This window comes from Alligator mississippiensis, chromosome 1 (assembly GCF_030867095.1).
Source record: "Alligator mississippiensis isolate rAllMis1 chromosome 1, rAllMis1, whole genome shotgun sequence".
In the NCBI taxonomy this organism is placed as follows: domain Eukaryota; kingdom Metazoa; phylum Chordata; order Crocodylia; family Alligatoridae; genus Alligator; species Alligator mississippiensis.
Window position 1 is genome coordinate 416,771,330 of NC_081824.1, and position 288,358 is coordinate 417,059,687.

The 288,358-nt window shown below is 43.1% G+C and overlaps 6 protein-coding genes across 15 annotated transcripts in view; 4 read left to right on the plus strand and 2 right to left on the minus strand.

Moving 5' to 3' along the window:
* The first annotated feature begins 457 nt into the window (after positions 1-457).
* On the plus strand, positions 458-40,377 carry THSD1 (thrombospondin type 1 domain containing 1). 3 transcript variants are annotated; one of them, XM_019491403.2, is made up of 5 exons: positions 458-543; positions 12,605-12,743; positions 16,859-17,818; positions 30,966-31,124; positions 34,742-40,377. In XM_019491403.2, the coding sequence occupies exons 2-5, from the start codon at positions 12,686-12,688 to the stop codon at positions 36,112-36,114; spliced, it is 2,550 nt and encodes an 849-aa protein (XP_019346948.2). In that variant the 5' UTR covers positions 458-543; positions 12,605-12,685; the 3' UTR covers positions 36,115-40,377. The 3 variants fall into 3 exon arrangements, with proteins under 3 accessions (XP_019346948.2, XP_019346949.2, XP_006259936.2); XM_019491404.2 differs by lacking the exon at positions 458-543 and adding an exon at positions 625-975 and having other exon boundaries at positions 12,592-12,743; XM_006259874.4 differs by lacking the exon at positions 458-543 and adding an exon at positions 626-975.
* On the minus strand, positions 40,376-117,004 carry LOC102575733 (fibrinogen-like protein 1). Of its 5 annotated transcripts, none has more exons than XM_059712891.1 (9): positions 72,362-72,697; positions 57,824-60,208; positions 56,687-56,873; positions 49,054-49,264; positions 46,841-47,000; positions 44,792-44,889; positions 44,606-44,694; positions 42,109-42,299; positions 40,376-41,380 (listed from the first exon to the last, which is right to left on the minus strand). In XM_059712891.1, exons 3-9 carry the CDS (start codon positions 56,762-56,764, stop codon positions 41,200-41,202), a joined length of 1,008 nt encoding a protein of 335 aa, XP_059568874.1. In that variant the 5' UTR covers positions 56,765-56,873; positions 57,824-60,208; positions 72,362-72,697; the 3' UTR covers positions 40,376-41,199. The 5 variants fall into 5 exon arrangements, with proteins under 5 accessions (XP_059568874.1, XP_059568905.1, XP_059568930.1 ...); XM_059712922.1 differs by lacking the exon at positions 72,362-72,697 and having other exon boundaries at positions 57,824-58,087; positions 60,068-60,159; XM_059712947.1 differs by lacking the exon at positions 72,362-72,697 and having other exon boundaries at positions 57,824-57,984; positions 60,068-60,157.
* LOC102575963 (phosphatidylinositol 3,4,5-trisphosphate 3-phosphatase TPTE2) lies at positions 73,230-110,763 on the plus strand. Of its 3 annotated transcripts, none has more exons than XM_019491353.2 (19): positions 73,230-73,302; positions 74,563-74,649; positions 80,684-80,761; positions 82,035-82,082; positions 83,015-83,176; positions 85,732-85,851; positions 88,322-88,421; positions 93,632-93,695; positions 94,133-94,197; positions 94,863-94,923; positions 95,880-95,961; positions 96,640-96,728; positions 97,848-97,909; positions 98,747-98,827; positions 99,261-99,366; positions 108,459-108,556; positions 108,998-109,093; positions 109,948-110,018; positions 110,583-110,763. In XM_019491353.2, exons 2-19 carry the CDS (start codon positions 74,600-74,602, stop codon positions 110,683-110,685), a joined length of 1,536 nt encoding a protein of 511 aa, XP_019346898.1. In that variant the 5' UTR covers positions 73,230-73,302; positions 74,563-74,599; the 3' UTR covers positions 110,686-110,763. The 3 variants fall into 3 exon arrangements, with proteins under 3 accessions (XP_019346898.1, XP_019346897.1, XP_019346900.1); XM_019491352.2 differs by lacking the exon at positions 73,230-73,302 and adding an exon at positions 73,924-74,010; XM_019491355.2 differs by lacking the exons at positions 73,230-73,302; positions 108,998-109,093.
* Positions 114,274-136,907, minus strand: SLC25A15 (solute carrier family 25 member 15). 2 transcript variants are annotated; one of them, XM_006259877.4, is made up of 7 exons: positions 136,826-136,907; positions 133,717-133,843; positions 126,158-126,416; positions 120,807-120,944; positions 120,063-120,232; positions 118,996-119,154; positions 114,274-117,211 (listed from the first exon to the last, which is right to left on the minus strand). In XM_006259877.4, the coding sequence occupies exons 2-7, from the start codon at positions 133,769-133,771 to the stop codon at positions 117,087-117,089; spliced, it is 906 nt and encodes a 301-aa protein (XP_006259939.1). In that variant the 5' UTR covers positions 133,772-133,843; positions 136,826-136,907; the 3' UTR covers positions 114,274-117,086. The 2 variants fall into 2 exon arrangements, with proteins under 2 accessions (XP_006259939.1, XP_019346903.1); XM_019491358.2 differs by lacking the exon at positions 136,826-136,907 and adding an exon at positions 136,237-136,519 and having other exon boundaries at positions 116,923-117,211.
* Positions 136,908-156,141: 19,234 nt separating this feature from the next.
* Positions 156,142-184,143, plus strand: MRPS31 (mitochondrial ribosomal protein S31). Its single transcript, XM_014604803.3, has 6 exons — positions 156,142-156,252; positions 159,043-159,342; positions 160,918-161,076; positions 171,805-171,881; positions 177,031-177,174; positions 183,527-184,143. The coding sequence occupies exons 1-6, from the start codon at positions 156,173-156,175 to the stop codon at positions 183,790-183,792; spliced, it is 1,026 nt and encodes a 341-aa protein (XP_014460289.1). The 5' UTR covers positions 156,142-156,172; the 3' UTR covers positions 183,793-184,143.
* A 40,087-nt stretch (positions 184,144-224,230) lies between these two features.
* Positions 224,231-288,358, plus strand: part of FOXO1 (forkhead box O1) — a 92,668-nt gene continuing 28,540 nt past the window's right edge. The window contains 2 exon segments of the mRNA XM_006259878.4: positions 224,231-224,668; positions 224,671-225,029. Coding sequence (XP_006259940.3) covers positions 224,425-224,668; positions 224,671-225,029 — 603 coding nt within the window. The 5' untranslated portion in view covers positions 224,231-224,424.

A 288,358-nucleotide genomic window follows, 5' to 3' on the forward strand; every position in this document is an offset into this window, starting at 1 on the left:
TATGGTGTCCCGCGCGATCTGTTGTTTAAAGCGGCCCCACACGAGTGCCCGGGACGCTGGACACACGAGGAGGATCTCAGCTAAGGCGGTAGTGCTGCTGTTTGGGCTTCGCCAGAGAGGTCGTTGTTTATCTTCGCTCTTCCAGCTGCCCTGGAGGAGCGGTCCGGGCCCCTGCCCCGCTCCCTTCCTGTGCGGGCAGAGGCCAGCGCGGCCGGAGGCCGGTCCCTCAGCGCCGCCGGGGGAGCCCGCGGGCCTGGGGCGAGCGGGACGCGGGGAGCCAGGCGGCCCGGCCCGGCTCGGCTTGGCTCGTGGGTCTCGCCCAGCCGACTTGCTGCTCGCTCGCACTCGCACAGAGCCGGGGCACCGGGGCGGCCATGTGGCTGCGGTAGCTGCTGCGCGGGCGCGGAGGAGGCGGCGGCCCCGACTTCGTCTGCTCGCACTTTTCCCCTGGGAGAAGCGCTGTTGGCCGCCGAGAGCGAGGGCGGCTGTGCGAGGGCTGCGGCGGCAGGAGGGGACCGCTGCCCCGCGCCCGCCTCCTGCCAGGTGAGACCCGCGGCTGAGCCCGCTGCTGCTGCTGCTGCTGCGGCCGCGGCGCCCACCTCCGGCCCGCCGGGCTGCAGCTGCGGGCGGGGCCCGCGCCCCGCTCTTAGTGCGCCTCCGCCTCCCGCTCCGGCGCTGTCTACTCCTCGCTCTCTACCACTAGCTCTCTTCCGTCCTACCTACCTCTCGCTCTCGAGCTCTAGCTCCTCTCTCGAGCTCTGGATCTGTTTCTCTCTTTCTCTCTATGTATAATACCTCTCTCTATATATATCTGTCTCTATGTATATAATACCTCTGTCTCTATATCTATATCTTTATATCTGTATCTACAAACACACCTCGCTCTCTCCTCTCTCGGTACCAGTGGTTTTCAGCACTTTTTCATTTGTGGACCCCTTTGGACATGTGGAATGGAGGTGCGGACCACTTTGAATTGTAAGTGCCCGTGTTCGCTGCTTTTCATTGATCATAGCTGTCTTTTGCAGGCTCCTTAGACCTAGTCTGTGGACTGCCAGGGGTCCGCGGACCACAGGTTGAAAACCGCTGCTCTGGATTTACCTCTCTCTCTATCAGACAGAGACCCGGCTAGTCAAAGCCTTGGCTGGGATGATGTAGTTGGGGATGGTCCTGCTTTGAGCAGGGGTTGGACTAGATGTGACATCCTGAGGTCCCTTCCAACCCTCATTTTCTATAATTCTGTATCTCTAACTCTGGATATCTCTTTCTCTCTTTATCTGTATCTATATATCCATTTCCATATCTGATCTAGATGTAGCTAGTATCTGTCTGTCTGCTTTGGTTACACTGTCAGGTGCAAATCTCCCCTGCCTCTCACCGAATGTGGCCCAAGGACTGTCACTAACCCTGCAAACCTTAACTTGCTCATAGTAAGGACAGGTTTGTTTTTATGGACCTAAATGTTCAGAGGAAAAATCTTGCTGATGTTTGGATGTGTCTAAGTCAAGTTGCTGTCAGCTCATTGTTACTAAAGCTTTTTCATAGGTTCATGTCTAATCTTTTCCCTTGCTGCCACTAAAATATTACAGAGCACTTTTCTCTCTCTCTCTCTCTCTCTCTCAAACCCTAATTAATCCTACTAACACTCAAAGCAACACTTCTTTTTCACGCATCTAGACTCATGCTCACAAGTTCAGAAGTTCCTGAATGTAAAGAAAATTATTTGAATGTAGTTATTTCTGTTCAAAATGCTTTAAAGTAACAGCCTAAACAAGAGAATTTGGAGTCTGACTGTGATTTAGTCAAACTCATTCCAAGTGCTGCGCACCCCTACATCTCCATGCAGCAAACAATGGGATCTGCCTTTATTATTACACAAAGCATTGAACCTTTACAAGAAAATGTATTTTGAGAAGTGCTCTGGTACCTATCTGTTTAATTACTGGGTGGCTTCTATAAAGGTTAAAAAACATAAAAGGAGTTCACATGGAAACGAAGACAAAAAAATCTCATTTGTAGGTTGACTTGTGTGATTTTACTTAAACAAAAGAAGCCTTTGTTTAAAGCACTAGAACAGGAACTCAGGAGGTTTGGGTTCCATGTTCAGTTCTGTCAGAGGTTTCCTATGAAACATTGGGTAGGTCAGTATATCCAAATCCTCAAAAATATTTGAGCATCTAACTCCTACATAGGTGCTTAAATACCTCCTGTTCACATTGTTTTCCATATAAAATGCTCAGATTCTCTAAAGAGGTGGCCAGCAACCTCCAGCCCTAGAGCACTTGTTTTGAGCATGTATATAGTTGAGATGTGACAAGACATAGAAAATGGGCAGAAATTCACATATAAAATGAAATAGGAAACCTAGGAGTCATCCTTTTTAGTTCTTTTTAGGTGTTTGATTTCAGTGGGAATTAGATGCCTAAAAAACTTCGGAACTGAACCCAAGTCTCTTGGCTTTGGTTCTCCATCTTTAAAATAGACACTCTTTGTGAGAGTGGTGTGAGGATAAATTCATTAATCTTTGTGGGATGCTGAGATATTTCAGTGACTGGAACCCCATGTAAGTGCCTAGATAGGAGTTAAAGTAGACTTATCATATAAACATATTGTGCGTTTATATCTACTGGCTACTCCAGGTCTTTGTTTCTCTCCGTCCCCAGAGTATCAGACTGCTTGCTTGCAGGGCTGCTCTTAAGTATAATTTGACAGGTTTTGCATGTCTTATCTGTTTGCAAAGTCCATTTATATTTCTAATTTTAAAGAATATAGGATGGTGGATAATGGTACAAATATTCTGCTGGCATGGGTTTGGAGGAAGTTACACAAGGAGCATTAATAACAGTTCTGTACCCCCTTTATGGTGTTTTGCTGGCTGCCTTTATGAGAAGTTATTTGAGGGGATTTTTTAGTTTAAAATTATTTTTGGCACAATTGTTTTCTCTCTCTATGCCTGTAATTTATCTCTGTGCTCTTTTAGCTGTTTGTTGTATTCATCCATTGTATCTTAGACTGTGTACTCTGAGGGGCAGGGATCATTTTGCCTAATACAGTAAAGCCCCAATCCATGACAGAGATCTTTAAGGCGATAGAGCAGTACAAGTGTAATACTTTATTAAAATCAATTCAGATAACCTTAGCTAGACAAAGCTTTGAGTGGGATGATCTAGTTGGGGCTGGTCCTGCTTTGAGCAGGGGGTTGGACAAGATGACCTCCTGAGGTCCCTTCCAACCCTAACTTTCTTTGATTCTATGATTTGTTAAATAGAAGAGTCAGGGATGCATCCTCTGACAGCCCTAAACCAATGATGGTTGATGCCAGGGAAGATATGGTAGGTGTTGAATTACTTTGGATATACCCCATTCCTATATTCTTCTTATAAAAAAATATTTTTGTTTGTTTGTTATTAATTTAAATTTATACACCTCCTTTACCAGCAAAGGCTTACGGCAGCTTGCAGTAAGAGACTCAAATAACTTATAAAACAGGGGAATGACAAGACCATAAAGCAATTTACAAGGCAACCTGGAGTATCAACATAAAAACAGAAACCTCCTAAACAATATTGCAGCCCACCTATCTTTGCTAAACACCTGTCAGACCCTGGATACCAAGATAGATGGACCATTGATCTGACCCAGGATGGCACTTCTTATATTCTTATGATATAGAGATTCAGAATGAATAACATCATCATTATAATACATTTTAGATTATTTCTAATAATTTAACTAGAAGCCCAGTCTCATCAGTCACTAGTTTTAAGTAGATAGATTAAAAAAAAAATCATATATAATATACAGTCACTGGAAAGCCTAGAAATCAATTTTCCTGTTCTCTTCAAATGGTTCTGACACTGATGGTTGTTGGTACTTCAGACTCTGAACCAAATATTTGACTGGTATAAATCAGTAAAGTTCATTTGACCTCAGTTATATCTATATATCCTATATAAAGACATCATTAATGAGTGGAGTCCAGGATGAATTAATTTGCACACACAGATTTTTAAAGAGGCAAGGAAAGAGTTCCATATCCTTTGCCACTAAGGGTGACCTAATGCATTCAATTTTTCACATCAGTTTATTTATTATTGCTAGGATGTTCTCCCAAATCTTCTGATATTTACTAAATTCATCATTCATTCTACATAACAGTTCTTCAGAGGAAGTCTCATCCATGTACGCATTCTAAACTTGAGATCCCAGGGCCATCAATTGCTCAGCACTTACTCTGAGAAGTTGAACATCTACCCTGATGTCAACAGGAGCTGAAGGAGCCTAGCTCTTTGTAAGATGGGAATTCAGTTGTTTGTGGAAACAGATTTTAACATCTTTTGAATAAATGCTTACTCACAGAGTATCTGGTGCCATCAGTGCCTTTCTGTAATAATGGTGAGACTCCTAATCTCAATAAAGTGCTGCATAATAACCTTATAAAATTGTCATACAACCTACAGTGATCACTTCGGACTCAGATGTGATGAACATCTGAAGTGCTCTATTTATATAATAAAGAGCAGGAAGATTATATTAGAAAATCTGAATTTCCTAGCAGGTGTTAACCCTTTGGAACTGGCGAATCTTAAAGTGTGTTTAAAAATCATGAAGCTCCTCTCTGGAAATAAAAAAAAGCACTTAACACTACAAGAATTTTACAAATATAATTTTCTTTTTGCTGCTCATGCTGTTTGATTACTGCTTTCCATTCTTGTCAGTTTGGACAATAAGAAGAAACTAGTCAGTTTCACCTTTTTGCTTGTTGAGTTTCTAATCAATGTCAGTTTTAGGCACATTAGAAAGATTGTAACCAATGATTAGGTTACAAACACTGGGGAAAAATGTTTATATTAATAAACAGAATACAGACACTGTTTTCCCTAGGATATTTTTTATACTTTTGTTGTGTATATGTCTTATTTTATATAAAACTTTACTTTTTTAAAATACTGTTTTTTTTTTCTGGCAGTGCCTTTAAAATCTGGCTAGACTTCTGGGTTATAGGGGAATAGCTGGATACATTTGAGGTTAGGTGAAGGAAATGCCATGAAGGAAAGTTCCAGTCATGACTCCTGAGAGCAGCCAGTCCATATTTGACTCAGATCACTTGCTCTTCCTAGGAATCCTTTAAACCTTTAATCCTGCAGGCCCAACATGCAGTTCTTCCCGCTGCTACATGTTCCCACCTTGATCCTGAGGCCAAGAAACTGCTGAGACTGCAGGACACCCTGGCACAGTATCAGCAGTGAATCTGAGCAAAAAAGTAGGAACGGATGGATGGTTGGCTCAGGTGAGATTGAATAGTGAGAACCGGCCTCTTTAGCCTGTACAGAAGAGAGGCAGAGCAAAAGAAGCAAAGGGATCTACCAGGGAACTTAGAGAGGGAAGAAGATGAAAGCAGGGCAGTTCAGTACTTGCTGTTGGAAAAACCAGCTGTTCCCCTTAATGCTACAGTGGGACAAAATCATGAGGGTGGTAGGGTTTTAAGTCCAGTTTATTTTATAACCTTTCCAAATGAAATGAATAGTACTTATTACGTATCCAGTAAATTATTGACGACCGTTTCTTAAAGAAAAGCTCATATAATAAGTTCTCTTTTATGGGACCTTTTATTATGCTGCAAATATAGATTTGCAGCATAATGTAATGTTTCAGCTAGGGTACCAAGTAATGAACAGTTCATTTATGTCTGTACCATTACTTTGTTGTAATGTCTGCTGTCTCTGCCTTTAGGCTGGCTCTTGCATTTTTGGCTGTAGCGATAAAAGCCCATCCAGAAATTAAAGGAATCTGTCAGATCTGTAAATATAAAAGCAGTAGAGTCAGCAGCTTGATCACAAAGCAAGCATGTGTGTATCTAAGAATGCAGGAAAATCCAGAGACATCATTTAAATAGGTGAAAACAGAATATATCCCATTCAGTAGCTTCTATTTTAGAAATCTACGTGATTTAGATACACCCGCCTGTTATTTATTTATATGTAGCTCCAGAAAGTTACACTATACAAACAATTATTTAGGGTTCTTGCATGGCTCCCGTTTAATGTCTGAGCATCTCTTGATCTGTAACAAGTTTCATCCTCACAACATCATTCTGAGAGATGGTATTGACCAGGAAGGAACTGAAGCACAACAGAGTTAAGTAACTTGCCCAAGATCACACAAGTCAGTGACAGAGCAAGGGCTTAAAGTTATTTCTTCACTGTCGTAGCAAACATAAGCTGTCTGTTTTCATTTTTTTTCATCCTTTCATGGCGTGTCCCCCACCTTACTTACCATCTTTCATTCAGAATTGAGTAGGGGCTCCCAGGTCCCATGAGCCCAGGATACCAGCTTCCACCTCCCTCTTGAAAATAAATAAATAAACAAAAACCCTCATGCTATCTTCTTTGCCACTTCTCACACACTGGAGGAACTCCCTATAAAGAGCTGCAAAGTCATCTCATTCTTCTCCTTCAGATTTCACCTTATAACTCCTTCACTCTGGTGCTTACAAAAATAACCTGGTTGGAGTTGTGCTCATGATGTGCAGAGACCACTGTCTATCATGCTGAGTGATATTCTCTTTTCTGTTTGCATCCGTCTGTTGTTTTTGGTCTGATACTCAGATTATAAATTGTGAGATAGGGATTGTCTTTTTATTCTGTGTTTGTATGGCATCTGGCACAATGAGGTCTTGGTCCCTGTCTAGAGCGCTTATTACAGTAATGAAAATCCTAATAATAATAAAAGCCAAATGGTTGGTTAGTAGCATTACCACCAGACCATTCTATTATGGTCCTGTGATCAGGGCTGTCATGAGTATGGTATATTGTAATCAGTATGATGTAAAGATCTGAATAGAATAGAAAATGTATAGGCTGTTTTCCTTGCCTTAGAAAGCTCCCAAATAGACAAGGCCTGGGCAACAATGATAAGGTAAAATGGGTGGATGTGGAGAATTAGTAAGGAGAAGGCTGGAAGGATCCTGAGTAGAAGTAGGCCTTTTAAGGAAAAATGTGGTGAAGAAGAGGGGCAGAATTACTACCACCAGGGATGGGGAGATGAGGCTTAAAGGACAATGTAGTTTTTTCACAAAGTAGAGATGGGAGAAAAAGATGCAGAGATCAGAGATGCTTGGGGAAAGTGAGGGGAGAAAGGAGAGGAGGAAATGCAATTAGATGGTTGAGGAGGTGTGAGATTGAAACAGGCTCAGTGTGAGGCTGGATGTCTTGAGTAGGCCTGTGCGGAGCAGCAAGTATTTGCTTTGGATAAAGATTCAGCTGATTTGGAGGGACAGTAATTCAATTAAGTGATTCAGATCACCGTCCCGATTCGATTCGGATCCGGAGATTTGATGCTGATTCGGAGATTCAGCCATAGACTATACAGGTAGCAGTCCTCAAGGACGCTGGACACAGCTGCCTCCAGCTGGTAAATCTGTTTTGGTGGGAGGAGAGGGGAGGGGTGTGAGGGGGGGGCAGATCAATTTCCCTACAGTGATGGAGGGATTGGGGCTGGGGCTGAGACAAGCTGCCCAACCGGGTGGTGGAGCGCGTGACTCGGGGAGGGGGACTCCTGCCACTGCATGGTGGCGGTCCGGGAGCTGCTCTTCCAGGGCAGGCTGGGCTGGCCTGTGCTCTGGACAGGCAGCAGAAGGCACTGGGAATGGGAGCTATGCCCTCCTGCTGCTTGCCCAACCGGGGCGGGGAGGCATGGGACGGTGCCGCTATGCTGCCTCGGACAAGCGGTGTGCAGCAGCAGAAGCCACTTGAGCCTCCCGGACACACCGCAGCTTTGTCCCACCCTGACCCAGCTGAGCAAGCAGTGGCAGGGCATGGGGATAGGCACGTGCACCCGGATCGGGGCAGGGCCAGCGGCAGGGGCTATGGGGAATTTTAGGATGGCTGCACCCCCCCCCCATATTCCCTGCTCCACTGTGCTCTGCAGGGTGGGTGCTGTGGCCAGGGCTAGCTGCCTGGAGCACAGCCCTGGTGCCACCTGCCTCACAGAGCGCAGTCTGGCGGCGGGCAGCTGGGGCTAGCCTCCCGGAGCACAGTCCGGCTCAGCCCTCCCTGTACAGATCTGGGGGCACATGCCTACTTCCATGCCCTCCCAGACAGGCAGCGAGAGCCGCCAGAGGAGCCACCGGAAGAGCAGCTCCCGGACCGGCAGCGTGTGGCAGCGCACAGTGGCGGGAACCCCCCTCCCTGAGCCCCGCGACTTCCCTGCCCCAGCTGGGCAGCTTGTCCAAGCCCCAATCCCTCCCTCACTTTGGGGGCATTGATCTGCTCACCCCCCACACCCCTTCCCTCGGCCCACCACAACAGACTTACCAGCTGGAGGCAGCTGTGTCCAGCATCATTGAGGACTGCTGCCTGTATAGTCTATGGCCAAACCTCCGGATCTGGATCGGCTGAATCAAATCGGGACAGTGATTCTAATCACTGAATCAAATCACTGTCCCTCTGAAGCGGCCGAATCCAAATCTGAAGCAAATACTTGCTGCATCGCACAGGCCTAGTAATATCAAGATACACCAGCTAGTTTTAAGTGAGCTGGCCAGTGTACCAGTAGTAGCACAGACCTATTAAGGAAAAATCAGCTCTTGTTGAGTTTCATCCAACTATAGTTAAATTGGTACCAGTATTGGAGCTAGTTAGTTGAAAGCTAGCTCAGGTGCATCTGTACTCCCCTGCTGTCTGCATTGCAGACATGCCCCTAGTCTTTTCTGTGCAGTGCTAGACAGCACAGCGCTAAACATGCTGACACTTGGTCTATATTAGCACTTCCAGGAGGTGAGCTGAATTGATGCTAGACCAGAAGTGTAAGAACTGCTAAAAATTCTTAGTGAAAGCACAGCCTAAGAGACTTGAGAATTTTTAAGGTGATGATTTTATCAGGCGAATTTTGAATGATACTAAGGAAAGGGCGGGGGGTGGAGTGTAAAGAAGAAAGCCAAGGAGTAGAAGGTTCCAGCTTTTCTTAACTATTGGTATTTTGGAAGCTGCTAAAGCCCAGCTAATACTGGGGCCCCATTGTGCTAGCCCTCTGCATATGCCTAACAGGAGAGAGTTCCTGTCCTGAAGGGTACATAATCTAACTAGATAAAAAGTGGGATGGAATCAGAGGCACAGGCTGAGGAAGTGATTTACCCAGCATCATGCATCAGGCCCGTGGCAGAAACAGAAGGCCCCAAGTCTTTTTATGCGTCACTTCAGTGCTCTCTCTAGATGACCAAGCCTGTTTTCCATTTGTCAAGACAACATATGCAAATGAAAACAGATAACACATATGACAAGGCAATTCCTTCTGTCAGTCTCTTCCTTTTTTTTCCTCTTCAATACATCCTTCCCTCCATGCCTTTTATTTTTCCTTCATACAATAGATAGTGCATTATATAGAGATAGGGACCTTTCATTTCACCTGCCAGTTCATACATAGATGCGTAAAGGATGTTTAAAAAAAAGGTTTTAATATTTGATGTCATGAAAATTAGAGCTGGAGAAGATCCATGAAGCCATCCAGTCCATCACAGTACCAATGCATGATTGTTTCCTAAAGACTTTTTTTTTTATTTGGTTTTGTTTTGTTTAGGCTAATTTTAGGTATATCAAATAGCTTCCCCATCTACCCTTGGGAGGCTGCTCCATAGACCTGTACATCTTCTATTACAAAGGGGTTTTTTATACTAAGCCTATTTTTTTTCTTAGCATTAACACATTGATTCTTTCATTTCATTACTTTTTTAGTATCATCCTAACTAATTATAGGAACAAAAGGAATTCCTATTTGGACCAGTAGCCCCTCGGCTTGGCATCTTCTCTGCAGTGATGGCCAGTGCCTTTTGTTATGAGGAAAAGTGCAAGAATACCCAGAATAGGCAAAGATGGAATGGCCTACCCATGGGAAAAGTTGATTTCTAAACATTATCAGTTTTTTTATCTTGAGGCATAAGTTTTATGTTCCTATAATTTGCATCCTACCTAATGTAACTGTAGTTTCCATTTTCTATCTCAGTGTCTAATCCTTTTTGGAAGCTCACCAAGCTCTTGATCTCGGTGCTGATTATACCCTGCAGATATGTGTGGCTTATTATTCTTTTGCTCTTTATCAATTGTGTAGCCAAGCTGTACCTGAAACTTTTAATTTTTATTTATTTTTATTTTTTTTACAAATTAATCACTCCAGTTATTTATGTGAGAGGCAAGGATTTTCTGACAATACTTTTATTGAACCAACTGTAGTTGAGAGAGATGTTAGACAAGTTTTTGGCACAAAGTGTTCTTCCTCAGATCTGGGCCTGGACCTGGACCATCCCAGCTACAGTAACGCTCCAGCACTGTTCTAGCCATTTAATCACTTGGTCTTATATGAAAGAAAGGTGTTAGTGGCAAGACAATTTGGAGGAGGGAGAGACATGAAGATAGAAAAGAAATCAAGACAGTAAAATATTTTATAGTGATACTACACATGCATTTGATATATAACACTCTCATCAAATGTTGAATGAAATAATTATTTTTATGATTACAAACAACTTTATTTATTTATTAGATTTATATAACACTCTATCCTTATGTGATCTGTGAAATGACTGGGAGACCTGAAACAATGCCATTGTTGCATTGCCTCTTTCCATCTCTGTGTTGTAGCTACTGGTTGTTGCTCACCTTTAAAATGAGAAGCGTAAGTTTTGCTGGGCAAGAGCTTTTTTGCATGGTGTCTAGCAAAGCAGGACCCCAGGGCTTAGAAAATACAAATAATAATAATTACTGTCTGTGGATTAATAGTGCCATATGTAAATGTCTTCTCTTTTGGGTTCTTTCTAACTTTGTGTGATAGCACCTGCAACAATTTGTTTGAAAAACACAGTGCTCATATACTAGCTTGTGTTTACTTGTGTGGTTAATTTGTTTGAGGCACTTTAAAGAAGATTCCCCATTATTCTAGTTCATGGAAATGGATAGAAATTGGGAGGGGGAAATTGCTCTGTAGAGCAAACTGAAAAATACAGCCCCTCTTTTTGTTGCCACCATTGATTGCAGGTGCAACTGACGGAATTTATTCTTTAAAATTATCTGATATCACCAAAGAAAATGGGAAAAATTACTGGAACTGGAACTTTCCCAGGACAATCAATATGAAGGAATGTGTGAGCAAAGAGTAGATCAAATTAGCTTATTAAATATATTAATACAGCTGAAGTAATAGGCAATTTAAGAATCAATAGGACAGGTTTGTATTGAGTCATTTTCACACTGAAAGTTATTTTAAAAGCAGTTAATGATAATATTTCTATACATGCATTATAAGCAATACCAGGTGTGCGGGCCGGGCCCCGATCCCGCCGCCAAGTGCGAGTCGGGAGGGGCGATCCGCGGCCCGTCTTTGCACACGTGGGCTGTGGCCAGCAGCCCGGGCACGCGGGGTCGGAGAAAACCGGTGGTGAGCTAGAATTAGTCACAAACGCGTGGTGGTTGATTGAAAAGATTATTTACTTACACCCCAAGATGGTAGTGGTGTAGGCTGGACAGGTTTCCAGGCGCAGCTCCGCTTAAATCCTCGCTAGAGGACTACGACAAATTCTTTTCCACGGGGTTGTTTAGGCTCCGCGGGTTCAGCAATTCTTTCCCCCGGAGTTGTTTAGGCTCCGTGGGTTCGAAAATTGGGTTTACAGGAAAGGGATACGTCTTGGATTGCGCTCGGCGACGGGGAGAGGCTAGAGGCGGTTCGTTCTTTTGTTTCCCCTCCGGAGTAGTTAAAGCTCCGTGGGTCCGATTGTTAAGCCTCTATTGCCTGCTTAAGAAAAGCGTTGGGTCCGTAAGGATCCGCAGCGCTTAGAGATCTTCACACTGGGTGAAATCTCCTCCTCCTGGTGTTCATGGAGTCCTCCAACTTGGGCGGAAACCACTCAAGCCTTTTGTACGGCTAGCAAGCCAATAGCTAGCCGCCACGTGTGCCTACATTTAGAACTGGCCAATAACGTGGCGCGAATCCAAATACAAATGGCGGGAACTCCTTTGCACCGTACATCTCTAAGATGCAAAAGAAATGCACCATGCAAAGAAGCTGTAATTTAGGCGGGAACGTAATTTAGCGGTGCCGAAGCACACACAAACAAAAACCACAACTTTGGGTTGTGACACCAGGTAATTCTTCCTTCAGCATCTGTTTAAGCAGAAGTTGCAGTCCATGAGAGATTTTTGGTGTTTAAATATGTTTTTATTTTTATAAAACTGTTATATGAGACACTTTGCTATTTTGCTGTAGTGAATCCAGATCCTCATATAAAAATGGACTACAGCAGCTATTACAGCGAGGCTGACATCCAGGCTTCAACAGGTCAGTTGGAAATATGAAGCAATAGAAGCTATCTCTCTGTGCTGATACAGGATCTGGAACTTTATTGTATGATGAATTGTGGCTGTATATGTCTCAGTGCACCAGGGTGTTGTACTGGATTATAAAGCAGATAAAAAAAAAAGAAATACTGATACCATTAAATGAGATTAATTATCTGACAAATACATATTTGACTGATTTTTTTTCAGTGGGCCTTTCTCTTCTTTTGTCTTTCTGACACAAATTCAGCAGGGCTGTAATTTTTTAAAGTTTTAACTTTCAGGTGTTCTTGAAAAAAGTGCATGTGCTTCGGAGGTGGAGAAGGACATGAGGAGTCAACGGACCTGGGATCCCACTGATCAGAATGAAACAGATGTTGAAAGATTTTTCAAATCTATTGTTAGTTATGCTCTGGGATTATGGTGAGTATTTTGACCATAAAGAGAATGCTATAGATATTAAGTGGAATCAGAAGAGCACAGAAATCTGGGATTGGTGAAAACTGTTGCTGGGAATGATGACTTGCATTTTTATCAGAGTAGAAGGTGCCCCACAACTGACACAGAATTGAATATGAAATGGAATAAACTGGGCAGATTTCTTTGGGCATCTCAGGCAAGAACTGGTTGGGTTACCAATAACTAACTGAACTCTCTTCTGTCCTAAAGTTTGCACATTTCAGTAATGTATGAATAAGGATACAATTTTTTACCTGCCTAAGCCCTTGTCTACATGTGGTGGTTTATAGGCAGTAGATTAGTGTGAATTTACAGCACACTAACTACATAGGTGGGCATTTTTATTGTGCACTCACTGAGAGAGAGCTTACTCCACTTTGTAAGCAAGGTCCACTTTCCAAACTGCCTCACAGAAGGACATTTCTAGTGCACGCTAAGGAAGTCCACACAGGGAATCAACATCAAGTAGCTTGTGTTGTTTGAAGTCATACTGTAGTTTACTGCATATTAATTCCCCATCTGCACAAGCCCAAAGGTGAAGGCAACTTACTCCACTTTTGAAAAGGGAGTAAGCTACCTTGCACTTTGACTCAAATCCCATTTTCAAAAAATGATTTAAGCATCTTGGAACTTAAATACCATTGACTTTGGGAGACTTAAGCTCTTAAGTGCCCAAAATTACTTTATGAAAACAGAATTCAAGCTCCTAAGTCATTTAGATGCTTTTTAAAAACTTTATCTCTAACATATAAATTGAGTGATGCAGTAAATTTTGAAGGCTGTGCAAGAGGACTAAGCTAGATGTTGTTGAACTATTGTGCATGGCCCTGCAAAATCTGAAGTCTCATATTTACCTGTGTCTGTGGACGGGATATAGAAGTTCATTCCTTTGGGATATGAAAACTTCATATGAAGGAGAGACCTTGCCCTAGTAATGTAAGGGATTTGCTCTTGTAATATGCATGTAAAAATTTGATTACAGATTTTTAGACTGGACATGCCCAACTACTTCCACTGATATCTTTTTCTCTTTTTATCACTATCGAAAGATCTGGAGAAGGGATGTAAAAATGTAGAACTATAACATTTTGCAGTGATGTTTAGGTGCAGTGGAGAAAGAGGTGTTTTTGTTAGTGATGTTATGCAACTTTAAACTTCTACTGTCACATTAATCAGCCAAATATAAATAGAAAAATTAACAAAGGGTCAAGTGAAGGTTACAGTGAAGATACATGTTTAACTCAAATTTGGGCAGAGATAAATTATTACATTGGCACTTCTTAAGAGGATAGTTTTGCATATAGACATTACTATTTAAAGTCAAAAAGGTAGAAGCTCACTATGATTCCTCTAGTTTATGGCTAGGAATGTTAAATCACATCTGAATATTTTTAGCACCTAAGCTTCTGTATTGACAATATTTCCAGTATCAAGAATACTTCATGTTCCAGACAATAGTTTCCAAGCAATTTTGTATATATATAACTTTGGTTTATGGTCATTCATATAGAATAATACCCCAGTATAAATAAGTATTTTCACCGTTAAAGAGTTAAAGGCTTTGCCTTTTGATTTGCAAGAATGAATTCTTCGAGTGACCACACTGGTAGGTTGCAGCCAGATCCATTCAGTAGCAGACTATTGTAATGACAAAAAAAAGATATCTATAGATGGATTGAAATGAGCCCAAGGCAGGCTGTCCAAACAATGGGGACGAGATTCCAGCTGGTGATACCCTAACATGCATGGCAGTAAGTGTACACAGGGGAAGCTGGCTGCTCCTATTCTGTGCCCGCCAGTGTGTCATGAAGTGGCAACTCTTTGGGTAGTCTATAACTAGAATATTTCTACACTAAAACAAATAGAAGGGAAGGCAAGTCTTACTGGGCTAGTCTCAGCAAAAGCATGCCAGCATAAAGATGGCTTCTTCCTCGTTGCCTGTTTTCCACACCTTATCATACCCTAAAGTCATTGGCAGCTTCATGACTAAAACCCACACCATGCTTTTATTTTCTAGGCTGTCTAATATTTTTTTAAATTCTTTTGATGTGAACTTCAAGGTCATGTCTACATTTTAAACTTACCATGTGTAGTTGTGGTGCCCTCAAGTACATTGCTTGCCCCAGGCAGACTGCTGCCAAAACCAAAAGTTATGTAGCTACATCCAAAAGGCATTTAGGATGGGAAGCCTAATTAATACTGCTTGAGTGACAGTGTCATTTAGCCTGTCCCTGCTGATTCACTTACCCTCACTGCTGCATAGATACAGCTTCCAGGCTAGTGGATCAGCACACTATGCTTGCAGGTGCAAGTAAACAGAAATCAGGACAGTGTCATCAGAGGCACAGGTAGCATGTATATAATTAAAGTTGCTTGGCACTTACCATTATAATATCCTGTTCTGAACTGTTTGCAACTTTGTCAAATTTTAACCTGTTCTGGCTAAATTTGTTTCCATTTGGGTGTCTGTCTCAGGTGTATTTAAACATTTCAGTTAAGTATTTTAGACATTTCTAAGAATGAGATTGGGGGCAATAATTGTTTTCCCTATGTTAAAATTTGTTACAAACATTTCCCTGAGAAACATTTCCACTTACAATGATCATGCTTCATCCCCACATAGCTACCACATTAACTGGACTGGCTTGAATATGCTCAAACCCAGGGAGCCATGTTTGGTTATCACACCTAAGGTTATCACAGCCCTGGAAAGCTTGCAATTCAGTGAGCACCATCTCTCCTTCTACAGAACAAAGCAGGGCCATATGGAAAAATATATTTAAGTAATATAAAGACTGCATCATAATGTATAAATACAAGGGGACCAAATTAAGATTACACAAACATTTTCAAACTTTTGAGGGTCTGACTGCAGCCTCTTAGTTCTAACAACATCGTTTTCTTGGTTTTAATGTATGTAATATATAAACATGCAACAGATTTAGCAAGTACAAGCCACTATCAGCTTGTAAGCAGTGCTTTAGGAACTCATAGCATCTTATAGATATCAATGGATAAAGCCTCCCAGCATCTCTCTGAAGTGGAGAAGTGTTGTTTCTATTGTGCTGATAACTCTTCTCTGCCTAAGATTAAGTGATTGCTATGTGTCCAAGGTTACACAAAATAACTGTACCAGAGGTGGAAACAGGCGTATGATCTCTATGTAATCATGTGCTTTAAATACTGTTTCACCCCACCAGTTGAAACATGTTTCAGGTTTATTTAATTAACTGCACAAGTGTGGTCAGGCCACAAACAGATTTAAAGTGAAACTGAACAGTTTATAATGAAATGATGTAACTTAGGCATGTTATACCACATCTGAGACAGGAAAAGTGTTGTTGATCCCAGCACATTTATTTTAATCTCTTTTATTCCTTGATTGTCTACTGCAAACGAGTAAAATGAAAGATTCATAAAGCAGCAGGAACCAGAGACTTCAGAAAGCATTGCACAGTTTTGCTTTTTTATTTAACTTGGCATTTTCTAAACTTTTGCCATCAGAAATTACATGTCTAACTTTTTGCCAAATTGTCAAATGTAACAACAGTTGGTTATTGTGAAGATGGAGAAGATCTGAATTTTGAAAAGAAGGAAATTAATGGTTCAGAAGCAGAGCCCTAAGACCCTAGTAAGTGAAGGCAGTTTGAAGTCAAGAGCTACATAAGCCATTACCTCTGATATCTGAATTTTCTATGGATCTTTTTTTTAAACAGGATCCTGTAAGTAGGTTTAGAAAAGTGATGGTTATTCTTACAAAGCAGCAGTTTCCAGCTGTGTTAGACATCACCATCGGGTTTGTGGGATTGGGATTCTATGCTGTTCCTACTCAGTTGTGCATGCTGCTCCTTCAGGGAGACTTGAGTCATGCCAAACTCAATCTGGCTTGACTAGGAAGTAATGAGTTCAAATTTGTATAGCCAAGCTCTTATTCTTATTGATTGATCCAATTGCTTTGAAAAAGTTTAGAATCACTTCTTAAACACCTGACTGTTATATGTGTTTCTTTTATGATGCAGTGGGTATTATTCACTTCTTCATTTACTTATTAACAGTGTTGTGAAATTGTTTCCTTTCAGTCCTCCATGAAGTGGAGTGTCTTCTCTTGGAGCGACCAGGTCACATAGCCTTAAGCAACGACACAGTGTCCGTTAAATTTCAGTACCACAACAATGGTAATATGACAGCAAAGAATGTATTCATCCTATTGTTGGATGCCACTGACCAGACCATTGCGAAAAAACAGCTTCCAGCTCACCAGTCACAGGGGATGGTAGCATTTGAATGTTTTCATTTCAAGAGTGCTGGGAATTATCGGGTCAGAATGACCTCTGAGACTAATAATGGAACTGATGTACGGTGGAGTGGAGGAACTGCACTCCTAAGTGTAGAGTGGCCTGTATTTCACATAGACTTGAACAGGACATCCAATGGGCCTGGGAGCTCCTTGCAGGTTGGACTCTTCACTAATGAACAGCTGTGTGCTATGAATGAGACAGCGTTTTTACTACAGGTGATATTCACCAGCAACCTCTATGAACTGGGAAGATTGAGTACTGAGGAGGCACTGGGGATGAGAACTAGCAAAATAATCTTTCTTGCGAGGTCCCAGTGGGTGGAGTTTGATTGCCTACTTACTGGCCAAGAAGCATATGTCACTGTGTTACTGAAATCAGTAGAGACTGGTTTGGTTATCACCTCAACTGGACCTATAGACCTTGCCCACAAATTTGGATATCAACTGGTCATGGCACCAGAAGTGCTGTGCAAGTCTTCAGTTCAGGTGTTTGTAGTCTCCCCTCCGTGCACTTCTATCAGCGGGAAGATGGCTGTCTATAAGGATGCTCTCAGGCATCCTGGAGAGAGACCAACCTGGCTGGAAGAAAACATTCTGAATCCAGGGAACAACAGAACCGAATTTAACTGTACTTTGTTTGACATGGGAAAAAACAAATACTGTTTTGACTTTTTTAACTTTTCAAGCCAAAGCCACTTCTTTCCAAGAGTCACAGAATGTATGGTGATCCACAGGAACATGGGTTTGTATTGATATTTTTCATCTTTAACTAGAAATGCTGCACTAGAAATGATGATAACTTGGACTGACAATGGTGCCATTTATGGAAGAAGGATTCACACATCTAGGAAGAGGGAGACCTGGGTTCTAGGTCCATCACTGTCTGAGTAGGTTCAGATGGTGAACGACCTTCCAGGAGACTTCCTGAACCACCATGGGCTATGCTGGGTGGAACCACTGCACATCCCTCCTGCCAAAGCTATGCCCTTCTGCAGAAAAGAATGGTTTGTTGCATTCAGAGAAAGGGAGCAGAACTGTTGGCGAGTATTTAGAGCACTGCCCTGAGAGGAGGGGATCTCTGTGTCCTGGCCCCTGCTCCCAGGACTGCTTCTGCATTGTCCATTACATAAAATGTATGAGCAGCCACTGGAGCAGGGACCATAATTCAAGACTCTCCTCCTGTGGAAGGCCATTCCGCTAATCTGCACAGTCCTTTTTCTACTTGCCTGCTTACTCTGATCCCATGAATCTTGAATTAATTTCTGCACAGGCTCCCAGTTTATCAGGAGGGATGGGGTTACCCTGCCCAGAAGAGCCCATAGCCTGAAAATTAGGGTGTATTGGGCGATATAGGTTTGAACCTACTCAGCTGGAAGAGAGAACTGAATTGAGCCTTCCTCTCCCCCCACTTCCCTGCCACAGTGGCTAGGGACAGACATTCAAAAAGCACGAGCCTGAATTGATTCAGTCTTTGCAGGTTAGTCTAACCTGACTAGGCTACATCAGTTTGCAACTGAACAGACATCCCAGACATGCTGGAACATGCCTGCAGTGGCTCAGGTTAGAAGCCGGGGGGCGCTAAAGCAGCCCTCCCTTCCCTTCCACAATGCTGAGCTGAGGGGAGGCATGGCCAGGCCCCAGCAGGACTCTGCTTAGGGATGTCTGCCTGCACCATCCCAGGCTTTTCCCTGCTGGCTGCTTAAGGGGCAGGAGTGTTGCCAGCCCCCAGCCCTGGGCTATCACTCTGAGGCAAGGAGGATGTGCACTGCGTGCATCTGTTGATGATACAGAGCTTTCCAATCTCCCTCTCCATGCTTCTTTATACTGTCTACAGAAAACTGACAGGTGAGCAAGCCAGCAGGGAACTGTTTACCATCAACAAAATAGCCTCTCTCAGCTGCTCTTAAATAGCTTTTTCCAAAGACGGAAGGAGGGACCTTACCAGCTGACCTCTTGATTAGCTCCAAAAAGCCCTAAATGGACACTGTCCTGTCTGCCTGTCCTAGTGAAATTGGAGACGCAGACACCTCTCAGCATTAGTTCGCATACCACATGCCTCGGATCCATGGGGCTGGAGCCTGTGCTATGGGAGCAGGGGATCTCTGCTTGAGCAGCGACGGGGGGTGGGGCAGGGGAAAGTCAGGCAGACCCTGCTGTATCTGCAGTCTCTGCCAGAGCTCTGGCCAGAGGGGAGGGGCCAGCTCTGCTGTGGAGCAGAGAGCCCTGCCCATCCCAGAGAGTATGTTGGGATGCTGGGGGAGTCTAGTTTATCTTAAACCAGCAAAGGGTCTGGGACAGACATTGCATAAACCAGTTTGAGCCAAATCAGTTAAGTCTGATACTACATTCAACCAGGTTTATCTCAAACTGGTTTCAGCCATTTTGAAACTGGTTTATGTGCCCTGAATGTCTGTTCTGTTACAGGTTTAAACCAGTTTCTGATCACTTAAACAAGTTTATGTGTAATGTCTGTCTCTAGCCAGTGAGTTCTCTAACCCTAGGTTTTTATATAAATAGTGGGCAAAATCACTCTCTGTATCTTTAAAAGGAATGAAGCATGAATCTGCTTAAAGTAGGAATGACGTGGGTGCCTAACTCCAGGAGAGGGTTCTGGACAGTGAATCCTGACCTGACAGTTTACTTTCCTGCAGCCCTGATTTAGGTGTCTAATCCCTAAGGAGGGGCATGATTTCAAATGCCCCCACCTCTCCAGCATTTTCTGCTGACTAGCTGAGGGTCTTTTGTAGATCCTGTTCTGAGGCACCTAATTCTTTTTATGCCCTGTATAAGGAATTTAGGCATCTAATTCAGTGGGGGTTGATTCTGTTCTCCAGGCAGATAAAAATTAGCTAGGGCAATACTCCATGGCATCATGCCTAAGTCTGTCTGTGGATCTAGCCCTAGGAGTTTTGATAATGTGAGCATGATAAAAATAGATGGATTCTCTTGCATGGGCAACTGGTGCCACCTTAGTCAGGGAGGACACATGCCCCCCCAGCAACCAGACAGCAACCGGGGGGGGAGGGGTTCCCCGTGGCCGATCTCGCTGACCTGGGGTGGGGGGAGGAGTCCCCCTATTTCCATTCCCACTGACCGGGTGACTGGAGGGTGCCCCGTGGCCAATCCCACCGACCAAGGGGCGGGCCCCACGGCTGATTGGGAGATGGCCAGTCACTCTGACTGATTGCTGTGGCCGCTGCCAGGAGTGGCTGCAGTGCTCTGCACCCCAGCCAATGCTTGCAGGGTGGGCACCGGTGCTCCTGTCTGCCCCCCCGCCCATCACCTAAGTGGTGAGTGTGGCTGGTCTGGGGGTGTACTGGTGCTCTCAGGGGGTGCACATGCACCCCCTACACATCACCACTGTTCTCTTGTGTGTATAGTTTACAAGATTATTTGTCAGGATTATTTTTTCAGGTGCTCTGGTAGATGTGAGTGGCAGGCATGGTGGAAGCTGTGTGGGAGAATAGCAGACAATATTTGCTCTGTCCATCATGGAGGGAGAGATGAGCTAAGTGATTATGTTTCTAAGCAGGTAGTGTGAACTAAAGACTGTCAGAGGGAGGTATTATTACAAGGACTGGGTTTTAATTTAGGTCTGTATCAGAGATAGGATTTGGATTTGATGGTACTACATTCTCATGATGATCTGACAAGTTTCTAAGAATAAGACTTTTCTAGCTGTGGACCAAACCTGAAACCATATCCATAGAGCAAATTCGAATCCACAGGTTTGAAAGCAACCTTCACTTCCCTACGAAGTTCAAAAAACTTTGGATGACAAAGTATTATTTTGGCCTATTCCTAGTTGTAACAGTTTCTTGGAAGAGCTTTTCATTTCCTCTGTCTTCTCTTCTGTGCAGGAGTAGAATGACTGAAATTCTAGAGCTCTTCACAGATTCAGTCTGTCATCTCTGAAATTAAAACTTGCTTTATATTTTCAGTGTTTTCATAAGGTATTTGTCACACAAAGAAGTGCTATAATGACGGTGACTTGCATAGTGCTGTTATACAGTTTTATTGTGTTCCATTTTGTAGGTTTTAAACTTTTAACTCTTCAGTTATGAACTTATCTCCTAAAAACAAAAGCTCTCTAGCCTTACCACATTGCCAGATTCATCTTTTTTTACTCAATATTCTACCAAGACTCTCTTTACTATCTCTCTCTTTCTCTGTGACACAAAAAAGCTTAGTTAAAAATCCAAAATCCAAAGATCGTTAGATTAATCAAGACATTCTCATATAGGTACTGGTCAAGTCACAGTTGGAGTACTGCGTCCAGTTCTGGGTGCCGCACTTCAGGAGGGGCATGGAAAGCATTGAGAGGGTCCAGAGGAGGGTCACCTGCATGATCAGGGGGCAGCAGGGCAGGCCCTACGAGGAGAGGTTAAGGGACCTGAACCTGTTCAGCCTCCACAAGAAAAGACTGAGGGGGATCTAGTGGCCGTTTACAAACTAGTCAGGGGGGACCAGCAGGCACTGAGGGAGTCCCTGTTCCCCCGAGCACTACCAGGAGTGACTAGAAATAATGGTCACAAGCTGGCAGAGGGTAGATTCAGACTAGACATCAGGAGGCGCTACTTCACTGTCAGGGCGGCTAGGATCTGGAACCAACTTCCAAGAGAAATGGTGCTGGCTCCTACCCTGGGGGTCTTTAAGAGGAGGCTAGACAAACACCTTGCCAGGGTTGTTTGACCCCAGCGCTCTTTCCTGCCATGGCAGGGGGTCGGACTTGATGATCTTTCAAGGTCCCTTCCAACCCTACAAACTATGAAACTAGGTAGAAAAGGAAAAAAAAGATTATTTCATTTTCTATGTATGAGATTTTGGATAATAGTTTTGTGGTCCATATAACTGATATGGACAAACAGTTGCCTATAGTATGACATATCAATAGATATGTTCCACTACCCAACATTTGAATGGCTTAGCTGTGTCTTCTTACCATTTGCTTTGTTTCTTTTGCTTTCACTGGAGTACTGTATTTCTAAAGCCTGAGGGTACACATGAGAAGAAAGGATGTATCTCAGTGAGTGACAAGTTAGAAGTGTTAAAACTACAAAGCAGATGAAAGTAAAATGGCACAAAATAACTTGAACTAAAAAGTCAACCTCAAATTAATTAGATCACAGAACACCTGACTCTATGCGCATAAGACTTCAGCACCCCACAGCTGCATTCTAAATGCACAAGGTATTCTGGGAGAGCTGCATCAGTCTGAAGACAGTACAAGTGAGGGAACCCTTTATTGCCTGGAGTGACTGTCCAGTAGGGCTGTGCGAAGCTTTAGGTGCCGATTCGATTCGAAGTAGATTTGGCCCGATTCGGTGGCCAGATCTGAATCAAATCAGAAGACCAATTAAAAGGTCCAAACTGATTTGGAAAAGATTCAGAGAGCTTTGGAGATTCAGGCAGTCTCTGCTCGCTGCCACAGGGAGCTGGACCCGGACTCCATGCTGGTAAGTAGTGGGCAGGGAAGGGGAGGCTGGAGGAGGGGGGAGGGGCACCCCTGCTAGGCCCCATCCCCTGCCTGCTCCCCTGCCCGCTCTCCCAGCCCCCCCACCATGGCTGCCCCACCTGCCCCAGCTCCCAGCTCTTTAAAAAAAAAAAAAAAAAGCCCCCACTCGCTGGCTGCTGCCAGGCAGGGGGTGATCCCCACTTCCCCCACTGCCCGAAACCACGTGGGGGACACTGTCACAAGCCTCCTCCCCCACCTCCCCCCCCATGGCTGCCCTGCCCAGCCCCAGCTCCCAGCTCTTTAAAAATAAAAAAAAAATCCCCCACTCACTGGCTGCTGCTGCAGCCATCAAGGCTTCTGGGGGCTCATGGCATAGCTCCTCACACAGTGCGGGGCAGTGGGGATTGCCTCTCACCTGGCAGGAGCTGCTGAGTCGGGACTTTTTTTTTGTCTTTTGTTTTTTTTAAAGAGCCCGGAGCTGGGGCTAGGAGAGCGGGTGGGGGATGGGGTCTCATGGCAGAGTCCCCCACGCAGTGTAGGGTTAGTGGGGGGCAGTGGGGATCAACACCCCCCCCCCCCAAAATCTGGCAGGAGCTGGTGGGTGCTGGGCTTTTTTTTTTCAAAGAGCCGGGAGCTGGGGCTGAGCGGGCAGCCATTGGCAGGGCTGGGGGAGCAGGTGGAGGATGGGGCTGATTCAGAAATCGCCTATTTGAATCAGTGTCCCCCAAATTGGCTGAATCCGAATCCAAAGTGAATACTAGCCACTTCGCACAGGCCTACTCTTCAGTTCAGAGCTCCATTGTGGTGCTCCTCCAGTGAATGTTCTGACCCTTCTTCAGCCCCAGCTTGGTTTGTGTTGTGTACTTTTGAGTGTGTGCATCTGGACCTTAGCCCCATGATAGTATCTATTCATTCTGAGCACTATTACTGTATTTGTTCAGTACAGATTGTTGCATTTCTCTGTTTCTTCACTGAAATCATATAAATAAAACGATGAACCCCTGTGTGCACATCCAGATGAGCAGGAACGTGCACTTTGCAGCACCTCAAAAGGCTTTTGAGGTGCTGCAAAACATATGTAGCACACATGAAACACACATAGTGCACATGTTTGAAGCACAGAGCCAAAATTAGATACTAGGAAATCCCTATATCTTAAAAAAAAAAAAAAACACAAAAAAAAACGGGGCAGCACACATGGCTGCAGCATGCACTGCCTGAAACCAGAGCCTGATCAGCCAGAGCCATGGTACAGCTGCTGGCCGGGCTCCATGCACCTGGATTGCTGCCATTTCAGCCCTGGGAGGCCCCCAGGTGGTGGCCCCAGCCTCTGCTGTCCCACCTGGGGCAATTTGCCATGTACCTCTGCTATTTGTCCCCGGGGAAATACACGTTCCTGCTCATCTGGATGCACCCAGTGGGTCCCAAGCATAGAACTGGCTTTGAAATTCTGGGACCCACATTGAAGAGGTTGTCACCTTGGCTGCATTGTGGATAGAAGGGCACAGGATTCATCTCTCACACAGTGGCTCTTTTTTTTGTCTTTGACCACATAGGTCTGGAGAATTCAAGGCCAGAAGGGCCTGCTTGATGATGTTCTGTGCATCACAGACCATTGAATTTCACCCAGTTACCCTTGTTTGAGCATAATAACTTGAATTTGACTACTGCATGCTTCCCAGAAACATCCAGGCCTGAACTGAAGACAGCAGAGAAGGATAAACTACCATTCCCTTTGCTAGCTTGTTCCTATGGTCAATTGCTGTCACAATTAAAACGTGTGCCTCAATCCTAATTTAAATTCTACTTTCAGCCACTCATTCCTGTTATAGCTTTCTCTGCCAGATTAAAGAGCCCGTACATGCCAGTATTTTCTTCTGTGAATCTACCTACTATAATCAAGTCACTTTTCACTCATTCTAGATAGTTGAAGAGATCTGAACTCCCTTGGTCTGTCACTGTGATGCTCTTTTTATCCTCTTTGAATCGTTTTTTGGCTCTTTGTTGCACCCTTTCAAATTTTTGCGCATCTTTTTTATAAAATGTGGATACCAGACTTATGTGCAGCATTTCAGTATTGGTATCACTAAAGCTGTATATAGAGGGGAAATCACCTCCCTACTCCTGCTTCTGGCTCTCTTGCATATACTACGAACAATCGCCTTACCTTTTTGTGTCATCACCTGGCACTAGGTGTTCACATCAATATACTTGTCCATTTGACCCTATGTCTTTTTCTGAGTTATGGATTTCCAGACTATATCTCCTCTTTCCATAAGCACAGCCTCCATTCTTTGTTCTTCTATGTGTGACTTTGTATTTGGTTGCACTAAAATGTTTTGTTTCAATGATGCCTGCTTACCAAATTATCCAGATTGCTCTGCTCTATATGACTGCCCTGCTCTCACTATTTCCTGCTCCACAAACCTTTGTGAAATTTGCAGATTATTTTTAACTTGCTGCATATTCACCTCCAGATCATTGATGAAAATAGGGAGGTGTTGTATACTGGTCCCTGCAGAACTATTTAGCCAGTTGTAATCCATTGATGGGGGTGCTCTTCTAATATGACATATAGTTAATTATTTAATCAGAATGTCATGAAGTATTAAATAAAAAAAAATCTAAGTAGATTACATATCTGTAGCTACCTTTATCATTTAAATCTGTGATCTCCTCAAAGACTTAATGTTCATTTGACAAGACCTGCTTTCCATTCACATCAGATGGAGTAGCATTAATTATATTTGTATCCTTTAATTCTTTATTGGTTGAATCTCATGCCCTAACAGCATTTGCACAGCCTATCTAAGAAAAAAAAAGTGGGGTGGAGGGGAAGGGAAGGAATAAAAGTCTGTCCCTCCTAAGGTTGTGAATAAACCTTAATGTGAACCAGCACTATGCAGTCTTCCAAAGGCTGTGAGAAAATAGGTCTGAGGAGTATGAATTACCCTGAGGCTACATGCTGGCCATTTCATTGTCAATGAATGTGGACTGTTCCGCTGATGATTTTAACAGAATCATCCAAGCTGATCTGCTTGTCTAGTTTGACTGGATAACTTCAAAGTTTGAGGTATAAAATTTAACCAATATACTGAACTATTCCCAGCTTGAAGTCAAGGCTGAGAGGCATCTCGTAGACTAACTAATTCAGAGAGGCATTAGCTTACTTAGATACTGCCAGCTTGTTCTCTCTACCCCCTTCTCCTCTGAGGGCTTGCTTTACACATCCCAGGCAATACAGATCCCACTGCTTTTGTTGGGAGAATATTCCACAATCTAGCTGAGAACCCATTTGGAATCCTTAGCCATTGCATTAATAACATTAATCAGTAATGAAAATAATAAAATCTTATTATTTTATTATGCAGCTTTCTGTGCAGAAGAAAGGGTTATCTTGACACATGTAGTACTGGGAAGGCACACTTGACTTTTCCAGTCTTAATTTTATCACCCTTGGCCACATCTACGTGTGCAATTAATGTGCTCCCTAGTACACATCTATACATGTGGCTGCATCAGGAGCAAATTGTGCAGTCCAGGGCTGCTTCTGGCCCACTCTGCCCCCCTGCAGCAGCCAGGGGGAGCTCCAAGCTGGCAGGGAGCAGGGGACACTAGGAGCAGCCCTGGGCTGGCAGGGGGCATGGGGCTTGCCCCAAGCCCCGGGGGGTCAGGGGGAGCTGTCCCAGCTCCAGGGGCAGCTCCCTGCCACCCACAAGGAGAGCAAGGCTTGCCCCAAGCCCTGGGGGGTGGGAGGAACTGTCCCAGCTCTGGGGGCCAGTCCCGCTTTCCCCTTGGCTGGGAGGGAGCTGCCCCAGGAGCCAGAACAGCTCCTCCAATCTCCCAGAGCTTGGGGGCTTAGCCAGGCAGTCATTGTGGCCCCTGCTGCCTGGGCTAACCAGGAGCAATTTACTCCTGGTCAGAGTCTACACGTGTACTACTAAGCATTAGTTAATGCACTGTTTTTCTAGTACTGTACATGTATGTATTGGTACTAGCAAACGGCTCATTAGACTGATTTAATGCAAAGTAATTGCCAAGCATGTGTAGACAGTGATTGATGCTTTACACATTAGATTATTCTAAAGTGCAGTAAAGTATCTCATGTAGACACACACCTTCTTAATACCCTGGGGACCAAATTTAGCCTGATTGCAACTCCCAGCTAACAAGAATTGTTCTTGCTTACATCAGAGCTGAATGTTGACCCCTAGGGCTCTTAGTGAACAGTGGGCATGTCTACATGTGTCTCTACGGCACCTTTGTTACTTCACCATCATTTAAAACTTCCTTCTGGAAGTACTAAATGACAGCACAGCAACAGCCTGTACTGTGCCATGCGTGCAGCACATGGTTATTTTTAGCTGCTATATCGCGGTAGCAACACGCTATAATGAGGGAGCACATTGCTACAGCGAAGTAGCTGTGGTGTCATGGTTCTTGCCTGTGTTGCTACGTTGCCATAGGATCATGTGTAGATGCACCCAGTAAGAAGGATAGAGGAGAAATGCAATCAATAGCAACTTGAGAAAGCCACTAATGAAGGGAGATGGGGGAGAACTACCATGAGAAGGGAACAGTAGTCACCAAAGGAGAGTAGGAGCTTGGGAGAGGTTAAAATCAGAGAAATAGGCCTGTGGGGCCACCAAGTCCACTCCTCTAATTTCATGTGCAACTATTTATTCAGAGTCCTAAAATCTTCCACTCCAGCCTCTCATGCCCCACAACCCTGAAGCATGTAACAGAACCCAAAATACCCTGCAGTGTGCCAGAGGTGAACAGCAGCAGAGATAAAAGGCTATAAAATTCTTGTTCCCTGAATGAATAAGATTGTATTAGTCATACCTGCATCTCTCTGATTCCTAAGAAGATCTGAAAACCAACTAGTCCTATAGCCTAAGTTTATATCTGGCACACTTTCCAAATTCTATTTTTAGATAAATAATTCAAAGTAATTAGATATGACAGCAGTATGAGAGAGCTGCAGGAAAGAGCCCCAGGTTATAGAGCCAGGCCTGACTTACGAGGCTTTTGGGGGCCAGTCTTTCTCCCACTGATACACCAATGTGGGCATGATTAAATCCTTATCTCCACATTCCAAAATAAGCTTTTGTTGTAAACTGTGACATACTCAGACGAACACTTCTGAGAGAGTATGGGCTATTCTGACTATTTTTAAGTGCTTTAACGTAGAATTTTGAGGGGTCCTTTTTGGGGGTAAAAAATAATCTGATTTGCTCAGGTTTGATTCCAGACTGGCTGTATCCAGTGTTGGAGTAGATATTTACAGACATAGCAGCTTGTTATTCCCATGTGGTTATGTTGAGGAGTTTCATTTAAATAAGGATTTTAGGATTAGGCCTGCTGTTCCAATCTGGCTGTTCTGTTGGATCGTACTTTACTTTAAGGACATGTACCCTGCCTTTTTTATGAGCTTGGGAGCACCACCTTGCCCACTCCCTTGTTTGAGTGCACCATTAGGTAAATGGGACTGGTTTAGTGCAGCCTGAGCATGTGCCTGTAGCTGCTGTCAGGCCATCTGCCTCAGGCATGCTTCTTAGCCAGGCTGAACAAGTTACGTGGCCTGATTTTCAGGCACATGCTGGTGTGTGTGCTTCTCAGCAGTGTTCACGCATTAGCCATGGGGGTAGTGTCTGAACGTCTAGGTGTTTGACTGCGTGATAGAGGGAGAACTCACAAGTGGGCTGGAGATGCTACACAAATTAACAGTCTATTTAGTCACTCACGTACATGTACCATGATTACAGACTATCCAATATGTTTCAAACTACTTTTCCCGTTAACGCTCCTATGTTGAGAGGTTCCCTAGTTTTCTGTTAAGCATTCAAAGAATTAGTTTGCTGTACGTGTCTTTTGCAAAGCAACAAAGATTTTTCTCTTGGCGCTTTTGGATTCATTTGTCTTAAATGAAAGTTAATGATTTTGTTTCCTTGGGGAAGAACGAGATGTGTCTTTTTTTTTGATTTTGTAATTCCAGTAGCTTGCAGAGCAAGGCACAGAAGCTTGATTTCCTACATTGCACAGAGGCAGGGTAATAGCCTGTTCGCCTGCTGTGACAGAGAGTTTGATTATGAGCCCCTGACTGGCAAGGTGCAAAACACTTTGTGCAAGGAAGTGTGCACCTTCAGCTCCTGCTGCAGTTGATGCAGAGCTGAGGGTAACAGGCACCTCAGAGGATCAGGTCTAGAAAATACCTCTGATCTAAACTGCGGGTATTTTATTAAGTCCATGGGTCCCCTACCATGTGATTTGCTGAACCCCCTTGACTCCCACTGAAGTGAATGACAAAGGCACTTACCACCTCACAGGATCAGGCCTACATTTTAATGCAATTAATAAGGATAACATTGAGATGTACCTAAGAATATATCTGCATTGCAGGTTTCAGGGTAGTATAATAGGAAGACCTGCCTGACCTTGCTTTCGATGAGCATGGAAGCAAGCAGGAAGCAGTCCAGCCATGGCAGTGTGGAGATCAGTGGGCAGATTTATTTACCTTGCTGCTTGCATTAAAGTAGCCTGGACCAACCCCTGTGCTACTGTGGGTAGACAGCTTTTGGTGCCTGAAATTGCATGTTTAATGCTAGCTGTTGTATCGCTAGCCTATAGACATGTTCCTATGAACAGGGTTGCTCCTTTCTGCTGAGAGCATTGCTGTGAAACACAGCCCAACCCCCAACTCTGCACATACCAAACCTAGAAATAAGGCTGTGAAGCACCCTGGGAATGGCCCCCCACTTCAGTACCCAAGCCCTCTCTCTGGCGTCCTTGAGAGTAGTAGCAAGGGATGCCTCAGGGAGACTTAACCACCCTGTTTCTGGGTTTGGCACGTGCTGAGCAGGAGCAGGTGGCGGGGGGGGGGGGGGTGTTATGCTTCTCAGCTGGGCTGTCAGTGGAGCAGGAAAGTAGCTTTACAGGCAGGAGCACTTCTGTGAGGTCGCTAATTCTACTCCCATGTGTAAGGGCACTGGCATTGGTTGTTTGCAAACATTTGTACAATTGGGGCCCAAAACAGTTAATTCAAATACAACAGCACTGAATCCCTTTGAGCCATTTAAAAATAATAATGGAGCATGAGCCATACCGTACCTAATGGAACGTGAAACTACAGAACTGCTCTGTCCTGCACCATTCTTTGATTCATTCAGTGATGAGAACAGTTCATAAATTGTGAACTAAAAAATGTCAAGACAGCTTAAGAATCATGAAACAAAAAACAGATCTTATGACCTGTGTTAGTAGTAGCAACACTATATATTATTAAACAAAGAGAATTGAAGATAACTTGTTTTCTTTTTTATAATTTATGTACTTTTTTTTTTCATTGTGCTCCTGGACAGTGAAAATAGATCATTCAGTTTATTGGTTTTGCTTCTGGTCCATTTTAAATCAAGCCATGTAAGCCAGCCAATTCTTATTAGCAGGGATAAATTCCTAAGAGTCTCAGTGCTCTGAGGTTTAGGTTATGACCACTGCATGAGAACTTTCAAAGCCAAATCAAAAGCAGCTTTTGTTTTCCTTAAAACAAATCACGAAAATATTTCCCTTAAATAGGAGCTTCCCACAGCTTCTATAATGGCCCCACCCTCACTTGGCCAAAAGCTGGTATCGCTTTCTTTGAGGTCAGCATCTTTTTCCCCCTCTGAATTTTCTTTCATTAAAAAACAAAACTACATCTAAAGTGTCATCCTAAATTATTGAGTACCTTTCAGCAATAAAACAACAGGGAGCTATAAACTGTCACAGTAGCTGTTCAATAACACATTTGCTTACTAAGAAGATAAAAGGGGAACCAACATTGCTTTTCAATAGTCCTTTGGGACTCATTTTGCTCAAGCAGCACTACGAATCAGGAGTAACTGTATAAGTCAATAAAAGTTACGCTAGTGTGAGATGGGAGTTGGGATCTGTGAAATATATGAACTACTACATCATTAGAAAGACCTGTGGGCTCATTTCAATTTGCTGTTGTTCTGGGCAAATTCTATGAATAGAAGTCAAGAGACAAGGGCTCAATCTTGGTGACCATGGGAGCTTTGCCTCTGCCCTTATTGGAAGCTGGGTGAGGCACCAGGGTGTTTTCCAGTGTCATGATTTGCAATTTTTTATTTATGTTTCTATACAAAGAAAGCAAGAGTATTTTTGAGGGGATAGCCTTTGGACCAAGTTTATAGATGAAAGGGATATTAGACAACTTTATAGGCACAAAGTCCGCTTCTTCAGGCCTGGGGAGAATAAAGTACAATCTATGTGCAGCCTTGTCTCTTCCAACAATACAGTGGTCCAATAAAAGATATCACCAAAAGAATCCTTGCTTCTCACATATTTCCTGGACAGGATAGGTGATTGTTTAACTGTAAGGTGAAGGGCATCAGTCTGTACTCCTCATTGTTCTCCTCTCCTACATCCACAGAAACATGGAGCATGTGGCAGCCCTGGAGTCCGTGCAGCGTGACCTGTGGGGATGGCATGCGGGAGCGACACAGAGAATGTCTCTCATCACTGCCAGCAGAACCAGGCTGTGCTGGCTCACCAAAAGAGGCTTCACTGTGTTCTCTAGAGGAATGCTCTTGTATGTAATTCTGCTTTCCTTTAAGCTTCTGCCTTTGGCTGCATGTCTTCTATAGTTCAAACAAAAGGTCTCCCATTATAATAGGTTTGCAAGACCAAACCAGTTAAACTTGTCTTTGTAATGATTTAATTAATCGGAGATGAAATTCTGGCTCCATTAAGTCAATGGAGAACTTCCACTGGTTTCACTGAAACTAGGATCTCCTCCTTGGATTGAATTCCACCTGTTGGCTAATGCCATGGAGCCCTTGGCTGTCCAGTCCTTTTGCATGTTTGTGGTTAAGAGGGAGACATTGACTGTGCTAGTCAGGGGGCAGTCTGCACCCTCTTTGTACCATAGAGGTGGATTCCACACTGGCTTCAAATATACCAGCATGGAAGAGAGTGTTGGGAGTAGATTATGTTACTGAGCCAGTGAACTCATGCGTGGATTGAATTTGGTGTAGTCTGCAGCAATTATTCAGGTAAAGAAACTCTGTGAAGAAGAGTTGCAGAGACAGCCCAGCTTCAGGGAGCTTCTGAACAGGGATGTGATATTTTAACCTATTTTGGACCATGCATTAAAAAATTACTGCCAACTATGAAAATAGATCAAGGATTTTCCACCAGAGACTGTGTCATACATAAAACGTGTACTTATGACATTAGGGGGCTTGGTGCTATGCAGTGCCCAGTATCATCCTGCGCAGCCACCTCGGGGTGCAAGAGACAAAGTACAGTCAGCAGCTGCCTGACAGACACTGTACTGTCCCATCCTCCCATCTTTCTGCAGAATCTGGTCAGAGCTCCAACCTCTCTGGATCAGATGGGAGACTGTCTTCCTATTGCTAAGAGTAAGAAGCTGTGTTTCTAAAAATGAAGCTAATTTCCAAGGTGCCATAGCTCTGCAGGCTCAAAGGGCTGGCTGTGGCCTCCTGTGAACTTATCGTATCCTCAGTCCTTATAACTATCTTATTCCAGGAGTTGGTGGGAGAGCAAGTGTTGGACTGTTATAGACATGCACCCTGGAATAAAATTCGTTACCAGAACAATAACAACTTCTCTGAAAAGATCAGTATTTTAAGACAAAGAATAAGATCAGGTTGAGGGAAATATACATATGGCATCAGACCAGTGTTTATATATATTTTTAATGATACTGATACTGTATGACTGAATACATTAATGGTCTTTTTTTGCAGAAATCTGACATGTTAGAAGAACTGGTCACGGAGTTGGACAATATGCTAGAGCTGAAAGCATGTTCTCAATGCCAGTGCTCTGGTTAGGTCATGGCAAACTTTCCTGCTGCACTGTGAGATTGCTGTGCGTGTTTGTTGGGATGGTTGTGTGTTTTCTAAAGTAGGCACCAAGGCTGTATGGTTCTGTCTCCTCCAGTTACCTAGCTTGGAGGTATTTGTGTGGTGGTAGAATAGGATTACTTGGTTGGACTTGTAGCCACCCTCTTTTGGCTCATTTTCTCCCCTTTACCATCCTGCTCTCCTTCCCTTTAGTCTGTTAATCAGTGTGTATCCATTTGCATTCCCACAGAATGGCTTGTAAGCAAGTTATACTGTTTCTCCCTTACAGATGTTTCCTCTTCCTGCACTTCTGCCGAATTGTTTAATCCCTTCATAATAATTCTTGAACGGCCTGCGAAAGATGATCTCATTCTGTGAGCTAGCTTTATCTCTGGGTGCTGCAAGTGCCAGCCTCTGACCAGTCTGCTGCTCCCTTGCTCCATTCAGCAGAGTTGGTATCCATCGTGACTATTTCTTGATTCATTAATCCAGTAGATGGAGCAAATGGCTGAGTAACAGGAGTCAGCACAGAGGCCTGGAATCCAGGCTGATGGGCTGAAGAGGAGAAAAAACAAATCACAAGACACTGTAACAGCAAAGAGAAAAGAAAATTAGGAGAGAAGGAATAACTAGAAACATTCAGGTCCAGATTTTTCCTCCTTTCTCCTAGTTCACTGCTGGGAGTTGGACTTCAGTAACAACCCTGGCCTCACAGGGTTAGAGGCCTCGTCTAGGTTTTCTGGGCCCAAGGGAGCACTGGTTACAGAGAGAAGATTCGGCAATCTTCTGTAAGCTTAACATCTTCTCTTTCCTCTGAGACTTTTGTATTAGGGATGAATGTAGGTTTGACCACTGGGGCCATATGAAAAACTGCCAGACTTTGTGAAAAACGGTGACCATGACACCCTCTTATCTTATTCTTTGTAGGTATATTGAGCATCGAAAATGATACAGACAGCAGTCTGATTATCAAGGAGGAATTATACAAAGAGCTGGAGGGAGGAAGTCTTTCCCTATATTCTGGAGTATGCATTCAGATTGGTGCCTGTACCTGTGTATTCTGTATCTATAGTCCCATAATCTGAGCAGTACTGTACACTCAGAAACATTTTGGGGATTTATATAGTGGACTCGTCATAGCATATGTGTAACTGCAGTGAGTAGGGACTGGATAGGATAGGAAACTAGCACATTGCTAATTGAGCTGTTGGCTTTTAGGTCTCTGATTCATATGCTGGGCTGGTTAGGAGCAACTAGAAATCCTTACTATCTGAAAACAGTTTGGTGGCTCAGGTGAAATGAATGCTTGGCCACTTATGATAGAGATTAGGAAAGGAGTATTGTCTAGTAGCTAGCAAAGTAGATTCTGAGCCAGGATTCACGCATTCTGTACATGGTTCTGTGACTGGCTTGCTGGTGATTTGGGGCAAAATTGTTCAACCTTTCTGGGCTTTGGTTTATTCTTCTGTAGCTCTGGTATAATACTCATGCTGGTGTAGGCTTAATTTATGTCTCTAAAATGGTTTGAGGAGTTCATGATCACAGAGTATGCTTTGCCATCTTATGCTAGGGATGCTAGAGTTTAAATCAGTGTGACGCTCAAACTGGGGGAAGAATTGGAAAGAGTCTCAGACCATTAATGGGAAATTATGCTGCCATCACTTATACTGTCTTCTCATCCCCAAGGGCTGTCAGACATGTACTTGGAGTAAACACTAAAATCAGCCTAACTGAATCATGAGGCCAACCTCCTATATCAATACGTTCTTAGATCCTTTATAGACCTTATCATCAGTAACTCCCTATTTGGTTGACAGAGCACAAGTATTACTATCCTCATTTGACCTCTGGGGGAACCAAGGCACAGGGAGATGAAGGGACTTGCCATATGCCATCCAGCAGGCCTGACTCCCCGATCTGTGGATCACGCTGCCCCTGTGTGCCTTCAAAATCTTGCAGAATGTTTCCTACAGGATTAGAGATACTCCAACCTTGCCCTTTATTGTCAGGCATTTAAAATATCCCAGTGACATCATCATCATGAAGGGCAGCAAGGTTAGGAAAGGTGGGTAACAAGTGCAGTTTGAAAGGTCTTCAGGATAAAATAAGTAGATCTTCTGCAAACCAGGACTTACCACTTTTTATCTGAAGGTGAGAGTAGTGAGCTAAACTAAACTCATTTAATGTACACTACATCAGACAAATTATCCCATGAATTCTAAACGTGAATTATAATTCTGTATTTTTCTTTTCTTAATTTTAAAGCACTTGCTTAAGACTCCAAACATCCAATGAAAAAGCCAGTTTGGTTACATGATGTGTTCCCTCTATGTTGCAGCTATAAAGCCTCCAACACCACCATCCATCCAGATGGGAGAGGACCAGAAAGCTAATAATATAGTCACCATTACGGGCATCTCCTTGTGCTTGTTTATAATCTTTGCCACCGTGCTGATCACACTGTGGAGGAAGCTGTGCAGGGCTCAGAAGTGCAGTGCCTCCATGCAGCGTAATCCCATCCACTCGCCCAGCTTCCGGAAGAACTCCGACGAAGAGAACATCTGCCAAGGGAGCAAGCAGCGGGAAAGCTTTTCTGAGGGAGGCGAGGCACCTGTGAACATCCCTCTGACCTACAGGAGGAGCCTGCAGTTTGCTCAAGACGATGACACCTCTGGCAGTGAGAATATTCAGGCGAATGCTCAGAAAATAATCCCTCCAATTTTCAGCTACCGCCTTGCACAGCAGCAGCTGAAGGAGATGAAAAAGAAAGGCCTGACTGAAACCACAAAGGTGTATCACGTATCTCAGGCTCCTCTGACTGACACAGTTGTTGATGCCAGTGCAGTGCTACCCTTGGGCCCAGAAAACCAAGAGGAGACTGCTGCAAACAAATTTAGGATCAAATCTCCATTCCTGGACAAGCGGGTCACTCAACCCAGATTTCCAGGGGACAGGTCTAATTCAAGGATGGATTTTATGCTCTCACAAAGCAACCCTGCTATGAGCCCGACTCAGACCATGATAAGGCGAGCTCACCTGAAACTCCAGGACAACAGAGGGGAGCAGCTGGACAGAGGCGGTCACAAGAACATTCAATTTAGAAGAACAGCCAGCTTCCATGAGACTAAAAAGGCCAGGCCCTTCAGGGAAAGGAGCATGTCCACCCTAACCCCGCGGCAGGCTCCCCTCTACAGTTCCAGGACCAGAACATGGGATGAGGGTCTGGGAGACAGGATCCGGCCTAAATCTAGAGGTGCCAATACAACTTCGGAAAGGCTTGATCTGTCACCTACCACTGTGTTAACGTGTGAACCACAGAGCTATGGCACAAAGCATCAGCACAAAGGGGGCCCTCCAATGAGGAAGCTGGATCTGATCAGTGACCGTCAGCTTGTAGGTCAGGAGAAAGGACCAGGCAGACCAGAACTGAACAGAAGTAAGAGAGGCCCGTCACCAAATCACAGAGGGTCTTGGAAGAAAGAAACTATTTCAGCTCTCCAAGATAAGCAGAGAAGTGCTGCAATTAGTCCTGCTCAGTACAGGAAGGACAAGTGCCAGAGTTTCCCACTGGACCCCAACTTTGCCTTTTACGACAATTCTACTTTTGGCTTAACTGAATCAGAGCAGCAGATGATAGACCTGCCTGGCTATTTTGGTTCAAATGAAGAAGATGAGACGAGTACATTAAGTATTGAGAAACTAGTGGTCTGAATGACTTGTTGCAACACTGTCAAAGGGTGTGTGCGAGAAAAGACCTGCAAAACCTGTTGGTTTATTATGAAAGCAAGAATGGAAACCAGGTTCCTTCTCTTGGAGGCAGAGGGAAGTCCTAAGGGCTGACTTGTGAGAGCATATTCTATCTTAATTACAGGGAAGTACTTTCGTGCATTCCATGAGCAAACAGATGGAAATCAAACCTTGACATAGAAATGATCTGGCAGATTTCATCACATAAAGCATTGGGGTTCCATAAATAATTTACATTGAAGCTAAACAGTTTACCTGCTGATTCTGCTGATGGACCAACACCAGCAGACCGTGATTTCCTTAAACATCCATTGTTCAATGTGAATTAATACGTTGTTTCACCATTTTTTATCTTGGCTGCCAACAGCTTTTCACACCTCTTTAACATTCACTGTGGAATGGCACTGATTGGTTGCAACTGATCAAAGAAGTCACATGATGCTGTTTCTTTCATGGACAAGATGAGAGCACAAACTGTTCTGGAATGAGCACGGGTTACATTCATACAAGTGTTCGGGGTTAGGGGAGGGGTTGTGATTCATCACATACAGGATTCTGAATTTGCTGCCGGCACGGGTGCTAAGCAAGTTCAGGATTGCACAAATGTTTGTGGAAAATTAATTGAATAGGGACTTAAATGTGGTCAAAGAAACTTCACTGAGTAACAACTCTGAGTATCTTCAAAAAATGTTGCAGTATTCATGTTCCTGAAAAAAGGGACCTGTTACTTTCCACCTTTTATCTTAACCATCTTTGCCTTTGACATTTTCCTTCTATTTTAATTTTTTTGCTTAAATATATTGACACAAATAGTACAGTAAGGCAAAAATAATGAATGAGCAAGACCAGCCAAATGAAACACTTGTTTCATCATTATGTGTTTGCAAACACAAGTGAAAAGTGAGTGAACATGCCCAGATCTGTTGTTCAGTGAGTAGCTTAATGGATGTTTTTTTATTTCTCGGTAAATGATATCATTTCCAAGTAAGCTATTATACCAGTGGGAGTGGCTACTGCTACTCATATTCAGAGCTCATTCAGCAAAATTAGAGAAAAAAATGGAGACACAAAGAGTGGCTGATGGGCCAGTGTGATTTGGGATGCATACTCATGCCATAAGCATCCCAAAAGCCTCTTCAGAGGCATAGAGAAAATGGGTTTTCATGGGAAAAACAAAGAAAATAAAAGAAACCTGAGATGGGAAGTGGAGAAGAGAGAGGCTGAGGAGGGAAGTGATGGCTTGAAACGCCGCTTCCCACAAAGGGTCAAGCTTCACAGGTCAGGGCTATGTTCTCCCCTGGTCTCTTTTAAGCCCTGGTCCCATACTTGGAATTGCTCAATATTCAGAATCAAGGCCCTGCTCCCACATCCCACAATGCACAGAGGTACATGGTGACTTCCCTGTTGCCTATGCTTCATAAAGTGCAGGATTAGAGTCGTAGGCTGCCTATAGATGTGGTGGTTCATGTTATAATTAGAACTAATCAGAACAGACTTGATTAATTGAGTCTGCTCCATGTTCTAATTAGAACGCTTCAGCGTTGACACATTATCACGTGTATTAAGCCCCCTCCCCCCATGTTTTAAAATGGCCGCAGGTGTGCTTTAATTAACGCTCATCAAATGAGCTTTAGTTAATGCGCCCTGTGGCCATTTTAAAAAATGGAGGGCTTAATACACATGACAGTGAGCCATTTTAATTAGAGCTACTCTTGGGATACCCCTGTAATTACAATGGTCCCTCACCACCCCTGAACACATGTATAGGCACCCATGGCTTTTACACTGTTATATCCTTCTCCATCTTACTCTTTCTGATCCTTTTACAAGGAACTGTTTTTCATTTCACAAACATACCCAATTTTTATTAAGAAAATGACAGCATAATAATAAGGCACACCTGCTTAGGGTAGGTACCATGCTGATATGCTCAGGGTGAACACTGATCATCAGCTCTTGCACATCTTGCTATGGCTCATTGCAATAGCAAAAACAGAGCAAGGATCTTGGGATTTGATTCAATGTGATTAAATGCTTCATTTTGCACAGACTTCATCTGGAATGTGTAACATCTTCCCACCTGCCATTAGGACATGTATAGCTTGCACTACGATAGGAGTCATCTCTTTCTTAAGGCCTGTTCCAATATGCAGCATTGTGAAAGTTTAGGCCATTCCAGAATTGGATTTTCACAAGTATACTGTTGCGTGAGGACCAGGCTTGTATTAAATAACATCCTGAAAATGGAAGACTACAGTGATTATTATGCAAAGTGTCTCATAACACATTCATGCTTGAGGACCAGTCCAGAACACATCCAAATTATCAAGTCTTTCCACTGACTTTAGTGGGCTTGAGATCAGGCCTTGAGACTATTACTGAGGTTATTTCCCAACTGTATGTCAAGGTAAATCAGATCGTGTGCAGCCTGTAGTTGCTTCAGAGGAGCGATCTGTCTAATTTAGAACTGCAGAGTTCCAAGGACTGTTTTACAATCTGCAACTTGCCAAGTGAGGCTCCCAAAGCAGGGACCTGTACTACCACCCAAGTCCTACTGGGAAAGACATGCTGACGGACTGCAGCAAGAGTGTATATATGAGCACAGCTTCCTATCTTGGATCAAATATGTACCAAGCCAGCAGGACTCTTGGCCCTGTGTAACAAGCAAAATGTTTCTTATTCACTTGTCTTAGACATGACAATCCCTAGACAAAGTGCTGGAAAACCTCCCAAGATCCCTCTAGCTCTGTCTCTGATAAAAATGAATGATAGGTAGAAGGTGGGAATACTTTTTTGGGGGGGGCAGGGGGGTGTGGAATCGCTTTTGGCTGTGTAGGATCTTGTTCTAAGTCAGTCGTATGTTTTACAATGTTTTATTGACTGGATTTTACCTGTATTTAGCACTTTCAGGTGCTCAGTGATCATCTGTGCAAGCATAGCGCTGGCTTTTTGGCACTGACATTAATTTCAGCATCCTGCTGTACATAACTACCCTTCTGTAATCCTGTTTTGGGAAATGTCTCCAGCAGCCAGTTAGAGCAGTAGTATTTATTAGAAGAGCTAGCATCTTCCTGAGTAGACTGCTGGCAAGCAAATATTGCACTCAGCCTAGTCTCTGCTTTCTGCATTGATAGAAATAGCCTCATTGCTACTGGATACTGTCAAGGGCAGCCCAGTTGTACTGTATGTTAAAGTTAAGGTTGATAGGGACTCATAGGCTTGCACCAATTTGTTTTGATAACCTCTGATTTACCACAATGCTCTAGGTACCTAGGAACCCACACTAAGACATTCCAGAGAAGTACAGATGAATAGAGCAGTAATTCTCAACCAGGGTACCATAGCACTTCAGGGTGTCTTGAGATCCTTTCAAGAGTGCCTCAGGGTGTTTTGCAAACACAATTCACCAGATAAACCGAGAGATTTCAAACAAATCCTCTGTTGTGGTCTTTTTGAGTGCTTTGCAACAGAAAAACTGCTCTTTTTCTGTAATAAAAAATAGAGTGAAAACTAAGAGCTGGCATTTTCTGGGTGATGCCTCAAGTCTATCAAGGGGACTTTGAGTCTAAAAAGATTGAGAACTACTGGAACAGAGAAAGGAACAGCACTAGTTTTCAACTCCACTCCGGCGCCTTTAGTCACAAGAGTAAATGTTGGCACCATTCATGATTCTCCTTTCACATGAATATTTGATATGCTTGGAGTCAAGGCTTTCGGTGCATTCACTCTATGATGCAGCCTCCTGGCCTAAGCCACACTTGTGAACACACTGCTGACTGAGGCCAACTTTGGCCCTCATCTCAAACAGGATGTCATTTAGGTCTTTTCTAAACAGGTGTAAGAGTCCTTATATGTCCAGTGTGGGGGTTATCATAAAACATTAGATAAGCCACCAGAAGGCTGAACATAACAGATTTTACACTGAACCTCTGTGAGTCTCTACAGCTGTTCTAATGCTGCTCAATTAAAAAAAATTAAGCTAGTCTTATGGACCCTGAAAAAAATCACTAGAACCAGAGACAAGAATGCGAGTTAAATGTCTTGGAGCATCACCTCCCTTAGGAACTCCTGACTTTCCATCCAGATCTTTGTCCATCTCAGTATTGTTTAAGGACAGATGCAATATAATGTTCCATTCAGATTATTTTAATTCATATTTTATGGATGTTTAATACAAATTATGATATGTATTGATCTAAATGTAAAATAAACTGAAAAGAACAACTAGTTTAAAAGATCATATTTATAATAATACAAAATATAGACTTGTGCTACATGGAAGGGAAATCATTTGCCTCAAGTCCAAAGTATTTTTCATTCCTGACTTTTGTTACTAACCACTTAATTATTGGTGAGAAGTAATTTTCAGCCTTATATTTCTTATGGTCCTTTATTTGTGCTGCTCATTCTTTTTGTTTCACTGTTATTTGGATAAGGAAGTGGAAGTGAACACTCTGGCTTGTGTTTCTAATCATTTTCACTTTCTGGAGTATAAAGTTGTCTACCACGCTGCACAATAATTTATGAACACAGTGTAATTGAATTTTAAAAAAATCCTAAGAATATTTACCTTCATTTTAAGCATTGTAAGCACTTTAAGAAATAATCTGAATTTGAAGCCTCCCTATAGCTGACAGCTTTGAATTGCAGATCTCTGCCACCCTGTTCTGTTTCTAGGTTCTCAAACTGCTCATCTCACTTGACCACTGAAATCAAGGTGAGAAAGATTTGGTCCTGCAAAGTGCAGAGTGTATCCTGTGAAGTAATGGTTAAGCACTCTCCACTAAAGCCTCAGAGTTCTCTGGAAAAGAAACTTGAAGCATTTCCATTGGTTTTACCATGAATGAAAGAGAGCCTCATGTTCTCCAGTAGATCAAATGACTGATGTGCTGTAAGAACTTGTGCCTTGATCCTCAGCTGGTAGAAACGGATGAAGCTTTACTTTCTACAGTGCAGGTTTGTTCATTTACAGCAGTTGATGGGCTGGTCCTTAATCTTTAAAATCTTTTCCCCTCTATGTGCTCTCCAAAGATGCAGGTTCTCGTTGTCCTAACTGTTCTCACCGTTTCCACTCGCAATGTTGACAAAAGATGGAAGCCTAACTTTCATGACCGTATATTTCAGTGAGTACCAGAACCCATGCCAGGATGACCAAACCACTCCATTATCTTGGGGTCCAGTGTAGTTTCCTCCCTTATAATATTGTCCATTGAGATTTGCTGCATGGCATCTTACATGGATGAAAGATGTGGAGGGAAAAAAAGAGAAACCAAAGTTAAGATGAAAGGCATTGCATCTTTGTATTAAAGTACAGTTCCTATTTCGTATAAATTGAGGCTCGTCACATTACATATATGTAATTTCCCTGATTTCAATGGAGTCGTATTAATTTACACCTGCTGAAGGTCTGTCCTTTAAAGTTTTAATATAAAATGAAGGCCCTAATTTTGCAAAAGTTTCACAGGCAGGACAAAAAACCCATTGCGTTCAGTATGTATTCCATGAACAGAGGCAGGCCAGCCACACTTAACTGTTATCAATCATTGCCAATGAATGTAACTAGAAATGTGGTGAGCTGTTCAAAAACTGGTCACGTCACAGTAGAACAATGTCCTTACCATGATCTCCATCAGAATAACAACCCTTGGTGCACAAGGTATTTCCCTTTATGCTTGCTTTCTGGGAGTCATTGCTGAAACTATAGTTACCTCTGTTTCTGGAATCCTACTGCAAAAAGGATGCTGTTCTCCTTCAAAGAATTGCACATGTACCCATTTCACTGCAGGAATATGTGTGCCTCATGCACTCAAGCTCAGCTGAGAGGAGGTAGAATGTACATACAGACAACATACCTTGAAGCACTTAAAGTTTAAAGCAGGTAAGTTTAAAGCAGCCCAGTCATATCTAGTTCCACATGTACCACTGAGTGTTAGACAAAAATCAAACTTATTTCCATACCTGTTAAACCACCAACCGCAGTTGTTCTCCTTTGCGCAGTTGCCTGTTAAGAATCTATCATGATCCTTGTCTGACGTGGTAAACTGCATCCCACTGAGTGATGCAGACCACTGTTCTTTAAAGTTGCTCCCACCAGACAGAGCGTCGCCAGCATTACCAGAATAGGTGCCAAACCACAGCCTGTAATTGTCCTTTCAAAATAAAATGTAAACATGCCTCTGTTATTAGCCTTCCCCTCTCACAGCCTTTAAAAATGCCCATAATTGTTTTCTGCAATGTAGTGCGGGTCAGGGTCATTCCTGGAGTATCTCCACTGACATCAAGCATGATTCTGGCCTTTTGCCTTCAGTGATACTAGCCTTAGACAATGACCACATTTAATTTGTCAAGGGGTAGTGCCAGCTAACACTTGGACTACTAAGGGCTACGTGCCTTATGAGAAGAGGCTGAGGGAACTGGGTTTATTTAGTCTAGAGAAGACAGAGGGGATTTAATAGCAGCCTTCAACTACCTAAAGGTGGGATTCAACAGAGGATGGAGCTAAACTGTTCTCAGTGGCAGATGACAGAACAAGGAGCAGTAGTCTCAAGTTGCAGCAAAGAAAGTTTAGGTTAGATATTAGAAAGAATTTTCTCAATACAGGGTAATATAACACTGGAACAGGTTACCCAGAGAGGTGGTAGACTCTCCATCCTTGGAGGTTTTTAAGACCCAGCTAGACAAAGCCTTGGCTGGAATAATCTAGTTGGGGATGGTCCTGCTTTGAGCAGGGTGTTGGACTAGATGACCTCCTGAGGTCCCTTCCAGCTCTAATTTTCTATGATTCTATGTAGTGTTCGCTTTCAACACTTACACAATACAAAAACAACACAGGGCTGTAAGGGGCTTCCTGAGACCCCAAGTCCAGTCCCCTACTACTACTGGAAATCAGGTCACTATCAGGGCCTGACTAAGTTCAATCTTTAAACAGCTACTGGGAGGCTGATCTAGATCCACAATGCTATGATGGTTAGAAACCTAATATTTGGCCTAAATTGGCTGATCTGGTGAGAATATTTAGGAGTGAGGCTCCATTGTATACTTCTACCAAGATTTGGAGGAGTTTGATCATTTGTAAAATTTTAAGTATTTTTCTGTCATAACATTTGTTTCTATCCAAGAAAAATGGCAGTAAGTAATTAAAACAGAGCTGTGTAAAACTTCTGTAACAAAACTTGAGTAGGGATCAAGGGTTAGATCCCATAAAGGACTTCGGTGCATACAAATTAGGAACTACAAAGTTTAATGATTACATGACCAAGTACCTGTGTGGAATCCAGAACCCTGTACTAGGTATTCAGATTTTATATACAATGCATAGGGGAGTTATGCTCCTTAGAATGGTGCTCCAAGAAACATGGGCTATGGGTAACCAATAGGAAACCCTAAGTAAAAGGCTGATTCTGAAATCTAACCCTTCTTTGTACGTGCCCACAGACTTGAGTAAGGCTTCTCCATCTACTTGGAAGTCAGAGGTCTCCCCTGAGATTAGATGTCTACAACAATTCTCCCTCTTTGTTTTCAAAGTAAGCAACTACAACTACACTTTGTAAGGAACACAAACTCTTTGTGTGTTTTAGGCATGTTCTGAGAACACTTCCACATCAGAGCCTTCAGGGAACTTGAGGCATCCCTCTGCTAAGTGTGGCTTCCAAACTAGTTTAGGAAGGAGAAAGGTGCTAAGCTCCCCAGACTCTGTTCACAGGCAGAAAACTAGGCATCTAGAGAACTTTTATAAGGAGTCCCCACATGAGCATCGGCACACCCAGAACTTTGTAGCAGCTGAGAGGAGTTTTAAGGACTGTGCTTTTGGATTCTGGTGTTTCAATTCTGCTTAAATACTTTACTGGATCTAGCTATAGGTTCCCCAGAAGTTCCAATGATGTTGGCTGGAAAATGTGGCTGAGTCTTGAGCATAGTGGGTTTCCAACAAAGGTGAATCACGTTTTAAAACTGTTTCCTATTTTAAGTTGAACCACATGAAAATTGCATTTTCATATCGTGACCCCAAATCAGACAGAAAACTTGGCAGATTTGCATACATTTGGTTTTGAGTTTCTAGCCTTATTCATACCTGACACAAGACAAAACTCGGGGGATGTAAACCTGCATGAAAGGGAATATTAAGAAAGGTTCACATGGAAAAAATTTCTCAATCAATTATCCCACCTTCCCCCTACAGACATCTCAAAGCTTTTGGAAAATTTGGCTTCTGTAATGGGACAAACCAAAACTGGGTTTAATTGCAACTAAACTTTTCAAAAGCTTAGATCTAGGATCTTTGTAATTTGGTCCCACCTCAACTCAACTTGAATCCCTGTGAACCAATAATGATGAATTTGGTAAAGCTCCAATTATAACTTGGATTAGTCAGGCTGCAGCAGGAATCGGGGAAATGCCCTAAAAGTCCCTGTTAGGAAAAGTCCTAAAATAAATCCCTGGGTTTTTTTATTCTCACCTGCTCATTCTTGATCTGGAAGTTTTCATAGATAGCATATCGTTTCTCTCCATGCCAGTCCATCAGGTCAATTTTTAACATGTTTTCCTCTAGAATATAAAGCAGTAGCTTGTTACATGTCAAGTCCACAATGAACTGTGCAACGTAACTTTTAAGGAAGTATGCAGCTGGAAAAACTGCTCATACCTCTAACCAACAAGTCATGGATGTGATCATTGCCTAGCCAGTATTCGTCATTTTTGCTTTGAAATCGTCCAAATCCTAGTTTGTAATCAGCCCACTTCCTGCAGCAAAATAAAATAGCAATTTCTGGACTTTATGTAGAATTCTAAAGGATGGGAGTTGATAGCTGACAAACTCTATCACCTTGTTACTGCAAAATCTCTCAAAAAAGAAATCTTAGTCTTTACTTCTAGACCAGGGATGCTCAATCTCCAGCCTATGGGCCAGATCCAGCCTGCAATGCCAGGTCATCTGGCCTGCAGGTCTCCCCATGGGTCCAGAAATTTGGCGGCGGGAGAGCAGTAGCAACATTCCCCTGCTGCCAAATCTCCGGACCTACGGAGAGCCCCAAGTCCAGCGCTAGATCCCAGTGTGCAGGGCTGGGTGGGGATGGTGCCAGGCCCCAGGGCCCAATCCCTGTGAGCAGGGAGTAGGAGGGGGCAATGACAGGTCACTGGGACTCAATCCCAGCATGCATGGTGTGGGAAGGGAGAACTACCAGGTCCCCAGGGCCCAACCCCAGCATGCAGACAGGCTCTGGGCCACTTACTGGGCCCGTGGGGCCAAAAGGTTGAGCACCACTACTATAGACAAATTTTTCCCATGCTGTCCTATTTAGAGCATGGAGTTGAGACACATTTATAACAAGAAATATCCATAACTACAGACCACAGTCAACTGCTTTACATGTTACAGGCATGAATATTCACTCTGGCCTCAGTCCTGCAAAAGCTGCCAGATTCAGTGTTTCCAAGATAAGATCAGAAATGGCTGGGCAAGAGGAACACAGTGGACCCCATATTGGTCTTTTTGTAAAACTTCTGACAGTATGCTTCAAAATGTTAATAATAAGAACGTGACTTAACAAATCTTAAGCACCTGACAGACATGGCTGCTATTACAGAATGTCCTAAAGAATTAAACACAGGCTAAAGGATGAAAACAAAAAATAGCCTATCAAGTTGTGGGAAAAGTTTACTGGCCTGTTTTTATACATCTGCGTTCTGGTCCAAAACCGTGCTGTTTCCTGTCACCCCAATGTATCTTTCAGTGCCACTGGGTGCCTGCTCAGTCCTTCCTTTCAAGCAGGCAGTTGAATTGTTTTTCATCAGACTAATTAGATCATTTTTTACCAAGATAAATCTCATTTTGCTGCTTCCTGCCTATGGTTCTGCTCCCTCTACGTTCCCTTGTGTTATCTCCAAATTCTCACAGGGAGTATCTGTGAATGCCAATATAGTAGTAGTTGCCAGTTTTATTAAGTTACTGTTTACTCCATCTTCCACATAATTAATGAAGTGCTAATTAAGACTAGTCTAAACACCTTTCTACACCACTTATCAGTAGCTCAAAATCAGCATGTGTTGAACTCTTATGCTAGTGGTACTTAAACTTGTAATAAAAAACTGTCTTTGGTATCTTTATGCTGCACTGCAGACACTTCAGGGTATGCTTACATACTCTGAAAATGATGCATACATTTTTGTGAGGATAATCCTAACTACCTTCCTATGGCTTTCAACTAGGAAAGGGGCTGTATGGACTATTTTTTTTCAGTATTTTGATTAATGATGGGAAAGAGAAGTAAGCAGTAGGTTATGCCCTAATAGCATTTGTGTTATGAGAAAGAACACTATTTAATGGGTCTCAGCCTATGCATTGCTAGGAGATATTTGATGGTTCAAATATTTGATATTTGAATAATCAAAGAAATTTCAACACATAAGGACAACCCAATGAAAAGGTGTCACAACTCCTTTCTGATTAATTCTTGTGATTGAAAGAAATCACTACAGGGGCTGATCCTACTAATACCTACTCACACAACTTGTCCTGACAAACAGTTCTATCACTAAGATTTGCTTATATAAGCATGAGTGTGCAGGACCGGGTCTTAAAATGGTAGCAATTGTGACTATAAGATACTATAACAGGCTGAATAGACTATAGAAGTCACAGTGGCCTCTGAATACTCACATAAATCCCAACTGGGACATTAACTGAACCCCATACCTGTTGAAATTCTCTCTGCCATTACTGCGTCGCTGTATCACAGTCCAGCCACCTCCATCAGACATGTCACAATAAACCAGGAAAGGTTCTTGCTCTGGGCTGGGCCTTATCCGGTAATATCCATTTTCCGTTTTTTTACTATTAAACACTGCAGAGCAATCTAAGCAGGACAACAGTGATTAATAAAATGATGACTGGGGAAGAGTAAATTGGGGGCTGCAGTCAAGAGAAAGCATGAAAAGGAAGTTGTCAAGAGACAATGATTTCTGCCTCCTACACATGAACCCACCCACTCTTGGTTGGACACTGAGCCTGTAGAAGAGTGATAAAGTGTGGTCCTAGCAGTAACAGTTTTTAACATTGCTTGGGTGGTCAGGTGGTATCTACATTAAAACAGCAGAGATTTTAGTGTAGTATGTACTCAGGAGTCTTTAGCTATGTTGTCTTAAGTGTCATGCACGCTGAAGGCAACATTAATTTAGATTAGTTGCCTCCAAATTATGGTAGGAAGCACTTAAAGTACCACTGGTGGAAGAGGCTGCATGCAAATATATAGCTTCCTCGGGCGCTTGTACACATGACGCCATTAACATGTACACATGACAAAAATGTCAGTGTGGCTTAATGGTGTCACAGTGTACACATGCCAGACTTTTGGGGATGAAGTTTAATTTGCAGCTTTGCAAATTGCAATGATGCAGCTGTCAGCTCACACCCAGCCATGGGAGAGGCAGGCAGGCTCCGCAGAAAAAAAGGATCGGGCCCCTCACCACTTCAGAAGTGGCGAGGGGCCCGATCCTTTTTTTTTCTTCCAGCAGAGCCTGCCTGCCTCTCCTGCAGCTGGGGGCGAGCTGCTGGCAGACCAAGTAGCCCTTGAGCTGTGGAGGGGGACCTCAGTCCTGCCCTCCATGGTGGCAGTGCCCCCTGGGGCCACATGGGTGGGCTGCTAGCAGGCTGGATGTTGCCCCAGCTCAGGGTCGGGGAAGAAGTCAATTGGGCCGGGTGCTGCCCCTGAGCTGAGATAGCACATGGCCCGCTAGCAGCCTGCCCGGGTGGCTCCGGGTGGGTACCACTGCCACAGAGGGAAGGACTGCCTGCCCCCTCTTCTGCAGCTCAGGAGCCGCTTGGCCTGCCAGCAGCTCACCCCCAGCCGCAGGCAGGCTCTGACTCACACAAAAAGGAAAAAAAAAAGAATTGGGCGCCTTGCTATAACATGATGAAAAAATTTAAATGGTTTAGTCCTCAGGCTTTTATTCTATGCCCCACTGTTTCAATTTAGGGGACACAGAATAAAACTTTGGGGACTAAACCCCCATCACATGTACAAGAGCCCCTTGTGGGTAAAACTATTAGGAACTATTGGCAGTGGACCAGATACTTTGAAAGCTTAACTCCCAGTTCTCTCTGCAAGGGCGGGAGGGGGCACTGGGAAACCCCAAGCTTTTACCTTCCTTTTACCACAGGAAAGATGCCAGAGAAATTTACAGGGGATCCCAATATAGTTCCAGTCCAGTTCATTTCCAGATAGGGGATAATCTAGACAAGAATCAGGGATGGACTAATCATTTTGGCACGTATTTAAAAAATAAAAAAGAGCTCAAAGTTAGGTTCCTTAATCCTGCTACAGGCTCTTGGATGGGCTGTTTTCAAAAGTGCTGAGCACCCACCAGTTTTCAGTGGCTTTAGCAGGTACTGCAGGAAACTCATCAGTTTTGAAAATCAGAGGCTACTTCTTGAAGTGCCTAAATCAGGATTTTAAACCATAAACCTCAGCCCAAGTTTGAAGCAATGACATTTGCAAATGACAGTACCATGACATACGACATTTTATTACACAGCCTAAACACTGGCTGGTGTCCATTGTGCTAGGTACTGTACAAACACAAAGAGAGAGACAATGAATGCTTCAAAAGAGATTACAGTCTAAATAAGCAAGACAGGCAAAGTCAGGAGAGAAAACAAAGTGACAGGTCAGTGTCCTTGGACTGTGGGTCTACTCTTCACCTTCACATGTAGCTAACACATGGTACATATAGTAACCTGACCATTTTAGTAACCTGACCAAGATACAAAACCTCCTGCATTCATTTTATTAAGGGAACAAGATAAAATACAGAATTGTGTTTCTGTTATATACTGGATATTCAACAACCAATAAATATTTTGATATTCTGAAGGGGAGGTTTCTACTTTATTCTACTACAAACACGTACCTTGATCATAGACTATAAGATTTCCACTAGTTGGAGGTAGAAGTACCGCAGGCTGCCTACTCCTGCTGACTGAGAAGACCTTGCTCTTTGTTCTATGATAGTTGTTCTCCAAGAGGTCCTTCAGCTGTAGTTCATATAAGTGAAGCAAGTCTTGGAAGAATATTAATTTCTGTTTTAACTTATTGTTGTCTAAGAGGCAGATGTCCTTGTCCTAAAGGAAAAACTGAGGCTTAATATAATTAAAGCAATAGAGAGTTTGTAGCTTGCAACATCCAAGCACATATCATTGTTTTGATAAAGCAAGGGGGTTCAAACTTAGGACCTCGAGGTGGGTTATTTAAGCAATAGACTTCTTCATAAATCAAAGTATTGTTCAGGATGAGTATGAGTGATACAATCTGGCTTTTACATTGCTGTCAAATTGGACAATTGATGTTCCAGTAGAAGTGAAAGATAAAAGAACAGGCACCCAGTGTAAATTTGGAGAAACTATTGGAATCAGTGGAGTTGCTCCTGATTTACACTGTCCTAATCAACAGCAGAATCCAATCCAGATTCACTAGAATAAACATTTTCCATAACAATCACATTTTAGGCTGGCACAGCTACATGCTAAAAAATCTCTGCCAAAAAAGTTCTGAGAGATTCTTATTACATGGCTTTTGCTGGCCTGAGGTTACCTTTGAGGAGTGGGCTTGAATGACTCCAAACATTGCAAATTAAATAGAGATTAATTCTCTATTTAATTAATTCACCGCCCCGCAAAGCTGTATCAAGTCTGTATTTCACTCTAAACCATACATTGATCTAAGCAAGTTAAAAAACATCACCCATGCTCCCACCATGGAAATGCCATCACAGCTACCAGCTACTAACACTGCTGTTGGGAACTAATCTATTTTCTTCCACAGGACCGAGGCACTGTTGAGGACCTAACAAGGGCACTGCATGGGTTGTATGTAACCACAGGAGTTAAGCCTCCAGTGATATCAATACCCTCCAATTTTCTAATCTACTTTCTAATTCTAATCCCTACCCCAAAGTATGTAAATGAATGTATTTTGCCCACCCCTGTTCTAGCAGCACAGCAGCCAGCACTGTTTCATGAAGAAAAGCATTTACTATACAAAAAGGTCAAAGGCAGGGGCAGCTTTTGTGAGATGCTTTCTTGATCCCTTGTGGTATATATTGTGACAGTGCTGTCCACTGACGAGGTATCATTCAAAGAGAGACAAGTGCTGACCAAGGTAAGTCCTGTAAGCCAGATCTGGCCTACAGAAGTGTGTCATCTGGCTCATGGGACTCCCCGTGGGTCTTGAAATTTGGTGACAGGACGAATGACAGCAGTGTTAATTGCACTGGCTCTGGGATCCATAGCAATTAACACTGCTGCTGTCCCCCTACCACCAAATTCCTGGACCCGTGGGGAGCCCCACAGGATGGATGACAGTTTGGATTGGGCCTGTGAACCAGCCCATCTAGCCCATGACCCCTAACTACTCATCTGGCCACTGGGCACCACTGGTCTAGGACAGGGAAAGGGCATTGCCTGTAGCAGTTACTACCATATTTATGCACCCCCCCCCCCCAGTAATTAGAGTTTACACATGGAAAATTATAATCTAATTATTGGTGGGTCATCTTGAATTCATATCTTCTCCCCACTGATGCAATGAGAAAAGCAGTGGCAGAGGGGCAGAAGGGGAGTAAGTGGTGGGGGAGTGTCAAGTAGCTTGACCCAGCCCCTTGCTCCCCCACAACTTGACCCTGCTGTCTGCTCCCACCCCTTCCCATTACTTCTCTTCCCCCATGCCTACAACCTCTGGCACCTGTCCTCCTCCTGGTGTCTGCCCCTTCTGCACAGCTTCTGCCCCCCGCCCTGCTGCTTAATCTCCAACTCTAGCAGGGCTCTGGTACTGCTGTAGCTCAGGGCAGAGAGCACGTGGTTGCTTTGGCCCCAGCCCAGTCTGGTAGCAGCAGTGGCTGGGGCAATTCTGCCCCAGGATTCAGGGCCCAGTCAGGGCTGCTACCACTGCAACAGCTCTTACTGGGTTGGGCTGGGGCCAGAGCAACCACATGCTCCTTGTCCCAGGCTACAGCTGTGTGGAAACCTGCTGGAGCGAGAGGGTAAGGGGGGGGGGGGGTGTAGCAGATGTGGCAGGGTGGGGGCAGGAGTGAAGAAGAGACAGCTGGGGTTAGGGAGAGACAATAGTGGGTGAGTAGCAGCTGTGGCTCCAGCCCCAACCTCAGATCTGGGCTGGAGGTGCAGCCACTCCTGCAACTGCAATCACAACAGCCACCTGCCTCCTGGCTGCCTCATACTTGAATCGAAGACAATGGGCTTCCCCTCCATATTAAGCGGGGCGGGGGGGACCCTTATCTTGGATTCCAGTAAATATGGTATTTTGCAAAATAATCAGTAGTCACAATCCCACAGTGAGAAATAGGCAATGCAGGTGGAATCATGTTTAGTGCTAGCCTTATACAGCCTTTCTTGGATTTACTGAAAGCTGGTTATAAACATTTAAGCCCCACTTGCAGGCCTGGAAAGAAGCCTTGAGTAAATGTCCACAGCAAACTATATGGTTAAGATGGTCCACATGTATTTATTACACATTATATAGAGACTACCTGCACAACAGGAGCTCTTCTCTCTCCTTCCTTTCAAGGCAGTTGCTATTTAGTATTGCCAAGTCTATTTTTACAGTATTTTCAACCATAGTTGTTCCTGTTCCAACTACTAGCTTAGATTCCAACATATGGGCTGCTTGCGGACATTAAAAATAAAAGTGCTTTACTGGAAGAAGCAGCACATTACTTCAACCCAGCTCCATAGTGTCTATATAGATCAGGCATCTGCTTCAGCAGGGCTTTTTGGCACTTTTATCCACAGTTGAGTCAAGAAAGCCCCACTAAAGTGCTTGATCTATACAGGCATTGTGTGAGCTGGGTCCAACTAATGCACTGCCTCTTGTAGGTTTTCAGTCAATCTCTGATTGAGTTCCATCAGAAATTCAACAATCACCATCCCTCCATCTGACTTTCTCTAGAATACTCCAGCACCAACATCTCCTTTTTAGACACGATGATCAGTATCTAGAATGATAAAATACAGACCACGTTATACAAGAAACCCACAGACCAACATACATATCTGCACAGAACCAGCAATCAACCTAAACCCACCAAAAAAGCTGTGATATACAGCCAAGCCCTCAGATACCACCGCATTTGCACTGAAGAGAACACCCGGGATTGCCACCTCACCAATCTTAAAAAGGCTTTCACCCAGCAAGGACACTCCTCCAGAGAGATGGATCACATGTTTGAAAGAGCCACGTGGATACCACATGAAGAACTGCTGCAGTAGAGAAGAAAAACCCCCTCAGATAGCACACCGCTGGTGATAATATATCACCCCTCCCTCGAACCCGTACGGAAAATCCTCAAACAACTGCAACCCATACTAGAAAGAGACCCTACTCTTAAAAAGATCTTCCCAGAGCCACCCATCCTAGCCTTCAAACAAGCACCGAACCTCGCTAACCTCATCACCAGAAGCAAACTTCCTCAAGCCCAGAACACACCAAATGGATCCAGACCGTGCCATGACAAGAAATGCAAAACCTGCCAACACATCTCCACCACCCCCACAATTACTACACCCACAACAGAGCCATCAGCATTCCTGGATCTTACAGCTGCACCTCCAGAAATGTGATATATCTCATCCAATGCACCAAATGCCCTGATGGAAAATACATAGGAGAGACCAGACAACAACTGCGCACCAGAATGAACGCACACCGGAAATCTATCAAAGACAGGAATACCCAATTACCAGTGGGGGCACATTTCTCACAGGAGGGCCACTCTCTCTCCAATCTCTCAGTCCTGATCCTCAAAGGAAACTTACAAAACACTTCCCAGAGACAAGCCTATGAGCTCCATTTCATCAACCTCCTGGATACTAGAGATCATGGACTAAATATAGACATTGGATTTATGACACATTATAACCTGCCTGACATCTGACTCCCCAGGTACCTCTCCACTATTCATCCCCCTTCTCTCTTTCACCCCCTGCCTGTCTCTCACTTGTTTACTCCTCCATCTACATTTTCACTGACTGCCTGTCTTGTATGCATACCAGCCCAGCCGCTGGCTTCTTTACTTTTCATTCCATCCAGGAGGAGCACACACCAACTGCTGAAACTTCCTTAGCCTGACGAAGGGTTTTTGAACCCAAAAGCTTGCTTAATAATTGTTTGCCAGCTATTTAAGTTGATCTAATAAAAGGTATCAGATTCACCCAAAGAACTTTGTCTGCCTACGTCCCTAGACCAACATGGCTACAACCTACACCCCTGCCTCTTCTGGGCATGTGTTGCGCTTGGCGCTGGAACGCACTGAGTTTAAAGTAAAGCACCGTTTGTTTTGGGTGTTTTTACATCTGCAAGCAGCCCTCTTATTATTAAGGATGGATTAGAGCAGTTTTTCTAGTTTTTTTGGCTGTGTACCCCTTTACCTGCAAAATACTGCTGCTTTAATGCCTGACACCTGATTTATCTCTGCATGTTCATTCTTTAGGACAGTGGTCACCAAACTGGGGATCCCAATCTACAGGTAGATCCTGGAGCTTGTTTTGGTAAATCCTGGGCTGAAGGGATAGCTGGGCATGTGCACACCCACCACTCCTAGCTCCAGCTGGTCAATCTATGGGGAGGGGAAGGGGCAGGGCCAGATCAAGGCCCCCCTGCAGTGAGTGGCTGACCATGCGGCCCAGCCAGGAGCAGGAAAAGGTAAGTGGGGCCCCAGCCCGGCCGAGTGGTGGGAGGATTGGAGCCCAGGGTGTTTGGGGTGCAGCGAGCAGCCCACAGCACCACACACGTCATCCTGAGCACAGGTGGGAGGGGAGCACAGGCCCCCAGGGCCTTCACTGGGCTGTGCCCAGCAGCAGGAGCACCTCCCATGCGCCCCAGGAATGTGGAGACTTCCAGACCGGGGCACAATGCCAAGTTCCTCTGGCTGCCAAGTGGGTGCAGCTCAGTGCAGCTGGAGCACAGAAGTGGGATTGGTCCCCAGCCCAGCTGGGTCTGGATGAGTGTTGTCACTGACATCAGTGCCATTACCCCTCAATGTTCTGACCAACTGGAAGCTGTACTGCTATTATTAAAATGTAGGCACATTCCCCTTAGCAAACACCCCCCCTGTGGGGACATGTACCCTAGTTTGAAAACCACTGAATTAGAGCAAATATTTTCATTATGGACCAGATGGTCAGCGAGATATAGTGTGTTAAACATTTAGATACTGTCCTTACATTATCATTATAAAATAATTTGTCAGATTTGCCAAAACACATTTCTTGCCTCTGCTCAAGTGAGAACCACGCCCTAACCTTTCCTTCTGGTGTTTCTGAGACATCCTGGAAGGTGCTGAGGATTCTTTCTCTCATCACCTTCCAGGATCAGAACTGTGAGCTGAAATTCTGACAAGTCTTACTCATACCAACTTGTACAGATGACCAGGTCTGACCCCCTGCCCCAGGCAGGAATGAGTGCGGGGTCATAACACCCCAGCCAAATATCTGTTCAGCATCTTCTTGAAGACCCCCAAGGTAGGAGAGAGCACCACCTCCCTTGGGAGTCCATTCCAGAGCCTGGCAGCCCTAACTGTAAAGTAATGTCTCCTGATGTCCAGCCTGACCCTTCTCTCTAACAATTTGCGGCTGTTATTTCTAGTAACCCCTGGTGGTGCCCAGGGGAACAGAGCCTCTCTCAACTCTCGCTGGTCCCCCCACTGGTGTGTTTGTAAACGGCTACCAGATCCCCTCTCAGCCTTCTCTTGTGGAAGCTGAATAGATTCAGGCCCTTCAGCCTCTCTTCATAGGGCTTGACCCGCTGCCCCTTGACCATGCGAGTGGCCCTCCTCTGGACCCTCTCAATGCTAACCACATTCCCTCTTGAAGTGCGGCGCCCAGAACTGGACACAGTACTCCAAGTGTGGCCTGACCAATGCTGCATAGAGGGGAAGGATCACCTCCCTGGACCTGCTTGTGATGCATCTGTAGATTCACGACAAGGTGCAGTTAGCCTTACTGACCACTTCCTCGCATTGGCAGCTCATGTTCATCCTGGAGTCAACAATGACTCCAAGATCCCTTTCTGCCACTGTGTTGACAAGAATGGTGTTCCCCAACCTACAGGCGTGTTGCTGGTTCCTTCTCCCTAGGTGCAGTACCTTGCACTTGTCTGTGTTGAATTCCATCCTATTCTCATCCACCCACCTCTGTAACCCGTCTAGATCTAGCTGGATTCTGTCCCTCCCCTCCAGCGTGCCCACCTCGCCCCACAACTTGGTGTTGTCAGCGAATTTGGACAGCGTGCATTCCACCCCCTTCAGCCTCTCTCTCAGACCTATTATAAGGGTTCTTTGTGTAATAAGATACTACTCAACCACAAAGGTGTAATGTCAGGAAGAAAGCAGGGGAGGATGGTGCCTTAGAGACTAACTGGCTCAGAGAGGCATGAACTTTCATAGCCAACAACTTACTTTGTCAGACATCATGAATGACCATTCATAGCATCTGAGGAAATAGGTTGCTGCCTACAAAAGCTCATGCATCTCTGAACTAGTTAGACTGTAAGGTGCCACCAGCCCTACCTTGTTCCTAAATCAGTCCTATCTGGCCCTAAAGCTAGTACAAGAAAAGCTTGTATAAGAAAATACACGTAATATGCTAATAGAAAAAGATTTTTATAAAACAACAAAGCAAGTGAGAAGGTTTAATCAAAACAAAAGCATGTACCTGTCTTCACTGTGACAGAAATGAAGTCAGTGAGAGTTAAATGAAATCAGCACCTTGTGTGATTTTTGATAATAGAGTACCCAAAGAGCAATTTTTAAATATAAATTGAAAGCAGAGTGCTGTGGTATCCCATAGTACTTTCAGTTCAACACACCTTTCATCTCAAATAGCTTCTCTGAGGTAGGGGAAATTACTATCCCTGTTTTACTGACAGGGAAACAGAAGCACCAAAAGGTGGAATGATTTGCTCAAGGTCCCAAGAAAGTGTGGGGTTCAGGCAGGCATGTATGAGCACCCTTCCTCTCTGGGTATTTCTATGGAAGGTCAATGTTCAGTACTCTGAGTAGCACGTGAAGATGAATCACTAAATGGGAGCTGCAGGTCTCCCCCATCTCTTATGACTGAGTCTTGTAACACCCATTTGGGAATCTGGTCCCCAAAGCTATTACCCCTTAGGCTTCCAGTCTCCCATTCAGACCAACTTTGGTGGTGATGCATGCAAGAAACTGATTGGTGTGGTACTCAGCACAGTCTACAAATCTTACTGAATAACTTCCCACCCAGCAAACCAGAATGAAACTTAAACTATTATACTAGTCAAAGCCAATATTAACAGGATATGACCATTTACACCCCTGCATGCTGTGCTATCATTTCCTCCTATCCTATACACCTCTGTCTGATTTGTCTTTCTGAAGAGCCAGTTCCTCAGGGTGGAGGCCATGCCTTTTGCATTTGTACAGCATTCAGCATGCTTCTAGAAATGATACAGGCTTATTATCTTACAGACAAATGATACATATTTTAGCAAGTGATACTCACTGAAAGTCTAGGTGCAGGTAAACCAAAGCTTACAAGCAGAAGCAGCAGCAGCAGCAACCAGGGCATCACCATGCTCATTTTATATAGCCTGGAGGGAATTATGAATATGCTGGACTATGTGCCACACCAAAACCACAGTCACATTGAAGGTCTTCACAAGCACAGTGGGACTGGTTGAAGAAGTTACCTAAAAGTACAAATAGAACAAAATGAAAGATGCTGACACACTGCTTCAGAGGCAGAGCGTAAAGCTGCCATGTCAGGCCATAAACCCAACCCTGCTCTGGTGGGATGAACTCCTGAGGTGATGTCTCCTGGGCCGCTCTGGTTCACTTGCAGCAATGAGTTCCACAAGTTAACTAAATGCTGTGCAAAAAAAGAACTTATTTTTGTTTGTTATAACCCTACTACCAAATAATTTCACTGTATGTCCTCCAAGTAATAATTTTGAAGGGGGGTACCCCCACTAGTTGCTCAGCTAGCACATCAAGCTAAGTAGCTTAGAGTTGAGAACATGGAGATGAATGTCAGTGTCCAGCAAGAATATTCACAAGGTTTTGCTTAACAATGCTTTGTAAAAATAATATAGAAGGCATGCATAAGAAACAACCATCCATTTCACATGTGAAACCACTGCAGAAATTATGCTGTAAGTGGCCTATTTGCATGAGATACTTCTCTATAAGCATCACCTCAATATTAATACCGTATATGACGCTAGCAGAACTTATATTATACACAAGCAAGCCAGGTTCCAAGGAAACTAGGAAGCAGAAATGTCCTATGGAAGAAATTCCACAGTCTTATGCACAAGTGCATGATAGTTTTTAGGCTGTACGGAGGAAGATAGTGCAGCAGAGTTCAGCATTGAGAATATCTGTTCTTGTATCAAGCAACCTTCCTCAGTCCGTATGATTATCTACTATACAGTCCCTCAGCTGTGCATCTTGTGCTACTGACTTCACTGCAGTTACTCCTAGCTTGATCCAAGAAAAGTGAGACCAAAATTAGACTCACTGTTAGATCTGTACCCCTCATTCCTAACATTTTGCAGAGGATTAGAGCAAGCAGTAGAGGAAATGAAAAACCCAGCTTGATCTATCTATGTCTTATCAACATACATTGAAATGCATATACCTTTTGTTTGTCTTCTCTTCAGCTCTTCTCCTAATCGGATGGTCTCCCTTAAAAGTCAACTGAAACTGATAATATACTTGGGTGGCGTTTATAGACAACGGTTATGTTATTCCTTCCAGATGGCTCACATTAAGGGCATTCATGAAGAGCATTTTATCACCCTAGACAAGTAGACAGTTACATGAAAAATATTCTTGGAATCTCTTGCATGAAACAGCTGTCCAAAATCTTGTCGTTTTCTCTCCATTGTTAATCCTACTCGTTCTGAGAACAAAGAGATTAAGATAGGATCTATAGCAATAATATTCTTAAAACAGAGAGATTCCTTTGCTATATATCATTTCATGTCTTAGTTTACTGTGAAATTCAAACCAGGAATGATTTATTTTAATAGATCACTGAAGGCACCAATCCCCTTGAGGGTTCCACTTTCAGTTTAATAGAGCCATACCCCATTTCAGTAAATTTCTCAAGATAGCATGAATCTGATTTACACACACACACACACATATATATATATATATATATATATATATATATATATATAAAACAAACCATAATGCCAAGGACAGGGAATCTGACTTGTAAAAAGCAAACAAGGGTATTAAGCAAGATGCTGTTTGATTGAAACCTCAGAAGAGTTGTGATTGTGTAACTAAACTCAGAACTGGACAATGAGATTTTCTAGTTAACAAAAACAAGTTTTGTGGTAAATGGAGCAAAAAAATAAAGACAGGCATCTCCCTCTGCATCCTGGCCAAAGAATTAGACTTTATTTTAAGGACAATAGCAGGAGTGTCCATTTTACATGGCAGCTGATTGAAGGATAGATGAGGCTAAAAGACAAGTATTTTAATCCCAGCCTAACCCCAGTATTATTAGCAAGGGAAACAGGGCTGCTCTGCTGTTACAGAAGTACAAAATGCCATTTTATTAATCATATAAACATTCTTTTGTCTCCCCTATGAGATCAGAATTTTTGGCCCATTTCACAACCATCACACAAAAACAATATCCATTTCTTGCAGTGTAGGAGCTATCTCTGGCTTTGTATCCAGTTTTTACAGCTATGACATAAAGGAATTAAACTTTTCCACCTCTTTCCAGGTGCTAACCTGCTATGTACTGAGTGCCCCCCTCCCTCTTTCCCCCCTCAACCCTCACTGACTTCCACGGGAGTTTGTGGGTGCTCAGTTTACTGTTCTTTCAGTAATGAGTTTAACTTTCATTTACTTTGGGGGAAGAGCATGCATGTCGAGCAGCTGACACATGATGAAGTCCCACTCCATTTTACCCCTTGGTAACTTGTTCAGATATCCAGGCCCTCATACCAAAGCTCATGGTTTTTGTCTAGACTGTGAAGATATCACTCTTGAAAACTTGTTAATGCTGCAATAGGATGGAGTCTCAGGTTAATCATGACCAGCTAAACATGACCCATTCTGTCTATAGTAGGTGACAAATCATAGTTAAAACTGTGTTAGTTATAATGTGTTAAGTCATTTCTGAACACGTGTGAACTTATTTTCCATTTTTCCCCACATCTGGGATGTGGAGATCACGTGATACAGATGTAGCGGAAGGGTGTGTCTGTGTACTATTCTATTTGGCTAAAAATAAGTGAGTTGCCCTAACCAAACATGAACATTGTGTAATTACTAATGATACTTCTTCACAGATGTTGAAGTCCCCTGATAGAACATTTGGAAAACAACTTTCCTTTCCTGGAATATGCATGGCTGACATGCTAACTACAATACTAATCCCCACTTGGCTATTTGGAAGTAGGTCAGATCCCCACTTTGTAAAATAGTCAGTATTAGGACTGTCCACAAATAAGAATAAATATCAACAACTTAATTGACAAGGCTGCACACCTGGCAAAAAGCTCCTGGGGGCTGAACAACAGTCTGATTTATTCAAAACCCTCTCAACAAATTTATGAACAGATGGAAAAATAAAACAGTGGTAATAAGGTTTAAATGGTTCTGGAAAAAGTTTTTAGATATTTTTTCAAAGTGAAGTGACATTAAGTGATCTGATTTTAGGGAGAAGTCAATGCCTAATGGAAAAACCCAATCATCCTTTAATATTAGCTGTGAGGGCAGAACCCCCTAAATACCAATGGGGTATGTGAATGTAGATGGAGTTTGTAGGAGGCAGACTCAGATAAACCCAGGGCCAGTCCCATTCAAAGTAACATAAATCAACAAAGCTAATTTAAAATTAATCCACATGCTTTACATGTTGCTCCCTTTTGCCTTGTTCACAGCACAGGAGTGGACTGGAACCCAGAAGATCTTGGCTCTGTTCTTGGCTCTTCCACTAGCCTGCTGGGTGACAAGGGACAAGTCATTTTACCTTTCTGTGCTGCAGTTTCCCCATCTGTAAAACAGAAATAATTATACTAATTATGTAAAGTACTTCAGGCCTATTGATGAAAAGCTCTGTAAATGGATCAGGTGGTACTATAAACTAACTTTAATTGCTAGTTAATAATGATTAGTTAATAACAATGTTGTCTCTGTAAATCACACACACTTCTGTTAAAGCACTATACCCCTTTGCAGAGCACATACATTATTAATGGAACAGGTTTTATTTATGTGTATAAAATAGAGATATATAGAGCAAGAGTGTGAGTGACAGGGAGAGAATACACTAATTGTTGCTAATAAATCAGATTTTCTTGAACTCCAGTTATTCAGTTAAGTTGGCCCCTAAATGGTGTAAGTACTGGAGCAGACAGCTAGGGGCTGTGCTCTTCTCGACCTGCAGCTCACAAACAGGGAAGAATTAGTGAGGAATATAATAGTGGATGACAACTTGAGCAGCAGTGACTAGGAGATGATTGAGTTCAGGATCCTGAGGAAAAGAAGGAAGGAGAGTAGCAGAGTAAGGACACTGGACTTCAGAAAAGCAGACTTTGACTCAGGGAACCCATGGGCAGGATCTCCTGGGAAGCCAGTATGAGGGGGAGAGGAGTCCAGGGGGCTGGCTGTACTTCAAAAACCTTACTGAGAGTGCAGGAACAAACCATCCCAATATGCAGGAAGACTAGCAAGTATGGCAGAAGACCAGCTTGGCTTAGTAGGGAATTCTTCAGTAAGCTAAATCACAAAAAAGAAGCTTATAAGAAATGGAAACTTGGACAAAAAATGAGGGAAGAGTATAAGAGTATTGCTTGGGCATGCAGGGATGAAGTCAGATAGGCCAAAGCGCAGTTGGAGCTGCAGCTAACAAGGGATGTGATGAGTAACAAGAAAGGTTTCTACATATATGATATCAACAAGAGGAAGAACATGGAAAGTGTGGGTCCCTTACTGAATGGAGGAGGCAACCTTGTGACAGATGAGGAGGAAAAGGCTGAAGTGCTCAATGCCTCTTTTACCTCACTCTTCACAGGCAAGGTCAGCTCCCAGACTACTGCCCCAGGCAGTTTGGGGAGGAGGTGAGCAGCCCTCAGTGGTGAAAGAACAAGTTAGAGACTATTTAGCAAAGCTGGATGTGTACAAGTCCATAGGGCCAGATGCAATGCATCCAAGGGTGTTGAGGGAGTTGGCTGATGTGATTGCAGAGTCCCTGGCCATTATCTTTGAAAAATCATGGAGATTGGAAGAGGTCCAAGAAGACTGGTAAGGGGCAAATAGAGAGCCCATATTTAAGAAAGGGAAAAGAGAGGATTCAGGGAACTACAGATTAGTCAGCCTCACTTCAGTCAATGGAAAAATCATGGAGCAGGTCCTCAAGGCATCCATGTCTAAGCAGTTGGAGGAGAAGAAGGTGATTAGGAACAGTCAGCATTGATTCACCAATGTCATGCCTGACCAACCTGATTGCCTTCTGTGACTGGCTCTGTGGATTTGGGGAGACCAGTGTATGTGATATACCTTGATTTTATCAAGGCTTTTGATACAGTCTGCCACAATGTCCTTACAGGCAAACTAAGGAAGTACAGGCTGGATGAATGGTCTGTAAAGAAGACAGAAAACTGGCTGGAGCTTCAGGTTCATAGATAGATTTCATAGATTTCATAGACATTAGGGCTGGAAGGGACCTCGGGAGATCATTGAGTCCAGCCCCCTGCCCAAAGGGCAGGAAGTCAGCTGGGGTCATAGGATCCCAGCAAGATAAGCATCCAGTTTCATCTTGAAGGTGTTCAATGAAGGCGCTTGAACCACCTCCGGTGGCAGTCTGTTCCAGACCTTGGGGGCTCGGACAGTAAAGAAATTCTTCCTTATGTCCAGCCTGAAATGATCTTGAAGTAGTTTGTGACCATTCGACCTAGTCGTCATCCCTTGGGGCACTCTGGTGAACAAACGTTCCCCCAGATACTGGTGGTCACCCCTGATAAACTTGTAGGTGGCCATCAGATGACCCCTGAGCCTGCACTTTTTCAGGCTAAAGAAACCCAGGGCTCTCAGCCTGTCATCGTAGGGTCTGCTTCCCTGACCTCTGATCATGTGCGTGGCTCTTCTCTGGACTCTCTCAAGCTTCTCCACATCCTTTTTGAATTGTGGAGCCCAAAACTGGACACAGTACTCCAGCTGTGGCCTCACTAAGGCTGAGTACAGGGGGAGAATGACGTCCCGGGATTTGCTTGAGAAGCATCTATGGATGCAAGCCAGTGTTTTGGTCGCTTTACTAGCCGCCGCATCGCATTGCAGGCTCATGTTCATCTTGTGGTCAATGATGACCCCCAAGTCTCTTTCTTCCATAGTGCTAGCCAACATAGCACTGCTGAGCCTATAAGGATGCTGCGGGTTTTTTATCCCAAGGTGGAGAACCTTGCATTTATCGGCGTTGAACACCATCAGATTCTCATCTGCCCACTTGCTGAGCCTGTCCAGGTCAGCCTGGATCACCCGCCTGTCTTCTGGCGTGGATGCTTTGCCCCAAAGTTTGGTGTCATCGGCGAACTTGGCCAGTCCGCTTCTGACTCCAGTGTCCACATCATTAATGAAGATGTTGAACAGTATGGGTCCAAGGACAGAACCTTGGTTCAGAGGGTAGTAGCCAACAGCTCAATGTCTAGCTGGCAGCTGGTATCAAGAGGAGTGCCCCAGGATCAGTCCTGGGCCTGGTTTTGTTTAATGACCTGGAAGATGGCACAGAGTGTACACTCAGCAAGTTTGCAGATGACACCAAGCTGTGGGGAGTAGTAGATACGCTGGAGGGTAGGGCTAAGATTTAGAGTGACCTTGGGGAACTGGAGGATTGGACCAAAAGAAATATCATGAGGTTCAATAAGGACAAGTACCGAATCCTGCACTTAGGATGGAACAATCCCATGTACTGGTACAGGCTGGGAGCTGACTGGCTAGGCAGCAGCTCTGCAGAGAAGGACTTGGGGATTACAGTAGATAATAAGCTGATTATGAGCCAACAGTGTGCCCTTGTTGCCAAGAAAGCTAACAGCATACTGGGATGCATTGGTAGGTGTGTTGCCAGCAGATCAAGGGAAGTGATTATTTCCCTCTATTCAGCATCGGTGAGGCCACATCTGTAATACTGTATCCAGGTTTGGGCCTCCCACTACAGAGGGGATGTGGGCAAATTGGAGAGAGAGTCCAGTAGAGGGCAACAAAAGTGGTTAGGGAGCTGGGAGCACATGACTTCTGAGGAGAGGCTGTGGGAACTGGGACTATTTGGTCTATAGAAGTGAAGCAAAGCAAGCCGAGTGAGAGGGGGATTTAATAGCAGCCTTCAACCACCTAAAGGGGGGTTCCAAAGAGGATGGAGCTGGACTGTTCTCAGTGGTGGCAGATGACAGAACAAGGAGAAATGGTCTCAAGTTGCAGCAAGGGAAGTTTAGGTTAGATACTAGGAAAAACGTTGTCATTAGGACGGTAGTGGAACAGGTTACCCAGAGAGGTAGTGGAATCTCCATCCTTGGTAGTTTCTAAAACCAGGCTAGACAAAACCTTGGCTGGGATGATTTAGTGTGGGTTGGTCCTGCTTGAGCAGGGGGTTGGACTAGATGACCTCCTGAGGTCCCTTCCAACCCTAATGTTCTATGATTCTATGATTCTTAAGTCAATTTTGTGAAGGACTCAAGAGAGAACGTAATGGGAGAGGAGCTACAATGCCTCTCTGTGGATTTGGAGGCATAAATTTGAGCTTCACTCCAGATTGGTGCCTAAAGCTCTGCACAGTTGTGGGTACCTGGGGAACAGGGCTGTGCAAAACAGCACCATTCTGCTTTGATGGAACAGTGTTTTGTTTCAAGTTTTGTTTTGTTTCAAAAGTACTGTCCGTTTCATTTTGTTGAAACTGTTTCGCTGTTTCAACATTTCACCCATAGGCTATAATGAGGAATCATGAAAATGCCTAAAACTTAGTCATTTCTTGCCTGATTTGTCTGAAGCTTGCAGGGATGGTAGCCCCTTCTGAGGGCATGAAGCCTGTCAAGTTTCAAGGATATAGGTGCAAAGGTTTCTGGGAAACTGCACCTCAAGTTGTTAACAAGCAAAACTCCTGTCACTTGCTGGCAGCAGCAGACTCCTGTGATCCAGCAGGCAGATTGGGGCCTCACACCCCTGGTAGGGCTGCGCCGGACTCCTCCCGGTGGTGCAGGTGGGCCCCCAATCTGTCTGCCAGATGACAGGAGGCTGCTGCTGCTGGCTAGGGCCAGTGGCAGCACCAATCTTCCCAGTGCTGGGTGTGGGCTGTACCCAGCATTGATCCCAGCTAGTAGCAGCAGCCTCCTGTCATCCAGCAGGCAAATCAGAGGCCCACACCCCCAGGTAGAGTCTGGCACAGCCCCCACAGCCCTTTGGGGGTGAAGGCAGGCCCCCAATCTGCCTGCCAGATGACAGGAGGCTGCTGCTGCCAGCTGGGATCAGCGCTGGGCACAGACCCTGCTGAACATAGGGAAGATTGGTGCTGCCACTGACCCTAGCTGGCAGCAACAGCACACTGTCATCCAGCATGCAGATCCAGGGACCCGCACCTTTGGGAGGGCTGGGGGCTGTGCCAGAATCCTCCCGGGGGGTGTGCCCCCAGGCTGCTGCTGCCGGCTGGGACCGGTGCTGAAGCCAAGTAAGCCCAGCTTTGAAACTCAAAACATTTCGAAAGTTTTGTTGTTTTGTTTCAAAGCTGTTTTGAAGGCTTTCGTTTTGTTTCAATTTTACTGTTTGGAGCTCAAAATGCACTGAAACAGCTTTGAAATGAAATACCCGGTGAAATTTCGCACAGACGTACTGGGGAGCCACAGGCAGCTGGATGGAGTGTTAATCATATCAGTCCCTTGTATTCCATTAGTTAGACACTGCATGTCATCATCAGCAAGACTTTTGTGTGTCATCATTGTGCTGGCCCATTAAGCTTTCTAGCACTTTTAAAGTATGCATCTGAGTCCTCAGAACAATTATACCTTCATCAGCAAGGCTTGTTGTGTCAATTTTAAATGTTACCATTGTACCTTAGCCCATGCTTCATCATTACCCTGCTCCTTACATGCCATTGGAGTAGTCATAGGGGGCACTTACAGATTCATAGATTGTTATGGCTTGGAAGGGACCTTGTAGATCATCAGGTCCAGTCCCTCTGCACTAGGCAGGAAAAGACAACTGGAGTCAAGTGACCCCAACGAGGTGACTGCCCAGTCTTCTTTTGAAGATTTCCAGGGTAGGTGACTGCATCGCCACTGGAGGGAGTTTATTGCAGTCTGGACACCCTGACTGTGAAGTTTTTCCTGGAATTGAGCCTGAAGTGGACTTCCAGGAGTTTGTATCCATTGCTCCTGGTCTTCCGCAGGGGTGCCCTGATGAACAGCTGTTCACCGAGTTCTTGATGTACTCCTTTGATGTAGCAGTAAGCCACTACCGAGTCCCCTCTCAGCCTTCTCCTCTGTAGGCTGAAGAGGCCCAAATCCCTCAGCCGTTCCTTGTATAGCTTGTCTTGCAAGTCCCTGACCATATGGATGGCTCTTCTCTGGACCCTCTCAAGTTTTTCCATGTCCTTGTTGAAGCGTGGTGCCCAGAACTGGACACAGTACTTCGGCTGTGGTCTCACTAGTGTGGAGTACAGTGAGAGTATCACTTCCCTAGTTTTGCATGAGATGCAATGGTTAATGCATGCCAGCATGTTGTTTGCCCTGCTGGCCACAGCATTGCACTGCTGGGTCATGTTTATGCGATGGTCAATCACTACCCCTAGGTCCCTTTTGGCTGTGGTGCAAGTCAAATTGTTGCCACCAAGCCTGTAGGTATGACGGGGATTGTTTACCCTCAGATGGAGCACCTTACACTTCTGAGTGTTGAACTTCATCTGGTTCTGGTCCGCCCAACTCTCCAGCCTGTCAAGATCCGCCGTCTCTGCAACTTATCTTCTAGCATGACCACGCTCCCCCATAACTTGGTGTTGTCCGCAAACTTGGCCAGCAAGCTTTTCACCCCCACATCCAAATCATTGATAAAGATGTTGAAAAGCACCAGTCCAAGCACGGACCCCTGAGGGACACCACTGGCTACTTCTCGCCAGGACAACACAGATCCATTCATGAGAACTCTCTGGGCCCTACCATGCAGCCAGTTTCCCACCCACTAAACCGTTGAGCAGTTAAGTCCACAATCTTCCTATTTCTCCACAAGGATATTGTGGGATACAAGACCAAAAGCCTTTCGGAAGTCTAGGTATATAATATTGACATTCTGTCCTGTGTCCAGGTGACAAGAGACCTGTTCATAGAAGGAGATGAGATTGGTAAGACAAGACCTACCTGCGACGAAGCCATACTGGCTGTCATTTAGAATCTTACCCTTAACAAGTGTATCACACGTGGATTCTTTAATGAATTTTTCCAGGATCTTCCCTGGGATGGAGGTTAGGCTGATTGGCCTATAGTTGTCCAGGTCCTCCCTCTTCCCCTTCTTGAAGATGGGCATAATGTTGGCCCTCTTCCAATCCTCAGGGATCTCCCCTGTGTGCCACGATTTCTGAAAGAGTTTTGCCAGGGGTTCTGCAATGACTTCAGCCAGCTTCATCAGCACTCTTGGGTGAAGTCCATCTGGTCCTGCTGACTTATAAATGTCTAGCTTTTCTGGCTGGTTTTGCACCAGGTCAGCATCCACAATAGGAAGGCTATCATTCCCATTATGCCTCCTGTGATCCTTATCTCACTTGCCTTTCCCCTTGGTCTGGTGAAATACCGAAGCAAAGTGGGCATTCAGGTATTCAGTTTTTTCCTGAGTGTCTGTTACCAGCTGTCCCAAGGTGTTAAGCAGGGGCACCATGCTTCCATTTGTTTTCCTTCTGCTCCCTACATACCTAAAGAAGGACTTCTTATTGTCCTTGACACCCTTGGCTAACTTAAACTCAGTCGCCACCTTAGCTTTCCTAAACATTTCCCTACAAGTGCAGACCACCATGGGTGACTGGTGCCACCTGAGTCAGGGGGGGCACATGCCCCCCGAGTGGCCAGTCAGTGACGGGTGGGGGTCTCCCCGCAGCCAATCTCGCCAACTGGGAGGCACAAGCAGCGCTCCCGGAAGTGCCAGTGGCGCTCCTGAAAGTGCCAGTGGCACTTCACCTGGCACCCCCAATCTCCAGCCAGCACTCACAGGGTGGCACCAGCGCTCCCACCAGCCTCCCCTTCCCATCACCTAAGCAGGGGAAGCTGCTTGTCAGGGAGTGCACCAGCACTCTCAGGAGGTGCATGTGCGCCCCAGTGCACCCCCTATGTGTCCAGTCCTTGAGGACTGTCCCTAGCTTCCACTGTGTGTACGCCTCTTTTTTTCTTTTTCAAGAGGACTGTGATGTCCCTATTGAGACAGCAGGGCTTGCCAGCTACCTTTCCTCTTTATAAGTCGCTCATGACAACCAAGTCCCTTGCACACGCAGCCTCTGTCAGTTCTTGAGAGAACTCCAGATCCAGCGCCTCTCCTTGGTTTGGTCAGCAGTAGTAAACGCCCACAGTTAAGTCTCTTTCACCCCACCCCTCCCCAAAGCTTGACCCAGAGGGTTTCAAGCTGCTTATCTTTGGAGCCAATGTCAGCCTCCAGAGAGGTGTACTGCTCCCTCACATAGAGAGCTACCCCTCCACCTTTTCTCTCTGCTCAGTCCCTTCTGTGCAAGGTGCAGCCTTCTACAGCTATGCTCCAGTCATATGAGGAGTCCCACCAGGTCCCCGCGATCTCTACCAGGTCATATTGCCCACTAGAGAGCAGGAGGGCTAGCTCCTCCTGCTTGTTCCCCATGCTCCTGACATTGGTGTATAGGCAGCTGAGGCCCCCAACTGACACCTTCCATTTCCTGATTTACTTGTTATACAGTAACTGTCACTGGAAAATGCAAGTTATTTCTGCAAGTGCTACAGGGTCAGAGAGGTGTGGACTGATGGAACAAGTATGCTGAGTGAAAAGGGAAGGGGAGACTTACTGCATGTTAGACAATCCTCAGCAATAGTTTGTCTTCTCTATCCCTCAGTAAGAAGAAATTGGGACTCTTTACTTCCGGATTAACAATCTGTTGAATTACTTTGTTTTATTTTTCACTTATTGCAGAATGGAGCAGACACACAAAAACCATTCCACTGGACAGCAACACAATTGATGCGCAGTAAATCTTTCTCGTGCTCTCCACCTCCTGCTTTTAACTTCTGTGACCCTCACTGTTAAATAATTATGTCTTACTTGGGCTCTGAATTTATTTTGCTGTGGCTTCCACCCACTGGATCTTGTTACACACTGATCTACTATGTTGAAGAGGCCTTTCTTATCATATCTACATAATAGTTGTGATCAAATCACCTTTTTAATCTTCTCTGTGATAAACTAAAGAGATTGAGCTCCTGGAGGCTTTCGTTATAAATCATGTTTTCTAGTGGTTTTGTCAGTTGTGTAACTAGGCAGGAAAAGACAACTGGAGTTAAGTGACCCCAGCGAGGTGACTGTCCAGTCTCCTTTTGAAGATTTCTAGGGTAGGTGACTGCATCACCACTGGAGGGAGTTTATTCTAGAGTCTGGACACCCTGACTGTGAAGTTTTTCCTGGAATTGAGCCTGTGAACTCCCTTTAATTTATCAACATCCATCTTGAATTTTGGACAACAGAAAGGGATACAGCATCCCAAGAGATGTTCCATCAGTGCCAGACACAGAGTCAATATAACCTCCCTGTTCCTATTTCAGAATTTTGTGTTTACACATCCAAGCAGCACATTAGTCCCCTTTGGCCACCGTGTTATGCTGAGAATTCATGGTCAGTTGATTATCTCCCATGACCTCCAGATCTTTATGCTGGAAAGTAGATGACTCAGAAAGTGTGTTCTCCTGGAGTCTGGACACATATTTTTACATTTGGCAATAAAGAAACATAGATGGTTTGTCTGTGCCCATCTTATGAAACAATGTAAATTGCTATGTATCAGTCATCTCTCTTCTTTATAAGTTCCCACTTCTCTAGACTCTGTGAGCTTCAAACATTATTATTAATGATTTTCTGTCTTCTAGGTCATTGATAAAAATCTTAAAATCACACAGGTGCAGGAACCAAATCTTATGCAACCCTATTAGAAACACATCCGCTCAATAGCGATTTCCCATTCATGACTGTGTTCTGATTCAGGTTTTAATCCATGTCATGTGCTCCCTATCAAGTTTGTGTCATTTTAACTTCTTAATATGCTGCAGGCAGCAAGTCAAATATGTCTTACAAAAAAGTATTTTAAATTGACACTATTCACTTTATCAATAGAATTTATCCTCTTAAAAATATCAGGTTAGTTTGGAAAGATCTATTTGCTATAATCCCACTCTGATTGGTATTCATTATATTACTCTTGTAATTTTTAATCAATTTAGTCCATATCAACCATTCCATCAGGAAAATGGCAAGCTGTTGGGCTTATCATCTAGGTCATCCTGCTCACCTCTTTATTATATTGACACCCTAGTACTTTTCTTCTAGTCTTCTAGTGTTACAAAATTTATTGAAACTCAACATGATTTATCAATGGTGTGTTTTAATAAAGTTAATGGTCATAGTAATCCTTGGCAAACTCTTTTAAACTCTTGGTACAAATTACCCACATCTGAGGTCTTATTTTAATAATTGTTATTTAACTTCCTCCGAGTTACCGTGTGGAAGGGAAAGTAATACAAATATGTCATGCTGGTGTTTTCTTCCAAATACAGAACAGACTACTTAATGAACATTTCTGCCTTTTTGTATATTTTTATTATTAGCAATTCTACCATTCTACTAATAGCATTGTTCATTTACAGTGGTGAAAGTCTGCCATTAGATTAAAATCAGATTTCAGATTCTTTTAAATATCTGTACAGCACCACCTCCAACATCCAAAACTCATTACTGAGACCTCAAAAATTGAAATTAAGTCAAAGTTGAAAACAAACAAACCAAAACAGAACTACAGTAATCCAACGTAGATCATTTTCTCTGCATTCAGCTTTTTGACCTTCTGGACTATACTTGTGTCACATTTCCAAATTTTTCTTTGCAAATGTAAGGGCGATAAAGTTTCATAGCTGTTAGGGGCTGGAAGGGACCTTACTGATCATTGGGTCCAACCCCAAAGGTATTTTATAATAAAAAGAAAGTTGACATTCTAAGCTGAATCATTTGACCCAAGGAACTGGAGCTTTACAAAGATATGTCAAACAGCACGAGACCCATAATCAAATAGGAATTGGCAATATTGGTCAAGCATCAACAACACTGTATGATTAGAAAGTACAGAAAACCCCAAGACACAAAAGTCAGCCTGGGATCAAACTTTGAACAACAAAAATTTCTGATCTCAAGTTTTAGTCCAGGCTCAACTGTATTATGTAGGAAACAGATCAGTTAGTTTACAGTTACAGTTTACTTTATGCCTGCAAAACTGAGGTAAAAGGGCTGTAAGATGGCATGAATCATGCCCTACTGGCTGTTCAGAGGATTCTCAGCCTGTTCCTGCACCCTTGAAAGTTGAATGCATTTAATACAGTGATTCTTGTGAAAAGTCAGCATGTACATTAAAACTACATTAAGAGCTTCTAACCTATGACTATAAGACAAGCTAAGATCAACTTACCATATTTACACAATTTCCTGGATCTGATCTTGAAAATATTCCATGTGTAATGTTTTACTGAACTGCAAAGTATGAATTCAGAAGGACGGCAGAGTCACGTCTTTAGGAAACAACTAGCTCACCTCTGACCCCTGCACCCCACCCAAAAAAATTCCCCTTTGACAAGTATAACTTCCAGGACCAAAAAATATACAAACAGACAAACAACAACAACAATGCAAATGCTTCAGCATGCGTTCTTACTGCCACCAGTCTATTCAGTTTCTGCCAACATCAATTTTATTTATTTTTTTAATCTTTATTGATTTGTGTAGCTTATTACTTATTACTTTCTGACTTTAGCAACTGTTTATTCCATGTGCGCATTCCACTTAGCCTGGAACCGGTTGGCTTTCCTCCTACTTTCATACATTCTCCCTGCAGCACCTAATCTCATACATCAAGCCAAAGGAACTCAAAATATCATCTTTTCAATGTTTTCAACAAGTGTAAAATACTAACAATCATGCAGGGACAATGTTTGCATATGAAGAGATTTTTTATGACTAAGTAAATCGGGAATTAAATAAAGCGCATTTCTGAGGATATCTCCAAAGTCTGTAGATGAAAAAGGGAATTTACCTTCAATTTGCTTTAGTTTGATGTATAAAAGGGCTCACAATTCTGAATAGCCATGACAGAGATTTGCTTTGCATTTGAGATAGGAAAAAATGAATCTGGCTGCTCAGACCACTAGGAAATTTATAATCAACAAAAGTACCTGAAAGTTGTGAGCAATTCAGGAACAAGATTTCGAAAAGGCAGAGTTTGAACTCCCTCTACTGGCTGTGCAGCAGCACAGCTGTTCTAAGTTAAAGTTGTTTGTTAAAAAATGCCATGCCTGTAACAGGTCCTTGCTGTAATAAAGAAAGTTTAGCTCCTTTTTGTAATAAAGATATTTTCATAAGCACAAATGGCAGGGGTGAAAATCTGCCTCTAAAATGATTGCAGCCATTACCCAACGGAAAAGAGCAAAATCAGTAGAGAAAACATATGAAGTCTCAGAAGGTCCCTTCCAGGCAGCGGAGACTTAAGAAAAAACAAACTCCTTAAAATTAGAATCAAGGTGACAGCAACCATAAAAGGAAAAGTGTGTGTGCATCTCGGCACGTGACAGAAAGAGATGCCAGGTTGGCACTTCTTGCAGTGTTGTGCCCAGACAGGAACCCCCGGCCTACATGGGCTGGGTTGTCTGTGGTACTGATCGACACAGACATCCACCCTACATGAAAACACTGAACTGCTGAGCCTTGGCATTTGTAGAAGGTGGTGCCAAACCTTTGGTGAGGGTGTTGCATTCCTCATGGTGCCTAACTTAGGACCTGCTCCTGGAAAGGGGCTTAACTTCCCTGACAGGATCCTTCTCATTGCTTTCAGCTGGACCACAGGGACCCCCAGTCCTTAGCCATTACCCTCCAGGTGAAGTGGCTGAGGGGTCAAGGCTAAACCCTTGGCCCTTACCAGACAAGCCTGCAAAGAATGTCCTGGCCAGGCTCAGCGTCCTCAGGTGCGCGCCATCCCCAGAGCAGGCTCCCACTAAAGAGACGCTGTGTCTGCCTGAAGCAAGTGACACGAGTGCACATCCACACGGGCAGAGGCATCTTACGGGAGGGTGTCTCAGCTGACCCGACCAGAGCAGACAAGACGGGAGCTGGCCGCCTGCAGCTGGGCGGAGGTGTCTCCCGGATCAGTTTAGCGCAGGAGAAGGGGGGCGCGCCTCCCCGCTGCAACACCATGAATGGGGCGGAGCGGCCCGCTGCTATGGCGACGGCGTTCCACTCCGGAACTGCCCGGGGCCGGGCGCCCCGCCCCGCCCCGCCCCGCCCCCCCGCGCCACGTGCGGCCTGCGGGGGCGGGGGCAGGTGCGGCCGCTGCTTTTAAGCGCAGCGCCGGGCACAGCATGGCTGGTCCTCAGTTCTGTGTGTCTGCTGCCCGAGGTAATGGGGCTGGTCTTTTGCTCGCTGCCCGGGACAGTGGGGCTGGGCGGGAGGGCGGCCGCCCGGGGCCGGGAGAGGAGGGAGCTCAGGAAGTGGAGCTCTCCGTGCTGAGTCCGCAAAGCGGAGCGAGAGGGCGAGGGCGCGCGTCGGGCCTTGGCCAGCCCCCGCCCCGAGGCTGCCAGCAGCCTCCTCTCCCGAGCCAGGGCCATCCCCCCGCCGCGGCAGGTAAGGGCGAGGCCGGATCCCCTGGCGGCGCCGCGCTGGAGCGGGACGAGGAGGGGCTGCTCCGCCCCAAACTCCCTTGCCCCCGGGCTAGCGCCCCGCCGAGGGCGGCTGTGCGGGGACAGGCCCAGCCCGTCCCGCTGCATCACTTCCTCCAGCCTCTGCTGGCTTGCCTGGGACAGAGCCCGGGAGACGGGGCTTGGTAGACTCCTGGTCCCCTTCTTCTGGGAGCAGAAGGGCAAGGTGGGGTAGGGGCTAATCTCCCTGCTAATCTCCCTGGCTGAGTGAGGGGGGAGCTGGAGAGGGACTTAATCCCTCCTCCCTCCCATGGAAAATGAGGGTAGGCACAAAGAATCACAGCCTGGTGTGATGCCCAGCCTGCTGGTGATGCCAGGTTGTGTGCTGTGACACCCTCTCCCCCCTTTCCCCCCCCCCCAATTGAATCTCTCCTGGACCTAAATGTCCAAACCAGAGCCCTGCTTGGAAGTGGGGCCAAAGCCATCCATTTTACTACTGATGCACTGGTTAGACAAGAGGCTGCTCTCTTTGCTGGAGCAAACTTGGTACTTCTCCACTGCTGTTGGGGACAGGCACTCGTGTTGCAGCTGGGGGAGTTGAGTGGGAACACACACTCCACTGTTTAAGTGGAGGTGGAGGCAGGCAGAGACCAACATCAGGTGCTGCTCAAGCTTCTGATCCTCTCTGGACAAAGGTCTCGTGCACCTTGTTTGGTAGTGAGAGAAGCCTCTTATGGGAATTTAATGCAAATCAGGTTGCTCAACCAATTGAAAGAAAAGGGGGGGGGGGAGGAAGAAAGTCTTCCAGTTTTAGAAAAAAATCTCTTACAGAGAAGCCTTTCTAAGAAAGGAAATGTAGCCAGTCTTTGTGCCGGGCTTGCTGTACTGTGTACATCAACTCTCATTTGACTGAGTTGTGCTTTTGGTTTGCCAAGTCAGTGCTAGTGATCCTCAAGTAACAGCAGTGGCTCATTTCAGTGAAGTCAGACTGAGTTTATTGCTAATGTTCTTCTCGTGTGTGTGTTCTATGGTTGTAATTGGCTTTATGGATTATACAATGGACAGTCTTTGGAACACGTTTTTAGTTTGTTCTGAGCTGTTTGACAAGTGTACATTTAAATTGGTAGTGTTTTGTTCTGTACTTTGTAGCTTCTTATGTCCATTACTAGACAGAATGGACAACTATCCAGTATTTAGGATAAATTGGATGAAGGGAGCCTCTTTAACTACTGGATTGTATATATTGGACTTCAATTCCCAGAGTGCTGATTTGGTAACTCACTATTGTACAGACCATCTAATTTCTCACTAGTGGAACTTCATAAACTAAATACATTCCCAGTACTTGCTGAACTGAAGCCTTAAACCTTCAGAAGCTTAACCATCATTAGGACTAGTTTCTCACTTTTATTTAATGTACACCTATGGGGTACTTATTGTCTTTCTCTGACATGCTTTGAGGAATAACTTGATTTTGTTGTTTTAGATGTTTTCTTATTAAGACCAACTGAACTAAGAACAAAATGACAACTGTGAGATATGAACAAGGATCGGAACCACCAGAAGTTCAAGAGTAAGTGGTTCACCAGAAACTTCACAACTTGCAGTGTGTGTAAGCTTTTGTCCATCTGTCCCTTGAGTTTTCCCAGTGCTCTTCAGTGTAATGTAAGTACAAGAATGGCTGAAAACACAGAATGCTGCTGCTACATGTTGTTGTGTACATATGGAAGACCAAGTGCAAGTTTTGAGAAGGAAAATGTTCAGTAATAGTTGATTTGCCTGTTTTGTGAAGAAATAGTCAAGAACTGAGTGAAGAAGTGTCATGAGCTAACCTGATCACTATAATGAAAATGATAAAAGGATGCATGTTTCTATTTGAAAGAGGATACCATATCTAATGTAGGACAGACTGGGCATAACTTTCCAGCTTAAATGGCTTTCACTTTTTGGTTTTTTCCCCTCAATATCCTGAAAAATACTCTCCTTTTAAAGGGTAGCTGAGTTAATGTACACAAGTTCAGGCTCTTTACCTAATAAAATATCACCCCAGTAGTTTGGCTCCATCTCTGATCTCCTTTCATGAAGTTATGGTAGCAGTTAGGTTTCTCTCTTTTTTTTGCAATTTAACTTGCTTCATTGTGAACAAGTTTTCAGTAGCAACTTGAATTACCTTGCTTTGGCAAATTCAAGGTATTCCTAGTCAAACTACAGTAAAAGCTTTATCTGGCATGAGTGGTGTAAGGGGGGTGTTGGTCATTTAGAAACTCTGGTTACCTGAGGCAGGGGTTTTCAGAGGGTGGTGGCAGTGGCTGCATGTGGAGCAGCAGCACTGCAGGGAAGTGGGTGGGTGCAGCAGGTGCATGCAAGCTTCTTTACATGCTATTGAAATAAGAACCACATGGTTAAAACCTTGGATCTTGTAGAAAATTATGGTTGAAAGGGACCTCAGGAGGTCATCTAGTCCAATCCCTTGCTCAAGCAGGACCATCTGACTATATATAACATCCCAGCCAAGGTTTTGTCTAGCTGAGTCTTAAAATCCTTTGAGGATGGAGATTCCACAATCTCTCTGGTTAGCCTGTTCCAGTGCTTTACTACTCTTCTAGTGAGAAGTGTGGGGGTTTTTTTGTGTGGTTTTCTTGTGTTTTTTTTTGTTTTGTTTTGTTTTTTTCTTCTTGTATCTAACCTAACCTTCCTGTGCTGCAACTTGAAACGGTTGTTCTTTGTTCTGTTATCTGCCACCACTGAAAACAGTCTCTAGCTCCATCCTCTTAGTAACTAACCATCCTTCAGGTAGTTGAAGGCTGATGTTAAATCCCCTTTCAGTCTTCTCTTCTGCAGAATAAATAAGCCCAGTTCCCTCAGCCTCTCCTCGTGTTATGTGCTCCAGCCCCCTAAACATTCTTGTTGCCTTCTGCTGGACTCTCTCCAATTTGTCCACATCATTTAGTGGGAGGCCCAAAACTGGACAAAGTATTCCAGATGTGTTCTCACCAGTGCTGGATAGAAGGGAATAATCACTTCCCTTGATCTGCTGGCAGACCAGTATGGTGTTAACCTTCATGGCAACAAGGGTACACTATGTCGGCTCATCCAGCTGATTGTCCACTGTAACCCACAGGTCCTTTGCAGAGGTGTAGCTTAGCTAGTCAGTCTCCAACCTGTACTGGTGCATGGGATTGTTGGGTTCTGGGTGCCAGACTCTGTACTTGTCTCATGAGGCTCAATCCTCCAATTTTGTTGAGGTCTCTCTGAATCCTAGTCCCACCCTCTGGCATACCTACTCCTTTCCCTGCCCCCGCCCCCACCTTGGTGTCCTCTGCAAAGCTGCCAATGGTGCACTCATCCCATCTTTGAGATGGATGATGATGGCATTGAACAAAACCAGCCCCAGGACTCACCCTTGGGGTACTCTGCCTGATACTGGCTGCCAATTGAATATCAAGCCATTGATTATTACCCTTTGAGCCTGATAGTCCAGCCAGTTTTTCTATGCAGCATAGAGTCCATTCATCCAATGCATACTTCCTTGGCTTGCTGGTGAGAATGTTGTGGGAGAGACCACATCAAAATCCTTGGTAAAGTTAAGGTATATCATGTCCACTGTTCTTCCTGCATCTACCAAGCCAGTCTTCTCTTTATGGAAGGCAATCAAGTTGGTCAGGCATGATTTTTTTTGCCCTTGGTGAATTGATATAAACTGTTCCTGTCTTATGCTTAGAAATTGATTCCTTGAGAATTTGCTCCATGATTTTTTTTTTATTTTTTTTTTTTTTTTTTAATTCTCACCCCCACCCTTCAGTTGTCTCAGATCTTTCAATTGCCACAAGTTTACAAGGATAATGGTCAGTAGCTCTGTAACTGCATTGGGCAACTTCCATAGCACCTTTTGGGTGATCATGTCTGGTCCCATGGAGTTGCCTCATCTGGCTCTTCTAAATGGTCCCTAACCTATTCTCTAGCCACTGTCTGCTCACCTCCTCCCCAAACTGCTACCAGGTGCAGTAGTCTGGGAGCTGACCTTGCCTGTGAAGACTGAGGTGAAAAAAAGGATGCAGTACTCAATGCCTGTTGTAAGGTTGCCTCCCCCATTCAGTAAGAGACTCACACTTTCCCTAATCTTCCTCTGGTTGCTGACATGCTTGTAACCAAGAGGGTTTTTCTACCATTCACATCCCTTGCTAGCTGCAACTCCAGTTGCACTTTGGCCTTCCTGACTTCATCCCTGCACACCTGGGCAATACTCCTCCCTAGTTGTTTGCCCAAGTTCCACTTATAAGCTTCCTTTTTTTGTTTTTTAGCTCACTGAAGTGTTTCCTGCTAAGCCAAGCTGGTCTTCTGCCATATTTGCTAGACTTCCTGTGCATTGGGATGGCTTGTTCTTGTACCCTCAGTAAGGTTTCTTTACCACTGGTGATTCTGGACTCCCTTCCCCTTCACATTGGCCTCCCAGGGAGTCCTGCCCATCAGCTAGTTGAGTACATCAAAGTCTGGCTTGTCTAAAGTCCAAGGCTCAACTGCTGCTCTCCTGTCTGCCTTTTCCTCAGGATTCTGAACTTGATCATATCATGGTCACTTAAGTAACTTTCAGGTTTTGGGCCTACATAAATACTAAGCTGTGTGTTAAGACAACCAGCTTTGAGCTTGTGCTTGGTGTTTTGTTTTGTTTTTTTGTTTCTTTTCTTTTTCCCCAATTCTTACCTGGGTAACACTTAGGCACACAGTCCACCTTAATATAGAAGTACAGATATATATCAAACTTGCCACAGCAGATTGCACACAGCTTCTACTGGCCTCAGATATAAAATATTTTCAGGGAGTAGGTGTATTTCATTTTGTTTAACTTTCATGTTTGGAAAAACCTCCCATATCTGGAGCAAGGCTCACGCTCTCTCTTTTTCCCTCCTTCCAATGCTGCAACTTCTGTCTAGTGGAGAATTAAATTACTTAAACAGTACTGCCAGCTCTTAGAACCCAAGTATCACTAATCTGGTTTAAATAATTGAACATACAGTCTGGCCTCTTCATAAGCCTTATAAAGTTCATGGGTTCATCTTCTTTCTCTGCAACCATGAGGGTTTAAAAAAAAAAAAATCTTTAACAAATTCTGGGACTTGCGTTGCAACTCCCAGGATCTGTACCTCTTAGAAAAATGTTAAATATGAATTGCATTAAATTATATATTTTATCATGCTGTGCTTTGACAGCATACTAATTTTTTTTGGGGGGGGGGGGGGGCTTATGGAGGAAAGGTTAAGTAATTCATTTTGGATGCTGATGGATTTTTAAAGAGTTCGACTTGACCTTGTAACCCTAGTAATGTTTATAACAGTACACACTTCTGCAGGTTGTGCAACAGTAGTACAAAAATGTGTACCAGTCCAGATGGAGAAGTGGTAGGTGGGGAGTGTAAAGGGTTTAGCAGACCCTGAGAACTTGCATGGTCCTCCTAAAGCTGTATATCCCTTAGCTTTTGAGCTTCCTGACTTCAGCATTTAGAACACTGACCTGAACAGTTTTTAAAGTCCTTATCTAGTTAAAATTTATTCAGGAGGAAGTTTCTTAAAAATTTCTTGTGAAGAGTTAACTTTTTAAGGGAATATATAGCTGGTAGTAACTGACAAAGTGCTGCTTTAGCATTTATTTGATTGGCACTGATCCCCTTTCCCTTTCCTGTCTGGTATCCTGTTTTTAACAGAAATGTTTCTGTGAATTGCTTTATGATGTAAGAGCTCATACTTCTTGAACAGTACTTTATTGTACTGGACTTGGCATTTTAGGTATGCTGAAATAGTTTTGCATCTGTATAGTCTACTGCTTCCTGAGCACTGTATATTGAGCATTCCAGGGTACTGGAATTGTAAGTGTTTGTAATATCCATTCATTTGAGAATGTACATGTTTAATGGCTCTCACTTCTTTATTTATTGTTTTCCCAATTAAGATTTTAGAAGAAACTGAATTTGAGGGGCTGGGGAGAGGTAGAAGAGATGACATAATCCAGTAGGTAATGGGAGGTGCCACAGCTGCACTGAATTGGTAGTTACTGTTTGGTTTTGCATGCAGATGTGTTTTTAAAAAAAAAAAACCCAAAAAAACAACAACGCAAAAAACCAAACAACTCATACCTTCTATTAAATATTACACTGATATCCCAAGTTTCTTTCTAACATATCAAATTTAAGTTGACTTGAAGGAGAGGCTGTTTTTAGCCCCCATAAGAGAGCTAGACTTGTGTGGGGTTTTTTTGTTTTTGTTTTGGGGTTTTTTTTTCTTCCCCTCCCCCCTCATTTTGAGTAAGAAACTTCAAAAACAGAATAGACAAACAGTCAGTAACCTTCCTCCTCTTATTGTGCTCCCCACCATGAGCTTTGTGTAGGTGTAGATCAGTTCATCTTCCTTGGTAAGTGCCATGAGAGCAAGTTCTCTGCTCATAATAGAAAGTAATCTCACATTCTTGGTGTTGTGGAAACATTCTGTGATATTGGAGTCCAGCTGCTTGTTGTTGGAAAAGCTACCAAACTGCCAGATGGCCTTGCTGACAAGCATATACTGAAAAACGTATTCCCTTAGGGGTCAACTGGAGGGAAAGCTGCTACAATCTTCAATTTTCAAATTGGTTCTAACTGAAGATACAGGTCCAGTTCTAATCCTGAAAACTTTAGCTTCCATACATACCACAACTTATTTTGGTTTATTATCTATTGGCACTCTAATCATTGGTGTATACTAATAACAAGGCTCTTGCTGAACTTTTTCGTTGTCTGTTGGCCAATATACCATAGTATCTATACAAACAACAGATGCAGGGTACAGATGCATTTTGCAGACCGAGTTGGAGAAGCATAAGCTTTTGGGAGCAGGACTACATCAGACAGCCATGCTAAGCTGAAGTGAAGTCAGGGTAAAGACTGCAGGGTGCATCTAACTCACAAAAGCTAATGCATCCAATTCAGTAAGAGCTCACTTCATTCTAACTAACACTCCATCCATTACTATTTGTATATGCTGACTGGCATTGTTGTAGAATGTCACACTGGAAATCAGTAGGCCTGTGAATAAGGAAGTACTCTATTTGGAGGACAGTGGTTCTGTTCAGAGATTTGGATCACTATCCTGAATCTATTCAGATTAACTGAGGAGAAGCAGGCACAGCCAGGCAGCTGTAGGCTCTCCTGCAGCTTTTCTGGCTGTGCCTGCCTCTCCTGGGGCAGGGGGAGCTGCAGGAGAAGCCCTCATGGGTGCCTGGCCCAGCCCTGGCCTAGTCCCAGCACTCAAACCCCAAACCCAACCCCCCCCCCCCCCCCCCCCAGCTCTAGAAGCAGTAACTGGGGCCTTTGGCAGTGGTGATTGGGGCACTTGTGGCAGAGTGCAGTCCTGAACTGACCTATAAAACATATATGCCTTCTATTTCTAAGAGCATCTTGGATGTAGTCATTGTACCATTCTCTGAGCCTGGTGTTAACTGAACTCAGCATGGCACTATCTCTGCTTCTAGTGATAGCCAGCTGGGGCAGAGCCTTAGCCCATTATGTTGGCCTATATCACTGCTGTTTGTCCCTCCAAGGACCTGTAATGCCCTAAGCACTTGACTTGTTTCCTTGACAGCTTTGAAAAGCCACCAGAGGCCAGTGTAAAGATTGATGATGGCCGTGATGAAGATGGTGAACCGGACAGCTGTATCAAGTAAGTCCTCTGGTCTCTAAAAGGAATCTAAGTCTACATAATTCTGGTTTTTAACAACAGCATCCCTTGGTAATGGCTTAAATTACAGCAGAATTGTAGAATATACAGTATAATATTCTAATAGCTTCAGATGGGAGACTAAAATTCTACTGTAATCTAATTTGTCAGTGCTCTAATCAACTAGATCTCTCCTGTGTTGGTGAAGGTGGTACTGCCTCTGCAGTGTCCCTTGGCATGAAGGTGGTTCCTCTGTCCTTGACTCTCCTGTTGCTGCCTGTTTGTTGAATGGAGGTGGAAGGACTGAGAAATGCTGTTGCAAGATACTTTGTGCAGCTATAGCATAGTTTCTTACCAATGGCATCAAGCAGTTGCTGTATGGAGGCCATGATGCATTTAATCATATACAAATAAAATGCTGGCAATATAGACTTCAAAAGCCTCTTATTGCTATATGAGGCAACTGAGTCTTTAAGCCTTGACTAAAATGTTAGTTAAGTAATATAACTTCCTGTAAAACACTTCTTAGGGCACTTTATGGTTAGATGTGTAAGAGTACTTTTAAAAAGTGCTTCAAAGACTGATTCCAATGAAGATGTATTGCTAGAATTTTTTTGGGTCAACCTGTGTGGGGCTGAATTGACATATCCTGAGCCTTAAGTCTATTGGAGGTGTTTAAACTTTTACTTGAGAATTTATTTGGTCTTTCCACTTCATCTTTTTAAAAGACTAATCTCAAACTTTCTTAAAGCTAAAACTTCATATTATCACATTGAAGCCTCCTTTACAAAGGCAGTCTCTGCTGGTAGGAGACTTCTGGCTAGTCATTGAACAAACATCTTCCAGATCTATAACCTACTGTTTCTTACTATGCTCAAAACCTGTAATTGGATTACTGTTGATTAGGTAATCACTAACTTAGTGCTACACAATACTAAGTCTGCAAACCGGTTTATCTCTTTCAAAACACTGTACACATGAAAACAACAAATGCAAAATGGGAACTGCATATCTTTCAGTCTCTGCAAACCTGCTTCTAGGGTGTGGCTAGGGAGGTGTGCGGCTTATAGTTGGAGAAGAATCTTACTAGTAATTCCCTTTATAGAAGGTTAAAGCAAAATTAAGCTAGCTATGCAACTACTTTACAAGCATCATGTATATTACTTTTAGTAGCTCTTTGGATGATAAACTTGACTGCAGTAGTGATGTAAAAGTGACTTAATGGCTGATGTGACAAACTGTATTTAACTTTAATTTTTTGTTGCTTTCTTAACAGGGATATTAAGACACAAATTTCTCCATTTGTGATGTCTTTTGGATTCAGGTACGGGGTGGGTATATGCATATATAATACAAGTATAAGTGGGAGGGAGATGCAAAATACACTTCTAGCCATTTTGCTGTAAAGCAAAATATCAAATCTTGGCTGTGCAAAGCTTACTCTGAATAAAATTCAGAAGAGCTTCTTGGGGAAACTCTTCTGTTGCTGCCGGGAGGGAAGAATGAATGCTGATAGAACTATTACAAGTCTCACGGGGCATGTCTACTGCACTTGAAGCATCTCTTGTAGACTAATTCTGTTGCACATTAGCACAGCAGGAAAAACCTGTGCCAATATGCAGTTTAAATTAGTCTACTACACATTAGCATCACAAAAAGCATGCACCAGCACTAATACTGCACCATAAGAATTGGCACTGCTGTGTAAGTTTAGTATCTGTAATTACAGGTACAAAAAACTTAATGCATTGTAATTATGGCACATTAATGAACACACAAATGTGCCCAAAGAGACTTCACCAAGACAAGTCTAGGCTGTTTGTTCGTCTTTAAATAGAATGTAATGTATTGCTTAACACTTGGCTAATGATTGACATCTTCCTTGAGTCCATGTGTGTTTGTAGTTTGGACTACACTAACTCTTGGCTCTGAACTTGCTGGTCCCCTGCTAGCGGCTTTCATTTCCAGCTGCTGAAGTGAAGATGACTTGACTAAAAAGAGTGGATGGAGGGCAGATGCAGGCTCATGTTGTATTTTAGATGCAGTTTCACTAATTGCTTTAATATTGCATTTCTAAACTTGAGATAATAAAATTAACTAATTGATGGATTAGTGGAAAAACATAGCGTGTATTTTCTTTTAACTACAAATGGGTTATAAGGCTAATTTTAGAAATGTAATCTTCAAGTGCATAGCCTTGCTGACAATGTTCTTGTATCATTTTCCTCATAGTGAGATATTCTTTTTGTCTTGTAGAGTATTTGGTATTGTACTTATATTTGTAGACATTGCACTTCTGATTGTGGACTTGGCTGTTAGTGACACGCAAAGGAACACTAAACAGACCCTTGAAGGTGTTTCCTTGGGGATAGCTCTCTTCTTCTTTGTTGATGTTCACCTGCGAGTATTTGTGGAGGGGTAAGATTCAATGCCCATGGGGCACTTTTTTTCCATTAAATAGCCATGGATATCTAGAGGGGTGGCACCCAAACCAGGCTCTAGAAAGCTGAAATTGAGGTGGGGCTGTTCATTCTCAGCACAATTTTCTTAGGCTATTTAGAGCAGTCTGTCTCTCTTGCTCTAGTTCCACAGTGTGGGACAGGAGGATCTGGGGTTTCTTATGCTACCACAATACAAATAAAATTGCTTTATTAAGAATGAGCAAATTCTCTCATCTTGTTTTTAGGAAGTCTTCCAATGAGCTGCTTCAACTCTTGGGAACAACCCTAAACATGGCAAACGTTCTAATATAATAAAAGCCTTAGTTTGTCTGTCCATAATGCTCCAGGCCAACTGCATGTGCTGCTGAGAGGGTGCATGCTGATCTGGCTGCGAGGCTCCAGAGCATTACAGATGGAGGGAACTTCCAGGCCCTTTCCACACCCTTCCCTCCAACAAAAGTCAGCAGGGAGGGAGGCAAGGGGGGGGGTCCTGGTGGCAGTGCCCCCCACCACTGCTGCATCCCCTTTCTGCTGCTGCTGCCTAGCCCCAACAACAGCTGGCAGAGAGGCAGGTGGTAGAGGGGAGGCACATTGCATGCAGCTGGGTATCAGTGGCTGTGCAAGCTTTCCCTCTTGCATTTCTAGCTCATGTATCTGCTCTGTTCTCAAACAACAACAGAGGTGAGGCCTGGAGGATGATTAAAACAATTGGAACACACTACTACAGTATAGATCACTCTGTATAGCTAACTAGAATTGAGTTCACAGGGCTTATGGAGAGCTGCTCACTGCATAAGAAGCGACAAGGAGGCTTAGTGTGTCTACATGGAATAAGTCAGCACTGAAGAGACTCTTGCTAGCTCTTCAGTAAAATATAGAAGCAAGATAACTGGCTGACCAGTGAGCTCTGTTGTAGTGGATCCAGAACCCCTCTCTCTGTCTTGAGCTACCTTGCATTATTGGATGGCTGCTATGCACAGCACCATATAAGATGGAAAGGGAAATCTCTGCCCCTAGAGTATTTATACATCACAAAACACTAGAGGTGCACTGATATCAGTGCCATATTGAGTGGCACTGATTTGAAAGGAAAACTTAACATTATTGGCTCTCTTGGCTTTTAAATATACTTAAAATATAAAATGCCTTCTGGCTGGGACCCCCTGGGGCCCCCCTGGATGCTGCATGCATACTGCAGCTGTGTGGATGGACATGGCCAGGAATACAGCCAGGCAGTGTAGAGAGCAGTGCCATGCAGGTAAGTCTGTGGAGGGGAAGAGGCATAGGGAGGGTGGGGTGCAGATCAAGGTCCCCACAGCAAGAGAGGGAGTGGGGCTAAAGGTGCTGCCCAGCTAGGGCAGTGAATTGAACCCCGGAGCAGGATGGAGCCACGGGCACCTCATTCTAGAGGTATGGGGGAGAGGAGGCAGCTCCATGCTGCTGCATATGTCCTTGGAATGGGGGGGAGGGCATATGCCCCCCAGACTTGTGCATGGAGCAGAGGTGGGCTGCCCACTGCAGGCTCAGGGCTCTCTACCCTGCCGCCTTTGTCCTGGGAGCCATGTGTTGGCTGTATGTCCTCTACCCATCTGACAGCAGTGGCAAGTTGTACCTCTTGCTGCCAGGCAGGCAGGGGATGCATGGCCAGCAGACTGCTCCCAAGGCAAAGGCAGCAGAGTAGAGAGCCCCAAGCCCACAGCAGGCAGCCTGCCTCCACTCTTGGCCACTTGGCTCTCCTTCTAAAAGCATCCCCATGCTTGGTGGTGGCACTTTGAACTAAAGCTCACATGACAAGCTTTAGTTCAAGTGCCCCCACTGCCACTTTTTTTTGTTTTTGTTTGTTTTTAAGTGCCTGGATGCTGATTTCCCCCCCCCCCCCCCCCCCCCCCGGATGATCTGCCCATGGCTCTGTCCTGTTTCCTGCCCCTGCCTCAGTCCTGTTCACTGACCTGGCTGGGCAGTGCCCTCTGCCCCTGCCTCACTCCCTCCCTTACCATGGGGAGCATCAATCTGCCCCTTTTCCTACACAGACTTACCTGCAGGGAGCTGCTCTCCATGCTGCCTAGCTGTAAATCAGTTATCATCAGATCAGTATAGGCCTATTTTTTTTATTTTTTTTTTTAAAGGCCTGGTGAATTATTGGCTATCAATATTGGCCAAGAAAATCTTTATTGGTGCATCCCTACAAAACGCAGGAAGTGGCATCTGTATACCTGGCTTGCAGTGATAATCCTCTCCCATCTGGAAGGTCTTTAGCAAATCACTTGACTGGTTAAGCACTCCCCAAAGCTTTGAATCCCTTATGTGAACTGCCCTGGATAACCAAGAGTATAATTACTGTCAGAACCAACTAATGTTGAACAGTATAAGGGTAGTCTCTTTTAAATAAATAAAAACAAAATTGTTAGTTCTTCCAAGAAGAATACATAATACCGTGATAAAATAAACTGGAATGATTCTTGGCAACATGATATGGCTACTTCCTAGTATTTTAAGGGGGAGCATCTAAAACTTTGCCCTCTTTCTCCCCAGCTTCAGAACCTACTTCAGATCCAAACTGAATATCTTGGATGCCCTCATTGTTGTGGGAACTCTGTTGATTAATATGGTGTATTCTTTCTCTGGCTTCAGTGCAGCAGACAAGATCCCAAGGTAAATGTTTGCTATACTTGAAGTGAGCATTAGAAGGATTTACTGGTTTGGGGAACAACAACTTAACTTGAACATAATTAGAAATATAATCAAGATTTGCACTGACTGCATGCAGTGAGGGGACAGTTGGTTCTTAGTTGTGCCTTTGGATTAGTCACTGCACTCTATACAGAAATACTCTCTGCCTCTTATTTGAAAGATTACAATTTAATTAGACAAAAATACTACTTTCCCAACATTGTGGGAGTAGTAGTAGAGCAGGGAAAAAAAAAATATAATGTCATTTGACTTCCATTTCGGGATGAAAGACTTTTGAGGAAAAGGTGAAGAGGCAAATGCAGAGTAAAGTTGAGGCAGAGACTTCTCCAACTCCTTTTCCCTGCCTGTCTCACAAATGGCCAAATAACCCTAGGCAGGGAAAGTTGGACCTAACTAACCCTTGTTCCATGATGAGGCCCTTGCTTAAGCAAATGGGTATTCAAGGGAGCAGCCATCCAGTAAGTGGTGCTGGCTATCAGCAGACATTCTAGCCTGCCAAAAACAGGTGAGTTTACTCCTAAGAATTACCTGAAAGTGCATACAGGCAGGTTGTTGAGAAACTTGAGGGGGTTAAGAAGAACAGGGAGATGGACACTCTAAGAAGTAGAAGGGAGACTAATGTGGGCTGGAGAAGCCTACTGAAACTTCAGTGCACCCCAGGGAGGGATGCCCAAGGCTGCCTTCCTATTAATTCAGGTGCTAGGATGGGAGATGAGACTTCTTGAAGGTTCCTAGAAACCTGAACCTTTGCAAGGTGAGTTGAGTCTAAGCTGTCTGGTGCCAAAGTAAAGATTTATCCTTTTTTGTTCCTTTAACTGCCTACTGGCTTTCTGGAACAGCCACCTAGCACTCCTAATTGGACTCCTTCCTGCCAAACCCCAATCTTCTGACTGTCCCCCACTCCCATTGGCTAAGCCTGGTAAGGTCTAAAATCTGCACAGGAAGCAGAAGCTTGTACTTGAGGCAAAACTTGACTCTTTAAGTGTGCATATTCTATTCTTTCCCACCTGTGCCACTTAAACAAATGTAGGTAGTGACTTTGCTACTTACTACATTCAACAATACTAGAACTAGGTAAGATGCAAGGAAACTGGATTGTAGCTTTGAAAAAAGTAAGGTCTCCTTTACACATCTTGTAAGGAACTTTGTGCATCTCATTCCTACCAGATGATGTAGAGGCTGAGAACCTAAGCAGGCTTAAAGAGGATTGGACAGATCCATGCAGGATAGACCTATTGATAGTTTTATTAAAGTTTTTATGGATGCAAGTTCCAAATTGGGACTCCTAGATCTAGAGGCATAACAGGGTGACGGCAACAGTTGTTCTTGCCAGCAGTGGCTCTCTGCCCCTTGCTTCCCCAGTCAGCACCTGGGGCTGCTGTCCTTCGTGTCATCTTTACCCTCTAGTTAGACTACTAACTTGGCCTCTGAATATTGGAAGATATAAGCAGATCAGTCTGCATAAGCCCTGCATAGATGCTCTGGGAAAGTGTCTGCTCTGTACTAGCATGAAGGAATGCTGGGCTAGAAAGATGGACCTATGTTCTGGTCCAGGATGACATCTTGTGTTCTTAACTAGTGATATTTAGGAGCTGCTGCTCTAAGTGATATACATAAGGGCCTTTTTGTGAGAAGCTGGAGAAACCAGTTTTGAAGAGCATTTGTTACTTAAGCTTTCCTAAAACCATAGAAATCAGCATCTTTCTTACCACTTCAGAGTTTAATTCTTAACTTGTAAAAACTTCTTCAAGTGTTTAGTTAACCCAAATGGATAAAGGATTAAAGGTGGACTCTAGCACTACTCCAATTCTGGACTTTAGTTGGCAGACAGGCTTTTATAGGAGACAGAGGTAAACATGGTAATCTGATAGCCCCCCTCATGTTCAAAACTAGCATTGAACATAAGTGCAGTGACTCTTGGGGGGGGGGGGAACTATGGGAACAAACCAGATTATCTTGCTTCCTTGCACTTATTATGGCCTGGTTTAAAGTTGTGGGGGAATTTAGCCAGGCCATAATAAATGCAAGGAAGCAAGATAATCTGGTTTGTTTCCAGAAAAATGAAGTTTTTCTGTAACAACACACTCTTGAAGTAGTTTTCCCCTCCAAATAAAGTTATGGAGGCTAGATTACCTTGACAACCTTTCCCCACCCCCTGCCAAAACAGAACTCTAGATTTTTTTTTTTTTTTTGGCTTGTAATCTAAACATGTAATCATTTTAATAAATACCTAGGGTTTGAGGTTTTTTTGTTTTAAGATTTATACACAAATTGTGACTAAACTCATGGAACTTCATCATGCCTGCATGTTTAAATTTGGGGAAGTGGGGGGAGCCTTTTTAAGAATAAAACCCTATTAATATTTCAACTTAAAATAGGACTTGTTCAGGCTTATTCCACTACTAGGCTGACTTTTTCTCTTTACTGCTAGAATGGTTATCTTCCTTCGAGCTCTGAGAATTATCATTCTGATAAGAATATTTCGCCTAGCCTCACAAAAGAAACAACTTGAAAAGGTGACCAGGAGGATGGTAAGTTAGCTTAGTAGCATGCTGACAAGCAGTGGTGATGTGTTTCTTTGCTTTTATTATCTAAATAAGAAGTGTTGTGAGAAGGGATAAATGAGCTCTTGTTTTTTCCTGTCTCCTTTGCCCGTCTCTATCTTTGTACTCATGAATCTAGTTGGGCACAGCCAGAGGTGTAAGGAGGCATACAGGCCAGGGGCTGCAGCAACTCCCAGCTGCTGGCATGCTGCTGCCCTGGTCAACTCACCCTAGTTAAGCTACTGGATGTAGCTAGTTTTAAAATAGCATGCTGTGTGCAGACCAGAAGAGTAGCAACAGTATTAGCTGACATCTTCTAGAAAGATGTTTCAGTGACTGGAAGCAAACACACAAATATCTAAGAAATGCTAGGGTACTTCTGAAGATAGACCACTTCAGTGTGTCTCTTTTTGAGAAACTGCCTGTATACCAATGTAGTTGTAGCCTTTTTTAATTCCAGAGTTCAACTGAGCAGTGCAATGTTGCTGTTGGCCAGCACCACTTCAGTACCAAGCAGTCATACATTTCTCTCAAAACAGACTTCCTGCTGTAGTTGCAGAATACAGGAGTTTACAGTTAGAGATTGCTGTCAAATTTTAACTCTGTGACTTTAAAACTTGTTACCCTGTCTTATTACAGTTCACCAAGCTTGAAATATTGTCCCCCAAAATTTTTAACATAGGATGAATTTGAAGTGAACATCGAGCAGGGTGCATTTGCAACTTTTGGGGGTTTTTCTTAAACCCCAAATTTTAATGTGCTCTCACCTTGTTTAGAATTTTCTCTATCACTTGTGACCGTGACTCTTCAAGGGAAAGGTTTTGCTATATAAAAAAACAAAACTTGAAGTAAGGAAGGTATGTTGCCAGCATCTATCACCTTGAGGCTCAAGTATACTTCTTCTTGAGAGAACAGAAGTGCAAAACATCACCTTGAATAAAAGAAGGTAGCTAGACTTCTCTAACAAATAAATAGAGATAGAAGAGACCTCCAAAAAGGTGACATCTATTCAATGTAGAATTAACTCTAAAGTTGTCTAGAACAGTTTAGAGAGCATTAAAGTAAGTGTAGGCTTGGTCCCACCAGTCTTACACTTCCTGTTCCAGTATTTAACTCCCTTCCCTACAAAACTTTTTTTGTTGAGGTTGAACTGCTAACTCTCTATCCCTAGCAGTTTCTACAAGGGAGAAATTTTTAATTTTTTTTTGCCATGTTTCTTTTTATAACTTTTGAAGACTCTTATGAACTTGCCAACTCCTACTCCAGTTATTTTATTCCTAAACCAAAATGGGAAGAAAGGCTGAAGGTATTTGTACATGCACATTTTTTATTCTTTATCCTTTTATTGAAATGAGGGGGGGAAAAATGGAGGTACAAATATTGAAGTTTGAAGCCTAGTCCTATGATTGAAGCTGGCAGGTGTCACAAAGCCAAGGGGTGGGTAGTAGATGCCATAAAGCAGAACTGTCAAACTCATCTGGCCCTGCAGACTGGATGTGGGGCCAGCCTGAAGACTGGATGCAACCCACAGACCAGCTCCACACTGGAGCCAGTGGACACAGCTGGTCCAGTGTGGGAAGCTCATACAATGCATATGCTGGAACTTAGTCTGGTGCTTTTTTGTGTGGAGCTAGCTAGCATGGGGCATGCATGAGGTGCCTGTACCAAACTGGTCTTGTGTTCTGGCTTTGTGGGGCCAATTACCAGCTCCATCTAGAGCCAGTGTACAGTGCTGGTCTAGAAGGGGGTACATGCACCCCCTTCCTGAATGCAGCACATGTACTAGGTCCAAGCCCACATACTAAATGGGACTGGCACAGTGCATGCAACCATGCTCCTTCACTCCCAAACTTAGACTTCATATATTATTAATGCTGCTGCTGTTTTTTGTTGTGTGTTTTTTTTGTTTGTTTTTTTTTTTTTGGGGGGGGGGGGGTTCCTTCAAGTCTTTGTGCAACCTACCCAGACATCAAACACTGCAGCCTTCTCTACGTTTTGTCCCTTATTAGCCTGGCCCTCCCTGTTCAGTGATTCATAGATGCTAAGGTCGGAAGGGACCTCAATAGATCATCGAGTCTGACCCCCTGCATAGGCAGGAGAGTGCTGGGTTCAGATGACCCCAGCTAGATGCTTATCTAACCTCCTCTTGAAGACCCCCAGGGTAGGGGAGAGCACCACCTCCCTTGGGAGCCCATTCCAGACCTTGGCCACTCTAGACATTAGGAAGAACTTCACAGTTAGTCTAAATCTGCTCTCTGCTAGCTTGTGGCCATTATTTCTTGTAACCCCTGGGGGCGCCTTCGTGAATAAAACCTCACTAATTCCCTTCTGTGCCCCCGTGATGAACTTATAGGCAGCCACAAGGTCGCCTCAACCTTCTCTTGCAGAGGTTGAAGAGGTCCAGGTGCCCTAGTCTCTCCTCATAGGGCTTGGCTTGCAAGCCCTTAACCATACGAGTGGCCCTTCTCTGGACCCTCTCCAGGTTATCCACATCCTTCTTGAAGCGCGGCATCCAAAACTGCATGCAGTATTCCAACTGCAGTCTGACCAGTGCCTGATAGAGGGGAAGTATCACCACCTTGGACCTGTTCATCATGCATCTGCTGATGCACGATAAAGTGCCATTGGCTTTTCTGATGGCTTCGTCACACTGCCGGCTCATGTTCATCTTGGAATCCACTAGGACTCCAAGATCCCTTTCTACTTACCTGCCTCCAAGCAGGTCATTCCCTAGGCAGTAGGTATGCTGGACACTTTTCTTCCCTAGGTGCAGCACTTTGCATTTCTCCTTGTTGAATTGCATTCTGTTGTTTTCTGCCCACTTGTCCAACCTGTCCAGGTCTGCTTGTAGTTGTTCCCTGCCCTCTGGCGTGTCTACTTCTCCCCACAGTTGTCATCCGCAAACTTGGACAGAGTACACTTCACTCCCTCGTCCAAGTAGCTGATGAAGATATTGAAGTGAGTTCTTCTTACTCCTATTAAAGGAACACCAAGAAATGATGTTCTTGTTTGTGGTGTTTTTCTTGTTTTGTTTTTAAAGTCCCCACTACTGCCACTTCTGAAGTGCAGGATGCTGAATACATGAGGCATTGTGGGCACTTCAGTTATCTTGGGAGCTGCTCCTAAATAAATAAAGCACCCCTTTCTTCCCCCCCTCCCCAATCTAGGTTTTTTTAGACATGTCATCTTTTTGGGTCCTCCTATCTCTGTCCAGATGATAGTTTTTGTTGGTGTGGGGGTTTTTTTTGTTGTTGTTTTTTCTTAAATAAAATAAAGTCTAGGACTTTACTTTGCTCATCATTGAAGGGTGTTTTTTTCCTGATACTTCCCAGCTTGACCTAGCAAGGAGCTGCTGGGGGGAGGGCAACTTGGAGGCAGGGGCACATGCATCTGCATGCATGTGCATCCTATACCCCCAACCAATAGTATTCTCCAGGCAGGGTGATGGGAGCATCCCTGGCAGCTGCATGCGGCAGGTCTCTCTATGGGGGCAGGGGTTGGAGGACCAGGGCTTGAACTGTCTGGGGGTATGTAGCAGTGTGGGTACTAGGGCTGCAGCAGGGCAGGGGGGGATGAGGGAGCAGGGCCTGCTCCTCCAATAGGGGGAAGGGTGGTGGCCCTTCAGGGGCAGCAGGGTGCTGTGTGGCTAGACCAATACCACCAGGGCCAGCATCCTTTCTCATGGGGGCAGGGCAGCCAGGAGATGCAGCGGGGCTGGGGGAGCAGGGGGCTGCCATTCCCAAGTGAGAGGCACTGACAAGACTGGGGAGGCTGTGGCTTGGGAGTGGGGTGGGGGCAGGGGGGAGACTGGGTCAGGAGTGCAGGGCACAAACAGTGCTGGGGGCTGTTGGGAGTGAAGGGCATCAGCAGGGACAAGGGGTACAATGGGTCAGGAGTGAGGGGCACCACTATGGCCTGGGGGGTTGGGTACTGTGGGTTGGGAGTGAGGGGCAGCAGCAGGGCTGGGGGAGGGCTATGGCTTGGGAGTGAGGGGCAGGGCTTGGGCACATTACTGTGACCCTTCCTCCTGTCCCTAATAGCTGTACTTTTGTTTTTGTTTTTTGTTTTTTTTAAACTGGAAATACAGTAACCCTACCCAGTGGTTCCCAACCTCCTTTTCTGTGCCCCACTGCTGGGAGCAGAGTGCGGCAGGACTGGTGGCCCAGGGGCAGCAGCAGGGGAGCTCCCGGCACATGGTGCAGCTCATCTCATCTCTTCTGTGTGGTGCCACCGGCAGTGCCCTTGTGACCCGCATTTGGCTTGTGACCCAGGGTTGGGAACTTCTGCCCTAACCCTTGTGACCATCCTAGAGCCTTCTGCTCCAGTCTCATCCCTGTGTGGGTAGGAATGGAACTGGGATCAGGTTGCTTGAGACAAAGCAACAGAAGTGTTCCATAAACTTAAAATGTACTATATACTTTAACCTCAGAGTGCATTTACGTGTGATATGTGGGGCTGCTAGAGCATGTCAATGTATGTGCTCCAGCAGACTATTAAATAGTCTGCTCTATGCTGGATTTCCAGCATGTTGAACAGGCTCCCCATACATATGTATCAGTAGTGCAGAGCATCTCCATGCTGAGAAAACGGTGGTGCCCTCTGAACTAAAGCACATCAAATGGGTCTTTATTTCAAAGTACCTCACCACCTTTTTTTCAGTGTGGGGATGCACTGCACTACTGATGCATGTGATGCATGGGTGCTGTTAATTAACACAGCTTGCTAATTAAGAGCACCCAGTGTCTCACATCAGAAATGCATGTAAAAATGCCCGGAGTTGGCAATATACCCATGCCATTGTCCTGTATCAGCGTAGGCTAGGATGAGTATGTTTGTTCAGCAGTGTGGTGAAGTTGATCATGTCCCTGGGGATGTGCATTCAGCTGCTTGTTTTGTTTTCCTTCAGTGAAGCTATTGCTAGCTACTGATTCCTGAAATCTTGTGCAGACAAGGCCTAATGAAGCATTGACTTGCCAGTAGGAATGCAAGACCCAACTGCTTTACATAATCCCTCATACTTTTTTTTTTTTTTTTTTTTTAATGCAGGGGACCTGACGCTTTGCCTCTCACTAATTATACCTTCCCCTGATAATGGAAATTGGTCTAGAAAACTACCAGTATTACAGATGATCACAAGTCTACTTGGGGTTCCTGTACTCACTTCTATGCATGGTTTGTTTGTTGTTTTCCCCTGACAGGTCTCGGAAAACAAAAGGCGTTATATGAAAGATGGCTTTGATCTGGATCTCACTTACGTTACTGGTTTGTACACTTAAAGCATTGTCCAGTTCAAACCTGCTGGCACATCCACCCACTGTTCTATGCCTAGCATTCTGAACAAGGGCACGCGTGACTTGGAGCACTGCCTACCCTGGAACAGTGAGGAGCAGAGGTGGACAATCCACTTGGAGGACCATTATGTAAAATGGCTAGTGCAGGAAACTAGTTAAAATTTTAATATTTTTGTAATTACAAAGGCACACTTAAAGCTTGTGCCACACAATGGTGCTTGCAGCAAAAGTTTTTTGTTGTTTTTTTTTATGATGTTGCCTGTAACTAATTTTGGTCTTAACATTTAAAATGAGTGCCTCAGCTCTTGAAGCTATATGGCTTTTTGCCTTAAGTTTGAAACATTAGTACTACCAGCTTGTAGATTTTCTGATGTGTGGCTTGTGGGATTTTTTTTTTTTTTTTCTTAGACCGTGTTATTGCAATGTCATTCCCATCTTCTGGAAAGCAGTCTTTCTATAGGAATCCTATAGAGGTAAATCTTCTAATCACTCCTGACTTGTGACTTAAGTTTACAGAACTGAATTTCTGCACTCTACTTCCTATGTCTGCCAGGATACTGTGGATTGGATGAGAAATGCTAAACTGTCTCTGTGTGGTTTTATGGGTTAAAATTGAAGGCTTTTTTTTTTTATGCCAGTACCAAGTGAATATATGGACAGTAGACTTAACACTATCTTGTGTTTTTACTGTTTTGTTTTGGCTACCTCTTGTGGTTATGGAGACCCATTTTTGTAACGTCTGAATTTTGACTTCTGCTTCCAAAGACCTTCTGAGGGGGTGTCTCCCCTCCTTTTTTTTTCTTAATGAATACTAGAAGCCTTAAACTTATCCCCCTGGTTAGCGGGAATGAATGAAGTGCAATCATATTGCACTAAATTCAATCTTATGAATACACAAGTGTGCAGTTCCTTTTAAAGGAAAGGCAGACAAATTGAGTAGTATGCTGAAGCCAGATAAGAGCCTGAGCTATTGCTTCATATTTAAGATCGGAGCTTCACTTTTTTTTCAAATGTTATGAATGCAGTTGCTGTACATCCACCTTGCTTAAGGTTGAGTGGCAGCTGTTTAGTGTGAACATGTGTAACACTAAATAGTTGAGCTCAAATAAGTCTCAACTGTCATCTTTTTTTTTTTTAGGAAGTTGTGAAGTTCTTTGACACAAAGCATAAGGATCACTATAAAATCTACAACCTCTGCAGTAAGTCTTTAAGAATATCAGCAAGTAACATGGGTTTTCAAGCCAAGTTCAGAAGGGTTTAATGTCCAGGGTGTGTGGTATGTCTGCCTTCTGTACTGAGCTTTACTACTTGGAGCATCAAGTGTGGAATGAGACTATGTACCAATGTTAACAAGGCATGTCAAAAGCCTCCATGGTATGTTGGCTTTCTCAGGGAGAAGGCAGAGTAGACTGATACTAACTAGGTAATGGGAAAAGTCTGTGAGGAAGTATTGGATTTTCTGAAGTCAAAGCTCTCCTTGACTTCAGTGGGGCTAGGACTTGATCCCTGCTCTTATTGATACCCTGGATGGTACAGAGGGCTGTTAAGAACCAGAAACTGTTTCACTGAAACCTACTGGTAGGCTGGAGCTTGGGTGCGTCTCGGGTGTAGTAGATCTCCAACTTTTTATGATCGACTGCAGGTTGAACTGAGGTGGTTGGATATGATTATCTCCAGTTAAATGAAGGAATAATAAAATGGCTCCTTTTTTTTAGTTTTGGCTGTTACAACCATGAGTCATCCTTTACTCCTGCCCAGGATTAATTGGTAGTTAAAAGCATTGTGCTGTGGTGCAGAGAGCTAGAAGGAGTATGGGCTTCTGATTTGGAAAGACCCAGAATAGTAGTTAGCCCAAAAGCCCACAAATGGCTATTCTATGACCAGGTGGTAGGAGCCAACAGCAAGTCGGACCAGCTACTAAAAATGGAAAAGCTCAGACCAAAGGACTGTGACCTGAAAGCTGGCTCGCTTTTTCAGCTTGCTCACTTTCCAAATTGAGCTTTCTTCTTTATTGGTTTAAATCCTAGCTAAAATGTTCATACCACACTATGGTGCTAGATCCTAGTATCTGCTAGTTATGCACATTCAAAACACAGCCAGAGTAAACTTGATATTAACTTCCTTATGCCAATGAAGTGAGAACTCTTTCTTATAGGTGAAAAAGGCTATGACCCAAAGTACTTCCACTACAGAGTAGAAAGAATCTTCATTGATGACCACAATGTCCCTACTCTGGTGTGAGTAATCTTTCTGTTCTTGGGGGTTTTTAAGACCCAGCTAGATAAAGCCTTGGCTGGGACGGTTATAGCACATGAGCTCCTGCTTTGAGCAGGAGGTAGACTAGACTTCCTGTGGCTCCTTTCAACCCTAATGTTCTACTGTTCTAATACAAGCTTCCCTCACTTTATACTGTACATGCATTCCTGGAAAATGGTGCATAACTTGAATTTTCATAAAAGGAACCCACTTTACAATGTAACGAATAGGGTTACATTCCAAGACCTTGACTTTACTGACACCAAGACCCATTTCTACCACTCTCTCTTACAAGGCCATTTTGGTACTTGCCAGCAGCAGACGGTACACACAAGCACAGGGCACTGTCATAATGATGGCAACTGAAGAAATGCATATTGCAGACAAGGAGCAGATCCTCACAGACTATATTTTGGTGCACATCACTCCCACAATGCACTGCCCAAAGCAGATGACTGGGCTTTCACCGTGCCCATTGCATAAGAGTGAATTTACCTTGCATATAACACATTTTTGGTATTAAAGGGTCATCACATAAGAGCAAATTTGTACATGCAGAACCTGCACAAAGCAAGGGAAGCCTGTAGACTAGTATTTGTCCCTCTTCTTGTTTACTATAAGATGTAGAAATGTTTCTAACACTTAGTGTTTTTATCCAGGGACATGCTGAAGTTTACTGCCAGTGTCCGGGAGTGGATGAAACAGGATGAAGAAAACATCATAGCAATTCACTGCAAAGGAGGCAAGGGTAGGAGTGCTTATTTTAGCAAGTAAGAGGATCAAAGACAAAGTACTAACACTACAGTAGTAAGATTTAACTTAATGAGTCTTCAACTAACTGATCAAACTACAGATTGATGCAAATACTACATGAGCATGGGATAACTTAGATGTATTGTGGTCTAAGTTGCATGCTAACAAGTCTGTACTCCTTACACAGAGGTCCCAAAACTTTTTACAGAGTCCAGGATAAAATTTTCAAAGTTGTACAAGAATAACCCTCAAAGTCTGAACAGTAGATTATATTAAGAAGTACTGAGTTTTGCAACAATTGTGACATAAAAAAACAACAAAAACTCCCTTGCCCCTCAGACTGGACAAAGCAATTCTAGCCTTCAAGAAATCCTGGTTGTAGGACCCAAGCAACCCTTTGGAACAGTTCTCAGTCCAAGGCTATTGCCACTGCAAAGACTTCTATGTCCTGAGCTTCAATAAAATTTATTATAATGCCTGTGGGCAAACCTTCACTATAAGATACTAAAATTGGCTTAAAAAGCACCTATCAAAGCAGCTGTCTAAAACTGTCCTTGTTAACATGCCCAAACTTGTCAATAAAGTTGAGCTGCACTCAACTTTTTCAAAGTTCAGCACTCATGAAAACTTTTCACACTTAACTTTAAAAACAAACAAAAAACCCCTCTAAATATGTTTGTAAACCAACCCCTCTCCTCCCACCATGACTGGTTTTGAGTGATCTCCTTACTCTCAACAATCTGAAGAACAGACTGGTATTGTCAATCTCTTTAAAGCAAGACTCCTTTCTTGCTTGTAGTGCTGGGGCATGACTGATTTTAGTGAATTCTACTTTGAAAATCATTAATTTTGTTAACTCACTCCCCTTTAGAGCAGTATCTGGATTTTTCTCAGGAATGGGCTTTAATGAACTTGCACCTAAATTTACAAGCTTAACTTCACAACGGATGGACTTTCTTTTTGTGTTCAGTAATTTTGAAATCTGCTACAAGATCCTAGCTTCTGGTAACACTTGCAGTTTTAGAAATAACATATGTAACTTCATGTTGCCAGTCATGTGCAACTTCAGGTACCTTGATAGATGAATTGGATTTTTCTTTCTTTTCTAATGCAGGCAGGACTGGAACAATGGTCTGTACCTGGCTTATTGACAGTGATCAATTTGAAAGTGCAAAGGTATGAAACTGATAAAGGGGTGTTTTTGTATTTTAAACCAAATTAAAGTTAGCAAAGGATGAGGTATCTTTCTGAGTAGAACGATGCTACCTAGGGAGATTCTCCCTCTGAATGGCATGCCTCATTCTGCTTTCAAAATGAACAACTTTTTGAGATGTAAACCTTCACTACTCAAGGGGATGGAAAATAGTAGCAGTTGGGAAGATCTAGGGGATGAGCCATGCTGGGCTGACCTGTCTAGAAGCACTTGACTGCCTTCAACTGCTTTTCATATTCTCACCTTTTTTAAGCTTTTTAATATCCCAACTTTCTAAAGTCCATTCTCTATATGAGGTTTGGTTTGCTTGGTTTACTCAAAGCTGAATCAACTTTGAATGTCCATGTTGTCGCCTTCCCCTTTCCTCCCCCCTCCCCCAAGCAATCTGTTGCCATTGGCTAACATCTACCAAATCGATACACGTGGTATCTTGCGTGAAACTGTTGTTTTTGAAGAACTGATTTTTCTTTTTCACTTGATCTGGAGACTAAGATGCTTACTATCTGGTGTGGGATAATGATGGGATAGGGAGGGGGCGAGGAAATCTAACGAGGCCTAGTCTGATTGTTATAGTCATAACTAGCAAACTTTCAAGCAAAAAAAAAAAAAAAAAGTTGCCCTGTTTTAAATATTGAGTATATCCCTCCTTGGAAGCCAGTGAATTCACTTGCCAAAATAGCAGTAGAGGTGGTTTTGGTATGCTCTTAATCTGCAATGGAACAGACTTCACTGTGAAGCGGCTGTCTTCACTGCTAAAGAATGTATCTCTTACTTTTTATTTCAAATGTTTGCACATATAGGAGAGCTTGGACTATTTTGGGGAGAGAAGAACAGATAGAAGTACCAGCTCCAAATTTCAAGGAGTAGAAACTCCATCTCAGGTAAGGCTGAACAGAATGACTGCTAGTTGTGGAGGCAAAGTACACATCAAGACATTGTCACTAAGTGTGTACAAAATGGGATGGAAGAATCAATATCTTCTTCTAACCCTCTATACCACATTTTGGGTATCAAGCTATTGAGAAGCTTACCTTTCATGGAGCTCAAACTCCTTGGGGAGCAGGGAAGGGAAATGCATTACCTAGCAGTTAACTTAATGGATTCAAGGGCTAGAAACTTTTCTTCATTAGATAATGGTTCTAATAAGCATAACTGGTGACTTAAGGATATTTGAAGCAGAGGAGATGGGATTGTTACTTCCAGGTAAAGTAGAAAATTAAACACAACTAGTCATTATCTTTGCATTGCCTTCTGAAGTTCAGGTGCCAAATGTGAGCATTTAACCCTTTTTTTTCTTTTGTTCCTTCATTTCAGAGCAGATATGTTGGCTATTATGAAATAATGAAAAACAAATATGGCCTGAAACTTCCACCAGAGAGGGAACTCAGAATAAGAAACATCAAGATCCATGCTATACGTGGTAAGAACTATTAAATATAGATGCTCTTTAGCATGTTTCATTGCTGGCTCAAACCAACATGCATTAGCGTTCACTGTATACGCTGTAACCCTGGGGTCTCCAGGGTTTGGTCCTCAGACCGATTTTCATTCAATATCTTCATCAGTGATTTGGATGAGGGTGTGGAGAGCACCCTCTCCAAGTTCGCTGATGATACCAAGTTATGGGGTGAAGTTAGTACACCAGAGGGCAGGGAACAGATTCAGGCTGCCCTGGACAGGTTGGATCAATGGGCAGAGAGAAATAGGATGCATTATTAATAAAGATAAATGTAAGGTACTCCACCTGGGAAGGAGGAACCCCCAGCACACCTATAGGTTGGGGAGTGTCCTTCTCAGCAGTTCAGAGGCAGAGAAAGATCTTGGAGTCATAATTGACTTCAAGATGAACATGAGCCGGCAGTGTAATGAGGCCATCAACAAGGCCAATTGCACCTTGTTGTGCATGACTAATGGATCAAAGGAGGTGATGCTCCCCATCTATGTGGCACTGGTCAGGCTGCAGTTGGAGTACTGTGTCCAGTTCTGGGCACTGCACTTCAAGAGGGACGTGGGGAATCTCAAGAGGGTCCAGAGGAGGGCCACTTGCATGATTAGTGGCCTTCGTGATAGCCCCTACGGGGGAAGGTTGAGAGAGCTGAATCTCTTCAGCCTTCACAGGAGACAGCTGAGGGGAGATCTTGTGGCCACCTATAAATTTATTAGGGGAGGTCAACAGGGGATAGGGGACGAGCTGTTTACTAGGGCACCCCAGGGAGTGACTAGGAATAATAACTAGTGTAAACTAGTTGAGAGTGGATTTAGGTTAGATATTAGGAAGAAATCTTTCACAGTAAGAGTGGCCAGGATCTGGAATGGGCTTCCAAAAGAGGTGGTGCTATCACCTAGCTTGGAGGTTGTCTTCAGGAGGAGGTTAGACAGTCACCTGGCTGGGGTCATCTGACCTAGGCCCTCTTCCTGCCAGGGGCAGGGGGTCGGACACGATCCATTGTGGTCCCTTCCAACTCTACAATCTATGAACTTTGAACAGATGCTCACCAAGGTATAGTATGCTCCTGGTGAAGAGATGCCCCTTTTTTTTATAAATTTATAGGCTGCCACCAAGTCCCCTCTTAAGTTGTTCTTTTCTCCAGGCTGAACAGTCCCATGTCCTTTTCAGTCTCTCCTTATATGACCTGCTCTCCGGATCTCTAATCATGTGGCCTTCCTTTTGGAGACTCTCAAGCTTCTCCACAAACTTCCTGAAGTGTAGTGCCCAGAACTGCATGCAGTACTCCAGCTGCAGTCTCAACAAAGCAGAGTAGAGCAGGGGGATGACATGCTTTAGTCTTTCTTGAGATGCACTGGTAGATACATGCCAGCACTTTATTTGCTTTGCCAGCTACAATATTGCATTGGTTCCTCATGTTCATGGTGTGGTCCATCACAACTTCCAGGTCTTCCAGGTGTGGTGTTGGCAAGTGTAGCGCCACCAAGCCTGTAAGTGTTATGGATTATTCCTCCCTAGGTAGAGCACTTTAAACTTCTTCTGATTAATGTTTAACATAGAGGTTTTGATCTGCCCACCTTGCAAGCCTGTCCAGGTCACCCTGTATCCCTAGCCTGTCCTCAAGCTTGACTGCCCTCCTCCATAATTTTGGTGTTGCCTGCAAACTTTGCCAGTCTGCTTTTTAACACTCAAATGCAAATCATTGAACATATTGAAAAACACTAGTCTGTGTACTGAACCCTGAGAGGTGCCACTGGTCACTTTCTGCCATGTTGACTTAATCTCCCACAATGTCCTTGTGGTAAAATTGGGAAAATGCAGCTTTGACTACTTTACAGTCTGGCTAAGTAACTGCTCCAAGGTAGGACCCAGAGAGTAGTGTTAGATGGAACCAAGTCAAAGGGACTGCAGGCGGTCATCCAGTCCAACTCCCTGCTCAAGGCAGGACCATCCCCAGCTAGGTCATCCCAGGCAAGGCTTTGTCTAGCCAGGTCTAGAACCACCAAGGATGGAAATTCCACCACTCTGTGTAACCTGTTCCAGTATTTTACTACCATCCTAGCAAGAACACTTTTTCCTAAACTTGCTGGAATTTGACAACAAGCAGTAATGGTCTCACCTGCCATCACTGAGAATAGTCCATCTCCATCCTCTTTCAAAACCCACCCTCAGGTAGTGTCTGTCTGGTCTGTCTGTCACCCTCCAATGGAGGGGGAGAGAGAGAATCTGTCCACATCTTTTTTTTTTTTTTTGTAGTGGGGAGCCCAAAACTGAACACAGTATTCCAGATGTGGCCTCACTAGTGCTGAATATGGGAATAATTGCTTCCCTTGACCTGATGGCAACATTCCTCCTGATGCAGCCAAGTATGCCATTCAACTTCTTGAGAACAAGGGCACACTGTTGGCTCACTTAGCTTATTGTCTACTGTAATCCCCAGGTCCTCTTTCTGCAGAGCTGCTGTCCAGCCAGTCAGTCCCTGACTGGTACTGGTGCATGGGATTGTTCCATCCTAAGTGCAGGACTTTGTACTTATCCTTGTTGAACCTCCAGGAGATTCCTTTTGTCCCAGTCCTTCAACTTGTCTAGGCCACTCTCTGAATCCTAGTTCTACCTTCCAGCATATCTACTACTCCTCCTAGCTAGGTGTCATCTGCAAACTTGCTGAGGGTGCACTTTTAAACCATCTTCCTGGTCATTGATGAAGACATGGAACAAAACCGGCCCCAGGACTGACCCCTGGGGCAACTCCATTTAATACCAACTGCTAACTAGACATTGAGCCATTGGTCACTACCCTCTGAGCCCAATGCCCCAGCCAGTTTTCTATCCACTTTACAGTCCATTCATCCAGCCCATACTTCCTGTTGTGGAAGGCCATATCAAAAAGCTTTGCTAAAATCAAGGTACGCTGCATCCACAGAGCCAGTCATCTTATCACAAAAGGCAGTTGGGTTGGTCAGGCATGGCTTGCCCTTGGTGAATCTATGCTGACTGTTCCTAATTGCCTACTCCAAGTTCTCTCAGATTCCTTGAGCATCTGCTGCATGACTTTCTTTTTCTAGGGACTGAGATGAGGCTGACCTGGTCTATAGTTCCCTGGATCCCCTCTTTTTTTTCTCTTTCTTAAATATGGGCACTGTTCACCCTTTCTCCAATCATCCAGGACCTCTCCTGATCACCATGAGTTTGCAGAGCCACAGGCCATCTCTTGAAGTCTCACTGGCCAACTTCCTCAGCACCCTCAGGTGCATCCCATCTGGCCCCATGGACTTGTATATGTCCAGCTTTTTCTAAATAGTTCCTAACTTGTTCTATCACCACTGTTGGCTGCTCACCTCTTCCCCAAACTGTGCTACCTGATACAGCAGCCTGGGAGCTGACCTTGCCTGTGAAGACAGAGGCAAAAAAGGCATTGACTACTTGCATCCTCTGTCACAAGGTTGCTTCCCCCATTCAGTAAGGGACCCACACCTTTGTGGTGTTTTGTTTTCTCTTTTTTCCCCCCTCCTTTCTACCATCATACCTGCAACAAGAAGGGTTTCTACCCTTCACATCCCTTGCTAGCTGTAACTCCAATTGCACTTTAGCCTTCCTGACTTCATCCCTGCATGCCTGAGCAATGTTCTTATACTCCTCCCTAGTTATTTGTCCAAATTTTCCACTTACAAGCTTCCTTTTTGTGACTTTTCAGTGAGCTTAAAATAAAAAAAAAAAAAAAGTTCTCTGCTCTAAGCCCAGCATGGTCCCGTTGGTTGTTCCAGCACTTGCACTAGGAAATTATTCCCAACACTCTACAAAGACTTCTTGGATTGTCTGTGCACTGCTGTATTTGCCCCCCCCCAGCAGATATTGGGGTGAATGAAGTCCACCATGAGAACCAGGGCCTGTGATCAGGGAAACTTCTGCTAGCTCTTTTTTAAGAGCCTCATCCACCACTTCCTCCTACACTGGTCTATAACGGACCCCCACCATGACATCACCCATGTTGCTCTTGCCTCTAACCTTAGGCCTGTTGAGAGTCTATGGGTTATCTCCCACTTGATATTGGAGCTCTGAGCAATCCATATGGCACTTTCATGAAGTGCAACTCCTCTTCTTCCTTGCCTCTACTTCCTGAACAGTTTGTACTCACCCATGACAGCTCTAGTCATGAGCTGCCCCACCAAGTTTGTTATTCCAGTCATGTCATAGTTCTGTGACTGTGTGCAAGGACTTCCAGTTTTCTGCTTATTTTCCAGGCTCTGTGCATTCATGTACAGGCACCTGAGGCTTCTAGTCAATTTTTTTTCCCCCTGATTTCTCAGAAAGCACCCCCTCTATTGCCTATACCAGAGGAAGGGGCAAGAGAACAGTGGACATAAACACTTGAGACCATACGTTCTAGTAGCTGACTGAAAGATGCCCCTGTAGTAGAATAGGGATGCTTTCATACTTGCTTCTGTACAAGATGGAAACAGCAGGCTTTTCAAAACTTAGCAGCTGAGTTGACCCATACAGTCAAATCCTATACCCTTCTCTGGGAGGCTTATGCTAGTGCTCTCTGGGTGCATCTACATGTGCCAGTTTTGTGGGGTTTGTCTTCTTTTAAAGGCACTCTAGCCCAATTTTAAGGCAAACTTAAGGGCACATGCATGCCCTTAATATGTGTTTTAAATGGTGTTTTTGTAGCTACTTGCGTCTAAATTTTTGATGCTTGCAAAAAAGGGTATTAAATTTGGGCACAGATAGCTAAACTATTAACACACATTTTAAGGTGCATTAATGCTGTGTATGGACTGACTTGGGACTAGGTCCCAAGTCAGTCAACACATACTGTGTTTTTAATGCACTTCAGCATGTGCACATGTAATTTAGGCTTGCATCAACCTTAATGCACATTAAGCTAATGCAAATTTTAAATTTAGGCATGCCTAAATGCACATGTAGATGTGTCTGTAGTGGACAAAAGGCAGTTTCCAGGTGCCTTGCTTTCTGAACTCTAGGCCTCTGGCAGACTTCAATTTTGAAGTCGACTAACAGGTTGATCATGTCTTGAGTGTGGTGATGTTTACCACTGTGGCACCATTAATGATTTGAACAGCCAGCCACAGAAAACTTACTCTACACTGTCTAGTAATCTAGTATGGTCCCACCAGGCTTCCCTACTTACAATTGGGCAGTTGGCATCTGAGGGTTACAAGTTGTACAGATGGGACTGAGGGGGAAGGGAGGGGGTGTTGCTCTCTGAGGAACAACATACATCCTCTATAATCAAGATGGGATCAGAGGAAGGTCAAACTAAGGTACTGTGGGTCAGGATAAAAGGGAGTCTGGGGGGGAGGGGCAGGGGACAGCAACTTGGTAGACTCCCCACTACCATAGATTGCCACACCAGGAGGGTGAGCTAGACCTGGAATTCTCCAGACAGCTCCTTGGAGGCCATACAGTTGAGAGAGATGGTTGTCATGGGTGACCTAAACTACCCTAACATCTGCTGGGGGATCAGTCAGCCAAATCTAACCACTTAGGTTGGTTCTTAACCTGCATACAGGACCTCCATCTAAAGCACAAGGGATATGATCCCACTGGGGGAACATCTTGCTGGACTTGGTGTTAGCTAGAGGGGATGACCTGGTGGGGAATCTGAAGGCACAAGGTAACCTAGGGGGTAGTGACCATCATCTGCTAGGATTCGCTGTCTGGTGAAGGGTAGGTAAACAAACAGGACTGAAATGCTAGCCTTTCTGAAGGTCTAACTTCAGTGTGCTCAGGAGATGAGCTTTTAACACCTCACTAGCTAAAGAGCACTGGCAAAATGGGGGTTCAGGAAGGGTGGTGGTTCCTCAAGGGGGTTTTCTTACGGGCACAGAAGACAATCCCATTGCACATAAAAGGGCCCAAGAAGCTCCCTTGTGCTTTCCTGGACTTCCCTATTCATAGATGTTAGGGTTGGAAGGGACTTCAATAGATCATCAAGTCTGACCTCTTGCATAGGCAGGAAAGAGTGCTGGGTTCAGATGACCCCAGCCAGATGCCCATCTAACCTCCTCTTGAAGACCCCCAGGGTAGGGGAGAGCACCACCTCCCTTAGAGTGGCCAAAATCTGGAATGGGCTCCCAACTGTGAAGAACTTCCTCCTAATGTCCAGTCTAAATCTGCTCTCTGCTAGCTTGTGGCCATTATTTCTTGTAACCCCCAGGAGCACCTTGGTGAGTACAGCCTCACCAATTCCCTTCTGTGCCCCCGCGATGAACTTACAGGCAGCCACAAGGTCGCCTCTCAACCTTCTCTTGCGGAGGCTGAAGAGGTCCAGGTGCCCTAGTCTCTCATAGGGCTTGGCCTGTAAGCCCTTAACCATATGAGTGGCCCTTCTCTGGACCCTCTCCAGGTTATCTACATCCCTCTTGAAGTGTGGCGCCCAAAACTGGACACAGTACTCCAACTGCGGTCTGACTAGCGCCTGATAGAGGGGCAGTGTCACCTCCTTGGCTCTATTTGTCATGCACCTGCTGATGCATGATAAAGTACAGTTAGCTTTTCTGATGACTTCACCACACTGACTCATGTTCATCTTGGAGTCCACTAGGACTCCAAGATCCCTTTCTGCTTCCGTGCTACCAAGCAGGTCACTTCCTAGGCAGTAGGTGTGCTGGACACCTTTCCTTCCTAGGTGCAGCATTTTGCATTTCTCCTTGTTGAACTGCATTCTTTTGTTTTCTGCCCATCTGTCCAACCTGTCCAGGTCTGCCTGTAGTTGTTCCCTGCCCTCCAGTGTGTTCACCTCTCCCCACAGCTTTGTATCATCCGCACACTTGGACAGAGTACACTTCAGTCCCTTGTCCAAGTCACTGATGAAGACATTGAAGAGTATCGAGCCCTGTGGGACAACACTGCCCATGTCCCTCCAAATAGATACTGACCCATCCACCACCACTCTCTGGATTTGATTCTCTAGCCAGTTTGCCACCCACCGGACTGTGTAACCATCCAAGTCACAGCCTCTTAACTTGTTCACCAGTATGGGGTGGGACACCATATTGAAGGCCTTCCTGAAGTCTAAGTAGATGATGTCAACCCCTACTCCTGCATCCAGGTGTTTTGTACCCTGGTCGTAAAAAGAGACTAGATTAGTCAGGCATGATCTACCTGCTACGAATCCGTGCTGGTTTCCCCTCAGCATAACTTTTTCCTGCTGGGCTCTCACACATGTGAGCCTTAATCTTTTCAAAGACTTTGCCAAGGATGGAGGTGAGACTGACTGGCCTATAGTTGCCTGGATCCTCCTTCCTCCCCTTCTTGAAAATAGGGACCCACTGGACCTTTTTCCAGTCCTCTGGGACCTGGCCTGTGTGCCACGAGTGTTCAAATGTCATTGCACAGCCACTGGCAAGAATATCAGCCAGTGCCTTCAGTACCCTTGGATGGAGCTCATCCGGACCTGCCAACTTTAAATGCATCCGGTTCTTCCAAGTGACTCTGCACCATCTCAGGGTCAATGCTTGGTAGTCTGGCACCCTGCTGTTGTCTCCCTACAATCCCATTGAGAGACTTGTCTTGCCCCTCATCTAGGAACACTGAGGCAAAGAATTCATTGAGTTCAGCCTTGCTTCCACCCCCCGGTCTGTCATCATTTGCTGTTGACTATTCAGTAGCAGTCCTATTCCACCGTGGGCCTTTCTTTTACTCCCTATATATCTCGAACATTTATCCTTTAACTTGGGATACCATCTTCATCTCCATGGTAGCTTTGGCCTTTCTAACTACCGTCCTACAACTGTGAGCTGAGGAGGTATACTCCTCTCCAGTAATCCCTCCCTGTTTCCACTGCTTATATGCTTCTAGCATTGGTGTATAGGCACTTGAGCCCTGTGACTGGTGCCTTTGTTTGGCTGCCTGGTGTCTGGCTCTGCAGAGAAAGGAAGTACCCATCAATCTTCTCCTCAGTTTCCCTGACCCCCTTCTGCCTGCTCACCTCCGTTCAGCCAAGGGCAAAGAAAGAAGTACACAGGCTGTGAAAACAGGGGGTAGCTACCAAGGGGGTGTATACCTCCCTGGCTCACACTTGCAGGGAATCAGTTGAGAAGGCCAAATCAGGATTAGAATTTAGGCTGGTGACAAATTAAGTACAACAAAAAGTCCTTCTTTGGGTATAGGGAGGAAAAGGAAGGTGCAGGGTAGCATAAGACCCCTACAGGACAAACTAGGGCAATTGGTGAAGGGTGGGGACAAAGCTGAGCTCTTCAATGAGTTCTCTGCATCTGTATTCCTAGGCACAGACCAAGACAAATCCCCCTAGCTGGAGTTGTCTGACCCCAGCTCTTTCCTGCCCAGGGCAGAGGGTCAGACTCAATGACCTACTGAGTTCTCTTCTGACCCTAACATCTATGAATCTGTCTTTAAACTTGAATGTATCCAGTTGCATGGCAGGGCTTGGCTTGGTTGACAGCTTCCCCCAGTCCTGGGACCACACTAGAATCTTCAGCCAGCTCCAATACAGTCCCAGGCTGGGACTAACAGTAAGCTGATTGCACGAAGATGCTTGATGCTACATTTGTCATAGCAACACTACTGTAGTGTAGTGTCATTGATCACAACAGTGATGCTGCAGCTATATTGCTGTACCAATGCATTCCCTCATTATAGCATGTTACAGCCATGTAGCAGCTGCTAATAGCCTGTACTGTGCTGTGCATCATTATTTTTGTGCCATCCTTAGTACTTCCAAAAGCATTAAATGATGGTACAGTAACAAAAGTATCCATAAGGACTCATGAAGATGCACCCTGTGGGTCCCAGTCCAGGTTCCCTTTGTATCAGCAAGAAGCTGACTGCCAGGTGCCTTGCAAACATGGAAATGCAGCCCAGGCAAGTAATTGCACATTTGGGATCAGATTCCAACTGTCACTAAATGAACATGCACGCTCAAGACCTGCAGCACATCTTGGAACTACTAAGCAAGACATTTGATTGAGTAAATCCTATTTCTTTTTTGGCCTCCAGAAGTTCTGCTTAACTCCTAAAAACAAATGTGTATGGAGAAGGACTACTAGGTATCTAAAATCTAGCATCGTTCTTCCTTCTAGGAGTTGGAAAAGGCAACGGAAGTGACTTCAAAGTTCAGATAATACTGAAAAAGCAAGTGGTATTCCAGTGTGCGTGCACCATTCAAGAAAACTGCAGGGTAACAACTTGGACCAAATATATTTTACTAAATTGCATGTTTTATTTCCTACTCTGTTTGAAGTAAGAAACCAAATCTTTTTGAGGAGACATGAGGGATAAAACATCTACTGTAAGAGGCATTAGGATATCCAGGAAAAATTTTGTCCTTAAGGCTGGGTGTAGGGGAATAAATTTTCCCAATAAACTAATAGCCCACTAGGTGAATTTTTTTTTTTTTTTTTTCTCCCCCTAAACCAGACTAATTTCCTAACCAGATTAGGAATGTCAGAACAATTAGCTCTCTCTTGCCCTTTTATTTGCCTTGTTCATCAGGCTATCACTTCAGATAAGTGGGTATTGTCATGAGCAGTAACCTAGTTGAACGTGCAACTGCTGCATTGTATGCACTTCTAGTGTTGGTAGTTGAAAACATGCCTTCATTACTTCTGTCTTGTTTCAGTTATTTTTTGATGCTGAAAGAGACTTTGTAGCAATTGGTTTGGAAGGCTGCCCTGTCGTAAGTGGTGACGTAAAAATTCGATTTGAATCCCGTTCTGTAAGTAATACAGGGGTTGCTTTTAATCTTCTATAGCTGTCTGACCATTTAGAAATTTTAGATGTGCACATTCTAGCAAATAATGCAGGATACTGAAAAAGCCACCAGTGAAAAGAGCAGAGCTGGGATTGCTTTTGGGCAACTGCAGAAACTACTTCTGAATCAAAACCAGAGTGCATTATTACTTTTTCTCTGAAGGTGGATTGTTCAATAACATACCCAAGTAATGGAGTACACATACTTAAAGAAACTTTGTAGTCTTGTCTCCACTTTCTTGACTACTAGAAATGCTGCAAGTAACTCTTGGATTGCATCATAGCCCTTGGTCAATGAAACAGGAGCTATGTTGAATGGGGCACTTAATATGATCTGAATAAAATGCATGCTAAGCACTACTATGCCATGTTAAATTGGGATATGTTCTGAGTAGTTGCACAGTATGCAGGCTGGGAAAACCCTAGTAAGCACTGCTTTGTTGGTAGCTCCAGAAAGCTAGGTCTGTGCCAGGGGCAGAGGGAGTCATAGGGAGCTGAGGACTGAAGAGGGTGCTGTCCCTGCTGCCAGATCTTGTCAGTGGCCAGAAGGTGGCTTGAGTTTGGTCCCAGTGCTGGGACTGACAGTCTGGTGATTTACTGACTTCTTTTAGTCCTTTCCCAAAAATTACTTCAGATACAACCCTTCTAGTGAACTGCTGTGATGGGGACTGCTGCTCACTGAACATAACTTTCTGGGTGGAGTGGTCCTAAACCATGCTACCCCATGCTTTGAAGAAGTGGAAACTGTCTAGGTAATAACTTTTTAAGACTAAAACTCTGCAAGAAAATATATCCTAAATCTAATCTTGTTTCTTCCAGGATCTTCCAAAAGGCTATGATGACTGCCCATTCTTCTTCTGGTTTAACACTTCCTTTATAGAAAATAACAGGTACAACAAAGCTATGGTGGTGAAGTTCAAGCTATTGTCTGTTGGTGCACGAGGGACCATTTTGCAAAGGCAGATGCAGCACAGAAGTATTTCAATAATAGTGCTGCCTCATGCTTATAGTGGGGGAAGTGTTTCTTGCTGCTGCCTCCTTCACTGCTGCAGCTGTTTTTAGCAATAGAAATTTAGCAGTAGAAAATTGGTATAGTCCTGTCTGGACTCCAGTCTAGATAAGTAGAACATGCCTCTTGCCTGTGAGACTGCTCTCATCCTGGTGTTCTGCATGGATTTTTATAATCTTGTCTGTGCTGTTACAAAGTACAAATAGTGATGCTTGCAGTACCATGTCTGAACATCCCTGCTTCACTAGTCCTGGGGAGGGAGGGAGTGGGGTTTTTTTGTTTTTTAAAGCTGTTACAGTTAAGGGCTGGATTTTAAATACCACTTTGAGTGTTCTTGCAAAAACAGGGCTGATAACTTTTTTTTTTTTTAAAGCCTGTTTTTTGAATGCAATATGGATGAGAGAAGATCACTGAAGAGTTCACTCTCTTAAATTCTGTCTTCCAGGCTTTACCTTCCTAGAAATGAGTTGGATAACCCTCACAAGGCCAAAGTGTGGAAGATCTACAGAGAGGAGTTTGCTGTGGAGTTGAACTTTGTTGAACCATAGTGAGATGTTGGCACTTGCTTAAGTTTTGTTTCCTTTAAGCATGTTTAGTCTCTTCCAATAAAGTGGCATCTTCTGAGACTATCTTGGTACATTTTGTATATTGACACATTTCAAATAAACCTTGAAACAAGAAAACTTCTTTGTATAGATCTTATACAGCTGCGTGCTTTTCACAGTCCCTACAGTTTTGGGTTCTCTTTTTTTCAATATTTAAATACTACTTCATATGAATCCATATTTATCCCATGTCCAGTGGATCTCCCTTTTTAAAACCCTTGCTTGGAGAAAGGGAGAGAACCCAACCTGCATATATGTTGGCCCCATGTCTTACAAATAGGTAGGAACTTGTCTTTTCCTAATCTGTCTTAGTCACATGCATGTATCGTCAGATATTTTAAGGAACTATTTAAATAGGTAAGAACTTACAAATGCATGCATCTGGAGACTCCTTTTTCCATTCTTTATACCCTGCTTGCATTGAGCACATCTCTCATTGCTCTGTCAGACCTTGGCTAATAAGCATGTTTTAGTTCTTTCCTTCCACCACCACTTGATAGGGGCTGAGCTGAGGAATGCTTTTTTACTTAACTTCTGGCTCTTAGCTGTGTTTGCTGTTCAAAAATGCCTGTGACCACCAGTGGATATGTGTGCATGTTTGTTAATTGAAAGGCTGAAGCTGAGGCTGGCAGGCTGGAACTAGTTCCAGTACTAGTTCAACACATTGCTCTACAATGTAGATATGTCCAAAGCAGTTAAGGTAAGGCAGAAAGAATTAACCCAGTCTTGCACTTGTCCACACTGTGCATTCAGCAGTGAAGACTGGCAGGAAGATACTGAATATGAAACTGCAAAGGCTAACTAATCTGTCTGTAGCCTGTCCTGACTTCTATCAAGAAGCAGTCTCACTTCGTGTTTTTTGTGTTTTTGTTTTCCCCTTGTCCTGCATGGGCATTCATGCGGTCTCTGAGTTGTCAAACCTTTAATCTGATTTAAGTCATCATGCAATCTGGCCGTGATGGTATATGGTACATAATAGTACTGCAGCACTAGACTGGCACCAATTCTGATCCTCTTGCAGTGCTACTGGCACTTGGTACTGTATCTCCCTAGGCAGTGGCTGGTGTAGTTCTGGGGGGCAGAACTGGGCAAACTTAACATGGGCTACCCATGCCTGAGTACTAGAGGGAAAGAAGGTAGAAAATTCAGTAAAGAAAAAGTGGGGGAGGGAAAGATTCATAGATTATAAGGCAGGAAGGGACCTCAAAGATCATCAGGTCCAGCTCCCTGCACCAAGCAGGAAAGATAATTGGGGGTCAGATGTCCCTATCAAGGTGACTATCTAGTCTCCTCCTTGAGGATTTCCAGAGTAGGTGATTGTACCACCTCTGGAGGGAGCTTATTCCACAGTCTGGACACACTGACTGAAGTCTTTCCTAATGTTGAACCTGAATAGGTCTTCTGTGGCCATTATTCCTAACTTTCCCCCTCGGGTGCCCTGGTGAACAATTGCTCACTGAGCCCTTGATGTACTCCCCAACTGTAGTGGTAAGCTGCTACCAAGTCCCCTCTCACTCCCTCTTCTTTAGGCTGAAGAGTCCCAGATCCCTCAGCCTTTTCCTTATATGGCTTGCCATGTAAGACTCCTGGTTTTTGTATGGGTGGCTCTCCTTTGGACTCTCTCAAGCTTGTCCATGTCCTCATTGAAGTGTAGTGCCCAGAACTGGATGCAGTACTCCAGCTGCACTCTCACCAATTTGTTGAGCAGAATAATCTCCTTGGCTTTGCTGGAGATGCATCGACTTGATGCATGCCAGAGTATTTGCCCAACTGGCTTATTCATACTGCAGTCTATTACCCTCAGGTCCTTTTTCATTCATGGTGCTAGTCAGTGTTTTGTGATTTTTGTTTGGTTGGGTTTTTTTTTTGGGGGGGGGGGGGGGGCAGGAAGATGGGACATGACTTAAGAGGTAGAGTATAAATGAGAGAATCTGAGGTAGGAAGCTTAGTCTCTTTTAAATTGGCCTCCCTTTTTAAGTACAGAAGTGGAGGTGGTCTCAATTTGGAAGACCTTTATTCTTGCAATGGGATAACTCTAGTGTAAACTCTTAACTTTACAAGGCATTCATCACTTGTCAACAAGACTGCCAGAAAAGTGGTCCTCAGAACCAGAGTAGGTAAGAACTTTAACTTTTGTTTTTCTGCTGATCCTAGCTCCCATAGGAGCAAGACTTATACATAACCTCTCCCATGCTCTGTTTTCTTCCCAGATCTTAAAGCAATGAACTTCTGCCCTGTAACTTTTTTCCAGTTCAAAAAGTATGTATGTAAACTTGTGTAAGCTATTGTCTTGGATCTCTTTATACACTATACAGCTACCCAGTGGACAAAATGCTTGTGAGACTTCCATCCCCTCAAAAAAACAAAAAAAAAACCCCAAAGAAGCTGTGTAGAGTACACCCAAAATCTATAAACTGCTGCCTCTAACTCGTACTAGAGTCAAAACTCAAAGGCCTAGTATAGAAAGTGGTTGTATGTAGCTTTTAAATGTGTTTTAATTTAATGTTTACCACACTGCTCTCTACTCTGAAAGGAAAGCTTCCCTATTACAGGAGTCCATATTTTACAACTTGAAGTGTAATAGCCACTAAAAGGAACCTCTTGTCAGTAGTAAAGGGAATCAACTGCCTTGCTAAAATTTGGGTTCTTGGGTCAGTTAAACTAATTGCACAACCTTAAATTGCAAGCACTTTTAATGCATGTTTGTTTGGGTTTTTTGTGTTTTGTTGGTTTTTTTTTTTTTTTTTTTTAAATCTTTTAACTCTTAAAAGAGCCTGGCTACTCCATGAGTTATACCTCCTTGACATAATAGGAAAATAGTAAGTCTCCTACTATAGTTGTTATATACTTGGTCACTTAATTCTTAAGCTTTCTTTAGGTGACCTGTGTTCAGAGATTCTACTGACTTCATAAAACACTTGTCTAGAGAAATTCAAATGAGCTTTCAGTAGCACTTACAGGCTTTCCCACTTAAATACCCATGGACTGGAGCACAGGTATAACTTTAAGAAGCTACAGTATTTGTACAGATTTACTAGTTTGTGTTTGGCTGACTTATTTTTATCTTTTTAGGGGGTTAGGTTTTTTTTTCCAGCTTTCTTTTTTCCTTAAGAGTCTACTTGTCTTTTACTTTTTGTCTCTCCTTTAAAAATTGATCTTTTTTTTTTTTTTTAAATTATTGGAATAATTCTTACCTACTCTTCCAGTAGCTATACTTCTAAATGAAAATCTAACAATTTATCCCACTTATGCAGCAGCATTTCAATTAATTCCTAAACAGATGTCACTCTTGCCATTTACCACCTTCATCCCTCCTCCTCCTCCTCCCCCCCCTTCCCCCCTGCAAAGTACTAAAGTTACATGCTTTGAGACTCTTGTACAGTTTTTGCAACAGGTTTTGGTGCACTTTATTTCTTTCACAAGCTGAAACATCTTTGCATGGGGACTCCCTCCCCCTTGCCCTGGAAGTACTCCTTTTGAGAGGAGGGAGTTTGAAACTGGGGGAGAGAGAAACATCTTGTACTAAACAACTGAACACATTAACTTTATTTTGACTTAAATAAGTCTCTCTTGACTCCACTTGCATAGTGTATCTAGAGGTGATTGCATTATAGCTCAAAATAGTCTTACTCTGGTATGTTCCAAGCTTGCAGGCAAGGGCCCTAAATACAAGTCGAGGTGGGCTGAACAAGTACAGGGCACCAGCAAAAGCTCTGCCAGTCATTGGCTTCTTGTCTCTAGTGCCTGTTAGCTTGGGGCTGGCATGGGTCAGGTTGGTGAGGGGGGGCAGGTGCTTGGCAACCAGAACTATACCTCCTGTGTGGAGGTGCCAGCTTGCAGAGGGGTAGCAAGGGCCAGGGCTTGCAGATAAGCCCTTCAAGCTGGATGGAATTTCTTGGCAGGCCAGATGTGGCCAGTAGGCCACACTTTGCCCACCCCTGGAATAGGAGGTTGTTCAAGCCTACAAGAGCTGGGTCACCTTCCTGTGCCTGCAGAGATCTTTAAAAAACAAACCTGACCTAAAGGATAAGTCACAAAGCAAACCAAAACTAACTCAAATTTAAGGTTGTTTTATTCCTACCAGGAATCCTGTCTTATGGAATCCTTCTGCTGTCCTCTAAAGACTAGCTGAAGCCAGAAGTAGCATTAACACAGAGAATCCTTTAGATTATAGGAACACTAAACTAGAGGAGGCAGCTGCTGCTGCTACTACTTGTTCTCTTTTTAATATTTTTCTCACTTGTGGGTTATGCAGCCAGACTGCATACAGTGCCAGATATTTGAGCTTATAGGGAATTAATTCTTTACAGAAGAGATGGATAAGAGGAAGTAATCAAATTTCCATGGACCAAGTAGCTACAAGAAGATCAAAGACACCAGCATACTCTGTTTTTAAAAAAACCAAACAAAATAAAGAACTCCAAAAAACCCTGTTGTTCCAATTCTTTTTTTAGGCTTACATACTGCTGAGAGAAGTACAGCAAGGAAGCTAGTGACCTTCAGCTAGAAAGTACCAGCAAATACTACTACTACTACATGTTTTCATCAAATATTTGCTAAAGATGGCTTTGTACCTATAGCTCCAAGTGATCAAATACTTAACTATTTTGCTTTAGTTCCTGTTGCTAAAGACTAGATTCACATAACTGATAGGTCTCTTCTATCTAGTACTGCATAGGCCAGAACCCTGAGGCTGTGAAGACATGCTGGTCTATGCCTGAAGAAGGGTGTCTTGTGCCCAAAAGCTTGTAAAAAACAATTTTTCTAAGTATTTGGTTGGTGTAATAAAAGATATACAGACAAGTACTTAGGTAACTGAGATAAGTCCTTAGACCAACACAGCTGTAACCCATACCTTTGGGAGGTTTTTAAACTGAGTCTTCCACACAGAGGGTAAATTGTTTTGCTATGGTACAATACAGGGGGTTGGAATAAGTTGCCTTTGTGTAGTCTAAGGCTGCTGCTCTACCTAGCACATGAACTATTTGCATGGTCAGGAAGTTGGAGAAAATAATGACTTTAAGGGTGAGTAGTGAAATGAGAAGTTGGTTTGAATGCCTACTCTGACCTGGGGAGAAGAAGTTGAAGCCATGGTCTCCCACTCCCAATCACTGTACTCTCATAGTTGAAGTGACTTATTCTAGCCTACTGAAGCCAATTATTCCATCCAAAAAGCATAAATGTAATTTGACTGCTGGCAACTTCTTTCCCAACCTCTTATAACAGTATTGTGATTGTAGTATGCTTAGGGGAAGACTATCCCAAGCCTCAAGCAAAGCATTGGTCTCCTCTAACTTTGCAGGATGATTTAATCCCAGAGGTGTCAAACAAACAAGCCAGGAAGTCCTGCCATCCAGCACCCAGTACTGCCCCAAACAGCATGCAGCCTTCCTCACTTTCCATACTTGATCCAGTCACTGTTCTAGCTGGTCTGGGTCATATGCTGCCTAGGCATATAGTCCAGTCCAGCTGGAATAGCTGCTGTGCAGTTGCCACCCCAGCTGGACTATGCCACATGGCACCTGCTCCAGGACTCATGCTGTTCACAGCACTTGCAGGCAGTGGGTCTGGGGCTGCAGAGGCAGCAAGTACAGTGTAGGTCCCAGATCACCTGGAGCATCTACTGAATCAGATATGCTGGGGAAGAGAATGGGGGGGGTCCATAAGCCAGAACCAGCCCATGGATCACCCCCACACTACCCACCTGGCCTATGGAGCCAGATGAGTTTGACACCTCTGACCTAATCTAGTAAGTTAAGTGTAGTGTCTGACCCAGCTAGTAATTTGCTTTACTCTTTAACAAGAAGCTCATAGTTTCAGGCTGAAATAAATGTAACCCAACCTGGTGCCAAGCTAAAATATTTGTTCACACATTTTCTCAAAATTACAGGGCATTGGTAAACACTGCATTACCAATACTGGAAAAAAGGAAATCCTGACCAACTTTCTGCTCTACCACTAGAGAATTAGATTTAAAAATGGGAACAGTAGGTTCAACTGGAAACACAACTGTAGCATCTTATGCTGAGTACAAAGGCTATCAAGGGCAGTATGCTTCTTAAAGTCTCTTGAGCAGCATTAATTGGTGGAACAAGTGTGCAAATATCTCCAGCTTGCAAACTTCTCTACCCAGCCCCAGCCAGTCCTGTGGATTGACTTAAAAAAAAAAAGTGTACTTACTGTCTAGGAAGATCAGTTTACTTTTTTTTTTTTAAAGTTTAAAATCTTCAATAAAAAGCAGGTTTCTTAAAAACAAGGTCACCCAATTTGTTGTGTGCACAGTCAAGCCCCAAGGTGACCTATAGTTCTAGCTCCACTTTCTTCAAGAGATCTGCTGGAAGGCTTCAGTAGGCATCAATCTGTTTCATCATTATCTTCCGGCTGTACTCATAGGCAAGGAATAATGCGCCATTGGCTGGGAATGCACGAAGCATAGTAGGCTTTAGTCCAGAATACAAAGCAAGTACTCCTGGGAAACAAAAGTATGAACCAATTAATTATCTGGATGTTCAACTTTTAAAAGTACTGATTCAGAATATCTTGCATAACCTTACCTCCCACAGGGAAGAGCAACCTCACTTACTGGTCTCATTTAGAGTGAACAGGAGGCAAACTGAACCAGCTGACAATATTTCTGAGGCCAAAAATTTAAGGGTAGAAACAGACATTGCCCAACACCTCATTTGTGCCACCATAACAATTGTGAGCAAACAGATGTTGCTACTGTTTGTAGCGTGACAAAAGGAACAAAACCAGTGGCATGACAAAAGGCATTAAATAGACTCTGCTGTTTTATTACAGCAGATGTATATTAGTTCTATGGTGGAAGAGTACAGGTAGTCTGAGCTGCTTGTACTCTCAATCCATCTTGGGTTGGTGTTCTGGAGGCCCCTCAAGACCATGAAGCACTTGCTCATTTTTCCTGCTTAGAGAGGCACTCCAGGAAATCTCAAGGTACCTCTCCATACGCAGGGAAGTTGAGGTTCCCTTCTCAGCCAGACCCATCTTCCCCTCCACCCCCAATCACATGAGCAAAATCTGGTTGGGCAGGAAGAGGGGAGATGACAGCATCCCTTGTCCAATACCATCAAGGATGGGACAAGGGGCAACATGCATTTTGCTGGAGCACCCAGTGGTGGGGTGGAATAGTTGCAGTAGAGAGAGTGCAATGGGCCCTCTCCACACCTTTGATTGGCCAAGGGGACCTAGGAGTCCTGCCCCTCCCCAGAGATTGACACAATCATCTGTTAATCTATGGGGAGGGGTGAGACTTCTGGGGCCACTCAGCCAGAGGTATGCAAAAGTGGCAGCTGGTGCTTGGACTGCAAAAATCAAGGGGCGGCCACTGAGAATTAGGTAGATCCCTAGCTATAAATGGGATTTTCACAGGGGAGGTGAGAACGTTAGTGTTAACAGCCAAGGTAGTTACTGGATGCTAGATGTGTTAGCAGTCGGGGAAGAGCTCCTTTCTGCCCACATTAGGCTTCTTGGATTTGTCAAATCTCTTCCTAAATGACAACTTCAGCAACTGATCAATAAGGCAATTTAACAGTCTACTCCTTTCTTAGGAGCTTAAGTCTTATTTTAAAAGATTAAAAAGGGTCTTATTTAAAGCTTCATCCCAAGTATCACCTGTTTCTAAATTAAAACATTACAAGTTATAGTTATAAGACAGTAAAATATGTTAAATTCTCTCACCATTTTAAAAATGGATGGACTAAAAAGACTGCCTTCAAAAGAGGCAAGACTAGGAGGCAGCAGAAACCAAAATTTAGGCTCTCCTTTACTAGAGAGCTCTCCTTTACTAGCACCACTTTTGCCCAATGTTCTCCCTTCACTGTCTTTACAGAGATGGGTAAGTCCTTGAATTTCCCAGGACCGGGCAGTCCAAGGGAAAGGCAGAGCTTAAATCCCCCCTATAAAATGTATCTGCTGCAGTGCAATAGAACCTGGATACTCTACAGGATCAAGTTATACCCCTCATTTTAAGAGGATGAAGGAAATACAGAGCTTCAGTAAAGAGCTGTGGCATTTTAGCCATTGGCAGTGGCTTTTATTTCAAAGGGTGCTACTTCTTTGATCAGCTGTGCCTTTTGAAATAAAGGAGCTGAGCTACTTGTTCTTAGCAATCCACTGAACTGAGCAAGTTGCAAACCACCCAGATTACTCCTTTATCTATTGTACTCCACTGAAAGTGGTTTTGACCCATAATTCTGCAGATTCAGTTATACATACATACATACACACGCTTACCTTCATTTCTCAAAACATTTGAAAACGTTCCCATGAAACCCGCCTGTTTTCCAGCCATGGAAAGAACCTGAATTCTAGATTTGACACAGTCTATAGGGTACACAGCAATCCATAAGCAGATGCCTCCGAAGCCACCGCTTATCATTAAAGGAATAGGACCTTAAAAAAAAGGGGAAGCAAGCTGTTTTGCAGGTATGTGAACAGCAGCAATGCATAGAATGTTGTGCATCACAAAAAAAAAAAATAGCTTCTTGCTGATAGTTTTGATCTGTATTTTAGATATAAAGAATTAACTATTGTGAGTTGCTGGAAATTTTAGAATTACACATCTGCACATTTGGAGATGTACTTATTTCATGAACAATTTAGCTGGAAATCTGGCATTAAAAGGTGCATATGCATGCTTTCCTAACACTATTTCTAAATTTAATTCCTAAATTCTAAATGAAACCGCCAAAAGCCTCAACCTAGAATACAGAAGTCTGGTTCTGCCAATAGATATTTCTGTCTGTATGTACAGAGATATACAGGTACACAGAAAATGTCAATTCTGTCAATGGTATATCCAAGACAAAAAAATACAAGCCAAATCGGAGCCAATATAGCTAACATGGCTATAAACATTCAAGCCAGCAGTTCCAATTCAAAGTATAATGGTAAAGACATGTGTATGGAGCAAGATTCCATTGTTAGGTGATCGCTCTTTACAGCGCAAGTACAAATTTGTTTCTGGGATTATATTTTATTAAAAAAAAAAAGTTACGCACAGCAGAGACCAGAGGTCAGGTGATTAAAACTCAAGCTCTGCATCATGGCAAAGCAAACTACTGTTGCTAAATCCTTAGCAGGGGACAAGAAAATGAAGTTCTGACATTTTCTTGTATATGTGCATTAACTTTCAACCTTAATAATGTTCTCATAACATAGCTTATTTATATATTACTTGAACATCTAAATGTGCATTAAAATATCTCAGAAGAGAATTTTATATTAAAAATATAAATCATAATATGCCGAATCCATTGGAGAATGACAACTGTTTCACCGACCTGCGAGCTGGAACATACCTAGTTCATTTTTTGATCTCCCCGATGCAAAAAATGTCCGACTCAGCTCATATCCTCCAAAGAAGACAAAATAGCCTGGGAGTTCCCGAAGTAAAGTGCTGGACAGACCACGGTAAAACCCAAGGGGACCATCCTTTTGAAGAACACCTTTCACTACAGACCAAACTGTACTAATAGAGAGATTGGAAAAAAGAAAAAAAAAAAAAAAGTGATACTTAGCATTTTAACAGGTAGAATGCTAAAGACTGTTTGGAAGTACCTTCAATAGTACTTCTGTTTTACTATATCCTTTATTGGACCAACTGTGTAGTTGTCCTAAAAGGTTGTGCAATAGCTCTCCCCGCTGTATAGTTGGCTCAACAAAAACAAACAAACAAACAAACCAAAACAAAAAAACACCATGCAAAAATTTCCTCAACATTTCTGGGACCACCATGGTTACAGTAACACTCCATCCTTACATAAAAAGTAGTAAGGGAATAAAACCAACACAACACAGCTAAACAGGCTACACGTGTTGTGTTGCTGGCTCAGGTCAGTCGCACAAGTTTACCATTCACCTTGAAGGGGAGCAGGGCCAGACCCTTGGTAATGAAGTTATGAGTCTGCAGGACTACACATCTCTAGAAAGTAAAGTAGTCTATCCTTTGTGCAGTCAGCAGCCAGTACTAGCCAACATGCTTGTTAAAATTGGGGATGGAATGTCAAAAGTAGATGTATGATGGCAACAGATTACACACTTACTTGTGTCCTTGTGTTATCTTCCCAGATAGCTGCAATTCATGCATGGTCTGCAGTCGACACTTCACTAGTTCTGTGGGACAAAGAACCAAAGTGGCGAATGCAGAAGCAAAAGAGCCAGCAGCTGCATTCTGAAGATCACTGAAAAGACAAATTATAGAAGGCATTTGAGCATTCATCCTCCTTTACTATACAGCCTAAGCACCAGTTTCCTGAAAGCTTTAATAAAGCAAAACAGAAGGACAAAAAATGAAAGAAGAATCATTTATGGCAAAGGTACAAAGGTACAGCCCCTGGGCCAAATCTGGCATGTGGAGCCCCACTACCTGGCCCCCAGTGCTGCCCTGGGCCTGGGGTTGATCCATACATCGCACAGTGTGTGCTGGACTGACTCCACCTGGGAGTTTTCAGGGGACATATGCTGAACACAGTATCTGCACCAGCTAGTTCAGAACATGCAGGGCACCTGCCCCAGCTGCTCTGAGACAATGTAAGACATGCAACACCAGCCAGTCCAGCAGCTCTGGGGCAGGCACCACATGCAATGTGGGTCCTGGACCAGCCAGAGTGGGTGCTGTGTGTGGCACATGTCCCAAGCCAGACCCATGAAGCGAGTTCCATGTGCACTGAATCTGGCCCACAGGGTTGGGCACATGCCATTTATCTTCCCTTTGGGCTGGCCCCACACCACCCATTGGGCCAGATGAGACTGACAGCCCTGATGTGGTGTTACAGCGTGATGGCAAAGTAGTTTAGTTGTTCTTGGATGGCTCCAGATTGCAGGAGTTTGGACCTTTACTCTGGAGTCATGCTGCCCCCAGTTGACCCACCTGTAAATGGGTATATCTGGTCTTTTGAGAAGCAAAAGGGGAGGGGGGGGGGAAAAAAAAACAAACAAACAGATGACAGGTGTCAAAAGGCAGCCAGATATGATGCTAACTACATCATTCAATGCTCCCTTGTATACCACTGGCTTTTGAAGCTTTGTGCCTTAACCATAATATCCTGAAGGGCAAAAAAGGCTAGAATTAAAATAGGGAAATAATTAATTAAAAACCCAGCTTTCTCCATCTCCATGTAAGTTCAGACAGCTAAGGAAACAGGCCCTTATCATTAAACAAATCACAGCCTATATAAAGTGAATAAAGCAGAACTTAAATACTGTATAGTTTCATTAACTAATAACATCACAAGGCCAAGCCTTTATCCAACCAGTCACAGTTCTTTAGCAACTAGGTAAAGACATTAGTATAAGGAACCTGGGGAGGAGAGAGACTGGGATAAGGAACTGAGGTGACAGACTGCATGAGTCCAGGGCAGGGGAGGACAAGAATGAGAGAGATAGTTTTAGTGGAATCCAAGGAGAGGCTGGTATAAGATGAACAACTGGACTGGGAACATATTGGGATGGATGTGATAGAATGGGTTAGGTCTGGGGATGGAGAAGCAGGCAGAAGAGACACCCACTAGAGCATACTCCCGTCCACAGCCCAGGGTATACAAAGGCGCAAAAGACCATGGCCAGTAAGTCTCATCCCCCATCTGCACGCATCAGCCCGAGAGGTCACAACCTACTACTGTCAGCTATGCAGGTTAAGGTGGCAAGTCTACATAGCAGATCCCCTGCTGATAAACCAAGTGGATACCAGCCAGCCAGAGTTACCCTGTGATGTTTTTCTGCTGCTTGTTTTTTTCCCCCTCCAAAACTGCGTACATACACACGCAGTTAGAACAGGGGTCCTACACCTTCCCCTAACCCCACATGCTGGCATTGGGACTGGTCCTATCCTATGCGCCTGATTATAGCTCATAAAGCCACAACCCCTTGAGCTCTCCACAGACTGAATGACATGGTGCTTAGGGTTGAGCACCCCCCCCCAATGTTAAAAGAACACTGGTTTGGTTGCAAAGTCAAGCAACCCAGAGTTAGTTGCCAGGGCAACTTGAATTCATCTCCCTTCCCTAGTACCTCTACATTACAATGCAGCCTATTTACATCATTACACTCCTCCCCTTTCCCATCATACGGCTGCTGCCTCATCAAGTGCACAGAATGGATCTGCTCTGGGGGTGCGAATTGGGAAGATCTACTGTAGGGGTGACCCTGGTCTCTTCTGTTGAAGAAGCTGGAATGTGTGTAGTGAATGAGGCAGGTGACTGTGGGATGAGAGAGGGTAGCCTTGTGGCAATAGCACCTGAAATAGAATCCAGCTCCCTAAGGTACTATCCCCACTACTACTGAGTTCTTGTATGATGCTAGTCAAGGCTCTTAAGCCACACTTCTTATATCCTAGATGCTTGACCCAATACCTCATTGTCTGCTTTACAGAAGCACTGAATACTCCAGCTACAAACTGGAGTCAGCAGGAGCAGTACTCTGAATGTGTGAAGTGCTGAAGAACGTAGGACCAGAAAGAGCCTCCTCAGCCATTGTGTCCTGGCCTCAGCATTTGCAGCCAGTCATTTAGCCAAGGAATCCCCAAAAATCACAACAAACCCTTGTACACCAGTCATTAAGAATACTCTATAAACATGCTACAGCTGAAAGCAGGGGTGTAACATTAAGTCCTAAAACTAAACAAGTCCCAGGCATCTCAAAAATCGGACACCCAAAGGTTAGTGAATACTTTTGACCTGGATAAATGTGCCCTAGCTCTCTCCCTCCCCAACCCCCTTTCCAATCCTCCCCTGGAAAAACAAGATTAAGATGTTCCACACCTCCCATGAGCACGTGAAGATAAATTGGTGTTTGTGACCTGCTAAAAGTAAATTTAGTGAGGATCCAAAAGAGCCCACGAGAAAGTTAGCAACTTTGTTTTCAGACCAGCATTCAAATAACAGTCAGTAAACAAAGCACAATGACGTAGAAGTGTGTGGCAAGAATCTAAAGCTATATGGTCTATCTTTGTATATTTGTTGTTTTGAAGTGCAACATATGACTGGCCCACTCAGACAGTCATGGATCAGGGTTGGCAACAGCAGCGTGACACGTGAAGACATTTTGTTTGGCACGTGCGCTTCACGGAGGATGGCAGGGGAGCCACAAGGGTCTAACCCTTCCCTACCATCTTTCCTGAGGCATCCTTGCACCTGTCGCTGGCAATGAGCTGGGCCGGGGCTCTGCCGACCCCCATATAGCTGCTTGCATCCTCCCTGTTGAGAGCAGCCTGGGCTGTGGTGGATGGCAAGGACCTGCCCAGAGCCCAGACCAGCTGTGGCAGGCAGCCAGGAGGCTGCAAGCAGATGCACCTGGGGCTCCCTGGGTTCAGTGCCTTGGATTCTTTTAAGCAAACAGCCACTGAAACTTGCTGAGAGGTGGGAGGGGGCTCATCTACTTGAAGTGTACATGGGGTTTTTGTGTTTTGCTTTGAGTTTTTGTTTTGTTTTGTGTTTTGTTTTTTGGACCAGTGAAGCTAAACTGCACTAGTCTCTGGTGCCAAGGTATTGCACCAGTGCAGTTAGCATTGTTTCAGACTTATGATGAAAAATTTCAAACTATTCAGTGCATGGGATGCATGCGGGGTCAAATCAAATCACTGCTAACTGCACTGGTGCAATACCTCGGCACCAGAGACTAGTGCAGTTTAGCTTCACTGGTCCAAAAAACAAAACACAAAACAAAACAAAAACTCAAAGCAAAACACAAAAACCCCATGTACACTTCAAGTAGATGAGCCCCCTCCCACCTCTCAGCAAGTTTCAGTGGCTGTTTGCTTAAAAGAATCCAAGGCACTGAACCCAGGGTACAGGGGTGTTTCTGTTAATGCTTTCAGGTATGCTGCCAATAGAGACCTTCTCTGCCTTAGTTCAAGTATTCACATGCACTGTATTTTATAGACATCCAAGCACAAGGCACATGTGGAAGAAAATGGGCAATTTGCTACTCTTTTAAGAGTGCTGGTAAAGTTGGGATCTGAAAGATGGGATGGAGTAAACTGTCAGCAAGTCTGCAGATGACACCAAGCTGGGGGGAGCAGTAGGTATGTTTGAAGGTAGGGCTACATTAAGAGAGACCTAGGAAAAAACAAAAAAAACAAAAACAAAAAACCCCCCAAAAAACAAAGAAGGGAGGACTGGATCGAAGTAAGTCTTATGAAGTTCAATACGGACAGGTGCAAAGTCCAGCACCTGGGACAGAAGAATCTTGTGCACCAGTACAGGCTGAGGACTGACTGGCTAAGCAACAGCTCTGCTGCACCTGGGGGGTTATAGTGGACAACAAGCTGAATAGCAGTCTTCACAGCAAAGACTCGTAAGAGCATACTGGGATGCACTAGGAGGAGTGTTGCCAGCAGATCGAGGGAAGTGATTATTCCCCCTGTACTCAGCACTGCTGAGGCCACATCCGGAGTACTGTGTCCACTTTTAGCACCACCCTCCCCCACTACAGAAATGATGTAGACAAATTGGAGAGTCCACAGAGGGCAGTGAAAATGGTTAGTGGGCTGGGGCACATGACTCACGAGAAACTGAGGGAAATGGGCTTATTTACATCTGGAGAAGAAGAGTCTAGGATCTAATAGCAGCCTTCAAGTACCTGAAGGGTGGCTCCAAAGAGAATGAAGCTGGACTGTTCTCAGTGGCGGCAGATGACAAAACAGGCACAATAGTCTCAAGGTACAGCAAGGGAAGTTTAGGGAAAAAAAAAAAAAAAAAACCACCACCACCACAAAACCTCAAAGAGGGTAGTAAAACACTGACACAGGTTACCCAGAGAGGCTGTGGAATCTCCATCCTTTAGAGGTTAAGACCCAACCAGACAAAACCTTGGCTGGGATCAGATAGTTGGGGATGGTCCTGTTTGAGCAAGGGCCTGAACTAGATGGCCTCTTGAGGTCCCTTCCAACCCTAATTTTCTATGAAGTTCAGAATTCAAACACCCCTGGCCCTAACTTACCTGCAACACAAAGCATGATCAAATCTTTATTTGCTAAAACTATGCATGTTTTAGGACTGCAATTTAAAAAGATACTTTCCCCCCCTCCACAGTCACAATGAGAGTTAGATACATTTAGAAATACTTAAGACTGAAAATCCTTACTCTACTGTGCTTACCAAACTTTCAGACATCTGCTAGTCTAATTAAAAAACAAACAAAAAATGCCAAAAAACACTCTAGATACATTTCTCATAGACACTGTGCTGACAAGCAACCTGCTCTTATGAAATACACTACAGGCAGCTAGATAAAGTGTGAGATAGAGTTAGCACTTACTCAGCCACAATATAGTATACAGTGCAACAACTTCATTAAAAAAAATAAATAAATAAAAAAAAAAAAAATCAGGTAACATTAATAATTACTGTTGACTTAATTGTGCAATACATTGGAGGAATGAGATTCAGTTACTAACCTCAGCTCTGTTTTCCTGTCTAGTCCAGCAAGAAACCTCACAATTTGTTGGCAAAAGCCATAGCACATGAACAGAACAGAGTTTTCTGCTATATTGGCTACAAGTGCTGGTGTGGTTCCCTTATAGAAGCCTCGAAATCCCACTTGTTTATAGGTCTTCACAAAACAGTCGACGAGTCCTTTATACATGTTGGGAAATGTCTGCATCTTAACCTTAGCTGTGTCAAAGGGCTGGCCTGTCACCACACATGCTGTCCCACCTGAGGAAAATTTCAAGATTCAACAGCACTTTAATGATCACATGAACAAATAGCCTACCGAAGGCAAGTATGAAACAAACCTGTTGAGGAAAAAAAAAGTCATGAAATATGCAAGAGGGGACAAAGTCACTGCTGGCATAAGACAGACAAATTTTCACTATACTAGTGAATTTAATTCTCAGAATACTACTGAAGAAAGTTACAGAAGTACAAAGTGACAACAATGAGGACCAGATTATAATAAAAACAAACAAGTATCAAATAAATTAGATAGAGTTTGGTCTCCAGTGCTTACATGTAGATGCTGGATGCCTAAAAATCTAGGTAGCTCACCCCCAGAGGGAAATCTAATTTGACCTGCTGCATGTGATTAGGCTCATAGACAGTCAGTGGGGAGGACTTGGGTACCTCTGGAGAATGACTTAATTTAACCAGTTTAGGTGCCTAAGCGCTCCACATAAAGCATGGCAAGAGGAGGCGCTTCCTAGCAGTGACCCATGAAGATGCATCAAAATCTAGCTAATAGGAAGCAGTAGCATGGGGGTTTGCCCAGGTTCTCAGCCCTGTCCAAAGCTTTGGTGCCAACCTTAACAGGCACCTTTGTCTCCCACTTCCTGCATGATGGGCTCTAGGCCTTTCCCAGCCTGAAGCTATTCAAACATACACCTCCCGCACACAGCAAGGAGTGTCTTAGCCACCGGGCTGTAGAAGAGTCAGGGCAACACAACTCTCCACCTTTCCTTTTGAAGTTGGGCTGATATACAAGAAGGGGCCTCACTGTAGCTTCATGGTTTCAACAGTTCTCAGGAAAAGGAACCCTCTAGGTTCTGATCCCTGCTGCCATGACATTTCTGTTCAAGCTCTCTTCCTCACCCCCCAACCCCAGCCCAGGGGAGCATCATAAGCCCCTTGCTATAGGGTTAACACCAATCCTATGAGGAAAGAAGGAAAGCAAAACAACTCTTGTATTCTTTGCTGCCAATGGCTCAAGTTCAACAGGAAGGGTGAAGGGTGCCACCAGCTGGCCTAAAGCATGGCAGTTAGGACAACATGAAAAAATATGGATTTGGGTCAGGCTGAGGCGGGCTTAGACGTCAATCCTTCAACTCCCTTGGAGACCACTCTAACCTACAGGTATTAAAACAAAAGGCAGGCAGTGACACCACCACTGCTTATGAGCCGAGTGTAATGCTTTTGGTGCAAGCAAGGCATGTTCAGAGAAGGTTCAACAGGTCACATTATGAAGACTTTGACATCTCCTCAGGACTAAAAGGGATCAGAAGAACGTTGAGTAGGAGCAAAGCAACCAGGTGGTCAAACTATCACTTCTGAGCATGTTCAGAAGCCCAAGCGTAGGCACCTAGTGAACTCTGCTGTTCCAAATGGAGGTACCACCAGTTTTTTGGCTTATGAGGGAGAGAAACTGAATTGTTCTCCAGAGCCTAGCAGTTAAGTTCAGTTTAGGCATCTACAGCATTATACCGAGTCATGCCTTTAGTCACTTGCTGTCCTAATACCAACCAAAAGTTTATATTCCTTTATTCCTGAAAGGTTTGAATTAATGAGATTTTATGCAACTGCCATGATGCATTAAAAACAAACAAACAAAAAACTATAACAAAAAACCCCAAACACCCAAGAACTACAGGGCCAAATACAAGAAAAGTATTGCTGTCCCTGATCATGTGGGTGGCCCTCCTCTGAACCCTCTCAATGCTGTCCACATCTCTCCTGAAGTGAGATGCCCAGAACTGGATGCAGTACTCCAACTGCAGCCTGACCAGTGCCACAGAGGGGGAGGATCACCTCCTTGGACCTGCTTGAGATGCATCTGTGGATGCAGGACAGGGTACGGTTGGCCTTCCTGACCACGTCCCCACACTGTCAACCCATGTTCATTTCGGCATCATGAATGATTCCAAGACCCTTTTCTGCTATTCAGCCTCTGCACTGACAAGGGAGTTCCCCAGCCTGTAGGTATGCTGCTGGTTCTTCCTCCCCAGGTGCAGCACCTTTCACTTGTCAATGTTGAAACCCATCCTTTTCTCATCTGCCCACCCCTTTTGTCTCAAAGTAGAATGGAGCTAGTATACAGTTTACCCTGTATACTGTACTTAGTCTCCAGATAATTATATAAAGGGAAAATAGAAAAAGATAACAGTGAGCAACATTGCTAAACTGAGCTGCAAGGTCAATGTGTCAAATGCTTCACATCATTGTCTTAAGTCATCACAGTGCAGTAATTTTCCATGAGAGCAAAGTCAATTAGGTTATCTATAGGAGAGACTGAAAACACTGTTAGGACTCTACAAGCAGTGTGGCAGTGCACCTTCAGCTGCTTGCCATTTTAAGGGTTGAGGCAGGCAGCTGGCAGGTGCCTCATTAGGGACGCCAGTTTAGGACACGGTTTATACAGAGGGAGGCAGCAGTTAGCTGATGTTTCTTTCATGGCCACTGGCAGCAATGCCTCAGGAACATCCTGGGGGCAAGGGCAGGAACTACTGGGATGGCATGGAGGCTCCTTTGGTCTTGGGCATGACCTAAAACTGCACCCTGCCAGGGTAGGGAGGCCTGGTGGGACTGCCTGTGGTGGGGCAGGTCTCAACTAAATGCCAGGATGGCTAATTTCCCTGGTGAAAGGTGGGTAGGGGCACCTTAACCCCCCCACCCCCCATCTGATGGGTAATCGTGAGAGCTGTGGGAGTAGTGGAGCCAGGTATGCTCATGGGCACCAGAGCCTGGCAGGGATGCAAGATCCTGGAGGCCAGAAGGGGAAGTTGGTAACCATGGTGTGAGGCCCCTCACAGAGTAGGGCTGAATGGGGAGTAAGCCTGAAGGCCAGCCCCATAAGTAGCTAGTTATAAGTATAATGAGGAGACCCCAGGGTGGGGCAGGGTGTAAAGTTGGCCGGTGAGGAGGTTGGGGTAAAAGCAGCCTAGTGTTGGTTTAAGGCTACACCACAGAGTAGGAAAACTTGTGGGAACTGAAGCTGCTGCATGGTGGTACCAGGGACAGAGTAGCTAAGCCTGAAAGCCCACAAGGGGTTGCTCAAGAGGAGCTAGGGCAGTGGAGCGTGGCCCAGGATGGGCAAGTATGCAAGAGGCCCCCTGTGAGAAAGGGGGCTGAGAGACAGACACAGAGACAATGGTGCCCAATTATGGACTTAGTTTGCCCTGGCCTCAGGCTGGGGGAAGTAATCATAATCTGGATGCCATCTGCGAGGCATGGACCACGGTGTAAAGCGGGTTTGGAGCTGTGGATAGTGCCCCTCGGTATCGGGGCAAGGAATGGGCAGCCTCCCACTTAATAAATCAAGTTAACAACCAAAGTTGTGGCAGGGGAGACGGGGAAGACTGCCCAAGGCAGGTGGGCTGGCTGCCTTGGGATCTAGCCATGAAGTTGCCCCCCTATCACACAGTGTTTTGTGTTCAGGCTATATTAATTTTCTTTCTGCTGGAGATTTTCACATACCATTTTTTAGAATATACAGGACAAGTTTTTAATTCTGAAAAATATGTATTTCTAAACAAACCAATTGTGCACATGTGGTTATCATAAATATCTGGTTATCAAGAGGTTACTTTTTGGATAGAAAGGGAAGAGGAGTTTGAGAAGGAGTAAAATAAAGAGCCTGGATGTGCAAGTCCAAATGCACTCAGAGGAAAAAACAAAACAAAACAAACAATGCACACTTTTTTGCCAGAGTGTTTCCTATAAGTGCTGTACTTAACAGGGCTGGTCTGTGTTGCTCCTGTGTTACTAGACAAGACAGGCCTTTCAGGAGAATTCCTATCCTACCTCCAACTATATCCATTTTCATCCTAGACCAAATGGCTTTGTTGGACTTGCTGGCTACTGAGCAAACCCAACTTGGAATCAGGGCTTCTTGCCCTCCTGATGGAAGGGCTGAATAAGAAAAGCTACTGCTGGCTTGGACAGTCATGTGAACTTCAGCTGAGGGAGCTAGAACAAGAGGCTTGAATGCCTCAGGCAGCTGCTAGCACCTTCCTCAGACTAATTCCAGACTGGGCTCAGCAGAAACCAGAAGTCTGAGAAATGAAGCAAAGAACAGAACCTGAAATAGCCTGGCTAAGAGTGGCTGAAAGAAACAACCAAAAAAAAGCTTTAAAAACAGAGAAAGCTAAAAGAGTTAAGAGGGGCTCAAATAATCTGAGGTGAGAGAATTGACAGCTAAGGGTGAATGACTTCTTAAGGGGACTCCTGGAAAGGATAGGAGAACTAGGTACAAGTAACAGAGTGAGGGTATTTGAGTCTCTAACTTCTCAGAGTTATTAGTTTGCTAGGTTTTTTTTTTGGTTTTTTTTTTAAATAAATCATTTCCAGGTCGAAGTAAAAAGTTCAAGTTTCAACTGAGCAGAGCTCAAATCATTCAAGTCTGTGTGGTGCTACCACCAGCAAGTATCCTACCTTCCAGACAGTCTGGGGCTTCAGATACTCCCAAATCCATGGCAGGCATCCTGCATGCAGGCCCCAAGCACGGAGGCCTTGGAGTTCAGAGGCCCCCCCACAACCTCACTTGGCCTTTTAGCTTGCTAATCCTCTTTGGCACAGCCAGTTTCTGCTGGAGGGCAGGAACCCAGCTGTAGCAAGCAACAGGCAGCAACATTAAAGTAAGAGAGAGCTTGGCTAGTATGATGAGTTTCCAACAAAAAAAAGGGGGGGGGGGGGAAATAAAGAAGACCTGTAAGGAATGATAGACGAGGGAGAAAGATTAAGAGCAACCTTTTAGGACAAAGGAAGATGATCAAAGTGAAAAAAAACCAAGGGCATTTCAATATTTTTATTCAATTGTTTCAAGGTTTGGGCTCCTTTATTCTACTTAAAAGGAATACCAGAGCTACAACCAGAAGAGGAGGCTTAAAACATAGCTGTTGCGTATCTTTAAAATCTACTTTCCTATATATAGCCAGGAAAGAGACTTCCTGGAAGAGTAGGTTTATTGGTAGTTGTAAGTAGTTTGGGCAGGGGAAAGGTAAGAAGGGAACATATGCCATCAGTATTGACAGTCCTTTTAAATTAAGGCTAGGTTTCTAGTCATTCTGGTAGCCAAGTTAGCTTTCTGAATGCAAGTCAGGAGTGTCCCATTCCCAAGTCTGAAGCTAAACAGATCTTGTATCTCTACAGTCTATGCAAGTTTTCCCAAGCTATGTATGGCAAGGGGTGAGGGAAAAAAAAAAGGAGGGAGGACAAGACTCATCATTCTCCATTTCTGCTTATTTATTTGGCAAAGAGAACCTAAGAAGAATCACAATATTCACTTTGCTAAAGAATAACTTCAGGATCTGCCCTTGTCAAACTATGGCAAGGAAGACCCCCTAAACAAGGGGGTAGAATACTAGGAGAAGTAGGCTGCTTCACCTCAGCAATGGAATAAACAGAAGACTGAAGGCTCCTCTCCATTCAGCAGCCAAAGGAAGCAATGTGGAGGCACTGAAACAGGTGACTGGACAGAAGTCAACACAAAAAAAGCATCCCTCTGCAGAGCTTGCACACCTCACTCTGCCTAATAATTTTCACACTGCTGTCTCAATATGAAACACTGAATAGTAGGCTCCTTGTGAAGTTTTCAAGCCCAGTACTGTTAGACCCATGGCACAAAGACATAGAGCAAAAATATAAAATGGACTAAATTATGTGCTCTATATGCAAAAATGGAAAGCTATCTAGTTTCAGTTATTAGTAGAGCTGCATATTAGATGCTGTATGTGGGGTGTTTTTTACTCCCCTTCTTTTGTAGCATACAAACTCAAAAGTTAATTAATTTCATTTCATGTTTCTTTGCTATCCAGCCTTCTTTGGTATTAGGAAATAAACAAAAACAAAACAAAAAAACCCAACAACAAACCAAACAACAACCCTCCAAAAACCTGAAAAAACAAAAACGAAACAAAACAAAAAAACCCCGACCAACCAGAGTCAATTATTTAATAAAAACTGGCCAAACCACTCATCTATCCATTGCAAGCCATGCTGCTAATCTGTGCGATATCTGGTACCAGTGAAAGCAATAGCAGCCAAAAGAAAACCAGTTTCAACAATTAAGGACCCCCCCCCCAAAAAAACCAAACAAACAAAAAACAACAACAACAAAACCCAAGTACACAAGCAGGTGTATGGAAATGTTTGTTCAGTTAGTGAAATAAAAAATAATTTGATTTTACAAATGGGTTTTGAATAAATTTTGGATAAATTGAGTCTTTATGATAAATTCCATTTGTGGTTATAGTTCAGCATCTTTGATGTCTATATAAAACAGAACAGGAGAAGCACTTTATACTGGCAAAAGGAGTTCTTCTGCCTCTCTTTTTGGGATAAGTAATTCTTCTATAGAAGGACAGCATTAAATCCATTCATTTTTTTCTGATATATAGGACTTTTGCAGTCTGCACAACTCATCCTAAATGCACAAGTGTGTATGTGTGGCATATGTGCCAACAGAGCAGGGGGGCTGGACCCAATGATCTCATGAGGTCCCTTCCAGTCCTAAAACTTCTGTGAATCTGTGAACAGTTAAGCCCCTTCTCTGAAAGATAAACACTTTTCTAGCAAAGAAGAACTTTAGCCAGGTAAAGCAACATCTAGACTGGGGTTTTACCAGTATAGATATCTTTAAGAGTACTTAAAAAAAAAACGCATCATGTGACTTACTAGACAGCTATGCCAGTAGTACAGACCTGGCATTGGAGCAGCATAATAGGTAAGAAGGTACTTTGAATGACATAAATGAACTGCTGACAATTAAGTTTCCCCAATTTCCACAGATATATTCTTTGGATGTTGCTTAAGATAACTCCAACTGAAAAGGGCAAGAGGCTATCCAAAGAGAATTCTGTGACAGCATTATCATGAGCACCTGCCTGCACACTGTTTGCCTGCACTGCAAAAACTTGACTTGTGACTGGCATTTTGAAACCCATGTGGGATTTAAAACTAAACACTAGGAAACGTGCAAATCTATACCTAGAAGATAATTACCCTGAAAGGGAGATTACATATTTACTTTCCAGCGTGCGTTTCACTGGAGAAGAGCGATAGTGATGGGAGGGGTGGGAAGCGGGAGAAGGCCCAGGTCAGCTGCTTCACCACAACATCCTTCTTCAACCATAAAGGATTTGACTTTATAAACAGGCTTTCAGAGAGTAAGAATGCTAGTGACAAGTGCCACTATAATTTACTAGTTAGACTGCTGTCCCTATACGGTGCTCATTTCAGATCGCAGACTCTTTCACATCAAAATCAAAAGCTTTGCAAAATATGACATTTTCTCCAGCGATATTACCTGCAGCTCCAGCTGTAAGGTCAATAGCAGCCTGAATAGCAGGATTTGTCCTCATGTTTCTCACTTGCTAATTGGTTGCCAAGGAATGAGAAATTCACAGAGTCACAAAGTGTCAAGACACATATACCTATGTAGGGGAAAAAAGGGGGGGAAAAAATGCATTAAAATGATGGTGATTCTTGTAGCCAATGTCACATATGCCAGATAAATTACTTGCATAATGTATTAATTACTTTCATACATCAATACACACTTAAATTTCTGTTCATGCCCCACCCCCTTTTTATTGATAACTTTTCTTAAAATAAATAAATACATACATAAATAAAAGGGTCAGGCTAGACTTGGACTGCCCTTCTTTGTCCTTACCAGGTGATCCGGGGCAAGTCACCTAGTCTCTTTCCCCTCTCGAAAGAAAAGAACATAGTACTTCTTTACTTCATGAGGAAAAGATGGAATAGGAGAATTACACTAAAGATCATAAGCAGCTCAGATGCAATATTAGGGCCCATATAAATTCCTAAGGTAAACAACAGTATCCATTCCAAGGACTGCTGAAAAATCAAAAGAAAATACTTGAAAGCAATTGTGCTTGTCCTTTGTTCCCAATGGAGGTCTCTTTAAAGGAAGCCCTGAGTTCAGCAACTTTTTGTAAAGTGAAAGTCAGGCCTTCCCTCTGCCTCTCAAGAAAGAAGCTAGCACAATAAACAGCCTTCAAGGGGCAAAGTTTTCAAATAAAACACGCAACACAAGTCTCCATGTTAGTGCAAAGGTTATTCCAAGAATTAAGAAAAAAAAAAAAATTTTGTTTTGCTCTAACCAGCTTGTTAGAAATTCAAAAAGTTTGTGGCTGCTGATGCTACCAAACATCCAACGTCTTTTTTTTAAATACTAGAGGCTAGAGAGTGAAAACTCTTTCTTCCTTACATTATGTTTCAGCATGTTTTCAAGTAAAAGGGGAGATGTTTATAAGGGTGAAAATCCTCCTCAGTTCTGAGCAAATTACTTAAATCTGAAGCATTCAGGGGGACAAACTAGTCAGATAAGCAGGAAGCAAGGGAGAAAAGCAATTCATAGTGCAAATAAAAAGATTCTGCTCAAGGAGATGTACCACATCACTTGCAGAGTTCTTGGGTTATGGATACAAATCTGTGCTGATAACCTGAGAACCAGAATCTCAGCTTAAAAAAAAAAATCCCTAATTTTTGGACACAAAAAAAGTAACCCAAAATCCATCTGTTTCCATGATTAAAATGAAACTCCACTATGTAAGATTAAGTTAAACTTAAATTATCCTACAATTAAAGTGTCACTACAGTTCACGCAGTATTTTGCAATTTTGATCTGGGAATATAAGTAGAGGAAGGAATCAATGAATAAAAACCGTCTCCAAATGATAGAAGTCATTATGAAGAAACAGGTCCCTCTCCGCAGTAGAGCCAATTATGAACACTCAGTAAGCTAAAAATGGACTATATGCCATCTTCCATACTAACTATTAGATATTCATTGAGGAGTTGACAAACTAAGGGAAACAAAAGGAAATGTTTTCAAAGAATAGTATGTTTGGCTAGGAATTTAAGTACCATGCCTTGGCTAACACAGATACCCTACTACACTGCTAGCTTAAAGAGGAAGTACTGAAACTAAAATTAAGCCACCAATGCATGTACTCCTTCCTAGGTTTCTTTCTATTTGACCGGTGTTTAACGGATCTATAGGTTTTCTGCAGGCATTGGCTACTTAGGTAATTAAACTGCAAATCCAAACCAGACAAGGAGTCACCTCTGTAATTATGAGGAAATATTTGGCAAGTCTAATACTAGCATCAAGTGCCTTCCATCTTGAAAGAAGTTTCTTCCATCTCTACGATTATGCCTCAATTTACAGAGATAGGCAATAGCCACTCTTTTTGAGAGAGAGGCAGGACATAACCCTGGACTTCCTTGAGGTCACAACAAGGCAGCACAAAAAGGATTACAACATAGGAGTCACAAAGGTGTCTCTTAGATGTCATGCCAACAAGAAGAAATAACGTCTTGCATTCAAAAACTTGTCTAATGCTATCCCAACTACATTGCTGGTTCAATAAAAGATATTGTCCTAAGAAATCCTTGCCTCTTGCACAGCACTGTACCTAGGTCCCAGGCAAACTTTTATTAAAATCAGGCCCCCCTTCACCAGAGATAATGATGATACTAATAAAAATAAATAACCATTTTTGGGCCCCTTTTCTGTTCGGGCCCTGGACAGCCACCAGGGCTGCCTATGCCTGTGTCCAGCCCTGTTTTTGCAGCATGAGCAAAGCTACCCTTGCCCATGCCAGAACCCAGGCTTTGGGAAAAGCAGTCTCAAAATCACGAGGCTGCCCTACTGCTTTGGCTATGGTGGGGGAGCGTTATAGAAAGGTAACCAAGGGGGAAACGCCCCCCCCCAAACCCGAATCAATCTCCAGAGCTGGAGACACGCGGGAAAGGAGAGAAGTTGTACCAGGTGACAGCTGGCAGGCGGTTCCCTTACCTGGTTCCGCACGGGTGCCCAAGCGTCACCTCAGAGCCACCTCAAATCAGCGGATGCTCGCGCCAAGAGCTGAGAAAGCCACAACCTCAACCACGTGGCAGCCTGCTCAGAGGCAAGCGCCAGGCCCTTTTAAGTGAAGAGGAGAGGACCTGGCCTGCAGCCTGCTCTGCCCTGTGGGAAGCCCCGCGAGGTCTGCGGCTCAAGGACGGGACCCTTCAGTCACCTCAAGACCCATCAAGGAGCTCTGGGGGAGCCCATCCCCCAGCAAAGGCCTCTCCAGGGCATCACAGGACCCCAGCAGCTCCGCCAGTCCCACCCCTGCTCCGAGCTGGAGCATCCCCGGCTGCGTCCTCCCCGGCCTACCCCGGCGGGGAGCGGGGCAAGGCCAGCCGTGTCCCCAGTCGGAGGCACTGGAGCGCCCGGAGCAGGCCAGAGGCAGCGGGCTGGAGCCCGGCTCCGCCTGAACCGCCCCGGGGGCTGCCCCGCCACGTGGGCACTGGGCTGGACTGGGCCGAGCCGGCCGCCAGCAGCGCCCGCGCCGCTCCCCGCCACGCGGGGAGGCTGCAGCCCCGGCTCCGGCCCCACTCACCCCGCAACCTCCGCCGCCGCCACCGCCTCATGCCCGCAGCCGGCGCTATATGCCCGGGCCGGGGGCGGAGCGCGCTGCGCCCCGCCCCGCCCCGCCCCGGCCCGGCCCCGCGGGCCTTGCGGCTTCCAGGTGGGAGACGAGGAAGGTGGTGTTACTGCTGCGTTCGTATCCCGCCTAGGGATCATGGCCATCAGTTTGCACACCCTGGCCTATGTTCAAGCGTGCGTCATCATGCTGGCTTCGCCGCTGATTTCATGTATTGTTCAAATACTTCACGCCAGTTGTACTGATCTCGCGCGTGGGGCTGCCCCCTCATTCCTCCCGGCAGAGCCGCGCTGGGCAGTGCCCACCAGCGCCCTCAGCAAATTCAGGGGCTGTGGCCTGCCTCACGCCCGCTTGTTTCCAATGTGAGACTGCCCTGGGTTTCCTGTCCACATCTGCCTTCGTCCCAAACACTCTGTTGTTGCATTATCATGCTCTCGCTTTTCAGGGGGGGCTGTAGATGTTTGCTGCGGGTTCCCAAAGTACGAGTAGGCCTGTGTCAAGTGGCGGCAGAGAGCGGGTGCTGTGAGGGAGAGTGACCAGTTTTTTTCCACTGTTCCTCTCTCACTTGCAGCCTCCAGCATTTAAGCTGCTTGGAGACGTTAAAAAAAAAGGGGGAAGGGAGTAGGGGGATACAGTACTTTACTTTAAACTTGGTGTGCTCTGGCGCCAAGCCCAGCACATGCCCAGAAGAGGCATTGCATTAGTTGGATTTGGCTCGCCCAACATCTGTATAGACTGGGCACTTTAACGGTGCTTTTATCTAATAGCTGATTGAATCAGCTTTAGATAAAAGTGCCAAGAAGACCGGCTGACGCACCGGATCTATTCAGATGCTGCAGAGCTGGGTCAAAGTAACATGCTGCTTCTTTCAGTAAAGTGTGTTTCATAGATTTCATAGACATTAGGGCTGGAAGGGACCTCACAAGATCATCGAGTCCAGCCCCCTCCCCCAGGGTCAGGAAGTCAGCTAGGGTCAAAGGATCCCAGCAAGATAAGCATCCAAACATTTCTTAAAAGTGTCCAGCATAGTTGCTTGCACCACCTTTGGAGGGAGTCTATTCCACACCTTGGGGGCTCAGACAGTAAATAAATTTTTCCTTATGTCCAGCCTAAAACGGTCTTGGAGGAGTTTGTGACTGTTTGACCTTGTCATCCTTTGGGGCGCTCTGGTGAAGAGGCATTCCCCCAGGTCCTGATGTACACCCTTTATATACTTATAGACAGCCACCAGGACCTTCCTGAGCCTGCTCTTTTCCAGGCTGAAGAGTCCGATAGCTTTCAGCCTCTCTTCATAAGGCCTGTTCTCTTGCCCTCTGATCATGCGCATGGCTCTCTTCTGGACTCTCTTGATCTTCTCGACATCCTTTTTGAATTGTGGAGCCCAGAACTGGATGCACTACTCCAGCTGCGGCCTCACCAAGGCCAAGTACGGTGGGAGGATAACATTCTGAGATTTGCTTGAGAAGCATCTATGGATGCAAGGCAGAGTTTTGTTCGCTTTACCAGCTACAACATCACGCTGGTGGCTCATGTTCATTTTGTGGTTGATCATGACCCCAAGTCCCTTTTGGCCATGGTGCTAGTGAGCGTAGCACTGCTGAACCTATAAGTGTGATGCGGGTTTTTTTTCCCCCAGAGGTGGAGTACCTTGTATTTTTCTGTATTGAATGTCATCAGGTTTTTATCCACCCACTTTCTAAGCCTATCAAGGTCAGCCTGGGTCACCAGCCTATCCTTGGGTGTGGACGCTCTACCCCAAAGTTTGGTGTCATTGGCGAACTTGACCAGTCCACTTCTGACACCAGCATCCACATCATTAATAAAGAGTTAAAGAGTACAGGTCCAAGGACCAGCCTCGGGGGACATCACTGGTCATGGAGCACCATTATCATTCACTTCCATCACCTGCCACTCTCTGGGTCCGACCTCAGAGCCAATTCCCAGCCATCGGACTGTGATGTAGCTGAGGCTGCAGTTGCCCAATTTTTCCATTAAGAGATCATGGGACACCAGATCAAAGCCTTTTTTAAAAGCCTTTTTTTAAAAGTGTTTTGGTTTTGGCTTTTTTAAAAATGTCTGCAGGCAGCCTTAAGGTCCAGGAAATTCTGATTCAGAGGCTGTCCCCCTAACTCCCGCATCACACAGTGGTAGAGAGTGGCTGTTGAAAGGGAGAAGGAACTGGATATGGCCAGGTTTTTTTCCCTCCACTGTTTCTCTCTCACTTGCAGAGGAGGATGTGGAGTGCAGAGGAACATCAGACTAGCAGGGACTACCACCTTGGTCACAGAGTCCAGGCACTTGCAATCACAGTTAACTATCTAAAAGATGTCAAGTTGAAAACTAGAGATGGACCTGAGACCTGCATTCTGAACTAGGACTTGAATCTTTTACAAATTCATTGGAGTTTGTCCCCAAAAACCAAGATCCCCAAATGAATTTCTGTTTAAAACATTTGGCTTAAAATACAAGGAGCTTTTTACATCCTCAAAAGCAGAATTGTGTGTGATTCAAAGATCATGTGCAGACTTCTTGGCAATTGGAGTTACATGCTGAATGTCCCAAATAGTAAAACAAAGAACTCAATCTGTTGCAATTTAGGGCAATCACCACATAATTCTCCAGTAACCTAATTTTTTTTCCAAATCAATGATTTGCCGGCTATATGTAAACCCCACTGAGCTGGATTGAGATAATTTTATGAATCAGAACCAAATATTGGCAAGATGTAGAGAGGCATCAAAGAATTGCATACCCTTAGATAATAATAAACAACAATATTCACTTACAAGTAGATCTGAACAGAAATGTAAAGGAGCAGGCTATTAAGAATGCCCACATGAAGACAAACTGAAGTCAGTAGGGCTTTGTGGAGAAATCCAGCTACACAGATCTGGTGGGCCCTAATGCATCTCTTCTATCACTCCTGTTTGGTTATGTTTAGTGTTATTTAATAAATTCCTGTGTCACACAAACAACTGCTCTATGTCCATTGTTGCAGCTACATGCATAAAGAAGGCCTGAAAGTCAAACACAAGTTCTTGTTTCTGTTTACTGAATAAGTAATTTCTGTTTAACTGCAAGTCTCCTTTAAAAGACTGAGCTATGTAAATGAGGAGCTTTCATAGTACAGTTACAGAAGCTATGGTATTAAATAAAAACTTTTTTATTTAAAATATTTACTTGATTTGAAAACCAAAGTGTCACATTTGGGGGTGGGGAATTGAGGGGTGGAGAGGTATTCCTCTTACAAAAGCTGCTCATAACTCTCATCGTACTGCTGACCCAAGGTGCATTCACTTCTGCCACAACAAATATCAAAATGAAATGTCACTCACAGGAGGCAGTGCAAAATGGCATACTATATTTATTCTTTTGATAAGTTGAATAAGGAACAAGATTGCTGTTTTACCCTGACACTATTAAGCTTCAACATTAATATCCGAGATAAATGGGATGACCCTATGGGCAATGTGGAAGAACAGCCGCTACAGATGGAAGGTGGCAGTGCTATACCTAGCGGCACTTCTGGCATTGCTCCAAAACAGGTCAATATTTTTAAATCTAAGAGATGTTTGTGACCTCAGCTTATCCTAACCTCCCCACCTGCACATATGTGTGCATGAGTACAAGTATGTATGTATATGTCGACGCGCACGCACACACACGCGTGCACACACACACATGTGTGCACATGACTTGAAGCCACAGTCTTGCCTCCAAAGTTAAAATGATCAAGTCCTTGCTCAAATCAGGTTAAAGGATAACACTAAACAAAGAACTTAAGTGCTGGAAAGTAAAGTGAACTTTTAGTTTCCCTTCAGCTTTAAGAAACTATAATAGGGTTTAGGAGCACATTTACTGATACTTTTAAGTGCATGATTGATTTTTTTACATTACTTTTAATTAATTTGAGATTAATCTTCTAAGGGTCAAACTGTTAATGAAAAACAGGCTAGTTTAGAAGCAGTTCCAGGGAATGGATAGTTAATTAGTAAGTGATTTTATTCTTTTAAACTGGGAATATTTTGCTACTTCATGATAAAATTTAGCTTGAGTAAGTTAATTACTGCTCTTAAACACAAGTTATTGCTCAGTTATAAACTTTCGGATTTTGTATTGACTTAGAATTTCCGTAGGACTATGTTGTTCTTGGAAAAATGAACTGCTTGAAAATTATCTTAGCCCCTGCTACACATGACACTTATGACCTTCTCAGGAGTTAGATTATAAACTCTCCACAGTCATCGTGTGTCCAATGTAAACATCATGCTGTGATTATTGCAGGGCACAGCAGTAAGTCATACATTACTACTTTGAGGTCACATTCTTTCTATAAATGACAAAACTGCTGTGGCCTAAACCATGCACAGAAGAATTAGGAATCAAATCAGGTGTTCTTGAAACAGAATACTAAATTGTTTGCCTTGAGTTAATTTATGTGAGTAGGGCCATATTCCAATGAAAATAATGCCCCAATGTGGCTATCTAGTGTATCTGCATTCTACTATATGGGGTGTACTAATGTATATTAGCCCTTTAGACAGCAGTGAATAGCCAAAGCTGAATTTTAATCCAGTGGAGAGAAGAAATTGGTGATGCTGCCCAGTCTGTTTGATGCCATTCTTTCTACTTACAAGGAAGTATAGAGTCCCGCTGTCTTAACGAAGAGAGAATCAAACAACTCAAAACAGTTTCTCTGCTCACAGCACCAAATCTTTCAGTCAGAATCCCAACCCAGAGATCTATTCATTAGGCTTTTCCCAGGTTCTTGCATAAGTAATGGTTTTGGCTTTCTTTTCAGTCTGGTTCAGAGCTTTGTCTCTGCTTCTCCACTTTAGCTGCCTTAACTTTGCCTGTCATCCCAACCTAAAAGGGTGATACTTTAAGAAGGTAATAAGTGATTTGATAGATTAGGAGTGATACAGCCTTAACTATTTACACACCTACAGCATCTGCTTGTCAGGCTAGTTTTGTATCACTAGTACAAAGCAGTTTTTACTCTTTGGAATTGTATGCTCCCTGCTTAAAATACTTTCAATTACTGTGGAAGTGATCGCAGAGAGGCCTTGTTGAGGGCCTCTCTCAATGAGCCCCCAAAGAGTATCACCATTTTTCTGTGAAATTGGTTGGCTGAATGGGAATTGCCTGTTCTTTTTAATTGCAGAATTCACATCTGAGGCAGTTTTTTTTCTAGCAGCTTATAGAGCTAAGTGAGAGAGAGAGAGAGAGCCACAGGGGGCAAAGGAGCACTGGCCAAAGATAGAAACAGCTGCCCCAGCCCAAAGCCCCGAAGAACCCGGCAGAAATACTCTTTAACCAGGTGTTTCTGGAGGGGTGGGCCAGGAGTTCAAACCTCACTATAAACAAGAGCCCCAAGGAAGCAGTAAGGGAGAGCAGGACCGGAAGGAGAGGAGCCAGATAGAGCAACTATGCAGGAAAACTTGAGAGCAACCTGGAGAGCTGGCAGGAGGCTCCTGCAGAGAGACAGCTCCCCAGAGAAGACTTAGAGGAAGGTGTGGTGGATTGGCAGCACCAGGAACTTGAGATCAAGTGCTTGCTATCTTGCCGGCAGCCCGGGGCTGGGGAAGGTACAGTAAAAACCCTAATAGAGGGGCACTCCAGAACAAAGGTACCGTAAAGACCCTAAAAGGGGTGCAAGGACAAAGTGTCAATGGCAGACCCAGTGGAGTAAGGGGATTGTAATGATCCCAATAAGAGGCTCATGAAGAGCTGCCATAAAGACGGGCACAGGTGAAGGAGAAAGTGATCTCACCAGATATATTTTTTTGTCCTTCCCCCCTCCCCCCCACCCAAAAAAAAAAAAAAAAAGAAGGAGGAACAATAATCCAGGATGGGAGTGCTTGGTTTCTTTTTTTTGACAGAGGCACAGGAGAGAACCCGACGGCCGAACGTTGACGAAAGGACGAATTGATACCCAGTGGAACGGGCGAGGGTGTAGGGGATGGTGGAGCCCTCAGGAACATAGGCCTCAGGAACATAAGACAGTGGATGACAACCAACTGGAACTACACGCCCAGGTACTGAATCTACTCCTATAAACACCAAGTCGTGGCAGACGAGGACATGGGTTCGTGGACCTCCAGCTGGGACTCATCCCTGACATCAGTTGACAGACTGAGGTCCTATGGGGATATAAACAGAATATATATATACATACTTCTCTATTGAAAGAGAAAACAATAGGCCGGTCAGAGAAAAAAAAAAAGCAGATAACCACTTCTACACTGAAACCAAGAGCAGCTGGAAAAGCAAAGACTCTTGGGAGGGTGCTACCTAACTAGATACGTGACAAGCTACCAGAGCCATCTCTTGGGGGTGGGAGGGGGGTGGGGAGGTGTGAATTGGGGCAACTGCCTTGGGCCCCAAGTTTTGGGGGGCCCGTGGACAGTGCCATACAGGCCCTGCTGAGAGTGCCACCGCTCCGTGTGGTTGTCGCATGCCACCAGCTCCATGCTCTGGCCGCTCGCCACCCCCCACCGCCCGGGCGCTCCTTCACAGGCTGATGTGCCCTGGGCCCCACATACCCTAGGGGCAGCTCTGACAGCTACACGTTTAATCTTGGAGAGATAGAGGCAGAGAAGGCCTGCTGGAATTAAGTTCCCTCAAGAGCTCCTTAGATGATCCTTATCCATAACTTTGGGTTAATTTTGGGGACCAAACTATTTCCTATACATCACTGCGTTTATTTGGGCAACACAGTACAGAGTCTCTCCAAAGGTTTATTCATCTTATGGCATAAATTTGCTGAAGTATTTTGGATTTAAAGCGTCTCACTAGATCACACAGGACTCCAAATCTGATGAGGAATTCATTCACTCGAACCTATTACTATCATAGACTTTCTGTCACAGGCTTCCTTACTGTATAAGATCTATTGAGAAATAGCCCAGAGCTGCCACTGAATATTGCTCATCAGCCTCAAACACTCTAATGGGCCTATGAATTCTCTTTTGCCACCCTATATTCCACCTCATTTTTAGACTGCTAGCCAACCCTCAAGGATGGTTCTTTACACTGTGATGCTCTTGGTCAGGAATATTCAATAGTTTGAACAGAGGTATTTGACATATTCCCACCAGATGGCTGCAGCTTTGCAAATCAGTTGCCAGGCTGCTGAGTAGTTTTGGCTGCAGGAGTTACATCTTCCCCTCTCTCTACTGTGAGGTATCTAGAGGAGAGCAAGAACGTGATGAGAAGGAGATCAAGGATGATTAGATTGAGCACGTGCTCCAGAAGACTTTTCCTGAAAGACTTTCACCAAGTGCAGGGCTGTCTCTGGATCTGAGAAACAAACATCTACAGGTGAGTGAAGATTGTGCTACAAACATAGAGTAACCAGCAATGGGCAGGGATTACTACCTCGGTCTCAGAGTCCAGGCACTTGCAATCACAGTTAACTATCCAAAAGATGTCAAGTTGAAAACCAGAGTGGACCTGAGACCTGCAGTCTGAATTAGGACTTGAATCTTCTACAAATTCATTGGAGTTTGTCCCCAAAAATCAATATCCCAGGACTTCAAGATGACAAAGGGCATTTTTCTGGATCTGCATGGAGTTTTCTCCAGAACTGCAGAGCACAACAATATGGCAGTCCTTTTATCTGCTCAGAAGCATGTGGGTATTCACAACTGTTAAGCAGTTTTAGTGTTGACAGATTGACCATGGTGACTCTTGTGATGAAGGCATATGCCATTGTTAAAAGTATTATCATGGCATGCTGCGAGACTTGCCAATCCTTAGGTGGTTATTGATAGTTTTGCAAGCATGGGGAGCTCCACATGAATTGGTGCATCTGATGGAAACCACATTTCTATTATTTGTCCCCCTGTGCCAGACGTCAAAAATCACATTAGAAAGAAGTACTTTCCCATGGTGCTCCGAAGGAAAACTCTTCAGTAAACTAAATCATAAAAAGGAAGCTTATAAGAAATGGAAACTTGGACAACAACTAGTGAGGAGTATAAGAGCATTGCTCAGGCATGCAGGGATGAAGTTAGGAAGGCCAAAGCACAATTGGAGTTTCAGCTAGCAAGGGATGTGAAGGGGAACAAGAAGGATTTCTACAAGTATGTCAGTAACAAGAGGTGGATCAGGGAAAGTGTGGGTCCCTTATCGAATGGGGGAGGCAACCTAGAGACAGGATGCAGAAAAAGCTGAAGTACTCAATGCCTTTCTTCACAGGCAAGGTCAGCTCCCAGGCTACTGCACCTAGCAACACAGTTTGGGGAGGAGGTGAGCAGCCAACAGTGGTAAAAGAACAGATTAGGGACTATTTAGAAAAGCTGGACATATACAAGTTCATGGGGCCAGATGGGATGCACCCAAGGGTGCTGAAGGAGTTGGCAGATGAGATTGCAGAGCCACTGACCATCATCTCTGAAAATTCATGGTGATTGGGAGAGGTCCCGGATGATTGGAAAAGAAAGGAGGATCCAGTGAACTACAGACTGGGAGCTGGTTTTGTTCAATATCTTAATCAACAGCCTGGAAGATAGCATAGAGTGCACCCTCAACAAGTTTTCAGATGACACCAAGCTGGGGGAGTAGGATTCAGAGTGACCTAGACAACTTGGAAGATTGTCCCAAAAGAAATCTCATGAGGTTCAACAAGGACAAATGCAAAGTCCTACACTTAGGATAGAATAATCCCATGCACCAGTATGGGCGACTGGTGCCTCCTAAGTCATGGGGTGCACCAGGAGCTGATTGCCAACCGGGGGTGGGGGGAGGTCCCTCAGCAGCTAATCACTGACCCCAGAAGCGCCCATGGCAAAATCAGAAATGCCACCAGCGCGTCTCTCGGTGCCCCCACTCCACGGCCAGTGATGGCCAATCTCAGGGGGGGCACATGCCCCCTTATGCCCCCCCTACGTGTCGCCTATGTGCACCAGTACAGGCTGACTGACTGGGCAGCAGCTCTACAGAAAGGGACCTGGGGGTTACAGTGGACAATAAGCTGAATATGAGCCAGCAGTGTGCCCTCCTTGTTGCCAAGAAGGCTAACAGCAAACCGGGCTGCATTGGTAGAAGTGTTGCCAGTAGGTTGAGGGAAGTGATTATTCCCCTATATTTAGATGAGGCCACATCTGGAGTACTATATTCAGTTTTGGGCCCCCCACTACAGAAAGGATGTGGACAAATTGGAAAGAATCCAGCAGCAGGCAATAAAAGTGGTTCAGGGGCTGGGGCACATGACTTATGAGGAGAAGCTGAGGGAACTGGGGTTATTTAATTTAGAGAAGAGAATCCTGAGGGGGGATTTAATAGCAGCCTTCAAGTACCTGAAGGGACTGATAAAAGGAAAATTAACAGAATTGGTATTTGGCTTTTTTTGGCCAGTGTAGTCAATAACGTCACCAATAAATGCTGTGTGCATGCGCATAGCTGTAGCATGTACACAGCCAGGAATGCAGCCTGGCAGCTTGAAGAGCAGCATCCTGCTGGAAAGCCTTTTGGGGGCAGGGCAGGGGTGGGGAAGAGGTGTGGGGGTAGGCAGATCGAGGCCACCATGGGCCACCATGGTGAGGGAGGGAGTGGGACAGGGGCAGGGGCTGCCCAGTCAAGGCAGTGAATGTAACCCTGGGGAGCAGGACAGAGCTGCAGGCATTGTCTGAGAGGTGCTGGAGGAGGGGTGGGAGGGTAGCTCCCTACCGCTGCATGCACCCCCAGGGGAGGCATGGGGGGTTTGCATCTCTCCCAGATTTGTGTGCAGGGCTGAGGTGGGCTGCCTGCTGCAGGCTCAGGGCCAGGGGTTGCATCAGCCTCTTCCTGGTGGGGGGGCCTGAGCTGGTGCTGCACTCCAGGTGGGCGATGCTGTGCTGGGAGGGGCAGCTACAGAGTGAGCTACAGCCACCCCAAAATTCAACATAGCCACCCCTCTCAGTGCCACTGCACTCCCTGAGCACAGCCCTAGCCCAGCATGCCACGCTGTGAAGAGGCCGGTGCAGCCCCTGACCCTGAGCCCGCAGTGGGCAGCCTGCCCTTGCCCCATGCACAAATCTGGGGGGGGCACATGTTTTCTATGCCTCTTGTGGGTGTATGTGCAGTGGCAGGGAGCTGCCCTGCCCCCATGTCCCCTGGATGAGCTGCCTGTGGCTCTATCTCACTCCCAGGGTCGCATTCACAGCCTTGGCTGGGCAGTGCCTGTCCCTGCCTCACACCCTCCCTCACTGTGGGGGCCTTGATCTGCCCCCCTTGATCTGTCCCTTCCCTTTCCCCCCACCACCCATTCTCCCCACCCCCCCAGACTTAGCAGGAGGCTGCTCTCCAAGCTGATGGTCTGCATTCCTGTAAATCAGCTATTGGATCAGTATCGGCCAATATGGCTGGCCAAGAAAAATCTTTATTGGTGCACCCCTACTAATTTTCTATGATTCTATGAAAGGCTGATTGGGCAGTGCATTGGGGCTATCAGTGTCCATACAGGTTGGTTTAGAAAAACTAATGATGCTAGTATTTGCAGGAACTCTCACCTGTTTTCTGTAATGAAAGGGCAATTTGCCAAAATGGCCAACAGCAAGATCATTCCTTTTCTCCTTGGGGAAGGCCCACATGCCTGGGTGCGGTTTAATGCACCTGAATTTTCTGTGCAGAAAATTCAGTTGTATTAATTGCCCATGTACACATGCCCACTGACTCTTACTTGGTTGTAAGAAGTTGCATTGTATAAACGTATAAAGCTCTGTGCCCAGACAGTCTGTGTAAATCACCATGTAGACAGGCCCTTAACAACATTGTAGTACTAACCTCACAATTTATGTGCCTAGATTCTGTCTACATTTTGCCCAATAGAAATATTTTCTTCACTTAGCTTGCCACCACAAAGTGTCCATTTAAAATTACCTCAAACTTCCTTTTTCTGCATTTGATACACACAGTTGATATCTATACCCATGAACTGCTGTTTTTTAACATCTCCTGTGCAATAATTCATCTTCAAACCCCTAGCTTTGTCATCATGACCAGAAAGCTTTTGCTGACTGTAGTATAGAGAAGGTATATTTAATTCAAGGGTGGCTGCTTTCGCCAACTGATTTTTTTTAATCATGTGTTATTCTGAGGTCAGAGTCTTCTCTTCAGAAAGCTTTTAATTGCTCTGGAGATCATTGCTGCAACTTCACATCTATGGCCTCACTGGCTGAACTAGGAACATTTACATTTCTGCAAGTTTTGGGAGGAGAAGAGATAGACGCCACATCTGCTTGAGCAACGAGGTCCTCTTTCTCCTGTGTAGGCAGTATTTGCAGTTAGTGTCCCAACAAGAGCTACATGAATGTCCCCTGGTCCTTGTGTCACTGTAAAGTCATAGCATTGCAGTCTACCCAATCTCCTGCCAACTGACCTTTGGGATTCCTGGCTCCAGAGAGCCATTGCAGAGATGCATGGTTGATCCTGAGCATTAGCTTCTTGTCATGCAGATAGTGATGGAAATGGTCTACAGATTTAACCACTACAAGGAGTTCCTTTTGAACAGTTAAATCTTCCCCCCCACCATAAATTTTTGCTGCAATTACCCACAAGCCTCAAGTCCCTTGTGTTCTTGTTTCAATACTTCTCCTAACCCTAGTACTTTAGCATAAGTGTCTAATATGAAAGGGATCTTGAAACATGGATAGGCCAAGACGGGAGCAGTCACAAGACGCTTTTTCAACCCTGAAAATACTAACTCATGATTGTTTTTTTCCCATCTCTCACCCAAGATATGCCGTGGTTTTGCAATATTGGCAAACCTATATACAGCCTCAATTTTCTGTCAGTGAAAATTTCCTTTGCTTGTGTGCCCAAGATAAGTTATCATACTCCTTTTTCAAAACATTTCACATGTTCATGAGATTAATGTCAGAGTGGAACCTTTTAGCTTATTACATACTATTACCAAAAGTGGGAGCTTGAATTTTTGTGTGGGGCAAGTTATCATCAAGGTTTAACAATCAGGCCAAGAGTGGACTTATGTAATGCTCTTTCCATAAGTCTCTGAAAACGCAGGAGCACCGTACAGGCTGAAAGCCATAATTATGAATTGCCACAGGGCTTTCTGCTATAAAAGCATTTTTACATGTCCTTAAGCATCTATGGTACTTTCATTTTGCAACACCCATTTTAAAATTTAATGTGGAAAACCCCTGGGTGCCAGATGGATTTTCAAACACACAGAAATTAAAAGAGTTTTTGTAAGGATTTGGGAATAATATGTGGGTTTTGTTGCACATAAAAAGCAGGTTTTTAAACCTAGTGCTTTAATCAATTGAGTGTTGTGTCAATTTTTAAATAGCAGAAAGGCTTGGTTTAATAACTGCCAACAAGCTGCAAAACTAAATGACAGAAAAAGACTCTTTCCTAATAGAAAATGAGCTATTACAGAAAGTCTTAGTACATATTTAGCTGCAGCTGTGTTGTCTCACCAATGCAGGCAGGAAAGCTGTTTCAGCTTTGCAGCCTTCACTCATGGACTGGGTGCAGGGTGGTTTCTTGATCTTTCCTGGACTGCACACCTTGCTGGCAGTTCTGTCTTGCTTTTTATAGTGTTTTAATTGTGTAGCTTCAAAGCATTTTTCCTTGATGGCTGGCTGATTAAAGTCCAAACAAAACAGGGAGGCCAGTTAGCTCTGGATCCTCTTTCTGGTTCTCTGCTCCTCTTTGGGCTCAACCTGGCCCACCTGCCTTGGGCTTCCAGCCCCACCGCACAGTCTCCTAACCTGTGGGTTCCAACCCCACCACACAGTTCCTCTTCATGGTTCAGGCTCCTCTGGTCCACTTGCCTTAAGGGTTGAGTTTGTGGCCTCCATCTTTCTCTACAGCCATGGCCATGCCTCACAGATGTTATTTTGCCAATGTTCTTCACCTCTGCAGTGGCCTCAGCCCTCTTGGCTTTGGGCCAGTATGAAGGTGGGCCACTTGTTCTGGCCCAGCTTTCTCAGCCCAATCCATGTCAGGTTTCCAGGCTCCATCTCACATTTTGCACCAGCCCTCCTAGTATCTCTGACCCAAGGCAAAGCTGCTCTCTCTACATGCCAGCCTCTAGCCCTTGGGGGGCTAAAAGCCCAGTTCAAGTCCCTGACTCTGCCAGAGTTGCCATCCCCAGCCTCTAATTGCATGCCCCTCATACACCCCTGTGGCCTCCTATCCTCCACTTTCAGTCACACCCACTACAAAGCCCTCATAAACCTGCTTTGGGTCTCTCAGGGTCCCAGTTGCTCATAGGCAGAGGCAGAAAAAATTATTTGGGGGGCTGAATACGAGTACACATGCTGGGTGTGGGGGTGCGCATGCAGGTAAGTCTGTGGGGGAAGGGGCAGGGGGAGGAGAAAGGGCAGGGGCTAGGGCAAATGGGGCCCTGGCTGGGTGGTGGGACAATCAGAGCCTGGGCAACTCAACCAAGAGTACGGGGGTTGGGGGGGGCCTCCTGCTGCTGCGCACACCTCAGGAGAGGCCCAGGGGACATGTGCCCCCCCATCTGTGTGCAAGGCAGAGATGGCTGCCACTGCATGCTGGGCTCTGTACCCGGAGCCCCGCGATGCCTTGTGCATCCCACTGACAGGAGGGCAGGGGGCAGGAGGAAAAGGGCACGTGTGCCCATTGTGTTTGCCCCAGGAGTGCACACAGCAGCAGGACCCTCCGTGCCCCTGGAAGAGCCATTCGGGCTCAGATTGTCCCACCACCCAGCCCAGCTGGGGCCCCGTTTTACCCTAACCCCTGCCCTACTCCCCTCCCTCACTGTGAGGGCCTTAATCTGTGCACCTTCCCAGCCCCTTCCCCTTCACAGAATAAGAGCGGTATGTGCCTGCCGTGGTGGGCAGCCAGTGGTCCCACATCAGGCTGTGATCCTGGCTGCATGTGCACCCATCCCCACCTCTCCCTGCCCCTGCTGCAGCCACCCAGAGCCTGCGGCCAGTCTGCCTTGTGGTTGTATCTGCTGCCCACGTTTGGAGGGGCTGAGCCCCTTCAGCCCTGGCCTTCCGCCACCTATACAGTTGCCCCTATCTTGTAGCTGCTGGCTCCATACAGTTCCTCAGATACCTGATCAGTTGGATGCCTCTCTATTACCTCCCAAGCCAGCTGGCAATCTGTCCTCCATGGAAGTCAGAGCTATGAATTTAATGGGGTAGGCTCAGCCCTCTCTGGTCACATGGCTCAGGCAAGTGTTGCACCCTAAACTGCAGCCACTGCCTCCTCCCCTGCTGCTCTTTAACTCCTTGTGGGTTTCCCTGCATGCACATTTTTTTGCAGCTGGGCTTTGCCCAGTTGCCTATCTAACTGCACCCCTTTGGTGCTGGCTCCCTATCTCTCAAGTAGCAGGAGTTGGGGACTCTTGCTACACAGGCCTTAACCATGGTGGCCTAAGAGGCTGCTGGGCTCAGGTAGACACCTTTGACCCTCTTTGTCGAAGAGCAGGTTGTGGAAAATAATCTTAGACCAAATGATCATGAGGTGATTTGGTTTAAATTAAATGGAAAGATAAACAAAAGCAGTTTTGTGACTAAAGTTCTTGATTTCAAAAGGGTAGGTGTTGGGAAATTAAAGAAACTAATTAATGAAAGCAACTGGGTTGTAGAGCCAAGAATCACAAAATCATAATAAAACAGGGCTGGAAGAACTGTCAGGAGGGCATCTAGTCCAACCCCCTGCTCAGGGCTGAAGCATCCCTACTTGAACCATCTCAGATAAATGTTTGTTTAACCTGCTCTTAAAAACTTTCAATGACAGAGATTCCACAACCTCTCTAGGTAATCTGTTCCACTGCTTAACCATGCTCAGAGTTAAAAAGTTCTTCCTAATAGCTAACTTCAATCTCCCTTGTTACAATTTAAGCCCAATATCTCTTGTCCAGTCTTCTGTGGGCACAGAGAACAACTGATCACTATTTCTTCACTGCTGTTGTTATCATCAATAATAAAAATTATTATTATTATGATATCTTAATTTGATGGCTGGTGTTATGGTAAACTAGATCTCTCTGCAATTGTTTATTAACCACCAATTTTGTTGCCAGATTGAGCCCTACTTCTGTTCACTCTTTTGTATCCATTATACACTCTCTTCTGGGTTTCCCCCTCTTTTTCCTTCCTTCTTCCTTTCTTGTCTTAATATCTATAGGACTTGGCCAAAAGATAAAGGAAATGCCTTGCAGTTGAAATTTAAACTAGGGCTAGCCAAAACCCAGGCTTTCAAGTTCAGTGGACATTTCATGGGTTTTATTTGTTTTTCTTTGGTTTTAAATATAGATCTATGTGAACTGGACTGGAACTATTTTTTATTTTAATTTCTGGAAAACTGTAAGCTCCCCAGACCTTGCATCTGCTCAGTGAAACTGAAGTTCTGGCAGTTTCATTACTAATAGCAGAGAGTCAGTTTTCATAAGCAGATGCAAAGGGCTTCCAGTATCCTCAGCCCCTGAGAAGACTCATCAAATATATCTGCCCTGAGGCTTGATATTTCATTGCTTCCAGGGAACTCAGGTCTGCGACAAATCTGCTTAGGTGCATCTGTTCAGAGGCTTCCAGCATGCAGCCTCTGGGGCAGAACTGTCAATCAAGTCTGCCCTAGGGTTGTAGACCATAAGGCTTAATTTCCCTGGTATCTGGAGTGTGATATCAACTGAGAAGTTCTGTAGTTGCTGAAAAAGTTTTCAGGGAAAATAAGATAGACAGGATCTGAATTCCCAATATAAGGAAAACAACCCAATAAAGGTTGACAAGATTTTAGAGCTGTGGGCTGGATCACAGTGGCTTGGATCCCAGGTAAGCTGGTGTTCCCAGCTTGCTGCTGCTTCTTTCTCACCACCTGGTGATGTTAGCAGGCAAAACTCCCTCTGCCGCCTAGCCATGGCAGCGACACACAACCCTTCTCATGCCTGGCTGTGGTGTGGCATGGGTAAATCCCCCTGGCTTCACAGGTCAGATCCAATGACTGCAGGCCAGATCTGGCCTGCAGGCTGTACACTGCTGATGGCTGTCCCAAAATCATCACCAACAAAAGCAACCTTTACTGGAAAATAACCCAGACTTTTCAGGCCATTTTATAGATATTTAAAGCTGTCTTTCCACACACAAACTCTCCATAGGAATGTGACATTGCAAACATTTTAGCACTATCCAGGGTGCATGTGACCTCCTGCATCAGATGGGCTAAACTGAGCCCACAAAAATTCTGCTGAACCCAAGAGTTTCCATCTGTATTATATGCACCTAGGATTTGATGAATTCTGTTAATTTGTCTAAGTATGGTTCAGGATTATTCTATTCCATAGGATATCATATTCACTTCTAGTGTAAAATGAGTCCAGCTGTATGTAAAGCACCAGAACCTAATTTCATTATGTCCACACCAGATATTATTACAACAGTTTTACAAGAAACTTCTGTGGTTAGCTCACAGCCAGTTAAGTGCTTGTTCAGAAAGCCATTTTGAAGCCCTCCATGAAGCAATTGGTAGTGAAAAATGCAGTTTCTGAGAAAAGACGAAGGGGCAGATCTCATCCCTGTCCCAGTCTATTTGTACTATGGTGGCATGACCAGAATTGTCCCAGAGGGTGGAGGAAGAATTTCCTCTATGCAAGCAAAAAAGGGCACTATAAGTAGCTTTGAACTGCCCCTTTGTAAGGCATGGCCCAAAAGGCAGGAGCTGGTATCTGAAGTAAAGGCACTATGGGGATTCTGGGCTGTGACAGCTCAGGAGATGCTGGGCAGGGAGGGGAGGAAAGATGGCATTAATGTATTTTTCTGACCTTTAGGATTTGGGGCTGCTCTGAGGGCCATTATAACTATTGGTGTAAATTAGAACAGCTAGGGACTATTCTAATTTATGGCAGCTACCCATCTCGACAGCAGAAAGTGGCTTAAAGCTATCTTTTTGCTTTATCTGCTTAGCATATGTAGCACAGAATCTCAGACTGACAAACTCTGGACTGTTGGTGTAAAATTCATACTTCAAAAACATGACGATTCCACACTGTGTAGCTGCGCAGGCTCAGATCAAGCGTAGTCCTATGCTTACCTGGCAAGTGAAACACTGTGACCACTGAGGTGGTCTTCCTAGTTGCAGCTGGGGGAGACCGCTCTCCTGGCATGGGGATAGTACCTGCCAAGGTAATGTATAGTTAACCTCCCACTTAGCTGCTGGAGTGGGAAGGTCTTGGCTTTATGCCCACTTTAAGGAAAGGGGAGACTCCTCCCTAGCTTGCTTCCATGGCCATATGGCTGAGGGCAAGCAAAACTCGGGGGTATCTGAACCCCAGGCCTCCAGGCTTGGGCCTGCAAGTAAGATGCCCGCCAAAGGATTTGGAAACATCTGAAGCCCCAGATGGGGGTGGAGGATGTTTGCCGGTAGTAGACTCCACTTATAGTTCTAGACTGACTCACGGATTTGGAATTTGATTTGGCTAATTCAGCTTGGAATATGGAAGATTAAAAAAAAAAAAAGAGCTGCAATGAACCTTAGAATTTTATACCACATGGAGATGACCATATGAGATCCAATGAGATCAGTGGTCCATCTAACACAGTAACCTGTTCCCAATAGAGATTAGTACCATGTTTCAGAGGAAGAGGTAAGAAGCTACAGCCTAAGAATAACTTTCCCTTGAAGGAACTTTCTTCTAAATCTCTTAGTTATGTTGGTTTATGCCCTGTTCATGGTAAAAATAAGATCATTTGCTTTAGCTAAGAAAAGTTTTGTTATTACCAAATGGACCACTGAAGAGTACCAGGGGTGAAGATGAGGGTAAATTTGCTTATTTATTTATTTTAGCTACAACATATATACGATGCTCTCCTTAGAAAAAGCTTAGGATTGATGCAGCTCACACATACCTGTTAAAGTTTTCCAACTTTCGCAGTGATCCACTTTCTTTTCTGTAATGCTGCTCCAAATAGAAGCATTTGCTACATGACAGTATATAGTGGTATGCTTCCAAAGTATACGAATGTAATTTAGGTGTTCTCAGTGTTTTGTTTTGCCTCCTGATGTATTATTTTCCACAGTAAGAAGTTTATAGAAATTCAAATACCTCACGGCAATGATGGCACTGGCTCTTGCACCCTCCTTGGAGTCCTGCTCCACCCAAAGTTTAAAATCAACTGCCTGGCAGTGGCAGAAGCATTTCTAGTCAGGCAGTGCTGAGGGAGTCAATTGACTTCATAGCTCATTATAATCTACCTGATCCCTTCTAAACTCTTAATTCAACCACCCTCTTTTTTTTAATGGTTCTGATCTTCCACCAATGAAGCTAGCTTTTGTCTTGCCGTGCTGCTGTCTTTGCTACCCCTAGTAATGAAGCTCCTATTTCACAGCCCTGCAGACTGTTGTTAACTCATTTCAATGAAGCTGTATGTATTTTTGCTTCAATCTCAAATTGAATAATACAACCCTAGGCCCGTAGCTGGTTAGTAAACCTTCTCATTTATTTTTAGCTGGAGAAAAATGTGTTGTTTTTATATGCAATGATCAGGGATCCTGGTTTTCTCTGATTAAAAAAATCCCTAATTTTTGGGTTAAAGAAGGTAACCCAAAATCCACATTATTCTGTGATGAGTTAAACATCACTATATATATATGTGTGTGTGTGTGTGTATGTGTGTGTGTGTATATATTAATGACATTTCATTCTTTTCAAGGAAAAATTTGGATTTCACATTCTTTTTTTTAAAAAACTGAAAATTGGGGATTTTTTTTTATCAGAGAAAACCAGGATTCCTGGTGATGATGCACCTCCCCATCTGCACCCCCTTCTCCAAATCCTACAACTGCCCATGGGTGACCGCCAAACGAAGCCCCTTGCACGACTTGGAGGCAGCGCGGGTACCATGGGAGCCACCCGGCTGAATGCAAATGTTCACTCAATGTGGTTTTAAAACCAGAGAGCTGTGCCCCGGGGCCCAAATGCTGCCATAGGCTGTCCTGTGCCCGCCAGCGGTGCCCCCGTTTGGCTCAGGCTCCGCTTTGGTGCTTGTCCCGCAGGGGCCGGGCCCCGCGGCATCTGACAGCACCTCATCGGGGGTGAAGGGACTTGCCCAAGGCCAGGCAGGGAATCAGTGGCACAGGCAGGACTCAGGTCCTGCTCCTCCCTCCCGTCCCGCCTGGAGGCTGCAGTGGAAGCCCCTGGGCGCCGCCCGGGTGGGTCTGGCACAGGCCCTGCTCCCAGCACAGCGCGGGCGGCAGCCCCCGCAGGGCCGCCCGCGGGCCCGGAACGCTTTTCCCAGCTGATGTTTCCAGCCGGGCCGGGGCTGCAGGGACTCTGAGGCGCCGGACCGCGCGCTGCTTCCGCTCCCGCTCGGCGCTGCCGGGATGTGGCGGCGCGTGTGCGCGCTGTGGCGCCTGGCCGTTGTCTGCCGCCCCCTGCATCTCTGTCCGCGGCCGCCTCGCAGGTACCGGGCGGTGGGGAGCGGCAGCGCTGTCCCCGGGCGGGGGCTGCCCCCCCCCTACTCCGGCGGGGTCCCGAGGCCTGCGCATGCTCCCGTGGGCGCTCTAGAGGCCGCGGGGCGGAGGAAGGTGGGCCCCTCCACGCGACCGGGGTTAAAATTCCTTCCTGACCCCAAATCCGGGGACCGGTGAATGTACCCTGAGCAGGAGGGCAAGGCTCTGTAGCTGGGAGGCTGGGCACAACCCCATCGAAGTCTCCAGACTTGGCTGTAGCCGGCACCCAGTGCATCTGGGGAGGCTTAAAAACACAGACACACGCAGCAGGGAAAAAAGGGTGGCCTCTCCCTGCCCCTCACGGCTTCCAGCTTCTGAGCGTTGCTGTGGAGCCTGTGGTGCTCTGCCAGCCTCTTTCTAATGCCCCCGGGTGGTTTTGTGGAAGGTGGCCTTGGCAGGGCCTGGCGAAGCAGAAGAGTTGCTGCCGCCCCAGGCTTGTGGGTGCCGTTCCTCCTGATGCTCCGCGGCGTGCTACTGCCTTGTTTTGCAATACACGAGATTGCGCTGTTGGCTCAGGCTCAGTTGATCTCTGCTGTAATCTCTGGGTCATAGAAATCAGGGAGAAGTCAGGCAGGAAGGGACCTCCAGAGGTCACCTAGTCCAACCCTTGCCTGAGGCAGAATCATCCCCATATGAACCATCAACTAAACCAGCAGTTCCCAATCTGTGGTACACAGACAACCTGTCAGTGGTATGTGTTAACAAATTTATTATAATTACTTTATATGACAAAACATTTACTGGTGGTACTTAAGGTTGTATCATTTTAAATTGGTGGTGCACAGTCTGTCAGAGTTTGGGAACCGCTGATCTAAACTCGACATACAGGTCTGACACAACACACGGCTAATACCCTAACCTGCCACAGGGAAAGTAGGGGAACTGCAGCAGCCCCATGACCTGCTTCCCTGAAATGTTGTTAATATAAGCTCAAGAGATCCCAGGTAGAAGGCCATCCTCCTGCAACACAGGAAAGCAGAATCCCCACAGTCCGCACCAGTCTGACCAGGGGGTAAAATTTCTTTGTGACCTCAGATACGGCAATCAGTCTGACCCTGGTCTCTCTCTCTATCGTTGGACTGGCCGTCTTTATCACTGCATCGCGGTGGCAGGTCGTGTTCAATTGCTTCTTGTTCTGACTGCTTTATCTTTAATGTATGTATCCTTGCGTCATCCCTTTGAGGCAGAGAAGTATCACTTCCCTGCTTTTAACAAATGTACAGAAGTGAAGACTAAAGGCTTATCTTTAAACAGGAAGTTTACCTTATACACTGGTATAAGGTAAGGTGTGGCTTTACACTGTAAGACTTACATTGCTGTAACTTCCTGTGCGGATACTCCAATGACTTCTCTTTGGTTTGTTTTAGTTGAAAATATGAAATTCCTGCCCTGTTGTGTTGCTAATGATGGGGAGGTCAAGAGCAGGCCATCAGATTCCTATTATCATTTCCTTTGGCACCCTGCATAATCCTCCATGGTGGTCCACCACCCTTCCCCCCTGCCATAGTTCTAGTAGTGCTACCAGGGAATGGGGGTATATATTGTTAACACCCTCTCACACAGCTTTTCCAGTTGTTGCAGGTTAACAGTAAAGAGTAAGCAGATGCCTTTTTTCGCATTAGAACTAAGTTAAGTGAATGTACATATAACCTACATATAATTTAAAGTTGCATGTAGCTGGGAGGTAGGAGAGATAAAACAATGGTGTTCATTGGCAGAATGAAATGTATGCTTAAAGCATTGGATAAAAGTTAGTAGCACAGTTTAGAAACAATGGATTTTTTTCGATTGGAAACTTCAACTGAGTGAAGAAGCAGTAGCCCCCTTTGAAATAAAGACTGTAACAAACAGCCTTTCTTGGCAGTCTGCCACAAATTAAACAGCCTGTGACCCCTCCAGATATCATTGATCCATGTTTGACTATACACAGAATGGAATAATGGAAACATGCTTTCAAAATGAAAGCTGAGTTCTAAATATAAATTTTTGACAGCCAAGATATTAAAACAAAGTTTGTTTCATTTCAAGGCTGATGTTTTCTCTGACCGAAAATAAAATGTTTAATTTCAAGCTTTATTTTAAAAATAAAATTAAAAAAAAGTTTGAAGGGGCAATGTTTTGAATTGAAAATTAAAACACTTCATTTTTTTTAAAACAATACATAACTTCTTAAAGGTTTTCTCTTTCAAAGCAGATGATTTGAAACTAAGATGCAGAACATCTTGACATTGCCAAATCTGCATTTCATCAAAAATATCACCCAGGTCTGGTAGTAACCAGAAGTAAGTCATTCTTTCACAGTTCTAGAGTGCATGACAGACTGTGCCTGCATTTCTGTGCAGATGAAGGTTTTTCTAGTTTGCCAGCAGTGTTAGACAAAGCTTTGATCAGATGACTTTTTCAGGGTCACACGGTTGCAAGATTATGGCCTGTATTACAAACTTAAGCGCACAGTTGTGGTGAAAATGAAGATTGCAACATTTCAGCAAACTGCTTGGGTGCTATGCTACTCATTCAGTTCATACCTCTCTCTTTTTATGGAGAAAAGAAAGCTCTTTAAATGACTAGTGCATGAAGATTCAGTAGTTGAAAATCTAAAATATTTCTGAATCTGAATGGCCCAGTTCAATTTCTACAAAATTATGCCCAGTTGGTTGTTACTAACACAGCAGTTCTTACAAGTCCTGTGCATAATTTATGCCTTGTCTCTGCTTCCTCTTCCCTCTCCCTGATTTTTCTAGTAAAATACAAAAGTGCTTTAGCAGTAGTGCTGGGTTCTGCAATCAGGAAGATGGGTCTACTATTTCTGCGGACAGCACTACTGAGAAAGCTTCAGAGAATCAGAAGAAGGCAACAAAGAAGACTAAAAGGGAGGACTTGTTAAATATTCTTCATGGCAAGAAAACAGAAAGAAGCATAAATAAGACAGTGGTGTTTAAAAACAAACTTCAGGTGATGGAAGGAACAAAGAGCCCACTAGAACATATGAAGAGCGCAAGTAAAATAATTCTGGAAGGTGAACAACATAAAAAAGCTGCAAGGTAAAGTACAGTATCCTCACATCATGTCTTTTCTTTCAAGTTGATGTTATTAATCTCTAGGATAAAAAATGGCATAAACCCTTGCTTATCATAGACAAGGATTCTCTGAGGGAACAGTCCTTTTGCTACTGATACAAATGTATGTTCTAATACAGTGCTAATACATGGCTGGACAAAGCATATTGTATTTTTTGCTGCAACTTTGTATTCCTGAAGTGGAATTTTCAAAATGAAACCTTATGAGCTGTCCATGGGAAACTGGGTCACTTTTTAGCAGGAATGACAAAATTTTCCTCTTAAAATGCCATTGTTGCTTGAGAGGGAATAAGGCCTATATTTAAGGGTTTGGGTTTTTTTGTCGGGGTGGGGAGTGCGACCAATCATCAAAAACGTAATTTTGTAGCTGAAGGTCAGTTGTTTAGATGCAACCAGAGGGAAAAAAATTATTTGAATCAAAAAATAACTCCAGAAATCTTTTTTCACTCTCCAGTATGGTAATGCTTAAGACAGATCTTTATTCCTAAATCCAATGGTTAAAATTATGCAGAATATCACAAGGAAAAATAATGATATCTATGTTTTACTGAGATGTGAAAAATAGGACTTTTTGTCAGTGACAAAAATCCTTTTTCCAATACCAGTAGTTGAAACCCTTATTTTCAGGAGGAAAAAAAAAGTAATGGGACAGCTGTCTTAACAACTGTCTTGGAGTGTTGCATCCAGTACTGGGCGCCGCACTTCAAAAGGGATGTGGCTAGCCTGGAGAGGGTTCAGAGGAGGGCCACCTGCTTGGTGAGAGGGCAGCAGGACAGACCCTACGAGGAGAGACTGAAGGACCTGAACCTGTTCAGCCTCAGCAAGAGGAGGCTGAGGGGGGACCTGGTGGCTGCCTACAAGCTCATCAGGGGAGATCAACAGCAAATAGGCAGAGACCTTTTCTCCCCAGCACCACCTGGGGTGACAAGGAACAATGGTAATAAGCTGATGGAGAATAGGTTTAGATTAAAATATTGCCTTCTGATCTCTACAGTTAGGGTGGCCAAAATCTGGAACCAACTACCCAGGGAAGTGGTCCTGACCCCTACCTTGGGCAAATTCAAGAGGAGGTTGGAGGATCACCTGTCTGGGGTCTTGTGAACCCAGCATTCATTCCTCCCTGTGGCAGGGGGTCAGGATAGATGATCTGTTCAGGTCCCACCTGAACCTAGCTACTATGAAACTATAAATGATGGCTTTCTTTTTCTTATAATCTATGCTGTTTATAGTTTTTGGCGTAATAACTGTAATCTGTCTGGAGAGATGTTGGCTTAACTTCTGATTAGTTAGCAGATGGCTCTTTGCTGGTATTTCAGCTACAGATTTGAGAATACCAGCTCTGCAGTTCCATCCACCCTTTGATTGGTTGACAAAAGCAAGACACACTTGGCCTGTTTTTCGAATGTTGCATGACCATTATCTCTAAGTTGTTAAGACCTACAGTAATTGCTGGCACTAGGACTGGCTAGCTACTTATTCTTAGCAAAGAAGTGTATGATTTTGATTTTCATATTTTTGTATTTGTTGCATTTCTTGCAGCGGCAAACTTGTTAGTCCAGCTCTGGTAAAAGCTGCCTCTGTGATTGCCTCTTCCTTACCACGTAACAGGAAACAGACACGGTCAGATTTACTTTCACAATTAAGGAAACATCATGAAATCACAAGGCCACAGCAAAGTGGGAAAGCAAGTAATGTAAGGTCTGTATATTATTTTTCCCAGGAATGTTGAGACCTGTAACATCATGGTGTCTTGATGGTTGGAAAAACTGTGTCAGACAAATGGCTGTAAAAGACACCTTCAGACATGTTCTTTACAAAGCTGATAACCAAGATGTGATATGATCCAGTTGTACTAAACTGTTATATTTGTAGAATTGTCCAGTTTGCCTTCCTCTGCCTCAGTCATCACCAAAGGTATGGACTTACAGACTTTGTCTGGTCTGCCAAGTATTCATGGCAGTTTTGCAAGCTGCCCTGAAGTAAGGCTGCTTCTGTTTGTAGAGTCACCCTTCATTCGAAAAGTTTCTAGACAGTCCCAAAAATTCATAGCATTGTTCCTTTTCTTACCTGGTTTTCAACCAGGCAAGCATTATTTGTTTGGAAGATGCAAAACAACTTTGCTGCCTTAAATTTGGTGATGATGACCAAAGACAGGCTACTGACTTGTTTGATTCTGCTACTTCCAGCATAACAGCTCAGAAAAGGAACTGTAAAATCTAATGAAAAAGTGAGCAGTAGCAGAAAATTGTATCTGCAGCGAGTGAGAAGGTTAATACTTGTTACTGAGAATATGTATTGCCCTAAGCCACAAGTAGCGCAGAAATTTGTTAAAATAACCTTCATTTGGGAGGAAATTTAAGTAATGCATTATTGGCCCATATAGTAATTGGAAATGTAGGTTCATAATAAGACTGACAAAAAGTTACTGGTCAGGTGTTGTAGGGATTAGGATATTTTTTCTGTTGGTATACTAATGAACATTATCAGAGGAGGTAGCTAAAAAGTTGACAACATTTCATGCTGACAACTACCATTTAAATTAGTGAAAAATGGCTATGATTTTGACAGGTTATAGATAGCTACAAATACAGTCAGGGAGAAGCACCATGCCAGCTAAAAGTTAACTTTATTAAAAATAATGTGATACATGTTCTTGAGAGGTTGGAAAATGAAAGCTTCCCATTTAGGTTGAATTCATAGCTATCAGGCAAGAGTGCCAGGGGTTATTATAGATAGCTAAATGGAGCTCTCCTGAAATGCCTGGAATCTATGCTATTTGGATAGGTTTTTTTAAAAAGGGGCGTTTGAAAAGGTTGTGCCATGAGATGTGGGGTGCTCAGCCCCCTGGCCTATTGGCCCAGATTTAGCTCCCAGCGCCATGTCACTTGACTTGTGGAGCTCCCCATATGTCCATGGGGAGCCACATAGGCCATGGCCCTGTGCGTTAGATTGAGCATGCACAGCTAAGTAGAAGTGGTGTGGGTGGCATGGGGCCTGATCCTGGAGCACAGGGCCGGGCAAAAGCAGTAGAGGTGCACCGGTACATCGGTCCATATTGTATCGGCACCGATAAAAGGATAATTGACGTTGTCAGCAATTGGCTTTTTTTGGCCGACGTGGCTGATAACGTCACTGATAAATGCCGTGTGCACGCACGCAGCCTCAGCATGCACACGGCCAGGAACGCAGCCTGGCAGCATAGAGAGCAGCATCTGGCTGTTAGGTCGGGGGTGGGGGGGTGGCGGGCAGATCGAGGCCCCCATGGTTAGGGAGGGGGCTAGGGCAGTAGCAGGCGCTGCCCAGCCAAGGTGGGATGTGGGAAAGAGCTACAGGCAGCTTGTGGGGAGGGGGGCATGTCCCCCTGGATTTGTGCATGGGGCGAGGGTGGGCTGACCACTCACTGTGTCCTGGGGGCTGGGGCTGTGCCAGGCTCTTCCCGGTGGCGGGGGCTGGGCCAGGGCTATGTTTGGGGCAGATGGGAGTGGGGTGGGCAGCTGGAGCCCTCCCATAGCCGCCCCCCCCCTCCCCCCACACACACACACACCACCACTGCCTGCCCTGCGCAACCCAAGTACAGCCAGGAAGAGGCTGGTGCAGCCCGCAGCAGCAGCTTGTGCTTCCCCTGTGCACAGATCTGGGGGGGCACATGCCTCCCTACACCTCCCCTGGGGGTGCATGCAGTGTGGCGAGCCTCCCCTCCCTGTCCCAGCCCCACTCCCTCCCATATCGTGGGGGCCTCAGTCTGCCCCGCTCATGCCCCTTCCCCATCCAGTAGACCCACCTGCTGGAGGCTGCTTTTCAAGCTGCTAAGCTCTATATCGGCAATCGGATTGGTATCAGCCAACATAGCTGGTCAGTAATCGGCCATTGGTATTGGACCAAAAAATCTTTATCAGTGCATGCCTAAAAACCAGTGCAGGGCAGCTCAGGGGGCCAAAATGTTGAGCACCACTGTGTTAGATCCATAGTATTAATTTCCCTTGAATGATGTCTTTAGGTTTAGTTATCTCCTATTATCAGAAATGTAAAAGTTCCAGAGAAGTCTGATATGAGTGGTTAGAGAAGCTGTGTGGCTTGAAATATTTTTGGAATAGTTGGCTGAAAAGATAGAGAAGACTTATCCAGGTTTTGTGAAAACTTGTGATTTTTCTGTATTTTGTTCTTTTATGGTGTTACGGAAAGACTTAAGAGATTCCCTAATTTAGGATGAAAAAAAAAGAAAGTATTTCTTCCTGTTTGCAGACAAGGTTCCTTTCTTTATTTCTTCTTCTTTCATTATTTCTTTATTTCTTCCTGTTTTGCACGATGAGCAATTGGAATTCATTGCTGACAGGTTGAGGCAAATCTTGTGGCTGTATCTGAAGAACGAATTGTTAATCATTTGCAGTTAAGGCCTGATAAACTTAACAGATGTTAAGTACCAAGTACCAGCCACTTGATTGAAATCAAGTACTGTATTTTTAATCTGGGCTTTAGTTTGCTCCTTGTTCACAGCCTTTTGGCTTATCTAAGAGCAATCTCCAAAAGAAGTCAGAAAAGAAAGTAGTTGTACACTCTCTTCCTTTAAATTTTGCAGAAATTACGAGAGCTTAAATTCCTATGCTACTTAGTGATAGCTCCTTTCTCATGAACAGCTGGATTTCTACATGGCTTGAAATAGTGTTACAGATAACTCATTCTTTTGGTCTGTGTGATTAGGAAGATGTTTTCCCTGCAAGTGCAACCCTAAACAGTTAACTGGATTCATCCTGGCTGGATTTCCGTGCTCTGAAGCATTGAGTACTTGCCACCCTTTATCGCAGGTTCCTTGAACTAAAGCTTAGAGTGCTTCTTTTTCTTCAATGTTCAAAGTCAAACAGTTGTTTATTCTTTTTGCTAATATCATACAGTTTGAAATAATATTGTTTGACAAGTTCCCTTTAAGAATTTATGGCAACTCCTCCGAATGTCTTGTCATGATGAGTTGATGAGCACTAGGCTTTTGTATCTGGCCTTTGAAAATCAGTTAATACATTCAGCCGTCTGCTAAATGTGAAGAAGCGTTCATCATAAAATTTAACACATACAAGTGTGCCTGATTGGTTATGATTTCTTTAGTCAATTTGCTAGTCTACACAAGAGACTGGAATACTTCCGGTATCTTAGAATATAGTTGTTTTAGTTCTAGACCAAACATATTATCGTTGTCAGCAATGGATTGTAAGCTGCTCACATCAAAATGTTGTGCATAAAGTTTATAAGTTTAGTTTTGATTTTTTTTCTGTGCAGCAAGGAAAGCTTAAATTTCCCCAAACTGATTTATATTTTTTTTCTCTCCATGCAAACTTTTACATTGAGTTAAAGAACTAGTATGTAGCTGAACATCAGAACTGTGCAATATAACATTTTGTTACTACAAAACAGAACATTGTTACTGAGGTTTAAGTATTTTTTATAGTATACAATATATGTCGAGTTATTACCTCTTTGGAAAGCACATGCCAAAAGGCTGCTTGGATAAGTGAAACTGCAGCATCTTGAGAAGAATTGTACATGATAACAGATGATGACAGCTGATCCAGTGGTCTGCAGTCTGGATTGTATTAACTGTGGTCTCAGCAAGGACTATAGATTCTTATCCCATTACCTCGACTAGCTGTTTACTCAGGTGTCCCTCCAGGTGTTAACTGCCTTGTTCATCTTAACAGGGGTGTAGGTTGTAGCCGTGTTGGTCTAAGGACATAGGCAGACAAGGTTCTTTGGGTGAATCTGATATCTTTTATTAGACCAATGTAAATAGTTGGAAAACAATTATTAAGCAAGCTTTTGGGTTCAAAAACCCTTTGTCAGGCAAAGGAAGTTTCAGCAGTTGGTGTGTGCTCTTCCTGGATGGAATGAAAAGTAAAGCAGCCAGAGGCTGGGCTGGTATGCATACAAGACAGGTAGTCAGTGTCTCTCACCCATTGACTCCTCAATCTACATTTTCACTGACTACCTGCCTTGTATGCATACCAGCCCAGCCTCTGGCTTCTTTACTTTTCATTCCATCCAGGAGGAGCACACACCAACTGCTGAAACTTCCTCAGCCTGACAAAGGGTTTTGGATCCCGAAAGCTTGCTTAGTAATTGTTTTCCAACTATTTACGTTGGTCTAATAAATTATATCAGATTCACCCAAAGAACCTTGTCTGCCTTGTTCTTCTTAATTGATCTAACAACCTACTTATTGTCTGTCTTAGCAGAATTCTTGTCTGTGTCTCTCTTCCTTCTATTATAAATTATCTTTTCTTCCTGCCAGTCCATTTATAGCATCTGAAAAATCCTTCTGCTGCTTATGGAAGCTTATGCCTCTCCAGACTAGTTAGTCTCTAAGGCAGGGGTGGGCAGAATATGGCCCACCAAATGATTTTACCTGGCTTGCAGCTGCTTCTCCAAAGGTAAATTATATCTGGCTCATGGCTGCCCTGGCTTTAAGTGCCTCTCACCCTTTCCCATGTTACTCAGCTGCTGCATCAACAGACACTCCCTTCCCTTCCCCTCTCCTCCCTGGCTGGCCCACCCTGTCCCACCCCCCCAACCCTCAATGTAAGGTCCAAGGCAGGGGTGCTGACCTCCTGGCCAGGCTTCTGCCCAGTGAAGCCATCTGCGTGCTGCCCTGACTCCAGGGCCTGTGAGTTAAAGCTCAGGTAAGGTTCTTCCTAATGGTGGGGGAGAGGGTGCAGGGAGAAGAGGGCCAGGAGGTGGAGGTTATCTGGGCTCTGCTGGGCCGGGGTTGGTAGTGGTGTGGACATCAGTGCTTCACTGTGTTCCCACATGGTGCTTCACGCTGCGCCATGTGGACACAGCTGGAGTGGCTGGCATGACTCCTGCCTAAGTCTGTGGCAGGCAGCCGGGTCAGGCAGGAACCACGCCATTTGCACCCGTATGGCCTGAAACAGTGCTTGGGAACACAGCGTGGCACCAGCCTGGCCACATACTCGGGACTCGGGGCAGGGGAGAGGGTACAGGGAGAAGGAGGAAACAGAGTCAGGCACTGGTCTGATTGGGTCCAGATAACCTGCACCCCTTCCCCTACCCCAAGTCCCTGGCATTTAGCCGGGCCACTTTGTTTCTGCATGCTGCCTTGTGCCATATGAGTGCAGCTCCTACCTGACCCAGCTGAGTGTCGGGGTGGGTGGAAACTGGAAAGAAGGGGGCCAGGAGCTGCAGGTCATCTGGGCCCAGTTGGGAGGAAACAGAGCATGGCACTGGCCCAGCTGGGCCTAGATGACCTGCAGCTCCCGGCCCCTTTTCCCTGCATCCCCTCCCCAACCCTGAGTCCCCAGCACTCAGCCAGGCCGGTGCCGTGCTGTTCCTATGCGCTGCCTCGGGCCACGTGGGTGCCGCTGGCGTGGCTCCTGCCTGACCCAGCCGCGTGCTGGGGACTTGGACTAGATGAAGGGGTACAGGGAGCAGGGGGGAAGTGCGTGGTGCCAACCCTTTCCCTGTACCCGCTCCCCTGCTCTAAGTCCCTGGCATGTGGCTGTGTCAGACAAGAGCTATGGCAGTGGCACCCGCATGGCCTGAGGCAGTTTGCAGGAACACAGCATGGCACTAGCCTGGCTGCGTGCCAGGGAATCAAGGTGGGGGGTGATGTGGAGAAATAGAGAACAAAGGTTAGGTTCCCCTAACCTTTCTTCTCTCTGCCCAGGGGTGGGCACTTATTTGGGCTGGAGGGAGTTTTGGTGAGCTGTTGGGGAGGATGGGTGGGCGCTGACCTGGCCTGCAACAGCTCACCCAAAATTCTTATGTGGCCCTCTGTCTCAAATAATTGCCCACTCCTGCTCTAGGGTGCCACTGTGCCCTACCTTCTACATGATGCATACCATAACATTAGAACAAACCTAACAGAAGAGCTATTAAATACAATACAAATTAAAAGGAGAACTGTTTGTTACACAATACCAATACACTGCAAATCTGTTGTGTGAGTGGAGCTGGGTCATGGACCCTGCCAGTACAAATTAGTAAAACAGAGTTGTCCCTCAGATAATCAAGGGTTTTACCATAATATTGAGTGTCCTGTGGAGGTCACTGTTGTACACTATCTTCTTCTTCCTTGTTTTGTAGACCTAGTGAGAACAGTGTGTTTGCTGGAAAGGAAAAATATGAATAATACAGGAACTTTTTTTTTTCAGTGTGGGATGAAGTTTTACTTGGTGGAAATTACAACAGCACCATACTGAAATATCTTCAGTAATATTAAAGATTACAGTTAAATCCACAGAAGGAAAGTTAAAGCTCATTTAAAGCTAAATACATCCTGAATTATCTATATTTCTATGTTTAATTTGCAACTTTCTCTGTCCCTTCTTGCAAGGGGGGGGGGCTCTGTTTGTCATCAGAGTTCTACTCTTCTCCAGCTTCCAGAAGGGAAAAGGATCTCTAGTGTGTTTATTCCTTCGTATAGACTCTTTGGCTTCCTTTAACTCTGTTAGGGGACGCTTGCTATACTTAAACAGAGTGAGTTGAACAAGGGTGAATTTTGAATTGAAAATCCGACTTCTTTTGCTTGGGATGTAGGTCAGGCCCTAAATACCTTTTTAGTTTTGTTTTTGGTTAACGTTGGAGGAAAGTTTGGGTGTAGGATGATGAATGAATTTGACATAATACCATGCAATCAGTTATTTTTAAAAAGTACAGTGAAAACAAGCTTGATAGTTTTTCACGCATCAGTGAATGATGACTTAGGACCCTGTTCCTCTGAAATTGTAACATCATAGACTGTATAAGCTAGCTGTTCAGGGGCCTGTCCAGGAGGAAGTTTGGCCAGCTGTGCAAAACCACAAAGAAATCCAGCTTCCTAGTAATGAAAACTGCTTAGAGGGAATGTGATCTCCCTGTAATACAACAGGATTCTGTCCTTTTGGTCCACTTGCCAAATAAAGCAGTTGGGCTGGGTAGTCAGTGACTCTGACCTTGGGAATAATGCTAGCCAGACCTTCAAAAAATTGTGAATTTTCTGGATCAGCTCTAGCTTAACAATGCCAATAATAACATTAACAAAAATAATTGGTAGAGTGAAAGAAATACAGATGTGCTGACCTTTTTTTTAAATATCAGATTCTGATATTTAAATGTATAAATGTGTAAGATTCTGAATGTTTTGAGTGTTTTTCTGTCGTGAACAGTTACTTTGAAAAACTGGGACATTCTTGTCTTCCTTCTACTATGCCAAACCATATCTGTAAACCTGAGGAAGAATCCTTCTGTAGTGATTGGCTTTTCCAGAAATTCTTTTTTTCTAGTCATTAATGCTTTTTTGATTTAATCCAGGCATGAATGATAGAATGTTTAAACTGATTTTAAACTGATCCTCTTCATGTATTGGCCTAGTAGGAATATATTGTACTTAGAACTATGAAACATACTGTTCAACCTAAGGTTTCTTTCTCCTTTTAAACTCTGGGCACTGTGGTTTAAAACAGCTGTTTTTTGCTGTTCTTTCTTGGATCATCCCAAAAATAGAGGAGAGGAAAGGCATGAGGGTAATTTTGAGCCACATTTGAATTTTCTGAAACTAGGAGGTACTCCCTGTTAATCTGCTTTTTCTACATTATTCCTTCCCAATAAATTATTGACTTATTTATTTTAGTAATCAAGAAACACCAGCTAAGTTTTACAGCATAAGAGACCTCCATGGGGTTTTTGTCCTTGACCAAAGTGCTGCCAGCATTGAAATAGCCTGGCACAAGAATGCATTAGTTCATTTTTAAATAGCCCATTAAAGTAATTGCCCATCTTTAAATATTAAAGCTTAGATTTTTGGAACTATCTGGAGCTAAAATATAATCTGTTTTTACTTATGCACCGAGTTACTTTAGTCTCTGTTTATCATATTTTGGGATGGTGGAAGGACTTTAAAGTCCTATGTTCACCTGTTTGGAAAATATTCTCAGTAGAAATAACTTGCTATGTGTATGCATGCTTTCGTGTGTGCACATGCACAGTTGCTAAAACAGAAGGTCTGCTTCTGATAGAAGTTGAATTCAAGCACAGAACGATTGAGATTTTGCAGTTGGCTATTATAGAACTAACTCTTTTAAATGGTGATGTCAGAGTGCATCTTTAAAATCATAGTACCTTTTTTGGTTTTTTTTTATTTACACAAGGTATTTTACGAAGTTAAGAGAATGCTTTTGAATTGTTATATTGCAACAAAATGTCCTCTCATTCCTGCATTCTAGTTATTGTCCTGGGAACTCTTATCCCATAACATCCTCAGGACCACTTGTTGACTCAGTATATGCTTCCCCCTTCTCTCCACATTTCTCTTCCTTAATTGCATCTAACTTTAAGTGGAGTTAGTGGGTTAAAGTTGAGTCATGTTTTTTAACATATAGTTGGGGAATTCTGAGGGTGGAATCTTGCTAACTGAGAAATTAGTACTGAGTTATGGGTCAGTAGTTGTTCAATGATCTTGCTGTCCTAGAATGAGACACTTCATTATATCATAAACAGAGAATTATGCCTTCAAATAAGGAATGAACAGGAATATTTAAAAAATCCTCTAAGGAACAGCATTCACAGTCAATCATGAGAAAACCTGACTCAGATGCTGAAATGTTTTTCAGCGGTATGCTTTCTCTTGGGGCACTGGCAGCTTGAGATGAGAGTTAGTGAAGTATCTTGAGGAAGAATCCTAAATAGATGGGAGCAGGACATACTCTGCTTTCCAAACCCACTGCTTCAGAAAGCATTGGAGGAAAAATCTGATAAGATAATGAAGAATGGATCAAGAGATAGAAATGCATCTTTTGTTGACTTAGAATTTTTTTTCCAGAGATTTTTCACTTTTCATGGTAAGCTGTAAACTATTCTAATTTGAGGAGCTGGGAAACTAAATGCATTGTGAATTGTTTGGTGGCTCTGTAGCCTGCTACCTGTGACTTGGAGATGTGAATCCAGTCCAGGTTAATAGTGACTGAAAGCCACTGCAGTCTGAAGGGGTCTTACCTTTCAGTAGACACAAGCAGTCCTTGATTTCATTTAAGGTGGCAAAACTTGTTAAAATTTAGAAATAGTCAAGAGAGGCTGGCTGCAAATGTAACTGAAAATCTGGGTTAAGAGGGCAGAACATAGTAAAGAAAAACTAATACAGATTAGCATCTGTATGTAATGAACTATGACTCTCAGTTCAGTTTCAAGTTATCTTCTATTTGCCAGATCTTGGTGTCCCAAGGAAGGGTGGGGGGAGCGATTAAAAGACAGGTGATACTTGTTTTATTGTAATTTGAGCCAATAATTTTTGGTGTAGATATTTTTTCAAAATATGCCTCTACACCTAATATTTTTGGGATTCATGCACAAATAGGAAAATGAAATCCCAAATCTGTTTAAATGTGACATTCTTTTCAGACTGTGTCATTATATTAGTGTGTTCTGAAATAGATCCTGGGTGGTTACATCAATAAAATGAAATATGACAAGAACAGGTTTGTAGTAGCAGTTTTGCCTGTGGAAAAACTGCAGGAAAGCCAGAGGGATGAAATTTAAAGGCGGAAAAGGCAAGTGTTGCTAGGGTAACAATGAATATGTAATCATACTAAGTAGAAACAATCAGAATGTCAATGGAAACGTGCACATGCAGGAAAGATTACATGGTTAAAAGAATAATTTGTTCTAAATTTAAAGTAAACATATTATCTTGCTTCATGTTTTTTTTTTTAAATATTCATTTTGATGGGTTTTTAGGCTATTATTGAGAATACTCTTCTTTTGACTATTAAATCCTGTAAAGCATTGAGATGATTCTTTGCCAGAAAAGTAAACATGATCAAAATCAAATATGTCCCTATCCAGAGGAGGGAGAACCAGAATGATACTAATTAGACTTTGAGTGTTAGTCATATGCCAGGGAGAAATGGGTGGATATATGATCTGCCAAGAAAGCTGTTTACTTTACAAATCAGGGATCATTTGATTTAGCTATTGACTTTTTTCCTGAATTATGTAGTATTCTGTGTAGAAGAATAAAGAAGATGAAATTTGCTTTCTAATTGAAATGTTTTATTACTAACATACCATATATTGATAGCATTTGACTTCATTAGGGTTCTTAAATATTTAAATGGAAAGAAATATGTTAAAATAATGGCAATTATATTAATTTACCTACTAACAAAAGAATGTATTGTATATGTATTCAATGCCTCAGTAACTGCTTTATGAGATAATATCTCAAATGGAAAGTTTGTCTTAGGTTAAAAGGCTGAAGATTTAATAATACAGTCAGTATGTTGGTATCTTTTGTTTCCAGAGGAGATTTGGTTAGAGTTTCACGAGCATATTGTAAACTTAATTTTAACGAGTGATTTTTCACGAGTGATTGTAAACTTAATTTTAAACTGGCAATGTTGTAAAGTTGTGAAATGTTAAATACCATTGCTTTTTGTTTTATGCTTACAGATCAGTGCTGTATAAAGGAATGAAGCTTAATATTTTCCAGGTTGCTCCTAGGGTTACAGAAGGGGTTTCTGAAACAGGTGGGTGAAAAAACAACAACAAAAAATCTAAAAGAGAAAGATGATTTGAATTTTGAGAATGTGAGAGGAGAGGTGCTGGATGCTAGCTTTCTGGTTCCAAATCTAGTAAAAAATTAATATATTGGTCTAAACTTGATTTTGCTGGGCAAAACATCCACATAGCATTATGAAATAATGGTTCTTACCATCTTTCAGAACTAAGATATATTATTAAAGTCATATGATAAAACTGACATCATGTGCTTCTTGTAACTGCTGTAAGTGTTCTGTGAACACTAAAATCCCCCTGAATTTTTCCAATTGAAAATGTATCTGTTGGCTGACCCAAGTTCTGATTGCATGTTTATCTATACTGCAAAAGCATTATACTATTTGTTGCTTAGGAGGAGCCCAAGACTTCAATGGTAGGGAAAACTGAAGGATAGAATTGAAGGAATTTCCTTGTCAGACACAGAGGGACCCTGCTGCAACTCCTGGACAAATGAAGTTTAGCTTCACCTAGAGCAGCTAATGTCACACATGAATTTTGACTATGTACAAAAATCATCATAATCTTTTAAAAATAAGATGAAAAGCCTGTTCCAGTGCCACACAGCAGCTCTTACCAGCAGTGCAGGGGCGGGCTTGATTGGTACCTGAATGGGATATTCTTCATTTTTTTTAAGGCCAGAGAGAGTATGTTGTAGGGCTTAAAGCCTCTGCTTGCATTCCTGACTGATTTATTGTGTGCCTGTTGGCAAGTCACTTATGCTGTCACTGCCTTTTTATTCCTTATTTATTTTGTGTAATTGGGGTTGTCCTGTTTTGTAGCCATTGATGCTTAATGAATTGATATTTTTTAAATTAATCATTTGAGTTCCTTTTGCAGAAAACATTCCATTGTAAAGTATTATTCATATAAAGCCAGGGGTTGCAGAGGAGATGGCATCTTTTCTGTGGATCAGCAAGGGTCCCCTTTTGTGGGCATTTTGATCGTAGGTTGATTAGCTCTATAGCTTTAGCCAGTTTCTAGTCTGGGAAATGTTCTGCTTCTGTTAATTTCTTCTTGTAGTCTCAATTGTATAGTGGGGTGCACTGTCCAGCAGCTGCTGGTTTCCCTGAACACTGGGTTCAGTGGAACCCACTGGGGATGGAATGTGAGAGCCATTCAACAGAATATCACAATTATAATCTCTTTTAGATTCAAATAGCCAAATAATTATCCGAAAATTTAAGTTGTCTTAAAATTATCCCATTTTATATGAAAAACAGAGTGTATAATACACTGATTCTCTGCCAGGGTGCCTTGAGATCCTTCCCAAGGGTGTTACAAGGTGCCAAACAATGTTAGCACTGTTAGGCATGCAAATATGATTTACAAGATAAGCCCAGAGATTTCAAATAGGAATCCAGAATGTCAAAACTGTTCTGACCCATTGTGGGCTTTTCAGGTTCTTTGCAAAAAAACAGATTGCTCTAGTATTTTTCCATGGTCAAACAACAAGTGAAAACTAAGAGTTGGCATTTTCCGAGGGGTGCCTTGAGTCTAAGAAGGTTGAGAACGACTCGCACAATGTAATATTATTTTTGCTATCCTTCTGAAAATACATATTCACGTAGCAAATTTTGGGGTTCAGTCAAGCATGTCCAGTCATAATGACCATTTTATAAGCAGCTGTGTAAACTAGTTTAAATGTAGTGCCATATAAAGCAAAATTAAAATGTTATTCATAGTATCTGAAGTTCCACAGATAATTAATTTTATTATTAATTGGCACAATTAATTTTATAAATATCCTGTAGCAGGAATAAAACTAAAATGTGTTGGGAAATGAGTGAACGTTTATTGGACTTTTAATCAGAGATCAACAAAGATGCTTCTTGATTTTTTTTATGTGGCATTTCTGTGTCTAGAATTCTAGACCAGATTTATTTTAGGAGTTGCTAACTATGAGCTTCATTTCAAAACAGTTTTTATACTAATCTCTGGAAATACCAGTACGATATTTGATTCCTTGTTTCCTCTCCCCTCTTTTTCTTGTTGGCTCATATTAGGGCAGATTGTGAATTAAAATATTGTTTACACATAGTAGGAATGCAAGCTCTAAGTTGTGGGCTGAATATTCGTTTTTAAAAACTCAATGGTAAGTGGAAAATAAATAGGCATCCAAGGAAAACTTTTAAAGGCTTTTGGAATTGTTAATAAAGAAGCATTTTACATTATGGCAACCTCCTCTCAGAATGGTAAATATATTTTTGTATTCTATCTAGCATTCATACCAAGGATGTGTACTTAAACTGGTACAGTCTTTTTAAGCAGATTTATTAGTAGCAGCAAATTATCAGAGGATAATGCACACAAGAAGTTAAAATGTGGTGATAATCCTTTCATAGTTAATATGGCAGCTCACTTCTCATTATATCTTCTTTGCATTCTCTAAAATTGTCTAACAGAAGTACAAGAATAAGTATGGGTAGCTGAGAGGTATGGTTGAGGGAGAATTTTTCTTCCAAGTATGAAGTTGTTTGAACAAGTATTTTCTAATTTGACACCCTTAAATAGAAGTGCTTTTCAGAGTGTAGAAAAAGTGTTTGCCGTTCGTAGAAAGAAAGGAAAAGAATTTACTGGATCCAGCTAACGGAGATATAATTCACAGAACCAAAGTTTCCTCCACTTGTTTCAAATTCTTACTGGTTTGTGATATTTAAAACATTATGGCCAGTTGCCTGTCTTGTTTACGATTGGGTGCAACTTCAAGGGACTTAAGCTTTCCTTTTGGAGAAAAAAAATCTTCAGCTTTTTATTGCAGAAATAGATCTAAAATGTAAAACAATTTCCAGGGAGGCTTGATGATGGGTTAAGCACAGTTTCCACCACAACTGAAATTTAACCAGCCAATAAATCAAGTGCCACCCTTGTCAATAGGTTATTGACACAATGGATGTCCTCTCCACTAATCTTTTTTTGGTGTTGTCTGCCTTGCTAAAATCTTCTGTCTTTGTACCGCTTTTTCTTCAATCCCTCTTGCAGTTTGCTGGCATACAACTTTCTGTTGATATATCCTCTTTTTTTTGTCAGATGTTTATTTTCCGATGTAATGAACATTCCTAATGCCTGCAGTTGATTACTAATGGCTTGTCCACTGTTCCTGAGAATTAAAAGAACAGAAGTAGTCCCAAATGGATCAGTGAACAAAAATATTGGGTTAGATGAAAACTGAAAATGCCCCATTGCCTTTTGTGTATGTGTAAATGTCAGATGTGAAGGAAAATGATGAGAAAATTAATACTAGAATATTTTAGGAAGGATTTAATGTTAAGAAGAATTTTTAACATCTGATCCTGATAGCTTTTAGGAATTTGATAGTTAAGTGAACCATCTGAAAAAGTGCTACAAACTTAATTTAATTGAGAGCACTTTGAAAATGCAAAGATATGTCTTCTGTGGTACCAGAATTGCTATTTCACAGCTTCTAAAGTTGTGCTGGTAATTCAGGGTATGTATGAAGATATATGGGTGTGACCTTTAAAAAATGAAAAGGTTTTTTTTGGGGGGTGCCCATTATAAATCATCTGAAAGGGTTGAGTACTCACCTGAAAGGCAAAGCCCTTTGTAGGTTTGACATCCCAAATCTCTAGTTACTTCTGAAATCTTGGACAAGGGTCCCTATCCCAGAGAGTTTATTATCTAATCTCAGATAGGAGGAAGCAAGAAAGAAGTTCTGGCAGGACCAGCAGTACCGCTGCACAGCTACTTATTGTTCATTTTAGTCATGCGTTTGGGGCTTGTGGTTTAGCTAAAAGTTTAGGGGGTTTTTTGCTTTTATTATTTTAATGTCATTTAGACACCCTTGTGCTCACTCTTATGCAAGCAGTGGCTCTCACAGGATTATTTAAGGAATTCCACAAAAGAGGTCAGGGGTTTAGGTTGTAGCCACACTTAAGGTAGTGAGGTAAAAGGGAAGTTGGCATTTCTCAGTCTGTTATGTTAAATCATTGGGTGTTTTTACACATGCTCTGGGATGCAGTGCCAGGCACTTTAATCAGCAGACCGTGCTAATTAGAAGCGCTCAGCGTCACATGTATCAGCATCCCCATGCTGAAAAAATGACGGCGGGGCGCTTTGAACTAAAGCTTATCGAACATGTTTTATTTCAAAGCGCTCCGCCACCATTTTTTCAGTGCAGGGTCGCATGGGGACGCTGATACACTTGACATGGAAAGCTGCCAGAGCATGTCAGATTCCGTGCTCCAGCAGACTTGATTAATTGAGTCTGTTCTGATGTGCTGGATTTCCAGCATGTTGGAGCTGGCTCCCCACACATCTATAGGAGCCATTGATTCTGGTATGTAAAAGTCTCAGCTGAACAACATCTGGGGTGTACAGGATATGCAGCAGTATTTATGACACTCATAGAAAGCTGTTATAAGCATGAGCAGATCATGGGCTGCCTTGTTGAATGAAAGCGTGGTCATGGAGTACCAGGAAACCACTAAAGGTGCTGACAGACGTGAAAAAAAAACAACTAGCGCTTGCATTACCGGAAGAGGAAGCACATTAGTTTGACCTGGCTCCCCAGCATCTATATAGATTGGGTGCTTCAGCAGGGCTTTGTGGCGCTTTTATCTAAGTGCAGTGTATACAGATGTTGGGTGAGCTGGGTCAAATGAGTGTGATGTATCTTCTTGGCATGTGCTTCACTTGGTGCACAGGCACACTGAGCTGCAAGTAAAGTGCTTTTTCACATTTGTAAACAGCCTGAAAGTAAAAAGGTTGTGTTTATTAGGGAAGACACAGATCGTGTTTGGATTTTGATATGTGTTAAATAAAGAACCCGTGGAAGGCAAAAGACAGCAAAAAGGAAAGGGAGCAAAAAATAACACACTGGGTGGAATTACCCTCCAAATTCCTATGTTTTTAATGTTTGGGGGAAAGGTGGTAAAGAACTTCAGCTGCAATTTGACCAGGTCTATATATTTGTTTAATAGGCATGTGAGAATTGAATGGGCTTTCATTTCAGCGGTGGACCAATATGGTCTTATTAACTACAGCTTAAATTCATAAAGCTTAAAATTGATACTAGACATCACTAAGGTTGATGTATATTCTAATTAAGCTTTATATTTCAGCTAGTACGCCAGCACACTGAGAGATCTCTTTTTTTTTTAGAATCTTCACCAACACTTTGGGATCTGGAATATGCTAAAGAGATTGCAGCAGTATGGCAACAGCCACCCCTGAATGGTTTTGAGGAGCTGATCCAGTGGACAAAAGAGGGGAAACTATGGGAGTTCCCAATTAACAACGAAGCTGGTACGTGTACATGAACTTTAATGATCTCTTTATACATCTTTGTAGAGAATTAGAGTACTAACGTGATCTTTGACTATTTTTATAATGTACTTCAGCTACATCTAATATATTCAATACTAGTGTTTTTTGTCAGAAATGCACTGTTAAACTACCCTAAGTCAGTCAAGAAAGCTTCAGATAAAGTCATTCTAGCACAGTGGCTGTTAGACTTTCCAAATCAACATTTTAATAACTAAAACAATTATGTTAAGACTGAGTTAGAAGCTATATGCTGAAGTTGAAATTGCTGAATAGGGCTAAATCTGAATATCAGGAATTTTCTGCTTTGTCTTTTTTGGAGATTTTGCTGCTTATTTTTACACTTGGAAAGCTGCCAGCAGAAATGTCTTTAAAAAACAAAAAACCTGAAAAGAAACGAAGCTTCAATAAATTCTCACATGACAGAGTTAAGTGCTTTTATTTGAAACCTTCCCCAGTTGCAAACCCCTAAAAGACATTCAGCTGTATTAATGGTTCTTTTCACTATGGCATTGTTTTCAAAAGGACTGCAGGGAGAGACAGGAGAATCTTAAACCCATCCCTATACATTGCATATTTTATTATTTGGTCACGGCTCAGAGTAAGGCTGCAGCAACTACCAAATTCTGGCCAGCCTTGTGTTGCCAGAGCTGCACTGATTGTTAACATTAGCCCAACCCATTTCATTAGCAAAAGCAGAGTTACAGCATTTAGCCACTTCAGCAGTCTTATTTAGCAGGACATTGTCATGCTGTTCTGTGTAACCTTTTGTGTGTGCAGTTAGACCTCCAAAGACCTGTAAAGAACATTATGAATGGAAGAAGAAATGTGTGGATGCTTTTCAAATAAGTTAATAACTTTGTAGAGAGCTTGGCAGTGGCATTTTTAAAGTCTGTGAAGACATCATACAACTGTTTTTAGAACAATTTTGTCACTAAAAGCATAACAGGGTAGTAGTTGAAGTGGGGCTTCTTGACAGTCTATCATACATAGAGTTGCAAATTGCCTAATGAAGTTCAGTGTTTTCTGTCATTTTTAAATGTTTCTTCCCATCCTGTTTTGGCAGTCTTATAATAGAATTTAATTGCTGCCTCCATGAGAATCAATCCATCTTGTTGTGCACTAATCCAAGGATATTCTAGTTATGCCTTCGCAAGCTTGTAACTGCTATGACCAAAGCTTTCTTCTGATGTAGTAATGTGCCTGGAACCCTGCTGTCTGGAAATGGACAAGGAGTCTTCACATATAGTTAGACAGGAATCTTTATTGATTTATCCACAAAAACTACTCGTGGAAAATTTCAACAGCAATCCAAAATTTATCACAGGTCAGGTTGCAAATGTAGGCCAATAAATTCTATCCTATCAAATAGCCAACTGTATTACAGCCCATTAACTAAAGCAGGTACATGAAAGTGCAGTAGAAGGCTTGCAGAAACTCACAGTGATGTTAGTACAGCTTAACTTCAGCTTTCCTTTCCTTGTTCTAATTCTGATTTTTTTGTATGCTATCATCTTTTCAATAGCAGCACCTTCTTTCACATTGTGCTGTACCAAGAAAGAGTTACTTCCTTAAGTGAGCCACAAAGTTTTGATTACAAAAACTTAAGTAATGTTAAGTTGTATCTTATGTGGAACAACTATTTCTGACTCCAACAGTTTAACAGAACCCAGTTTTTAAACTTTTAAAAACAAACTATAAACAGGAAAGCAAAAAAACCCTATGTTACTGCTTGGAAATGTCTGTCCCTTTTCAACATGGTTTGAGTGCATCCATACCCTAATTGCTTGTTTTTTGAGTAATGAACTGGGTATATAAGGCAAAACTTGGCTCCCATCTATAGCTGCCTCATTTTGAAAAACAAATATTTCTACACTGACACTTAAACAATGTTACTTTTTCAATGATAGAGGTAAGAAAAATGTCAGCAAATCAATGATGTGAAGTTGCTTCTGGCAGAGTCTCTAAGCAGAAGTCCTACCAGTCATGTATTGACTGTTGCCATAATTCTCCATTTATGTGATTCTTACCCTAAACTATGCCATTTCCTAGCAATGAGGTAATTAAACACTGAACAGTTAACCTGGAGAGGTGGTGGATCCGTCATCGCTTGGGGTCTTTAAAGCAAGATTAGGTATTTTTCTGAAAGATAATACTTGTATCCAGCCCTTAGGAGAAATTCTTTAGTATGTGTGTGTAGAGTGGAGAAGTCTTTCTTCAAAACATCTGAGATTGGAAATGGGATACTGCATGGGTGAGCCAGTGATCTGGGCAAATACAAAAAATTCTCTTATTTTTTAGATGCTTGGTTACTCTACATTGTCTCACTGGTCAGATTTGGGATTAGGAAAGAATGTTCCCCAGGTCAGTTTAGCAGGAAGCTTGAGTGGGGTTTCCTGCTTTCTTTCCTGCTAGGGCTGCAGTTTGCCTGCTGGGCTCATCTAGGATTATCTCATCTCGTTAGTTTCATGCCATTGCTGGGGCCTGGGGCATTGATGACACATGGGAGACTCATGTGACATACTGTTTTCTGAAGACACAGATATTAAGCCTAACTGAAGTCTTTAGACTTGTTAAAAAAAGGTTTTGGCTAAAATTCAATTGCCTTTCTTGTGCATGAGACTAGATTAGATGATCTAATGGTCCCTTCTGACCTTAATTTCTGCGAAAGCAAAAGTGCCTCACTGAAAAGCTGTCATTTCTATTTCTTCTGTATCTCTTCTGCTCTGAGGTTGGAGAAGAGAATGGTTGGTTGCTAGAGGAAAGGAAAAATTATTTTTTGAAAAGAAGGGATGGGGGTGCAAAATTTCCTGATGAACTTTTTAAGATTTGAGAAATAGTATTTTTCCACTCCAAAAGTCTTAATAGATTTAATTTTAATACTTGGAGCACCTCACTACTTTCTATATACCGCTTCCAAAAATATCTAAGAGCATTTACTTAGAGCAGTGGGGCCCAACCTTTTAGATCCCCAGGCTGGATGAGTGATGAGAGTTGGTTTGTGGGCTTGGAAATTTGGCAGTGGGATTCATTGCAATCAAAATTTCCAGATCAGTGGGGAGTCCCACAGCTGGATTGCATGACTCCGTGGGACAAGGTTGAGCACCTCTAACTAGCATAATAGGACAGAATACTTTTCCAAGACAGCTAACTGCAGTCACTGCCTCACTGATTATCTCTGACTTCTGTGACTGACAGATTATAGAATTATTACGAAAGGACTCTCAAGTTCATGAACAGTAGCAAATCAGGATCACATGCTATGTGGAGACTGTCATGATAATGGGAAGATTTCTTGGATTCACGGTGGTCTTGGGTTTCAAAGCCCACTAGAATTATACCTTCTACAATTGATGTGATACGTGGAAAAAAATATACGGACTTCTATAGGGGAAAGAAATTCTTTCTTTTCTTACAGAACAAGGGGAAGAAAGGTGATGTCTAACTGGTACCAGACACTGCAATGTCTGAAGTTAAAACCCAAAAGAAACTACAGTAACTTTCTGAATTGGATGTAGCAATAGGGAGATAGTACACCAGTGTTGTGCATGTAGAGCAGAGGGTGAATCCAGCGTGCAGAACCTTTGTATCTGACCTGTGGTTATGGGGCTTCAGCAGCATTTGGCAGTGGAAGGTGCTGGCTGTGGGCACTTCTCTGACACTGCTGGGGAGACAGGTGGTGGCAGCTGCAGGGTCTTGGTACCTGCCAACTGTCTCTGACTCCAGGTGGGTTATCTCAGGGCCTGTAGCCAGAAAAGATTGCCTACCCCCAAGCTAAAGGATTTGAAGAAACTGACATGCCATGAACCCTGCACTGATTTGTCTCTCACTTTTATAGGGTTGGAAGGGAATTCAAGGGTCATTGGACTGAATCCCCTTCACAAATATAGGATATAGTATCCCAGACAAATGCCTATCCAGCCTTGTTTTTTAAACTTCCAATGAAGGAGTTTCCACAGTTTCCCTGGGCAGCCTATTCCACTGTACCACTGTTCTGAAACTTAAAAAAAAGGGTTTTTTTTCTGAGATTTAATCTAAATCTGTCTTGCTGCAGGTTAAATCTGTTGTTTTGTCTCTGCAGCAAGAGAATAGTTATCTTTCTTCATGACAGTCTTTCTAATCTTTGAAAACTGCTATTATCCCCCTTCTTAATCTCCATTTTTGCAAAACTAACCATAGTTATCTGAACCGTTCTGCATATAGGTTGCATTACATACCTATATATCTTTTATATCCCCAACCCCGCTCATTCTTCTTAGCAGCGCTACTGCATAGCTAGTCATCTCCCCTTCTGTATTTTTGTGCATTTGATTCTTGTTCCCTAGGTGCAGAATCTTTTATTTGTGTTTGGATAACTGTGCACTAAACAGCAATTCAACAACGTGTCAAGATCCTTTTGAATTGTAGTTGTGTCCTGTAAAATTTTTGCAAGCCCACCCAGTTTTATGTCATGTGAAAGTTAATCAAGAACATCTCTCTCTCTGTCTAGTTTATTAGTAAGATATTAAACAATGCTGGACCTAGAACAGGGCCCTGTGGAACTCTATTTGTAACCTCTTACATTGTATACTGATTGTAACGATGTGCCAAATGTATTGCAATATCCTCATTAGCATAAAAATTACACTTTTTCTGTGATGTGATCTTCATGTGTTAATGATCTGGAAATGTTTGCATGCTATATTTTTTGTATTCTTTCTGATAACAAAAAGAGAGTGTTCTCTTTACTACAAAGAATATAAAACTCTAACCCTACAAGAAGACTAGTAGTAAAAATTCTGTGTTTTTAACATTGCATATCAAACTAATGTGTAAATGTACAGACACATTTCTTATTGTAAATCATGCTTGTTATATATAGTTTCACCTTGGAAGAGGGTTAAATGCATTAAAATCACTAAATATTTTTTAAAGATGTTTTGTAGTTCTGGGAGATTTTAATACTTACCTGTAAAAGACTACTAACCCTTGTAGATAAGTGATATTGCTAGCTTTCCCTGATATCTCTATCAGCACATCTCAGTGACCCCTGCAACATCCCTTCTATTACAGTCCTAGTCTATGGAAGAACCAGGTAGGCTTAGGAGTATGTTTTGTATGTTTCAGATTTTGATGTAGGCAAACAATTAACCAGATCCTTTGCTTGAGACCAAGAACATTGCCTATCACTCTTTAAAAAGAAACAAAACAAAAAAATGTCTTGGCCATCTCTAAATATTACTGTCCAGCATTTTATGTGGGTATTAGCATCATGCAAAGTAGCGTAATTACTGAATAAAGTATAAAATCAGTTTGTTACAGGTTCTGATGAAATATGAATTTTCATATAAGATTCAGCTTAAAAATCTCCTGGCAGTAACAAATGCTAGTCAGCTGATTTTTGGCTGTGAAATAGGGCCATGTCTGGTGCTTGAGAGACATTCTATTTTTCTGCATATAAGCAGATCTGTAGACCTGGAGATCCTTTACTTAGACTGAAAAAAATATGAGCAGAAATCAATTAAGTTTCACAAGAAAGAGTACAGAAATAGTTTCGTTTGATGAAACGTCTAAGAAACCATAATGCCACATTCTTCTGAAACGGAATGGTTTTAATGCAGGATTTTTGTTATTGGTCACTGCTTTACAAAGAACATCTGAACTGCCTTAGAAAATCTTCAAGTTGTGTGTGCCAACCTACCCTTTTGTCACTTTTATAAGTTTGGGAAGTCCTAAAATCATTGTTTAGCAACTATTCCCTTTCTCAATTATAATGGTAAAAGGCTGGTTAAAACTGTGAAATGTAATGCGCGTACCAGTTTAGGGTATCCATTCAAACAACACATGATTTCTAACCTAGTTTGTGCAAACATTTGAACTACTTTATACATTTCTTTAAATCTCTTTGCAAAGTTATCTCTTTGCACAATCATATTTCATAATTTTGCAACTAAAAGTGTCTTTAAAAAAACACTCTTAGGAGTCTAGTATTCGTAAGTTGTAAGGTCTGCATATAATGGCAGTTTTTGGTGAGACCTAGCTATCAAGGTTTAGGCTTCCACGGGATTCCCAACCAGGTAATATAGATCAATACTGCCATCCCATAAAGAAAATTTAAAATGAGAATAAAGAACGTTATCATGCTAGCATGAAACTTTGTGCACCTTTCCTCCACTTTAGGGAGGAAATGAATGTTTGGTGGTACTACAACAGTGCGGCTCTTACTCCAATGTAGCTTTTCTTTTATGTCTACTACCGAACTTTTTATTAATAAAAAGTTTATTTGTAAGAGTTTGTGTTGTTCATACTCAACTGATGAAGATGATCTGACAGTGTTTTGTCATTTACTCTCTAGGAATTGAAGATGATGTTGAATTTTATGAGCATATCTTTTTGGATAAATATCTAGAAGACTTTCCCAAGCGAGGACCTATTCGCCACTTCATGGAACTAGTGACCTGTGGGCTTTCTAAAAACCCATATCTAACTGTTAAACAAAAAGTTGAGCATATTGAATGGTTCCAAAATTACTTCAAGGAAAAAGAAGAACTTCTGAAAGAGATTGAAAATTATGAGAAAGAGACCGAACTTAGCCTTGAAAAGAAGACTATATTAAAGTAAACATTGATAACTTTTAAAAAATATATTGTTGTGTCGGCGCATAGGGTAAAATCGTTACCGAGATGCCATGAGTTGTCAAACTAAAAATTGTCACTTCAGTGTTCTTTATGTAAGTGAAGAGTCTACACGTTGTATACTGTACATATAAATACAAAAAACTTGATTTTACAACACATATTTCACTTCATTTAGTTGCAAGCCTATCCAGATAATCATTTATTGCATTTCACAGAATAATCATTTGATCAATTTCTAATGTGTGCATGGTGGAATCTGATGCTGTTACAGAATCCAGAGATTGGGAGAAGTCTGTAATGTCATCTACTAATACAGGGTTTCTTGCTGATACCATCTTAAGTTTTATTTGATTTTCTTTTAACGTATTAATTGATGGGTGGGGATTCTGCCATTTCCAATGATGAGTGACTGTTCTGTGGCCCAACCTGGTTTAGCATTGGAATGTGATTTTTTTCAAACATTCCTTCTTTTTATCTCATTATTTGCAGTTACATCTCATTTTAACACATCAAATTCCTCTCCGAGCTGTGTGTTGCTACCCTCCAAATATTGGTAGTTCACCCACTCCTGCATATGCATCCCTTCAACCTTACCTAACCAATCTATGCTTTTGTAACTCTTTTTTAATTGTTCCCATGTGGTGTTTCCAGCTCCCTGTTTTTATTCAGATTTTAGATGAATGAGTAGACATTGGCAGGACTTGCTCATCTCTCCCTTTTGTGAAGTTGAGCACTATGTTAATTTCCCAGACCTTTTGGTAGATCTTAGTTTAGCTTATCTTCTTTGTTTAATTGTAAATGGGATAGTTGTTTCATTTACCAATTCCTTAAATACCCTAGAATGCAGCCTATTGACTATTTATAGATAATACTTTTTGAGTATTCCTTTATCTGTGTATAATCAGTCACTATAACAGGATTTTCCTAATTGTAATTTTTACTTTTAAAATATTTTGTAGAGGCGTTTTAAGTCTCAATAACAAAATTTTCTCTAGAAAGTCCAGTCCTCGTAGTCTCTATAGTTGGCTTGTTCATATATTTCACGTGATACATTGTGAAATTATAAAGCTTCATCTGCACTCTGCAGTAATGCCTGGGCTGTGTCTTAACCTCCCACATCTTAAAGATCCAGCTTCCCAGCAAAGTACACATGGGTATCTAATGTACCATATTTAATCAAATATAAATAGAGGTTTTTTCTCCCCCAATCAGCATGGTGGGAGAAAAAGCCCTTATCTTATATTCACATACAGGAACATGTCATTAAATACACTGTCTTATCATTAAACCGCTGCCAGAAGCAACATGTGCTCAGTAATACAGATCAACTCTGAAGTTGACTGAATACAGCCCACACTGAGCATGCCTATAAAATACATGGCTCATATTGGCAGAACATACTGTTGGGGTCCTCCCATAAGGCTACATTAGTACAGCCCATCTGAATAAGGTATAGTGCCTTTTGCATTCAGTCCCCCTCAGTGCTGACTCTTTTTCAACTCATGGTAAACCACTATATTGAATAGATTTTGACTTCCTCTTCACTCACATAACTGAGCAGCGCCTTTTTTCTGATTTCATAGAATCAAAGGAAATTAGGGTTAGAAGGGACCTCAGGAGGTCATCTAGTCCAACCCCCTTCTCAAGGCAGGACCATCCCCAACTATATCATCCTAGCCAAGGATTTCTCTAGCTGGGGTCTTAAAAACATCCAAAGATGGAGGTTCCACAACCTGTCTGCGTAACCTGCTCCAGTGTTTTACTACCCTCCTAAGGAAAAAGTTTTCCTAATATCTAACCTAAACTTCCCTTGCTGCAGCTTGAGACAATTGCTTCTTGTTCTATCATTTTCTACTACTGAGAACAGTCCAGCTCCATCCTCTTTGGAACCCCCCTTCATGTAGTTGAAGGCTGCTATTAAACCCCCTCTTACTCTTCTCTTCTCCAGACTAAATAAGCCCAGTTTCCCCAGCCTCTCCTCAGAAGTCGTGTGCCTCAGCCCCTTAACCATTTTTGTTGTCTTCCACTGGATGTCCTTTCTGTAGTGGGATGCCCAAAACTGAACACGGGTTGGCCTTACCTAGATGTGGCCTCAGCCGTGCCAAAACGAGGGGAAGATCACTTACCTTGATCTGGCAATGCTCCTACTAATGCAGCCCAGTACGTCATTAGCCTACTTTGCAACAAGGGCATGTTGTTGAACTCATATTCAGCTTATTGTCCACCATAACTCCAGGTCCTTTTCTGCAGAGCTGCTGCTTAGCCAGTTGGTTTCCAGTCTATACCGGTGCTTGGGATTTTTCTGTCCTAAGTGCAGGACTTTGCTTTTCTCTTTGTTGAATCTTATGAGATTTCTTTTGGTCCAATCTTCTGATTCAGAACGGCACTCCCGTCGTTAGTCACCATCGGGCCCCACCATGGATGCTTAACTTACCATGGACAGCCGAAGCAGTGACTACCGACAGGAGGTGCTGCCCCCTGCCCTGGGGTTTCCTGGCTCCTCTTCAAGTAAAGCCCCTCACCCTCCATGCTCCAGGCCATATTTCCCACTGATCCAGGATGCGATCTACAAGCAATACCCGCTGTACATGTGGTTTAAGCCACCGCAAAATGTCCTCCAGTTCAAGCATATCAGTGTACATATTGAAAAATAGGACTCTCTCTTGTGCCTTCTGTCCCACTTCGAGCCTCAGCCCACAAAGATCTTCCCAGTCTGCCACTTTCTTGTAATGTTCCCAGAAGGTGTCATAACGCCTCATGCCGCCAAAAGGTCATGTTTCAGTGTTTAAAATTGTTGAATGCCACTATGCAGCTAAGGTCCTGTGGGTTAAATTGTAAATCATCAAAAAAAATTTTCCTCATAAAATCCACCCAGGCTATGGACCCCTTAACACCTGAATTCGAAAGAGTAGCTTTGTCATGCGATTTCACTGTCCTTCTGGGGTCATTTTCTCTACAAAACATACTATGACTCTTCCAGGACCTTCCCTGAAGTCTCTGCCCTCTCTCCCCAGCTGCTGTCATTCTTTGCTGAATGGCCCTGGCTCTTGCTGCCAGTTTCTGTCTTCTCTGTTGTCTTCTTGTTCTGCTCAGCATCTCCAACCAGTAACTTGCATGCCACCTCACTAGGTTCCACTGCCCCTCCACCTCCACTCCAACTGCTTGCTCTACATGCAATGTCAGCCTCAATAAAACACTCCACTTGTCACTGCTGTCTGATCTCCCCACCAATGCCAGCTTCATAAATGACTGCTGCTTTCTCTTCTCCAGCTTCTCCATCACTTTCCCTTGCAGGGTTCAGCACACCCAGAGTGTAAGGGGTGAGCCTCACCCTGGGAAAACCACCTGCTAGATCCTGGTATCTCCCCTGCCATTCCCTCCTTCACTGTGGGGGTCTTGATTTGGCCCTGCCATCCATCTTCCCCTTCCCCCACCACAGACTTACTGGCTGGACACTGGTCTCCAAACTGTCAGGCTGCATTCCTGGCTGCATGCCTGCTGTGGCTGTATGCATGTGTGGGGCATTTATCAGTGACATTATCAGCTACAGCGGCCAAAAAAAGCCAATTGCCAATAATGTCAGTTTTCCTTTTCTTGGTGCCAATCTGATATGGACCAGTATATCGGTGCATCTCTAATCAAGATGACTATTCTAGCACAGCAGTTCCCAAACTGACAGATTACATACCACCAATTTAAAATGATACAATCTTAAGTACCATCAGCAAATTTTTCAGTTCAACCTTAAATACCACCAGCAAATTTTTGTCATATAAAGTAATTATAATAAATATGTTAATGTATACCACTGACAGGTTGTTGGTGTACCACTGGTGGTATGCATACAACAGATTGGGAATTGTTCTTCTAGCAGGTAGAAGTGGGGCTTAACATTTTAATAAACTTTTAAAAGGAGCTGTAGGTGTTCAGAATGTTTGAAAACAGGGTGGCTGTAGTGGCTTTCAAAACAGATTGAGAATCTAATAGTAGGTTGCTAGGTTTGAAAATATATAAGAATGTGTGCACATATGCCTGCTTGGGACTATTCATCACAAATCAGTGTGGTTTGAGTAGCACTGCTTTTAAGTTACAGTAGTTTCTTCTCTCAGAGTTACTTCAAGGTAAGTGGCCGGATGGATTATTCAGCATTTAATGCTTCTATAGCAGGGTGTATACCACAGGGGCTACAGTCTAGCTGCAGGCCATTAGAAGGAGATTGCATGCCTACTTAGGAAGACTCAGCTATCTGATGAGGATGATTAGCTGGCCCAGAGGAAGTTAAAAGCTCCCAGGAAAGGAAGCTGCTTGGCAGGAGGAAAGGTTGTGAGGCTAGAGACAGCAGCATTGAACCAGGGTATTCTCCCAGGGTCTGGGAAAAGACCATAGGGTTTAGTTAACTCTTTATTGTTTTGTACTTGGTGTTTGATCATTTATGGTTTATGTTGTGTCCTGTAGGGCAAGTTCACCCAGGGAAAATAAAGGCTATATTGTGCAAATTGGCAACCTGCTACAGTTCCCTAATCTTTATAAAATGGCTCCCTTCCTTTTGCAAGCCAAAATAAAAAGCTGGCAAAATGCCAGTTATTTTACTTGGAATAAAATTCTGTTTTTCTTACAGATTATTTAAAAAAAATTAAAAATTAATCAGATTGTGGTTCCATGTGCTTACTAATTTATTTTTAGTCATAAAGTTGTGTATGTACAATCTTTTAATAGGCCTAACATCAATAGGAGCAGTGTTGAAAATGGAGTACCATTAATTTATTCATTAGAGTCTTTTTTTATGCATGAAGTGAATGTTTTATTCTTGCAATACCTTCTAGTCACGTGTAATAGTACCAAAAGTGCTATACCATGTGACACTCATGCATTTTGCACTCTGCACTTCTCAATTGTGGAACAATGGCATTAATGACTTATCGTTGGTAAACTCCAGGCTGAGATTCTTAGATACTGGTTTGCTAAAAATGGACACATAATGGAGGGGAAATTGGTTCCACTGTCCCCACTCCACAACTAGATCTTGCACAGACAGATGATGGCATAAGCCACTGACAAGGCTTACTTTATTTGGATGCTGATCATGCATGGACTCCTTTGCTGGATTCCTGAATGTCAGATGGTTAATGTGAATGGCTGAGTCCAGCAATCGTGCTGTTCAAAAATCCTTTGTTTCTTGAAACCTAGTGCCAATTGGTGCAGAACAACAACTTTTCTTTCAAACTCCTGCAAATGTGCATGTTCTGGAGGCCGTATGTTGGTGTTTTCTTAGCATTGCATAGTTTATTTTTGATTACAGAATAATTGTAATCATTCAGATTATCACACCCATTACATTTTTGTCTTTCTGAATTAACCTTCTGGATGTGGAAGAGTGATGTTCCAGACATTATGCAAGAGGCAAGGATTTCTTAAGAGTGATATCTTGTATTGGACCAATCTTGTGTTCAAAAGCCTATCCATTTTGTCCTGACTGCATAGTTGGTCCAATAAAAGATGTCACCCCAAAAAGTCCTTGTTTTCTGTATTAACTTTAATATTTTAAGGAAAATCAAACAACAGAAAAGCCAAAGCATTCAGATCAGCTATAGGAAATTCCTGAGGTCTAAGATTTGCCAGACACTTGTTTCTGTTTCGGTTTACAGTTCCTAATACTGTTCCACTTTTACTCCGTTTCACGCTCAAATGCCTCTTAGCATGTCACTTACATACACAGTAAAGCTATGTAACCACTTATATTGCCTTTGAATGTGGCCAGGTGCCTCTACCACCCAATCTGGTACTTCAGAAATGCTGTCAGGTGAAAGATTTCTCAGTGGTGATCCCTCGTTAATTGGGAGAGTAACAGAAGATGTAATAACATTCCATGAATGGATTAATAATTTACTGGGTCAATGCCAAAGAACAGCAGCTGCATGGGAATGCCAACTCTTTGAATCATGTGTCAGTGTAGTGAATTTATTTTAGTTTCTGACATCTGCTAGTGATAAGGCACCCTCTGTTTTTAAAGCCCATTTGATCTGTTAAAAAACTGATGGATTTTCAAGTAATAAACCATCCTTTTAAAAACACTGATTTGTTCTGTCATGCAGGAAACCAGATGCTTGGTCTACAGCCCATGCTAGGAGGGAACTTGAGGAATAGTTGCAGTATTTGATCTTAGGCCTTATCTACACTGAGATTTCAGTCATTAGCATTACCAGCTAATGATAGCACTTGCAACCCAGTGTATTGGGATGGCTTGTGTCTATGCTAGGGATTTGTACCTGCGCAGTTGCTGGTTCAATGGAAATCTCACTGTAGACAATATCTTGCTGCTATGTTTCCAATAAACTTCTAAATAAGCTCTGAAAGAGATGCTCACTTATTTACCCTTTATGAGCCAATGAAGGAGCTGAAATTATTGGGATGAAAAAAAAATCAGGCTTTTTCAACCCAGAAACTTCATTAAATGCTATGAATTTAGTTGACGATGTGCATTAACAGAGATCTCAAGTGCTGTTCAGCTCTGCTTCACTGATTGCAGAGATGACAGAATTGCAGTATGAAAATAGCTCGTTTGAAGCTTATGCTTTGATGAGAAAAGCATAAAGTATCATGACATTTACAAATGGTGGGAACCTGACATGCTTTTGATAATGTTTTAAAGGTGGAGAGTCCAGATTTATTTAGCTTGAGCTATAATTGTAATTTTAAAATTTCTTCCCTGACAACCCACAGATAAAAGATAGCATTTGCTGTGTCACCGAAGAGCTCCTTTTTCCTGGAAGTTGAGCATTCAGTGTCCCTTCGACTTCAGCTGGAATCCAGGGTGTTCAGAATTTGGTCCAACATAAGTATTGGGGATTTTTGTGAGTTGGTATGTTAAATAAAGATGTAAATTGAACTGTTTTAAGTGGTAACAGGTTTCTTGGTCTTTTCTCCACAAGATGTCACTGTAGATTTATTTTATCACCTATCAATCACTTGTACGGTTTCCACAGCAGACTAAAGCAAAAAACCATTATAGCTAGACACTAGACAGTAGGTTTGATTGTGGTATGAAATGTGCTCCCTCTGGGTGAATGACAAAACAAGAATTGGAACAGTGGAAGAGATTTGTATCTAAAAGGTGAGCGGTGACCTTTTGTAACAGGTTGCATGTTTGTCAATGTAACAGGGCTAATGCTGGCCCAATTCCAATTTCCACTGAAACGGGATGAGTGTGATCCCTGTCATCTCTGAAATGAAACACAGTTATTCCAAAGACCTAGAAAAGCAGAACAAAGCCAAGAGTTTGGACTTGGTACGAGGGAGGCTCTGAATACCATGGGGAATATATTACTCATACCACTGTAGCAAAAATAGTTTGGATAAATCTTTGCTACCTTAGCTGGGAAGATTGGTCTAGTGGTTGAGGCAGTGACCTGGCTGGGACTGGGAAGAACGGGGTTCAATGTTTAGTTTTGCAATATACCTCCTATTTATCATTTGGTCAGTCCTTTCATCTCTGTAGAACTAAATTCAACCATCTCTAAAACCCTTTGTTTTCTGTATTTAGACTGTTAATTCTTCAGGGCAGAAGCTGGTCCTTTCCCCCTATTGTTACAAGGCACCAAGATTGCATTGCAGCAGCAGCTAGACACTCCCAATCAAGAACTCGGGTTTGTGTTTGTATTTCTGAAGCATGAGGATCCATAAACATATACGTTCCAAGCTCCAGAACAATCTAATGACTGTCAGGATGTGGGAATTTTCGTGCTGCCAAACAAACTGGAGGAATAAAGGAAGCAAAAAATCTGATCTGGCTGTTTCCAACCTACTACTGAGATGAGTTTAGATTTATGCAGCCAAAAGGTAAAGTTCCCCACAGATCACTTATTTGGAATGATGGAAGCCTATGCTGATCATTGCGTGTAGCCAATTCGACAATATCATGTTATCTGTAAAGGGTGGAGGCACTCAGCCAGTCTAGTTTCAGACCTATTATAATTTTTTCTGGTAATATGGGGAGGTTTGCTATAAAAAGAGCTTCTTAAAATCGAGGGAGGTTTTCTTATAAGCCACTGGATTTAGAGCTCATTTGAAGGGCTAGACCCAAGGTACCCCTTGTTAGATTTGAGACACCCGTTGAAAAATGCCAGCTCTTAATTTTCACTCATTTTTTTTACTTCAGCAAAATACTAAAGCAGTTCTTTTGTTGCAAAGAACTCAGAGCACAGCGGCTCAGAATGGTTTTAGCACTGTGGATTTCTGTTTGAAATGATGGGGTTTATCTTCTGAATCACATTGGTACATCCAACAGTGCTAACTTTGTGTCACATCCTGGTTGAGAATCACTTGGTTTGAGTTTGCAAGATTTGGCATCTGGACGTACACAGCTGCTGTTAAAATCCCATAGGTTTCATCCTCTACCTGCACAATGCAAAGCAGCTATACCACAGAGTAATCTGGGCCTAAAGTAGGCCAAGGGAAAATCAGCCATGCATAGGAGTAACCTGGAGGGGCACAGAAGTGGTCTGGAGGTTCTTGCATCACTCTTCCCCTCCCTCTCTCCTGGCTATTAGCATAGCAAGAGAAAAGATGCCTGTGTTGGACATGCCTATCCCATGCAGATTGCTGGTGGCATTTTCTGTCTCCTGGGAGCCTCTGACCCAGGATTACTAGCCTGCACAGTGCAGACCTGGGATCAGCAGAGTGCAAAAGTAAGTTTGCATTGATCAGCACTCACTGTACTTCAGCCATAACCAGGCATCTGGCTCAGTAATTTCCCATGTCCATTTAGGTTCCATTCCCAACACCCAGCTACATTGTCTCCAGCTAGTGGTTTGGTGTATGAGGGGAAGTAGCAAGAATCCTTTCTCGTTTCCTTGTATGGTTCCAGACAGGGGCTGGGACCGGGCAGATCCCTGTGGCAGGGACTGGCTGTGAAGCTACTGTAGTAGGTGGAGGTCTGTAATGTAGAAGGTGTGGCATCACAAAAGTGCAGAAGGGCGCTGGCAGGCTCCTGGAGGTGCAGTCACTCTCAGCACTCTCTTAACAGAGCAAGGGCTGTATCTTGACAATGCAGTCTGGCTCAACTTGTCACTGGATAGCAGAAATGTTTCTCTCTGCCTGAATTTTGTAGCCAGGTTTTACATCAAAATAAAATGAAATACAGATGCTTCCCCACCCCCAACCTCACTCTCCCACCGTTTCTCCAGCACCTGCCAGTTCTAGCACTGAGCAAGGCTGTCAACCACAGCACTGAGCACCACACAGTGTGTGGGTGGACTGCACCATCTTCAGTGCCTCAGCCCATATCTGACCTCGCTGTTCAAAAGCAGTGGGAACAACAGAAGAAGAGAGATGATTCATTTGATGTAGTTCATATTCTATGCTGCCTTGCAAAAGAGGAGGGAGGAAGAGAAATGTAATTGTAGTTGTAAGAAGTATTAGGAAGATTTGGATTTTAGATGGAGCTAAAGGGGACAGGGAGCTTCATGAGAACAGTCATAGTGGAAAAGTGCCCCATTTTCCTCAACAATTCCAGCTTGGATAATTACATTCTGCTTACATATATTCTCCTTGCAGTTTCCTAATGGTTCAGCAGCCTGCAGGCCTCTGACCCTGCTAACCCTCTTCCACATCACCCACCTGCCACAGGCCTTGTATTAACTAATTTTGTAGGCAACCAAAAAGAGCTCCCTGGCAAAGCACTAGGAGTTGGTTATTCTTTACTTCCTGCCCCAAACTGTTGGGCAGTATTACTTTGCACACTCATGCCACTGTCTTGTTCTGCCCCAGTGGTGGTTGCAGAGGTTTTTTGGGTTCTTTTTGCACAAAGTGATTGTTGTAGCCATAAAGGGCCAAATGTTACTCTTGGACCTGTGTCCATCCTTCATTTGTGCAAAATGTATAGAGAACATTGGGGTCACTTGAGGGAAGTGCCTGTTATGACTAAAAATAAATCCAGGGTCCTCAAATATTTTAGACTCAAGGTACCCCTCAGAAAATGATGACTCTTAGTTTTCACTAATTTTTGACTACAGAAAAATAATACAACAATTTGCTGCAAGAAAATCAGAAAAAGCACAATAGGTCAGAATGTTTTAACACTATGGATCCCTCTTTGGTTTATCTAGGTAATCATGTTTGCCCACCTAACGATGCTAACATTGTGTGGTACTCTTGAAAGGATCTCAAGGCACCCCAGGGTGCCTTAGTACCCTTGTTGAGAGTCAATGGAATCATAGAAAATTAGGGTTGGGATGGACCTCACAAGGTCATCTAATGCACCCTCCTGATCAAAGCAGGACCATTGCCAACTAGATCATTCCAGCTAGGGCTTTGAAATAAACCAATCCCCCAGGGTCTTTCAGATCAACTTCAGCCACATACAGCAGTTTTGAAAAAAAAAGCACTCCTAGGATCTAAGGGCTAGTCTGTGAACTCACTCATGTTAGCGAACAATTACTTGCTAGAGTCAGTGGGACTGCTTGTCAGCATAAGCAACACAAACTAGCTCTATATACCCATTAAACTAGCCCTACATACCCATTAAATTAGATGCGGGTCAACTACCTTCTAAGATGAAAAATAGAATTTTTTGCATTTATTAAGAGGGCATGGAGAGCATTAATATTTCTGAAAATTCATCCAGAGACTGTATTGGACGACATCATATTATTAAAAAATACCACAAAGCTTTTTATTTTTTTTTAAGGGTTTCTTTTCTTTTTTTTTACAATAGTCACAAGACCTGCAACCCCAAGCCTAGTATTGCTAAATCAAATCAGTGACAGTGTAGAGCAGCACAAATCCAGACTCTGATTGTACTAGTATCTGCTGCTAAGGGTGTAAATTACTTTGGAACTTCCTATTGCTCCAGAAGTAGAAGCAGCTGCCAGACTTGTGAATGGATTGTTGTCTGGATTAAGCAGCACAAGAGCTGCCATGCAATCAATTTTTTTTGTTACTACAGCCTGCACAATGTATTTCCCCCCACAGTTTGAGGGGGATGAAGACTGCCTGAAGGAGTTCAAGATGCAAACTAATTGCATTTGTTGATGGAATATTGAAGATGTGACTTGAACGGGATGATGCAATCAGGCTGTCCTGAAGCCAATATAAATTGTTGTTAACTCTCTCAGGATGTAACAGTGATGAGAAGTGTTTCCTAAAGCTCCATAAAAGGCAGTGATTCCTACCCTCATTTAATTTTATAATTACATAGCTTCCATTATTGAAAACATGTCCTGCTTTTTAATAAACACTGTCCACAGGTTTTTAGAAACGATGTCTCAATGTCTTCTACTGTATGGGATACAGTGGGAGACCCTTTGATGACTTACTCCAATTTATGGGAAACTGTCTGAGGACTCTGTGTGCTGAGTTTTTAAGAGGCATGTCTTACTAGATGTGAAAAGAGTTGCAATAAAAATACTGTCACCTATCTGATATTTTTAAAAGATTCAGGCCAGAACAGCCTTTCATGCAATCTCTTGTTGTGCTGTTTAAACCTGATACCACCATTTCTTACTCATGTGAATAATCCCATTGAATGAATGGGTCTGATCCTGCACTATTGAACTATGGGAACTTAAGTCATTAACATCAGTGGTCCCCCTCAGGATGGAGCCTTTTGCAAATAAAGACTAGTAAGAGAGGATGAAGGATTGTAGGATCAGGCCTCTGGGCTGTGAAGATCCTCAGGGCAGGAGGCTTCTTCCGCATCTTGCACAACATGAAGCTCACTTCTGGCAATAAAAAAAGTACTAGTAATGCTTTTGGTAAGGAGCTCATCCCTGCAGTATCTACTCTGTGCCGCTTGCTTATGACATTGTGCAGCTGTTCATCTGACAAGAAAATATGTTGAGGAGGGGACTACTGTTTTCCAGACTGCATCAGGAAAGTATAATATGCACTTTCTGTTCCAGTATAACTGTCAGTTGAGACAGTTTTCCTGCAGCGTGACTGATAATGGTGCTTATTAAAACTGAAGCTAAAATATCCAGGTTAACAGTTTGGGAGCATTACAATGAGATACTTTAAGGTTTGGGACATTTTCAAGTATAGGCCTAGACAAATCCCCTCCCCCCCCCAAAAAAAAAAGAAAAAAAAAAAAAAGAAAGGTGCAATGAGTGAGGGAAACCATGAATGAGAGGAAACTGAAATCCAAATGAGTTTTGAAGTGTTGCAAAGACAAACACATTTTTGTAACAGTTTTCGGGGCAGGCATCAGCAGTAGCCTTTGTCTGTTAAAGGAACAGAGAAGTATTTCAAGGCAAGTTTTAAGACCTAGCTGGACTCAAAAATATTTTCCAGCAGGATGCCTAGCTAGTGCTGGGGCTTAGCGAGCAGACCTTCCACTGCTAGAGTGGCATGTTTAAATTTGGCACAGGGCAGCAAACGAAATGGATTTTGATGGTTGAAGCCTAGCCCGCAGTTGACAGGAGACAGCATCACTAACCCACTGCATATATTGACACACAATTTTGGCTATGTTAGCAGCTTTACAGAGAGGAGCCCATGAATGACTGAGCACTAAGTCTTAGTTACCCTCCTGTTCCCCAGGGTCTGATCACTTCAGGTCAGGCATGCAGTTCACTTGTGGAATGCTGTAAGGAAGCTTGCCTTGGGCTCTTCTGTCCTGTTTCCCAGCACTATGAATAAACAGAGAGCTTCAGTCAGTCTCCACTGCTACATCAGCCTCTAGGCCTTGTGGCTTCCAAGTTCCTCACCCCAAATTTTAACAAAATATTTTTTTTTCAAGTTTAAATTTAGGCTGTAGCATTGAGTCTAAACTGCACTTGGCTGGACTCATTCTTATGTTTTAATCGCTGTTTATTTTGGTAAGAACTGTTCTTTCTCTCCCCTGCCTCTGGAACACTTCCAAAAATGGGACATCTATGTAATGCCTCGCCTGAAATGTAATGGGCACAGAGCTTTGCCCTATGTCACTGCCAGAGTTTTGGGATTTAAAAAATATTTCCTTGAAGAAAGATTCTTTCAAGGATCTTAGCTCCTGTCCCAACTGAGGCTAATGACAGAAAATCAGCATTCCAATGGGACTTGGATCTCACCCTCTCGTGATACAACATTCCCCAGGACAGTTTGGTCTTTAATTTCTCTTCTTATTAAGTGTCTAGTGCTTGCTCCTCCTTTGGGGTATTCCTATTTCACTCAGTTTTGTGCTGTTTGGAATGGCACATTAAACATGCCATGCTGATCTGCACATGCGACCTTTGAAGCCGCAAGTCATGTAGTCATGTCTGGGTGGTGCAACACGCAGGCTAATTAACTTGGTCGTGGAAACAGTTATATCATGAGGATTATTATGCCAAAGGAGGAATAAATAACACAAGTGGAAGAACTGTTTAAGAAAGAAAAATCTGTTTATGCAAATGAAGCCTGAGAAATTAAAGCATGGGAGCCCAGGTCAACCGACAGCTGCCTTTTTTGAAACAATTTTAAATCTTGCGGGAGGGAGCTGAGTCAGCAGAACTTCCAGTCTCTGGTGTGCATGATGGGGGTGATGGGACAGTCCTAAATGTGCTATGGGACACTGAAATCTGCTGCTGTCTGAGGTCTTCATGCAGCACAGTGAGCCGCCAGTATGGTTATGGATAGGCCAGCTTAGGTATGCTCCTCACTGAATCAAGCTGGAGTGTCTTGTTGCTCGAACTAGGCCTCATCTTCAATGGAGCAGGCAAAGACAATAGAGGGAAGGCCATCATTTTCTCTGCTGACCTACTCAGAGAAAGAGTAGGAGTTGTGAACCTGCTCCTTCCTCCCAGTTATACCACATGAGAAGAGGAAAGGGAAAATTTGCTACTCTTCTCTTTCAGGCACAGTGGGAAAGAGAACCGTTATTTAATTTCTACTCCCTTGCAACCTAAGTCCAGAGAGGAAAGAGGATGTGGGGAAAGGAGAAAGGAGAAGTTGAGGAGAAGGGGTTCCCATGGATAGCCACACTGGGGTCCACCGAAACCGTGAACCTGGTCAAAGTCATTGGCTGCTTTTTGTACAGCACTAATATTTGTTAGAAATGACAGCATTTGCTTTTATTTAAACCAGAAGAAAATAGATTTTGTTAAAATTAAGGTTCAGGAAGTTGGACCAAACCAAAGCTAATGAGTTTCTTACTAAGGTGCCTCTTGAGAGAAAAAAATCAGCCTCTCTGTTATTATAACGAGATATTGTTAAAAGCTTTTTCCGATGTTAAATTCTTGTTACTTTGACTTTCTTTGTTCCTGATAGGCGTTTGCTCCTTTCCCAGATCAAACTCCTAGACAAATCTTTCCTGACTAAGGAAGGTTGTATGGGTTTTGAAAAATCGGCAAGAGAAAATAATTCTTTTCAGCATTCTCCATTTGGCAGCAATCAAGATTTCCTCCCAAACCTGTGTGTTACGACATGAGAGAAGGAGATGAATTAATCTTTGATAAGTGAAGAAAGTCAGCGCTAGAAGAAAAGAAGAAGAATGATGCTGCTTTTGCTGAGAAAGTGGCTGTTGTAACGGCCTCTATCTCTAGGATGCAAACAGCTTGTTAGCCGGCTATATGATGAAAACCAGGCCAGCAGAGGGAGTTTGCACGTTGTTTCATGGCTTCTGGAGGAAAAAAAGTCTCTTCCATCCATGAGCTAGTGTCAGTGCCTGGGACACTCCATAATGGAGAATATTATGAATGGCAGGGGGTCTAAAAACAATAATGATGCTGTGTAACCTAAGTTTACTTGTGTGTACCAAAAATGGAGAGTATGTTCATTAGAAAACTGACACTTGACTGATGGGTTGATCTTGGGCCCTGGGTGTGTCCAGGGCTAGGGATGACATTCTTGAATTTGGCTAATTGGCTTGGGGCTTAAATCATCTAGTACATGTATTCCTTACAGTTGCCAGCTCTGAACATAAAACAGTGAGGTGAAAAGGGGGAATTTGGGGCATCTGTCAGTGAAGTAGTGTCATGGAAAGGTGACATTCCTCTTGGGAACAACTTCACAATATCAGTAAATTGGCTCAGGAACTGTAGTGTTATTTCTAGATATACAGCTTGTGGCAGCCAGCACCGTACCTAGACTCCTAGTGGCCTCAGGCAAACTTTTAGTATAGGCCCCCCTTCACCAGAGATAATGATAATAATAATAAAATTACCCATCCCCACTCAGTGATGACAGGACCACATAGAGAGGTTGATGAGCCTGCTATAGGATGCAAGGGTTATTAGAATCCTGTTTAATAGGATCAGTTGCACATTATAATCAACCCCCCCCCCCCCAAAAAAAAAACATCAAAAACACTGTACATGCACAATTGGCATCTTACTGGCTCAAGGATACCATTTGGCATTGCCCTTCACTGGGGACAGAGATGGGGTGAAAAGGTTTGTTTGTTTTGTTTTGTTTTGATTTTGATTTAAGTGAACAGCGCGTTTTCCTTGTAGGGAAGAGGATAACAAATGGGTTTTGGAGAATGGAGACAGTCATGAGCCCCCTTCTGAAGGGCAGTGTCCAGCTTGGAAGGGACAATATGGGGATGAGGGGGCTGCCCTGTGTGTGAGGCAGGGGTCGGGGGAATGGGTAGGGATGGGAAGGAATATGCATGATGTTGGAGGGGGGTGAAGAATTGTTGTTTTCTTTTATGGAAGTATTGGATGTAAGTTGGGAAACTAGGTTGGGTAGGGGCAAGTGTTCTCCTTGGTCAGAGGCATGGGAAGGATAGGGTGGATTGCTTTTGAAATTGCCTTTTTTTGTGTCTTGGGGTGGGGAGGGGGAACTTTGTTCTCTCATTAATATTTAATTCTGTTTCTATACTTCTCTTTCTTTTTCCCTGTAAGCTGCCCTGAGACTTTTTTTGGGAAGGGTAGTATATAAATCTAATAAACAAATAATTTTTGCCTTATAAAATCATGTGCTTAATAGAATTAAAATATTAAACTATAATCTATGAGTACAAGCTTTTATTTCCTGTCAGTGAAGCAATGAATAAAATACAATGTTGTACTGAAACTGTGTGTTCGTTAGAATTGTTAGCCAACAGAAGCAGGGTGATGTGATTCTAATCACCAGCAAGTGCTGTACCACTTTGGCTATTCAGCACAGGCATATCTATTTGCTCAGGAAGTATTTAGATCCAGAAGTCTCAAATTCCACCCCTGCTGCTACTGACAGTATACCAAGGGGCAAGGAGCTATACTTGTAAATAATTAATCAAGATAAAGAAAGGCACTGTGAGTCCATTCCTCTCTGCTGTGATCCTTACAGAAAGGAGAGGGCCCTATTCTTTCCTTCCTAAACCCCTAGCTTGCTAATTCTGAAACTTGGTATCGCAACCATCAGCCTTCTAAATGGTTTTCTTTCACAGCCCACCAGCTCCCTAAATTGCCTGGAGGAGTCACTACAGAATGACACAAGGTGTATTTGTCACCCGCAGTTACCAGTGAACAGTACTAACCACAGCCCACTAGGTTGGCCATGCCCATCACATCTGTATAGACTGCAAAACTATATGACTCACATGCTTTCAAAGGAGTTAACTGCTACTGTCCTTTCATTTTGGCTCTCGTGTCTGTTGTTATATTGTGAGAGACAGGGTATGTGGCCTAATGGGATGAGCAGACAACTGGGAGCAAGGACCACCTAAGTTCTTGAACTAACTCTTCCTGTCTCTTAAAATGAGCCCAGTTCTGTTTCCTTGTGCTTTGCAGGTGTAAAGTGAAGGGTTGGTTAGACATTCATTGGAAGATGAAAAGCACTATGTGGGTGCTGAGTACAAACTTCCACTTCCATCTGGTTGGATACACCATGTGCCATGTGACCTGGGAATGTACCCTCATGATGAGGCACTAGAATGCTGACAGAAACGATGCCAATTTTGCACATTCAGCTAGTGCCCTTGCTTTAACTTCTACAATGAGCTGTTATCTTATGAAAAGCAAATTCCTGAATTTATGGCATTGTTTCTTACAGTGGAGAATGAGTGACAAGTGCCCAAATGTGGATGCAAGGTCACACTAATTGTGCATGTATCCGCTGACTGATAAAGCAGTGAGAAGAGCTGACTTTGCATAGGCCCAAAAAGTGGCTGGAGCTATTCATCACTGACAGCAGAGAGCCTGATTATGTCTTTCCTTATACCAGTAACACACTGGTTTAATGCTCTTACCTTCATGGGAGCTGTTTCTGATTTCTGCTAGTGCAGCTGGAGGCAGTATCATGCTCAAAATGCAGAACTATAGTCAAACATTAGTGTAACGGGGGGGGGGTGCTGCTCGGGGTCCATCTACTGGTGGCCCCGCCCACTTGTTATGGGCCAACCACCCGTCTTCCGGTGTAGGGGCTGGCAGGGCTTGAGCCTTAACCCCTACTTGACCGGCCAGCCGTGACTGGAAGGTTCTGGACTTAAAGGGACCACCCTGTCTCTTAGTAACAGGGTTAGTGTTCCCTGTTACAATTAGGTATTTTTAACTTACATTTCAGAGTATAAAAAAGGCAAAAGGGGTACGAGCCCCCTTTAATGAGTATCTTCCTTCCCCAGTTCATTTTGACTTTAATTCAGAATTAAGGGTGCATGCAATTTGGAAAAACTGAAGGCCTGGTTTACTGTGGTCCTGTATGTTGGCAGTGATATGTACCAGTGTAATGTGAGTGTAAAGCACTAGCTTTCTGCTCTGGCAGCATCTAACACTCATTTCACTCCTAAGGAGGGCTATATAAGGGACAGACAAAAAAAAATCACCCCCTGCCCAAGTTTTAACAGATGACTTCTCATTTTGACACCCATAATTAATCAGTACAGGGTGTGTCTACATGTATATTAATGTGCCTTTTCTAATGCTCATTACATTTAATACCTTTGGGCGCCTATACACAAGTGCCTAGGCTGCTCTGACATGCTAGAATTCTAGTGATTAATCAAGTCTGCTGGAGTGTGGCAATTGCTGCACTCCAGCAGCCTCCTACATCTTGTGTATCAGCTTCCTGTTGAACAAGCTTTAGTTCAAGCACCCCTGCTGCCACTTTCAAGCATGGGAACACTGATATGTGAGACATGGTGGCACTTTAATTATAGTGGTTCTTGGATACTGACATGTGACTTTACTACCTGTAAACCCAAAAGAACAAATCAGGGAATAACAACTAGAATCTAATAATTCAGGTGATGTGTACAAATTGCCTAATTCAAGCAAAAGAATCTATTTGGAGATTTCATAGATTTTACAGACATTAGGGCTGGAAAGGACCTAATAAGATCATTGGGTCCAGCCCCCTGCCCAAGGGGCAGGAAGTCAGCTAGGGTCAAAGGATCCTAGCAAGATAAATGTCCAAATGTTTCTTGAAAGTGTCCAGAGTGGGTGCTTGCACCACCCTTAGGGGGAGTTTGTTCCAGACCTTGGGGGCTCGGACAGTAAACAAGTTTTTCCTTATGTCCAGCCTAAAATGGTCTTGCAGGAGTTTGTGACCTTGTCATCCCCTGGGGCACTTTGGTGAACAGGTGTTCCCCCAGATCCTGACGCATGCCCCTTACATACTTATAGGCTGCCACCATGTAACTCCTGAGTCTGTGCTTCTCCAGGCTGAAGAGTCCCATAACTCACAGCCTTTCTTCATAAGGCCTGTTCTCTTGCCCTCTGATCATGCATGTGGCTCTACTCTGGACTCTTTCAAGTTTCTCCATGTCCTTACTAAATTGTGGAGCCCAGAATTGGATGCAGTACTCCAGCTATGGCCTCACCAAGGCTGAGTACAGCGGGAGGATGACATACTGGGTCTTGCTTGAGATGCATTGGTAAATGCAAGCCAGAGTTTTGTTCGATTTGTCAGCTGTGGTATCACATTGGTGGCTCATATTCATCTAGTGGTAAATCACGACCCCCAAGTCTCTTTCAGTCATAGTGCTAGCAAGTGTACCATTGTTGAGCCTATAAGTGTGATTCGGGTTTTTATTCCCAAGGTGGAGCACCTTGCATTTCTCCATATTGAATGCCATCAGGTTTCCACCTTGCAAGCCTATCAAGGTCAGCCTCAATCACCACCTTATCCTCAAGTGTGGAGACTCTTTCCCAGAGTTTGGTGTCGTCAGTGAACTTGGCCAGTCCACTTTTGACACCAGTGTTGAGATTGTTTATGAAGACATTAAAGAGTACAGAGAACAGAGCCTTGGGGATGCCACTAGTCACTGAGTGCCATGTTGATTTGGTTCCGTCAACTACCACTCTGGGTCCGACCTTGGAGCCAGTTCCCCAGCCATCAGACTGTGGAATAGTCGAGGCTGCAGTTGCCATTTTTTTTAATGAGGACATCATGGGACACCAGGTCAGAGGCTTTTTTAAAGTCCAAATATATGACACGAACTTCTTCCTTTTTGTCCCTGGTCATAGAAGGAAATGAGATTGGTCAAGAAACAAACCCATGCTGGCTATCCCTCAGAATGCTGCCTTCTGTTAGCCTGTAAAGAATGGTTTCTTTGATAATTTTTTCCAAAATCTTCCCAGGGATTGAGGTCAAACTGATTGGCCTGTAGTTTCTCAGGTCTTCTTTCCTCCCTTTCTTGAAGATCGGCACCACAATGGCCCTCTTCCAATCTCCAGGTACTTTGCCTGAGTGCCACGAGTTCTCGCATATCCTTGCCAGTGGCTGCGCTACGATGTCTCCCAGTTCCATTAGCATTCTTGTGTGCAACCTATCCAGACCATCCAATTTATGGGGGTCCAGCCTCTCAAGATGTTCCCTCACAAGATCCATGTCAATGGTGGGCATATATTTATCTTCACCCTGATCATCCCACACCATGTTCGGCAGGGTGGTCCCTTTGGGCTGGTGAAAAAATAATGCAAAGTAATCATTAAGCAGATTGGCTTTTGCCTGGGTGTTGGTAGTCAGCTGCCCCAGCTGGTTTAGCAGGGTCCAATGTTGCCCCCTTTTTTTTTCTGACTCCCCACATATCTGAAGAAGGACTATTTATTGTCCTTGATTCATGTAGCCAGATAGAGTTCGGTTGCAGCCTTGGCTTTTCTAGTTCACTCCCCGCAGGTGTGGACCAATGCAGTATACTCCTCCTTAGTAGTGTTTCCTGTCCTCCATCCATTATATGCCTCTCTTTTTAGATGTAGGAGGTCCATGAGTTCCCTGTTAGGAGCTGCGGGGTGGGGGGTGTTGAGCCCTTTTATCACCTTTGTTATGGATGGGGATGGACTCCCTTTGTGCTTCTAGGATTGCTTCCTTAAGGCGCAACCTCCCATCATGAACCCCCCTCCCTGTGAAATCATGGCCTCTCAGCCTCCTGATCTTATGAAAGTCAGCTTTCCTGAAGTCAAGGACTTTCAGGTCAAGCTGACTTGCCAGCTTTGTGATGGATAGTGAAAGTGATTAATTTGTCGTCACTGATACCCAGCTTCCCTTTGATTCTTAGTTCGCTGATTAGATCATCCCCAGGTCCAGCAGCACTTTGCCTCTTGTCAGCCCATAAACTTCTTGGGGCAGGTAGAGCTCATTCATGCATGTAAGGAAGCTTTGTGACCAATTGGATTTGGCCGAGTGCTCATCCCATTAGATGTCTGGGTAGTTGAAGTCTCCCATGATGACCATGCACCAAAAGCGTGCAGCCACGGCCAGTTCCCTGGTGAATTCTTGGTCAAGCTCTTGTTCCTGGTTAGGAGGTCTGTAGTAGACTCCTACCATTGTATCCCCTTCACTACATTTCCCTTGTATTTTAAACCAAAGGGTCTCCAGTCATCCTCCTTGGGTGCCAATCTCAGCTTGTAGGGATGTGTAGCTCTCCTTCACATACAGAGCTACACCCCTGCCCCTTTTCTCAGCATGATCTCTCCTGTACAGTGTATAGCCATTTATACCAGTAGTCCAGTCATAGGAGGAGTCCCACCAGGTCTCTGTAATCCCTATAAGATTGTAGTCATTTCTGTTTAGCAGAAGGACCAGTTCCTCCTGTTTATTCCCCAAACTCCTAGCATTAGTGTACAGGCACGTAAGTGTGTTGTTAGAGGCCGTTGGCTTCCTTGTACTCATGGAAAAGCTCTGTTCCTGGGCTGGGGCAGGAGTGGGTGCCCTTGAGCATCCTAACCTGCTGGTTTTGTGGTTGATGCTTGGTGAGCTTGCTCTGGTAGTTGTCCGCCCATCCCCTGGTGAGTTTAGTTTAAAGCCCAGTTGAGCAAGTCAGCCATTCTGGCTGAGAAGAGCTGGTTCTCCAGTGGAGTGAGATGGAGGCCGTCTCTTCCCAACAGAGACATGAGTCTTTTAACTGTGACAGTGAATTGTACTTAAAATTGTATGCTTCAGCTTTTAACAGGAAGACAAATAAATCTATTCAGATGCTATAGGATGAACTCTGTTCTTAGCATGTTAGTAAAAGCATAGAAAGCATCCATTTACAGCTTGTCTTCGCAGAAAGCCAACTGCAAAATAAGCAGACTATGAATTTAAAATGCAAGAACACAAAGTGGACTAAGCTAACACAAAAGCACTCTTAGGCTACATACAGATGTTCAGGGAAGTTAGATCACATTAAACTTGGCCACCTAATCTAAATTAGTTTGCCAAGGTGCTGACCATACATTTAGATCCCTAGTTAGGTCCATTTAAGTGTGAACTGTACAAAAGTTCAGGAGGCTAAGATCAGTCTAAAAATGTCCAACCCAAACTAATTTAATCCAACCTCGGAGGTAGTCTAACTTAGATTGTACCCTGTGAGGCCAATCTAGCTGAATTCCTGTACATTTCCCTGGGACTAGGAAAGCCCAAACATTGGCCACAACCCCAGAGCTGTGCTTTTCCTACCCCTCCTTTCATTGGGCTATTTTTAGCTCCTCTGCCCTCACTAGCTAGCCCCCCCAAGCCCACAAAATGTCCCATCCTGCAAGCTGCTCCCAGCTCATTTTACCAGCATTTGCCAGTGCCAGGAGCCAATGGAAGTAAGTCGGGTGGGGGGAGGGGCAGGTGGGATGGGGGTGTGGTTTTCTGGAGGAGGTTGTTCATCTGGGGGTGGCAGGAGAGTCAGGAAGTTAAAAACAGCCACTAGTCCCAAGGGTGAGAGCTCCCGCATCCCACCAACCCCCCTGCAGACCCACCAGCCCTTGTGATCTGCCCACCCCCCTCCCTACCCCTGACTTCAGTCAGGCTCCCGGGACCACTAAGCCCTGGTAAAACTATCCCCATCCCCAACTATCAGGGACAGTTTGGCAGCATCAGGTGTGTGTGTGGGGGGGGGGGGGTCAGAGAACTTAGGGGAGCCTGGGCGGTATTGAAAGGATCAGAGAAACTCTCCAATCCTGCCAACACCCCCAATCTCCCCAACCCCTCACCCCCATGGACCCCACTAGCCCCCCTGAACTACTGAACCCTCCCTGCAGATCCTACTTGCCCCCTGACTCCCCACAAGACCTTCAGCTAGCCACCCCATTCTGACTTACCTGAGATCAAGTAGCCATTTTTAACTCAACTTCCCCTCCAGATCTCCCTGACTGTCTGTATGTACCCTTAGTACAAGGTACTGTACTGGGAGCTAACATGGAGCAATTGCTCATCATTAATTATTCTGGATTATTTCCCAAGGTAGATAAGCCCTTAGATTTACAGGCTATAAAGTCAGAAGGAGCAAACATGACCATCTAGTATTATCTCCTGTACAACGCAGGCCAGAAGATTTCCCTGAAGTAATTTATCTTTGAACTAGAGCTTATCTTTCCATGAAAAAATATCCACGTTTGGTTTAAAATTTCCAGAGCTGGAGAATTCTTTAACCTGTGATCAGTTGTTCCAACGGGCAGTTGCATTGATGCAACCAATGGATATACGGTATTCGGAATTAACAACAGTGTTACCGAGTACAAAATTTGGCCTAGTTACCAGACAAAAATAGCATTTTGAAGTCTTTGCATTTTTTTAAATAAAACTTTTCCTTTGAAAGATAGGAAAATAAATTTTTCTTCTATTCCTATTGTAGGCATTAATTTCTATCAAGCAGAAAATTGGACTATCATTATCTCATACAAATTACATATGTATTTATCACTGGACTTAATTTGTGCTTCGCATCAGTTTGTACATTAATTGTTAAAACGATCTTAACTGCTTGCTCTGACAGCGTTTTTATCTGTCAACTTCCAGGCTAGTAGTACTAGCACCAGCAACTCATGAAATGAGTCAGCTAACTTTCCTTTTAACTGTTTGTTCTGTTCACTGAAGGTGTTATGAATGTTGTATTCTGACAAGCTAGTTGTCGCTTATTCCTTTAAAGCTTATGTAGCAGTTTTACTGTTGCAGCAGGCATTTTAAAAAATGGGTCAAAGTTATTCAACAACTGCATAAGAAATAGTTACCACTCCAGTTGGTTTTGTTTTGACTTTAAAAATAAGCAAACTTAAAAAATTAGCTTTACCATATCCTGAAGCAGACAGATTTTGCTTCTCTCTAAAAGAAATCTCTTGTGTGATGTCAGTTTTATCCAGAAACATTCCAGGTAGATGAATACTTATATTGTTAGGCTAAAAGAAAATATATTGCTAATTGCTGGAATAAATCAATCTTAATCAAAACAGATTTCAATGATTAAAAGACTGAGATGGTCTCTGAAAAATGCATTAAAAGATTGTTACAATTCTCACTTCCCAGGGAAAAGTCCCATAGATGACACAGGACTTTTATCTGTGAAGGGAGAGCAAAGTAACAATAGATTTAAGAACTCTTTAGATGACATTGCAAAAAAAAGGATGTGAACTGTGGTGTCCTGGTCAAATTCTAGTTTAAGTAAATTACGATCATGTTAGCTAAATTGCCTCTTCCATTTAAAATGTCTGTGGTATTCACTTCCTGTACCTAACTGCTATTGCTATGCTCTGTTGAACTCCACTGCATTCCCCGCCTTCCCCCTGCCATGTGGTTGCATTTCACTGGTGGATAAAGCAATTCAATTTATATTTATATATACATGTATCTCCTGTACATACTTCACAGAAATGTTTGGAGGCTTAATTAGTTTGACTGTAATGTGCTTAGAGATCCTTAAATGAAAAGTACTAGAAGACTGCAAATAACTGTTCATTTTTCTAATGCACAGTGATTTTACTTATTCTCCCATTGAAACTGTATTTAAATTGTTTTAATGAAAGTATAAAAATCAAGCAACTTGCTATCGTTTCCAGAAGCTGTATTAGTTGGTAAGTTGGAGATTTTTGTTTCTTTGCTGGGATAAGTAAGGAATTGAAAACAACGTGAATCTTTCCAGGTAAGCATAATGACTGAAGAAACGCATCAGAAAAGATGCTTATTTATTAATCTGTGCAGGTAGTTCAGAGAGGCTGTCACAGTTGATGGGAAGAACACGAGTTTGAACAGCCTTTATATATAATGCTTTAATACGATATTAATCTGATCCAAAGCTCTCTAAAGTTATTGGCTGGATCCCCATGAACTTCTGTGGACTTTATTTTACAATCTCCTTATGAATTAGTTCCAGATCACAGGGTATTCTTCTACTATTTGTCATCCTGTTGTAAATTGCTTCTTTCAGGTTCACCTCTCATCTCAAATCTTTGATTTCTGGAGCGACAGCTGAGAAATGATTGTGGGTGTCACTCCCTTGGATTCCACTCTTGGCAATAGCAGTATTACCAGAATGTAAATCCATTACAGTACATAGGCTAGGTCAGTGGTATTCAACCTTTTTTCATTTGCAGACCCCTAAAAATTTTTGAATAGAGGTGCAGACCCCTTTGAATTGTAAGTGTGGGTATTCACATACTTTTGATTGATTATAGTCACCTTTTGCAGGCCCCTTAGACATAGTCTGTGGACCTCCAGGGTCCGCAGACCATAGGTTGAAAATCACTGGACTAGGTTACACATCCCCTCACACAAAGAAATCTCTAGAAAGGTGGGAAAACTGGCCAGAAAACTCTGTCAAGTTTGTGCAGCTGTCTCTTGGGGTTGGAAAGGTCTGGGACAGTGGGGGAATTTGAGGGGAAAGGAAATCCCATAGATCCAGACATTACCTCTTCATAGTGCAGCTCTTCCAGCAGGTGCTGTCTGCGTCTTCTTTGCTACAATAACTGTCAAACAGCCCTAACTCCCAGATTTCCCCCAAAAAACCATTGGGAGCAGCATTTAATCTATGGCCCTCCCCAAGTCTGGCCCCAACATAAGAATCCTGTATCGCACCGATTCTACCTTGTTCCAGGATCTGGGCTTCTTCTGAGTGCCTGGAAAAATGAAAGCAAGGCATGTATCTGCACATTTCTCCTTCCAGTACCCACCCTGGAGAAATCCACTGGTGCTGAGTGCTGACCTCCATCTGGGCTTATCTACACAATGGGGTTTACACCAAAGTGAATATCTTTGATGTAACTGCTTCATATTGTGAAGTAGGTGCATCTAAATGAACAGCTGACTTCTACTTGGCTACAAGTCATTGCTTCCACATAGGGGAATTCCTCTGAAGTACATTCAGCACTGTGGGTAGATACCTTGCACTCCCTTGCAGTGCTGCCGGGCCCAATGCATTATGGGACTGTGCTCTCAGCACATTGTTGGGACTTTGAGCTGAAGTTAGCTGGAGATTGCCACATTCTACATCCAGAGACCATCCTTTCCAGGACCAGGACTTTCCTGTGTTTTCCCCCCTTTTAATATACCTGGTATTACAACTGCTGGTAGTTGGGAATATGCAGAAGTGTTTGCAGAGGTATTTGAAATGTCACCACTAGACAGCTGCAGCTTTGCAACCCTAACACGGTGCTATCCACATTTCCCAGATGCTGGGCAAATTATTGCTGGTGTCCGGGAGGATTTGGACTCTGCAGGTGCCAACCCTGTAATGTGAGAAGAGCACTGTTCAATACAGTTTCCTTGGCTGCTAAGAAGTTCACTATTCAGTTTCTAAGTTATTTTCAACCCACAGTTTTGAATTCCATCACCAGAGTTTTTTTCAGTCTTGGGATACTCTGGAGAAGGAATGTCCTTTCCCGGTTTTCCTCCCATGCTCATTCATATGTCAGTGCTTGAAACTTCCTGGGCACACTGAGATGATTAGTGAAGGGTTGGACACAGGCTTGCTGCTGTGCTATATCTCATTTGTTGTTTCTTGTGGCCAGAGGCCAGGTATTTAATTTGCAGGCTATGATACAAGTCTATAAAATCACATTAATACAAAAACTAGGAGCCATGGGATGAAATTATCAGGCAGCAGGTTTAGAACAAACATAAGGAAGTACTTTTTACATAGATTGTAATTAGTATGTGAACTCATTGCCACAGGGTGAAGTGGAGGCCAATGGCTTAATCGGGTTCAAAAAAGTGCTTAAGCAAATTTACTGAGGATAAGTCCACCAGGGCCTGTTAAACACAACAGTCAGTGTTTTAATCTGCTGCTGGTGACTGGGAAGGCATGGCAGGAGATGATCACTCTACAGATGCCCTGGTTCTAATAGTCTTCCAATAAAGCATTTGCCATTAGCCACTGCTGGAGACTAGATATTGTACTAGATGGATTTTTGTCTGACCCAGTACAGTAATTCTTATGTTCTAAGTGGGGCTGAAGCAGGGAGTCATGACAAGGTTAAGTTAGGGGCTACATTAGCACTTCTTCAGGCAGTGCTAATGTTTGAAGGTGTGACCTCAATACCTGTAAAACAGAGCCAAGAAAGTACCTATTTCTGAAGGTGAAGGGAGATCCAGCAAGGTATGCATGGATGTTATTCACCAGAATGACACCTCTTGACATTGCCCAGTTGGTGGGACATAGCTAGCTATTCAGGAGCCAAGAGGAGACTACCCTTCCTTGCAATGCTAGAGCCCTCCTATAGCATTTCAGGTGGAAATGTTCAATGTTTAGTGCTGTTAATGGTGTTTTGCCATGAGTTTCAGGCAGTTAAAGCAGGACAGTGTTGGTGCCTTGTTTACCTGCTTGTATTTTGGATATTGCTGCAATATAACAGAATGATTTTTAAAACCACATTGATACAGGTTTTACTGTTAAAAGGAACTTTTCTAAGATTTATGCTGATATAATAAAAGGCTCAATGATTTTGCTGGTAAATGCCACAAAGATTTTAAGTGAAAAGAAACACCTTGCTAAAATGTGTGTAGATGACAAACTTGCATTGATTTTCTGGAACAGTTCTCTGCAAAGCACAGCATGTGTTTCACAGTAGAACCATCTGAAGCTCAGTTCTCAATAAACACATTTCTATTGTAAGATATTCTTGTGTGGTCAAGAGATGAGCACATGGCATGGTGGGGACAGGGGAACTGAGCCAGGCACTCAGGTAGGCGGGAGAGTTGGCTCTGCAGCAGGCCTTAGTGGAGACACTGTGTTGGGCGTGAGGCAAAGACTAGTGGAAGTTGGCTCGATCAAGACAGCAGAGGGGACAGGAAAGAGAGGGTGCATTCTTACTAGCTGTGGTTGCTATTTTGAGTAAGCAAAGGGAGACTGTAATTCTGTGGGAGGATGAAAAGAAATTAGAAAGGGGACTTGCTTGCATCTGTGTAAGATGGTAGTGTCTGGCACTAAAAATACAACAGATGCCTGTTGTATTTTTCAATGTGCAATACCACTTACAATACAGGTAAATGCACTGATGCATAGTGTTTTCCTCAGCTGTGCTGCCAGCAGCCTGGATGCTCTTGGGGCCAGAAGCCAGCTGGGAACAGAAATGCGGGCCTGCTGTCCTTCAAGTTGTTTCCTGTGAGGCCTTGATCGTGCAAAAAGCACGTAGGTGTCTGGTGCTCCTTTTCTAGGGAGTTATCAGTCCTGCTGTTCTCTGCTGCAATCTTGTCAGAAGGCGTGCGGGCCTCTGCATCCTGTGTCAAAAGCCTTTCCAGTGCTTCATAGCAGAGACTGCTGGCCAGAGCATACCTAGATGTGTGGTTAGGTGGCTTGTAGGCCATCCTTTGACTTCATGTGGCATTGCATGATTTCCCAGTTGTAAGCTCCAGAGGGCCATCACCATGGCAACACCTTAAAAACATAATTGTTGCCATGCTTGAGCATTAAAAAGAGCTTGCATACTTTCCCCTCTCCCCAGAGAAGGGGGGGGGAGGTTCAGCCAAGCCAAGTCCAGCTGGAAGCATGAATAGCAGATGAGTGAAGGGCTGGCTGGTATAAAATGCAGATGTGCAGGCTCTGCATGTAAGTGCAGAAGCAGAATTCAACTTTACACTACATTTAAACAGGGTGGTAACATATAATCATCACTACAATTCTGGAGCAGTAGAAGTCACACAGCTAAACAGAGCAAAGCCATGTGGGAAGGCAGCTTCAGGGCTATGAAAATACTTCAGACCACAGACAGGGTCCCACAATGAGGCAAAATGACTTCTGATCCCAACTTGGGTTAGGGTCTGATGCATGTGGACAGACACCTTGATGTAAGGAGTTGCTCTGCCTGGATTCAGCTCTTTCTACAACAATATGATTAGGATTACCCTGGTGTAAATCACCTATGTGAAAAAGAAGCAATCCAGGCCAATTATTATATTGTATGTGAAGCAGAGTCCCAGTATTAGAGCCATTTGATGGCTGCCCATCATTTTTTTTTGCTGAAGCTCCAGCTGGGATAGGATTGGAGAGGGGTACCCCCTATGTTCCCTTACCCCATGTACTCACAGATTTGTAAGGATTTTTTCATTCTTTTATCCCATTGTCCCTCCTATTTCCATCTGTTTTATTTTCCATTTTGGCATTTTTAAACTTTTTTCCTGAACTCTTTCCATTATTTCCCCCCTTTTTCTTATCTTGTTTTGCTCACTCTTTTCCTTCCCACCCTGTTTCCTGTTTCCCTTTCTTTGGCAGCTCAGACATTCACCAGAAAGCTGTGGGTGAAGGGAAATGTCCACTTGTGCTACCCATAGCTGAACTGAGAGTCCCTGAAGCAAACAGAAACTTGAGTGGGTAGGCTGCTGCCCAAACCTTTGCTCTCATGTACAGGAGCTGTTTTTGTAGCCAGATCGATTAGTGTCCAGAATGGGAATAGAGAGTGAAAGTGGGTGGCTTTCAAGGAGCCACTGGCCATCTTATTTGCAGATGCAGCAGCATTTTTGCAGTGTGTGGGTATGTGGATCTGAGTGGTCCTATAGTTTACCCTTCATTGCTGCATCTTTCTTTGGTCTATGGGCTAGATAACTCTGTCTCTTGCCCAGGTGGGAACATTACAACATATTTTGTTTTGACAGTGTGTTGCAAGCTAAGCAAAACATTGTTTCATGATTTTTTTTAAATAGGAGAATAGTCTTAATTTGCATTGAGTATCATTTTAAAAGATACATTTCTTATGGTCAGATTGTTATGCTAATTTAAAACCTGTATATTGAGTGCCCTTTCCACTAACTTATACGAGGATTTGTTTTCCATTCATTGGTGAAAAAACTTGACTCAGTCTTAGTGTTTATCAACATAATACTGTCAAATAAATCAGTGCAGAGGCATTTGGGGACCAGTTTTTATAGTTAGATGATCATCTAAATACCTTTAATAATTTGGTATTCAGAGACTGTTATTCAGGGGAGCATCATGCATGAATACTATTTTTGTGTTTTCGAATTATTTAAAAATATTTGGAAACACCCCAAAGTTATTTATATGAATGCAAACTAAGACCCTGACCCAGCAAGCAATTAAGCAAAACCTTTTCTGGTCTGTGGCCTAAGGGCCAAATTCAATGGAAATACCAGCAGTATGTACTACTGCTCAACCTAATTCAGGCAGTATCTAGTCCTAACTGGTCCTTCCTACTGCTGAAACAGGTGTAACTTTTCTTAATACTGCTGGCACTTATTAACAACAGCATTAATTTTCCAAGAAGACTTGGAATGTCATGGTAATTAACTAAACTATATTATCTGTAGAGAGAAGCAATACACCCAGAAACACAAGAGTAGGTAATATGGCTTGTTACTCTGTCCTTCTTATAATAGATCATGTGGGACACAGTCACTTGCCCCAACTGGTGCTGCCTACTCATGGCTCTTACAAAGGCAAATGCAAAATTGCCTTTATAGGACTTTAAGAAGGCCTTTGACACTGTCTCTCACCCCATTCTCATTAACAAACTGAGCAACTGTGGCATTGATGCCTACACAGTTGGATGGGTCAAAAATTGGCTGATGGGGCGCATCCAGAGCGGTGGTGGACAGGTCATACTCAACCTGGCGGGGTGTGAATAGTGGGGTCCCCCAGGGCTCGGTCCTGGGGCCCACACTGTTCAACATCTTCATCAGCAACTTGGATGAGGGGGTGGAAAACACGTTGTCCAAGTTTGCCGATGACACCAAGACGTGGGGAGAGGTAGGCACGCTCGAAGGGACAGAGAGGCTACAATTAGACTTGGACTACAAAGGTGGGTGGATGGTAATATAGATAAATGCAGGGTGCTGCACCTGAGGAGAAGGAATCCACAGCATACATACGAGCTGGGAAGCTCCCCCCTTGTGAGCACAGAGGCGGAAAGGGATCTTGGAGTCATTATTGACTCCAAGATGAACATGAGCCACCAATGCCAGACTGCAGCCAGCAAAGCCAACCACACCTTGTCGTGCATCCAAAGATGCATCTCAAGCTGGTCCAGAGAGGTGATACTCCCCCTCTATGTGACATTGGTCTGGCCTCAGCTGGAGTATTGTGTCCAGTTCTGGGCACCTCACTTTAAGAAGGATGTGGCCTGCCTGGAGAGGGTTCAGAGGAGGGCCACCCGCTTGGTTGGAGGGCAACAGGGCAGGTCCTATGAGGAGAGGCTGAGGGACCTGAACCTGTTCAGCCTCAGCAAGCGGAGGCTGAGGGGGGATTTGGTAGCTGCCTACAAACTCATTAGGGGAGATCAGCAGCAAATAGGAAGAGCCCTATTCTCCCCAGCAGCACCTGGAGTAACGAAGAACAATGGCCAGAAGCTGCTAGAGAATAGGTTCAGGTTGGAGATTAGGAAGCACTATTTCACTGTCAGGGTAGCTAGGATCTGGAACCAACTTCCTAGGGAAATGGTCCTCGCTCCTACCTTGAGTAAATTCAAAAAGAGGTTGGATGAACACCTGTCTAGGGTCATGTGATCCCAGCGTGTGCTCCGGCCAGTGGCAGGGGGTTAGACTAGATGATCTGTTCAGGTCCCTTCTGACCCCTAACTACTATGAAACTATAATGGCGGGGAGGAGGAATGAAAAATTTCAGCTATTGATTTTAATTCTCATCTCACTTTTGAATAGTAGGTTGGAGACTTGAGGAGCTAAGAACATAGCAAGTTTCAGTTTTATCGTAATAATCTCCTTTAAAACTAAGGGTTTCCTGTGGTTTTGCTTTATAATTCCAATTCTTCAGACTTTCCATCAAGAATCTCAAGTCACTTTGCATATGTTAATTAATTAGGCCCTGACAGGTAAATAGTTATTTACATCCATTTCACAGACAAATACACTGAAGCACAGAGTTGCTACATTTTAAAATAAGATAGTGACAAAAGAGGAAATAGAACCACATTCTGTTGGCTATCTCTTGTTCTTACCACTAGACCACATTGTACCTATAATGTAGAGTCTGTACACACTGCCTGAACTACATGTTGAACACACTATCAGAGTGTTGGTCACGATCACATCAAAAACGACTATTTAGTACCACACTATTCAGCATCAGTAGTCAGAAATATATACCACATATGTCACAGTGCTGTCTTATCTCTGGATGCAATATTTCAGGAGCCTCTCCACCTATAGAAATGAGGCATCCTCTAACCATCCTCTTACCCTAAGGCAGAGCTGACTCTACCTAAACTAGTGCTGACAGGTATTTGCTTAACCTGCTGTTAAAGCCACCAATGATGGAGATTCTACAGCCTCCCTGGGTCATCTATTCTGGTGTTAGTTTTTCAGTGTCCTTCCAATGTCTAACCTAGCAGTTCCCAACCTCAGTTCTGGTCTGAGCCTGAGTAGTATAATTGAATTTCTATAGAGCTCATGACCTCACTCATTAAGTCCTGCAACCTCAGCTGAGATCATGACCCTAGCTTGAAAACTGCTAGTATTACCTAAATCTCTCTTACTGCAATTTAAGCCCATATCACACGCTTCCATTTCGACTTTACGTATGAAAATATTTTTATTAGCACAGACAGATAGCAAACACTTTTGCCATAAAAAAAAAGGTAATAATATTTGTGAATACTGGGAACTGATATGAATTTGCCACAATACAAAACCAACAAAAACTGCTTACTGTCAAACAACCCGTCTGTAGTTTGTGGCTCAAACATAATAAAAGTATTTAATATACAAATGCTATCACGTGAAGCAAACTGATTTTTCATCCAGCAACATGTCAAAGAAAAAAACAAACGATAAATGTACTTGAAAATGTTCAGCATAGTACGTGGGAGAATATTGTAATGGCTTGTATTTACGATAGACCAGAAACATGATGCCCTGGAAAACATACGCACTATTCATGTTATGTTTACTCCAGGCATGCTGGGCTTTGCATATGGGTGGGCCATGTGATTCAGCCAAACCTGAAACCTGATAAACTTTTGCCTCCTGTTTTTACATCACAGTCAATGATTGCACATGACTCATTAAAAACAGATATAACTACATGAGGCACTACCTTTGTTGTTTATTTAATTGATAAATGGTGAGCAGCACATTCAATTTTATTAATTAATGGTGAGCATCATACTCAATTTTTAAAACTTTTTATTTCAATTTATCACATACATATTTAAATGGTTTATGTGAAGTCCATATTGCAATGATTTGCAACAAAACTGAGAGAGGAATTTGTGACAATTGATATGTGTGATTGAGTTTCTTCTGCTTATGCAGTATGCAGGCAAGTTGTGACTTACAAAAAGTATTTGTCATTTGAGTTTATTCAGTAAGTATCCTTTCAATTCTTTTATGTTTTTATTCTGTGTTCATACATAATAGAAAGTTGAGTTATGCTAGTTTACACTGAACATAACTCAATAAGTTCATGTTCATGGATTTTTACCCCTCTGATTGACCCAGTACACGAACACTTCTGGTATGAACACTTGTGGAAGTAAATTTAAAGGTTAGTCCCTGTGCCTATTTGAACATCTTTGCAAGTTTTAAATGTTATTTCTATATTTTTTGCCAGTAAAACTAAATTGAAAGTTTGCAGAAACAGAACAAAAATGAGGTGTCAATATTGCCAAGATGAACTAATTCCAAGCCACAAGCTGGACATCTTTTGCACTCTTTCTCTAGCTCTACATCATAATGACACTTTTCTTCAAAAATTTCTAGTGTGATAGGCAGCTGGTGGAAGGAATGGCAATGGACTAAATCATCCTGATTTCAGTTAGGCTGATGTAACTCTAGAGCAGCTTCACTGTTTTAGCAGAGACTCTTTGAGTGTATACTGGTGTAAATGAGAGCAGAATCTAAATATGCTTTTAAATTCACTGAATACAATTATACAACAATAACTATTTAATAAATGTAGGCCTTTTTAAGGCATTGGCCTGAGACTTAAAAGGTCTGGCCTCAATTCCTGTCTTTGCACACACTTCCTGTATAACCTTGGGCAAATTATTCAACTTCTCAGCACTTTAATTTCCTGTCTGTAAATTGGGATTAATAATATTTCCTCTCTCTCACTTTGTACCCATCTTCCCTGTTTAAATTCAAAGCTAGTTGAAACATTGACAGCTGCTCACTATATACTGGTTCATGTGCAGTGCCTAGAGCAGGGGTGGCCAACCTGCAGCACAGGTACCATAAGTGGCATGGGCAGCTTGTGTATGTGGCAGACCAGGGAGGGGACAGGCAGCACAGTGGCAGATAGGGAATGGAACAGAAAACAGAGCAGCAGGTGGGGGATTAGATTGGCACTCAGGAAGGGTGTGGGGCTAATATTGTGTCAAAAAGGTTGCCTCCACACTGGCCTAGAGTACTAGGGCATGATTACAAAGGTAAGTATTGATATAGATCAGGGGTGGCCAGAGTTGCCGTATTTTCGCACATATAGCCTGCCCACGGGTATAAGCCGCACTCAAGTATAACCCATGGAAAACTGTATTTTCGTAAATTAGTCTGTGTATACGCCGCACCCGTGTATTCCCCATGGCGGCGTATACACGGGGAGATGGTGCAGCCCAGCCCGCCCCGGCCCCTGTGGCAGCAGCAGGACAGCCAGGCATGCCCTGGCCCTGGCCCCCGCGGCAGCAGCGGCACAGCCTGGCCTGCCCGGGCCCAGCGGGGAGGCAGCGCAGCCTGCCCCAGCCCTGGGCCCCGCGGAAAAAAAGTCCGTTGACAGCCCGCACCCCCGTATAGCCCGCACCCATCCATTTGTTTTGTAAAATCGCATATACCCCGCAGGATATATGTGCAAAATTACGGTACTTATCTAAGAGCCACATCTGATCCTGCACAGAAGTTCAAGAGCCAGAGAGCATGGGGTGGGGGTGTGTGCTGAGTGACCTGGAGTAGAGGTGGCCACCCTCCCCCACCCCCCACCACTGTAGCGTCGAGCTACTCTGGCTTTCCCTGTGGGGAGTGTACCTGGGGTAAGTGGCACGGCTGCAGTCCCCACCCCTGCAGCCCAGTGCCTGAGCCAGCAGTCCTGGGAGAAGTAGGAGAGCTACAAGTACTGTGCCGGTGAGCCGCATGTGGCTCGCAGGCTGTGGTTTGGCCACCTTTGATATAGATAATGTATGAATTTAAAAAATGAATTAACTTATTACTCTTAAAGGGACTTCTGCTTGTATGACTCATGAAAAATGCTCATTGAAGTAAAATGTTAGTATTCAAGTTACTTCAACATTGATGTCTCACAGGACACCATTGGATGGCTTGTTTTTAGTCACTTTAAATTCTTGGAGGAGAGCTAGATTACACATTTAAAATAGTATAAAGCAATGCGTTTTAACTAGTGAATTGCCCATCAAGAATAATGGATAAATTTCAAGTTACAAAAACAAACAGATTTTACTTTTTATGCGTATTAAATAAATTAAATATTTATAAAACTTAAATCAAATAGGCTGAACATTTGAAGATACCAGTGCCTTCCTGCACTTGCTCTCATCCAGTGGGTGGCTGCCCAGCCACCACCTGCGCGCTTCTTTGCTGGACAAGGGCAAGGGCAGGTGAGCTCTGTGCCACACAACAGCCGCCCACACTCTGGGGCTTCCTCCATGCCACCCCCAGCTGCCTCCTTCCCTGCTCAGGGATCAGGACAGGGCTGCCGCTGCTCACCCACTGCCTCGCACCTCTGCCCAGCTCCCACTTTTCCTCAGCTGGCCCCTCCCTCTGCCCTCCCCGCTGCACCAGTCTCCCAGCGCCCTCCCAAGAGGAGCTCAGTAGAAACAGCCCTGGGCCCTGACATTTTCACAATTCTGGAAGTTGGGATCATCCTGACATGGTCACTGAACAAATGCTAACAGCCCTGCAAGGTTTAGCAAATAAATTTTTCTGAAGATGCAAATGTTCTCTCTCTTACAGTTTTCAAGCTATTCACATTTAAAGAGCATTACAGACAGACACACAGACACAGACAGATGGACTAAGCCCTTTATATATATACTAGCCAATTGCCTGTCAAGAATGACAGGGGGGAGCAGGTGGGTATGGAGCCCCATGTCCCCACCCCATCCGGGCCCACTCCCTTCCCTCCTGCTGCTTGGGGTCCAGGCCCGCTCCCCCCTCTCCCTGCTGCAGTGGTGGGGGGAGGGGAGAAGTGCACCCAGGCCCGATGCAGAGGGTGTGGGGGAGGACCCGGCCTGAGGGTGGGGAGAAGCCGGCCCACCATGGCAGTTGTGGGGGGAGAGGTGGGGGAGGGCAGCAGGCCCGGGATGACGCAGTGGCAGTGGAGGGACGGGAAGAGCAGGCTCGGGGCTGACACAGGGGGTCTGGGGGTGTGGGGGGGAGTGGGCCAGGGCCCAATGGGGGAAGGAGGCCTAGTCGTCCCCTACCCCCGCTGCTGCCATGTCAGGTCGGGCCCGCTGCTCCCTCTTGTATCAGATGTAAAGGACTAATTCCAATTCTAAATCATGCTGGCTCCAAACACAGAGGGGCCCTGACTAAAGAAAGTTCATCTGAATAGGACCGTAGTGACACAGGACATTATCAAACCCTGCTGGGAAGTCTACAGTAAGCCCCTCTATACCCCAAGACTGGTGGCACTGGCTGGAGGAAAGGTGTATTTTAGATAAGTGGATATGACTTATCAGTGCCTCTGCTGCCATCCCTGGAGTCTGGACCACAAATTGATACTACTCCCCTCAAACAGAACTTCTTTGGACCCTGGTGGTAAAAAAAATGCCTATTCTTCTCTACAATTATTCCTTCTTGCACAGTAGTCCCCTGATAACAGGGATTAACTGATATTTTGCCTCTGTTTTTTCTGTCGTATGTTAAAAAATAAACAAAAAGGAGTTATGAACTGAATATAGTGCTCTCAAGTTAATTTAATTGCTAATTTCAGAAATATGATTATATGTGCAGTCTTAAAAAATGCAGCTATTCTCTGCTTCAACTAGTTGTTACTGGGTAATCAATGGTCAGTATGTTAAAAGACTATGCTTTATTTCAGTCATAATAAAAGACTATTTTCAGCTATTTATTTGAGAAAAATATGAGGTGATGCTTTTCAAAACAGAGGAGCTCAGTTGGGAAGCAGAAATGTGGGAGTAAACATTAAATTTTGGTGCATTCATCACTACTTAAGGCACTGTGGAAGATGAAATGAACCTGGTGCCGTGGTTTGTATATGCAGTAGAAGGCCTTGTGCTGCACAACACTGTTTTAGGAAAAGGAACAGGGGCTGTACTTTAGGCAGCATAACAAGAAACAGTTCGGGTGGAAGTAAAGTCTCTATGCAGCAGGCCAAAAGTATTCAGCAGCAGTGTTGAAATATTGGTGGTGGTGGGACTAAAATATAAAATTCCACATGGCCCTAACATTATTTATTGAACTTGAGTAACAATGATGCTCTGATTCTCAAACTGCTTGATGGGAGGAGACCCAGATATAGGAAAGTTTTTCTAGTTAGCAAACTGCTTAAGCAAATGTCTCAGTGCTTTTTTGATTTGAGAACTCTTCTAAGTAATCCTTATGCACAGGGGTTACTTGACTGAAGCCAGTCAGACAACTTTACTAAGGATCACTTTACTTAAGTAAACTATGAAGCATATAGGCCAATTTTTTTAATTGATGAGGCAGAGTTTGTTAATATGCAGTATGACACCACTTCCTTTGACTTCAATGATTCAAGATGGGGTCTTCTGTGTTACCCGTATCATAGTTTTGGCTTTATGGCTTGACTTGCTAATAAAATGCAGCATTTTGAAAATTCTGATTTTTTTTGTTTCTTTCTTTGCTTTCTACTTTAATCATACTCAGCTATCCCACTACTACCACCCAGTGCAAACTGGTTTATTACCTTTAGGCTTATTAATCAATACTGATCTAGAAGCAAGCATCAATCCCAATGAAAAGTGGTACGAATGTGACAGAGAAACTCTAGGAAGTAGAAGTAACCAACAAAGTTGCCACACAAGTACTTACTAATATGTTATTACAAAAACTTCCTTTTTAGTTTTAGCTGGCTGTATCTGACAAAGAGAAATCACAGTTTTCCAACAGTTTCCCAAATCATTCAGGACCAGGGAATAGGAATACGATTCTTTTAAAACTGTCACGAAAGAAAGCTAATGTTCTAAACCAGCCCTATTGTTTTGAACCTCTTCTAAGCACATCCAGTTTTTCTGTCCCTGGCTGCTCCTGCCAGTTTTTGCTTCTCTTTTCGTTTTGTAGTTGCTGCTTTAATCTGGGTGTTCATTCTTATTACAGGGAAACCACTGTAGTAAAGTTGTGTAACACTGTTGAATAAATCTGCTCCAAACTGAAACGTGGCATGCAAGTTATTAGGTTGAGTTCAGACGAGTTTTTTTTCCTACTGAATAAAAAAAATGTTTATTTTAAAAGCATAGGCTAAACAATACAGATTTCTTGGTTGAGTCTTTCTTAGTCTTTAGGTGACTCAGAAATTACTTAAATTAATAAAACAAGCAAGGCTTGAAATTTGACAACCACCCAGCTGATAAGGCTTAGTCATGTAATCAATGTAAAAAATAAACACCACAAAATGTTATTCAAAAATAGGATCTGTTAGTATGCATGTACTAACCATGTATTTAAACCATGTATTTTCCCTAACCATGTATTTTCACCATGTACTTAAAAAGTGTTTTATAATAAGTAGCATATGCACAAATATGTGAGATTTGTCATACCAATTATATAGTTGAAAGCCAAAAACTAGTTGCAAGCCAGTTTTATACCAGTATATTGCTATTTATTCTATTATTGTTACTTTTGATAAAAATAATCTTGTAGAAACAATGCACTGTATTTAAATAACATTAATATAGTCGGCCTTGTTCAAAGATAAGGGCAACAACAGCAAGAAGTCTGCTGACTGAAAGGTGAAAGCAACCCTGCCTTAGTGGGCTCTTTGATATTCAACATCAAGTGTCAGTGGTTAAATTGTGAATTTTGTGACACTTTTCCATGTCAAAAGTAGATTATTACATGCATTACTACTACTAAGGACAACGCAGATCTGAACTTTGAGATTGCCAGTTGGAACAAAAGGTTGAAAAGCAGTCGTGCATCATCTTTCTGATCTTTTGTTCACATGAAAAGATCCTCCTTCTCATTTTAAATAAAACTTAAACTTCAGTGTTGCCTTAAACATACAGCACTTTGTATGCAAATAGTCTTGTAATGCATATGCAATGTGTCCTGGAACCGATGTCTTATTGGGAGGGGATAAATACATCGTTAAATTGTGTTGGGGTTTGCTAAGAAAAGTGATATGAAAAGTGTTAACAGTTCATTTAAAACTGTAATTATCTCAAGGTTGTGTACTACCACACAGCGTCAAAATATATGCTGCAATGGTTGAAGCAGAACTTCACTCAGTGCTCACATTTCCTGGCAAGGCAAACAGGCCAAAAGGGATGATGGTGAAGTTGCACCAGTGATCAGTTTGGTCTTTTCTACACCTCCCAGGCCACTTGTATGACTGAGCAACACCCATTTGTCAAGAAAGAACCCCACATCTGCCTGTGTGGGAAGAACCGTCTTTTTCTTTAGCCCATAGATTTTGTGGGCATGAGGGAAAGCCATTAAATCATGCAGTTCTGAGTGGTAAAATCGCCAGCCTGAGTAGCTGGGCCGGGGCAGGTTCAGGATGCTAGAGGCTCCCTTCGTCTGATGTCGGCAGCTGGTGGGTGGGTGGCTGGGTGGAGTAATTCGACAGACAGCCTTGTTGCTGCTTGGAGCTGCGGGTCAGCCCCAGACAGCAACAGCGCTGCTCTGCCTCTCTGCGTGCGCAGGGAGAAATCCAAGGCAGGGGAGGCAGAAACTTCTGCAGGACGGTCCAGCATTGCTGGCAGGAAGCCTCACTCGGAGGGAACCGGGCGTCTGCTCTTCCCAACCCTAAAGCCACCAGGGGCTTTTAGGATACACTTTCCCTTTCAAAATAAAGGGGGGCAAGCTCCCTTCCCAGCCAGGGGAAAGCAGGGATTCCCCTGCAGAAACGGAACTCCAGGTGACTGCCTGAGCATGTCACAGGATTTCACCCATACCTACCCCTCCTGCCAGGCAGTGTTATGACAGGGGGAACTAATGCAGAGAGGCTGGGCCCAGACCTTCAGAGTCCCGAGCAGCTAATTCAAGTCCTATTTAAGCATCTCGCAGGCTCAAAAAACTAGGCCACGGGGTTACCTCGGGGCTGATTGTCCTGGGCTTCTTGCCCGGGAGGGAGGAGCAGGCTTTTACACAATGGCTTGGGTGGCAACTGGAGGTTACTGGGGTGCTTGACGGGCGCGTGGGGCGGGGCACGGGCCGGGGCGCCTGGAGGATCCCAGGGTAAAGCCTCACGAGCCACCTCGGAGGCGGCGGGACTCGCCCCCCCCCAGCAGGGAACGCGCCTGAAGCCGCCGGCCCCGCCTGGCTCGTCCACACACGCGCACACACACACACGGTACACGGTCACTTATACACCCACATGCGCACACACACGGGATCCCGTCACTCATACATACACAGACACACGCACACACAACCCAGGCGTCCCGGACACACATCCAGGAGCGCCCCTCTCTCTCTCTCTCTCACACACACACACACACGCACATTCTCACACGGGATCCCGTCACTCATACACCCACACACGCGCGCACACACACGGGATCCCGTCACTTATACACACACAGACGCACGCACGCACACACAACCCAGGCGTCCCGGACACACATCCAGGAGCGCCCCCCCCGGGATCCCGTCACGCTCACACACGCCCCGCGCCCGTGTGAGCCCGCCCCGCCGTGCCCCGCGGCGCTGCCATTGGCCGGGCGGCCGGGCCGGGCTGGGCTGGGCCGGGCCGCGGAGCTGGGCGGGCCGGGCCGCGGAGCTGGGCGGGCCGTGCCTCGGCCGCGGGGCGGGCGAGGAGGCGGGCGGGCGCCGCTTCCAGTAAGTCGGCTTGGGGCCGCCGCGTCCGGCACCGTCGCTGCAGCCGCGAGCGGAGCCAGGCGAGGGCTGCAGCCGGCGGTCGCGCATCGCCCGCCCCGGCCCGGCCCGATGCCGCAGCCGCGCTGAGTTTGCCGCCCGGTGTCCGGCCGCGGGGCCCAGCATGGCGGAGGCGCCGGCGCTCGTGGACATCGACCCCGACTTCGAGCCGCTGCCGCGGCCGCGCTCCTGCACTTGGCCGCTGCCCCGGCCGGAGTTCAACCCGCCCAGCTCGGCCACGTCCAGCCCGGCGCCGTCCTGCGGGGGGCAGCCCGAGGGCGCCGCGTCCTCGGCCGCGCCGCTCGGCGTCGACTTCATCAGCAACCTCCGCCTGCTGGAGGAGAGCGAGGACTTCGAGCCGCCCCTGCCCGCGCCGCCGCCGCCGCCGCCGCCGCTGCTCCCGCGCCCGGCGCCTGCCTCTGCGGGGACTTCCCGTGCCAGGAGTCCGGCTGCCTGCATCGCCCGCCGCCGCCGCCGCCGCCGGGCCCCCAGCTGCAACCCCCGCAGCAGCCGCCGGTGCCCGCCCTGCCCTCGGCGCCGCTGCCCCGCAAGAGCAGCTCGTCCCGCCGCAACGCCTGGGGCAACCTGTCCTACGCGGACCTCATCACCAAGGCCATCGAGAGCTCCCCCGAGAAGCGGCTCACGCTGTCCCAGATCTACGAGTGGATGGTCAAGAGCGTGCCCTACTTCAAGGACAAGGGCGACAGCAACAGCTCCGCCGGCTGGAAGGTGAGCGAGGAGCCGGGCCCCTTCCCCCCGCCCCAGCCCCAGTCCTCCCCGCTGCAGCCGGCCGTGGCGAGACCCGCCGTGTCACTTCCCCCGGCGACCAAGCGAGCGAGCTCAGAGTGACAGACGCGTCCAGGGGAGCGGAGCCGGGCGGGGGACGCGTGCGCTGCCCGGGGTGGCCGGCGGCGGCGCGGGGGGAGCCGCAGTTCAAGCCTGTGCAGGTTCCAGCTGCCTGTGCAACAGGTCCTGTCCCGAGCAGCTGCCTGCCACTGCGAGCGCGAGCGAGCGAGCGAGTTCCCCCTGGCAGCCGGCCCGAGCCGAGCGCTGCCCCCTCTCGTCCGCGGGACACGCACTGCCTCGCTGTCCCCCGGGTGCTCGGCGCCTCCCGGGAGCAAATAGAGCAGTCCTTGCCGCAAGGAATTTACAAGCGAAGTGCAGACATGACCCAACAACTCGGGGTCATAAACACGCTCAGGTGGAGAAGGGGCAGAGAGAGGCAGGACAAGGGTTACTATAATCCTGGGTGTTTACAGACCAAGGGGTGGGGGGTGTGTGTGTGTGTGTGTGTGTGTGTGTGTGTGTGTGCGTGCGTGCGTGCGCGCGCGCGCGCGTGTGGAGGGCTCTGTTTGCTTTAGTTTTCCGGGGGCTGGGAGTGAACTGGGAGACAGCTCCCTCTGACAGTCATCTGTGTACCTAAAAGCTGCAGCAGGGCAGGTGATCTGTTGATCATGGGATTTGCTGCTCCGTTTTGTGCAGACTCGAGTGGAGCAGCAAGTGCGGTTTTGCCTCTGGTCCTGCTTCCTGCTAGGGACTGGTGTGGAGGCAGGAGCAAAGAGTACGGCTGCTGAGCCATGCGTGCCTTCCGTGTAGCGAGTGAGCCCACCTCTTTTGTCACTTCACACATCACCTGCAGCTCTCTCAAAGCAGGTTGTCCATCCAGAACTTTTCTCTGATTTTTTTTCCCCTTTGTTTTAATCTGTTATATTTTTTGAAACCTGGCTACCTACCACTTGTCTGTGTGCAGCCGTGATGGATGAACTTCTGATGCCCATTTTTCTCCTAGGTGATAGTATTTAATCTCAAAGAAGCATTGCGAGAATTGTTAAATTATTATCAGGCCTGTCTTTTATACCTGTTTTCATGATCCAGGTATATGGGTTTTTGGCCTTGCTTCTCACTTGATTTTACAATAAACGTTAGTTGCATCTCTGACAGGAAAGGAACAATTGGCATGATAGATTGTCTCAGCTTTTAATTTGATCCTTGGATAGGCTTCTACAAGCTTTTTAGACAAAGTCAGCAAAATACATCAATATCTTTCCAGTTAGGATAGGTTAAATTTGCAGTATTATAGATCAGTGATTTCCAAATAAATTTGAAACTGACCTAAAATATAAATTGTACATGGTAGGGGACTCAAGAGCCCGAGCTACTACCTTTTATAAAATAATGACTTAACTAGGGATGTGGTATTACTTAAGGCCCTTCTTTATGTTTTGCTTTTACAGCTAGATAGCATTCTCTTATGAGAACTTGGATTGCATGCTAAGGACTTTTTGGTTTAAAAGCATGAAAAGGTGCAGCTTCTGGTGCTAAGAATGATTGTTGTTGTTGTTGTTGAAGAAACGTGAATGACTCCATTTAAAAATGAAATGGTTAATACTGAACCGAAATAGTTGTAAATGAGGTATACTCTCACTTTAAAAATTACAGTCTTTCAGGGGATACAGTCTGTTAGTACAAGTTAAGAATTGATCGCATGCATTTTCAGTTTGAGTAAAAGAATTTAAAAGAAACCCTGTAAAGAATGTAGCGGGTTGGTTGCTTCATAGCCTATTACCTATATTTTGATGTTGGTTGCCTTTGTTTTAACAAAGCAAAAAGGCGTTACACAGCTTTTTCTCTCAAATTCAGTGATTTCCTAGGCCTAAGATTTGTTTACATGACAAAATCTGCTCTATTACTTTTGTTTATCGTTTTCAATATTGTACATCTTTAAAAGTCAACTTTTCATGTACAGTGACTTTTTAACATGGTTGACATTAGGAAGCCATATCTAAATAGTTGTACTCAGTCTCTTCGGGCATAAATTGCCCTAATTCCTTATTTTTGAACTTTGTGCATGGGAGTATCATACAAATTAATTGCTCAGATAGTAGGTAGAGGCTTTTAACCTCTCTCTCCAAGTTTAATTATTCTAAAACCTGATGTCTTGTTCCTAGTCCACCTTAACTTGCTCAAAGCAGTTCTGCTTTTGGCCAGTTTTACAGCTGAGTTGACAGACATAAAGAGTTCAAATCACTTTTCTCATTTAATGATGAATCAGTGTCTTGGCCTAAGTTGTCTGTTGGATTTAAGATCTGGATTTTATTGTTTTCTTGCAATCAGTGGATTTTTTAGGTTTAATGATTAAAACTGAATTCTAAGTTTGAGTCAGTTAAGGGCAATGAAGGAAAAGAAGGGTTACTGGAAGGATAAGTGTAGGTTAGAGGGGTTTTGCTGCCAGAAAGTACAGCTGGTTATGTGGAACAACTGTCATTGACTTATGGCCTCCATTGCGTAGTATGATACTGTTTTACCTTTCTCACTTGGACTGTATATCCTGTTTGGGTGAAACATCTTCCAAAACATTTCTTGCGATTATAATTGGAATTTTAGATGCTTATGTAGTTGAAAACCTAGTCGGGGGACCTGTCAAATTACATACCCAATTCATAAACTTAAAAATGTGGACTGTAGTGTTTTTGAACGTTCCAATTTTCGGTGGTTTTAAGCTTAATTATAATTCTTCTTTAGTAGCTGGTGAAATAGATGACTTAATAGGTTTCTTCCATCTCTAATTATCATTATTCTGTAACACCCCTATTGTAAAATTTCGGCTGCTTTTTCCTCAGTCAAAAAACACACTGATAATAGATAAATGCAATTTAACTGCTAGGGATTGAAAATAAATAGTAGTCAGGGCCAGTTCAATGCATTTTTTTGATGGTTATAATTTCATCTCTATTTTGGGAATAAAGAAAATGTTGACTCCAAAACCAGGTTTTAATATTCACTTACCCAGGAATTGATTATTTGGGTTAAATTTACCAAAGTAGGCAAAATTGTTCCGAGTTATACATGTATCTAAAGTCTGTTCTAGAGTTCCTGCGAATTTAGTCTGAACTGTAAAAACTCAGCCAAAACCTTAAGAACACAACAAAGTGAACAGAAAAACCCAAAACAAAACTAGCCCCTTCAGATCATCAGCTTTTTGTTGGTAAAATTGAGTGAAGCACACAAGAAAGGGAGAAGCTAAACATTCTTTACGTAAACCTGTTGTATTGTTGAAGGTGAACAAGTGCTGGTAATAACCCTGTTTGCTAGAAAAAATTGTAGGTAGACCAAGATCTACTACAGAGATAACAAGAACTAAACAATTACGAATGTTGCATGAAAGAATGAAGATTTGAGTTACTATTCCAGTCAAAATGGTCTTTAGCCAGGTCCTTGGGTAAAGGTAGAAGATAGCAGAGGAGGGGTTATGAATTAGTCTTTTGTGGTCTCAGTGTATTTCCCTGAAAGTAATAACATAGGCAACATTTTTCTTTACATAAATCCACTTACTTTGGGCTAGATGGCTTATAAAATCAAGCATATATTTGGTATATACCCCATATCATATACCATTGTTTTACTTCAGAACAGCTGTGAGAGTCATTATTAAAAAAAATTATCATGTTATACATTTTTCCCCCTTTGAACACTTTCTGCTCTTTCTTTTTTTCCCTCCAGCCTTTAAAAGTGTCAGTCAAGCTGACACTATTAACATTAAATGTCTTTAGAATAATTTTCTGAACACAGGGCTCTGTTGAACAGAAAAAAACAATTTAATTTTTGATGGCATTTGTCATAATGTGGTCTGTTTTTCTTTAATTATCTGTGGAGAGGATCCATATTGCATCACTTGTTACATTTCCTTGACTTTTGGCTTAGTAAAGTCTTGATCACCTAGACTTACCTGTTGTCCTGGCTGTAAGAATGAGACCAGTTGAAAGTAAGTTGCAAAAATATGGATGGTAGTTGCGTGTGTTAAGGTGAGCCCAAACCAGGTATTTTGTTTAGTGAGCTGGCTGTTTCTGTCATAAGAGGAGCTGCAGTGGTCATGAGTGACTAATTCATCACATAGGTGTCTGAGCAAGGGAAATTTAAGGGTGTGGCAATTGATTCATAACTCACAAATACATATGATCAACAATTTGAAAAATGCTATTAACAATAAAGAGCGCTTCATAACAGTCGGCAAGACCTTTATTCTATACCTGCAAATAGCTGAAATTGCAAAAGTATATTCCATGCTAAATATTTGAAGTGGGCAGATCTCTACAAGATTTTTTGTTAAACATATCTTTTTTCCCCTTTAATATGGAAGGTAACTCTGACAAAGCAGTTGAAGATCACTGGAAGATTATTTTGGAGAATTTCTGTGTTGCTATCAGTGCAAATAGAATACATGAAATATTGAATCTTTGAATCTTTCCCTTAATGATAGGAATGAATACTTTTTCACAGATTGGTAGACTGGTAGCATGTCTTGCTTCTGGTTTTTTTCCCTCTCTTCCATTTATAAGGATTCCACCAAATCAAAATCACATTGTAAATTATGCAGGGGTTTAGGCTGTAGCCGTGTTGGTCTAAGGATATAGGCAGACAAGGTTCCTTGGGTGAATTTGATATCTTTTATTAGACCAACCCAAATGGTTGGAGAATAGTTATTAAGCAAGCTTTCGGGTTCAAAAACCCTTCGTTAGGCCATTGTAAATTATCACATTGCTTTGTATATGACAGTAATAACACCAGCATTACTAAACTGAAGGAATTTTGGAAATGTGAGACGTGTCATCTGAGATCTGGAAACTGAACTCCTCTGTTTAGGTGCAGAAGAGGCGAAGTAGTAGTTGTGCTAACTTCCACGATGTCCTGAGAAGGTGTTGTAGAATCTAGTTCAGAGTGAAAGAATAGGCAGAAGGCAGGAGAGATGCACTTGATAGATTAACTAAGTCAGAGAAGCATAAGCTTTCACAGCATCTGATGAAGTGAGCTCAGGTTTATGGCTCTGATTTAGTTAATCTATAGGTGCATCTCTACCCAGCCTTCTGCCTGACTGCTCTTAGAAGTAACTTCTAGTTTGTGGTGTTAATAGACAAGAATCTGAGCAGAGATGTTAAGTGAGAGGCTAAGTTAACAAAAAATGTGTAGTTCACATTTGCAGGAGGATGGAGGAGGGCATTGCATCTTCCCCATTTTTTTTAAACTGCTGAAGAGGGATCTACAGTGATATACTTAATCACTGCTGCCTTTTTCCCAGACTCTTATCAGCCTTCCTTTCCGTAGAAGAAGCTGTTCTGGTCTTGGGTCTGCGCATCTTCTGCCCCCTTCTTCAGGACTCCTTTGAGGGCTGCTGCAATCTATTTCTGTTCTGGGAGACCCAGCAACAGAACCTGAGGAAATCTTACTTGCTGGAGAGGCTGTGTAAGGGTAGTGAGAGACCTGTCCTGCCAGCCAAGATGTATATCCTGTCCCAGCTAGTAATTTTTCTGGTCTGGTGTGCCACATCATTTAACCTTGAACTTTTATGTTGAAAATGAACTTCATTTTTTGCACCCAGGTGTTACTTGTCTTAATTACAGAGGTGCTAATATGGTTCCTTTAGTTATAGGTCTGATTCCAGGAATGATTAACCAAACACCTTCATGGCTGTCAAAGATTGGACCTAACATATCAGAGCAAATATCCCAAGGTTCTGCATTCCTATTTAAATCAATTGGATGTGAAAATAAGGCAATTGGTACATTAGACCTAACGTTTCATTTTATGTCCTTTTTATTTGTAGTTCTATGTTTGTTTGGGTTTTTTTTATTTCTTCTTTGAATTTTAGAAATTGGTAAAGGGGCTGGAAGTTTTAGTAACTCGGGCATTGATACCCAGGGTGACACTGGAGAGGCAGTCTGATGCTGCAGGATAAAGATTTTACCTGGATGATCCTGATAGAATAATCAGCAATAACATAATTAACATTGCTCTTTTTTTTTCTGTTCTCTCACTTTTGAGATAAATCAGATGGTTTATACCCCCCTCCTATTGCAAAGTTATTGATTCATGCTGTCTTCAGATTCAAGAAGAGTTTACCCGTATGACTACCAATACAACTCTAGATGGTAAACAGCTTTTTTTTTTTTTTTTAAATGAATGCTTGAGTTTTGGAACACAATGCTGGCAAATTCTGTAGCCACATTATTGCAGAACACATTGGAGTACGGCCATGACTATGCTGAAGTTCAAGCATCAGCCACTTTTGTTCTAGAGAAGGGGGTCTGTAAAAAAACAAAAAACCCCAAACAACCCCCCCCTCAAAGATTTGGATTGAATCGTGCACCGAAGACAACTGGCAAATATGCTTCATTCCCCCCTTTCCTCTTTGAATATAATTTCTTGAAAAACACAAACTAAACTTTTAGGTATCTCTCAAATTGAAAGGAAATGTCAGGTAAAGTCATGCATGCTGCAGTCTATTGACTTGTCTAAAATACTGAGCCTCTCTCCCCCTAGCTATGTTTTCATTGCTTTATTGCTATAGCCCTAGTGTAGAGGCTGGCTATGCCAACACAAGGCATTTTTCTGCCTGTGTAGCTACTCAACTTCCTTGAATGACATGAGGTAAGACAACAAAAGCACTTTTCTGTCTGCAAAGCTGTCAGCTGCGAAAAGGGGTGATTTTCCTCCCCACATCCCCAGTGATTATATCTATGCCAAGAAAATTTAGCAGCATAGACCTGGCCTGTGACTAAAGCATTTGATAGTTTTTACCAGAGTGTTAATGAATTGCACAGATTTTTGTTTATAATTTTAATTAAACAATTACCTAAAATCACAGGAATTCTGCCCTTTTGCACATTTGTGTGGACTTTAAAACCTAGAATGTAGGAGGTAACAGGATTTGGAGAACTGTTCCTGTCCTCTGCACGTCTCACTTTATCAATTTGAACTGTGTTTAAATTTTGATTACTTGTGGACAGCCTTTCTATTGCATTAATTATATTTGCAAAGTTTGATTCATGTGTCTTTGTCAAACAAAGCTGCTTCATGGCCTTATTTAAAAAATATAACAGGTAACAATTATACCTAAGCCTGGTGCAAACGTAACATAGTGGCTCTCTGAAGTTTCCAAGGTGCAAAGTAAGGGAGGACGACAGGAATCAAAACTCAAATACCGAGATTACAGGGGTGACTGCTTCAAATTCTTACCTCTGCCAGTAGTACATTTCAGTATGAAAGATTGAAAAAAACTGCCAGTGCTTTTTACGTATGTAAGGCCGTGGCAGACATTACACTTAAGTCGCAATTAATCTGTTAGTCACAGTTTAAATAGTAACTTGGTCACATGTTCAGGGAAATAATGGCACCACAAAAAGTGAAACCAGTCACAAAAAATATAACTCAAAAAAAAGAATCTGAGCCCTGGTGTGGTCCCAGTGCCAGCTGACAGTTAGCTGAATGTTGGGCACCTGGCTTGCAACTTGTTGGCACAGGGTTGAAATCATGATCCCAAACTCCCTCTGCACTGGGAAGTAGGTCATGATTGAGATCACATATAACATGGCAGGAGGCACAGTTGTTGGGATCAAGGATCAGATCCCATGGTGCCCTTAAAGGAATGTCCGTCAGGGGCCTTAGACACAGATTTATTTGTTCTTTTGAACTGGTGTTGTAATTGATGTTAAAAAATGAGGCATTTAACCCTTTGTGGATGCATCTGACTGTAAATATCTGAGTTTAAGGAGTGTTTGCTGAAAATCAATTGGGTCTGTGTGCGTTGTTAGATAGCATGGAAGGTAGATCCAGATTTTTTGTTGGGGAAGAGGAAAATAATAAATCATTGCTAAATAGGCTGGGAGGAAAAAAGGAGACCAAAACAAAAGAGCAAGGTAATTTGGGTGGGTTTTGGTATTCCTTATATTGGCTTTTACTCTTGGTTTCCATACTACAAAGAGAAAAGCTACTAATCAACAACTTAACTAGATGAAGGCTGTATCATCATGCAAGTGATGATGATGTAGTTCTGCTTAAGACAGCAATTTATTAAAGGTTGCTGTTTCTGTCAAGTAGCTGCTGAAAAGCTTGCTTTTGGTTTATTAGCGAGGACTAGGAAATTGATTCTGCTACTCAGTGTTTTGTAGAACAGAGTAATGTTTTTCAGTTTGTGATGAGGCTGTTTTGTGTATATATCAGGGGTGGGCAAAATGTGGCTCATGGGCCAGATGCAGCCAGGCCATTCTATCTGGCCCACAGGGCCACTAAAAATTTTAGAAAATTAATATTTATCTCCTTCTGGCTGTCTGTCATGTGGTCTTTGATGGCTTGCCAACACTCAGTAAGCGGCCCTTCACCCAAAATAATAGCCCACCCCTGGTATATATAATGCAAGCTGTTTGCAGTATTGGCTCATGCAATACACACTCTCTACATCAGTAGTTTACCTTCTTAGACTTGAGGCTCTAAGGAGACTCCTCCTTAGACTTGAGACATCCCTTGGAAAATGTCAACTCTTATTTTTCACTCACTTTTTTTTTTTTTACTACAGAAAAACAACTGAGCATTTTTCTGTTGCAGAGAGCTGAGAGAGACTACAAGAAGTCAGAATGGTTTTAACACTATGAATTCTTACAGGAAATCTTCAGGATCACCTTGTAAATCATGTCTGTACGCCCAAGAGTGCTAACGTTGTGTGGCACCTTGCAGCACCTTCCAAAGGGTCTCAAGACATCCCAGGGTACCATGTCACCCTGGATGAGAATCACTACCCTACGCAGTATCCAGGCTCAGATTTTTTGATGAATAAAAAAATTGCCTTTCAGACTAAGGAAGAACGGTTCTTGCTCTTCAGAGAGTAACAGCAAAATTGTATCTTGTATCTACATTTTGTATTACTTTGGGACAATTGAATTAAGGTATTAAAAATGAAGACGACACTATTTAGGTGCCCCAGAAATTAGATGGCCCCTCAACCCTCCAGTCCAACATTAGGCTGCAAAAGGATTGTGTAGGTTACATTCCTTGGTGCTTCTTTTTTTGTCTATTTTCTCAAAGTTTATTACTCATTTGTAGTGCAATACTAAGATGGATATTTAATTACCCACAAAAAAGTTACTGCTTTTGTTACAACCAGAGCTCTCCTGTTATGCACCTAGACAATCACTGAAGATAGAAAGTTTATTTAGATTGCAGACAGTCCTTTTGCTCTCCATGGAAACCATAACTTTGAACAAAATTGAAACTTTTTTTAAGGAGCCAGGTGGCATAATCCAGCTGCTTTTCTTTAAACAGCCTGAAGTAACTATCATGTTGAGGTTCACTCCCCATGTTCTTCAGTTTCATAAAGCTGGTGTGGGGCTCTTTCATCTCTTGGTGACATAGAAGGGAAAAAGGGACGCAAATGGGGGAAAGTGTTATGCCTCAGACATTCAGGCTCTGTCCCAGCTGTATTTTCTGTCCCACCCTGCTGACATAAGCTGGAGCAGGCAGTCCTTGCACTGGTCTAACCTAGCGAGAGAGAACTGGGTTTTTGTAGAGCTGTGGCTAGATCCTTTAACAATGTTTGCATCTCTTTCACCTTGTGGTCTACTGATCCCAAGGCCTGGTTTACCATCTCAACCTTAATGTTGGGTTAATAGAGGTCTTACGAAGTGCACAGGACCTGTGGATTTTTTATATACTAACCCATTTTGCTACCTACTGAATCTATCGGAGATTTGTTATTTTAACTCTTTGCTTCTAAACTGGTTATGACCGTTGTTGCCTATCAGCCTGTCAGTAACTTTTTTCTGGTCTGATATGTTTCTGTGACTGTCTTGAGAGTGCTAGGATACAAGTGTTGTTAAATTAAAAAATCTAAATGCAAATTACAAAGGGGAGCATACATCAAGGAGTGGAAGATTAGATTTTAAGTCCACTGTTGGCAGTGGTCAAGCAGTATCAGATGATACTAATTTGTTGAGTATTACAACAAAAAGTGTGAGAAAACTAGACTTGCTTAACTTTAGAAACTGTAACATGGGTAGAGTTTCACTTACCTATCACCGGCTGTTTAAATTATGCAGTTAGATAAGACTGAAGCAACTTGCTATGAATGTGGTGACTTGTTAGACCACACTTATTGTGCAAATGAGCTGACATCCTGCAAGATCAGCAGAAATGTTTTAGGGTTTACTTAAATGGAAGCAAATTAATTTGGTCACTTCGGTTGCATGTCCTGCATACCTGTCAGCAGTGAGACTGAGGTGCTGCATCTGTTGCATGCAATGCTATAGAAGGCTGTCTTTCTGTTTCCATAAAGTGAAATAATATAATTGTAAGTGATGGTTGACCTAAACAGCCCAAAGTTTTAAATGCAAGTTGGCACCGTGTTTTTGCAGCTGTGGTATATTTAGGTTCTGACTAAATTTATTTAACTTCTCTGCCAGTTGAGAGAGTGAGTTTTGATTTATTTTAAGGAGCTTGAAGGGAAAAGAAAACATGTATAGTATCAACACATACAGTTAGGGGGGCTGTTACTAACTTGAGCATAAAAGAAGAGTCACTCCATTGGTCTCAGGGCATTTACACCAGTATAACATTGATGCAAAGCAATGGTGAATCAGAGCCAGAGTTTCCTAGTTTGTCTGCCAGGTTAGATCAGTTTCCTTAAAAAGAAATCGGTGTTTGCTCATTTAGTGAAGTAATACGTTAAAATGTATTTTTCTGCTGCCTGGTATCCATTTTCACTTTCCTGAGACAATTTGCTATAGTGTCACTTAAACTATTTGCCTTACTGTAGTTCTAGGCTTTTAAGCAGATGCTTTTAATTTTCACTGTGGGTGCATATGTCTTGGGTTAAAGGGACCTTTTCTTTTTTAATCTCTTCTACTTCAGCAGCCATCTTGGTACACTTGGTATAGGAAAGTGCTGGAAAAAAATAACACTTTTTCTTCCCGGAGAAGCAGTATTTGGCTGCTATTAGTTTGACATTACTGGCTCTGTTTGATTAAATGTAGTTTAGAGCAACCATCAATAATTCCCCCTTGAATCACTGCTATTTCAAGCCTTGGAAGCAGGGGGAAAACAGTGGGGAGATGCTTGTGCCAGCATGAGCCTGAAGCTTTTCACTTTAAGAAACTGTCAGCCCAGCCACCAGAATGTTTTTCATTCAGTACCACCATGCCAGTTCACCAATTTCTATTGTGAAGTACTTGAATTCTTAATTAATAGCAATTCCAAGTCAGGATTTCAAACTGGCTGGGGACTTCCAGGCAGTTATGTATATGTGGCACTGTCATACTGTGTAGGTACCAGGAAAAGATCAGTCTATTCATTCCCAATTACCAGGAATATGTTAATCCACCTAATGACTATAAACTAGTTAAGGTAGAGTATTTTTTGGCTTCTCACAAAGGTATTGTACTTTTTGTTGATCTCTGTTCATGTGATTCCAATAAGACGTTCTAGCTTTTCCTGATTTATCTAGCAAGAAAAGTAATAGTGGAACTCAAGGGAAAGATTCATGTTAGAAATTTTGCTCCAAGCTAAACATTTCTTGAATAGGTTCCTTGAGGTGAAATATTCAGTTAGTTGTCAGTCCTGATATGTTTCTTTAAAAAAAATAAAAATAAACCTGGCTTCATGTTGTTGCATGAATTTGGCATCAGTGAACCAGAGAGATTAATTTGTTAGAGCCAGGGCAGACATGTGCAGCTACTGGTTTATCTGCACAGTTCAGCCATTGCACATGTTTCAAACTGCAACACATCTGCTACTCTAGACCTGGCCCTTTTGAACCAATATGAGCTTGTGCCAAACTGAAGACTTTGTTTAGATCCCTGTCCAATAAAAATTAAATGAGTACAAGCCTGCTTGTAATATAATCGAACTGAAGTTAGAGTTTCAATGATTCAAACTTGATTTGAACCTAGATCTTCAGAAGTTAATAATCCTTCCCCAGCTCCCCTCTTTTTTAATAGTAAAGAAGCCAGAATGTAATCAGATGCCGAGGCTGCAGCCACTTTGCTTTCTTTCCTTTTATTGGATAGCTGGGCCAAGCCATCCTAATTAGAGTCACAGGTGTCTAAACATTAGTACAGAGTTCTAGTTTATTACCCTTGAATACAGGCATAGTCTGACTCTGCAGAAACTCAAAACGTTTTGCTTCAGTATGTGAATGCTAAAATGACCTTTTACATTTCTTAACTTCTGGCCAAAAATCTAAGCATTCACTCATCCCTTCCTTTTCTTTTAAGTTAGTATATGCCATATAGGCAGTTTTAAGAAAGTATAGGCTTGTTCTAAACCTTCTCGCTATGGGACCACCTGTGCTACAAGAGTTGAATAGTTCTCTGGCAAGTTTGAATGCATTTGTACTTTATCAGTTTTGCATCCATGATGTGGACTGGAAGACATGATTTTATAACTGTGTTAAATAATGGTATTTTATTTTGGGTCATGTTCTGGAATTGCTCTTATGTCTATAAAATATTTGATTTATATTGTACCCCCAAAAGAGGTTTTTTTTTCTTGTTTTTTGTTTTTATAATTTTTTGTAATGTAGTATAAATGAGGAAAAGAGGCTGAAAGTAAGTACAATATGGTATATTTTAGTACTCTATCTGATCACCTGTTTTTGGGAAAATAGAACCTGATTGATGTTGACTTCTCCAAACTATTCGGAACTATTTGTCTTGTGTTTGAAAAAATCTGGTGTTTAATATATAAGAACCTGAAACTTGTCTCTTGAAAGATGTCACAGAATTACGTGGAAGAAATGCAGGTATATACACAGCAAGGGGTAATAAGTATAGAAAAAACAGATTCATATATGGATTGAACAGTCTAAAGGCTCAAGCTTTGACAACTGGTACTGTGACCAACTCTTATTTTCTAGTTTTTGCCAAATCCTGCTTTTCCTTACTTTTTAGTGAATGCTAACATCACATTGTGACTGCAGTTCCACGGGGTCTAAAATTCCCTTGAATATACTTCTGTTGCAGATTAGTAAGCGGGAAGAGGAATGCTATAATGCTCCAAACCACTTTTTAGCAGGGGGAGATGCAGTGTTCTTCCTCCTCCCAGGCAATGAACAAAAAGTGCCATCGGATGTAAATCATCTGAGATTATTGCACAATTTTTATTATGCAACCAGGCTAATGCAATGGCAGTATACACATAGATAAAAATAACTTTTGGGGGGAGGCGGGGGCAGCGATTTAGCAAAAGGCTCCAACATATTCTTTATGACAGCTAGGATGGGGTATTGCTGGTTTATCTATTGGTCAGAAAAATAAAAAATGCAAGAAAAGACATTTTTTAGCTGAGTAAGATTCCATCTTACTTAAGCAGTAATAAGTACAGAAATTACTTCTTTACTGGCTGTGCAGGAGGAGTTTTCAGCTCAAGGTGCAGTGTCTAGGCCAGGGTGTCATGGCACCCCAGGGTGCCTTGAGGTGCTTTCTAGGATGCCATCAGTTTGCCACATTAATAGTATGTAACACTTGATGTTAGCACTGTTACGTTTGCAAGCATGATTCACAAGATAAACCTGGAGGTTTCAGTAGAAATCCATAGTTGTTGTCTTTCTGAGTTCTTTGCAACAGAAACTGCTCAATTACTTTTCTGTAATCAAAAGTACAGTGAAAACTAAGAGGTGGAGTTTTCCCATGGGGCCTCAAGTCTACGCAAAGGTGCCTCAAATCTAAAAAGGTTGAGAACAACTGGCTTAGGCAATTAATGTTAGTCATCATCAGTCTCTATAGTGCACTATAGCAGCCACTGCTATTGAAAACAAATGCTACTACTAAAAGCGTAATACATAGGGAGCATGAAACAGATATTTTTATGAATGATATTGTTTCGGTTGAATGTGCTAGTCCATCAGCTCCTTGCATGTGTGTTCAACATTCTGTTCACCTTGAAACTTAATTTTATTACTTCCCACACTTCATTAGGCAGATGTTTAGTCAGGGTGGCACTTTTGAGACTAACTGGTTCTGAGCTGGGTGAGCTTTTTGTAGGCAGCACCCTGTTTTGTCAGATGTTGTGAAAGGACTGAGAGAAAGAAGGGAAAGGGACAGGGGGAGGGGGCTTTGCTAAGAGAGGTAAAAAGTGGATTCATTGTATCAATTGAGAGGAGTGAGGTAGTTAACGCCTTGTGGGACCCTGGAGTTAACAGCTAATCCAGGTAATGGGATAAGAATTCGGTTTGGGGCTGCGGCATTTAGCCAAGTTCCCTCCCCTTCTCCCTTTCCCTTCTGCATAAATTCCTTACTTTCTGCCAATCCTTTCATAGGATCTGACAAGCAGGTTGTTGCCTATGCAAGCTAATGCTTCTCTGAACCAGTTAGTCTCTAAGATACCACCCTACCCTGCTTTCTCCTTGCCTTCAGGCTAATACTGCTAACCATTGCTCTATATTTTATTGCATTGCTCTGAAAGTCATCCTACTACACTCCTTTCAGGGAGGAGTGAGTGGGGAGACTGATGGCACAATGCTGCTGCTTGTGATGTGTAGGTAACTGGAATTGCCAGGAAAAGTCATCTTGGAGGATGTGATGCAGACCCAGGTAGCTTTTTTTTATTCCTATGTCCTCTGCTCAGAAATACTGGCAGCAGAGGATTTGGTGGTTGGATGTGCAGTATCTTTGAGCATCAGGGAATTTTGGCAAGGGAAGGATATTAATTGAAGACCTCAATGACAATCTGATAGAACATGTTCAAGATAAGTCTCTATCTAGTTGAGCCCATGGGCATTCTTGGATGGTCAACCCTAAAGTATTAGAGAGGGCCTTGGCTGGGATGATCTGGTTGGGGATGGTCCTGCTTTGAGCAGGGCATTGGACTAGATGACCTCCTGAGGTCCCTTCCAACCCTAACTGTCTACGATTCTATGAACTTCTTAATGTTAGATCACCTCCTTAATGCATCTGCACAGTCACTCTCATATCTTCAGTTGGGGAGATTTAATCAAGAACCCAGGCTGAGGGGGAATTCCCTCCCTGCCCCTCCCCTCCAAAACTGCAAGATATTCTTGCACCTGAAATGCAGGGTTACTCAGAATGAAGCCTTGGGTGTAAGTGTCCAAAATTGGTTTGAGTCTTAATTGGTGCAGCATGCAGGGACTCTTCCCGCCTGGTAATATGTTCTTATATAATTTTGATGCAGTCCAATGCATTTTCCCCCCGTTCTCTGCTTTTGTCTCTTTCTAGTCTTGGCAACACGAGCAAATAGAAACTGGTGTTTCTACATTTCATGTGTATAGCCTGCTTTTAAAGAAGGCCCTGTGAAAGAAAAAACGTTCCATAGAAGAAAACATGTAGCTGGCCACATCATGGGTTCTGGATATGACTAGTGAATTACTCCAGAATTGTCTCGAGTGTTATGGTGGCCCGGCCATTTCCAACAAAAAGCCTAAAGAAGTAAAATCACTACATGTGAGGATCTGATTCTATCCCTGGTTATATCCAATTTAAAACTAGTGGGACTACAGTGAAGCAACTGAGTGCAGAAATTGTAGCCTAGTGGTCTCAAAATAATCTGCTAAATGGGAATATCACTGTAGAAGACTGGTTCATTGTGTCATCTGCTCAGTATATCTCAGGTAGTGAAAATAAATACTTAAGAATTTGTGAAAGCAACTAATACCTTATATTGTGTACTACCTGCTTTTTGCAGTCTCTCTTCTGGATCTATTATACAAAAAGATGGAACAATATTTAAAACTGTAATAATTTTGTCTTGGAGAGAAAAAAGAAACTACTGACATACTTTTTAAATAGTGAACCATTAGAGTAATTTAGGGTTTGATTTATGCAGTACATTATGGGTGATCCATTGTCGTGTCACTGTGTGAACAGATGGAACGTGTAAATGTCGCTTTAAAACAGTACTTCTGGTTTGACTGTAATATGATGAGTTTGATACTATAATGTTTCCAGCTTGCAGGCATGCATTAATGTAAGTGACTGCTCCAACATTTTGTTACTTCCATTTGGTGGTGGATACTAAACTTAATAGACTGAGATTCTTTAGTTAAGATGTATGGATTGTTAAGGATGGGTGAGCTGTCCTATTAGTGAATTAAAATGAAGCACTGCAAAATGTGTGTTTTTAAAATAATGTAAGCTAAGTGTTGATTCTTGAGATTGACATTTTAAGTTTCTTTCATATTTTTGGCATACTTAACAGAAAGCAGCTGCCAAAAAAAATAAGTGAAAACCTGCGTAGGTTTGTTTTAACTTAAAACTTTAGCCTGTTTGGAAAAGCCACTTGATGAGTGAGTTGTGCATGTTGATTCTTATAAGTTCATACATGAAATGATTTAAAATTGGAGTATTACTTTGCCAGCAATTTTCTGCCCTTCTTCCAACACCTGTAAAATGCAGAATTTTGTTCAGGATGTTTACATCTTGCACAAAATATCCATCTTTTATCTCGCTTTTAAGTCACAGTTTATTCTTTCCCATTGTGACACATCATATTGCAGAGCATGTTACATAGCATCTCTTACTGTTTTGAGATATCAGACTTCCAGAAATCAAATACTTTGGAGTATAGCCAATCTAATAGTATTGCAGATGTTACTAACAGTTGAAAGAGCCAAGTCTGGCAAATTATCAGGCCAGAGTAGCAGACTGATATTGCACAAGTGTTGTAGAAGGTGTGGATTCAAAACTGGAGAGAGAATTCCTACTTCACCCTGTCTTTGCATATTCTAGTTATGGTTCTTGTAGCTCTCTTGTATTGAAAGAGTAATATAATACTAAAGTAGTATTTTACTATCTTGAAAATACTAGTGTTTTAAAAAAATGTTTAAAAAGCTAAGTGAATCCTTCAATGGCATATCTTAACTTTTTTTTTTTTTTTTTTCCCCCCATTCTCATTTTTCTGTCAACTCTTGTTTTCTTACAGGTTTGGTTGGTATGGTCCCCCCACTTACATATGTAAAAATGTTTTAATATTTCTAGTTCTATTTCAAGTCTTTTGCTACAGATGTTATCTACTACACTGTTTGTCGTGTCCCTGAAAACCATGTTTAAAAATTATTATTTAGGATAGGGTGTTTAAAACATGTAAAAAGAAAAATCACCCACACATACCAGTAGAGTCTGTAGCCACCTGTTTATTGCATATTTGAGAACTCCCCCTCCCCTAAATTAATTTTGACAAAGCTGTTCAAACTCTAGCAGCTGTGCAGAATCCCATGTGTTTTCTTCACTCTGTCAAACAGGATCACTTTCAATTACCAAGAATGAAAAGTGCCAGTTGTTTGCCCCCATGTAGAAACTGTGGAAGCTTCTTTTCCCTTAGCTGATATGTTTGTGCCCTGCAGCAAAGAGTAGATTAACACTTGTAATTTTATTTTAAACAGTTTAACAATGTCTGCTATTATTTAGTAAAAATATTCAATTTGCTTTTCAGTCAAATTGAACTCTGTACCTCAAATTATCCTGCAGCTGTGAGTACTCACAGTTAATTCTGGATTGTTCAAAGGATGGCATTTGTGTTTTGTTTCATAGGAGTTTGTGCTTGCTTTTTTTCTTTTGAATTCCTTTTGTATTCAGTGCATAAATGAGAGCATGCAGTTATGCCATCAGTATGATGCATAGACATATAGACTTGCTCAGCTGCATGTCCCATTTCACTCCTCCTCCCAAGCCTGCTGCTGCCATAGCTTATGGCTGAGCCAAGAGTAGGGTTCCAGATCTGCTCTTGCCCCACTCCAACCAGGGTACACAGGGGGCTGGGAACTGTGGCAGCAGTGGGCAGGTTTCCCCTCCCTTCCTGGTCTCCTCCCAGGGGCTCTCGCTAGCCCAGGAGTAGGCTAAGGACCAGGGAACCTGCCTGTTGCTGCTGCTGTCCCCACCTGAATCTGGTTTCCTGCGCAATCCCCACAGACCCAGCTGGAATGGGGCAGTGGTGGCTGCAGCAGCAGGCAGATGTCCTTTCAGGCTGGGAGTGGGGTATGCAGCCACCTCCTGTAGCATTGGTTATTGCTTCTGCATCTCCCCTTTTTAAAATCCTATCTGCCTTATCTCTCTGTTCTTTCTCTATAAAGTTTGGCAGTTTTTGGGGAGATTTAAGTCAGAGACCTAAATTTTAGTCAAGTGCCCAGCTCCTTAGTTGGATGTTTACCTGCCATTTGTGCCTTTTAATTACTTTTAATTTGCCATCCTTCAACAGCATGGCTGTAGTCAGGGCTGTCTCTAGGGGGGCGCGAGTTGGAGCAGCTGCCTCGGGGCACGTGCTCTGGGGGGCCCTGCGGAACTGGGCTGGCTTTGTGTCCAGCTACTTACCACCTCTCCCTCCCCCCACCACCGCTGTCGCGTCTGGGCCCCCCACAAGCTGATTTGCCCTAGGCCCTGCACCCTGGTACGGTTGTCTTTGACTGTAGTTCTAGAAAGGGAAGTGAAGGGGTACTCAACTTTTGATGCATTGCTTTGGAAGTTATTCTGTTTTGCAAACTCTTCTTATGAATAAAAAAGTAAATTTATTTTTAAAGTATTATGATGAGGCTGCAATCTGATTATGGGTTTATGAGAACCTATAAGTGACACTGTTCAGGAATGAACCTTACAGAGTGAAATGCACATTGTTTGCAATATAAAAATTGAGTAGAGGTTGTTTATTTTTTCAGTTACAATATAACTGAGAAATATATGTAAAGACTTGTTTCTTAAATGCTTTGAACCAATTTATAGGATTAGCTGGTGACTTTACCTTTTTTTTTTTTTTAAAGGAAGGGAAAATTAAGCCCAAGCTATGGGCATGTAATTTATCCTTCAGGTCAAGGTTCGCATATCTGTTACAATGGGCACTTGAGCCTGCTTGCAGCTTGAGGGCAGGAGGAGGCCTCCTGGAGTTCTCTCCAGTTTTTATTGTGTGTCCCCCCTCCTCCTCTTCCACCCCCCCCCCCCCCAAATGACAGCTGGCTAAAGCAGGCCTCCATGCTGAAGAACTTTTTCTGAGGCTCCTCCCCCCCTTGCAAAGCTTCAAACTTCTATCAAAGTGTTTAGTCTAATTACTTGTTTCAGTGCTGTGTGCGCAATTCCTAGGGCTGCTTTTCAGTTTTTAGGGGCGTTGTCACATAACCGCTCCTCCTCCCTCCCATAGCCTTTTCAGCAGTAGGCTCTTCCTGTGGGTTAGCCAGAGAGACAGCGGGTGCATCTGCATATGCAGTTAATGTGACAATAAACTCCAGAGCAGTTTGAGCTGGAGTAAACTACTTCTGGGCGTATTGTTTGCACGTCCTCCTGGGAGAGTAGCAATATAAGTGGGGCAGAGCAGGCTCCCAGGTCTCTGGGCTGATTAGGTGCGATTCACACCCGTAGTCAGCATCTACAAGAGTGATTCAGTGCAGTAAGTTACTCTGCTGTAAGATAGTGCTGTCCCCAACAGTAGTACTCTCTTACTGCTGTGTTAATTAGTTTACTGTGGCCTGATACCATTACATGTGTAGACAGTGATGCTTTACTCTGCAGCTAAATTAGTCTCTTCCTGCCCAGTGGAGAAAAGGAGGCAGGCAGGCTTAGTAAAGAACTAGCTTTGAGGCAAACCAGCCTTTCACCCCCCAGCTCTGTGGGAGTTTGGCCACCAGGGCAACATGCCGCTTGGGTGATCATGCCTGAGTCCCTGTAGCTTGTGCTAGCAGCCATGCCTTTGATTTCATAGCTCATAACTTCCCCACCTGCTTTCTTTTGCAGGTTGCAGGTGATGAGCATTGGGTGCAACATCAAAAGTGCCAGTGATAGTGATAGAGGATTCAGGAAGGGACTTTGAGGGCCCAGCTCTTGTCCCCATGGAGGATTGGCTAGTTCAGAGGCAAGAGTATGAGTACAAGGAGATTAAGTTTAGGAGGTCTGCAACATCCTGGACAAGCTGTGTCTGTTTTTGGAATGCAACCTGGAAAGGTGTATTAGTGGGATGTGGATTTGTGGCTATTGTTAAAAGGTCTGGAAAATCTTGGGGTGTCCTTTTTCGCTGCTTCTCTGGATTAATGTACTCTGTTATCAAGGTTACTGCTCCCAGCAGGCTGCCACCAGGATTTTTGCCTATATAGATCCTTCAGAGGTGCCCTCTGAAAACCTCATCTTGGCCCTTCTCTTTCGGGTGTGAGGATCCTTGGGTGTCATGAGACCAAGAAACAAATATGAGCTGCCATATGACACCCTAAATGTCCCTGAATGCTTTACAAGCAGTGCAAATATGTGGGTAGTATTATAAGCTCTTCTAAACCTAAAGTTTTATATGGTCTAAACATTTCTTTTTAAAGAGGGGTCTTGTGAACCTAGCATTCATTCCTGCCTGTGGCAGGGGGTCAGGCTAGATGATCTGTTCAGGTCCCTCCTGACCCTAGCTACTATGAAACTATGAAGCTACTAGGGGGGAAGAGAGTGCTTGTTTTTTTTTTTTTTTTTTAATCAGTTCCTTGATAATGAAAAAGTGTACTCAGCTTTCTTTAAAATTTTCCCCATTGTATTTCTCATCATCAGAAAAGTCAGCTTCTGTACCATCAGAAAAATCTGTATCTGGCAGGTGCCAGGATTGCTGTAAATGAGAAACTCTCTCCCTATTGTGTGTTTAGACTTGGAGAATCAGATATCAAGGTCTAAATAAGTTTTTAATTTTAAATTTATCAGAGCACTATAATTCTACTTTCTTAGGATGGTTGATAAGTTATGAAGATGGTAGATAATATTTTTTTTTTCTTTTCTCAACTTCATATGTTACCATTTGATTTTTCTTGTGCTTCTAGGTGTCTCTGGGATCGTAGTAACAATAATACTGTCAGGGAAGAAGAAACTCGTTTGTGTCTTGCTTGGCAATTTGTCTCCTTCTGAAAGCAAAAGCAAATATATAGTAGTGATATGTTTCCCAGATTTGGGACAGACAGCTGGTACCAGAGTAGTCAGTTATAGGCTTGGGTTGGCTCAGAATGAATATTATCAGGCACAAACTCTTGTTTTAGGAGAATTTTAATAGAAGATAAAGATGGTCATAATTGAAAACAGGTGGTGTCATCGATGCAAACTCAGTTCTTAAGAGTTACTACTGGGAATTCTGATTCTCTGTTCTGATTTCTGGAAAAATAGGAATTTCATGTAAATTTGGATTTTTTTATTCTTGCTTATCTGAAAATGGTCTATAAAGGCACTTGTTCACGTGTCTACATTACAATGTATACGTGACAAAAATTTCCCTTTGTGTGGCTTAATGGCATCACACATTACATGTAGGCAAGTTTTGGGGTTTTAAATGAGTTTGCATCATTGCAAACTAAACTACCCCTGATGTAGTTTAGTTTGCAGTGTAGCACCGTGGAACATTGCAGCCATTAGTCAGCTTGCCTCCTGGCTGCAGGAGAGGTGGGCTGGCGCCGCAGGGAAAAAAGGATTGGGTCCTTTGCTGCTTCTGCCTTCAGCAGGCTCCTGTGGCCTGCAGGACACCTGGGACCACCAGGGAATGGGCTGGCTTGCCTCTGGGGCAGTGCAAGGAGACAGCAGGAGGGTGGCTAGGTGTGCTGGTGGCCAAAGAAGTTGGCGGGGCTGCCCAGGTAGGCTACTAGCTTCCCTGAGCCTGTCTGGGTATCCAGCACCTCGTGCACCATCATGCCGCCTTGTTTGGCTGCCAACCACTCTCCTGCCACCTCCCCATGTCATGCCATTCCTTGGCAGCGAGAGAGAGCGGACGAGATCTAATCTCTATTTTTTAAATACAATTTTGCTGGTGGAGCACTTTCTTCTTTGCTAACTCTTTTGTAGGTGAAAATCATTCACCATAGTCTATGTGCCTGTCTTCTGTGGCAGTGGAGACCTTGGTCAACAGGGAAAGAAACCGTGGATGGTTAGACATTAACTAATAAGTGCTTAATTTATGAAATGTGTAGGGATTCAGGAAACAGGAAAAAGTTACACTCTTAAACTTTGCATGAAACAACAATTTCAGGTCTGTAGGCCTTTGCACATAGAGCTGAAAAGGTATCTGAGACCTGGCATTAGCAGAGACTATTAGCATTTATTGAGGTACTTCCTTTGATTCTCTAGTCACTGCTTTGCTTCGTCCTGTCACCTGATTTCCCCTTCCAGCAAACTCTACATTCTCAAGTATTTTTCCATTTCCCTCTTGCCTCTCCTCCACTACTGATGTTTATTCGTCTCAAAACTAATGCAGATCTTTTCAACAGTTTTTTTGTTTATCTCCATTTGTAGTGTAGCAGACCTTTGAGATGCAATTAGAACCTCTTTATTAGTACTTTTAATAATAAAAGGCAAGAATCCACCAACCTGTAAACGAAGCTATAGTCATACCATGCAGCTGTAGCAATAGGGCCTGTACCTCTAGGCTTACATGGAAGAGCAAGCGCTAGAGATGTGGCTTTTTCTTCCTTATGCTCTTTAAGGCATTGGGCCACTGACCTTATGCCAGAATTTTGAGGTTTAGTTCTAAGTATGCTCCTGGAAGATCACTAGTGGCATGAGCTGACAACTTTTAAATTAAGAAGTTTGTAGTTTCAAGTTAGTATCTATCTCAAAATCAATGCAGTGATTGGGTTACCAATTTGGGACAGAGCTTAACATGTTGTGACTTTTTGCTTTTATCTGGTAAGAGAAGCATGAGAGCAAAGCGTTTTAGTTGCGCACACATACTTGTGGACACTAACAGCAATGGCATTTATGTTGTAACATCTGTCAGTCACAAATACCCCTCTTCCAGACCAGATATAAGAAATACATCCTTAACCATAAATTACTTGGTGTTCCTTAACAAAATTAGAAAGGTCAAAGATAAATTTCTAAGTATTCAGACAGGAACAAAATTGTAGCCTGCTGGTAATCTGAAAAGGTGCCACTGGAAATTCTCTTGCACTTGGAGTCTTATGTGTTTTGAAAACGAAAGCCTGAAAAGTCCTTTTTTTAGCAAAATGAAGCAGAGGAAGTGAGAGAATTTTTAAATGTTAAGCTAAACAGTGATTGGCATGGCTTACTGTATGTAGAGCAGCAGAACGTGGGGCAGATGATGTGATACTTTTTGTCAGTTTTGGTTTAGTAAGGTCCTGCTGTCTGTTACTCTAGGCTAGAAAGTAAAACTTTCCTTAGCAAAGAAAGGGCACCGTGTGTCATCAAGAGGAACATTTTACAGGCAAATAATCTTGTTATGTAATGGAAGATAAAGTTGTGGAGAAGAAAAACTTAACAGTAAAGCTGTATACATTTCCTATTAACTTTTCTACAGAAAACAATCTCTTCCTGCAGCCATAAAATGTTCAAAAATAAATTGAAAACAAAATTGAGATTAAAAGAACAAAACATAGACTAGAACATATACCAGGTAAATAAGTCAAATTAAAAAGCAAGCTAATCTTATGCAGTTTACTTGTCATGCAAAGGTCTGTGCATTTATGTATTCCAATACTGACCAGTTTTAAAAATACAGTTAAAAATTTTTCGGGGGTCAGGAGGAGGAGGTTTGGAGTCTTAGTTGCCACAGGCAGGACAGCAGCAACTGTTTGTTTTAAGAATTAAGGATTGATACCTTTGGTATTTCAGAATATCTGTAAATGTCTACTTACGTCAGTAACCAATATAAAATTTAATGTTAGTGGGCAAAATAAAGACACAGCTCCATTCTCTGAAGCCATAACAGAGGAAGGGAGATCGAAGGGTAGAATAGAAAATGGTAAATGTTTTGGTTGAAAAAAAATTCCTTGGTATACATCTCTACTGTATCTGCAGCTTTTGATACTCCTGAGTCCTTGCCACGACAATCAGTCAGTATTTCTGCTTTCCTTTAATATTGGCATTGACCTGTCTTTGACCTGTAACTCCTGGGAAGGGAAGTTCTAGTTGTGAAAAGTGGTTCTGAAGTGGCACTAGAAATTCTTGCTAACAGAATTTTGATGTAGAAGACATCTTGACTGTAAAGTTTTAAGAGTCATTATTAGTTATTGTTTGGTTCATTAATGTACTCCCCTAGCTGTAGCAGTATTGTACTCTACTAGTAGCAGGAAGTAGTAAAGCCATTTAGCTACTTCCTTATTTCCATTAGTTAAATAAGGTGTACTTGGAGTAATAAGTGCTAGTAGGGTATGTACATACTTTTTGTTCCTGAGTACTCTTTTTGTATTAAAATGTCAAATTTGTTATCCTCACCAATTTTGATTTTTTTTTTTTTTGTGGGGAGAAGGGAAGCGAAGGGGGCATGTCGTAGATTAATTTTGATATTTTGAATTTATGAAAATCTTCCATATGTTTTACAAAAATTAAGTTTTCTCTCAGCACCTATGGTGTTACTGTTTCAGATTTTTACTGCTGTGGGATCTGAGGCACATAGCTGGGCAAGTTGCCCAGGTTCACAGGAACTTGGCAGAGGCAGGAATTGAATCCAGATCTCATGACTCTAGAAAGTCACAGGACTTTGAACACAAGACCATCATTCCTTCTGAATGGGTGCTTTAAAGTCAGTAGGTAGCCATAGGTTAACAGGGAGAAGACCAGAACAAAACCAGAATTATAGTAATTGTTCAGCTACAAGGCACTGTAGGATAGAAATTGAAATATAGTGCGACTTGCGTGCAGACTGGCCCAGTAACATAGATGTGTGACTGTGCATGCATATGTGTACAAGAAAATCAATATTGGTGCAATTTCAGCTCAGTCTTGATCTTACTACCTGATAGATCTTGGGGTTTTGAAGGTCATGATTTATCTTTCATTAACAGAAAACATAGAAAGCAGTAGAAACTATTTTGCAAGCCCTTGAGATAAATGTTTTGCAGCTTTAAAAATGTCAATTTTATAAACTCTTATTGTATTTTATTATAAATGGCAGTCAAAGAGGAGAAACAGGATAGCCAGATGATAGCAGTACAGTATATTTTTGCACTAGCATCTACATTCTGAAACCAGTAGTATGCATTGTTTTTCAGTAACTTTTATTTAAGAGCCCTGGGTGATTTATGTACTTTTGTATGTGCCTCCTAGTCTTGCCTGGCTGAATTTTAAGCCATTTTGTCATTCACTAGAGTAGATGAAATGCTATGTGGCGTGTACTTTGTACAGTCATAGATATTAGAGGGAGAAATTGTAGTTAGCCTCAAAAGCTGTGTCTAGATGCGTGCCAACATTCAGTTTGTTTTTTTTTTTTTTGGGGGGGGGGGAGGGTTTTGACCAAAAAAACTGTGGTCAAAAAACCCTGTGGAGAAAAAAAGCGGAGTGGTGCACACATGGGCAGTGCACACCACTTGAAAGTGGAGCGGGGTCACCCAGAGCTGTGCTGTGGCTGCCAGGCAGGCTCTGCATGGCAGAATCACCACTGCTGCAGTCTCAGGAGGCCTGCAGGACCCCAGGTAAGGCTGCTGGGGCCAGCCCAGTGCTGGACCTGGCCTCCCCTACTGCCTGTGGGGTAAGTTGCCACGCACCAGAGGGTGTGGGGCATGGGTCTTCCCTGTGGACAAGTTGTGCTGTTGCTGGTTGTCCCCAGGGAACCAAATGTCCACACCATATATGGATTCAGCCACAGTGTCTGGTTGTTGTCTTTACATACTTGCTAATGTTTTTGGCCAGTTTTATTTTAAATATGAAAAACAATGTGGGTTATAGCGCTTCCTTTGGGAGCCTCAGAAATATGATAATAAGGCTGCTTAAAATGTTGATACATGTATCTGGAAGCATAACCTCAGGATGCTAATTGGCTTACTTGGTAGACTGTGTCTGTTCCTGATTCTTAGCTAGTGCTTAGATGCATTTAACACACTCTATGTAATCTCTGTTCAAATCAGGCTGTTCAACTCCTTAATTGTTTACTTTTCTCTGAACTCCTTCCAAGTTGCCTTCTCGATGAATTTAGTGTTGGATACTTCCTTAATATTACAGGTACAGTCACATTAGCTGTATGCAATGGGAAGGATACTTCCCTGCTCTAGAAAGTGATGCCTCTATATATTTACCCTAAACTTCTATTACCATTTTTATAGGGGCCATACTCTATCATGTATTTACTTATCACAGTGAACCATTAAATTTGTCTTGGTAATACTGATTCTACTTGTTGGATTGCTTTTTTCTCCAAAATGCATGTTGTACATCAAACTACTTGTTTGATTGCATTTTTCTCTACTTTTCTGATCTCTGGCTCCTTTTGTGTTGTATCTCCAGTTTACAGGGGATAAGAATATTTCATAAAGAATCATTACTGATTAAGTTTATTGTCCATTAATGAAGACTGGGCCCAAGATGGAGGTTAATTAATACCCTACTTGACGCTCCCACCTGCTCTACCTCCCAGCTTGAGCTTGAGAGATTTCAGTTTATCAACCAACTTCTAAAGTTTTGACCACTAACTAGAGATCAGGCTCTTTTAGGATTCCTTTGCTGTTGTCCACACTAGTGGATTACCCGCAGCATGTGTAATCCACTACTATGAACAGCAGGACCATCCAACTGACAAAAGGGTTAGCATGCGGCCCACGGGCTCCCAGCATGGCTGCCATTGCCCACCCCCTACTGGTTCTCCTGCCTTGGCAGGCAGGTTCTTTGGGTTCTCTTGCCCTCCTCTGACTTCTCTTTCCTGCCTCTGCTGGGGGGGAGTGGGCAGTGCAGTGAGAGGGGGCTGAGATGCCCATGCTGTGTGCATGGAAAGGGAGGGGGCAAAGTTGCATGTGTTGCATGTGAGAGAGACTGGCAGTAGCCTACCCATGCTTCAGGTGAATGCATGGCCGGGAGGGGAGAGCAGTGCTGCAGGTATGGTGCGGGGGAGCCAGGCAGCCTGTGCTGCGGGAGGGTGGGGGGAGGGGGCACTAGGCTGTTGAGAGCCTGGGGGACCACCCTCTTGGTCCGTGGCCCATGCTTGTGCAGCCCCCCAGGACTACAACAGCCTGTGCATCATGTGACCAATGGCTGTCCAGAAGTTGGATAGCCTTGTATACAATAATTATTTTCAGGAGATTTTTTTTCAGTGATATTTTGTATAAAATTATTTCCTTAATTCTAGTACTGTACACTTAAGCACCAATCCTTGGATTGGGGTAAAGTGAAGAAACGGCAGCTGTCTAAACATTAAGATATTGAAATAAAAATATAGTGCCACTTACATGTACTTGAAGAATTTTTGTTGAGTAATCTGTGATGAGGTCATTATATATTAGTGTGCCGCAACCAGTGGCGTTGTTTAAAACTGGAATACGTTTAAGTGAAGAAGTGCAGCTATGGTGTGTGGTTCATAGGCTACAAACAAAAGGATTGTCCGCTTGAAAAAAATAATATGGAGAGGAGGGGCGTTTTAAGGTTAAGGCATGGGATTAGGATTTAAAAATCTGGTTTGTTTTCCTGTCTCTGTCACTGATGTTCTATGTGAATTTGAGCAAGGCCTCTAATCTGTCTCTGCCTCAATTCCTTGTGTAGGATTGTTTTTTCTTCCTTTCTCCCATCCTTTGTCTGTCTAGTCTGCTTGGATTGTAAGATCTTTAAGGAAAGGACTGTTTATGGGTATTTAAATATCTTTGAATATTGTGGGGAGGGGTATCTCTGTTACTTGTGGCCTTAGAGGTACAACTGTAAAATTACTAGTGTGTATTTCTTTCTGTAGCTTCTTTTGGAGGCATACCCTGTATTGCTCTTTTAATCTTTAATTTCCATGAAATAAATATTATACAACTCGCACATTAAATTGTAGTGGGTAACCATAAACTCCAACTAGGATTATGGCCCCATTAAGATGGGTAACGCATGAACACAGTAAGATGTTTTTTAGGGTTCACAGCTAAAGGCCCTAATTCCGCAAACACTTAATGGAGTGACTTTAACTATGTTGCATTGGCTTTAAGGACCTACAACTCCTAGGAGTAAGTTTGCAGAATTAGGTCCCATGGGTTTTTTCTTTGCTTTGGAGTAAGGGTCAGTTGGTTGCATTGGTTGATGTAGTTCTTTTGTCAAAGAGGTTATTTATCACAAGTTTAATATTCCTTAACTGTTTATATGCCATTTGCTCTTCTACATTTTTCCCCAAGTGATTGTTTTTGTAGTCCACACTGAATACATGCTTTTTCTTTTCCAATTTGATTGTAATAAGGGCTTTGTTAATCAAAAAGAGCAGTAAGGCAGAATGACTTGGTTATTTTTACGTTTTCCTGTAAAAACAGCTTTAATAAGTGAGCCACAATAAGCCGTGATGTATTTCCTCCATCAGGATGGAAAATAAGCCATTTATTATTTCAGCTCTGACTCACAGTGAACCTGCTGACACTGAGACATTTTATAATCATAAGGAACAGGTTAGGGCAGCAACTTGGATGCCGGACTGGGGATTACCTACTTAGTACAGTGTTTTACAACCTGGATGCTTTGGGTTTTCTGGCAGAATGTCCCAAACCTCACACTAAACAGCACCTTGTTACTGTATAATAAGTGCTTGCAGGTCTTGCTGGAAGTGGTGCCAAACAGACAGCTGCCTTTAGTATAATTATAATGCTTTCTGTTATATAGAAGGAGTTCATCTCTTTAATCCATGTGGATTTTACTGCTGTTGAAAGCGACTCTAATAGTCATGCTTTCAGCTGTTCCTTCTTCATGCAGTGTTCTCACTATAATTGGGTCTGGGCATGGTCAATATGTAAATGGGCGATCTCCAAGGAAAACTGAGGTTCTGTAGGAAATGGTGTTGATGACTCAGTCAGTGGCACCAATGGTCATTACAGGATCCTCTGGCACAGTTTGCAAGAATAGCAATGTTAACCCCAGTACTCTGGCCAAATTCCAGTTGGATAATTACCTTCTGCCTGCCTAGAGTTCTCCTTGTAGCTTCAATGGGAGAAACTGAAGGTTAATTTTCCTTCTTACAAACAGTCGTATAGAGTTAGTGCAGACACCTTGGAAGTAGCTGCATTTTAGTAGTGGGAAGCTGACTCTATTACTGTATATGCAGCCTTACTTTGGTGTATTTCAGGGTGATAGGTGCTACCTTCATGTGTCTATCACTTTTGGGCATTTGTGTGAATAACTTAAAAACATGAATACTAAGAAAAAAAATCTCCAGGACGTGACTGACTGATTTAAATATTTGAGCAGAAGTAGTTGGATTGAACTTGTGAGAGAATCTTTACAGCAGGTGGGCATAGCTTGTATCATTCTCTGGGAAAATGCTCTGCCCCAGCAACTTCGATTTTCTCTGATAGGGTTCAAAAATACACTACTAAAAAGACCTGATAGAACTTGCTACATCCAAGTGTAGAGCACTGTCACATACAGTAGTGTACATACAGTACAGTGGGATCTGCCACTACTTCCTTATTCCTTCCTGTAACAGTATTGCAAGTTGGGGGTTATATTCTTTTTCGGAGAGGTGATGTCTAACTAGTTCATGGATTGCTTGATCTGGACCACTATGTTTAACTTGCTGTCCAGTCTAATTTGTTCCCCAGTGTCAAACAGTGAAAGATTATTATGTCAAGTGGATTTCTTTTTCTTTTCATAATTTTGTTAGTGTATGACAAATTGAGCCTGATTCATAGATGGCTGTGTACTTTTAAAACAAAATATTACAGCTATTTAGAGGAAGCAGATTAAAGACAGAACTGACTGACAATTCTGAAGACTGCAGCTATTTTAATTTTATGGTAGAGTTCATACTTACAAGATCAGGGATTGGCTTTTTATAAGGAAGATTGAGAAACTGGACTTAAGGGCGAAACTTTCTTTCAAATTTGTGTAATAATTCTTGCTCTGCTATGGATAAACCAAATTTCATGTTGACTTGCTAGACATTCTGCACATCAACAGAAATATTAAATTGAGATTCAGTAAGAGTTTCTGCACATACAGTAGTTACCTCCCAGCCATCTGCTCTTCTAAAGGGGTTAGACTCTGTAGAATAGCTGCTTCCATGACTACTGCTTAGCTATTGTCCACTTAACTAGAGGACTAAGACTTTTTGGCAAGGCCCCCTTCCTTAATTAATCCTAGAATTGTCTATTAAAGTGTGACTTGTTACTACTTTTCTGTCCCTGCCAGGGTGAATTGAGGACATTACTGCTGCAGCATTCCTAGATCTTGCTGACCCTGGGATCAAACAAATTAATTTCTTAATCAAGCGTGTATTTCCAACTTAGCCGTAAAGTGGTAACACAGGTAGCTGCTGAGAAGATGGCTTGTAAGAGTCTTTCTGTAGGTTTACTTCACAAATTTAAACATTGAAGGTTTTAGTTTTGAATTTCCTGCAAGTTGTTGGTGATAAATGCCTTGTCTCTGCTGTGCTTCAGTTTTTCATGCCTTTTTCTGTAAGTATATTTTTGAAGAAATTTTTCCAAATTTGTTCAAGTGGCTACTTCTGATATGGGTCAACATCAATGATAAAAAGTACTTTGACACTTTATATTGAGTGGTATAGCATTTCATTTGCTTTCTTCTTTTTTTCTTCCTTTATTTTTCTTTAAGTAATAGGTTGCCTTGCTCAGTTGGTGTGGATCATTATTGATAGGAGATGATTGAAAGGCATGGGTTTATAGAATTATTTGAACAAGAGGGTGGTTGCATGGCTTGCAGAGCCAGGGAATTTTTTCAGGTATGTGAATAATATGGGAGGGAGATCAGAGTTACTCATTTGAGAATACAATGGGATCATGAAAGGAAGTGGAGATGTAAATGGTGTATGTGATATTACATAGACACTTAAGTAGCAGGAGGCTTCATGAAATGAATTAACCAAGACATGCAAGACAAGACTTCCAAGACAAGCTGGAACCTCCAGTTTACTTGTTGGTTCAAACATTTGATAACTGAAATATAACACAGTCTAGTTTAAAACTACATTTAATACAATTTCAGAATGTTATTTACTCTAAGCCATTTTCTTTCTGATAATATTTGAGAAAACTAGTGAATTTGTAGTTTTGTACAGAATAATGCTATTTCAAGAGCTCTCACTTCAGACAGTTTGAAGTCTTGCATTTTTCCAATGCAAGAATTAATTTTTATACATCGTTTCTTCTAGGTTTGTTCTGTTTTGGAAAATTAACCAGGCTACCTAAGTTGTACTGTTGAAGTAACCCCATCATTAGGGAAGTGTTAGACTAATGTTGTAGCTGGGATGGCCCAGCAGCTATGTGAGAGGCAAGTATTTTTTGGAGTGATATCTTTTATTAGACTAGCTGCATAGTTGGGATAAAGTTCAGACAAACTTTTGAGTGCTGTGTTTGCTTTCCTCCTTGTATCTGAAGAATGCCCTGCCATCAAAAGCTTGTCTAACTTTATCCCAACTATACAATGGGTCCAAAAAAAGATATCGCCCCTCCTCCACCCCTCCCCCTGCACCCTGCCCCCAAATCCTTGCTGCTTTTCCTTTCTTCTCCCTATGATTAAGGAAGAGTAGTTGTTTATTAGCACTAGCTATAGATGTTACTTATTACTAAAGATCTTTCTAGGAAGAATGATTTGAATTAAAAGCATTCTGCAACAAGAGCAATGTCAGTCCAGCATTGCCTAGAAAAAACAAGCCTTATCCTTTTACAAATCATACTGTAATCCTTATTGACACTGTGGGCAATCACTTTACTCCTTTGAACAATTGTTTACCCTGTGAACCTACCTGTGAACTATTTACCTATGTCTGGCCTCCAAAATGACATCCACAGACAATCCTGAGAAGCTGGCCATGGCATAGAAGGCTTAAACCGTGGCATAGCAAGAAATGTGTAATGGCTTTTAATTTCTTTGCTTGTGTATAAGAATTCTGTTCCTGATATTGGATGTGCATTCACCATTAATAGCTTTTTGGATTCAGGGTTGAATCGCATACAGAAGATGTCCTTTGTGTCATAGGTTATACTTCTTGGGTAAACATATTCTCCCTTTTATTGCAAGAAAAAGATTAAATTTACCTCCAAAAGTAATGTCAATGATTTTTTTTTTTCTTCCCCTTTTTTTTCCTTTCTTCTCCTTTTTTTTTTCTTGTAGCAAGTGGTAGATCCATTTAGAAGTCCTAAACTTACATCATTATAATTATTGGGAATATTAAAGAAGGGTATATTAAGTGACTTAAATTTAACAATTATTTTCTTCAAAATGTCATAGCTGCTTTCATTCATACAGAGATTCAAATGCTTATCAACACCTTGTCTTGATTAGTATTTGTCAGATGGCTAACACGAGAAGGAAGCAATCTTCTGTATAAATTATTTAGAAATGTGGGTGCCTTTCTAAGTCTTCTGTTACTTCAGGGAATTCAACTTGCAAGTGTTTATGGTTTTGAGACTTTGGCCTCTGTCACCTGTGTCAACAGGAAGGTAGTGCCAAGCCAGAAATTCTGAAAGAAGCATTTATGGCGATAGGCTGCATTGAAAACCAGGTTAGCTGCCACTGGTTTAGGGTAGCTTGCACCAGGTGTTTTACAGCTGCTACTGCAAGGTACGAGAATATACTGTAGCCCTGCTGTTATATTATGAGGAGACTTGGGGTAAAAGAGGATATTGACAAAGAGATTGTAGAGAAACACAAATGCAACGGTGTACTTGATTATTTTAGCTTACGTGGGTAAACACATTCTAAATTCCACCACCATCAAAATGATTGGTTTTCAATGGATTTTTATTACTTTTTTCATTAAATTACTAAAACTATAATTACACACAGGAGAATAATGTGAAGTTAGAAACATAGAAAAAAGAATAAGCAGATGAATGTGATATGCTTGTGAATCTTTTCTTCTACCCCAGCCCCCATCTCCACCCAAAACCATTATTGACATCTCTCATTGTTTGCTCTGCAGAAAGGGAGAAAAAAGAAAATTACTTGCATTAAAAATAATACAACATTTGTGTAGTCTGTAAGAATTTCAGGTCAGGATTTTCTGAAAGTAGATCATTAAAAGGTTAATCTTTTTACCTACTGTCAGAAGAGCTGTAAATGCCTGGGGGAGTGAGAACTAATGTTGAAAACTTTGTTGAAACTAATGAGGTTAGGTTTTCACCTCATTGACTTCAGTGGAGTTAGGTTTTCATCCCAGATGTCTTCCAGAGGTTCAGATATTTAACTAACTGCAAGTTCACTTCTGTATCATTGTGCGGAACCTGAGTGTACAGGATTACTGTATCCCAATATCTTGTGTACTTTAATACATTGTGAACCCCTCAGAACTACCCCTTCATTAAGCAACATACTTCTGTTCACTTCAAATTTAAGAGCAAGGGCATGACATTTTAATTTTAATTTTATTTAAAAAATAATTTTTGTCTTGATTTTGTGTTTTTTTGTTTTTTTTTTTGAGTAGTGTATATGCTGTAGAGGCGATTACACAGTAGCTCAAAATAAAGTGCTACTCTTGTATATTGTAGGGGTATATGTGTGTGTGTGTGTGGGGGGGGGAAACTGCCTGTGTACTCTGCCCCGGGAGGTGGCTGGGGATGTGTGCAGCAGAGCTTGCCTGTGTGGTGTGGCGTGGCATAGGTGCAGGTGCGATCTGTCCCTCACCCCCATCTGGCCCACGTCTTCCTCCATGGAGCTTCTCCTGAGACAGCCCGTGTCTTGCTTCTACCTGCACCTGTCCTGCACCTTCCGAAGGTACCACTCTGGCTCTTGCCCTAGTCAGTGTGAAGAGCTTTCCAGCAGCTGCTGTTGAAGCTGCCTGGGTAGTGCTCAGCTCCCCTTTGCCTCTAGCATCTCCTCCTCCGGCCCCTGCTGCACTGCTCTGGGAAGCTGTGGCAGCTGTGGGGACACATGTTGGGCATTACATGCCCAGCTAGGTGGGGAGGAAGCTGCAGCCAGGCAGCTCCTGCCCCAACATGCAAGCTCAAGCTCCAGCTCCCAGTTGTCTTCCACCCACTCAACCTGGTGATGAGCAGCTACCCATGGGCAGTTGAGCAGGTGGAAGGTGTCCTGGAACTGGAGCCTCACATGCTGGGGCAGGAGCTGAACAACTGCAGCTTCCATCCTGCCTGGCTGGGCATATGGTGCTCAGCATGTGACCCCACGGCCACTGCCACTCCCCTGCACTAACTGCTGCCCAGAGTAGTGTAGCCAGGACAGGAGGAACTGTTGAAGACAGGAAGAGACGAGCAGTACTCAGGTGGATGCAGCAGCAGGAGTAGCAGCCCTCTTTGGATGTGATGGCCAAGGCCAGGGCTGGGGTTGTGTTGGCAGGCATGGGACTGGGTGCAGGATTGCTTTGTGGGTTGCCCCAGCCAGGAGCAGGTGGGGCTGAGCCCCATGTGGAGTGCTGTGGGGGCAACTGTAGGCTAGATGTAATCTATTGGTGGGCCTGATCTGGCCTGTGGGCAGTATTTTGCCACCGTGCCTCAAGGCACTAAAGCATAGAATGTTGTTCTATGAACCTGAATAAGTGACACCATTTAACTATAATAGCTACAAGACTAATGATGCAACATTTTAAAACTATTTTTTCCCTTGCTTGTTGCATTTTTTAAACTTTATGTATAATCTAGCAAATTAGTGTGCATTCCAATAATTAATTTGTTTTTACTTTAATCTTAATTGAATAATATAGCGCTAAAAATGTTTTGTGTATTATGTGGTGATGTTCTATACCATCTGCATCCCCTTTTCAAAATCCTAGATTAATCCATGGTGTTGATAGTATCATTAGTTCTCTTCTTTAAAATAAGGAAATGTAAGCCTTACTGTAAGTACTCATAAAATAACCTTTAAAATTCAAAGGACAGTTGCATAAAGAACATGCTTGCAGTTAGTAAAACCTTAACTTATGGCCCTCTTGTTACAGATTTAATGTTTTCTTGAGTTTCTCCTTCAGACAGCTGAAGAGTTCTAGGGAATACTAAAGAAAATAAAGCCTAGAAGGCTTTTTGCATGTTTAGAAAAAACTGTCACTTGACTGAAACTGTTTTAATGTGCTTAGAAATGCAACAGTGATCTCTTTTGTGTATGTTATCGCAAATCCTAGAATCAAGAAAGTCTAATGAGACTGATTTGCTTGTGTAAATATGTATACCTACATGGCAATAAGGACAGAGTTTGCTTATTGGCTGCAAACTGGCTTGTGGGCACAAACTGCAAAATACACATGACTACTGCATATTTAACAAAGGTTCAGATTGGGTCACAGTGTGCAAAAAGCAACTTAAATCTTGTATGCAAGTACAAGTACTTGACATTGTGAGTTAATAAGAGTCTCCTAAATTGGTGAAAGCCACTTGACTGGATTTAACCAATCTCCATCCTTCCTTACTGCTTCAGAAGAAAGAGGGTTGTTACTGGCAGCTGTATGAGGTAACATTCTTTAAGCTGGGAGCTAAAGCTATCCTAAATTGAAGTCTTTGGGAAAATGTAAGTGCCCCCTCTTCCCTTTTTTTCAGTCGGAAACTATTTTGATATATGATAGCTTTGCTGCAAAAAAACAATTTTTAATCATGTGCTTACAAGGCACATATCTTCATTTGTGCTATACAGATTGCCCCTAGCATCCCTATGGGGGTAGCTAAGTGTTTCCCACTTTACAAACAGATAACTAAAGCAAAAGGGCTAAATGACTTCACCAAATTAGGGTGATTCATTGGCTCCAGTGAATCGAGATCTGCCTGCTTAAGAGAACATCTGCCCTGTTGCGTGCTATTGAGATCCTTGGGGGAGGGGGGTGGGCAGGGAAGGTGGTTTAACTCTTTTGAATGAGAACTCCTGGAAGATTGTCTTTCTCTCTTCCCCCATCTGAAGTAGCAGAGGCCATCTGTCTGCAGGTTGTGGCAAAGCCCTCCTTTGTAGGAGAAATTTCAGTGTAAGAAATAACAGGTGATTCGCAACATTTGGGTGATGTGGAATGAGTGTTTTACAGTACAGGTTATTGGTTTCTTTTGCTGTTTTATGTGAATTTGCTGCTGACTTTTCTTGATCATATGTTGAAGTAACAGTCAACAGTACCTACACAAGCAATCTTGTTGTGGCTTTACCAACCTAAGTAGATTCTGCAGTGTTTCACTCCAAAGTTCATACTTGGTCCTATAGCTATTTCCCCTCTTCTAACACTTGGATTCACTCAGTATTTAAGGAGGCCAGTAATGTTCTAGGGAAAAAATAATATGCAAGAACTTTAAGGCAAAATTTCATTGGATAACTCATCCTAAATAGAATTAATCTAGAAATTCTGGTGCAAAATTGCCATTTTCAGTACTTCAGGCTATCGTAAAATTCCACTCAGACAGTGGTTTTCAAACTTCCTCAAGTTACAGAACCCTTTTATATCACTTCTTCTGCCATGGGACCCCTACCCCTATTTGTGGATCCAGGCACCAGGTTTGACAATGGCAGTATACTACTTCCCAGCTCTCTCTGCCAGTATCCCTAGTTTCTTTGCAGAGCCCCTGATGACCTGTCATGGAACCCAGGGTCCCCTGGATCACATTTTAAAAACCACTGATCTAGGACATGCCTATTGCATTTAAAAATGACTTGCTATACGTTGGTGGAGTCTTTGCAAGGTACAAAATACTGTAGGCTCTGTAATTAATTAATCTGTTCCCCATTTGTTCCTAAAAGACCAATTTCCATTTTTATAAGATTTGTCTTTGAAGATTAGTTTTCTAATATGCAGTGAAACTCACAGAAGATAAACTATTCTGCTCCATTAAACATCATTATGTTTTCTTGTATGCCATTCTTTATTCAGAGAATGCCTATAGACAACAGGTTTCTTCCAGTCCTTTCCCAAGAAGTAGGAATGGTTCCTGTAGGAGATCTCCCAGTAATAAGTGTCTGAACAAATGTGCTTTTAGGGGGAAAACTTGTTACAGAGTCTCTTTATTTGTTAGAACCTCCAGAGTCTCTGTTTGATGGAATCTCCTTTCCTTTGGCTGTTGCCTGCCTTACTAGGATGTCAGGTTTTTTGGACCAGGGATCCTGCATACTCTGTGCCTGTGAAATGCCTGGTACAAGGCCCTTTTTTTGAGTGAAGTCTTTGGGTGCTACTACAGTATAACTATTAAATAATAAAATATGCTTTATCTCCCTCAAAAAACAAATAAACTTGCAACAGCCTTATCAGGATACTATGTAATTCTCAGTTCAGCCATATGCCAAATATTTTAGACTAACATATTCAAAGTAGCTGTTATACACAATGTGAAGACTTCTATAAAAGAGCCAGGTGGCCATGTTTACTATCTAGTTGTGCAGAGTTACAGCCTGGCTTTTTTACAAACAAAATTTGTATTACGTGATTTTTATTTTATAGGTGTTTGAAAATGTATGGACCTGATAAGCTTGAGGCAACATTAATCTGATTATATTGATACCCAAGATGTTAATGTTGCCTCATAGCTACATTTATGATTTGCATATTAAGGATGCTTTGTGTCCATCTATAGGAAAGAAAAGATGTTTTAAAAAATCACCTCTGGCACTGAAGGAATGACCTAATGTTTGTTAAGACTCTTTCTTTCAGAGGAATTGCAGGAAAACTCTTGAGCCGTGATACTTGCTTTAATTATTTTTATTGTTTAATATTGGCAAGTATCTTGGAAGATCCTCATGGTCTTCCAGCCAGACTTTTCCACCCTTTTCTTCACCATTCCTCAACCCCTGATTTACTTGTTGTCCCAAATTAATTTTTGGTGTAAATAATCATTAGTTACCAATTGATTATACATTTTAATGAAGCACAATGGACTGTGTTCTTATCAACATCTAAAATTACACTAGAGTTACAGTTGTACGAATTAAAATATCACAAAAGAATATTCATTAAGTATTTTAAGTTTCTTAAAATATATTATGTGCTCTTTTTCAAATAAAGCCATTTTTAGGTTTTCTTGGAACTAATACAATTGACAAAACATTTATTCAATAGAAGTTTTAGTTATCTTTTTTGTGATTGCATAATCACCAATTTGTATACTGGAACAAGTTGATAATTTTATTTTTATAGTATAACTAGTTTGGGGAAAAGGCTATATAGCTAGTAGGTCTAAAAATGTATTGAACTTTCCCTCTGAAATCTGGATTTTAGTTTAGAGCCTGATTCTGATTATTTTAATTTTTTTTAGTTGTACTCAAGTGGAAAATTCACAGTTGTTACTGGCAGTTTTTTTTTTGTTTTTTTTTGTTTTTTTTAAGTGCTGGCTTGATTTTTCTTCCCCAAAGGTCTTATTGATGATGATTAAAAAAAAATCATGGAGGGTACCTTTCTTCATCATGGGCCTGTACTTGAGACTTATTGTGGTCAGTGGGAGTTGTTGCAGGCTTTTCTAAGGATAGAATTTGTTTCAAACTTTCTTTATGATAAACCCATGAAGGGGGTGGAAATGCTGCTACCTTTTTTAATGTGTTTGCTGGTGCTACTTAAACAAAACATGAGGTTGAAATAGGATAAAAATACATTAAAATTCCAGGAAGAGCACATACCAACTGCTGAAACTTCCTTAGCCTGATGAAGGGTTTTTGAACCCGAAAGTTTGCTTAATAATTATTTTCCAGCTATTTGGGTTGGTCTAATAAAAGATATCAGATTCACCCAAGGAACCTTGTCTTAAAATTCTCTGACACTTCAGTATCAATATTTTTTTTTTTAAGGCGAGATTAACATTGATTTTACTATTTTATGAACTTGTATCTAGTCATTCATTCTATATCTAGGCATGGTGCTAATTTTTGTTGTGTTTACTTTTTCTGTCAGAATAAATACTAATTTTATTTTTTAATTTACATATAGGCTTTTTGGTTTACAAGAATAAGCATCTTGTCAACAATTTGACAACTGTATACTTTTGACCCAAGTTTAGGGCACCTCTCATCTGAAAAATCAGTAGGTTTGCCAACTGCTTCAGTATTTTTTTTTTTTTTTTTTTCCCTGAACGTAAATGATTTTTCTCTTGCAAAAACCTGGGACCATAAAGTAATTCTGCAGCCACAGGTTAATAGTAATAGTGTTGCTCAGCAGGTAGCCTCCTTTTAGCACATTCCTTTTAGTTCGGAGACTTGTAGGGTTCTGATTATTAACATGCCTCTAATCTCTTTCAAAGGACTCTTTCAGCTGATGGATGTTTCTGTCTGAAGCTTCTTAAACAGAGGGGGAGAAGGGGAGAGAAGACCTCTCACATTGCTGAACAGAGCTCCTAAAATGCATATTGTCCGAGTCTCTTAAGGCAGTCCAGGTCTTGTCCCCACAATAGTTGAACTTGAATTATCAAAAGCCACATCTGAATGCAGTTGTTGCTAGCACGGTTTCTCTCTGAGGAGAGTCATACTTAAGAATATACTGTATCTACTCAAATAGAAGACAACACTGATTATAAGATGATCACTCCAATAATTAGATTCTATGTATGGAAAATTTATAATTCTTAAAACAATTTTCCAGGTATAGAATCTAATTATTGGAGGTAGCCCCTTTGCTCTCTGCTTCCCCCCAGCTTTTTCCCTTGGCAGCCTCTTCCCCCTCTTTTTACTGTCAGACCCTGGGCTCCGTGAGCACATAGAAGTGAGGAACAAGTTTGAAAACAATGACCTTGAAATTAAACCTGGCTGTAGAATTTTGCATATTATACCCATACACTTAGTTCATCCAAAACTGATGCATGTTTTAGCACATATACTCCATAAAAACACTTTTGAGCAGCCCTTTGGCACCTCCTTATGTAGTACAAACTATGAATGATATTAGTCCAAAGCCAAAGGCTTGTGATTTACTGTATAGTTCATTAGGGTGGGCCCCACCAGAGTCAATAGCATTTCAAGCCATAGTGACTCCACACTCAAGACTGCTTAGTATATGTACTCCAGATACCTCCACCACTCATGATTGGAACTGGATGTTCTTATCACAAGTACTGGGATGCTCCAAAAATTTATAAGCAGATGGAGGTATAGGTCAGCCTGCTGTGGCTTTACCTCATGGAGGGTGGGGCAGCACTAATCTTATGCATCAGGTTGACGGAAGGGGCAACAGAGAGATTCTGGGTAAACTATTTGTGGCCCCATGTGGTGATGTTTGCAAGACACTTAAGGCTGGTGAAGAAACAGGAATCTTTGGAAATGGGAAAGAAAAGCGCAGCTCAGCTGTGGGAATGAAGAGGAAATAAACATGTATGCAATGTAGTGGCTCACCATAACTTGAAAGAGTCGGTGCTGAGCAGGACTTTACTTAGTGGGTACTACCATATGTCTTATTCAGATGGTTTACATTTATGTGTTTTATAGGGATGCTTAGTGTTGGCTGCATTTAATCAACATTGCATTTGGTTTTCATTGAGGAGCATATGGTGCTTTTGACAACAGGTTCATGATAGGCAGTGTATTTAGTGAGCTTTCTTTGTATGTGATTATAAAATAAGGGGTTTTTCCCCGTGCCAATTGGAGGGGAAAAACCTTGTCTTGTATTTTACTAAATATGGTATATTAGGGCCTTATCACACAGTAACTTTAGGAAGCTTTTGGAGCTCTTAACCCCAGGACTGGCTGCATGTTATCTTATAGTTAAGCCACTTAAAATTTGTTAACTATCGAGTTCTTTACACCACTTCAGATCAGGATCATCTCCAATCTGCCTAATTTTGTTTCTGTTGCATTACTGTGTAGCCACTTCCCACATCTGTTCCATCCATGTTGAAGTCCTCCAGTATCCTAGAATGCTCTGAGGGGCCCGATCCTTTTTCCTCTGGAATTCAGGTGGCACCCTCTGCCATGTGCCCCTCTGGCTGGGCTGCTCTCCAAACTCTGAGAGGCCTGATCCTTTTTTCCCTAGAGTGCCTGGAAGCCACAGCGCCTCCTGTTGCTGCCTGGACAGGCTCTGCTGCCACTGGTGGTGACTCAAGGGAAAAAGGATTGGATCTCTTGGAACTTAGGTGGTGCCTGGCCAGTGGAGCATGGGGCAGCAGACACTGCCCAAGCTCTGGAGAAAAACGGATTGGGGCCTCTGAAGCTTAGAGCAGGCGAGCTCCAGAGCTGCTGTCCTGGAGCTCTCTGGTCTTGCTGAAACTGGTAGAAGCTCTGCACTGAGAACAGGGCTGTCGGGGTTAAGCCTGGCAGCCCTGCCCTCGATGCAGACACTGTCAGTTTCAGCAAGACCAGAAAGACTTGAGGAAGCAGCCCGAGCTCCGGAGGAAAAAGCTGCTTTCCTGGGTCTCTCTGGTCTTGCTTAAGCCCTGACAGCCCAGTTCTCTGTGTGGAGCTGCTGTATCAGTTTCAGCAAGACCAGAGAGCCCCAAGGGTGCTGCTTCCCCAGGTCTCTCTGGTCTTGCTGACATGGTGGTGGGCCTACTCTTTGCCTGGCAGAAGCAGCTTGTGGGGTCCTACACCTAGCCCTGCCTCTCCTCAGGAAGCCTCTAGTGACAAGGTCTAACAAGGCCCTTATTTAATCCTGGAAAGTTCAAACAGTTGTGAATTGGTATCTGAAGGATTGCTCAGAAACATGAGGTCATATCTTTGTGTCAGTGGCATAGGGTGCCTATTGAGAGTATGGGGTGGGGAGTGAGAGCAGTGGTGAGAGTATGCTTGCCACAGTAGACTGGCAGGGAGAGCATGGAGCACCATTCCATTTACTCCACTGTCCACCCTCCCAGCATTCACTGTTTGGGGTGTTGCTGCACTGCCTAGCTTCTGTAGCAGGGTAGAGGCAACATATGGTTTCTCACACCACTGCAAAGGCTTGTGAGGGGACAGGGTGGGGATGGGGGAGGGAAGAAGAACACCATTCAACTTGCTCCGCTTGCCCCCACGCCTCAGATGCACTGTTTGGTGTAGCATTGTGTTGCCCACTTGTGTGGTGCAGGGGTATCACAGGGCTTCCCCTACAGTGGCAAAGATGCCAGGTGAGGGGTAAAGTGGATCCTGGTGTCCCCCTATTGTCAGCACTCCTCCCTAGTTACACTCCTGCTTAGGGCCTATTCTAGATGTGCTTGGGCTCCTGTTTGCTGAAGAAACAATGTTGAAATGGCTTGACCTTGGGAAGGCTGCTTAAATTGGTTATTTTGTATTAATGATTTGCAGTACTGCCTCACAGCAGCAGCAAAGTTCTGAGTCTGGCAGGAGAGAGAAAGTAGCATAAAGTTATTTGCTGAAGATGTTTGGATAATTATACAAAGATGTTTGTGTGTCTGTGTGATTCTGTTTGTAAAAGAAAGCACCTGACAGCAGGTAAGGTTAGTTTGCTTGCCAGTCTAATTTAGTATTCATTTATTTATTAGATTTAGGTGTTGCCCTTCCTAACAAAGGCTTGCACCAGCTTATAGTAAGAGACGCACTAACTTATAAAGCAGGTAGAATAGAGAGAGAACTAAAACTCCTTAGGTGATATCCTAACTTAGTCTAGCTTGCTAAAGGCCTGCCCAAGTAATGTCTTGCAGCACATTTGGAAGATGTCCTAGATTGCTTGCAGGGTTAGGTTCTTTACCCCCAATTAATTGGGGATATATAAAGCAGCAGCAAGCAGCTGAGCAAGTTCACTGAGGGGCTCTAAGTGCTCACTGTAGCTTTATTTCAGATGGTGCCCCTTTTCCATTCAGCTGTATGGGACTGTTGGACAAAGTACAGGCAGTCAAAAGCCTGAGGCTGAATTGATTCAGTCTTCGCAGTTTAGTTTAAGTTGTGTAGATTGAACTGATCAGCAAGCAAACAGACATTCACTTTTGATTCCGGAAATGCTGCCACATGGCTGCAGTAGCCCAGGCCAGAAGCTTGGGGGTGCTAAAGCACACCTCCCTGTTCAGCTGGAGCAGACAGCTTGGGCCAAGGCTAGCTCACCCACCCTGCAAGGGGGGATTTGTGGAAGAGGTGTAAAACATCCTGGGAGCCTGGGAGACTGTGTGTTAACTTGAACTGGTAGGGGATTTGGGACAGAAGTTCAATAAACCAATTTAACCTAAATCATTTCAGTCTGATACTACATCCATCCAGGTTTATCTTAAACCAGTTTCAGCCATTTTGAAAGCAGTTTATATGCACTGAACTTCTGTTGTGTTACATATTTGAACAGGTTTCTGATTATTTATACTGGTTTATGTGTAATGTCTGTCTCTAACCTTGGTGTGCTCCAGCTGAGTGGAGAAGTGGTGCAATTGAATTTGGAGTAAATCCTATAGCAAGCAGCTGACTGGCTGGTCTTTAATTAGACAACCCACTGTGAATTAAATTGCAAGCCACCCAAATCCAAGTGATCCAGGTTCTACTGTATTATATGCTGCAGTGGTAAAGCCTATATAATTTTTTTCTGTTAATTTTAGTATTTGCAACACCACTTTGTCCATACTTTTAAATGACATCTAAAAGCATCCTGTCCTTAGCTTTCACTTCCTGGTCCCACCCCAGGAGGTAGGGCGTTGCGGAGAAGCAATGGAGCTGAGGGTAGGGGCTGCCTGTATGGTGTATTGGCTCATGCTAGTGCAGCTCCCTACTTGAAAGTTGGCCGGCCTTGCTTTAAGATAATTTACTTATTGCTGTTAATATGTTTATCTGCCTGTCACAGACCTAAAGCAGAAATGCACACATTTTCTAACCTGCTTGGGTATATATAGACTATGATTAAAAAAAAAAAAATCTTCCATGCTAATAATTACAATCATGTTTAAAATAATTATGGTAGTAGAAACTAATTTAAAAATAGTACCTAAAATAATACATTGAACCTAATACATTCAGACAGTGTTATTTAAGTTCTTTTTTCATTCTTTATGAATGCTTTCCCAAGCTTCAAGTTGTTGGTATAACTTTTTTCTGTATCTTTTTATGAAAAATGCAGAACACTCGCTGAATATTTTCTAAGTGCATCTTAATACAATCATCAGCATTACTTCAGTTGTCTGGATATTGGCTTCCCTACAAGTTTGTTTTTATTCTATTAGGGTCTAAACTGGAATACTGTGTTCAGTCTTGGTATCATAGTGTCTAGGGAAGATATCACAGAATCGTATGAAAGCTCTGGAAGGTAGCTCATGAGGTCATATAGTCCTGCTTCTTGCTCAAGGCAGGATTGTCTGTGACTAAATCAACCTAGTCAAATGTCTGTGCAACCTGTTCTTAAAAATTTCCAAGAATGGGTATTTCAAAATTTCTTTAGGTAGCCTGTTCCAAATACTGTTGGCTTGCTGGTCAATTGACCAGTCAAATATTGTCAATGGACCAGTCAATCTCTGGTTAAAAAAAAAAATAGCAATTTTACAAAAAAACAAAAAACTCTATTTTTTTTTTTTTGTAGTTTTTGACAAAAAATTAATAGATGCTATGGTTGGAAGGGACCTCAACAGATTAAGTCCAACCCCCTGTCTAGTCAGGAAAGAGTGCTGGGGTCAGATGACCCCAGCCAGATGCCTATCCAGCCTTCTCTTAAATGTGATTTTTAAAAAACTTTTTATGCATTTCTTAATGGAAAATGTTTGCTTTTCTGTGTTTGTGACCACATTTTATTTGACAGGTTAAATAGCTAACCCTAGTTCCAGTTATAGTCAGAGAGTTCCTCCTAATCTCTAACCTATATTTCTCCTGCTGCAGTTTGAGGCCATTGCTCCTAGTCCTGTTCCCTGCCATCGCAGAGTCAGTCCCATCTCCACTCTCTCTAATTGCCCTTTAAGCTATTTGAAGCCTTTAACCAACTGAGCCCCTCTTGCCCCCCCCCCCCCCCCCTCGGGTCTTCTCTTCTCGAGATTAAATAACCCTACTTTTTACAGTCTTTCCTTAGGTCTTGCTTCCTAGGCCCTAATCATTTTTGTCAGTGTACCCTGAACCCTTTCTAATCTATCCACTTCCTTCTTGAAGCATGGGGCCCAAAACTGGATACAGTACTCCAGGTGAGGCTTTACCAGTGCTGAGTAGAGTGGAAGAATTTCTTCTTTTGATTTGGAAGCAAGACTCTTGTCAGTACAGCACAGTATGCTGTTGGTCTTTTGTGCAAACTATATAGACAAAGTAGAGAAAGTCCAAAGGAGCACCAAGAGCAAGATATTTAGAAAACATGACTTAAGAGAAAAGGGTGCAGGAAATGGATTTATGTGCTCTAGAAGAGGGAAGATTTTCAGTACCTAAAAAATATTGTTGGTAAAATGATGATGTTGATCAGCTATTCTTGAGAGCTGTTGGGGGTTGGATAGGAAAAAGCAGCTTAACTTTAAGATGGAAATTAGGAACAACTAAAGTGTTGAGAAGGTAAACGGTGTCAAAATTGGCAAACAAATATATTAAAAATAGCATTTGAAAACAGAAAGATTCTCCATTACTACTGTACATGGGCATTATTCTAATGATGGGAGACTCAATTCCGTAGTACTTTTGTAATCAGATACGGACAGTGTTTTGTTTAATATTTTAAACGTTGCTTTTGCATGCTTGAGTTTTTTCTGAACAAAGTGTTTTCTGTCACCTTAACAATATAGTTCTTTTTTAAATGTCACTGGTCTTCTAGCCAAAATTGTGGTCAACCTGTGATGTGCTCCACAAGTGGGATTGGAGTGGAACTCAAACTGTGTGTGGGGCTGATCTGTGACACCTGCCAAATGTTGGCCCTAGACAATTACTGGTACTTTGCTAGTGATGTGCTGATGGCGCAGCATGAGAAGTTTAAAATTCTCGGGTTGTGTTAATGGTTAAAATAAGCATTGCTTCTGTAGGTTTTTTTCTTATCATAATTTAGAGGCAAAATTAAAAGATGGGAAGGAATTACCTTCTATTTAATCTTTCTTTATTGCTTGATATCATTTTTAATTTACAGACATTTACCAAGACTAAAGCCCCTGACTTCAGAAGGGCCAACTTCAACGAATTTAGGAGATTAGTGGGGTAGGCACTGAGGGCCCAAAAGGTAGAGGAGATGGGAATCCATGAGGGATGGTCATACCTTAAGGGGCCGATCCTCTAGGCTCAGAGTGTGACAATCCCTGAGAGAAAGAAGGGGGGTAAGAGTGTTCTGAAACCCCCATGGCTCAGCAAAGGCCTTCGAGAATGCCTGAGGGCCCAAAGGGAGGCATACACCCGGTGGAAGAAAGGGGCTGTCACCATGGAGGAGTATTAGGAGGGCCATTAGGAAGGCCAAGGTGGGGGTGGAGCTCAGGCTAGCGACCAGGAGTAAGGACAACAAAAAGTCCTTCTTCAAATACATTGGGAGTAAGAAGTGGGCACTGGGTAATGTAAGGCCCCTGTTAGACTCAAATGTGGCTACGCCAGACAAGAAAGCTGAAATCTTTAACAAGTTCTTTGCCTCTGTTTTCTTGGACAGGGAACAGGACAGTTTTCCCACCACAGGTAGGGGCAATCTTGAGGATAGCACTGCCAGGCCTCGTATCTGCGCAGAAGTAGTTGGGGATCTTCTGGAAGGGCTGGATGTCTTCAAATCTGCAGGCCCTGATGCCTTCTGCCCATGGGTGTTGAGGGAGCTGGCGGGGGTCATTGTTATGCCCCTGGCCCAGCTGTACGAGCGATTGTGGTTCATGGGCCAGGTGCCCGGATATTGGAAACTAGCTAATGTGGTCCCCATCTATAAGAAAGGGAGGAAGGAGGACCCGGGAAACTATAGGCCCATAAGCCTCACATCGGTCTTGGGGAAAATCCTTGAAAAAATCATTAAGGAGCACATCTGTGAGGGGCCGGCAGGGAAGATCATGCCCAGGTTAAATCAACACGGGCTCATCAAAGGCAGGTCCTGCCAGACCAGCCTGCTGACCTTTTATGACCAGGTAACTAAATCCCTGGATGATGGTGTTGCCGTGGATGTAATCTTTCTGGACTTTAAGAAGGCCTTTGACACTGTCTCACCCCATTCTCATTAACAAACTGAGCGACTGTGGCATTGATGCCTACACAGTTGGATGGGTCAAAAATTGGCTGATGGAGCACACCCAGAGTGGTGGTGGATGGGTCATACTCAACCTGGCGGGATGTGAACAGTGGGGTCCCCCAGGGCTCGGTCCTGGGGCCCACACTGTTCAACATCTTAATTGGCGACTTGGATGAGGGGGTGGAAAACATGTTGTCCAAGTTTGCCGATGACACCAAGATGTGGGGAGAGAGAGGCATGCTCGAAGGGAGAGAGAGGCTGCAATTAGATTTAGACAGACTACAGAGATGGGCGGATGGTAATAGGATGGGCTTCAGTATAGATAAATGCAGGGTGCTGCACCTGGGGAGAAGGAATCCACAGCATACATACAAGCTGGGGAGCTCCCCCCTTGTGAGCACAGAGGCAGAAAGGGATCTTGGAGTCATTATTGACTCCAGGATGAACATGAGCTGCCAGTGCCAGCAGCACCTGGGGTGATGAGGAACAATGGCCAGAAGCTGCTAGAGAATAGGTTCAGGTTAGAGATTAGGAGGCACTATTTCACTATCAGGGTAGCTAGGATCTGGAACCAACTTCCTAGGGAAGTGGTCCTCGCTTCTACCTTGGGTAAATTAAGAAAGAGGTTGGATGGATGATCACCTGTCTGGGGTCATGTGATCCCAGCATGTGCTCCAACCAATGGCGGGGGGTTCGATTTGATGATCTATTCAGGTCCCTTCTGACCCCTAACTACTATGAAACTATGAATCATTTTAAAGCTGTCTGTAAAATAACCATACAGTATGCTGTGTGTTTTATGATGAAAACTGAGTTGTACTATGGGATCTTTCACAATGCTGTTGTGAGAGTAAAGATGTTCATGTTGTCTTAATGACGGCACTTGAGAGTAGTTATTTTCTGCCGCCTGTTAGAAAAGGAAATTTTGCCAAGTGTAGGATATAACCTTAAGGACATCATGCTTCGTTGAATTGGGTCCCTAAGATGAAGAAAAAGAAGCTACTTGGAGTATTGCTACATGCTTCAGAATCCCATGAAACATCTTGAAGGTGATTGCCATCGTAGTATTTATTCTTTTCTCTAACTGTATTAATTTGCCTAAGAATCCTGAGTTTCTGTGCCAATTACTTTTGCATTAACAAATGTAGGATTTGAATATGTGAAAGTTCTAGTAGACCTAAAAATTCTTAATATGTTACTTTCTTTTGAGTTAATCAGACTTGTCAAATATAGATTATCTTTCTCAAAAACATTTTATCTTTTGACAAGTAGATTTTGGGTTATATAGTATGCACAGATTTTGTTCCATAAAATTTGACCTACTTCTATGTTCCCTTTTTTTTTCCATATATGACAGTGCAGCGAAGCTGGGTGTGTAATGTCCCTGTAGTATTTCTATTATAGGGATATGTAGTAGTTAAAGGGGATTGAATATATATACTTTGGCTGAATTACTGTTCTTCTCTTGGCTGTGTTGTTCTGTCCTTTCTATGTCCTGTACAGAATGGGTGAGTACACAGGGAAATATAGATATTTTGTACTTGGAGAAATCCAAATAAATTTAGGTTTTTTAAATGTGAAAAAACACAAATAAAAGGCAATCTGTTGAATGATCTTGAGTTAACTTTTTCACGCACGCAGAAAGTTTTGAAACCTGAATTTACTTGTACTTCTCCAAGTACCCTATTTTTAGTTGGCCTAAAATATTAAAAACAGACAGTTTTTTAGACTAAATTTTTATGGCTATTTTTAATTTGTAGATAACTTTTTGCACGTGTGGAAAAGTTAACTCAAGATCACTCAACAGATTGCCACTTATCAGTATCTTTTTTTACATTTTATAGAGGAATCCCATGAGTTCTTTTTTCCCCCAAAACTTTTTAAATTTGGTATGTGTTTCCTTCTGAATGAAGGATTAATTAAAAAAAATATTCAGTCAACATCCACAGAAGAAAACTAAATTAGCAAGGAAAGTTATGTTCCAAGGTGCCAGTAATTATGGTTGACCTCTTTAGCCATTATCTAGTTAACTTTTTTTATTTTCTCGATAGCTTTGACTACCTTTTATACCACATGAGCTTTGCATCATGCACTTCCCACCGTTGAGACATTTCAAGTTTAGTAGCAATGTTATGTAGGTTTCAACGTACAGTTGCACTAAATAGCAATATTTCAGTTATTTGTCGTGCCTGAATGAACACATTCACTCACAAAAAGAGAAATCTGAAGAGGAGCCAGCTGAACATCTCAAAACAGCTGTCAAGTTTTTAAAAGTTAAGGGTTCAATGCAAAGACCTCTTTGATGTTAGTTTACTTTGGATTAAGAACTAATTTTAGTATTTATCATTTGGATGATTGAAATTCTGAGAATACTTGTTGCTTCCCTTGTATCAGGACTGATGTTTTCTATGTAAACCAGTGGTTCTCAAACTTTTTAGACTCAAGACACTCCTCCTTATACTCAAAGCACCTCTCGGATCAGTGTTAGGCCTCAGCTTTCATTTGTGTTTTGATTCTGAAAACATAGAGCAATTCTTCCATTGCAAGGAACCCAGAAAGACCACAGCAGGTCAAAATGCTTTTGACACTGTAGATTCCTCTTTTAAATTGCTGGGCTTGTCTTGTGAATTGTGTAGATACACATCTAACAGTATTAATATTGAGCTGCACTCTGTGGCACCCTTAAGGGATAGGGACAGACATTCAAAAAGCCTGAGCTGTAATTGATTCAATCTTTGCAGATTAGTCTAACCTGCATAGATTGAACCAATTTGCAAGTGAATAGACATTCACTTTTGACTCTGGAAATGGAGCCACATGTCTGTCTGCAGTGGCTCAGACCAGAAGCTGGGGGGTGCTAGAGTGAGCCCTTGACTGGAGAGAAACTAAGCTGAGGGAAGGGGCGTGGCCAGGCCCAGGCAGGTCTGAGTATGATTGGGGAAGGTTTAAACCCCCACCATGGCCTGCAGAGACCCCAGCTGGGGTCTGCCTGGAGGGGAAGGGGAAAGCAACTCCTGTCAGGGGTCCGTCCGTCTGTCTGTTCGTGGCCTCCTCTCCCCCCCCCCCCCCCCGGTGGCGTATCACTCACTTGCTGGCTAGTGGCAGGAGTGGTGGTGGGTCCAGACCCTAGTAGCCTGAGGGGAAGTAGGGGTTTAATTCCACCATTGCATGGGAGGGGGTGGAGTGGGCACTGATAGGCTCCACTTGTGCACCCAGGGCCAAGGTGGCCAGATGCCAGTAACCTGAGGGGAAATGGGGGAGGGGTTTAATCCTCTCATTGAAGATAGAATCATAGAACCAGAAGGGACCTGTAGGATCATCAAGTCTGGTCCCCTGCTGTGGGCAGGAAGTTATTGGGCTTAGACAAGCTCAGCAAGGTGCCTGTCCAGCCTCTTCCTGAACACCTCCAATGATGGTGACTGCACCACTTGTGGTGGGAGTGTGTTCCAGATTCTAGTGACCCTTATGGAGAAAAAGTTCTTTCTTATGTCTAGCCTGAATTTGCCCTGTATAACCTTATGTCCAGTTGTTCTTGTCCTCCCTTGAGGTGCCCTCCTGAAGAGTTGGTCCCCCAGGTATTTGTGTTCTCTCGTGATGTACTTGTAGGTAGCCATCAAGTCACTTCTCTGACTTCTCTTACTCAGGCTGAACAGGTCTAATTCCTTGAGTCTCTTCCCATAGGGCTTATCCTCCATTCCTTTGACCATGCGGGTGGCCCTTCTTTGTACCCTCTTGAGCTTATCCATGTCCCTCTTGAAGTGAGGTGCCCAGAACTGGACACGATACTCAAGCTGAGGCCTCACCAGTGCCAAATAGGTAGCAGTGGTGAGGGCACTAACATGGTCCCTCCGAGGAGTGGCCAGCCAGCTGTGGGGAGGTGGGGGGAGGAGAGGTATGACTTGGCTGCAGTGGGAGGGGGAGCTGGGGTTAGTTATGGAGCCTGCCTCACCTCTGGCTCCTGCTGCGGCAGCGTGGCCTGGGTTGGGGCAGCTCCAAGGCATGGGGATCAGCATCCGTCACCTCCCATTTCCAGTCCTGTGCGGGGGCCATGGTTTACAGGCAGGCTGTAGCTGCAGCACAGCTCCCTGCCCCCTTCTGGCGACGATGGCAGAGTGAACTATCGTGATGGGTGGAGGTGAAGCACCTGTCGCCTGCCACCTGCTCATGGCAGTGGTAAGCACCGGGGTGGGGGGGCGCTACTGTGGGCCAGGGGTGTGGGTAGCAGCAGAAGGCAGCAATGGACAGCTGCAGCCCGGCCTGGCCCTGCGGCCTCAGGGTGTAGGCAGCCACTGGGCTGCAGCAGCGTGTCCCTTCCCTCTCCCGGTGATGGTGGAGTGGAAGTGAAGCTGTGGCTGGTGGAAGTGAGGCACTTATCACCTGCTACCTGCCCGTAGTGGTGCCGGGCACTCGGGGTGGGCTTCTGCAGGTCAGTCCCTGCCTACACCCCTGGGCCGCAGGAATCGGCCAGACGGGGCTGCACTCCTGAGCCATGGGGCCAGGCCAAACTGGGCCGCAGTGGTCCATTGCCTCTCTCCACTGCTGCCCACGACCCTGGCCTGCAGGAGCCCTCCCCAAGCACCCGGTGCCACTGTGAGCAGATGGCGGGGGACAGGCACTTCACCTCTAACCGCTGCGATCGTTAGCTCTGTCACTGTTGCTGGGAAAGGGAGGCGGTGGGGAGCCGTGCTGCAGCTGCACCCCACCTGCAAATCATAGCCCCCGCATGGTGCTGGAGGCAGGAGGTGACAGATGCTGACCCCCACCCCCTGGGCTGCAGCGGGAGGCAGTGTTGAACCAGGCTCCGTAAGTAGCTCCAACCCCCCTCCCCCCCCCCGCCCGGCAGCCAGGTCACAGCCAGCTGGCCTCTCCTCAGTGACTCAGCTCAGGGCACCATGTCAGTGTCCCTGTTGCTGCTGCCTGCAGTGGGGGGATTAAACCTCCCCCTTCCCCTCAGGCTTCTGGCATCTGGCTGCTATGGCCCCAGGTACAAAAGTGGAGCCTATCGGTACCTGCGCTGCCCCCCTCCTGCTATGGGGGATTTAAATCCCTGCTTCCTCTCAGGCTACCAGAGTCTGGCCCTGCTCCCGCTCCTGGAGCAGCAAGGAGGGTAGGGGACTGGGGATGCTTGGCAAGGGCTGCTGCCCCCTTGCCAGGCAGACCCAGCAGTACTCTACTGCAGGGTTTTGTACCTCCACCTCTTTCTCAGTTGGCTGGAGCAGTGACAGTGCTCCAGCTAGGGAGGAGAGGGGTGGGGCCAACCCTGCTTGGCTGGAACAGACAGCCCAGGGCTGCAGAGCATGCTGGGATGCTGGAGGACTCTGATTTAACTTAAACCAGGAAGGGGTCTGGGACAGAATTTCCATAAACCAGTTTGACCCAAATCAACTAAGTTTGATCCATCCAGGTTTATCTTAAACTAGTTTCAGCCATTTTGAAAGTGGCTTATATGCACTGAACTTCTGTTATGTTAGAGATTTGAACTGATTTCCGATCACTTATATTGATTTATGTGTAACTTCTGTCCCTAGCTTAAAGGATTGCAAGACACCCAAGAGTGCCACAAGACTGGTTCAGAATCACTGATGTAAACCTAAGACTTTAATTTGAAAAATCTTAGGCCCACTCTCAATAAAAGGAAAAAGAGTTGGATTTGTTTTCTGTTCCTGTTATCGCCTTTCTCTTGGGCTAGTCTGAATATAGTCAGATCTTTGGTTTGTAAACATACCATTTTAGGCTGTGATCTAACTTATGTCTCATAACTTATAGGCTAAATAAATTTTGACCAGGTAAGTATGTAAGCTTAATTTAAAAACAACAGCAGAGGTACAGTAAATATCTGTGTATCAGTCTGTGATGCTTTTCATACCAGGAGATTTTTTTTTCTGCAGTTCTTGTTTCACTTCTCCTTCTACCTTATCCATATTCCATTTTTAAAAGTATATGCAAACCAGTCAGTTACTTAGGTGCCTAACGGAAAATTTGGGGTTTAAGTGCCAAGTTTGAAAATTTTAATCACAGCTTTTTTCATATCTTAAAAATGGCAAATATCTGTTTATTATCTGGCCCTTTCTTCTGCCATTCTTCTACCATACACTATTTAATGCTGGATATTATCTATTATGATAATATATAATAGATTTGGTCAATGCCAAGCAAGATGAGATTGGATAGGGAAGAATTCTAGGTGTGGAGTATAGCTCATATTGACTCTATTTTAAAGCAAAGCAGGCTTCCGCTTTCTGTTTCAGCACATCTTGGAGTTGCTATCAGTTTAGGAGCTTTTCATGATGAAAACAAATGTAATATGCAGTTAGTTAGCTTATGAAAATTTAGTGTGTTAAAAATTAGGAAAACCCCAACAATCTTTTAAGATTTTTATCTGTGTAACTTCAGCACGCTTGGCCTTCTGAACACTGCAGTTTGGATCACCTCATCTGTTTACAAGTACTTGCTCAGACATCTGTTTCTGGTTTTGTCCAGTCGTGCTCTGGTGACCTGCCCCAAGAGCTGTGACACATTTCATGCCTCAGGTCATATGTTGCACTATTGAATGCACTGGGGGGAATTAAGGTTTCTATGGTTATGTGGACTTACTGAGGTTGCATGTCAAGTCATGTGCCTAGCCTGCTCATGGCTTGTGTCTGTACAATGGTTGTGTGGTAGCACGGAACTCGCAAGCATAAAAGATAGAAAGCAGGAGGAGTGATGGGTGGCGGCACAAGCTTCTTTTGGTCTGTTTGCCCCCAGGTGCACAGAAGTTTATTTATTTGATGTGTTTTGTCATCTCATACAGTTTTTGTGAAATCCCACTAATATCTGATGGCATGGTCTATGTAAAGAAGATGCCCAATTCTTTATTATTATTTCTGTAATGGGTGTTCACCAGTCCAGTTTTTGGGATTATCAAGATGCTCAGCAGAGATGATGAGTGTAGCTGGCTGAGGTTTAGTGTGCCTAATTTCTTTCTTTTATTTGGTTCTGGCATCTGATGATTGGACTGAATTGCATTTGAATCTCTTATATTTAGCTGTAATTAAGAGCTTAGAGGCTTGTGGTTAGCTAGTGCACCATGTGTATGGGGAAGGGGGAGAGTTAGGGGAAAGGTTGTAACACCACATTAAATGAACAATCTGTTTTTGTTTGAATTATATATTTTATTTTTGGAACCTTGGCGGGTTATTCTTGGAACCCCGTTTTTCAGAAATCCATCTGTATGGTATGTTGCCAGAATTTCTTGGTACAAATATTTTGTCATTTGTTCTTGAGACAATCTGTTTCAGTTCTGGCTGAAGTTTTGTAATATGTTGCTTGAGATGCCATGGAAAAAAATACTTAATGCTAGTACAATTTTAAGTTGAAAACATTGAACAGTATTTGTAGTAGAAAACGATATACCGAACAGTTGTCTTCTGTATCGTGGCAGTCAGCAAAATCTAAACAATTCACTTCTACGTTAAAATCTATATGATATATAAAGTCTGTATTCTAGCTCCCATGCTTTTCCTCAGTTGCACCAATTTGGGTAGTGAGATGTAGGCTTTTCTGTCTATAATTTAGGGAGCAATCTGGACTCAAATATTTGTTCAGTTGCTCCACCCTTTCTATTGTCACTTTCTCTGATGATAAGCAGCTCTGACTGGAAAGTTTTCTTCCAGAGGCAGACTCCATTCTCCTACACACTTCCAGAACATGGACAAGAATGACAAAAGTTCAGTGTTTGTCAGCCTGTCTTTGCTTTGCTTGTTACCCTTAGTCTGTAAAGAGGGGCATTAGAGAGTCTTTAGTCATGGGCCATAATCCTAGTTGTACACCTGGCTTGTGTGCTGTGGGATGAATTTTCCTGTGTGAAATGGAAATGAACTGCATAACTACCAAAGCATAAACTTTGAATTGCATTGGGTGCTCTGGATGAATTTCTTAAATTGGGGAGCCACATTTGGCTACACTTGGGTTTTCCTGTGTGCAGGTTAGCAACTAGTTTGATGTTAGCAGTCCCTTGGTTCTTACACTGAGGGTAGTGAGTGCTGGAAGCTGCAGCTGCTAGTAATAGTCCTCCCAAAAGCAGATTGTTCACTGGCCATACTGCTGATATTCTCTTTGCCTACGCTATTTGTGGGAAAGGTTGGAAAACTATTATTTCTTGCCCAAGAATTTTTCTGTCAAGGCTTCTTAATTTAACCCAGGTATTCTGCTTTGATTTATAGTAGAAACAGAATCCATTAATTTTGAAATGCAATTTATATTTTATATTTTGATGTGTGGAAAGTTCCTCTCCATAGTCTGGTGTTATTACAGTCATTAGAATATTATCCAAAGCACATATACAGACTTATCTTTTGTCTCTAGCCAAATAGATTGAAATGGAAAAACCCTCTGATGGCGGAGATGGGAGGGGGAAACTCTTTGCTTTGGGAGAGCGGGGGATTAACACACATTTTACTGGAGGATTTGAGTAATTAGCTATTCTTTTGATTCTAACTTGGAAGAATCCACCTCTGTATTGAGAGACAGAGTTTAAGCTTTTGAATACATGAAAAATTTCTAAATATTCAAGATGAATGTCCTTGTGTGACTTGATGTAGTGATGTTTTTCTGAGTCTGCAGACCAGTAACTGCTCATAGCATTTTGAATGTAAGATGCGTCCTATCAGTTTTACATGTCTGGGAAAAGCAGCAGCAGCAACAAACGCCAAATTTGTTAAAGAGGAAGAGAGAACCTAAAAAAACTCAAACAGGCAGAGCAATGCCATCAGCTTTCATTTTGTCAGAAGAGGGTTTAGAGAGGGCATTAAAAGGGCTTAGAATAAATGGGCATATGAGAGAGTCCCTTCCAGCTGCCAGGCTGTTACTTGAATTTGAGCACAGACTACTGGACCTGTTTACGATTGTTTCCAGTGGTTAAGTTGCACTGCGAGCAGTCCTATAGGCACTGCCATCTACCTTTCCTGTAATAGGGGCCTAGACTAAAGCAGCTGAGCTTCTTATTAGATTACTGCCTGAGGTTCTTATTTGTGGCCCCTCACTTAGACTAACTATACAGACATTCAGTTTCTCTTGGGAGAGTCACTGCTCTTCCAGGACAAACCACAAGTATACAATGTTCATACTTTTTCTCCCAGAGTAAAAATGGCTGCTTCAGGAGCAAACATAACCTGGGAACAGCTAGGGTTAAATCACTCCAAAGAGAGTGAATGCCTGTACATACTGTGGTTTCTCTCGGAATAGAATGTAATTATCCAGCATCTCCCGCCCCCTTCCTCAAGAGATGGTGTGTTGCTTCGCTAGATTCTGCCACTTGATCACAGATCAGAATGCACTCCCTTCATAATCCCCATACTGTGCTGCAAGAAAAACCAAACTGACCATGGGCAGTTTGGATCAGCCAATCAGGGATGTCCTATGCACTGTTGCCATCTGTTGCCAAGCAGACTAAGAGAGCCTGCAGAACACTGAGATATGTGCACGGACCTCACTCCCCTAGCTGCATAGTTTCAGCCCTCAAGCTATCCACTCTTCAGGGACTTAGCATTCACATGTCTGTACACACAGTTCTGGGTAAGATTTTCTACCGGGAGAGCAAACCTGGGAGATTTCTCCCAGATTATTTGAATGTGTGTACGCAGCCTCAGTATCTTGCTTTGCTTTGTTTTCTAGCAGTTTCAAGCTCTATTCATTTGGTGCCAGGAGAGAGCTTTGCTAGTATTCTTTACTTTTAGTTATTTGTCTTTAATTTTTAAAAAATAATGTATTGAAGGAAAAAAGCAGGGGAGAAAAAATGAGAGGAAATTCAAATGTTCCTTATATTTTTCATGCATGTGTTTATTTCTTCTCTTTAAATGATGGAGGGAGTTTAAAAACATTCTTAACTATCTGTTTTTATCATTGTTTATTTACAATTTCTTTTTTTTGTATTTGATAGGCATTTTAATGCTTATCTCACACGATGTGGACATTTGGAGTTTGTGTATTATTTGGGATGGGCCCTGTCTTTTGTGTTTGTACAGTGTCTAGTACAGTAGGACTGAAACCATGTTTTGGGATCCAATATTAATAGGTGGCATAATAATTATTTGCGTAAGTTAATGGATATTAGTGCATAATTAAAACTTGGTAAATTTGCTACAGCTCATCTTTAAAAAATGAACAGATACCCAGAAATCTGTTCTGTGTGTCTACCCAGAACCATTTTTTTTACATGGATTACTTAAGTTTATTTTTATTTACTCCTAAGTAGAAGTTGGGGCGGGAGTGGGGGGGGAAGGGGATGGTCAGTGGAAAGAAGGGGGAGGTTTGCTCATGCTTTGCTGAAACAGGTGAAAGTTGGACTGGTTGTGTAAAACAGGAAGCAGATGGGTACTAATTAAAGCCCCTGTAGATGATTAAAGGGTGACTGAGTTTGAAGCAGCTGCTTTCCTAATTTTAAACACTTTGTACATATTTTGTATGACCAAGACTCCCCACGCTTCATTGTTTTCTTAAACCTAGAGGAAGTGTGTGTGTGTGTGTGTGTGTGTGTGTGTGTGTGTTGCTATAACTGAGGGATGTTGCTTGCAAGGGTTGCTTGCTTCCTTCATTGCATTATTGAAATCGATGCACTTTTAGTGTTTGACAGAGATGCCAGACTCTTCCTCTTTTTTTCCCCTTTACGTTATAGAATAGGTAGAGGTCAGACAGTGATACTATCTATAGCAAATAGCTATAGATAGGGGCAGGTTTCTCTTCAGTAAATCACTGTTCCAAGACTGATCTGAACAAGTACCTCAAGGTTTAGAGCAGTGGTACTCAACCTGACCCCATGGGCCGAGGAAGTGGTACAAGACCAGTCTGCAGGCCGGATCCCATAAACAGGGTCGTTCCATGGGTGCACACTGGCCCAGCCCCACCATGTGGTGGTGAGATCTAATTTGGACAGCCAGCTCATGGAGCTCCCCAGGAGTTTGGAAATTTGGCAGTAGGGAGCTGCAATTAATGCTTCTATTGTCTTCCTGCTGCCAAATTTTTAGACCCATAGGGAGCCCCACAGGCCAGATGATATGGTTTTGCTGATCAAATATGGCCTGTCGGTACAGGTTGAACATAACTGGATTAAAGAAGAAGGTGACTTCCCCTCAGTGAGGTGTTAATTTAAGGCAAAACTCCACAAGGATAATGCATATAATTTTGGTATTTAAATAAATGAAGATTTTAGGAGAGAGAACGGAGACGCTTCTAAAAAGAAATAGCTCTGTTTTAAAGCTGCTGCTAGTTTGCTTCATTTCTGCAGCATATGTATGTCTTACAGGTAATCGTTTGGAATCTTAATGACTCTCAAACTAAGTAGTGTTCTTACCTGAGCAGTAACTAGCTACATGGAAGCCCCAGGAAACGCCAAGTGTAGCAGGAAGTGTTGTCAGTTCAGCAGTGCTTGAAGGAAAGCGTGCTGTCTGCTTAATCAAATGACACAGCAACATCTAAATGGACAGTGGTCTTTAGGGAGATGTTCTTCAGGAAAGATGAGAAATTAACACATCTGATTCAAATCTGAGACTTCTTACAAGGTTCAGATTAATTGATATTTTGGCCAAATTCTAGATTAGGTTATTGTAATTCAGGTTGCCCGAAACTCTTCCTATAGGTTTAGTTGGATAATAGTAATCTTTCCTTCCTATAACTGTTTAGGTGCTGCTTTGTGCAATTAAGACCTGTGATGCTGGTGTTTTAATGGTTGTGAAGTACTTACTATGGAGCTGCTCCGATGACAGTTGCTGCATGATGCAAGCTGTACTTTTTCAAAAGTTTTGGATTAATTGATGCTATCTTTGGTTGAAAATATATTTGTGTAGTATTTTTTTTCCATTTGTATTGTAATGTTTTTCATTTAATTCCTTAAAATTAAATTTACTTAACTGTAACTGTTTAATCTTAACTTTTGTTCTAGTTTTAATTGGTGTTACCTTTTTTCTTAAATTGATACCATAATGCCACTTGTGTCATGAAGCATAACTTTCAATTCAGGAATGTGCTATATCATCACATGTACTATCTGAATAATTTTAAACTGGTGGAATATGAAAGGATCTCAATTGTGTTGTGTTGTTATACCACATTTTTAATTAGAAATACAAAACATACAGGGTTATATACTATTGTGTTGTAGTTGAAGTAACTTAAACTAGTGGTTTTCAAACTTTTTTGGCTGCAAGCCCGTTTTCCTGCAAAATATTGTAGTTCATACTCCCTACACCTGATGCATCTCTGTTGACACAAACATCAACATTGAGCAACACCATTGTGTTGTGTACCTTGAACAATCAGAAGCTCTATTACCATTTATAAAATCTAGGCATATACCTCTGGGGAAAATACAGTGTATGTTAGTTTGAAAAGCTGCGGAGTTAAATTACATTTGGCAGAATGTTAAAAGGTATAAATCTACATTTGGACAATACAGCCTAGGTTTGTGAAGGTTTTATATGGGTGAAAATATTTAGATTGGTTAAGAAATGAAGTGTTTATCATTGGTCATTGGATTCTTATATTTAGAGATGGATTGCTTTCTTTAGATACAAGTACCAGTAGTTAGACCACTGAGAGCAGGAGTGGGAAAAAGGGAATAAGAAACCAAAAGAACTTAGGGAGGAAAGTGAGGAGGTGATTGTGTTCTGTAATAAAATAATTCTGGTTTCTCTTTTTTGAGAGTTTGGTTCCTTTTGGCTTTATTTAGGCCAGTTGGTTCCAGATAGGTACAGGCTAAACTCTATCTCCACACGCTCATAACCACTGCTGCAAGCTCAGTGGCTGCATTGCATCTTCATTTTTCTTGACTTTCCTTTGTGTGTACGTAGTAGACTAACCCAGGGAATAGGCAAATCTGATTTTTGTTTGTTGTCTTCCCTAATTTTTATCCATACTATTGTTTTTCATGCCAAAGAAGTCAGTTGCATATTTTTTGTGAAGTTTATAACAAAAAGAGTAATTATACTTAAAATCATACATACTGAAAAACACCCGGGCCCAGTAAGATATACTTTGAATGCATGCTTCTACAGTTCTGATGCTCCTTTGGACTTTTAGTACTGGACTTTTAGCTATAGATAGGTCACTCACCACTACATTTTCAGGAGATACTCATTTTTAGTAGATACTGCTGAATCAGTAATCTCTGGCCCTGTTCTCTAGTGTGGCCCTTCAGCAGACTTCATGAACAGTGTTTAAATATTGTGTAAACATGGTTCTTAGAATACTGGCTCCTAGCAAAAAAAATTAAAAAAATTGAATGGAGGTTGGATCTGTAAGGCTTTAACTTTTGACATAGAAATGGATGCCTTTTGTTATTTTAAAATGATTGTCTTAGACCCAGTTAATTGCCTGCATGGTTAAGACCTTATTCATCTTTGTAGTAGTGGAGGCCTAATGATATCTCCACATTGTGCTACAAACTGGGCAACCAGTCCAGTCATTTAAAATATGAAGTCTTCTCTTCATGGCTAAGTACAGACAGTCAACAGGCCAAGGCTGAATTGAGTCAATCTTCAGTTTAGTCTCAGCTGCAAAGATTGAACCAATAAGCAAATGAACAGACATTCACTTTTGATTTGAGAAATGTAGCCACATGCCTCTAGTGGCTCAAGCCAGAAGCTGGGGGGTGCTAGAGCATGGCTTTCTGGCATGTAACCATCATGGGCTATGTTTGCTTCCTCTTCCTGCTGCCCCCAAGGTCTCTGGGATTTGCAGTCCACAGTCACTGCAGCAGGAGTCTGCATGGTTGTTCATCACTTCCTCTTCCTGCTTCTGGGATTTGTAGTCCACAGTCTCAGCCAGCACTAAGAAAGCTGGCAGGGCAGCTCTGTACTTGAGGGAAGGTGAATTTAACCCCCCCCTCTGGCCCCAAACTCCAGCCGGTGTTTGCTTGGGGGGGCCAGCGAGCCAGCTCTCACTGATTCAGCTAGGGAGCAGAGGGGCAGGGCCAGCCCTGCTCTCTAGACCAGACAGAATAGCCCAGCCCAGCCCAGGGGTGCAAGGCATGCTGGGGAATTCTGATTGATTTTAACTAGAACCAGAAAGGGGTCTGGGACAGAAGTTTCATAAGCTGGTTTGACTTAAATCAGTTAAGTCTGATAGTACATTCAACCAAGTTTATCTTTAACTGGTTTTGGCCATTTTGAAACTGGTTTATGTGCACTGAACTTCTGTTCTGTTACAAGTTTAAACCAGTTTCTGATAACTTAACCTGGTTTATGTGTAACTTCTGTCCCTATGAGAATATTGTTTTATGCCCTTAACTGTCTTAGGAAGTAATTATTCTTAATTGCATCTCTGATGAGTTTGTTCTTAAGGCTGAAGGTCTGTAAATCTAGCTCAAACATAGCAATATAGGGCTCACATTAGCTAGTGAAGAAACTGATGTAAATGGAACAGTGCTTCAAACTGAGATTGAACACCGTGTGCCCCTTTCCCCTTCTTTTATTAGTCTAAAGCGGTTCTTAACTAGGGTGCCACAGTACCCTGGGTTGCCTTTTGAGATTTTTTTCAAGGGTGTCATGGAGTGCCACACAAAGTCAGCACTGTTAGGTGTGCAAACACTATTCACAAGATAAACATAGAGATTTCAGGTAGGAATGCAAAGGAGTACCAAAATGTTCTGTCTTGTTGTTGTCTGAGTTCTTTGCAATAGGAGAATTGCTCTATATTTTTTCTGTAGTAAAAAAATTGAGTGAAAACTAAGAGCTGACGTTTTCTCCGGGGTGTCTTTAGTCTGTCAAGGGGTGCTCTAAAGGCTGATTATGTAACCATAAATGTTTAATTTGTTACATGATTCCTTTTTATATTATCCCATGAGGACTGTCATCTGAAGATATTTGTAACAGCCGGCCAAAATGGTTGAGAAGTAAGTACATCTCTTATGTACATCCCTGATGCTTAAGTACATCCTTTAAAGTACATCTTTTTAAAATGGGGATACAGCAGGGGATTGCTACTGTGCAGTAACTAGTGGTTTTTACAATGCCAACATCCCCTGGCCTAATTCTCTCCTTAACAAAAAAAAAAATTGGGTGTTCTTTTGGAATGCTTTTATGCCTGATAACTGTATCAGATGTCCCAGCAAAGGGATGTTCTTCCCAGAGGAGGCAGATAATTTCACTACCTGAGAGTGGGGAAAGACAGTTAATTAAAGATAACAATGCAGCCAGCTTGTAAGATTTTAGTGAGTCTTGCATTTGTTGCTGGTTTTCAGCTTGTGAAGTGGCTTGATTTTTTTATGAGAATCTTGGTTTTCCTTAAAGAGAGGGAAAAAAAAAGGAAAGAAAGAGAAGAGGTTCTAGCCTTAATGGGCACCTATACACATGCCCAGTGCCTGACCGTGTTGGAGCAGACTCAGTCAATCCAGCAGCCTCAGCATCATGTATATTCAGTGTCCCCGGTGCATTTCAAAATGGCAGCAGGGTACTTTAACTAAAGCTTGTCAAATGAGTTAAAGCGGCACCACTGGCATTTTGAAGCACAGGACGTTGAATACGTGAGACACTGTCGGCATTTTAATGGGAGCAGCTTCGAGGAGCCACTCTAATTAAAACACTCCCCCCTCGTCGCCTCCATAATTTTTCTGAGTTTAGTAGAACCTCATTTAAATTAAAAAAAAAAAAGTTTATTACTGTGCTTACCTTCTTGTACGTCGGATCACCCTTAAAAACATTCACACTCTGTGGCACCAGAGATGAGATTCATTGCTCTGTACACTTTTTAAAACCAGTTATTACCTTGCCAAATATTATAGTGGAAATAGAAGTCATTCCTACAAGTACAGGCTCCCCAGACAAATGGTAAATATTTGGAGGAAGTAAGTTGGTCGACATTTTGCCTCATAAGTACTCATGGCACCACTTTCTGTAGTGTCAGCATGGGTCCCAAAGGTGTCTTTTCAAATTCCAAAGTACAGTTAAATGTTCTACTTCTCCAAAAGATTAGTTTTGTTCGGTTGCTTAATAAAACCTCTTCACTGACATTATTTTAATGATAATGAAAAAAAAAATACCCTGATTTCTCACAAATGACTTTATTCACGTGTCATCTGAAGATCCTGGCCAGAGCCTCAGCTGTGCTGGAACTTGGTTCAGTGCAATAGAGGAATGTAGAGGGTTGGCAAAAGTGATTTTCAGCTGTCTTTGTGCTGGTGATTTCCTGGGGGGTGCTTTTGCCCCTGGGATGTTTTGGAGCTACATATCTTAAAGCTCACGAGAGAAAGATATACCTTTGTTCCTGAAGGGATGAGTGCAGCCCCTGCTGTCACAGCTGTTCCTACAGGGACTTATATTCTGGGACCCGAGTTACGTTCCTCTGTGGCCCCACCATGCAGCCCCGGGAGAATGGGAGGAGCAAGGGGACAAGATGGGCTGAAAAGCATAGCCCCATGTCCCCTGCCCTCCTGCTTGTAGCATGGGGGATGCTGGTGTGAGGTCTGTCCAGCAGGTGTGGGACACCAGCAGGAGCAGGAGTCTCTGCCATGTTCCCTGTTTGTCCACAGGCACTGAGTGCAGTGAGAAGTGAGCACTTACCTGTTCACACAGGGCACTTACCTCCAGGTACTGTGGAAC

What these genes read in the sequence shown, in the direction of transcription:
- THSD1 (XM_019491403.2), top strand. Translation starts at nt 12,686, where the DNA reads ATGAAACAGATGTTGAAAGATTTTTCAAATCTATTGTTAGTTATGCTC. An exon ending in AGTTATGCTCTGGGATTATG is followed by an intron (nt 12,744 to 16,858) that starts GTGAGTATTTTG and finishes GTTTCCTTTCAG; the next exon opens with TCCTCCATGAAGTGGAGTGT. An exon ending in TTCTCTAGAGGAATGCTCTT is followed by an intron (nt 31,125 to 34,741) that starts GTATGTAATTCT and finishes TCTATGTTGCAG; the next exon opens with CTATAAAGCCTCCAACACCA.
- LOC102575733 (XM_059713042.1), bottom strand. Translation starts at nt 56,764, where the DNA reads ATGAGCATGGTGATGCCCTGGTTGCTGCTGCTGCTGCTTCTGCTTGTA. An exon ending in TCTTATAGTCTATGATCAAG is followed by an intron (nt 47,001 to 49,053) that starts GTACGTGTTTGT and finishes TGTCCTGCTTAG; the next exon opens with ATTGCTCTGCAGTGTTTAAT. An exon ending in TGCGGTTGGTGGTTTAACAG is followed by an intron (nt 41,381 to 42,108) that starts GTATGGAAATAA and finishes CATCCATGTAAG; the next exon opens with ATGCCATGCAGCAAATCTCA.
- LOC102575963 (XM_019491353.2), top strand. Translation starts at nt 74,600, where the DNA reads ATGACAACTGTGAGATATGAACAAGGATCGGAACCACCAGAAGTTCAA. An exon ending in GGATCTCACTTACGTTACTG is followed by an intron (nt 93,696 to 94,132) that starts GTTTGTACACTT and finishes TTTTTTTCTTAG; the next exon opens with ACCGTGTTATTGCAATGTCA. An exon ending in CACAATGTCCCTACTCTGGT is followed by an intron (nt 95,962 to 96,639) that starts GTGAGTAATCTT and finishes GTTTTTATCCAG; the next exon opens with GGACATGCTGAAGTTTACTG.
- SLC25A15 (XM_006259877.4), bottom strand. Translation starts at nt 133,771, where the DNA reads ATGAGGACAAATCCTGCTATTCAGGCTGCTATTGACCTTACAGCTGGA. An exon ending in CCTTACAGCTGGAGCTGCAG is followed by an intron (nt 126,417 to 133,716) that starts GTAATATCGCTG and finishes AATTTTCCTCAG; the next exon opens with GTGGGACAGCATGTGTGGTG. An exon ending in AAATGTTTTGAGAAATGAAG is followed by an intron (nt 117,212 to 118,995) that starts GTAAGCGTGTGT and finishes TTTGTTTCCCAG; the next exon opens with GAGTACTTGCTTTGTATTCT.
- MRPS31 (XM_014604803.3), top strand. Translation starts at nt 156,173, where the DNA reads ATGTGGCGGCGCGTGTGCGCGCTGTGGCGCCTGGCCGTTGTCTGCCGC. An exon ending in TGTCCGCGGCCGCCTCGCAG is followed by an intron (nt 156,253 to 159,042) that starts GTACCGGGCGGT and finishes TGATTTTTCTAG; the next exon opens with TAAAATACAAAAGTGCTTTA. An exon ending in AGAAGGGGTTTCTGAAACAG is followed by an intron (nt 171,882 to 177,030) that starts GTGGGTGAAAAA and finishes TTTTTTTTTTAG; the next exon opens with AATCTTCACCAACACTTTGG.